The following is a 244,359-nucleotide window of genomic DNA, read 5'->3' on the forward strand; positions in this document are numbered from 1 at the left end:
GGGCAGCTGGGGCTGTTGATGTCCTCACACCTCATCTCCTCACTGTGGACACGTGGCTCTCGCTCCCCCTCCTCTGTCCCACCCCCACTCACCCCACATGAGCCTCTGGAATAACATGAGCCTCTGGAATAACATGTGCCTCTCATCTCTGAGTGTTTCTGCTGCCTCACGTAGCCCATTACATTGTAAATCTCGTTTTTTCCCTCTTTCTCCAATCCCTCCCTCTGCTCTGGGCCCCATTGCTTTTCACACTTCCTTTTGACATTTCCCTCTACCCAATTCCCTGTCTTTGCTTTTTCCTTTCATTTAATTGAATTTTTTACAGAGTCTTCAGAGGTGATAAGGTGGTTTTCTTGTGTATGTTCTGATGGGAGTTTTTTTGGTGGGTTTTTGTGGAGGGTTTTTTTGTTTCGTTTTTATTCTAGGAGCATTGCATTTTCCCAGGAATTCCTTACTTTGTTGAAGATGGAACGTTGCCTTTTTATACCAGCTTTACTGTATATTCTCTCAGTTGCTGATATCATCTCTCTTAATGAGACCAGTGGTGAGATTGTCAGCAGGGATTCAGGTGAGCATCTTGCCTGTGTTTGTACATGGAGCTTTAGCAGTTCTACAGAAAGCAGCAGGGGCACAGGGCAGTGTCTCACAGGGCAAGAACCATCGTTGTTCCGAGCTGAGAACCCAAACACTTGGATTTTCAAGCCAGGTCGATTATTGTGGGGTTGTTTCTAAGTACAGAGTTTGGAATTTTTTTTTTTGCCTTGTTTTTGAAACACATGTGGGAGTGATCTGGACTGACACCCTGAATGCTGCATTTCCAGTAGTGAAACTGTTCCCCCTTGGCTGCCCCATCCCTGGAAGTGTCCAGGGCCAGGTTGGACAGGGCTTGGAACAACCTGGGCTAGTGGCAGGTGTCCCTGCCTGTGGCAGGGGGGTGGGACTGGATGGGCTTTGAGGTCCCTTCCAACCCAGACCATGCTGGGGTTCCGTCTGTGCTTTGTGTCCTGCTGTTTGGTTCCTGGCAGCCTCTGTCCCCTCTGGGCTCGTGCTCTGCAGTAGGTGTTGAGATATTTCTGCCTGTTTGATTTATGTGTTTGCCTCGTTCCTGCAGAGCTGCAGGTTCTCATGTTTAAGTTATGAAGCCCCAGTGCCCTCCTGGCCTGCCTGGATTTATCACCAGGCTGGGTGGAAGAGAAACATTCCTGCTGGAAAGGCTCCTGGCATGAGGGGTGGGGAGGAGAGGAGAGACACCCCGCTGGAGAAATAGCCCCCTGCCATGCCCAGGTTAAACCCTGGGGTAACCTGATGTGTTGGGGGCTTTGGGGGTATGGGATGCCTTTAAATCTTGCAAAATTCAGATTTCCAGGTGGAAGAGGGAACACTGAGCAGTGGGTTCATGCCGTGGAAAGGTGATCAGCTCAGCTGGTACCTGGCAGAGGAGGATCCACAGGGAGGGCGATGGAAAGATGCTGGGATTTAGGATGCATTTGTTCTGGGACAGCTATTTAAAACCAGTCTTGCTCATGGAATTGCTTGTTTAAGAGAGGGCTGACTCCATCATGCAGTCAGGAGTAAATAGGTTTTGCAGTCTGGAGCTTGTGTGGCACAAGTGAAACTGTCTGTCCCTGTCTCCGACCAACTGAGCAATAGTTGCTGCTGTATTGGGGTTTGGAAATTATTGAGTTCACAGGCTGCAGGCTGCTCTTCCGTTTTTAGGGAGCATTTCTTCTTATTTCTTGACTCTCAGTTCTGCACACTGTCTTTTGTGAAGTTGCTTTTACCTGCTTTTACTAAAATATCCCTCTTCACGGGGGATTTATAGTGTTTGTGCCTTCCGTCTGTAGATACCATCAGTCAATAACATGCTGCACTTGAAAGAAGATAAACACATGTCTGTGCTTGGAAGTTGTGTTCTATTAGTGCATGGTTTATCTGCTGCTGTGAGAGCTCAAAAGCAAGATAAATGTGAGGACCACATATGGAAAATATTCCTCCTCAGAGGGAGCTGAGCCTTGTGGGGGTGGGAGGTGAGGGGCTGTGGCTGAGGGGTTCTGGTGCTGCAGGGCTGGGGTTTGGTGCCCAGGGGCAGTTTGAGGTGTTTCTCCCTGCATGTGCCAGGTGGGATTTTATGCAGAACCTTCAGGCTCTGTGGGTTTTGTGGTGAGCTGCCTGTGGTGCACAGCTGGGCATGGTTTGCTGTGGGCAAGGCACCATGCCCACACCCTCTGCTTTCCTCTGTGCTGCCTTATGCCCACTTGCCGTTGGAGGGCTGGGATCCAGCACTGTAACCCTGAGGAACGTTACCGGGAACTCCCTTTCCGGGTGGGAATATCAGTGAGAGAGAAGAGTTTGGAAAGAACTGATCAGAATTGCTCTCATCAGGACCAACTCCCCCCGAAGATTTTTGGTGAAGTTTTAAAAACCAAACGATGCTCACCAGAGGCAGAGCCGCGGTGGGAACGGGGAGCGCGTGGCCGAGGCACGCGAGGTTACAGCACTTGGGAACTGAAGCTGTATAAACCACCAGGCTGTAAACACCGGGAGGCTGGTGGTTCTGCTGCCTTAAATAGAAGAGGTATTTGGCTTTGGAGCTGGTTTGCCTTTACCTCCAGCCCCTGCTCTGTATCCTCTGGTGCTGCCGTGACCCTGACAGCACGGTGTCCATCAACTGTGCTCCTGCTCTGCCCCTCTGGACCCCATGGCATTGGCACGGGGAGACCTTGGCCTCGGCCCTGGTGAGAGTCATGGGCATAAGGGTGGGCAAATCCCTGGGGGATACAGCAGTCACACTTCTCCAGGGAAAGAGTAAGAGTAGGGGCTCAGCAGTGACGTGGCTGCAGGAGTCACGCTGGCAGTAACCTCCTACTGAATAGAAATATGGAAAAATCCGAGGTATTTCATGGGGATGTGAGCAAACTGGCTGAATGTGTAACATCTGTACAGGCAAGTTCAGTACAGCATAGGCTGGAGTGGTGTCTTGGCTGTGGCTGGGGTAGAATTCCCAAGAAGTCATCTTCCAGGGAGGGGTAGATCAGGGGTTTCTTTTCGCTCTTGGTTGTCATGCAGAAAATGTAACACTTGTGTTAATGGTATGCAGCAGCTTTGCTGTTGCCAGCCTTACTCTGTGAGGTGGGTTTAGAGGATGCCTTTTGGGAGCTGGGTGTATCTGTTTGGATAACGTTGGAAAACACCGATTTTCACGGAGAAAGGAAGGCCCCGAGCCAGCAGCTATGGGATGGAACTGGGAGCTAGAGGCTGTAGCAAATGTCCTGCTCTCTCCATGGAGCTCCATGTACTGCTGAGGTAAGGTTGGCTCTGCCCAGGATGCTTTTTGTTCTTCCCATTGGGGGAAGCTGGGAGTGGTGGAACGTGCCTGTTTTGTGAGGAATTTGTGCGCAGTCAGAAGCAGCCAGTCAGAGACAGAGGAAGGAGAGGTGTTCGTGGAGTTGCTCAGGGAAATGACATGGTGATATCTGAAAAAATAAAAAACTTTGAGAGCATTATGGATAACTGTGGAATTCAGATTGGAAATGTTCTGTGCATTTTTCATGTCCCTGCTAGGAGGAGTAGAACAGTTCTAATGTTTAATGCATGTACAGTAATAGAAGGCTGAACTGATCTCCACGGGCCCATTTGTTCCATTACTGTCCAGAAGGAAATAAATTAAATTCTATTTTAGAGTGCATTTTGGATCTGGATGCTGCAGAGGGAGAGATCAGAAGAAGGAAGCAGGGTTGGGGGCGCTGAGGTTTGGGTGACGTTAACATAACGCACCCAAGATGCAGCTTAGTTAAAACCAACACCCAAACCCCCCAGGCCAGGCAGTACCAGTGAGCACTGCTCTCCATCAGGAGTGCAGAGGATCCTTAGGTTGAGCTGCTCAGAATAGAAAGGTTTTTGAGAGGAGCCATTTTATTTATGAGATGATTTTACGTTTGGTTGGAATGATGAGCTGGGTGCCCAGCATGCTCCGTGCCCCAGAGCCACCGCAGCAAACTGAGCCTGGCTGCTGCCTTAAATAAACGCTTCTGTGTCCCAGCTCCAGCCAGCAGCCAACCCGCATTTGATCACCAAACAGACAAAAAACCCAGCACACCGGAGACCCAAACAAAAAAACCCAAACAGCAGCTCCCAAGGCCATTAGCACACTCTGCAGCGCATTGTGGCTGCTTACCTTTGATGGGTTTGGTTATCCTGATCGTTTCTAAAACTTTGAACGCTTGTTTTATAACATTCTGCTGCTAGAAAAACAATCATACTCGTATTTTGTAAACTCCTGCGGGTGCTCTCCCTGCTGGGAGGCTGAGCAGGACGCGGTGGCTGTGGAATACCCTCCAGGGACTGCCGAGGAGGTTGGGGTGGGGAAACCTTCCCCCCCCCGAGGTGAAGGAGCTGAGCTGTGCAGGGACCCGACTGGGAATTGCTCGGGGTATCAGGGGTGAGCAATGCTTTGCTCACCTTCTGCACTGTTTTCTTTCCCCCTCTTATTTGGTGATATATTTCCCTAGGAGAAAATAACAAACATCTTGCGCAGTTGCTTGTTGTTTTAAGGGAAAGTGCCACTGGGTAATTAGCATGGAAATTGAAGATGTAATACTTTTCTTTTGGATTGTGTGGGAGCATTTTGGAGATATATGATTACACTCCTTCATCTGTAGAGCTTGAGAGGGGATGTTGGGACTGGAAAACTTCTTTGGTGTGCTGTGGGCTCTGCTCCATACAGAAGCAGCGCTGTCCATCCCTGCTGCTGCTCATTTGAGCACAGGGACAATGTTCAGCAAGATCCACGTGAGCACCTGCAGCTTTCTGCTTCAGCAGGTGCCCCTTTCCCTCTGCTGACATTGCACAGCCCTGCTCTTCTAGTGGCTGATGCTTCTTGTTTGGCTTTTGGAGTCTGACTTGCTCAGTTGGCACTAAATCAAAACTTGGAAAGCGTTGCAGTAGGGAAGCTCCCATTTGAGTTTAGCTTGGTATGTCTCTTGGGGACAGGGCTACTGGGGGGCTTAATGTTGGACTCTGTGATCTTAGAGGGCTTGTCTGACCTACACAGCTCCATGATTCTACTAAAGGAACTGAATGGACATGTTCAGTGACGTGAGATGATTTGGGTTTCAGTGCTGCTGACCTTTCCAACAGCGCTTTCCAGCTTGTGCCTGTGTACAAATGTACCTGCCTCGGATTGGAGACCTACAGGATAGATTTGAATCCATTTAATTCTATCTCCAACAATCTCCCCAGCCCATCATTCTGGGGGCCCTTTGGGATCTGCCCTTCTCCAGGTGTTTAAAGCAGCAAGGTAAAGAAGCTTTAAATTATGGTGAGCCAGGAGTTCATGCCCTTCCAGTTGCTTTTGGGAGCACAGTTACTCCAAGGTTGGTGGAACAAACCTGGGTTTTCTTGTTCTGTGTTGCAAGTGTCAGGCTGAGACCACTGAGAAGAGTGTGCAGAGTCTGTGGAGTTCTGATCTTAGAATAACCATCAATTTGCTTGAAGAAACCAGAGGAGATTTTGGGCAGCTTGGAGTATTTTAAAGCATCAGCTTCTGTGTCAGTCTTTCTAGCCAGACAGAAGATCTCCAAGATAAGCAAATCACCCTTTTACACACACTTGTCTGCCCCGTTTTAATCTTTCTCTCCCGGTTATGTAAATAGCACCAGACTAATATTCCCTGTGTACCCCTGGTAAGCTGATTCACTCGCTCCACGTTATCAGACACAAAAGCACTGCAGGGCTGGTTCGTAAATTGAGCTGGATTTTTATTTTACATCTGTGTTATTCCGAGCTCTTATGTAAACACTTGGAATGCAATTTCTATATATACTTGCCTTGTTATGCAACCACCCTGTGCAGTGATGCCAAAGGGATTTAATTTTCTTATCGGTGGCTTCGAGAAGAAGTGATCAAGCATTCTTCCTATGCAAAGCACAGGGAATTGTAAAGTGAAAAACAATAATAAGGGGCAGAAAGCAAGGGCAAGTACAAAATTAAAAAGAGGAGAAGAATTAAAAGGTTTCCGAGGCACAGCACTATTTCTGGTGGCTTTCACTGAACGCCTGATTGTCTCCTCAGTGCGAGCTGACTGCGTTTGTTCTGTATGGAAATTATTGGATGGTTCAATCCATACATCTGTGTCCCAGCCCACGGCCAACGCGTTCCGTGTGTGTTAGTGAGGAAATGCTCATTTGGAGCAGATGTTGTTCAGTGGGGCTGCGATGGGCAGCACTGCTGGAAATGTGCTGCTCCAGGTCCCGGGGCTGGTCCTGTGTGACACCATCAGCACGGGGTGGGAGCAGCCACGAGAACGTGCCAAAAAATGTGCCAGTGACATCACAGCTGGAGCTGCTCTCCAGCAGTGGGAACTGGAGCTGGCCACCGCTCTCCCGAAAACCTCTCGGAAACCAGAAATCTGCTTCATGTCAAAATTGATTTTTAATTGAAGCTGATTTAATTCTTCCATGAATTAATGCATTGTGTGCCGAAAGGCTGAAACTCTGAGTGCTGAGGCTGCTCCAGCAGAGCTCCTGTGAGCCTCACAGGGCTTTTCTGTCCGTGTTACAGCTTCCCCTGTAAAGCCACTGGAGGAACCCCGTTCTGCTGCCCGACGGGCTCCTCTGACACGTGCAGGGAGCTCTGTCTGTGCATCCCCCAGTCACTGCTCGTGTGCAGCTCCTGTGCACCCAGCCAAGCCTGGGACAGCCACGCGGGCACTGCCCATCCTGCCCAAGGCAGCCAAGGCAGGACACCAGTGCCAGGTATCCCAGGAACTGGCTGCTGCTGGGGGACACGGCTGGGGGCTGGCCAAGCCACTCCTGGTGCTGGCCCTGGGCTCCCCGTGGGGCTCTGGGCTCAGTCCTGTGGCATTGCTTTGGACCAGGAGATGGGGAGGAGATGCTCCCACGGGGAGCTCAGCTTCCATCACCCAGCTGACCTAATTGAACACCCACAGTTGGATTTGCACAGCTTTGGGAGCCTAAAGTCCAACATGTCTTTTGCTTAATCCCTCAGGAGTCAAAGCAAACCACATACTAAGTGGATTTTTAGAAATATAAATGTCTGTAGTTTCTCTTTCCAGAGACCAAAGGTTAAACTGCAGCAAAACCCGATTTCCTTTCCTCTCGGAAGCTGTGGGAGGACAGAACTTGTTCTCTGGAAGAGTCCTGCCTCTTTGGTTTGTGGTTTCAGATTTTGTAAGAGCAATGGAGCTGAATGTGAAGGCTCTTGGGTATTAATCATGGACATTGTCTGACAGCTGCTTCACCTTTGCTCAGCTTCGTGTCCCTGCTCACAATGTGCTGCAGTGCTGCATCAGCCACTTGGACTGTTTTCCCCTCTTCTCATTAGGAATGTGCCTTATTTCAATGCCATTGTACATAGGTGGGGGTAGTTAATAGCTGTGCATTACCAAACTAGCTTATTTTCTGGTTTGCATAATGTTCTGGAGTCCCAGGACAATCTCCACCAGCTCGGATGTTTAAGTTGCCATAGGCCGTGGGCAGGAAATAGATTTGTTTGTTCCTTCTCAGAGCCGTTGTGAATTTCATTTAAAGGGGAACTAAAATTGTTTCTTTTTAACTTCATGGCTGCGTGAACAGCTGGACTCAACAATCTTTGAGGACTTTTCTAACCTAAACCATTCCGTGATTCTAATACAAGCTTTTATAATTGAAGAAGTGATACATTACCCTTTTACCACTTAAAAATGCTGCTCTTCCTGCATTTTGCTCTGTTTCAGTAATACAAATAATGGTATTCATTTAATTTTGTATTAATTTTCTCATGCATGTAATGAAATCCTGTTTCCTTGTTAATCCAGCAACCTAAGCAAACACAATATAGGAGCATTACAGGAGAACACTTAATCTTCCTTCTTGTTTTTCTCTAATGGGTTTTCGATCTCTTTAAGGGTGAAATGAGAATGTTTCTGTAGAGAGGCCTGGTATTACCTTTCTGTGTTTATTACACAATTTTAGTCTTAAGTGTGTTGCTGAAACCCTTCCAGGTGTTGGTGATCTCAGGCTGTGTTTGGGAAACCAAGCCCCTACAAAGGGGTTGGCACAAGAGGGTTTCAGACTGGGGCAAACAAACTGCATCCAAGCCCCAGAGAATTCTTGGGTGGGTTTTTTTTTAAGTCTGGGTCTTTCTGCAAAAGACAAACTGACGATGGAAGTGATGTGACATCTTTGCCTCTGCAAAACCCCTCTCCAAGAGCTGCCAGGCTTCCTACCAGCAGCGTCTGGTTCGCAGGGCTTCGTGTCTGGTGTGTGCTACTGAATCATGTCAGGCTAAAATTGGGTGAAGGAGTTGTGAGCCCAGTGCTAACCCTGACCTTTTCCAGTGTGGCTGCTGCTCTGTGTCACTGCCAGCCTGCTGGGGACGTCGTGGCATGGGGCCTGGAGCAACTGGGGTGGTGGAAGGTGTCCCTGCCCATGGCAGGGGGCTCAGGAGGACCCCAGCTTGGGGGTCCCTTCCCACCCAAACCATCCCGTGACTGATTCAAGGCCCTGCACAGGCACAGCTCAGCTCTGTGCTGCTCACAGTCCAGCATCGTGCCCACAACACTGGCATTTATTTCAATAAGAACCAAATGTGCAGAGACCCTGAGGCAGAGTTAAGGCTTGAGGGTCTTACCCACCCACAGGTGCCTTCTGCAGCTCTGAAACTCTAAAATCCACAACCTTCCTCAGCTCTGCAGCAGCCAGTTTGATTCCGTGGGGAATTCCCCCCAAAGACCTTTGCTGGCCCTGAATTGGTTTATGACCATGTGCTTGATTTGGGAAGCAGCTGAGAAATGCAGTGGCTCACAGACACTGGCCAAGCTGATGAACTGGCTTTGTCCCAGCCAAACCCAGGACAAACATGGGTTCTGTGTGGTATATTTTTTGTGTGCCGTGTTTCTGTGGCACATTTTTTTCTGTGTTATTACTGCATGCATTGGGAGTCTGAGCTGCCATTTCTATACAAATGCTGACATTTATAATTTCTTAAAGAGCATCTTCTGCGACGTTATTTTTATTTCATTAAATAGTTTCTCCCTCTCTTTCTTTCTGATAACTGAGGAAACCTGGGAAACGGTATCAGAGAAGAGAGAAGACCAGAACAAAGGGAGGAAGATGGATCCCTTTGACAAGGGTGACCTCAGCCCGGCAGAAGTAGACGTGACTTGGGGAGGACACATTCCAATGGAGCCCCAAGAGTGTGTCTCCCTCTCTTCCCTGAAGCAGCACCTGGAGCCTGCAGAGAATTGACTGGGATGTACAAAAAGGTGAATTATGATAATCCTGTTAATTCTGGGCAGATGGCAGGGCTGGGTCAGGCCCCCTCACTGTGGCATCACCTGCTGCAGCAGATTACAGCTCTCAAGTTTGCAGTTTCAGGCAGCATACAGCTTGTCCTGAAAATGCTTAGAGGGGTTTGAGGGTTTTTTTCCTTTGCTCCTGACTCAAAACTTTCCTGCCAGGGGTCTGGGCAGAGAGCTCAGGGCTCCATGCCCTGGGGAAGAGGGCAGAAAAGCACCTGTACACTCAGTATGTGTCAGGGGATCTTCTCAGGCTCATAAATAATGAACTGTATGGAGCTGAGCCCCCTCTCTCAAATAAGAACATCAAAATCCGGGCACTCCAAGCGTAATTTAAACTTCAAATTTGAAGAGTGACCATAATCTCAACTAATTTTAGATGTTAAATTTACTCCTACCTGCTCTTTATAATGAGTAGAGATCCCTGGGTGTGCTCTCCTCTGCTGACTACAGAGCAAGCCTCAGGGTGTGCTGTTCCTGACATCCCTGGGGGAAGGTGACGTGACCCTGGGCAGCAAAGGACAGTTGTGTATTTCAAGCTCCTTAAATAATCCCTCAGCTCCATGAAATGAGTGAAAGCAGAACATTTTCCTTTTTCTTTAATTTTTTTTGCTAACAATGCTTGTGTATTTTCACTCGTTGGTTCCTTTATTTGGCTTCAGTTCTGCCAGATGATTCATGTCAAAAGCTCATAAAACCTGCAGTAAACAGCCTACTGTTCACTGGAGCGATTCGGTAACTCCTGCTGGGATTATGTTTTGGACTGTTGATATTCCAGCCCCAGGGATGTTCCAGTGCTGCTGCCTTCAAAGTCTTTGGAAATCCTTGGGTGGGTGCCCTGCATTTTTGTTCTTCAGGTGCCTAAATGTGATGCTTGGAAACAAAGAATGACACCCCTTTCCTTTGGAAAGCAATTCCACCTCCTGTGCCTGGCATCCTTTGGACTCAAACTGTTCACACTCATTAATGGAGGTGCTCATAGAACCATGGGATGGTTTGGCTTGGAAAGGACCCTGGACACCACCTGGTTCATCACCCATGGGCAGTTCAACAGAGGTCCCTGTGTGTGTGGGCTCTGTGCCCTACCACGGGCAGAGGTAGTGCTGCTCTGCCTGATGGGAACCCAGCAAGGCACATTCCAGCACCAGTTTTCTCCTTGTCCCCGTGCCACCAGCGGGTGAAGGGAATGATATCTGTGTGCCATGCAGAAGGGCTTGTGCTTTTCTTGGTGGCACAACGGCGTTGCTTTAGTTTGTTTGAGCACTTTGCAGCACTTATGTCTGGGCAGGTAACCTGTCCAGCTTTTGCCTCTTCCTCTCCTCTAATCCCTTTAGCTTTTCCCTGATCACAAAATGGCTGAAGGTTGGTGCTGGCTTGTGGCATCTCCTGTTTGGTCGGTGATGTCAAGGGAGGTGTTTCCTCTGAAGGTCCTTTGCTCGTCTCCATTTCCTCAGAGAAGGGTTCCCAAACGCATCTGCAGGGAGAGACAGCGATCAGCTGCCTGACATCCCTGCGTGTGCCTCTCCCGAGAGTTCAGCCGGGCTCTGTGCTGCCAACAGCCCCGATCTGGGAGCGGGTGAACACCCCTTCCCTGCCTGGAGGTGTGTGCCCGAGCCTGGCCCCGTCAGCAGCCCCGCCCAGGAGGTGAGGAGGTTTGTTCTCGGGATGCAGTGGGGACTGGGCTCAGCCCTGCCCGGTGCTCTCCAGGGCTGGGGGAGGTGGCTGGGTCTCTTCCTGATGTTCCCCGACAGGCAGGTCACGCCGGAGCAGCCCCGGACACTGCAACATCCAAATAACACATAATCCCCCGGAACCAAAGTGGAAAACATTGTGCAAGCTGCAGAGGGAGCAGAACCGCAGCTTCCTGTGGCGTTCCTGATGCCTCCCGGCCGCCCGGGGATGCTCCTCAGTCCCTTCCACCCCCTCGCCCTTTGCTAAAGCAGCCCTGATTTTGAGCTGTCAAACGTGCCCACGTGCCCATATGGAAATGGTGCCTGGTACTGAGGGATCAGCATTTCTCTCATCCGGATAATTAACCTCTCAGTCGGCTGTGCAGTTGGGTCTGAGCTTCACTGAGCTGTTAATCAAACCCTTCTTTCATATTCCCATACGTGCAGCTCAATCTGGCCCGTGATTTATACAACCCAATATCAAACACTGCTCACAGAGCTGCTGGGATTTTTTTTTTCTTTATTCCTTTTTAAATCCTCCCTGGTGGTCAGAGCTGGGAGGGCGAGTCCTGCTTTACACAGGGTCGTATCCTCTAGATGGCATTAATTTGAATGAATTTGCACAAGGTGTCGAGTAGATTTCTGGGAAGGAGATAACTTGTTCAGGATGGAGCTTCAAAAGGAACCACAGAAGCTTCCAAGCCCCGGCTCCTGATTTCCCCTGGCTCGTGGGGAGCAGCTCCAGCCGCGTGGGAAGCAGAGCCGCTCGTTCCCTGGCCTGTGCTCGGTTGTGCAAAGCAGCAGCTGGGATCAGATGGGCTCCTGCTCCCAGGGACTTCACGCTCCACAGCCAGCCCACTCATCCGTGCCCCTCTGGGGCAGTGCTGGGTGTGTGTGGGTGTGTTGGGAAGGAGAAGGTAATCCTGGAAAACAGAGCGGGAAGGCACCGCCGCTCAGCATCTGCTGGGGCCCAGCGTGCGGGGCTTCCCCGCTGCTCCTGCATGTCTGCTGGACAAGGACCTTCTTGATCAGGCACTTTTTTCAGCAGCATTAAAAAGCATGGAAGCTGGATGCCTTAGGAATGTTAAATAATAGTTCAGCACTAATTTTCATGCTGTGTCAGTAAGATGATTTTCTTTCTGTCAGCTGAAATAGTCCTATTTTTCCCTTTTTGTTTCTCTGCAGCACTTCCTTGTGCAAAATCTCCAAAGGATCCTCGAAGGGCTGACAGGAGGCCTGGAAACCATTCCTTGGGATGCACCAGCATGGCCTATGCAGCCTGGAAGGATGGAGTGCAGGAGGTAGCTGGGTCTTTGCCTTTCCCAGAGGTGGTGGTTCCTGCACAAAGGTGTTTGCCACAACACAGGCTCTCTCCTGGCCATGGTGCCTCCTGCAGACACAAACATCTGCAGAATCCCTGGGTATCCCTGCATGCTGGTTTTGGGATGGGGCTGCTGGACAGGTCTGGGATGTGCTGGCTGCTGGGGTCTTAGAGCAGAGGTGCCCTGGAAGGCACCCCAGTCCCACTGGGCTGTTGCCTACCCAAAACCAGGGAGATACTCAGGCCTTTCTCTACTCTCTGTGCTGCACAAAGGGAGAACCCAGCCCTCCTTGGAAAACCCCTAGATGCCAGGATTTGTCATTGTAGGGAAGTCAGAAACAAAAACTTTTAGAAAAAAAGATTAAAGAAATTAATGGCCTAAAATCATGGGTGGCTGCTCTGCACTGGGTTCAGAGATAGCTTCCAGTTCAGGAAATCCCCCAATACTGTGGCTGGGAGAGGCTGAGGTGGAACAGGCTGTGTCTGCCAGGCACACCTTGGTCCTGTTCCTTTCCCTTGCCATCTGTTGTGGGCCACCCTTGGGAAGAAGCTGATGGCACAGCTGTCACACCTCGGAATGAGGTGAACTCCTCAGTGTTTGCTGTCCTTAATCCACCTCCTCATCGTGTCCATGTGGCTGCCCAGTTTGGGATAACTGGGGATGGTGTGGGGGGGGGGCTGTTCAGCTTTCCCCTCGAAGCTTTTTCCTTATAAATTCCTTAACAAAAGTTCATTCATAAGAGGCAGGAGGGTTTACAACTGCACTGACTTGGCTTTTTAAAACACTGAAATGCAGGTAAATCTTTGGCAGCCCACAGTGAGTTGTGAAGGGTTTTATTTAATCTTGCCTTTTAGTATTTATGTGATTTTAAATGTGCCCAGTGCCTGCAGTTCAGCTCGTGTGAGGTTTGGCTCCTTTCCTGTGCCCTGGCGAGGTCTGGAGTCTCCCCGTGGAACAGACTGAGGTTTGAGTCGAGGAATGTTTGTTACTCTCTCCCAGTGCTGTCAATGATGTTATTTAGACAACAGGCAGGGGTGTGGGTTTGCTCATGCGTTTATAAACACTGAGGGAGGAAATTCCCGGGCGTTCCTGAGCAAGGTGCTGTTCCCAAGCTAGGTGCTGTTCCCTCAGCCCCTCTCCTGTGGGGTCAGGCTGCTGCTCCCTGCTCTGCCTGGGCTGACAGCGCAGGGACCTTTGCCAGTGCTGACTCGGGGAGTTGTGGCCAGGAGATGACTGGCAGAGAGGGTTGCAGCAGTTTTCATTAGCTGTATATGAACAGACCCTCAAATCTCATCTCGTTCCACCCCTGCCATGGGCAGGGACACCTTCCACCAGCCCAGGTTGCTCCAAACCCCATCCAACCTGGCCTTGGACACTTGCAGGGGTGGGGCAGCCACAGCTTCTCTGGGCAACCTGTGCCAGTTGCCAAAGATGATTTTGGGTGCGATGAAAACAATAAATATGCCAAATAGGGGTGGGCATTACAGCCCTCCAGCAAAGCAGCCTCACTAATCTGGGGGCTTGGTTATGGCTTTGGCTGTGTGCACTTCCCCGGGTCTGGCTTTGGCTGTGTGCACTTGCCCAGGGTCTGGCTGTCCCTCACACGTAGCTGGGCTCTGAGGAGCAGTTCTGTGTGCTCACAGCGAGCACAGGGCTACAGTCAGGGCCCCTGAGGGGTCTCTGTGAGCCCCTGCTGTGCTCACTGTGCCAGGTCGGGAAGGCATGCTGAGTTTTCCTGCCGGAATTGCCCCGCAGGTACCAACACGAGCCCAACCTGAATACAAACCTTTTCCAGAGCTTCTGTTAAAGTGCTGGCAAACAATGGAGTGGCTGCCAATTACTGGTATTGAAATTCACCTTCATGCTGGAGCAATTTACTGCAGGGCTCAGTTTTCTTTAAAAACTGTTTTTGTTTACTCAGTAGAAAATTCCCCGAGGAAATCTCCCTGGTAACCAGAGATTATGTTAGGGGTCCTGTGAAAATGTACTGTTGGTTTTCATGGACTCCTGGAAGAGAAAACAATTTTACCAGGAAAAAATCCTGATCAGTCAATATTTTGCAAATCAGTCCAGATGCTGAATTGAAGGGCCACGTTGCTCTAAAAAGCAGAATTTTAAGGGTGGAATAGCCTGAAGAAATGATGCTACTGTGACAGGCCAAAGGTATTGGTAAAAAGGATTGGAGGGGTTTAATTTGATGTGTAAACACTAATGGATTAAAAGGGAAATAACTCCTGGCTCTCAGTCAGAAAGACAAATCTCTGAGTGTCACAATTAAGGCAAAATGGATGAGTTTGCAGGTTCCAATCTTGGCAGTGTGAGCAATGAATTAAAAACGGGCTGATTTATAGAGACTGCAGTTCCTGGTGGATCCCTTTGTGGAGCATCAGCTGCCTCTCTCTGTTCCACACCAGTGGCTGCCTGACAACAGGTTCCAGTCTCACCTTCATTTGTGACACTGCCCTAAAGTCCAGGGCTGTGAGTTCTCCCACAACCCAGCACAGCTGTCAGTCTGTTTGAAAGTGTGCTTTGATACCTGCTGCAATGAAGTGTGCCAGGCTGGACAGCAGCACAGAGAGAGCTCTGGCAGGCTGTAGGACATGCAGCTGGAATGGGAAAGAGGAGCCAGAGCAGGTTCAGCATCGCTTCCTCCTCTCCCATCTGCCTTTGGGCTGTGAGGCTCCATGAGCCGCTTTCTTCTTCCTTTGGAAGTGCCCTCTCGTTCTCTTGCTTATCCAGAGAGGTGGTTGGGGGCTTATCACATCTTCCCTGCTGGGAATATAGATCTGGTGGCGACAGTATCCAAAGGGGCTGCAAGGGAGCTGTAGAGAGGGACTTTGACCAGGGCCTGGAGGGACAGGACAAGGGGGAATGGCTTCCCACTGGCAGAGGCCAGGGCTAGATGGGATATCGGGAAGAAATTCTTCCCTGTGAGGGTGGGGAGGCCCTGGCACAGGTTGCCCAGAGAAGCTGTGGCTGCCCCTGGATCCCTGGAAGTGTCCAAGGCCAGGTTGGACGGGGCTTGGAGCAACCTGGGCTGGTGGGAGGTGTCCCTGCCCATGGCAGGGGGTGGAATGAGATGAGCTTTAAGGTCCATTTCAAATGAAACCATTCTGATTACTATCAAAGCTCCTTCCCCCAGCAATGGTCTCAGCGGCTGGGAGTTGTTACTTGGGAATGTTTGGTTGACAGGAATGTTGCCTCAGCTGGGAATTACACAGAAATGCTTCTTGGCACTTGCAGAACCACTTCCCGTTCTGTGACAGAGGACTCTGCTTCCAGACTGCTGTGTTTTGGTAAGAAAAGGACATCAAACATACCTGTTCTGTGGCAACTGCTGGTTCCAAAATATCCTGTAGGGACAACTGACCCGTTCCTTGCACCAGCCAGGTATCTGGGTTTCCTGCAGTTCACCTTCTGGAGGCAGAACCCAGGAAAGCAGCAGCACAGGTCCTTCATCAGTAGCCACCCTGTTCTTCCCTGGCTGCCAGCACCAGCCCCAGAGCCCAGAGCCCTCAGTCCACCACCCAGGCAAGAGCCACAGCGTTCCCCCACCAGCCTGGGCACTGCTCTTCCCAAAGGACTGGGAAATATGGAGGCTTTAGAACCACTTGGAATAGTGTCTGATGCAGCAGGGAAGCCCGGGCAGGTTTTCCCCTGTGGTAACTGGGAAGGTTTGCAGAGTGGAAGTGCCTCCAGTTTGGAGTGGCATCAGGAGGGATGCTGTGTGAGCAGCTCTGGGCTCAACTCTTTAACAGGGATTTACAGAATCTTTCTGGCAAACTGGGGTGAATTTTGGGGGAAACTTTGGGGGAGGAGGGAGTTGGGTGTTTGGGTGTGTGTTTGGTCTTTGATCTCCCTGAAATGGGCAGGAGGAGAAGCTGAGGGCAGTGGTGCCTTGTGACAGCCCAGCGGGGGGAGCAGAACTCAGAGTGTTGGTGGGGTGTTAGCCCAGCCCCAAATGCTGCCAGTCCATCTCTTTGTGCTTTTGGCCTCTGCTTTTAGAATCTTCACATCATGTAGGCTGGAATGTAGGTTGCTGAGCACTGCTCTGCACTGGTGTGCTCGTGGCCTGGGGGCAGTGGGATGCTCTACTGGGTGGGTCTGTGGTGCCTGTGGGACCGGGGTCTGTCGTCCCTGAGGTGTGTGTGATGGATGGGGGGTTCAGCCAGGAGCACAGAAATGCCCCAAACCAGCACAGCCTGAGCTGGGATATGCACTGCACACACACACAGAACTGCTTTATGTCTCACCACCTGAGAAGTGCCATTTGCCACAGAGCAGAGCAGCTTGAGCCTCTCTGTTTAAAAATGTATGAAATGAGAACACCTACCTCTCATGTTCTTTCAGTAAAACAAACAATTAAAATGGTTTGAAGATGCTGTGGCAACGTGGCTTAACTCTTCAGGTGCTGCTCAGGGCTTTTTTTTTTACTCTGGTTGGGGTTTTGGTTTTCTCCTCCTCCTGCTTTGCTCTCTTATTGAACAAGCTGGATCACTTGCTGCATTATACCGTGCCAGGAGGCAGCAGGGCAACCTCTCCTCTCACTTGCTCTCCCCACAAGCTCTTCCAGCCCTCCAAAGTGTGAGATTTATTGTAGGCAAACTGCTGAAGCTCTCCAAAGCATTCCCTGCCTTGTTCCCTTGTTAGCACAAGGAACAGGCACTGGTATGTGCAGTGAATCACGTTGGATTACAGTGATTTGGAGGTGAAGGGCTTTTGGGTGACTACTCCACTTCTTTTGTCTGTGAGGAGGGAACAAACCCCATCGTTTAAACACAGTGCAAGGGAAACAGAGGTGGGTGTGAAGGCACTGGCACTGCCAGGGAAGCAGAACTCCATGGAAGCAGCCCTGGAAAACAATCCATTACACTGGATCCCATGTCTTTCTGCACTAATGGGCAGCACTGGAGCCATGACTCACTGGACCACCACCACTGTTGTCTAAAAATACCTCAGGAGAACGTTTCAGATGGATATTGCAGTGAGTCACCCTTCCCAGGAAAAGGGCTTAAGGAAAAATTAATGTACTGATGGAAACAACTCTCATCTCCGGGGCAGGAGGGAGGGTCATCCTTGGTCATCCCATGGCATCCGTCCCTGCTGCCCAAGGCTGGCTGTCACCCCAGCACCTCTGTCCCCAGGGCAGCTGTGCCATGAGCAGCCAGGCTTTCTTTCCCATCAGGTGCCGTGCTGGGGTTTCGGGCCCCTGGGCAACGGGAGCTCCAGGAACTTCTGAAGCCATGCCTGAATTCCAGGGGTGGACAAGCAGGATGAGGGACAGCAGCACGTCCTTGGGAGGCAGGTGGCTAAACCCCTCACCCAGAGTCATGGCAGGTCAAGCACTGACTGTCTCCTCTGGCAGCAGCACGTGGGTCACTGCCCGGGTTTATGTGGGGTCCTGGCACTGCTTTGGGGTGAGTCTGTGTGGTGACCCTGGCACTGCTTTGGGGTGAGTCTGTGCAGAGATCCTGGCACTGCTTTGGGGTGAGTCTGTGCAGTGACCCTGGCACTGCTTTGGGGTGAGTCTGTGCAGTGATCTTGGCACTGCTTTGGGGTGAGTCTGTGCAGAGATCCTGGCACTGCTTTGGGGTGAGTGTGCAGTGACCCTGGCACTGCTTTGAGGTGAGTGTGCAGTGACCCTGGCACTGCTTTGGGGTGAGTCTGTGTGGTGACCCTGGCACTGCTTTGAGGTGAGTGTGCAGTGACCCTGGCACTGCTTTGAGGTGAGTGTGCAGTGACCCTGGCACTGCTTTGGGGTGAGTCTGTGCAGTGTCAGTGCCTGTTCTCAGAGCAGGGCCATGAACGAGCCTGGTCCAGCAGAAATGATGCTCACCACGGTCCCAGCCTCTCCCACAGGCTTTTTTGGTGGCGGATTTCCAGTGCAGCTGATGCCTCTGTGAGTGTGAGCAGCCTTGAGATCCTGCTGTCCTCCAAGCAGGGAAGCTCCTGGGACAGCTGGTCCCAGACCTGGAGCTGTGGTTGTTCCTCTGGCTGCCCAGCAGTGTGGTCACCTCCATGGGCAAACAGGGGTTCAAGGGGAGGCTTAAACCCTGTTGGTGCTGATAAAAGAACAGTGTCCAGTGATCCTAAGGGAGGCTCCTGCCCTGTGCCAAAGGGGCTGTGGAAGTTGCTCATTGTCCTAAAGCTCTCCTACGGGCTGTGAGGAGCAGCTTTGGGGGCAGGCAGGGAAATGCCTGCTGAATTCAGGCAGCCCCATTTCCTCCTGTTCCATTGGCACCTCTCACCCAGGAGCCCACAGCCTGAAAATCTGCTGCTGGAGTGTTAACCACAGCTTAGGAAAGGGCAGTTTTTCCACATGGTTGCTCACAGGGACTGATCTGAGCCCAGTGCTCAGCCTGGATAGTTCTGAAACTCTGAGCCCAATTTGTTGTGCTATTTGGTCACTTTCTGACATTACCCAGTTCCTTGGAGATTACATTCCTTTTCAAAATAGCTCCAAAATGAAACACTGCTGTTTTCTGTGAGTTTTTATTGTGGGTAGGAAAAGAATGGGATGGGTTGGGATCTCGCCTGAGGCAATTTGTTAGGCACAAGGGGAAAGCTTATAAACAGAAGGACAGTGAGGAGCTGGAATAAAGCTCAGGGCAGATTTAAGAGCAAATTCAGTAATTCTTTGCAAACATTAGGAGACCTCCTAGCTCTCTGCAGCTGCTTGAAAGGAGGTTGTAGCCAGGTGGGGCTTGGCCTCTTCTCCCAGATAACAAGTGACAGGAGAGGAGGAAATGGCCTCAAGTTGTGCCAAGGGAGGTTTAGGGTAGTAGATATTGGGGGAAAATTCCTCACAGAAAGTGTTGTCAAGCCCAGGAACAGACTGTCCAGGGCAGTGGTGGAGTCACCCTTCCTGGAGGGATTTAAAGATGTGTAGATCCAAAGTGATCCCACAGAATGCCTTTCCCATGTCACCCTGCCCAAGCAGTGGGGTTACTGTACCTGCACGAGGACACACCTGGGAGTCCCCCCATGAGAATGGGGTGGGAAGGTGGCCCAGGCAGGGTCGGGAAGTGGCTGCTCTCTGGGTGACTTTGATCCCTGCTCTGCTCCCTCCCCTCTGCCCCGGAGCAGGGGAATGAGCCCAGGGAAGACTTGCACGTCAGAGCCCTTGGACACTGCCTGGAGAGATGATTGGAGGTGAAATGAGGGGCCAGCACACACAGATATGGCAACTGTGCAGGATGCTTTGGAAGTCACCTTATGTGGCTGGCTGGGCTGGAGCAGAGCTAGCACACAGATCCCTTTAGTTATTTGGGCTGCCTCCCGTGCTCCCAAGCAGTAGGAGTGTCATCTGTTGCTTTTAGCAGGGTCTAACATTCAGGCTCTCCCTCCTGACCCTGTTGCTTTGATCTGTGTGCTTTTCTGGCCATGCCTACTGGCCATGGAAAAATGCATCAGCCTGAGCTGATCTGTTTTTCCTTTACAAACAAGTGCAGACAGTCTTGGGAAGTGGGACAGGGAACTGGGATCGTGGAGTTGCAGGGCAAACCAGCACAAAGCTAACGAAGCTTCAAGGTGTGTTAGCCATGGGAGGCAGTGGAGATTTTGGGTTGTGATACTTTTGCTTCTTAGAAAGTTTTGTTTTCTCTTCTTCGGTGTTAAACAGGTTTTGCTGTCAGCAAAACAAACCCAAAGGTGTGTAATGGCTCTGCCCTTTCTGAGGGCTGTTTTACTTAAGCAGAGAAGATTAATAGGAAGAGCAAAACTTATGAAATTTGACCAGCATAATTCCTGGAGTCAGGCTGTGAGTGAGCAAGGATCAGGTGCTCCTGTTCTGGATCCATTCTCTTTATTGCTTTCGAGCAGTAACACTGCTGTCTCACCATATCCTGTTTTCTTTTCTGATGTGTGCAGTGCTGGAACCTGCCTTAAGAAGAAGAAGGTGCACTGACATTTCCTTCACCTGCTCATTGTCAGTCCAGAAGATGCTCCAGAGCCCCCAGCAAGGACATTGCCCAGGGTCCCCAGGGATGGGGTGGCAGCTGCTGCGCTGGGAGTGAGGGCTGTCCCAGTGGATGGGCCTGCTCTGCCTGGGAGAGCTTGGTAACATTCTCAGGGCTGAACTGCAGTGAGTAGAGAAATATCAATATTTTTTTAAATTTGAGAGTAGGCTTTACCCAGGCCCCCTGAGCTTGGGCTGAGATTTGCCTTTTCAGCAAGCATCGGGTATAACCCACAAGCGTGTCTGCCCTCCCAAGAGCTTTACAGCTCCTGAAAAAAGGGCTAGAGCAGCAGGATTCAGTGTCAATTATGGACATTGTGGCTTCTGCAGACTTTCTTACTCTTTGCACTATATAAGTTGAAAAAAAAAGTTGTAAGTGTGATTAAAATTAGCTAAACCAAAGGTACCTTTGTAAGTAACATGTAAGTACATATTTTAAAAGCCCATATAACTTGGTTGCTAGAGAGGAGCTCAAAGCTGTTTCCTGTTATCACTGCTAAAGAGGAGGCCTGATCTACCTGAGGTCAGGCAAAGGTTTGAATTCATCCCTTTTGCAGCTGACTGAGCTGAGGACTGGATCTAATCAGAGCATCCTACTGTTTGACCTGCACCTGGAATCCATCCGGACAGAAAACCCCCGGAGCCAGCTGCCCATGTGGAAACTAGGCCAGCAAAGCTTGGTCCGAGCTGGTCACAGTGTGCTGATGTCCTGGCTGAACCTGCTGCTCTGTGGCTGGGGTGGTTTCTCCTTGTTCTCGGAGCCGGTTCTCTCTCAGCAGAAGATGCACTCTGAGGTCCCAGCTTTGTGCAACAAGAGAATGTGGAGCCTATTGAAAGTCCCTGCCTTTGCTAATGCAGCTGGCACTGTCTGGGAAAACCAAACCAAGGAATTAGCGAAACCAAAACAGTGAAAAGAGCCACAAGTGTTATTACAACCAGGACAGGCAGCTCAGCTGCCTCTCAGTGAGTAACAACTTGCAGATGTGCGGGGTGAACAACTGCGGCGCTTTGTGATCCAGCTCAGCTCCCACTGCTGGGGGAGAGCGGGCTCAGGACGCAGTCCTGCTCTGCCACCTGCCCTGGCCAGGTGAAGAGATGATGCTGTGGATGTGGCTCATTGCTTTCCTCGCTGGCTGCCCCGCTCCAGAGCTTCCCAGAGGCTGCGTCTCTGCCGGCCACAAGACCCTGAGTGGGTTCTGTGGGATGTGATGGCAGACACTGGTCTAAAAGTCTTCCAGGCACCTGGCCCCAGGTACAGCCAACTCTCACAGAAACATGCCATCTGCCCTTCCTGGGGTTTGCCTGCCCAGCCCTGCAGTGCCCACGTGCTGCAGCTGCAGGAGGAGAGTGACCCGGCCGGCGCCGGGGTGCTGAGGGGGCACCAGGACTGGCTGAGCCCCGGCTTTACATGCCCTGAGCAGCCAGAGATGCTATGAGATCCCCAGCAACCCCAGCCATGGGACTGAACACCATGTTCTCCTGCCTTTTCAGTGAGGAAATTTCCCATTTGGGCCTGCAGAGAGGTTTTGGAACTGCAGTGCCTATCGCTGTACCTTTTCCTCCTCTAAAGCTGGCGGAGCAGGGAGAATGAGCCCTGCTTTGTGCATCTCAGAGCCCTCAAGGCAGCCTCAGCATCTGAGGGGCTTTGACTCATGGTTTCTGCATAGCTGGGGCTGGCAGCTCAGCACTCAATAGCTGTGTGCCTGGAGGACTGACTATAAAAAGTCATGTTTAGATTTCTGCAGCATTCATCGTTTATTCCAGAAAATATAGCAGCATGTCTTTGGGCAGACCCAAATATGGAAATTGCTCTGTCATCTCCGTAAGAGACAAAGCAACAGTCCAGATTCCAACACCTTTTCCTCATCCTGACCCACACCTGACACCAGGGATACATCTATTAAGGCTGTTCAGACCTGCCAGACTCTTACTGTGCTGCTTATATGTTCATGCCTTTCTGAAAGTCCCACCCTCCTGGAATTCCGTGCCCCGGCAGCGTTCCTGTTGCACAGCTTTTCCTACCATCTGGGCTCACCTCCTTCGATGGGGTCACTGACCATTACCTCTTGCCCCATGGAAAACAGAGCATTCCCTTCTCTCCAAGGCAGCCTTTGACATATTTAAAGCTCGCTGTTGCCACACTCCCCTGCCCCCATCTTTTTCCCTTGCACCCCAAAGGGGTGCTCCACAGCAGGACGGAATTGTCACACCGTGGCCAGGCTCCCTCTCTGTGTCTGTTTTTTTTGAAGCAGATGCTGGTGGCACCTGACACATCCCCAGCAGCTCCTGGAGAGCTGCTCTCCTCACTGCATTCCTGTTCACGGGCAGCAGATGAGCCCACCACTGCTTTTATTTGATTCAGGAAAAAAAATCTGACACGGAGCAGAAGTTCAATTTTATCTCCTGATTTTCTTTGCCTGGGCTCCAGTTTTGGTTTAAGGCAATTAGGAGCACAAAAATGTTTGTGGTTAACAGCCACTGTTAACCGCTGAACTCATGGAGAGCAGGCCCAGCAATCAGCAGTTTAATGCCAGGAACTTGGGAGTATTTTCTTGTTTGTTTTTTTTCCTTGTCTGTGTAAGTGGATTGCTTAAACTGTATTTTACATACATGGGGTCGGTCATCTCTGATTGAAAGCTGCCTTAATATTATTTAAGTTTGGAAATGACTGGAGGTAAATCAAATTTAGGTCATTTTGAGTCCGAATAAGAACTTGCATTGAGGGATTGAATGCATTTTAACTAATCCACTTAAAGTCAGGCAGTGACTTAATTTAGATTATTTTTCCTGAGCAAGTCTGTCTAGGTAAGACCTTGCACTGCTTTCCAACCCACCCTGCTTCACTTGAGAGAGATGTGACATCAGCAGAGCTAAATCCGCGTTCACCAGCAGAGTGCTGGGTTCCAAAGTGTGACATTAAATACAAAATATATATATGGGAGAATGAAGTCATGTTCTGGATGAGGTTTTAATTCTCTCCTTTTGGAATAGCCAGTAGAAATACAGCACATATCTATTTGGGGAAAAAAATACAGTATATTGGACAAGAATTTGAAGCATGTCCAGAGACTTCCTTGTCCTGAGGAATATGCAGTGCAGCAGCTGGGTAAGGGTCTCAGGTGATTTCATGTTCCCCTCTGCCTTCAAAATACTTCTTTGTTTGCTTTTTACAAAATACAGTGTCCTGATGAGTGCTCACTTGTTGTCTGTGGCTTTGCATGGCAGGCTGTTACAGGTCACCAAAAAGAACTGGGGCTGCTTTGTCACCGAAACAAGTGAGAGCACAGGTGTGTGATGTGGCTGCCTTTCTTTTGGAGGGGTTGCTCACACAGTAAATGGTGAAGTGCTGTCCTTCAGGTAAGCAGTTTCATTTATTAGTGCAAACAAGGGAAATCCTGGCTGATTAATTAGGAGTTTCGTTCACCACAAATTAACCCATTTCTCCTTCATTGAAGTAGGGACTGATTCTGATGCTTTTCCAGCACAGCTTCCTTACATGGAATCACAGAATCACTTAGCTTGGAAAAGCCTTCTGACACCATCAACTCCACCCATTCTTCCAGCACTGCCAAGGCCACCACTAACCCACGTCCCCAAGTGCCACATCCACGCAGCTGTTAGATCCCTCTGGGGATGGGGATCCACCACTGCCCTGGGCAGCCTGTGCCAGGGCTGGACAGCCCTTTCCATGAAAATGTTTGTCACAATATCCAACACAAACCTCCCCTGGCACAACTCGAGGCCATTTCCTGCAGTGGGGTTTTTCTGGCCGTTGCCATTCCAGGGCAGTTGGGTGCCACGGCTCTTTGGAGGGAGCGGCCCATTTCTGAGAGGTTTTGAAAATACAGCTTTGTGATAGAAGTTGAAAATCAGTTTGACTGAATAACGGATGCCAATTTTCAGGCACAAATGTATCAGTCTAGTTAAGCAAAGCACTGATGTACGTCAGGGTGCTGGTTTGCTGTCCTTGTTTTATGTAGGTCAGGCCACGCCAGTTGTGCAGGTGACAAACTGTTTCTCCAAAGCTCACCTGCTGCCATGTAAATCAGCTGTGTGTCCGCAGCTGGGGTAAATGTTTTAGCTACCCTAGGCTGAGGTGGCATCGAGGAGATGAGACAGTGAGGAACTCCTTTGTTTCCTCCATTACATGTAAACAAACATTGCCTGTGAGACCCTGGTATTTACTCAGTTGAACTGCTGAAGGACTTAATGACTAAAAGGTAATCAGAGCTCTTTTACCAGCAATATACAACAGCTCTACCACAGCTTTCATGTAATCCGCTTGTTTGGAAGGTGAAATGTGCTTTGGTGAACTCCCTGCTGCTTCGTATACCTTTAGGGTAGTTTTAAACTATTTCTTTAAAGTTTTAAAAGCGGTCTTGTACATATTTAACTTTGGTGTAATTAACATGTAGAAGTGCCTGTTAAGCAGTGGAGCAGTTAAAGTGTGTGTGCACAGACGTGTGTTTAAGCCTGTTGTGTTCAGCATAAGATAAATAAATCTGATACCACAGAGAATGAAAGATTTTGTTAACAGAGCTGGAGAGGTGCGTCTTAGAGACCAGAAATTTGACACCCTGTTTCATACATTGCACAGGACTCACAGCTCTCAGTGGGCATGGGGTCACAGTTCTCCACAGGAATGTTTTGGGTGCCTGTGCTGGTTTGCATTACACTGCTACCTCACTAGATGTCTCCAGGAGCAACCTGTGTGCTCCAAGATGCATCCCTTGATAAATCTGAGACTGGAATGTGGCTGGAACTGAGTCTGAGCAGGAGTTGATCTGTTTGCATGCTATCACCACCTCTTCTGCAAGTGAGAGTTAATCTCCACAACAGGAGGGGTCTTCTAACATATTTGTGCTCTGTTGCTTAGAACTGGTGAAGAATTTTGTCAACACATTTATAGGCAGGTAAGTGAGGGTCACTGCTGGGCAGGGGGTAACAGCCCAGTGAACTCTGTCTTGGTTTTCTGTCAACCCAGGCATGTTTCATTCACAGTTCAGGATGCCAGTGAAGCTTCCTACATAAACTGCTTCTCCATCTTTTACATCTGGAATTGGGAGAAAAAATGGTGAGCAATAAACCTGTGGGTATCTCTACTCACAGGAAGGATGATCACAGCTTCCTTCCAGTGACTTTAATTAAGCTACTTCAGCTGGGCCAGTAAGTTCAGCTCGTTCAGCCAAGCAGCGCCATTGCTTCTCGTAATTGTGGATTATCTGATGAGGCTGCAGCGCTGGGATCCGATTGCATCAGCTCGTGTGTGTGAAGTGCTGATGAGCCAGTTTCGGATACCAACCCACAGATCATCCCGGGGATCTCTGCCACGTACAGGTCCTTCCAGTGTGAAGGGAACAAACAGCCCCTGGGGCTGAAAGCTCTTGCTCCTCTGCTGCAGACCGTGCGTTCCTCTCCTGCTGGCAGTCACCCTTTCCAGCCTTCACTAACACCAGGCACGCTGCTGAGAGGGTGGAGGAGAGGAAGATTCATCTGCTCTCTGAAGGAAAGTCACACAGAGGGACCTGAGAGAGACCGCTGGGGTCACCCAAGGGCAGCCACCTCTGCTGAGGCGATGGGGACCCTGGAGGGGCCCACGGCCAGGATCTGCCAGAGACACCAAGCTGGGCTGTGGAAGGAAGTGCTCCTTGCAGGCTGGTGCTGTTCGGTCCTTATGAGAGGCCTGTGGGGTGGCCAGAACATGCCCTTGGTAACTCGAGGACATTCCCAAGCTGGGGGACAGACTGAAGTGCAGGAAGGTGGCAGTGCTGCCATGCAGGGATGAGGAGAAGCAGTGGACTGGCAGGGACAAAGCGGGGGAGGGCAGCAGCTGTGCAGGATGGGATCCTCTGTGTGGGTGGGCACAGCCTCTCCCAGGACCTTGCCATGGCATCTTGGGGAGCAGCTCTGAGCTCTCTGGCTCTCCTGGGCACACACAGCTCCCCAGGAGGGTCGAGCCTGCTGGGCTGTGCTGCTGCTGAGCAGTGCGTGGTCACAGTCCCCACAGCAGGTCTCCACCTGCCTCCTGACCCATCCGCATGCCACGAGCTGTGATGCATCAGCAGGACCCAGGTGTGCCTCACTCATAACTCACATCCTGGCTGCTGGGATGCTGGTGACTCGCTGTGGCTCTGCCTGTGATGCTGGAAAGTGCTGCATTAGCAGCTTGAGGCAGAGAAGAGTTTCTGTCCTAGAGGGCTTATCAAGTGCTTGTGTTCAACAAGGAATCGGCAATGCTGGGATAACAGTTGGACTCGACAGTCTTAGAGATATTTTTCAGCTTAAATGATTCTAAGGAAGTCACAGGAGAGTCCAAGAAAGGCAGAAAAGAGAAGGTGCTTTCATAGAGCCTGAGGGGAAAAAATTGTGTGAGCAGTCTCTGTGAGTTGTTGTCTGCAAGGATGGGCACTGGGGGACAGGGATACATGAGGAACATGGGGGCAGAGACTGGCATCCCACCAGTGTTGCCAACCTGTGATGCTTTTTGGAGGACAGCAGGCCACCGAGGAGGGGTTCAGCAGTAAAGGAGCAGGTGGGTTGGTGGTGATCTGAGATTTATATTAGATTTCACGATCCTTTTTGTTTTCTTAGACTTTTACAAGCTGTAAACTGTGAACTTTGGATATACAAATGTTAGGATTCATTCTGACACTGCTATTCTCAATATTTACCTAGTTACCCATCCTTCTTCTGCTTTTCAGTAATTTTTTTGGCCTCAGAAATAGCTCGCTGTGGCAGAGGGCCCTCCGGGGCAATTCCAGTGCACGTAGTAGGATTTTAATTTGCATTTGTTTTGAATTTTCTGTCCTTTAATTTTGTTAAACGCTGCTGTTTTTCCAGTGCTATCAGGCAGGTAGAGCAGCAGCTTTCCTACAGCCCAGCTGTCACTGTGCAGTCTCTGCAGGCAGGGTGCAGGCGGACACAGCACGGCCCATGTGCGCCGGCGCGGGCTGCGGAAGGGGAGAGGAGCACGAGGACGGCTGATAAGGAGGCACAGAACCACTGTTTGTGAACCAGATCACTGGCTGGAGAGCCAACAGGCTGCTGCTGAAAGAAAAAAAGGGAAGAGTCATCCTGAGGCGTTCAGCAACGAGCTATGCAAGACGCAGCCTCAAACCACAGGAAGCCCTGATATCCCATGAAGTAACAAATATTTTTCTATTAATACCAGCATTTTTATTGCCTCTTTCATCCAGAAAGAACCCTAGTTGGCTTTTATGCTCCGCACACTCAATTTGGTAATTGCTTCTCCTTGCCACAAGATATTCCCAAAGACATGCCGATAGCAGAGACTTGAGTACTGGGACAAACAGCCCTGGGAAGGGAGCACAGTGTCTGTCCGAAAGTTCTCGGGGGCTCTGACAGGGAAGGGCTGTCCTGCTCTGTCCTGCCTCTCTGGCTGCCATCCTGCTGGCCTCAGTAAGGGAAAATAGCACCTAAAAAGGGGGCTGGAGAAGAAAATATCTCCAAGCCTCAAAAAGGGACTAATATTATATACACATACAAATACAGTGTATATTATTTCTTTAGTTTGCTTGCTCATGTGTGTAGTTAATCATGAATCTGAGTCAAGGAGGGAAGACATGGAAAGCTTTAGAAAGTATGTCTGAGATAGAGTACAGTACAGGAGTGTGGGAGCCAGATGCTGCTGCCCTCCTTTAGCCACCAGAACCCTCTGGCAGAAGGCAAGCCAGAATTCAGCTCTGTAACAGCCTTGTTGGTTTTCCTAGAGAGCTAAAAGAGGGAGAGTGCATTCCCTCTGCTGCCTGCCGGGACAGACAAACAGCACGGGTGCTGTGGGCACGTCCTGAGAATGGACCCGCTGCCTCGGTGTTGTTCTCTTCACTCTTCCCCGGGTCACTTCCTCTATTCCGCAGCCCCAAACCCAGAGGAGACAAATGTCCTTGTCCGTGGCTGTGTGCTGCCCTGCTGCCAGCCCTCCTTTCTTGCTCTGGCAGGGCACGGGGGCTGTCAGGCTGCCGTGGAGCCCGTGGTGAGCTACCTGGGCACAGCAGGTGTTCCCACCCTGCAAGTACTTCTGGTGGGCCTGCCCGAGGGATCACCTGGGGAGCACAGGAGGGTGGGTTTGTTGGCTCTGTGATGGAGATGGGCCTCCCTCAGGCTGCAGGAAGATTTGGGGTCATACCAATGATTCCCTGAAACCTCGAATCACCCAAAGGCTGTAACTGCAAACACTTTTGCTCAAGCTTTTCAGTGAGGAGAGTTGCCAGCCTTCAGAAGGAGGACACTCAGCTTTATCCAAGGCTGTGACCTTAAGCTGTTTTATCTAAGCATATGCAAACTTATTTAAATGCTCTTAAATCAAATGGGGACAGGCATAGCCTAAACTACTGTAAACTGTTTTTACATGGAAATTGCCTCAGCTGGGCAACCTTTTGAACCACTCTGAACCCAGAGTATGAGTGGTGACTGAAAAGAGGTGGTGACTGAAAAGAGGTGGTTTGTCATCACTGCACGTGGCACTGCCAGGAGCTGAGGAAAGGCATCCTGCCTTCAGCTGCTGACCACCAGCTCGCAGTGACATCCCTGTGTACACCCACCCCCTGACCTCTCTCAGGGCAAGGCTGGTCGGATTTACTGGAACTGGCTCATTCAGACACGGAACTCCACGTGGGAGCAGGGGAGGATCACCCACACAGGCTTTCTGCTCACCGAGGGATCCCAGGCAGGAAGGAGGGAGCTGCCACCAGCGGTAATCAGCAGAGTGCTTAATTGCATCCTCTCTGTGGCTTGCAGAGGATGTGTGTGTGCCTAAGGCTTGCAGATTAAACAGCTGGTGTAAGCCAGCCTGTCTTACTTCACAGGAGACGAGCAACCACGCTGAGCTACCCCTGTCCTGCTGAGAGGCTGTTGCTTTGAACCTTGAACTGCAGCTGTGCTCAGGCACCGCAGCCCTGACACCGAAGCTCAGAGTGGATGTACAACCAGCTAACGTGTGTGTGCGCCAGGTGACGCCTGAGGAGAAGGGTGAGGCTTTCTGTGTAGGCAGAGAGTGGGAGCAAGGGCTCGGGGGCTGTGCTGGAAAAGCAGAGCCTGGACTGAAAGTGCAAGGAACCCCCCACTGTCCTTTCTGGGCCACCCGCACTGCTCAGGTGGGTCTCCACAGCAGTTCTGTGTGAGCAACAGCAGCAAGACTTGGTGATTGTGCCACGCAGGTGCCTCAGGGTGGTCTCTGCTGGGAAGCACTGCCCAACCCCAGCCTGATGGTGCCCCTGTCCGTGTTTGGCCAAAGCTCCAGGACCACTCTCACGTACTGGTGTCCATCCCCCGTCAGCCCTCCGAGTGGACCCGGGGTGCTGCCCGCCAGTTGGGGATCACCATCCCTGGCAGCTGGGTTCTGACTGGCCAGTGTACACCGAAACATTCCGCTCTGCATGAATCCCAAATATTTTTCTCCAGAGTTGAAAGCTCTTTGTGAGCATAATCTGCCAGTCCAAACAGAAGAAAATCTCTATTTGGTCTGAAGAGCAGAACTTGGCATGGCTTGCAGGGGAAAACGCCAAGTACGCGAGGCTGTTTGCTCTCCTTGCAACAGTCGTGACTGCTCCTTAGCTCCGCTAAGGCACATCTGGCTGTCATCTCTGCACATCTGTATCCTGTGATTTACACGGTTTTCTCCTAATGCTTTATGTGGTTTTATACTGTGATGAGGCTCTGGAAAGAAACAGGAGCACCTCTTCCTGCCCCTCTGAGAGCCAGCTCTGTGGGAACCTTCCTAGGGCCCTTGCAGAGCTAAGGGAACCTCCTCTGGAGTGCCCATGGCCCTCCTTGGAGAATGGTCCACCTGGCAGCAAGCAGAGATGCCAGCAGTGACCTGTGCAGAATGTGTGTGCATCAGTAAAGCCTTGCAGGATATGGCTGGGAAAGGAAGACTTTCCTTAGCACCTCTGCTCTTTTTCAGCCCCAAGGTGAAGTTTCATCCACACTTGAACACCATTACACTGATTCAGACTTACAAGTCAGTCCTGTTCAGTTTGGCGTTAAGACTGGCTCCTGGCCTGATGGGTCCAACAAGAGTATCAGACTGACAGTCCTTCTGCTGTTATTTTGGGTAGGATCCCACCACACACAGGTACCCAGACATTGGCTGGAACCTGTGAGCAGTTGCTGAAAGCAGCAGCAGCTCCTGCCCTACAGAGACTATGATAGTGTAAGAGGAGATGTTCGTGCATCTGTCTCCCACCCTCAGCCCAGCTGGTGCTGAGCCAGCTAAATAGGATTTCCTCTCTTGGATTGCAGAAGGAACTCCAAAGAACACATGGAAGCTCTGCTACCTGCAACCAGCTCCAACAGCCACAGCACCTCTGATCTGCACCTTTGCTGATCGGCACCCAAAGAGTGCTGAGATCATCAGATACCTTTTCTTTTTTTAAAGCAGGAGGAGTCAGGTGGCATGTAGGTGTGATCTGATGGCCTAAAGGTGACAGGTTATTAAGTTCCTGCACTGCTCATGCATTAGGTGGTCAAGAGATGATCCTTGAAGAGTACTGAAATGGTCAGAAGGGAAGCAAGAGTGAAAAGATGAAAGTGGCAGAGATGATTTAAAGTAAACTCTATAATGTTCAGCAGCATCTTAGTTACATCTGTTCTTTCTCTAGCAGTTGTTTTTTCTTGTAGAAGACTCCTGTAGAAGATAAAGCTTTTCTTTCATAAGAGTAACATCTATGGCAATTCCCTTCCTTCTGTTTCTTCCTGCAGACGGAGCAGTTCAAAGCCTGTTCCACCCACACACCAGTTTATTAGTGGGAGAGAAGAGGGAATTCTCCTGTCTTATTGCTCCCCAGAAATGGAGATGTTTCAGGAGCTAGTACTCACTATGCTAGTAAGGAATTTGTTAAATTACTTCGTAATTCTGAATGGGAAATTTGTTCCTAAGCTTCCCAGATATTCCCAGTCTCAATTCTCCAGGGAGCGAGCTCACGCCTGGTATTTATGAACAGCCCTGTAACGGGACAAGAGGAGGCCTGTGATGGAGGAGAGAGTAATGATTTTGCAGTGACTCTCAGGCTCACATTTTTGAGAAGTTACAGACTTCAAATAGACATTTAGATTTAAAGGGAGTATTTTGGGAGCACTGCCACAGTGCTCTGTGGTGTCGGCAATGGGGATGTTCACCCCCAAACTCCTCTCACCTCACAGTGGGTTGATTGCTTTCCCATGGCATCAGTTGGAGCCAGCAGTGGGACAGCCAGGATCTCTTTTGTAAGTTGGGGTGACTTGCTGAAGTGTTTCACAGCGCTACAGGTTTCACAGTTGTTTACCATGGGATAAAACCTGCCCTGCCAGAGGGAAGGGAGTGTATCCTATCCGGAAAAAAACACAAACCAAAACAAAACACCTCTTCCATAGTTACATCCTAGGCCAGTTGTTAACTCCATTTACTGTCTGGATGGGAGCTGGCTCTGCCTACCCAGGACCAACAGGGACAGCAGTGTTGCTGAAGTTGTGTGGAGGAGCACAGCCGGTAAATGTACAAGAGCAGAGCTGGAAACTGCCCCGCTGGCCAGCTTCAGAATCACAAGAAACTGATGGTGCTACTCAGAAAGGAGACCCTCTCTAACTAGAGTGCTTAATAACTAATCAAAAATATTTGCAGCGATGTTTACTTTTGTTTCTGTCTGTGTCATGAGCCATGGCAGCTCTTGGGAAACAGACTATAGGAACAGAGATATTCCATCTACCGTGCTGTTCATCTCAGCTGAAGGTGGCTCTCCAAACAAAAAAGGTAGATCCATCATGTAATTCCAGTGCCCTTCCTGGATAATGGTGTGCCTGCACCACTGTGGACCCTGCAGAGGCAGCTGTTCCCGTGTGTGTGCACAACACCCCTGGCTCAGCAGAGCCCACAGATACCTGCATTACTGTTGCAATACTAATCATGACTTTACAGACAGAGGAAAGGTTCCGGCCAGCCCAGCTCCTCCAACCTGGGAGCCCCAGCAGCAGAAGGATGGAGCGGCTGTGCATGGGCTGTCCCGTGCCCCAGTGCCCCAGCGGGGTTGGGAGCTGTGGTGGGAGCGAGGGAACGATGCCCAGCGAACCTGAGGCCAGGCTGGGTTGTGCCCGCAGCTGGACCCCTGTGGGTGGTGCAAGCCCTGGGCTGTGGGCTGGGGGCAGTGGGTTGGGAGCAGTGAGCAGTGAGCAGTGGGCAGTGAGCAGTGGGCAGTGGGTTGGGAGCAGTAGGCAGTGGGTTGGGAGCAGTGGGCAGTGGGCTGAGGGCAGTAGGCAGTGGGTTGGGAGCAGCGGGCAGTGGGCTGAGGGCAGTGGGCAGTAGGCAGTGGGTTGGGAGCAGCGGGCAGTGGGCTGAGGGCAGTGGGCAGTGGGTTGGGAGCAGCGGGCAGCGGGCTGACGGCAGTGGGCAGTGGGCTGAGGGCAGTGGGCAGTAGGCAGTGGGTTGGGAGCAGCGGGCAGTGGGCTGAGGGCAGTGGGCAGTAGGCAGTGGGTTGGGAGCAGCGGGCAGTGGGCTGAGGGCTGAGGGCAGTAGGCAGTGGGTTGGGAGCAGCGGGCAGTGGGCTGAGGGCAGTGCCCCCCAGCCCGGCCGTCCCCGCCCCGTCCCGCCCGTGCAGGGGCGGGCGGTGCGGGGCGGTCGGGGGCGGTGCTGCGGAGCCCGGCGGGGCTCGGCGCGGCGCGGGGAGCGGTCGGAGCGCAGCGGAGCGGCCGCGATGGGCGCCCCGGCGGTGGAGCGGCGGCGGCTGCGGCGGCGGCGAGGGCGAGGGGAGCTGCTGCGGGGGCAGCTGGGCGTGCTGGCCGCCCTGGCCCTGCTGCTGGCCGGCGGCGCGGCCGCGCGCGGCGGTGAGTGCGGGGCCGGGAGAGCGGGGCCGGGAGAGCGGGGCCGGCGGTGCGGGGCCGGGAGAGCGGGGCCGCGCCGGGGGGCGGCAGCGCGGCCGGGCCGCCGGGGCCGGGGGAGCCGGGCTGCGGAGGGAGGGAGCGGGGGCCGGGGCAGCCGGGGCTCCCCTCGCCGGGGGTCCGCGCCGGGGCCCGGCCGGGCCGGGGCGTTGTGCGCCGGGGGCGCGGCGGCTCCGCGGGCGGAGGGGAGCGCAAGTTGCCGGAGGTCGGAGCTCGGCGGGGCGGAGCGGGGCCCGCCCGGCGGCCGCGGGCTCGGGGGCGCGGAGGGCTCGGGGCGGTCGGAGCGGGGTCCCGGGGGCGAGGCCGAGGCGGCGGGACCGTGCCCTCGGTCCGGGTGTCCCCTGCCCTCGGTCCGGGTGTCCCCTGCCCGCCGGGCACCGGCCGCGCGCGGGGCGATCGGGACCGCTCCGCGTTTCGCTTCGCAGCTCTTTGAGTGTAAGCAGAATTTAGCCACGGCTTATTTTCCTTTTAGCGAAGGAGAGCGTACCCCTCCGTGACTCGAATTTGCTTTTTAAATAAACAGACGTGTCTAAAGGGTTTCACGGTGTCCAGCATGGTGTGAGGAATGCTCTGATGTTTAGGGAAGAGCACAAACACCAGCTAAGGCTTCAGCGCAGTGTTTCTGATGGAGTGTAACGATGTTCGGATGGTTTTTTAAGGCTCAGGACTTGAATGCCCTCAAATTAATCTAATTGTCTTTTTTTTTTTGTACGTGTCTTCTAAAACTTAAGCTTTTTCTCTCAAACGTGGTGATTCCTTCCGAGGAGTAAGGCCAGGAAAGACATGAGCATCGTTGTAAGTAAACAGGAGTGTGTGCATGTACTGAATTATGTTTAGGTCTACCTGTACGGTAGACGTGGATGTGTGACACCAGTGTCCATCCTTCCTTTACCTAAACGTCAAGGCTGCTGGTTCGAAGGTGTGCGCCAGACTTGTGCTCTCTTCCTCCTTTCTGTCATGATCCATCTCCAGCAGAGCAGACTGGCTGCATGCTGCTCGCCTTTGCCATGTGAAAAACTGTAAATGACATGGTAAATTTGAGGCCTGTTTTAGAAGGGGCAGAGTGCACTCCTCTCCCTGAAGGGCAGTGTGGATTCCCCTCCCGTGTTTTAGGGTCCCTGCTGATGCAAAGGGAGCTCCGTTGGCTGTAAATGGCAGTGCCACAGGTGCATGTGTCTGTGCTCTGCTTGAGCTGCCCAAACGTTTCCCAGCTGGTGCTGCAAACTTGTGTCAGAGCTCTCGCTGTTTTGCTTCAGTTTGGGAGCCCATCTCATGTTGTGATCAGAGTTTGCTTAAAATTAGCCTGAGAGGTGAGAAATGGCACAATAGACCCGGCGCCCTGTGTGCCTGCAGCCATGCAGAGCTGGCAGTGACAAGGAGAAGAATCGTTTTACAGGTGGAAATTTTCCACAGTGCCCACTGCATCCGCTGGCTCTGCAGGGGCCCAAAGTGACCAGGCTCTCTGGGGAGCCTCGCCTACAGCCTGATGCTCTCTGGCCTTTGTGGGCGGGAGGTGCAAAGGTGTGCTTCTGTTTATCGATTTCAGTATTTTTCCCACATAAAAATGGGGGGTTTGAGATCCAGCACGAACTTTTGACTGGACTGCAGCGCTGCGGTGTGGAGTGGCCTCTCCATCCCTGCGCTCCGGGGTGGTGTTTGCTGTGCCGTTTGGGGCACTCGTGGTGTGTGGGGCTGGCACGGCTCCCTCGTGCCCTTGCTGCCAGAGGGACCCACAGTGTCAGGCCGGGTGTGGGCTTTGCTCGGCTGCAGTGGAGGTGCTGGAGTGGCTGCTGCTCCTGGAGAGCCTTCGCGTGGAGGTGTGATCCAGCTCGGTAACCCCAGGCTTGAATCACCTTTTAGGATGATACATTGTCATTTTTAATGCTGCTGGTTTTCTCAGTCAGTCCCCCTCCCCTCAGGCACTGGCTGGCTGTGGCCTGGATCTGGAGGAGCATGGCTTTTCAGGTCAGTGGTGACCTGTGTGTGCAGAGGGGTGTGAGGTGCCAGAGCCTCCTCTGTGAAGTGTGTGTACTGCATCTCCCTGCAGGAAACAGGCTAGAACCCTTCTGGAGAGGCAGGTAACCACAGTGTTTTAATTGATGAACCATCTGGAGTGAGCAACTCTCGGGGACAGGGCACAAGTTCTGGGTTTCTCTTGTGGTGCCTCCCACTGCTTTTCTGAGGGACTTAATCTCTCCGTGTCTCGTTTGGCTGGGTCTTGAAAAGGAGGCTCTTTGTCTAAGTGGCTTTGAGATCTCCTGATGCTAAATGATGCGTAATAACAAAGTGTTAAAACATTATAATGTTTATATGAGGCTCATTCCAATGATCTCTATATTCCACAAGGCTCAGGTTTTCAGAAATAGATACAGTGCATATTAAGAAGAAATCCAAGTTCCCATAGTTTATCCGGGCAGTGAACATACAGCTGGGATGCCTCTTTCTCTCTTCAGGCAGTGTAACTCTGTGGTTATGCTCTCACGTTAAGAGAGTCACATTGGTAACTGAGAGGTGTAACTGAGATCAAACACGGCCCTACAGACCCCAAGTCCAGCTGCCAACTGCTGGACTGAGTGACCCTGCCATCCTTGCAGAAAGAGCCAAAGGAAGCATGAAGTTCTTTTTTTTTTTTTCCTTTTTTGTCCCCCCCCATTAGTCTGACTCAAATTCTCTCTTCTAAAGAGAAGGAGGAGTGGAGACTTCATTACATGAGACCATCTCTCAAATAGTAATGATTCAGGTTTTTCAAGAGAGGCTTCTGAGTCAGGCCTTTTACCAGTTTGCTGTCAGACAGCAAAAATAGCAGGGGCATCAGTCAGTGGGTTTTTCTTTTCTTCTTTCTGTGTTCCTGTGTTTTTGGCAGGAGGGTAAGGGAAAGCTGGGTCCGATTCTGCAGGCCTTACTCATGGGGATGGGCACATCCAAGCACATGGAGTTGCCTGTGTGATTCAAGCATGGAAGATTTGGGTTGCTTATAAGTCTTGTTTTAACTTGATTGGGAGTGAAGTATTTAGAGGGGTGGAGCAAGGCCTGCATTTTGACTGGCTCTGAGAATTACCCCAAATCCAAAGCTCAGGCTGTTTTCACAGGACTGATAATTGCCTGGTCCTTGTGGCCTGTGGAGGGTTGAGAGCATCTGTGTCATGAGAACACATTCACAGAAAGCCTCTGAGCGATCCTGGATGGTGTGGTGGGAGATGGGAGCAAAGATCCTGGCATGTCTGCCTTGCACCCCTGTGTGGCTGGAGGAGCTCACAGGACTGGAATGAGCCACGTAGGCTGTTTCCTCCTGACCGCTTTGTCACGGGCCCTGCCTCAGAGGGCTTTTCCTTACAGATCTCCTTACTGCCAAAATAACGTTGAAGAACCTTGGTGTGACAGATCCTGGTCCTCTGGCTGGGAGTTAAGTGAAAACTCCCTGATTTCATTTGAATGTTTTAGTTTGTGCAAACCAAGAAACCCAAACCGAACTTTAGAGGTCATGCAATGAAAGCACAAAAGCAGTTGTTTTCCTCACCTCTCCAGCAGAGCGTAATCCAAGCTCCAGTGCGAGTAATCCTAGCCCAGATGTAATGCTGTAATCGTTGGACCCCTGGATGTGGGAATTTACCCTCATAAACTCAGGAGAGGCATCAGGCCAGAGTGTGGTATGTGACCTCTTTGGCAGGGAACTTGTTTGGCCTTGCAGGAAATGACTTGTTCATTTATTTAGTACTTGTTCAAGGTCCTGCACCAACAGCCGAGTGGGACTGAGCTCTTGAGCCGAGCAGCTCGAGGGGTGGCAGGGATGGGGCACACGGCAGTGCCTGGGGGGACGTGGGGGAACCTGCTTAAAGCTGTGCTTGGCTGTCAGCATCTGCTTCGGGCTTGTACAACTGGCTGTGGGTCTGGGCCAGCTGCAGGGTCTCCCTGAAGAACTGCCTTAGAAATGTCCAGATCTCCGCTCCTGTTTGGAGTCCACTGGATTAAAACGTTAGGGAAGTGCCGGGCTGCACGCCGGGCTGGCTGATTTCCCAAAGTTGGGTGCCTGAGGTAGACTCTGGCACACCACCTGGAACCACAGGAACCTGGTGCTTGGGACGTGGATGCAGGATGCTCAGGAGCTCTGGCTCCAGCAGGACATGGGAGCAGAGGGATGCTGGCCACCCCAGCTGCTCACAGAGTGAACACAAGGCTGTGAGAGGGTGAGGAGCAGAAAGCCCCAACAGCTGTTATTCCATGTAGGTTTGTGCTCCACACCTGCCTGAGCTGATTGAGCTGTCCGGGTTCAGTCCTGCCCTGTCCGTGGCTCGTGCTCTGGCGTGGCAGTGGCCCTTAGCTGAGCCTTCTCAGCAAGCTAACCCAGCAGGAAGCTAGCCCAGGATAAATACAGGGGGGTTTCTGCCAAATTAGCACTCTAAAATGACTCGGTGAAGGGCATTAACAAGCCAGAGAGCCCTTGGGTGGTGGCTGTGATCAGAACAGCAGAGCTCATGGTGAGGTGGGCATGGTTTGTTGGTTCTGTCCCAGCCCTTTTTCAGTGGTTCCCTCCTGCTGTTAGTCTTAAATGGTCCGTACTTAGAGGAGGCAGGCTGGTCATTTGGCCCATTTTTGGTCAGAGATCCTCAAAAGGCTTGGCTGGACCTCTCATATGTTCATGTGACGGGTACTTGTGTCTGTAGGCTCCTGGGAGGGAGACTGTGGAAAACAAACTGTCCTGGGGTGGGAGAGGGTCATTTAGGAGCTCAGCAGTCAGCCCTGCAGTTTGGAAAACTCCTCTCACCCCTGGAGCTGACCTGCTTATAGGTATTAGCCTGTCCCAGGGCACTCTTCTCTGTTTTGTCTCTGTTCTTCTTTAAATTGATGGCAACTTTATGGTGGCTAGAAAAATAAATGTGGTTTTTTTTATGGTTTTCGTTCCTTTGGAGTAATTTAAGTTACCCTTTCTAACTCTCTTGTCCACAAGGAAGTATAAAAAATTTAGTTTTCATAGAGCCTTCCCTAAGATAAAACTTGAAGGAAAGAGCTGGGTTTCATGAAACCTGTCCCCAGAAACCTTGGAGTTCTGTGTTTTGGAATGAAATCCACGTGGGGTTCCTTGAGTGCAGAGCCTGAGGGATGCACCTTGTTACACCCTTGCTTGGAAGCCAGTGCAGCAGCTCATGGCAGCCCCTGCAGGATTCTCCTGCGAGCACAGTGGTGGAGCTGCTCGGTGCTGGCATGGCCGTGCTCTCCCCCCTGCTTGTCACAGCCCACAGCCAGGAAGTTGAGCTGCAGCAGTGCATTTTTTTTTTTTAATAAAAGGGGGTTTTACCCTTTTCCAGCCTTGTCTTCCTTGCCCTTCTCTAGAGCAGTCTTTAGGCTTGGGATTTTAGAAAGCACTGGAGATGTTCGGAGGCTTTGTTCTGCTCCGGGTTTTACCTTGGCTATTACCACGAGTCAAGTCAGACTGATGCCAAGAGCCATTGGTAACCTCATCCGAATTTTTTTCCGCTGCTGTGGCTTTATGGGAAGAAGCAGTTGGGCATGCCCAGGTGTCTGTAGCCCTGCCACTGTAATCATCATGTCCTGTAGACATGCTCTCAGGAAAAAAGGGTCACAGGGTGAGTAAATCTTGGTGGCTGGTTTGCATTACTCACAGCATCAAAGGGAAATCCTTTGAAAACGAAGTGGTAAATGTATGTAATTTGCAGCTCATGAATGGGTTCTTGGCTGAGCCTGAAGGGATGCAGGTGTTCTACCTCTCCTCCCTGTGGGATCCTTGCTGGACTGCTGGACTTCTTCAGCCCTGAGCAGCCTGTCCTTGTGTTATTTACTGCCAAGGGCATCCTGACTGGGTGTTTGCAGTTAGCTACTAGAAACCCCTTGGGGGCAGTTCCATCTCCTGGCGCTGTCTTTTCTTGCATCATCTTCCACAGAAGGTCAGGTCTCCACAGCAGTCAGCGAGAATGAGACCTGATTTTGTCAGCTTGGAAATGATAGTGGTGGAGCTGCCTTGTTAGGGAGATGGCCTTGGGATGAGCCCGCTGTACCTGGGTATTTGCCAGGGTGGTGAGGCCTCCATCGCTTCAGCAGCGGAGCCAGGTACCTCGAAGGAGCATCTGCGCATCTGCAAGACAGGAAAGAGGTGCAAGTCAGTGTGTTTGTACTGTAGCGTGGCTGGATCTCAGCAAAATGCTCAGTTTTAAAAATCTCTAGATGCTGGGCTTTTCTTTAGGAGCGGGCTGAGAAGACTCTGGAAGTGATGATATTTCTAAAGAAGGAAAGGGAGCAGAATGGGATGTTATCCAGCAACAAGGGCTGATGAATAGGAGCCCACAGTATCTGGAGATGACTTCAGGCTGGATTAAAATCAGGAGCTTGATGTGGACTGGAGATGTTTAAGCTGATATTTTTTTTTTGAGGTATCCCTGAGACTAGGAACACTGTACCAAGGGCTCCGGGGAGAAGTCCTGGGTCTTGTTCTTCTGGAAAAAGGGAAGCGTTGAAGAGGAGTCCAGATGTGGTGTCCAGGGAGAGAGCTGTGTGGGACTGTACTTGCTGGGACTTTATTTGCCTTTTATGGACTCTTTTGGCAAACATGGAATGTCATCTGCCTATAAGCCATGCCTGTGGGAAGCAGATGGTCTCCAGGTCCTGATGGGGACCTGGAAATGTCCCACAGGCCCAGGGGAGAGGGGAGTGGGAGTGTGTCTCCAGCTGTACCTCCTGCCCTGCGCTGCCCTCTCGCTCAGCTCTGCAGGCTGCCCGTGGCAGGCCGGGGCACGGGTGATGTGCTGGTGGATGTGAGCATGTGTTGAGAAAGGGACATACCTTTCATAGAGAAAACCCACTCTTACGCACAAAGGGGTGTGAGAAGGGGTCTGGAGGCATGGATTTCGTCAGCCTGACCTCGCTGTACCTGCAGTCGCGTGTGCGGTGCTTTGGCTCAGAGCCGTGTCTGTGTGCCCACAGGCAGTTAGGCCAGGGACCAGGGCTTAACCTGCGGCATGGGAAGGGGTGGGCCTGAGTTCACGTGGGCTCGTGTGTGTACGAGGTTAACCAGGTCCTTCGTCACTCAAGCCACTCTTCAGCCTGTGGTCTTGTCGGGGGAAATGAGGCAAGTAAGCATGTCCTCGAACTATAAGGGCTGAGCCTAAAGGGAAACTGAGGTACGAGAGAAGTGCCTGGGATTCTCCTGGCACAGGAGTGTCAGACTCACATGGAGCTCAGGTCTGCAGATGGGTTTTTGCACCGGTCCAGAGTGTTCTGACGTGTCCTTACGGATCAGCCCCGGGAAGCTCCTGTGGCCCCATGGTGGCTGAGGGGTTGAAGTGCATAGCCAGGGTGTCCTGCTGCCCTCAGCACAATGTATCTCGTCTGTTGCAGTGCTGGAAGAGGAGAAAGACGTGTTTTGATATTGCTGAGCGAGCTCCTCTATGGGGAACGTTGGTATGCCAAGGCTCATCCTCAGCATTTGCTCCAGCAGCAGGCATCACCTATCCAACCAGAACTGCAAGCAGGTTTTGATAGCTCCACTGGGAAAGAGCCTGCTAAAGTCCAGGAAAAGAATCTTTTTGATACGCAAGCCAAAAACGTGCTAACTGAGCTACAAACAACTGAAGGGTCTGCTGTTAAAGTAATCCTCATTCAGAGATAGACTCAACTGGTTTTTTTTCCCTAAGATGGCCAGAACATCCTGTAACATAAAGCAGGAGGAGAAACGAGCCTTACATGGACATTGCTTTCTCCTCTGAGAAGACCTACCCTGCAGTTCTCAGTGCACCTCTACGTAATAGTTGATTTGTATTTTGTTGAGAGAATGGGACAGAAAGAAACTCTTGTAAATGAATGTTGCATACACTGATACAGTGCAGCAGTTCATTTTAGGGAAAGCAGAGCATAAGCTGTGCCATTTGAGGTTATGCACCATGACGTGTACAAAAAGGCCCATTGCAATGGAGTTCTGTTGTTAAAAAAGAGTAGGTACACGTGATGTGCGACTCCCAGGGTGGTGGCAAGCAGAAAAGAGCTGTTAAATGCCCTGCTTTTGTGGTCAGTGAGTGCCATGCAGTTTGGGAGCTGGTGGGGATTCTGGCTGTGATCCTACTTGACACGTGGGTTCCACTCTCTTCCCTGCAGGAGGGTGCCCAGTGCTGTGGTGGGGCTTGGGGCAGAGGATGCTGTAGAGCCCTGTGGAGGACAACAGCCCTGCTGAACTGCACAGCCAGGAGAGGTCTCACTGACGGGGTGGAATGAAGTCCTTTCTGGGATGTAGGCTGCTGGACAGCTGGGTGGACCAGCCCCTGGGTGGAACCAGCGTAGGGCACCATGGGTCACATCTTTTGACGGGGCACAGGTTTCACATCCTGGGTCTCTGTGGGCAGGGACCATCCTGCTGCAGTACTGAGTGCACTGGCTGGTGCCAGGGTCCTCACAGGCCTTGTGAAAACCAAGCTGGGACGAATCCTTGTCCCAAAGAGCTCCTTTCCAACACAGTGACCTGTCAGATACAGCTTGCTTGTTCACAGCGCGCTCGTTCAGCAGGTTCCATGGGTGGTGCTCCCAGCACAGTGCTGCTGGCTGTGGGCTTCTCAGGAAGCAGAGGCATTAGAGGGGAGGGAGGGGGAGAAGAGACAGTGCTTAAAAACCCCCTCAAGTTAATTTTGCTGCTGACTGCTGACAAAGTAAAATAAATTGAGTTTCGTGTTCTTTGGATTTATTCTTGCACTAAATTGGAGGAGGCAGCAAATCAAGCTTGTTCAGAAGTGGATGAGTTTTCCGAGAAAGTAACTGAGTAATGTAAAAGCCTCTTGAGTTAAGAAATGATCCAAAGGGAGGTTGCAGGAGTGCCTGTCTCCATAGCAGAGGTGCTCCAGGCCTCTGAGCATCTTTGTTGCCTCCTCTGGATCGCTCCAAGAGGTCCACGTCCTTCTGATGTTGGTAGCCCCAGAGCTGGATGCAGTACTCCAGGTGGGGTCTCACCAGAGCACAGCAGTATTTTTAAAGCCCTGACCATAAGGCTATTAAAAAAAAAAAAAAAAAAGCCAAGGCTTTTTGTTTCGTTTTAGTGAAAGCCATGTATTTTTCCAGGGGAAGCACGAGTTCTCCTGACCCCACCGTGTGTCCCTCGGGTGTGTGGCTCCGAAGCACCCGAGGCGTGGGGCCGTGTGCGGGTGGCAGGGCTGTTTGGGAGAGGGAGGCTGAGCACCCGAGGACGCTGGGGCTGGCGTCTCAAATTGTTTAAATTGACTGTGGTGGCATGGTGCCAGCTGACACCAGCTGAGAATCTGGACAGAACAACTTGTCCAAGGTCACCTCACGGGCTAATAGCAGAGCAGTGAATTAAACCCGGGTCTTCAGAGTCTCACTACAGGGTAAATAAAGAATTGCTTACCACTTCTTGGGGGGTCTGCCTGTCTTAAAGCCTTATAAAGAAAAGACAGCATCAAACTCTTGATTCTGGTATGATGTAGAGCACTATCCTTTTGTGCCAGGATCTCTGGTTAAAAATAGAAGGTTTTTTCCCCTCTATAGCATTATTTATTTCCTTTATACACTTTATGACGTTCCAGGCCAGGCTCATTTCTCAGAGGAGAGGGGCAGAAGTGCTGCTGTGCTTCTCGGGACTGGTACCTGTTTGTGCTCAGGTCGCCTTTGTGACTGCCTTTTCCAGCAGGTAGGGAACATTTCCCAGGTGGAAAAAGTAAGAGTGTAGTTAGCAGTTTGGACACAAATTGCATCCAAGTCATCTACTTGTAGGGACAGATTGCCTTTTTAAAAGGGGTCTGCAAAGGAGTCTCTACAAGGTTCAGTCAAGCTTTAGTACAGCAGGCTCGTGTGCTGGTGTCCCCCTGGTAAGGGCCAATCTAAAAGCTGCTGAAGCCAAGAATTGGTTTTGATAGTTTTCTCTATTCATCTGTGGTCATTTATGAAGTACTTCCTCCATGTGTGTAGAGATGCTTTGCTTTTTTTTTTTCCCCTTTTCTTCTTTTTTCCCCAAGCCCTTGAAAAGCTTTTTCAGTTGCCATCATGATGGTTTGGGTATGGGAGAGAGAATGGGAGTTAAATTAAAATTCAGGGTCTGCAGCAGAGAGATGCAAGGCTGAGCAGTTGGTTCTTGCTGGAGGGAGTCCCATGGCTGATTTCCTCACGTGGGACTGGGAGAAGGGACCCAGAGGGTACAAAGCCGAGTGGAAGGAGCAGGACATTGGCTGTGCACTCCCTGTCCTGTGACATCCCTCTGTCCCCACGTGCATCCTGCCCAGGGGAGCTGGGGCTGGCACCCATGTGCTCAGGTGAGCTTGAGCTCCACAGCCAGATCCATCTGCAGAGATGAGGGACGAGCTCTCAGCTGGAGGGAAGGACCAGGGACAACCTGGGACAGCTCAGTAGTGACACCTGTTGACTGGGAGAATGGCTGTGCCGGTGGCTGCGGTCGGGAGGACCACGGGAGGCAGGAGAACCCCGGGTGTTTTGGTGTGTTAAGCCTTGGTTTGGGCCATCAGTGTGTAAGGGAGGAGCGGAGGTGGTGCGGTTTGTTAGCAGATCCTGTTGTGGGAGGGAACCTGCAGCAGGACATGACTGACTTTTTCCAGGTAGCTGAAGCTGGAACTTTCACCCTGGCTGATTGAAACGTGCCTGGCTCCGGTTTGTGATTCCCGTGGCTGCTGGGCTTTATCCTTCTCTTTCCTGAGTACCAGATTTATTTCTAGATATGTTTACTTACTTCTAATAAATATAAGGCAGAGATGTCCTGAGGCTTCTATATATATTTGTCTGTAATTAAGGTAGGATTAATTGCTTAAAATTGTGTTTAAGGGCCTGTTCTGAGATCAGCAGATAGGAGCATGAGATAAAATGCATAATGAATACATTATGTTATAAATAATGGACACAGCCTGTGCACAGGCATCCCTGAAAGGTAATAGCTCTTTCAATATTTAATTAAGTGGGTACCATAGGGAAAACACTCTCTGTGACTAAGGTAATTTTCAACCTGGTTTAGCAACGCAGATCAGTCTGAGCGAGGGCAGAGACCTGGGTGCAGTGTGGGGACCCTTGGTAGGCACCGTTCATGGTCACCCAAGGACAGGTTTGGTGCCTGGAGAGCTGGTGGGAAGGGTTAGTGTTGGGGGTTGATAGGAGATGCAGATAGCACCTGGAAGATTTCTTGGTACTTCTGCTTTGCTCGTTTGCTGATCTAGGAGCTCAGGAAGCCTCGTGCTTCTGTTGGCTTTGTAGAAGCAGGCTTTCCACAAGGACACCTGATGGATGCTTTCTCCTCTCTTGGAGCCCTTTTGCCTGTGGCTGACTTATGGCCGCTCCAGAGCAGATCCGTTTGCAAGCCAGTGGTAGGGAACAGGGTTGGGTGAAGGACCACAAGCACCATGGAACATCTGAAGCATCTTGCTGGGGCTCTTGCTCTCCGGTGTTAATGTCAGCCCCGGGCACTGGGAAGGAAAGAGCTGCATTAGCGCTGGGAATTCGGTTTCCTGGGGAGGAGGGCACAGCATCAGTTCCGAGGCCAGCGGCTGCCCTTGAGCGTGTTCTCCTGACAGGTACAGGAAAAGGGGAATGGCCCCCACTCCGAAGGGCCTGGATTCCCACCTTTAACCCTCACTGCTCGTTCACGGTGCCCAGCTGCTGCACACTCCCATTTCATTGTGCTTTAATCCCTGTTCTGGTACTGCAGTTCTGCCACGCCAGGGCGGCAGGTGGGCAGAGGAGACGCCTCAGCCTGTGAGGGCTGCCAGGCCTGGCGGGCCCTCCCGCAGGCCCTCCGGATCCCCTGGTGGGCTTTCCCTGCTTCCTACGTCCCTGCCTGGCTATCAGTGGCTTTCCCTGAATGTCACATCACGTTAGGGCCGCTCCCAGGGAGCAAATCCAGGCTTGGTACTGAGCAGTGGGGTTAAATATCAGAGCTGGTGTCTCGTCTGGGGCCGAGACCTCGTCTCCGTGCTCAGAGTGCGCGTTTGCAGCGCCGTGGAAGCAGTAAATAACAACGATTAAACAAATACCAGTTACAGATTTATGTAGTGTTGTTGCAGGGAAACACAAGGGGAAAAGAGTTGTAAGGCAAAGAGACAGGAGAAATAGTCTTTTTAACTTGAAAAACATGTTTGTACTGAAATTGGACACAAAAGCTCCTTTTTCCCTCGTGCTTGTTTATTTTTTTGCAAGTTCCATTTTTTTCTTTATCTTTTGTGGAGAAAAGCATGAAAAACCCTCTCTTTTGTGACAGCTTCCCTATAATCAGAGATACCAGACTGGGAGCCAGGGCTTATGACAGTCTTTTTTCCTTTTCTTTCTTTCTTTCCTGGAAGGGGTGGCTTATTTTCAGTGCTCAGAGCACCCAGCAGGCCTGTTCCAGCTGCAGTCCCTGGGAGCTCTGTGTTTGCTGTGCACGAGGGTGTCGCATTTCATACGTTTTAGAATTTAACTGGGAAAAACTCATGGTTTCTCTTTTTTTTTGTGGGGGGGAAGGGGGAAGAACTGCTATGTTTCTTTTCCCAGCACGCCTTTATGATACTCTCAGACTAAATTTAATTCTGCAGAATTATATTTAGCTGAAAGTGTAAAAGAGGACAAACCAAACCAAAATAAAAGACTTTATTCCAGGTTGATTAAAACATTTCATCTGACCCCAAACTGTCTTTTCTCCTACTCTGTCAGCCCAAAATTAGGAGAGAAATATATAAATGTGGGGGAAGGACCAGTGACTGTTCAGCTCCTGAGCACAAACCCCCCCAGTCAAACCCCAGGTATTTGCCCTTGTCACGTGGGTTTGGAATAGAACTTGGTTTTCACTGCTTTTTAAAAGGTAAATGTCTTCTCCAGAGAATTACACTCTTTCTGTAACATGCTACCCAAGCCCTCCAAGAAACAAGGGTCTGTCTGGTAACAGTGAGGCTCTCAAGTATTGCTTTTTCAGCCTTGTAGGGTCATGATTTTCAGGTTTGAGCAGCCACAGGATCTTGGAACTGTATAAAAAGTAGCACTGTTACTGATGGAAAATCAGTTTTAGGTATTTTTAATTCATTGCTGCTAATTGTTTTCTTTGCTGTCTACCATGAAGAAGGAAAATTGTGATGCTTGAGTTTGCTCGGGCAGGCTGAGATGAGCTGGGTGACTTGTGGCACAGCCACCTGTGGCACACTGTTCCTGCTGTGAACCTGGCCTTCTCTGGGAAGGGAGGGTCTGGGGAAGTGCAGGAAAAGGAAGGAGCAGGGAGTCTGGATGTGCTTGGGGATTGCTGGCATCCCTCACAGGGAGCAGAGAGAGGTGCTTGGGAAGGAGGTTGGTCAGGGAGAGGAGCTGCCCCGAAGACATGTTGGGGAGGGGGATTTGCTGCCCATCTTCCTTTTCTGCCTCTGAAAATGTCTTTTCTATTCATTAGGCAGGGGTGGTGGGAGGGGGAAGTGCTGGCATCTAGAGCGGAGTGATGTGAAGGATGCTGCTCTAGCTACCCCTGCAATTCTCCTCTGTGACAGCCACAGAAGCAGGAGGAGACAAAAGCAGTTTGCTGGCTGAGATTAGGAAACCGCTTCATGTTTGGAATGTCACAGGGCAGAAGGAACGGGCAGCATCTCTCAGGGAAGGTGTGCTGTGCCAGGGCGCCGTGGAAATCACGCCGGGCAGTCCTGGCTGCCAAGCAGCAGAGATCATATCAACGGCGTCCAGACCTTCCACTTGTGCCAGGTGAAATGTTAATGAGTTGGGAGTGCCAGCAGAGAGTGAGATACCCCTGAGAAACCAGAGCAGAGAATCAGGCTAAAAATACTCAGTGCTGTTGTACAGATCAGTGGGAAACTGTCACCTTGAGAATCACCTGTGGTTTGAGCAGAGTCACAGAGGTACGTCCGCAGAAAAACTAGGGAAGTTATTAAAGAAATGAAAAGATTATCATGAGAAAAACCCTGTTTAGTTTAGAGCGGGGCCGAGTCACAGGGGGCATGTTAGGGAGATGTAAAAAGTGGTGGTTTTTTTACAAGGTGCTGTACTGTTCCTTTTGCACTTAGGTGTAAATCAAGTAGAAGGGAATGGTCAATTAAATGGACAACCTGATATGAATAATAAAGAAAACATAAGTTTCTGCACAAACTGGTAATGAACAATCAAGTGCTTTATGGACTTCACCTGGAGCTTGATGAGCCGTGAGTGCATTTCTACCAAGCGCTGCCTGACCTTGAAGTTTTCTTTGCCTGCAGGGTGGGAGCAGAGGCAGACCCCAGCAGAATGCATGTGGCAACTTCACTTTCAGATGGTAGGTAGCTTTTCAGAGTTAAAATAAGCCCAAAGTCACATTTTAGCTGTTGCTGTGAGAGCTGCTGGACCTGCCCTCTGCAGCTGCAGCTGGGCTGTGAGCAGCACTCAGCTGGGGCTTGTTAGGCTGGGAGGGGCAAAGACTTCCTGGGGCCCTTGGTGGGCTCAGTGTGCTTTAGGAGGGAGCTGGTGAGCTCCTCTCTGGAGGTGTGAGGGAGCCACGTGAGGCTCTGTGAGGAGGACCTGCTGCCAAGGCGGTAAGTGCACAGGAGTGTGGAGGTTGTGTTGTTCTGGAGTGGGTATCTGCCTTCTGCCTCCTCTGAGGGTGTCCATGAGGGATGGGGGCTACAGAGGCAGCATTTGTGATATGTGTGGTGTGTTTGAGGCTGGGACAGGGCTCTGGGCTCAGGCAGTCAGGCGCTCTGATGCCTCTGAAGGGGGCTTCAAGCTGGCAGAGAAGAGAGTTGGTTTGGACAGAGACTGACTGTGTGGTCACTGGTAGGGCAACAGGAGGACTTGTGGTTCACTCCTTCAGGTCTGTTATCTTCCTCTAGGACCAGGCTGGATCTCTAAGTGAGGCTACAGTTACTTCTGTGACAGACTGAGAAGTGTTTGGGATGTAACTGTGTCTGGGGTTTTGTGGGGGCTGCAGGTGTTTTTTTTTTTTTCTGCTGGTGGTCACATAGTAAATACCTGGGAGGGTATGTGGTGAGGGGTCTTTGGTGCAGGGACCCTGCCCTGTTTGGTGAGTGCCTCAGCTTGGCCTCTGTGCCCCACTCGTGTTGTACAGGTATTGGCAGGTATTAACATGGGCAGTGTGCTTTCCCTGCCCTTCTGCGCCTTTCCCTTTGGGTTGGCACGTGTGGAAACCCAGCTTTGAAATCAGATGGAAGGAGCAGGCTGCTTGTCAAAGCCAGGTGTAGGATTTCTGGGTGGTTGTTGTTGTTTTTCCCCCTGAGGATACTCTATTTGTGGTGTTTGCTGCTGCTGCTGATTTTAAAATGAAAGCATCTCCCAAATCAGTCTATGAAGAAAGATAATCTATCTATGGCTGTTGCTCAATGCTTGTGCAGTCCCGAGCTCAGATGATGTGGTGATGGTCTGCAGCAGGTCTGATGGTGGTAGGAGAAACACCTGTGTGCAGGGGCTGGCTGGTCCGGGGCCAGTGGCCAAAGGGACAGAGATGTGGGAGCGCAGCTGTGGGGAGATGCTGCAGTTAATTTAGCTGAGTCTTGCTCTTCTAAGAGGATTCACCTGTTCTGTCTTAAGGCCACCACACCGCTGCTCCCCCCCCTGCGGTAGCCTAACGTGGAAGCTTGTGCTTGCTTGTTCCGGCTTTTTTCTTTCTCTGAAATACCTCCCTGTTGTTTTAACTGTAGAAAATTTCAGGGAGAGGGAGATAATTCAGCTGGTTGTGAAACCAGCCCTCCAAAATCCAAAGCTGCCACCATGAAAACAATAGATAAAAGGGACAGACGAGAGAGGAGGAAGGGCAAGCGTATTTCGGAAAAGCTGTGCTGTTTTTGGCTCTAGCCAGCAGTTTGCATAGAAAGTAGTTTATTGTGAGTGAGAGCTGAGGATACCTGCCAGCTCTGTGGAGCCCTGTGCAGCAGTGCAGTATGCCAGGGAAAGGCAGTGGGGACAGAGCTGTCCCCTTGACTGGGCCAGCCCCCAGCCTGTTGCTTTTGCTGCTCCATGAGCACCTTCCCTCTTGGCTGCCTTTCTGCCCCTCAGCATTGTCAGGCCGAGCCCTGCCCTGTGGTCAGTGAGTCTCTGTGCCTCTCCCAGCAGTGGGTTTGGGTGCTCTGGTCTCCCTTGGCTGGCTCGGGTGTGCTGCCCAGCTGTGCCAAGGCCTCCTGTGCTGTCTGTCCCGTGGGAGGGCAGGGGCACCCCCAGCTCCACGCCAGCCTGCTTTGTCCCCAGTGTGTCCCCCAGGGGCAAACCTGATGTCTGCTCCAAGGTCCTGATGCTCTTCTGGCTTGTTGGGGTTCCCGTGCCTTGATGCTGAAAATAAACGCGCTTGTCAGATCGGAGTGCAGTTGGGGCACGTGGGGATGTTGTATAGTGCTGTAGTGTTCTTCGTGCTGGGAAGCACACCCGGGATGTGTTTGGCTGTGTTTCTGCAGTGCTGAAAGTTGTAAAATCCAGCTAGAGCCATCTGGAGTAGCGTAAGGAGCTCCTGAGTTCCCACATGGAGATCTGGGTCACACACAGAGCGTTTTCAGGAGTTCTGAGCAATCCGATCAGTTCTTCTTTCCACTCTATTTCATTTTCTTGATCGTAAGTGGAACAGATCAGCAATGTTGCTGGAGAGGCTGTTCTCACCAGACTGCCACCCCAGCTTGGCAGGGACAGGAGTTCCCAGCAAACACAGGCTCGTGTGCTCCCCGTCTCATGTAGAGAGATGCGGCCCCTGGAAACGCACCGTCCGCACTGTCTTATTGCTGTTGCGAAATGCAGAGCAGGCACAAATACAGGGAAAAGTGACTCATGTTCTACTTGTCCATGGGAACATCTCTGTGAGGAAGCGCAAGTGAAGCTCTCCAGAACCCGGGTTCCGAGTGTGTAATGTAAAACTGGTGCTGGGTAATTGGAGTTGTGGAAAATACCTTGTGGCAACGTTCAGTGCTTAAAAAAATAATTCATTCACTTTGAAATAGGCTGTGGTGCAGCACTTTGGAAAAATTCTTTATTGTAGCAAAGTTTTAGAGGCTGTCACAGTATTTCAGTGCAAAGCCAGCAGCTAGAACATTAAGTAGGAGAAGTGTTCAATCTGGCCTGCCCAAAATGGCAGTGTAGCTAATGCGGGGTGTTTAGCAGTCTTTACTTCTGCTGAGGAAATGAAAAAGTCTTTGTTGTGTTTCCCGTTAAAAGTCATCCAATCCTGAATAACTGCACTTGAGAAAGAAAGCTGTTGGCTTTCTTTTTGTAACTTTTCCTTGGGAAGAAGAGTTTGGCCGTGGTTGTGGTGGTGGCCTGGGTTCCTGACAGCCCTGCTGTGGGATGCTACGGCCAAGGTGATGTCCCTGGTACTCGTGCCTTGTGCCAGCACCTGAAGCAGGGAGAGATGCTGCCAGGCCAAATCCATGGTGCTTCATGTCCAGTGGGACAGGTGAGGTCCCTGCTGTATAGGCAGCCACGTGTGAGGGGTTAAACTGCAGAGAGTCAGCTCCTCTTTGACTGAATCTGCCAAATTCCACACCAGTCCAGCTTTCTGAGTTGTTTTCTGGACGGGTGGGTGAGAGCACAGCTGGTGCACCAGGGCAGCCCTCGAGCTGCCTCCACCACACCACAGGGACTCTTGTTATGTGTCATGAAGTGTCCTTGTTAGCAAGGTTAAAATCTTGATGTGTCCCTGTCTTCACAGGGAAATCCTTGGAAGGCCAAACCTTTGAAAAAGCATCTCCTTTCATCTCTAATTTCTATTTTCTACTACTCTGTTGAGCAAAATGTGTTTTAGAGTGGAGATACCTTAGGCAGGATTTTGGGAGCAGTGAGCTGCACATCCTGCCGAGGGACAGCTGGCTCTGCTCAAACCTGGAGGTACCAGAGGAGAGCTTTTGCTGGTGTAGGTCAGAGCTGTCCCATCGAACTCGGCTGTGCACCAGTTCCGCTGCTCTTTATGCTGATTTTTGTCGATGCTGGATGTAGCCTTTATAAACACTTCTATTGCCAAATTAAGCTTTTCCCCTTCCAAAGTCACCTTAAGTGACTTTCTTCTTCTTTACCCCGTGCTCAGAAGAGTTTGCCATCCGAGACAAAATGGAGGGAGCAGGAGAGGTTCTGCCAGAGCCTCGGGGCCGTCGCAGTCCTTGTGTTCTCCCTTGTGCCGTTTCTCTGTGCAGTGACACTCCGTGAAGCATCAGCTGCTTGGAGAAGAGTTCCCCTGCTTTGAAAGCAGCTTGTATGTGGAACTGAAACTGCTTTCCTGAGATGACCAGAGTGTTTGTTGTTATGGGAGGTGCCTGGTGCTGCACTGTGGCTTGTGCTCCTTCTGGGAAACGCAGTCCACTTCCATCAGCTTGATCTTACTGGTGCTTACAGACTAAACTGACAGCAAACTCCATTCTCTGACATTAGTAGAGCATAGTAAGGACAAAGTGCTTGGAGCTTCAAATCGTGACATGTAGTTGACCAAGTTAAGTGGTTTTTTTGCTTAGAAAACAGGGGTGCTTCAGGCTGTCCATGCAGCTGTGGCTCTTCCACCAAACGTGCACCCAGATGACTCCTGTGTATCGTGGGAGTGTTGGTCCCAGGCACTGCTGGTGGCCTGGGATGTGTATTTCCAGGTAGCCCCTTCCCAAGTGTTGCCTCCTCACTGGTAGTGTGACATGGAGCTGCCTGAGCAGACCGTGATCTGGGCAGGAGAGACAAGTCTCAGGTTGTCCACCTCTCTCCTCGGGATGTGCCAGGAAACCTAACAAAAGGGTTGGGACCCGCAGAGAACCTTTTCCTTTGTCCTTAATCACCCTCTGAGACATTGCCCCAAGATTTGAATCTCAGGTTTTGCTTTCAGTCTGTCTGCAAAGTGCTGGACAAAACCAGGAGTAGTTCAGAAGTCCTTGTGAGAAAGTCCATGTTCTGCTTGGTCGGAAGGAGATGGGTGGGTGGGTGGAAATCCCACTCAAATGCTGTTTGTTATTAGAGAGGCTCAAGGTCTCTGTTGCTGATTTGGTGCCTGTGCCTGCTCAAAGTGGATGCCTCCTGGCTTAAAAAGAAAAAAAAAAAAAGTTTTTTTCTTCCTCCCTTGAATCTGAACTGGCATAGGATGCATGGAACTGACACATGAGCGTGTGTGTCCAAGGCTGACCAGCTTCGTGCCAAGAGTATTGTGGAAATCAGCCAGCTGGTTTTGTTGACATTGCTAAAATAGAGCTTCACTCAGCAGCACCAGGGCAAAGCTGAAGGGGAGAGCAGAGCAAGGGGAGAGTCAGGAGAAGTGAGACAAAGCAATGCCCCTGGTGTTTGTGGATGTTTCTGGTGACAGGAGGAGGGAGGCTGTGCTGGTGTGGACATTCACCAAGGAGCCTGCCTAGCTGTGTGTCAGCCACGGTGGCTGGGGCCTCCTGCAGCACCAAATTGGCTGTAATCCTGAGCAGAAATGGCTTCAGTGTTGTGGAAGCACGTGCAAAATTCAGCTGGTCCCTGATTCAGTTTTGCTGGTCCCTAACAGCAGTGGAATGTGTGCACAAGGAGTAAGTTGAGGTGTTGTGTGTGGTGTTTTGTGAGGTTTTTTTTGTTGTCATCTTATTTTGGTTTACTTTTTAACCAAAACAGTGACTAGTACTCCAGTTTTAAACTGATTGATGCTTACAGCTCTTGTGAAACCACAGATGCTCTTCTGGTATGAAGTGTTGAAGTTGTGGAGGAATGCATCTGGCTCCCATGGGATGGGGAGCTGGTGGCAGTGTCCCTTTCCAGTAGGGTTGGAAACTCCACTCTTTCAAAACTGAGGGATCCTGGGTTTTTTGAAATGCAAAAGTTGTGGCTGCCTCAGGTGTTCAGGAACAGAGTCAGGAGTTGCCTTTCCTCATGTATCTACTGCTCTTTTCCTCTAGGTTATGATGCCCTGGGCTATTCTGTGGAGGGCAGTGACAAGTGGAGTGGGAGACAGCTGCTGCAAGCACGAGAGCAGAACACGACTGCCATCCCTGGGGGCGGGGGACAGCCCTACGTCAGGAACTGCACTGAGCCAGGTAGGAATGGAAGGTGCCTCCAGCCCCTCGGTCCTGCACTTGGCTCCCTCACCTCCAGGCAGCTGTATTTGTAGCACCTGTACAGCCACGTTTACTGATTTTTCAAGTCCATAAACACTGCTTTTCACGGCAGAGCTTGCATATCTTCAAGTTTTGGGGAGAGGAGGGAGGGGTTTTTCTCTGTTCTTTGGGACTTATGTAGGTTATGTGCCCCAAGAGAAATTCTAACACAGTTCTGGCTGCACTTCTCTGCTATAATTTTTCCTCTGCTGTAATCCTTAATAACGTTTCTGGACAGATGGATGATTATAGTATTTTTTGAACAGCAAAAACTGGTACAAAAATTCTTCTTACTCAATTTTTGCTCGTTTGCATAACTCCAGTGTGGTGCAGATCCAGGCTTAGAGCCTCACATCAGCATCTGCAGTGATCTTTCCCCTGCTGTGCTTGGTACCTCAGTGCCTGCCTTCACCAAACACAGGTCTGTAGGAAGCCTGTGGGATTTTATTTGTGGTGTGGGGTTTTTTCCCTGCCTTCTCCAGAAGGTACAACAATAATTACTGAGTACATCGTGTTTTCTCGGGAGAGAGAAAGCAGAAATACTGAGGCAAAATTACTGTTTCTTCTCTGGATTGTCATGGCATGACAACAGAATACAATTCTGTAACAGAAACTGATTCCAGTGCTGTGGAAAAGGAAGTGAAAGTACCAGAGTTTAGGTCCTGTGTGTTGCTTTGTGGCTTTTGTTTGGCCCATTACCACAGTGTAAATGTAAATAATTAATGTTGGACTGGAGGGCAGTCAGAGGGGTTTGAGCTGGCTTGGGTGGGAGTGGGGCACTCCTGCAGTGTCTGTGGAGGTTACCTGTTGTGCCCAGTGGGCTGTAGGCCACCTGCAGAATGCATCAGCTCTGCTGCTCAGCAAACTGAAGTGAGCAACAGAGCTGGTAAGAGGGGGTTCTGTAAAGAGCATTGATAGGGCAGCTTGTTCTGAATGTTGTTTGTGCTGTCTGTGGTCATGTAGAGACCACAGTGAGAGAGCAAAGGGGTGTTGGTTGTGCTTTGGGAAGAATTTCCGAATTTTCCGTTTTCCCTGCAACTCGGAGTGATGTCAGGTTTCCAGCACAAAATGGGCCACCAGTCATGAGCCCATACAAGTCATCCCTCTGCTCCCTCCTAACAGGCAGTGAAACAGCCGTGGAGATGACACGGCACCTGACAGTGGAGCTGCTGAGCTCAGTCCAGTCTAAGGCAAGCTTGCCCATCATCCCAGCAGGTGAGGATGAAGAGTTCAGCACAGTTCCTAACAGCAGCTTTCATGTTTAAAGGTGTGGACAGGAGCAGGGTGATTCAAATCCTTGTGCAGCCCTGACACCAGTAACTGTTGTTGTCAGGCAAAGCTGATTGAAGGCTTGATCCCACAGCCCCCAGGGCAGCACAGTCCTTCCCCCAGCTGTGCTGGTGCTGGATGGGACCCCAGATAGTGTCACAGCAGTCGGGAAGCAGGGGGTTTCACCAAGCATGTCTGCCTTTACCTTCTCTAAGTGCTTGCCTATGCAGTGCTGCTGGAGGAGATGGGGCGGTTTGGCTCGAATTGTGCTGTTGTGGAGCATAACCAGACCCTCAGGGCTCGTGGGACTGGGGAATCAGCAGAGCTTAAACCCCCTCAGCATCCCTGCAGGACCAGGCTGATGTGTGCTGGCACTCAGGTGCCCCTCCTTCCCTTCGGCAGGTGTTGGGAGGGAAACGCTGCCTGGAAAGACTTGGGGTTTTTTCCTGCTCTCTTCCCAAATGACCCCGTGTAAACACCTACAGCTAGGAAAAAGTGGGTGCTCTTAAAAAAGCAGTTTCACCTCATTTGCTGGGGGAGGGAAATCAAATGCCTCATGTTGAAATGTTTTGTGGTTTTTTGCAGTGCTTGGCTTTTGTGCTCTGTTGGCAGTAAACACACCTTTAGGTGCTGAAGGGAAGATCTCTGTTCTTTAGCTGCACGGGTGTTTGCAGGCTCATTTGAGTGCCTGCCAGGACATTTGCCAACTGCTATTTTTATTTTCTAATGGTTTATCCTGGGGCCTATCTAGTAGCATTTTATCATCAGAACTGCCCCAGATAGTGAGGGTTTTGCTCATTTTTCATTCGAAACAAAAATGGTAGAAATATTAAGGGGGTGAAATGGATGGACCGAATCCAGCCTGAAGCCCTTTTTTTGTATTTTTATTTTATTTAGTCCTTTTGCTGAGAAATGAATGCTCTTTGTGGGCTCTGGCCTGGTCCTGTGGCTGGCTTTGGTTGTGTTGAGTGCCTGTGGAAGCAGAACAACAGAGCAGCCTGCTTTCTTTTCTGAAGAGCCTCTGGTCTCTTGTCTCTGGATTCCTTATTGCCCAGCCCTGCTGTCATACCTGCTTGTCCTCTCCCTCTTGGATCCTGGTGGCTCCTCATGGCAGTGTCTGACAGTGGTGTCACACAGCAGATGCTCTTCTGGCCTCCCTACTGTTCCCTTGTCCTCATGGTATCCATGTGGAGGTATGTGGAACTAGAGATGGACAAAATGTTGGACAGAGTTTATTTACAGAAGCAGTGATATTGTTAAACGCTCGTGATTTTTGGGCTAGGTTTTAGCTCATGCAAAAGATTATGAGGAAAAAGGGAGAATTACTCGTGTTGTTTCAGGCAAAGTATCATTTACCCACCTGGTCCTGTTCAGAAATGTGACTCACCTGCTGGAAGCCAACAAAAAGGATTGAGCTTTGGGTCAGGTCCCCGTGCTACCATATTCAAATTCAAGATTGCCCTGGAGAAACTCTGAAGGTTGCTGTTCATTCAGACTTGGTTTATTTGCTGTCAGGAAGGTGACAAGCTCCTGGGCTCTGTCAGGATGGGACATGATGTGTCTAGAAATTCCCGTGGGAGGTCCGGGTGCCAGCCCTCATTAGCTCCTCTCCAGACTGGCATATGCTTCCCCTGACGAGCTGTCAGCACCATCCTCCCCCGGTGTTATCACTTCCACTCCCACCTCGGAAAGGCTCAAAATAAAGCAGCAGCCCTGCTTAAGTGTGCTGTTTTAAAGTCATTATCAGTAATAGCAGGAAATACGTGATTGCTGCAGGAACGAAAAGATCTCGGTATATTCATTTAGAGCCCCAGGCACAAAAGTGTTTAAATTAAACAGCCAAAGAAGTTTTTATGCAATTATTTTTTTACATTTCCTCATCTGATTTCAAAAGCAGCTTTCTCTTTTATCAATATTTCTCCAGTGACTCATAGCTTATGATAATGTAATTTGTGGTGCTTGGCTGTGGAGCAGGTAACCCTTCCAGGCTGCTCGCTGGTGCTTGTGGCCCTTTCTTTGGTGCTGAACCACAAACCCAAACCCCCTCGGGTGAAGCTGTGCTTTCTCATCTTTTCTTCTTACACATTCACTCCTCTCTTTGCACAATGACTTTTGCACGTGCTCAGCTTTAGGTGGTCTGAGTTCTCCTGGGCTGTCCTGCCCAGAACGATGTCCAGAGAGCTCCTGATGTTTCTGTGGGTTGTGTGTGGTCTCTTGGTGGACTGTCAGATAAAGCTGCTCAGGAGGTTGTGGCAGTGGCAGGAGGGTCTAGCAGGTCCCAGAGTTGTAGCACAGTCTGAGGTGGGCTTGTGAGCCAGAAACAGGGTGTGTTAAGTGGAGAACTCGAGCGTGGAAGACACAGAATTGAAACGTGGGTGAGATGTGCTCGTGATTTTAGTGGAGCCTTGATATCTGGGTGTGGAGGGTAATGGTGACTACTCCATCACTACAGACTTCTCAGCCTTTGTACCTGGAGGTGCAGTGCCAGGCTTTCCTGTCTGAGCATCCTTCTGCTTTTTGCCTCTGTAGGATGCAAGGAGCCGTATCGTCACAAGCCTGGGGTTTGCTTTAGCAGGATGGGCTTCTGGATGGGAAGACATAGAAAAAAAAAATTCATCTGTAGTTCGTGTGAAAAGGTGCTGGAAGTAGCAGTGGGCAGAGTGAGTGAGATTTCTCTTGCTCACCACTGTGGAGTTTGAGAAGGCCTTCTTCAGAAGCATGTATGGTATGCTGTGTGAAGAGTGATTTTTGTTTCCTTTTTTTTTTTTTTCCTTCTCTGAACCTAAATCCAATTAAAAAAAGTCACCTTCCCTCAAGCAAAATTAATTTTATCCTAGCAAAATGAAAAGCAAAAATTAGTTTCTGCCTCGCAAGTTGCCAAACCTTGCTTTCACTCATGGGAATGTTAGAAAAATAAATTGTTGTTAGTTTAGATACAAAATGTCCTCAAGGAATAGAAAAAAAGATGTTGTTCTCTCCCTGAACCATAAGTTGGGTGAATTTGACAGAAATTGGTTTGAACTTCTGCTCCCACGCTCTGCTTCTGTTTGTTTGTCAACTCCAGACCTAAAGTGTCAGCAAACTGTGATGTTGGGGTTAGAACCTCAGAAATAAAAACATGCTTATTTCGTCTGGGTTGGTGTGCTGGCACGGAGCTGGGTTGTCTCTTCGTGCAGCCTGGAAGGAGGGATGTTCTCTGGATGGGAGCAGGTGCTGGGGTTTGGTGGCATGTGGCACCAGCCAGTGTTTTTGGCTGGGCTGGCTGCCCCGACAGCTGCATCTCTGGCTGAGGGGACTGGGAAAGGCAGCCCTTGGCTTTGGGGTTCTTCTTGCAGAGCCTGCTGGCTTCGTTCCTTGGAAATGCTGCAGATGATTTTCCTTTTCTGTGCTGCATTCTGGATTCGCTCGGGGCTTGGGATTTGCTTTCGGGGCTGGGTTTTGCAGGTTCTTTGGGACTGTTGCATTGCAGGATCTCTTGGCAATAAGAGGTGGTCCCAAGTACTTCTTTAGGACTTTTCAGCCATCTAAGGGGGCAACAACCCATGTATGGCTAGTTGTGTTGCAGTACAGGTGAGCAGGTACCTGAGCACCTCCCTGTGTTCTGACAGCAGGGCTTTACCTGGACAATGTGCCAAAGGGGGAGCTCAGAACAACTGCTTTTGGCTGGGTACTTAAAAACTCTGAACTGCTCACCAAAACCATGCAGTTCCCTGCAAAATAGGGCCCCCTGGGCACACACAGGAGGCCAGTTGTGTTCTTTTTACTGAAATTTTGCCAGCATTCCCATGTGATTATGTGTGCAACTCCAGGAGCTGGAGCTTTAGGGAGAAAAATAATACAAGCTCGTGTGATTAAAATCAAGAGGTGGCAGTGCTATTTCCCAGTTCATACTTGGTGTGTTCTCTTGCATCAATGAAACAAAATAATTAGAAAAGGAAGGGGAGCGAAGTGGCAAAACAACAAATAAACCCCAGAGTCAAAGACAAGTGTTGGCCCTACAATCTGCTGGCAGGGGAGAGGTGGTAAGCTCCTGCTCAGAGTGCCCTCCTTGGAAAGCTGCTGCCTGTTTTTGCAGAATACATCACTGCACGTGTATCAAGCAGTTGTAATTAAATCACTGCTTATTCTGAGAGAAAAGAACCTCATTAGACCCCTTGGCTCCCGGCTCGTGAGCAGCCTGCCCTCAGCCCTCTGTGTCACAACATGGCCGAGATGTGCACCGGTGGGACTGCTGGGACTCATTTGCTTAATTGGTGATACTTGTGATTAGCCTGTTCCCGCTGTAACTGTTGTTTGGGGATTGCTGTATTGTCACAGCCTGGCTGTGCAGTGAGGGCTCGCAGAGCGTTCAGGGAAGATTTGTGTGTCATGCTGGCTGTCGAGTGAAGAACACCAAAGGATAATTGACTGTTGCTACCCAAGAATCATGTTAATATCTTGAGAAATTATGAAAATGGGAGAGGAAAAAAGGAATAATCCTGTAGGGAACAAGGAACAGATCTTAACCTGTACACCTTCTGCTGTCAAAGGCCCAGGAGGACGTTGTTTGAGAGCCAGTCAGAAGTGCGGCCCCATTTGCATGGGAGCTCTCCCTTGGTGTCCCACTTAGCAAGTCAGTGTTTTGCTTTAGGCTGCCGGTGAGCTTTCCTGGCCAAACCTGAAACAGGGAGTGCTGGCCGTGGGCTGGCTGGCTGGGGGAATTTAGCAGTAGCAGTGGTAGGGAGCACACAGCTGCAGTACCCCCACGAGATCCACATCGGGTACCTTGGGGAGGACCTTTGGTGCAGGTCATTCTGTAGTGCTTCACCCCCCTGTTCCCCTTTTCATCCCTGTCCCTCTGCCTGCATAGAAACCTCACAGCCAAGCAGATTTGCCAACAGCCAAACCTTAACCTCTTGTGTTTCACAGTGTTCTGCTCGTGATGGGCTGCTCAGTTATTTAGTTTTTGAAGTGCAGAGGAGTGGGAGGGAGATACTCTCTACGAGCTGTGGATGTGTGAGGTGTGCTCAGGAGTGCTTCGGCTTCTGCTCTCTGTTCTCTTTGAAGTCCTCATTTGGACTGTAATGAAATGACCTACCTACAGCCTATTAGTCACCTCTTAATTACACCACCTCTAAAGGATCTGCCTACTTTATCTCTGGAAAAAAATGCAGGTAGCAAATGTCAGCATTCTTCAGCACAAAGAGGGGGAAAATGTTTTCCCAAGTACTTCACCAACCAGTTACTACAGCTATGTACTAAGAACCCACATTTAGGATAACAACAGTGGAGTGGGGGAACCCTGTGTCCTTTTTTATGATTATTTTTTCCCCCTCTGAAGTAACTTTAAAATTACCAGAATTTTTCTGAGTGTGGGGATTTATTTTGGCTTTTTTCTTTGGTTGTGTTTTTTTTTGTTCTTTGTATCTAGGGGAATGCTACTTGCTTCCTTGACCCTTTAGTGAGTTTGGGTTACTCCTTTAGTATTGTGTGTTGTGGAAAAGGCCACAGAGAGGTTTAAAATACTGAAAAGGAACAATTGCTTCCAAATATTGAAATGCTCTTGCATTTAAAAGGTGTTAAGAAGCAAAGCATGACTTCAGATATGAATAAATATCACGCTGTACCTTTCTGAACTGGGTTTTACTTCTCTGACACCTGAGGATGCCAGGTTGCTGCTGTGCATCGCTCTGGTGATCTGAGAAGTCTTCCATGAAACCTGAGACCTGAATTTTTAAGGAGGAGGTGAAAAAATTGTCAGGTCAGACTTGTTCCTTTCTCTTGGAAGAAAATGTGCTTGGATTTTCACATGCTGAGCCTGGAAAGCAGCTCCACTGTAGGGTTTTGGGTTGGCAGCTGGGGAGAGCCAGTGTGGTCCTCTTGTTTGGTGACATTGCCTGCCTTGGGACATTACTGAGCCGCAGATGGCAGCTCACAGCTGGAGTAACAGTGAGTGTCTACCAGATGCAGATGTTCCAGATTGGCCAGATACCAGAATAGTTTAGTTTTTTACACACCTGAATTATTCTTCTCTCATGGTAAATGCAAGTTGTCCACTTAACATTTAAAAATATATCGCTGCATTTTTGTAAAATGTCATAATTCTCAGGAAAATCTATGCTACTGTAATTTTTTGGTTGTTAAGAATTTTAGACTTTCAGTACCAAGAAATTTGGGAATGAAGTCATTTGTCTTGGTGCCTGTTGATCCCGGGCCTTGTAAAATACGTGACTTGGTTTTGCTGGGACAGAGTGCGAGGTTTCTGCTCAGAGCACCTGAAGGACAGTATCTTTGCCAACCTAAATGATGGATAGAGGTGTTCTGCTCTGACTCCAGAGGAGGAAGGAAATGGAGGGGGCAGTGCAGTAGGGCTGTGGGAAATGTCAGCTCTGGAAGAGAGTGATCGTTGTAAGACACTGAGAAGGGTGGCCTGGGATGGAAACAAAAATTCAGTCCTAGCTGTCACAGGTTCTCTAGCTCATGTGGTTTTTTGTGCTACTTCAAAGGGCAACTTCGGGGGGGTGTGTGGAAATATAAAGTACTTTGAAGGATTCTGGGTTCTGTGAGGTGCTGCACAGCTCAGGGAGTTACTCCATTGGGTTTGGGAAGCGTGCTGGGGGTGGGAGGCATTGCCTTTTATTTGCATTCTAAAATCAGGATTAGAAAATCTGGGTACCCTATGACATCAGGCTGGAATTCTGAGCGTGGCAGGAGGTGTGAGGCTGGTGAGGGAGAGCACGGACTGCCCTCGCTGCCTCCGGCTGTGCCGCGGGATCGCGGCTCTGCAGGACAGGGTGTGTGCTCTGTGGGACCAGAACCCCTGTCTGGCACCAGCAGGGCTTTCATGGCCAAGGGGAGGTGTCTCAGGGCAGAACGGACCTCAGAGCTGCCCCCCTGCCATGGGCAGGGCCACCTTCCACTACACCATCCTGCTCCAAGCCCCCGTCCAACCTGACCTTGAACTCTTCCAGGGATGGGTCATTCTCCTGTTTTAAAGCCTCTCTGGGATGCCAGAAGGGCAGAGGGAGTAAGCCTGATGATGAAGGAGATTGGGGCAAATGGTTATCAGCACATGCTTTAAATTGTGGTGCATCTGTAGTATTTCACAGGTTGAACATGAATGTGTAAACAGTGACCTCAAGCCTTAAGTTTCAGGGCTGAAAGCTGATGTAACTCTAAGATCTGTCCCAGGATAAGCCTTTCTTAGAGTTCTGTTTTAAATTTGGTATTTTTGAGCTATTACTGCAAAAGAAGAAAAATAACATCTGGCCCCATGTTGCAGACTGGATTTTTGTTGCTTGTTTTTCAGTTCTTGCCAGTAGTTAGTATTTAAAAATCAAAGGTCCAGATTTTCCACGGATGTAAATTATTGCTAGCTCCATTGACTTCATCGCGTTTATACTAGTTTTAAGCGACCAAGAATCAAATACAACATCCCAAGTCAGGATTTAATACAGTCAGGAGGGAGGCTTTATCATCTGTTATTTGCATTTTAAGCAGTGCTCAGTTGTATAGTTTTTTATATACAGACACGTGCATAAACTCACTTATGCATGCACAGAGTAATGGTTTTATATATTAATGCTGAAGCAGTTTAATTTAGTGCACAGCAGTGGGTAAAATAAAAGTATTTAATTAAAATGGACTTTTTTTCATGGACTGCGTAAAAAATTTCTAGATTAGATATTGGTTACCCATATGTGCAAGTCCTTTGTTACTTCCTTGCTGTTCCCGTTCCTGAAACAGAGAGATGAGTGGATTTTCTTTCCCCAAGATCCCGTGATGCCTGGTGCTGGTGGTGAGGAGGAGAGCTCCTGCTTTGGGAGCTCCCCTGCTCTCCAGGGGCACTCATGCAGGGATCAAAGTCTTCTGTGCTGGATGTGACAAAACCACACAGGAAGGGAGATCCTCTGTATCCTGCAGCTGGAGTAGGTGAGGTGGGAGGGAGGGGGTAACAGAGGGCAGGCAGCTGATGCTCCACCACTGGACTGACGTGTGCCAAGCCTGCCTGCTCCACCGCTGGAATGATGTGTGCCAAGCCTGCCTGCTCCACCGCTGGAATGATGTGTGCCAAGCCTGCCTGCTCCACACTGGAATGATGTGTGCCAAACCTGCCTGCCTGCTCCACACTGGAATGATGTGTGCCAAGCCTGCCTGCTCCACACTGGAATGATGTGTGCCAAGCCAAGCCTGCCTGCTCCACACTGGAATGATGTGTGCCAATGATGTGTGCCAACACTGCCTGCCTGCTGCCCACACTGGAATGAAGCCTGCCTGCTCCACCCAACACTGGAATGATGTGTGCCTGCCTGCCTGCTCCACACTGGAATGATGTGTGCCAAGCCTGCCTGCTCCACACTGGAATGATGTGTGCCAAGCCTGCCTGCTCCACCACTGGAATGATGTGTGCCAAGCCTGCCTGCCTGCTCCACACTGGAATGATGTGTGCCAAACCTGCCTGCCTGCTCCACCACTGGAATGATGTGTGCCAAACCTGCCTGCTCCACACTGGAATGATGTGTGCCAAGCCTGCCTGCCTGCTCCACACTGGAATGATGTGTGCCAAGCCTGCCTGCTCCACCACTGGAATGATGTGTGCCAAACCTGCCTGCTCCACACTGGAATGATGTGTGCCAAGCCTGCCTGCTCCACACTGGAATGATGTGTGCCAAACCTGCCTGCTCCACACTGGAATGATGTGTGCCAAACCTGCCTGCTCCACACTGGAATGATGTGTGCCAAGCCTGCCTGCCTGCTCCACACTGGAATGATGTGTGCCAAGCCTGCCTGCCTGCTCCACCACTGGAATGATGTGTGCCAAGCCTGCCTGCCTGCTCCACCACTGGAATGATGTGTGCCAAGCCTGCCTGCCTGCTCCACCGCTGGAATGATGTGTGCCAAGCCTGCCTGCCTGCTCCACACTGGAATGATGTGTGCCAAGCCTGCCTGCCTGCTCCACACTGGAATGATGTGTGCCAAACCTGCCTGCTCCACACTGGAATGATGTGTGCCAAGCCTGCCTGCTCCACCACTGGAATGATGTGTGCCAAGCCTGCCTGCTCCACCACTGGAATGATGTGTGCCAAGCCTGCCTGCCTGCTCCACACTGGAATGATGTGTGCCAAGCCTGCCTGCCTGCTCCACACTGGAATGATGTGTGCCAAACCTGCCTGCCTGCTCCACACTGGAATGATGTGTGCCAAGCCTGCCTGCCTGCTCCACCACTGGGATATGATGTGTGCCGAGTGCTGGAGCTTGGGCAGCCCAGCACCTCGGGATGTGTGATGAGCTACATCACAACACAGAACTGTCTGTAAAAACAGGGTGTGCTCTGGGCAAGGTAATGAAACAGGGTGCCAGCTGCTGGGAATGCTCAAGCCAGGCAGGCGCCCCATGGACACCAGCATGGAATGCTGCTCAGCCTGCACGTGCGCTCATCCAAAGTTACTGGGAGGTTTTCAGATTTGTTTTTATTTCCATCCCAGATTTCAGGATTTTAGGATATTGTCAGATATCCTACAATTTCAGGATAGTGTCAAATACCCTTTAAAAGGCTGGTGCTTTGGCAGAAAAAGTACTGGCTGTGGGGCGACCATTGCCTGAGCACTTCGTGAGCTGTCTGGCAGCTTCTCTCTCAGGGGCAGTTTCTGCCCCATGCATGTCCTCCCGCTGAGGTTGTACCTGTGCTGGTGGCCAAAGGTGGCAGCCAGGCAGTGCCACAGCTTTCTGTCCCTACCAGTGTCCCCCACACCTTGGCACGAGGCTGGGCGAGGATCTGCTGTGAGCTCTCCAGGTTGTTTGTGCAGTCGTGGTGGTGCATCTCTGCTGGAGAGGGGGAAGTACTTTGGAATGAACCCTTTTCTGGATTTTATGTGTATATGCACGTGCACAGAGAAAAGAGAGGTGGGATAAAAAGAAAGGAGCAGTCCTGCCCAGTGTATCTGTAAGCACAGGCAGTCCCGAGGCCGCAGCAGTGTCAGCCTGGGCGTCTGGTGATGGATGGGCAGGTGCTGACAGGCTGAATGGCTGCTCTAGTTAGAGCTCATTAATAGTCTCAGAGTGAGCTTCTGCCCTGATGAGTGTGACTTCCCAGGGACCTGAACACTGTGGCACTCTGTCCTGCAGCCTGGCAAGCTGTCCATGCCTGTCCCAGGGACGCTGCCTTTGGAAGCATCCAGGTGATCACCCACTGCACCAGCTCCAGCCCTGAAGGACTGTGATGAGTCATGAGCCAGAGGTGCTGTCTTACCATCTCTTAATTGATGGGAGAAGAGGAGGAAAGGAGGAGGTGATGACTATTTTGTGTTAAAACAGGGATAATTACTGCTACAGAATTTTGCTAGAAAACAAAGCAACAATTCACAGTCCAGACTCCATCGTGGCTCTGCACAGTTCACGCATCCTGTGGACAGTGTTGCTGTGGAGAAGGAGCGAGCCTGCCCTGTCCCTGGGCGGGGGGGGCCCTGTGCCTTGCCCCCCTGCAGGGATGGAGGGCTTCCTCGGGGGGATGCTGCTTTGGGGTCTCTGGGGGCAGCTGCCTGCAGAAGCTAAACCTGTTGCTCCCTAAAACCTGGCTGCAAGCTGTGTGCCTGATGGGATCCCTGCCTGTGTTCGTGGTAGATGTGGCCTTATCCATGTGCCGTGGCCTTATCCATGTTCCCTGGTCAGGTCAGCATGTCTGAAGCAGGGCCCTGGAGGAGGAAGAGGGTACTGCTCAGGCTGAAGGTTCATCTGGCACTGCCTTCTGGCTCCATCTGCATCCAGTGCCATGTTCACAGGGAAAGGTGCATGCAAAGTGTGGGATGTGTTTACGACTGGGATTTGGGCCAATGGACTGAGTGATGCTTCCCTGGTGTACTCTCACATCTCCCAGTAACAAGTCAGTAACTGGTTTCTCTGTATGAAATAGCTCCTCGTGCTTCGTTTTCCCTGGGAATTTGAGTGTACTCTGTGCCCCGTGTGAGCCTTTGTGCTCTGCAGCAGGAGCTGCTGAGCTCTGCCTCTTGGGAGGATGCCTCTCTGCTGGGGAAGAGGGAAGGAGGGAACAGATTTGCTGTGAGGAAACTCGAGAGCCTCTCTCCAAGCAAGCAGGACTCTTGAGGATGTCCCCAGGGCAGTTGGTTGCTTTGAGGACCTTGGGTGAGGCAGGATGCTGCATGCAGGGATGCAGCAGCTTTCCTGTAGCCATAGCAACCGCTGGGGATGTGGTGGTAACTGCTGGCATCCTCCCTGGACCAATGGGCCTGGAAGAGAGGTAGGAATGGGTGTGGCTTCAAGGCCAGGCAGTGAACTACCCCCCAGTCATTCAGGTGGATGGGGCAGACATGGCCCCAGCCCAGATGGTGGAGGCCCAGCACCAGACTCCCCTGACTGGGAGGTGTCCTCTCTTGTTACTTTTTTCCCAGGTGTATTGAGCTGCTCCTTGGAGCTGCCCATGTGCAGGCAGGAACCCCTGTGGTGCAGGCACAGTCCAGGTGGGCTGACAGCTGCTGGGTGTGCTGTGCTCCTCTCTGGGAGGCAGCACACTGCAGCCAGGTCTGGAGACTGCCACAGCAGTGCTGGGGTCTGCAGAGGCTCTGGCAGCCCCCCCGAAGCTGAGGGGTGGGCAAAGGATTGATAAGGACAGGTTGGGGAGCAGTGGACAGAGGAGTGCAGATAAATTCCATCACATAAACCATATCTTGAAGTGAGATTGTCAAACACCTACTGAGCCTGAGGCTCCTGTGGGTAATGCTGGACCTCCCCTTCTCCCCCATCCCTGGTAATCAGGATTACAGATTTAATCAGGATGCAGGAGCAGACAAATACTTGGACTGGGTGATGGAAAGTTCCACTGAGCCTGTTCATGGAACCTCCATGTTTGAATTAATTTTATGTTCTGCTTCCACTTCGGTTCCTCCTTGGGACATGTCCTTCCACGCTCCCTTTTCCTTAAAAAAATTTCCAAGTGAAACTTGAAAGCCAGCGTGTCTCCTGCCCTGCCTCCACTGCATCTGTGCTGAATGGTTTGGATTGAATCACTGTCTCCTGGGAAAGACTTGCAGGGACATTTAACTTGCCTTCGGTACAGAATTAATAAGCAGGTGAACACGTGGGAAGGTGAGAGGACCCAGTGGTCTGCAGCTGAGCCATGTAGTGTGTAGTTATCCATAATCTGCTTGGCCAGGTTTCCTTGGAGCCTTTGGTAGCGCTCGGGCATTGCTGGAGGAGACAGACCTTGGTGCACAGGCACGTGTGTGGCTGTGGAAGTCCTGTTTCCTCTGCAGAGCACGTGGAACTGCCGTGCCCACCGAGTGACAGGGGACGTGATTGACGTTTCCATGGCAAATTTTTCCATCTAGGAAGTTCCCTGCTGCTTCAAGCCTGTAAATCAGGATCCGATGGCCTTTTAAGGGAGTGTGCTGTCAGTCAGTGTTTCCCATCCTATTCTGATTTTGCAGATGCTCAACATGTTCCCAGGGAGGTGCAGACGTGCCTGCAGCCAGTAGGACTAGGAGAAGGTGTGCTTCCTTTCGCTTCTTGTCCCGGCCCCGGGGTGCTGGTGTGTTCCCGCAGAGCCTCTCCGGGTGACACTGCTGGGGTGTCACCCAAGGGGACAGGGCTGGCACTGTCCCCCCCTCCTGTAGTGGGGTGCTGCCAATCCCACTGGAGCTAGGGTGAGCAGAGGGCTGGTGGGCTTAAAGCAGAGCCTGTCGCCCAATTTCGGAGGGAGGTTTGCAAGCAGACCAGACTTAATTTACTGTCCTATTTTCCTGCTGCCACAAGCCTAGTGGAAGAAACGTGTCCTTTGCAGTTTATCTGTAAAACTTTAAAAACTAAGTGAACTGTTAAAAGGATGTTGCTGTGAGCAGTTAGTGTATGGAAAACTGAACGGAAGGGGAGGTTTGTGCGTGGTGCTGGGAAGGTGGCAGGCTGTGTGCCTTGGCAGGTGTCTGCTCTGTGTCAATGGCTGTGTGGGTGCTGTAAATGGCAGAGGAGGGAGGTTCTGTGGTGTGCAGTCCGGTGGGGTAGGTTCCCCTTGTGGGCAGGACGGGCTGTGGGAGGCTCAGGAATGGTTCAGAGTTGTGTTGCCTGTCTGACAAGCTGCACCACGCAGCAGCAAGGGCGGAGGTGCTCAGGTCTGTAAGAATGAGGTTGGCTGAGATCCAGGGTAAACAGAAACTACCTGGGAGGTTCTGTACGGAACCTCAGGTGTGGCTGTCAGGGCAAATCCATCCTCATTTCCTGATGTGCTTATCAGCAGGCACACTGGGACAGCCCTCAGAGTGAGGACACAGGCGAACACGCTCTGGGATGGCACATAAATGGTTGCACACTGTTTCTGTAGGGGCGAAAACAGTTACGGGAAAGGCAAAATAAATAGTTTCCTCTGTTACCTTTACCTTTTTCCTTTTTTCTTTTTTTTTTAAACATTTCATTGCTCTTCTGTGTTACACTGTTGTGTTATCAAATTCACTTGAATTTTGAACAGAATAGTTTCACCTGCTTGACTGGCACGTTTCAGTGTGAGGGTGTCTGTGCGGGTGTGTTTGTGCTGGGTACGATGCACCCTCTTCCCAGCCTGGAGGGCAGAGTGTTTGCTCAGGAGGCTCGGGGTGAGCCCCAGGCTGTTGGAGCAGTGCCTCAGCTCCAGGTCCTGCAGCAGCTGGATGGCCGAGGAGGAAGCTGGGCTGTCCCAGCTATGAGATAGATCCATCACAGCTTTTGGACAGGAATACTTTCCCCTCTAACATTGGCAGCAGTGAACAACACTGGAGAAGCATTAAATCCTGAAGCAATTAAATGTATCAGCAAAGTGGGATTTTTTTTTTTCCTTTTGTGAGATACTTTGCCAGCTGTTGTTTATGGAAAAAAAATCTAAATCTTTTTTGTGAGAACTGTTTTTAGGTTTCTTTGTGTTCGGGGCTGATTTATACATTATGCATTAGTGTGGGAAGGCAAAATATTTATTTACCAGCATGAATATTTAGAGGAAGAATAAGTGGGAATCCGTGCGTATCGATAGCTTAGCCTGAGATCCAGGAGGATGTTACCAGTGTTAGAAGTGGCACAATTAGATTGTAAGGGAACAACAAGACAATAAATTGACCTTCCCTTGCCTGTGTCTGGGTCACCCCTCTGCCTGCACGACCTCGTCCTCCTGTGCCAGTGCACAAAGACATCAAACCCCTCTCCCTGCTGGATCATCAGGAGTAACGGGAGTTGGTAACGTCTCTGTTGCTGGAGATGCTGGTTTCGTGGAGCCCAAAGGAAGAAGGGACGTGTGGGATGGTTCCTAACTGGCTTGGCAGCGTTTGGGAGAAACTGAGGAGCAGAGTGGGCTTTCCTTGCTCAAGTTTGCTGAATGATGTTTGGGAGAGGCTTCTCTTACACAGCACCGTTCTGAGAAGTACACGGTTCTTTGTGCTGTTCCCTTTCCTTTCTGCTTGTGATGAAGGAATGTTGATTAGAGCTCTGGGTAAGCAGCATGTCATTGTTTGGGATGAGGCATGCCATAGGAATAATACTGCTATAGAAGGAGGCCCCGGACTAGATGTTAATTATATTGCTTGTTGATTGCAAAAAATTGCACCAAATGACAGTTTATGAGAGCTGGGCTATCTTAGGAACAAATGGTGTAAGTGGGTTGGAGCTTTGCAGAAAATAAACAATGTGGGGGAAAACACGTCTTTATGGTTCAGACCATCAACTTCAAAACAAGTCACTTCATTGGGAAGTGACTTCCCTGGGATTGGGAGGAGGTGGTGTGCCTTCTTGAGCTGGAGCTGACCCGAAAGATGTGGGAGAATACCCCAGGACACTTCCTGCTGTAAAAATGGAGCTCAGTAAATTCAGGGTCGCTTGCAATGGCAGGCACCAGGGTAACTCGAGAGACCCCGGGTACCTTGTGCTCCAAAGGCTGTGTGTTTTCATCACAGACTAAAGGTTACAAAGTTTCATTGTTTGAAAAAAACAAGGATGTTTCTCCGCTGCTGTCCAGAAAACAAACAAAACCAGAACCTCGGGACTTGGCTGGAAATTGTAACATGAATTGAATGAAATGCAACTACCAGCAAGCAAACCAAGCTGAGACCTGGGAGCAGTGTGGCAGCTCGGTGGTATTAAACAGGGAAGTTGCAAACCTTCCTGGCCAGCACTGCAGTGGAAATGAGGGCTGACCTTTAGCAGTGGTGCAGTAACACCGCGTCCCGTTCCCTGCCGCAGGAACACGCAGGGAACAGCCCCAAATAAAGGAGCACAGAGACGGGGACTTGTCGGGGCTTTGCAGCTCTCTGGGGGGTTGGTTCTTGTCTCCAGGGAGGGCAGGGGTGGGAAGCAGAGGAGCCGTGTGTGCCCCTTGGCAGAGTGGTCGCACAGGACAGGCTCCCGTGGGCTGCCTGGCACACGTGGGAGCTGCCAGGGATGTCCCTGGTGGGCTTGGTCCTGCTTGGCCATTTCCTTACTTCTCCAGGCAGGCTGTGGGAGGTGGCTGCTGGTGGCCATTTTGTGTCTGACTGGCTTCACTTGTCCTCTTCTCCCACTGAATAATGGTAAAAATACCTGCAGAGCTGCACTTGGTCTGGCAGAGAACATGGGGGAGAAAGCAAAGTAAAACCCCCTCGGGCTTTGTGTCTCAGTGGAAAATAGAGAGCGTTGCTCAGTTCTTTGAGGAAGACTCAAGTGAACTGTGTCTGGTTGGCAGGAAGCACACGGCCCAAAGCAGCCAGCCCCGAATCCAGAAGGGTTTGTGATTGTGCCTCCAGAAGGCATTACTTGCCCCACAGCATGCCCTGAAATAGTAATGTTTGGATAATGTTTTGGGGGTAACTAAGCTGGAACATGTGTATAACTGTTAAAATCATGAATGCCAAAAAAGGAAATCCATGCTAAGCTCAAAAATATGGACTCATCATTTAATTTGGATAAATGTTACCATTGTAATTTGGTTTTGTTGCATTGTGCTATAGGCTTTTTGGCAGGGATTTCGTGGGAGATGAGGAAACAGCAGCCTGATGCTTCCCTCAAGCCTTTTTGAGACTATTCTCTTAGTTTTGCCAAAAATCCATCTTGGGTTCCTCAGCCTCCCGCTGGAAACTGCTCTGGAGGGTGAATGTGGGACAAAGCAGATCTTGGAGGCCCCTGCTCCCTGACTGTGCACCAGGGAGTTCTCCCTGGGGCTGGGGGTTTGCCTCTGAAAACCAGGGTGAGGGGCTGCAGTTAAACCCAGCAAGGAAGGATTTGGCCCCTCTGCTCAGCTGGACCTTGCATTCCAGGAGGAAAGGGAAGTTCTGGCTGTTTGGGCTCCAGGGGACATAATTTGTGCGATCTGCAGTAAAGTCATAATTAGCTGGGCTGGTGTTCGAGGTTGGGGCTGAGCAAACACTCCCAGGGCTTTCTTACTTTTACACATGGGCCCCAAACCCAGACAAAGCCACTGCACATCTCTGAGCACACGAAATCGGTTTATAGCCCTGACGTAAGGGCGTGTCAGAAGTGCCCTGGCAGGAGAGGATGATTAAAAATGCAGAACCCTTTGATAGGGGGAGTTTCTCAGTTTCTTTGAGGGAAATAAAGCCCTTTGCTTGGATCCGAAATTAACACAAAGTTTAATTTGTTGCACTTGTTTTAGTTCATCAACTGGGCGAGGGTGAACTCGGGTGCAGATATGTCAGAAAATTAAGCTTTACCCCTTAGAAAAAACCACAAAGGCTTTCAGCTGCCGTTGTGCAGGAATTACAAGGTTGGAGAAGAGGGGGGGCGAAGGCAATTTTTAAAGCCAGTAGACTGGTTCTTTTTATTTACTTTCAGGTTTGGGAAACCTTTTGAAGCGCTGTTCTGCGACCGTGAGGACTCAAGGATGTTTTTTCTTTGTTCAGTTGCTTTTCTGGTTTTGGTTTTTAAATTCCTCGTGATGAAAGCGGGTCCAACCCTCCAGTTCTGTGAGGTGGCACCGGCTGAAGGCTGCCGGGCTGTCCTGCAGGGCAGCTGGCACGTGGGGCGGGAGCTGGGGCTGAGGATGTGCCTCGGCACCGGGCTGAGGGGAGCCAGGAGTGTGTGTCCCCTGGAGAGCCGTGCCCAGCTGGGCAGGAGCTGTTGGGGGTTCGCTCCTGCCTGCCCTTGGGGCCACCTCTTAGGGGTTCTGTTGGGGGGCAGGTCTCTCGGCTGCTGGTGGCTTTGACTCTGCAGGGGGGAAGGAGCCACATCCATGGCTCCACCACGTCACCTGTCTGGCAGGATGAGGGGCACAGGGGAGCCGAGTGGCACCCGGGAGTCCTTCGCCGTTTTCTCCAAGTTCTCCCAAATGTTGGTGTTGGGGGCAATGTGCAGAGGATGCTGCTCTCTGGTGCTGAGAGCCACAGGCATATGGCACTGGTAGGAGTGGTTACCATGGAAACCTTTCAGCAGCATGACATCACCAGCACTGTCACATTTAAGCTTTTCAAGGCTTTTTGGATTTCAGGAATTACATAACTTTGGAGGGGTTAGGCTGGGGCTTGGATCTAATCAGTATTTAGGGTCTTAGTTGAATTACACTTCTAAAAAAGCCAAACACCCCAATCCAAAAGTGCCTGGCTACGCTGGCAGTGGTGGTTGCAGCAGCAGTTGCTGCATGGGGATGCTGGTAATGGAGGCTTTGCTCCTCTCCTCTCCCTGACAGCTCATACCTGCCCTGTTGTGACCCTCCCAGAGCTGGGCACAGCTTTGCTGCTCCCGAGTCCTAAGGGATGCAAGAAGGGAGCGCAGGTTACCCATGGCAGTCGAGGCAAGGGAGCGTGTTCATTTGGGGGTTGGACAAGCTTTGTGCTGTCCCAAAGGTGCTGAAGATTTCCTGTGGAGATCCTTTTGGGGTCAAGACACCAGGTGGGCCCTCGTTTAGCCATGCTGGGAGTCAGGAAGTAATTTGAATTCACACAAAGGTGGCTTTACGTGTAAGGGTGTCCGTGGGCATCGCTGCCTCCACTGCCCCAGTGACGTGTTCCGGCAGCGTTCGTGCTCTCGCTGCAGCCACAAACCAAAACATCCCTTTGGGGCTGGGCACTGCTCTGACTGTGCTGTGGATGTGCAGTGAACCCAGTCGGGTCCCCTGTGCTTGAAGTGCAAGCTTCAGGGCTTTCTGGTCAGCTTGGACAGGCTCTGCAGGCCCTGGAGCCTCAGGCAAGCTGGAGCCACTCTGGGCTGGGGCAGCAGGAACCGCTGGCCCAGCTGGGCTTGGGCAACTGCCTCAGCCCCTCACTTGTGGCAGTAACAGCAGCACGGAAATAGCTCCCTGGAAAACAATTCCATGGGTTCATCCTGCTGCCTGTAGGTGCTCTGCACAGTTTTGTGCACAGCTTTTGATTCAAGCCTTCTGGCAGAGGGAAATGTTTCAATAAGAAGAAAAAGCAAGAAGTTCTGTGCAGTCCCTTTTCCCTCTTGTGGCCAGCGTCCCTGAAATAGGTACCCAGCTGGGGCTCCTAATGATTATGGTGACAGAGTGTTCCTGTGTGATTGACTCTTAATTTTTACGTTTATCCTGCTGGGCAGTTCCGTGCAGGGAAGACAGCAGCATTCAGTATCTCCCAGCTGCCAGTTCACTTGGAAATCTGTTCTGGGAGTCAGTAAAGTGAAATACATGAGCTAATAAGGTATTAGCAATGATATTAGTGTTTCTCCTCTTCTTGAGAAGTTATCCTTACCTGATTTGTGGTTCTGATCAAAGTGATGAGTCTGCAGCAAACACCCACCTTTGTAAATGATTGTGTAGCTCACGTATGGATCCAACTGCCAGAGACTGTCCTGTGAGTGTTGGCATGGCTGGAATCTGCAGTGGTGTGGGCAAAAGAGGAAGGATGAGCACGTTCTTCATGTTTACTTTGTCACCCAGTTTGTGCATGAGTACTTCCACAGTTGGTGTCATCTCAGGGTCTTCTCAACAGTGACACATATTTGTGATAGCAAGGCCTTAAACTTCAGCATCTAAAGTGCCAGATAGGCATGAAAAATAAACAGGCACGCGGGGCACTGGGCACCTGGATGCTCAGAAGCAAGGGGCTGCAGTGCCCAGGTTGGGGATTTAGAAGCCTGATGTTCTTTCCCTGTTGGTGCTCAGCTGTGGGCAGCCCAAACTCGCTCTGAAGATGCTCAGCACCACAAGTGAAAGGAGATTTCTGTTCCTGATTGTGCAGAGGAATGGATCCACACCTGGGAGTGTACCAGGCAAAGGCAGGGCAGTGGTTTTCACCTTTGGCTGGGGGGGTCTGGCTGGAGGGGTCCTCACCTCTTTCAGAATATGGGGGTTTGTCCTTTCCACGGTCCTTCTTTCACGAAGCTTTCCTGTCTGCTTGTCCCTCTGTGAGATTCCCTCTGTCCTGATGGTGACTGGGAGAGCCCTAAGAGTGCTAATGAAGGACTTGGTTCATCTTGTTCTGTAATTTCTGAATTGGATGACAGCTGGCTGCTGAGCCAAGGTTTTTGGTTTTTTTTTTTGCTTGGAGCAAAAGAAAAATCTTCATCTTGTTTCTGGCTTTCTGTATTAATTTCCTAGTTGTTTGCGTTCACCATTCTGCCCAGTAATTTTTCATATATGTGAACTTAAGGAAAATACTCTGTGGTTTTCTGTTAAATGCAACTTAGTGTTTTTCTGAGACATTCAAGACTGAAGCTCCTTGCAGGAGATTTGGAAATAATGTAACAGTGGGGCAATAAACCCTGTAGGTAATGCAGAGAAAGTCTTGAAAGATGCTGGATTTGTTTTTAACCACAGAACAACTGCTCCAGACTTGGGGTTCCTGATTTGGCATTCCTGATTGTGTAATGATTTACAGCAGTGAAAGGCAGGTTAGTTCTAGGATTCTCTGGAACAAAAGATTGCCTGGCTCTGAGAGGAGTGACTTATCTTGCAGTCTGACTGAGGGAGGTGTAGCATGAAAATGAGGGGAAAAACTGAAATCCAGTGTAAACCAGTATGTCAGATTGTTAGCAGTGGCTGGAAGGTTGTCTGGGGCAGTAATACTCAGCTGGCACGGTTCAGTGTTCCTGTGGGGAACAGCACAAATCCTGCCACGGAGGAGCAGTGTGGTGATCTCTGCGTGCTGAGGGGGTCAGGGCTGGCTGTGTCAGCACCTCCGTGGCAGCTCTGTGACAATCCCTTGGTGCCAGCGTGCAACACCGAGACCGTGAGGAACTGCTCACTTGGCTGGAGGGAGTAGGACACTATAAAGACCCCTCCTGGTGTCGTTCCTTCCATCGGGGTCCATCAGCTCTTCTGCCTTCAGGGCTATCAGGGCCGGCTCTGCGTCTGAGCCACAGAAGCCAGTGCCTGGCAGGGCTTAGAATCCCAGACTGGTTTGCTCCAAGCCCCATCCAACCTGGCTTTGAACACTTCCAGGGATGGGGCAGCCACAGCTCCTCTGGGTAACCTGTGCCAGGGCCTCCCCACCCTCACTGTAAAAAAACTTCTTCCTCATATCTGACCTCAACTGACCCTCCTTCAGCTTAAAACCATCACCCCTTAGCCCTGCTAAAGGAATGAAGGGTTGCATTGCAAGCCTTGTAGCTTTATGGAGTGTTACCTGCAGGAAGACAGCTTTTAAGCGTTATTTATATTTTGTTTATTTATTTTATCAAAACACTTTTGTGTATGTCATATCATCTGCAAGAAGAGTGTCATACCTAGAATGATTCATAAACCAGATGGCATTTTACTGCCTATGGAGAGTTAATCTCCTGATCTGTTTGTCTTTTACCTGTAATTGTGTATGAAAGACAACTGTTATTTTAAGGAAAAAATGATTAAACCCCCCATTTTTACTTAGCTAATATCATTAGAGTCCACATACAAAATTTTGTTTTGCTAAATAGGAAACCCCAGAACCACAGTGTCAGCCCACTTTCATCCTGTCCAGCTGTTCCTGCTAAGCCTGGAGCAAGGGACCTCTCCATCCTCTGCAAGTGACTGGGGGCAAGTCCTTGGTCATCCTGCTGGGATGGGTGGGCTGGTCCTGAGAGGTTGTGTGGTCCTTCTCTCTCAAAATCCCCAAGCTTCAGCAGGTGGGTGATGCCAGAAACCTGTGCTTCGGTGTGGGTCACTTACAGCTCTTGTCTGCTCTCCTCTTGTGTTTGTGTGGTCTGTCCACTTGCCTTTGCTGACATCAGAAGCAGTTCTTCACTCCTGACAGGAACATAAGAAGGAGTAACTTGGGAAAGAGCCAGGTGGATTTTATTGCAGCCTGGACATCCTCAATAATATTGCCTGGTCTCTGCTGATTTCCCAGCCCTCACCATTTTGTTAGTAATAGATTAGAGAGAAGACAGTTTGATTTTGAGCCATAGCCTGAGCTAGTTGCTGTGGCAGGCAGACATCAGTCATGGTTTTACGCGTCAGCTGGACATGGGGGATGGCCAAAAGGAATCAATGCCCGCTCTACAGTGTGGGCTCTTGTGCCAGTGCCAGTGTCACCAAGCTTGGGTGGCTCTGGAGAGCGATCTCACTCCCCTGGTCTCTCTCTGCAGCACAGGGATTAGAGTCACTGGGCAGTGCCGCTGTGAAGTGAAACTTGTTGGAGTTTGTGCCACTTGTAAGCTCTGTGGTAAAGCAGAAAGGGAGTAAATGAATCCCCCAGGTAGGGTCTGCACTGCCCAACTGTGTGGCCCTAAAATGTTATGCTCCTGCAGAAACAGGCAGCCTGGAAACCATTTACTAGAGGAGTTCATCAAGATTTGGGTCTTGGGATTGGCCTTTTCTCATGCATTTGTTAGTGGCTCGTGTACAGAAGTCAGAAGGCACGTGGCTGGGAGTTGGGCTCAGAGGAGGACCAGGCTGTCTTAGGGGTGAGCACAACAGCCATAGGTCCGAGACGAGGTTCACAGCACAGCTTCTGCATGGAGGGAAGTCAGGTCCTGAGCTCTGGCACGTGAAGGGTTTCCAGCAGAGATCAGAAAGTGTTCGTGCTCCAACACACAGCTCTACTGAGAGCTTGTTAAGACTGGTCACTGCAGCGGTGTGAGCACACTGACAAAGTAATCCAGGCTGGAGCAGGTAAATGGAAAATACTGGGATCATCAAGAGACTGTGAAGGCTCAAAATAAGAAACCAGCACCTTGGTAAAGTAAGTGCTGTTTGAACATACACGGGGGTAAGCGCTAAGCTGGTGGACAGGGCTGGCACGAGAACCAGGGCATAGAAATTGGCAACGAATAAATACAGGCTGGGAACCAGAAACTTCTAGCCATGAGATGGGCAGTCTGGAATAGCTTCCAAGGAAAAACCAGAGCAGCCCCAAACCAGGAGCAGTGAGGTCCCTGCTCCAATCCAGTGTTGTGCAGGAGGGCTCTGGAGGGCTGGCCTCACACCGTGCTACGGGGCGATGTTTGTGTAGGTGCCAGGAGAGCAGAGCGCCAGCGTGGAGCAGCCTGCTGGGACACATGGTTGGAGGAGTCTCTGCCTCAAAAGCTGAGGGTTCTCAAGGACCATATGGATGCTCTGCCATGTTTCATCCCTGGGGCAGCAGGAGAGAGCACTGGGATCCCAGTGTTTGGGTGGGAACGTGTTTCTCCTGTTTGCTGAACTGCCGTGAGACAACAGAGATGAGCACAGCTCCAAGGAGCCCCATCACTCCAGGCTGGGCGCTTTGTGTGCTGCGTGTGCTCCATCTCCAAGAGAAAACATTCCTTCTGCTTGCAGTCCAGGGTCCCATGTGCTCACCCACGTGTTGAGAAACAGCTTGCAAATCATTATCTGATTGGCATCCAGCCACTAAACTTCCAGTGACCTGCCTGCTGATATTATTCTGTGCGCTGCGTTCTCCTGACATATCTCTGTTGAGCACGTTGTATTGTTTTTGGAATAAATATGAGGGTAAACAATAAAAACTGAGAACAGCCGCCAAGGATGGAGGTGAAACATAGACTTTGTGGCTGGTGTTGGAAATAGGATCTTTGGTCTGGCTGCCCTCTCTGGAAAGGGGCAGGCACGTTTGAGCAGTGCCAAAACAAAGTGACTTGACCTTTGCCATCTCTTGGTGCCAGCTCAAAAGGTGTTGTATGTGGAATCTGGCTATTTTTGGATCTTGCCCCACAGAGCAAGTGCTGTGGGTGAGTGTCTTTAGTGTATTTAGGAGGTACAGGGAGTTTCTGCAGTGGGCCAGGCAGCACGATCCAGGTCTTGGGTGAAGCCCCTTGACCCTTTCCTGAGCAGTAAGATTGTTAACTGTGTGTTTTCTGTCCTCATGGAGCATCAGGCCTGTCCCGGGTGCAGGAAGGTCTGACCTTTAAAATGCAGCAAGCAGGTGTGGCTGGCTCTGAGGGCATCAGCAGTCACTGTGGGGACTGCAAGGTGACAGAAAAGGGCACGTTGGTGTCACTGACTGTGTGCTCCTGGGGCAGGTGAGGGTGGGCATGGTGTTAAACTCTAAATTGCACAATAGGCAGGAAAGCACCAGACAGAGGTGTGATTTGTGAGTGGTTTTGTGTTCCCGGTGTTTTTCTGGGGTTTATGATCTGTTCATTTTTTGTTGTCAGTGACAGGACCCTAGCAGAGAGTCTGAGGATTCCCTCCACAGCCTGGTGCCAGGGAGCTCATTGTAGGTCAGTTTGGGTAATGCCTCATTAGAGAACTGGACAAGCACTGCAGTACTGCTTAAATGCAAATTCCAGTGTTAGGGAATTTGGTTGGTTCTTTCTTCTGTTTTAAATGCACCTGCTGCTAGAGATGTTTCAGCCAGATCTGCTCCCTGACATCCCCAACATGGGAACACCTGAAACTTCGCAGATCCCTTGCAAGTGTGTCCAGTCCCAGTTTAAATGAGCACATTATGTTTCAGCTTGGCAGCAATAAGAGGAACAATGGGGAAGAGGGAAAAATCTCAGAGTTAAAAGAGATTTCAAAAACACCTTAGGAAATGTTCCCAAACAGCCACAAACCCTCCCTGGGGATCCTCTCCACATATTAGAGCTCCAGCTGCTTATATCAAACAGTTCAGAAAGGAAAACTTGGCCTGTGCAGCTCTCGATGGAGAGAAAGTGGTGATGGAGTGCCAGAGAGTCTCATCCAGTGCAGGAAAAGCCCCCCCTGTGTGGGGCTGACCTGTCATGAGTTGGGAAGCCTTTCAGGAAACTAATAGGAAAATGCATTAGGTGGTGGTGGTTATGCTTTCCCCGTGCATCGTCCAAGGGTGTTCTGCTTCACAGAGTAATTCTTTCCCCATGGCTGTGGTGAAAACGTTCTGCTTCCCTGAGTGATCCAGCCTTGCTGTGGGAAAAGGGCCTTTTTAAGTCTGTGGCAGTGCCAGCACGTGCTCTGGGAGGAGCGTTTGCTGGGTGTGATCCCTGCTGGTGCAGGTGGACATGGCTCTGCTGCAGCCACCTGCAGACACCTGCACAGTGGGCAGGGGGAAAAGCCAGGCAGGGTAAGGGCAGAGGGAAAACTGCTGCTGCTGCCTTGCACGGGCGGGGGGATGGCGTGGGGACAGCTGAGGTGGAAAGTGCAGGGTGGAGGTTTTGAAGGCAGGGCTTGTGCTTTGTGGCGAGCTTGACACTGCTGGGGTTTCTCTCTGAAAAAGCAGTGGGGTTGAGTTGTGGTGAAAGCAGCCGTGGCCATCCCGTCAGACAAACATTGACAGCTCTTTGTGTAACTGTTGAGTGCTCTCAGAGGGGGAGAACTTCCTCTGAAAAGCCTGGGAGGAGGCTGGAGCTAAAGACATTCTGTGGAGCCAGTAACATTTGGAAACGTGTGCGTCCTTGATCTGGAAGCCAGGCTGGGCTCTGGCTCTGTACCTTCTGTTTGGCACCTGTGCTGCAGCTCCCCTTCCCTCTGGCACATGCAGGGATAACTCCTTGCAGCAGAATGTTCTTGATCTGGTTTGGTTAGGAGTGGGGCAGGGAACTTTCTTCCACCCAGTCACTGCATACGAATTGAGATGACTTTGAGTAGTTAGAGGGGCCAGGTCCTGCTCTCAGTCCTGACACTAAATCATGGCATCGACAGCGAGCCCAAGTGTTGGTCCCAGGTTTCACAAAGTAACCAAGCACTGGGATGGGGTGTATCCTTCATCCTTTAATGTGTAGCCTTATTCCTTGCCCCAGGTCCCCTGCAGGGGGTCTGGAGCTCTGAAGCTGTGATATGCCCAGCTTGCAAGGTCTCTGGTAGAGACCAGCCCTGTTCTTGTGCCTGACAGCATCTGTACTGCTGTGGCTGCAGCTGCTCCAAACAGAGGGAACACCATTCCCAGCCACTCCTTGCCCTGTTTGGGCCCTCCAGCAGGCAGCTGTCTGCCATAAGGGACTTCTTTGCTGGAATTTTTTTTCAAACCAGCTCATCTGGTAAAGAGATGTGCTCTGATGTCAGTCCACTGGTGGTCACCTCTGCCGGGCAGTGAGTACCTGGGAATGGTGATCTGGTCATGAGCTGCAGCAAGGGGTATATTCAGGGCTTCAGGCATATTGGAGGCAGCCAGCAGAAAAACTGTCCCTGGTTTTGGTTCGCTCTGGCTGAGCCAAGTTGAGTGGGAAATTCAAAGGCAGAGAGCTGAATAAAATCAGGGCTTTCGGAGGTGGGAGGGAGGCATTTAACAAAATCATTTACTTTTCCATAAAAGCAGTGTGGTTTGAGTCCCATAAAATCAGGCTTTGAGGTATTTCTTGGGGGTTTGGAAAGGGTGGGGTGGTTTCTGGTCTGATGCTGAGCCTGGTGGAAACGTGAGAAGATATTTTGGCCTGTGAGTCTGAAAGGCAGTCCCTCAGTTCCCTGCTGCCTTGGTATCTGGCGAGGCACTTCCCTCCCTGCACCTCGCTGTGCTGCTCAGTGCAGTGACAGTGATAAGGTCTGTGTTGTGAGGGTGCTGGGGGATTAGTCAATTCTTTGCAGTAGTTTTGGGAAATCTCATGGAAAGGAGCCCTAGAAGTGGAACAAATTAGTATTTGTGATCCAAATAGTTTGTCCCTTCTTGCCCAATTCCGAGTTCACATCCTGCCAGCAGTTGCTGTGTGTCCCGGTGCACAGCATGACCACCCATCGTTCTGTAAGTGCTTTTGTGAAGGACTGTGGAGCTGTACTAGTCCTGGCCAGTGCCACAGCTGCAGAGGCTGCTGCCTCCTTGTCCTGTGAGCCCGGTCTCCTTGCTTGGCTCTGTGTCAGATGTCAGCACAGATGTGCTGGTCACTCCTGTTGCTGCCATTACGTGTTTTGTTGTGTTCATTGTCGTGGAATCGTAAAATTGCTTGGGCTGGAGGGCACCTTTAAAGGTCACCTAGTCCAACCCCAAGTATATGGTGTTTCTTCCCACGCTTACATTCTTCCTCCAGCTCTGTGGTGGGAGCTGAGTCCCATGTACAGCTGTTGATCCTTACCCAGACCATCAGTGCAGTGGTCCTTCTGTCCTCTTCCTGTCCACTTGTCCTGCTGTCACAGTGGGGCAGCAGCATTGCTGAGGGTCATATTTAACATGTTGAAAGCTGGGAACGAAGGCAAGAGCTCCAGTCTTGCTCCTTTGGCCCAGTTCAGTTTCCCACACTGAGGATGGAGTTACTGGAGCTTTTCAAGGAGGCAGCGTTTGTGCTGCTGATGTGTTTCTGAGCTTCCTTCTTCTTTGCTTTGAGTAGCAGCACACATTGTCCTTCTGGGTGCTGTTAATGGCCCACCTTGGGCACTGCCCACTCATGGACCTTTCTGCAGATGCAGTAGGGTGTTGTCCTGTATCATCCCTGCCCCAGTAGCAGGACCTGGATCATCCCTGGTTCAAACAGGACTTGCATGGTGGGACTTGGAGGGTGCCCAGGGCTGAGAAGAATGGGGACAAGTTACCCAGTGCAGGGCAGGGAGATGCAGCTCCCTCCAGCTGTCTGTGAGAAAGGGTGTTTGGGTCCGTGACCCAGGGATGCTCCTGTTTTCCAGCTCAGGAGCTGCTGTGCCTCCTTCAGGAAAGGACTGGAGGATCAGAGCTGGCAGGCTCCTCTGCCCAGGACTGCTTTCCTCTCCTGTTTGCTGCTGGAAACTAACAGTGCAGAGAAATAAAGCAGATACTATATCTGGCCATGTTTATCTTGTTCCACAAAATAGCCGGGAGGATTTTCCTGGGTGAGGAGCTGTGGCTTCTGGTCTCATTATTATTCAGCTGCTCTTTGGTGATATTTTGCTTCTCCGAGACCTGCCTTAGAAATATTGCTGGTTGTTTTATGAGGGCCCACAGCAGAGGTACTGTAAATCTCTAGTGTTAGATGAGTGACAGTATCTGTGCAATATTTTACTTTTCGGCCAGGCCATAAGAAGCACTTTCACTGTGGCTGGTTATTAGGCACTGGTCGGGTGGGCACGTGCCAGATTTAGGGCTGTGTCATCCTGAAGGACAGGGATTGTGCCTCTAACGACTCTCCTGTTCAAGAGCACTGTGGTTTCAGCTGGCAGAGCCCAGGGATGGCCAGTGATGGTGCTGGGGCTGTTTCAAGGGCCACTGGGGTTTTGCTGTCATTAGGGCTGTGCTTTTTTCAACAGCCTCCTTACAGTTTGTCGGTGTTGATGTTTGCACTCTGCTGAGGGTGAGGCTGCTCCTGGTATTCCTGGTTTGGAGGTGTTTGTGATTTTCTCCAAAAGCAGATACTTAAGGAATCCAGAGAGAAGGTGCGAGAGCTTCCATGTGCATTGAAAAATGTAGCCTTGCATCACCAGAGAAACGCTCTCCTGCAGATCGTGTCCCCAATTAATGTTAGTAATTATTTCTTTCCCAGTGCTCTCTGTAAGTGGTTCTGCATCCGTGCCGTTGCAGCAGCATGGATCCCATTCTCGGTCTCCTCGTGGAGGTTTCCATGCTGTGTTTGCCACAGAGTGTGTCTCCTTCCAGTGCTGTGGCTGCTGGCAGCGGGAGGCTCGGAGGTGCCAGTTTTAATCAAAGCCTTTCATTGCAAACCCAACTTCTCGTGTATTTGGGATGATGAGAGATCCTGAGCACGTGAACTTTGCGAAGGCAGCCCTGAGCAAAGGGGGAAGGGGTCGAGGCTCGTGGCCATCACCCCCTGTCATTTGGGGCTTTTTCCTTTCTCAGCCTGCCAGACTGTGGGCAGCTGTGCAGCCACTGGGCAGGAGGGAGGCAGAGGGGATGCTCACCTTCCCCAGGCCATCAGCAGAGGCACCTCGGTGGAGGAGTAGGTGTCCTGGAGCTGTGAGAGAGAGGAAAGAAGGTGTCAGGAGGCAGAAAGGAAAAGCAGAATTATTGTTTTTATTTGCTGCCTGGGTTGCAGGAGGGGCAGGGCCTGGGCTGTGCAGAGGGCAGCAGGGTTATGGCTCTGCACAGAGGTTGCACAGGCTGCCTGGACTCGAGCAGAGCCCGCTCCCAGACTGCTGTGGTTTAACCAGCACACAGATCCAGCGAGCTCCCTGTGGGCACAGCAGCAAACTGTGCTGCCTCTTCCTGCAGAGTGACGGGATTAGTTTGACAAACCCCTTCTCGACCACTGTTTTCAACCCTATTACCCCGTAATAACTTTTTCTGTCTGACTGATGTGGAATGATAACCAGAGCAAGGAAACTGGCTGCATTTTGAATGTCTCATGTGTCCAGGTTTTGTGTCTTCAGCTGTCAGGGAAAGGGATGCCTGTTGACCCAGGGGGGATCTGATGGAATTAGCAGTGGCTCAGAGCTGGCAGGAGGCAGCACTGGAAGATGCAAGTGCATGGTCTGGTTTCTGTAGGCCTGATTTGTGCACTGGCACCTCATTCTGCCTGCAGAGGGGGAGAACTGCCTCGGTGCTCATGATTCCTTGCCTCTGCCTTCTGCCTGCATCCACTCTGCTTCCTGGCAAGCCGAATGGATTGGACACAGAGTGGTCGTAGCTCACCGGCTTTTTAAGCCTCTGAAAATTCAGGCTGTGTTTTGGAGACAGAGCAGGGGACTGCCAAGCACTATGGTGTCATCTTGGTTCCTCTGAAGCGTCCCTGCATCGTACCAGTGCAACAGTGAACTGTTGCTGTCCCCTGTGCTGTAGGAAATCTGGGATAGCCCCAGAGATGGCAATACCAGTGTTGTAGATAAAACATTGTAGATCATCTTTCCCTTCCTTCACCACAAAACCTGTCTGAGCTGGGACCTGTTTGATTACTGCTTTGTTCTTATCTTGGATGTCGCAGCTGTGCTTGCTGTGATTTGTCCTCCACTTCCCTTGGCAGGGGCTAGAAGGGTGTAAGGTCCAAGGAAGAACCTTGGATCTGAATCTGTGATTACAAAGGAGCTGCTCTGGAGAGTCCCCTGAGCCATGGGTGACTGGGAAGGGCCTGGCAGAGCTGCCAGCCAGGGTGCTGGCTGTCCATGCTGGAGGCATTCAGAAGCGTGCTGCTGAAGTTGATTCCAGTTTCCCCAGTCGCTCCAGTGGGAACAGAGCTGGCCCAGGAGCTGAGCATCTCACCTTCCTGTGGGCAGCCCTGTGGTGCAAGCCGTGCCCGAAGCAGCCTTGCTGGCTGCTCTGCAGGTATCGCTCTGGGCTGGCCTGGCTGATGGCAGAGGCTGGCATTCAGCCACCTGCAGTTCTCTGGGATGAATCTGCTCCAAGCTCCCGAGAAACCCTCTAGCCTTTCAGTAATGCTTTTCCTTGGACACGGGGCGGGCGCTCCGGAGGGTCCGGCGGGTTGTTAGCATGCACGGGCGTGCCTTGCCTGGCTCTCAGCAATCCCCTTCTCCCAGCCCGCTGCAGCCACACAGTTTCCCTGTTTCGTGCCCGTTTCCCAGAGATCCCAGTGGCCCCAAGTGCCTCAGCCCTGCGCCCCAAAGTTCAGCAGTGCGCAGTGCAGTGTCATGCCCTTGGTCTTTCACCAGCACCCGGAGTTTCTGCTCCAGCAGGACTTCCAGTCGCTGTGCACACACCTCTCTGCATCCCCTCTGGGTCCCTGCCCTGGCTCTGAGCAGTAACCCAGCAGAAAGAGGTGCTATGCTTGGGCTTCTGCGTGGCTGGAATGACACCTGGAAACACGTTGTCGGAGACTGTGTCGGGGTGCACAGAATTTCTCAGCAGGTGCACCCCTGAAATGGGAGTGTTCGTGCAGGAGAGGGCAAGAGGCCTTTTTAAGGCTGTTTGCAGATTATTCACTGCAGGGAAGTGTAACAGTTATGCAAAGGTTATGCCGCTGAGGGGTACGTGGTATTTAGCTGTGTGATAGCCACTGAAATCCATTGCCCTTCTGGCTAAACCTCCCCAAAGCTCTCTGGAAGTGCCTGGCATGTGTTCCCTGAGCGTGACACAGCAGCGAATAGGTCAGCAGAGCAAACTGGCCTTTCTCACTGTGGGGCTGAGGCGAGCCTCCCCCTGACCCGATGAGTCCCCAGGAGCAGCTCCCAGCCTGGCCTGCTCACCAAGCTGCTCACGGTGTGTCACTGTACCCGCTCACACCCCCTCCTTCGTGTCCCTTGCTGGGCTGTCACGGCCGTTCCTGCTCCCTGTGCCTTTGGGCAGCCAGCCCACTGCCAGGCCTCTGGCTCGGCATCCTCAGGGTGCAGTGCTTTGTCTCTAGCCTGGTGAAGTGCAGGGAGATGCCCAGCAGCCTCCTTGGCTTTGCTTTAAACAAGTTTTGTCTCCCTACAACCATTAAAACTGAAAGCCCTGTGCTATGCGAGTGGATCTTCCCTATATTAATGCTTTCAGGTGCTCTGGGTCACTTCTTACTGCAGGATGTGTATGGGCTGTAAGGAAGTGGGGTTGGACTGGTGGGATCCAGTGAATTTACACTATGAAATGCCTGAATTTTAAGCGCCTGCACTTTTCCCAGTCCCAGCTGAGGAAGAGCAGTGCTGCGGGTTTGCAGAGCGGATCAGGGGAATCAGCACTGTCCTTCACGGGTGCCTGTGCAGCAGGCAACAAGGTACTGCCCTGGTTTTAATGGGAATTGCCCTCCTAATTGTGTGTCGAGGTGGGATGGGTGGATTTCATGTAAGTCAGGGCACGGGCAGTGGCCATGGAATTTTCAGTTTGTGCATAGCAAATATTTTGGAGCAGCGGCTGAAGGTGGTTGATGCCCCTGTGTGGGAGCCTGTTCTGAACCCAGTGGGGTTGCAGGTGGGTCCTTCATCCCAGGAGAGCATCCGCAGCTGCCAGTGAAGGATGTGAGCTCGTGGCCCTGCTCTGCACGTGCACTTCTTCCGGAGTCTCTGGAATTTGCTCAGTGGGAAGCATTGTGCCATGGAAGATTCTTGTCGAATGTGTCCCCTCCCCAGCTCCAGCCCTGCCAAGAGCAGGCAGGGGCTGTACAAAATGTGTGTATCATGTCTTGTTTCTTCAGGGATCAGTCCTTCACACAAAAGGACTTTTCTTGTGGACAGGAATGCTGCTTTCTTGTTTTTCCATACAACTTCTGCCTCTCTTTTGGGAAAATGCTGGGGATAGTTGTTGATGGGCCAGTATCACTAGTGTCATGGAAACTGGTGGTGGACAAAAGCTCTGGAGGGGCACCAGAGCACTGTTCTGGCATGCTCAGGGAAGAACAGGCCAGAGGAGGCACTTTTTCTGAACTTGTGTGCCATCATGTAAATGCTTCTCATTTGCTGCCCCATAAACGTAGCCTCTTCCAGAGTAATGAAGTCATAGCATATCCTCTGGAATTGATTGAAAGACTAGTTCGCTGTTGTAAGGTATAATCCCACTTTAAAGACTACTCTCTCATTTAAAAAGATAATCTTATTTTAAGACTCTTGATAGTACTGCAGCAATGCTTCCACTAAGGGAGGAGGGGGAGGAAAAGAATATAATTGGGATAAAAGAGAAAATGAAAAAAGAGCCTAGTAGTACTTTCATAAAACAGATGGTCCATTCTCCAGCCACATGTAAAATAGAGTTCTGCCTGTGTGGGGATTTACATGTAATTACAGCTGCCCTTGTAGCTTCCTCTGATGTTCTCTAAGGAAGGAGGAAGCAAATTGTGTGCCTGCTGTTGTCCCTCTCCTAAAGGCCTTGGAGGGCTCATAGTGTGGAGACTGCACCCATCTGTGTCCTGGGATTTCTGGTGCTCCAACCAGTGTTCAACCAGGAAAAGGCACTGAGGAAGGAAACCCCCACCCTCTTGAAAGGACCCATGTTTGGTGACTCGCCACCTCGCTAAATGACCTGTGTTTGGATTGAACTGCAGCATCCCAGGCACAGCTGCAGAGTGGGAAACCAAAGGGTTGGTGCCTGGTCAAAGGGCAGAGTGAGATCCATGGGTTGGGTCTGACCAGGGCAGCCAGGGGATGGGTGTTCCTGGTGGGAGGCACAGCAGCGGGGGCAGTGTGGATGGCTGGGATGTGTTGAGCATCCCCTGAGCATCCCCTGGCTCAGGGGGACAGGCAGGCTGGGGGCAGCCCCCAGTGCACCCCTAGAATGAGGTGAAAGTCAGGAAACCACATAAAAACCTCGTGGTGTGGGTTTGTTCAGGCTGGAAAAAGAAAGGGACAAAGAATGGAGGAGAACAAGGGGCATGTGGGTGGAGACCACAGGAAAAGCCTCCCTATATAAAAGGTTTAGCTGCCATCGTGTGTTCTCTGTGAAGGAAGGGCAAGAGAAAGCCCCCCTATGCTTGCAGGATGATGGCTGTTGGTCAAGTTACGTCAAGAACCCTTTTGGGAAGAACAAATTCTCAGGGATCCACTGAAATCAAACCCTTTTCGTGTCCAGCTTTCTCATGTTGTGTGAGGGAGGTGAAAGGGTTCCTCCTTCCTCTCTGCTTCTCCTTTCTGCCATCCCAGCAGACAGCAATGCATGCTTTTTCCGTGTCAGCACAGAACGTGTACAAACGTTTGCATATATAAAAGAGATAAAAAACTTACATCATCACAGAGAGGAACAGTTCTGTCACCTCTTCTATGTGGAAGTAAGGCTGTATTCTGATTGAACCTCCGAGGTCTAGTGGTTGTGGTGGGAGGCTGTGAGTGGGGGGTGACAGGAGCTGCCACTGATGAAGGCAGTGTCCCAGTCAGTGTTGTCCCCTGCCCCACGATGCCCTCCCTGCCTGCTGACATGCTGCCTGGCTGCAGTGGGCTCTGCCCTTCCGCCAAGTGGCTTTGCTCTGGCAAGAGCATCTAGTGAACTGGAGGAAGGGGTCAGTGTAAGTGTGGTCTGGGGCCCCACCCCACCTTCCCGGCAGCCTCGTGCCGTCAGGCTCCACAGAGCTGGCATCAGCCTCCTCGTTTGGGAGCTAATAAGCGTGAGGCATCCAGATGGCAGAAATGATGTGTGTATTGTAGCAAAGCTAATGCTAACGCCTGGTGCTAATGCAGTGTTCCTTGGGTATCGGCAGCGATGTTCTCTTCTAAAATGGTAATAAAGGGCACATTTGCTTATTAGTAATGAATGTCAAGCCATTCACCATCATGGAAATATCCTATTTCCATGACTTTGATAAATAGCTGCTGAAGCTCATGAATTTTTAACAGTAGTCCTATATTTAGGGGCTTTCAGTTTCTGAGAGAGATAAAAGGCTCTTCGGAGATGGAGTTCTGGAAGCGCCTTGTCTTCTGCAGCCGCTGGTACCTATTTAGAGCCAGTGTTGTCTTTCTGATGTATGAACAGTGTGTTGACATTGACTGATATGATTTTTATGCTGGAAATTGGGCTCTAGGCCTGCCTGTCACCACAGAGCAAAATGTGTAGCTGCAGAGGGACCTGCCATGTACTGTGCTTCATCTGCACGTGGTGCGTGTTCACTTTTCCCCACAGTCAGAGTATAAACCTGACTCCCTGTTGTCACGAGGCTCTCCTGTTTCAGACAGATAAATGTGTGCAGCATTGTGTGTGTGTGTGTGTGTGTGTATGTACATGTGTGTGTACTACAGAGGTGAGTACATGTCTGTCCATATGTGTGTGTGTGGCCTCTAAGGCCCCCTCAGAGGCCTTCACCATGTGAAGCTCACATGGTAAGTGTGTTTTGGTGCTGGATGGGGAGTGCTGTGCACACACAGAGTGAGCACGTGTGAGCAGGGCACCTGCCCCAGCACGGCACTGTCCCCTCTCCTGCCAGCACTCGGCGTCCCAGGGGCTGTGGTGCTGCTCCAGCTTGGTATATATAGTTGATCAGGGAATGAATACAGTTAGCCAGAGGTAAACCCACAGAAATCTCTTAAGTATCTTCTGTTTTGTGTAGAAACCAGCTAGGAGGAAAACAGAAAAGCAAAAGTGAAATCCGTCAGTGGAACCCCAGAGGAAAGGGCAGGACCCAGCTCTGCCATGTGCTGGAGGATAGGCCTTGGCTGTCTGTCCTGCCTGGGCTCCTGGGAGCTCAGAGCAAAGCTTGTGCACGGGCTTTCCAAGGATCTGGACCCTGATGGCAAGAAAGTGATTTATCAAGCTTCTTGGGACAGCACGTGTATCAGTATTCTCCGAGATGGTTGTTGGCAAGCGCGTGATTAATGCATGTAACGCTGAGAAAAATGGTGAAATCTCAGTCTGGAGTAAGGGAATTGCTCGTGGCAGGGTAATTCTTAGCTCAGAAGCCTCCCAGTTGAGCCTGGCCATGATGAAGTTTGCAGTGTGATAGCTGAAGAATTGGATTAAATAATGCCCAGTCTGTAAGCAGGTGACAGTGGGGACGTGTCAGGTGTGCAGGTGATGTGAAGCACTGAGGGTCCTGGATACACCTGGAGGAGCAGACAGGCATTCAGAAATCCTGATAAACTGAAAAAGGGGCTTGAGGAGACGTGAATATGTTTGAAGGGCACAAATAAGTGCCTGTGCCGCAGCTGACTGCAGCTGTCTCCCAGAAGAGCTGGGCTTGGGGCTGATCTCAAGCCGAGCTCAAAGTGACATTGGGATGCCTTGGGAAAGGCTAGCAATCATCCTGAGAGCTGTGCTGCTTTGTCCCCTGAAAATCCTTCCCAGTGTGCTTTTCACTGCAGGCAAAGTTAATAAACTTTCACACGTGCTGTGTAAATGAGGGTTCTCTCTGGGGTGAGCCATGACATGGATGACTGGATGACGAGAGCACTCGTTCGTGTGGTGGTGAATCTCTGTGGGAGTCTGGTCTTCTTTAGGCAGGTTTTTGTTGGCTAATTTCAGCAGTGGTTTATATCAGCAGAGTTGCCGTACCGGGCATGGGTTACAAGACTTATTGCAGCAATCATCCTTTGCATTTGAGGGAATTGTACTATTTACATCCCCAGGAATTCCCTTTCGATGTACCTTCATTGATCTGTCAAAGTAAAGGATTGCTCTGATTTCCCTCTTATAGATACATTACTTAGGTATAGCATTTTAACCTTGCAATCTTGGAATGGAAATTTTTGCCTGCTAGTTTTATGTGCAAAGAGCAAAATGGTGGATATCTGAAGTGTGGAGCTCTCTCTGATTTGCTAAAGATATTTACGTAAGATATAAGCACCTGAGCACTTGAAGCACCTTGTGGCTGACAGTGTTGGAATGGAAATGGGAAAGGATAGCTTTGCTTCTGTTTGCTTCTGAGAGGGGAAGGGACCGGATCCTCTGTGTGTCGGGAGTGTAAGCTTAAATGGAAAATGCTAACAGGCTTTGGGGTCCTGCCCTGTGCTCAGGGTGCTCCCCAGGGGGACGGGATGGGGGCTCTGTCACGGGGGGGCTGCCCTGCCTTGCCAACCAACTCTTCACTGTAGAAGAGACAGGCCACGTGGCCTCATTATCCAGAATTAATCTCCAAATAACGGTAAACACTGATTACATCAAAGTAAGAAAATAGTTAATGGGATGCCTAATGTAAAATAACAAAGACATTGTAATAGCTTTAAGCATTTAGACATCCGAGGGAGCTTAAAGCATATTAGAGTTGCTCCGCAGATGAGCCTGGACAGTTTAAATGTTGAAACTCATTTGCAGGCAGTAAATCCCTGCCCTGAGAGCATGTGAGAGGCAGAGCCCATGGCAGCCTCCAGGCCTGACTCTGCTCTCAGAGGCTGCAGGGCTGGGGCAGCCCAGAGCGGGGCTCGCCTGGGCCGGGCTTTGCTGGGCGTGCTGCCCTTGCAGGAGGGCAGGGCTGGACTCGATGACCTTTGAGGTCTTTTCCAAATGGTTCTGTGGCTGTAGGACTCACTGTCCCTGTGCCATGCTCAGGTGTGGGCACTCTCCACCCTCGTGCTCGCGGTGGCATCGCTGTGCTGCTCCCCGGGCAGGGCTGGCTTTGGCTGCCCTGTGTTGAACCTGCCTCTGTGCCTGGACCACATGTTTAAGCCACAGCTTTGACGTGTTTTGGGCAAAGTCCAAAAGTTCGATTCTTTGAAGGTTTTTTGTTTGTTTGTTTTCCTGTGATCCAGATTCCCAGCCACCCCTATAATGGGGCTAAGGCTGAAGCATACAAGGGGAATTTGCTCCCCTTCTTTAAACTGATGACATCCCTGCATCCAGTACTTGGGACGCTGAGAGATTAAGTCATCCCTCCCTTTTCTCCCCAAGAGAAGAAGAGAGGTGATAGCAGCATCTCTTCCTTATCAGGTGGCTTTATAAAAGTGCTTCTTGTAACAAATTGCCTTTTTTGGTTAGCCTGCCCATGGATATGAACACCATTTAAATATCTGTTCCCCAAAATAAAGCTAATGAAAGGGGGATTGGATTCAGTTCCAAATCAAAAGACGTCTGGGGAACTTCAGAATAGCAGAATTAAGCCAGTAAGTTATTAGGAATTTCTGGCAGTTCATGTGAGGACAGGAGCCAGCAATGGATTTGTTCTTTTCTTGCTGTGGTTTTGCTAAGAACCTTCCTCGTGCCAGCTATTTCTGACCACGGTGTGTGGCTGATAATGGATCACTTTGCAGAAGTATTGCATTTGTCAAGGGAAATATCTTGATCCAACACCAACGGTCCTTGGGTCTGTAAAAGTTATAACACTGGCAGTTCTGTTAATACCTCCATGCCTTTCCTTCTGCAGGCAGGAATTGCGGCTTCTGATGGGGGAACCTGGGGGCACAAAGCAGAACAAAAACTACTGCAGAATCCCAGAAAGCTTTGGGTTAGAAGAGACCTCACAGACCACCTCATTCCGACCCCCTGCCATGGGCAGGGACACCTTCCACTAGCCCAGGTTGCTCCAAGCCCTGGCCTTGGACACTTCCAGGGATCCAGGGGCAGCCACAGCTTCTCTGGGCAACCTGTGCCAGGGCCTCCCCACCCTCCCAGGGAAGGATTTCTTCCCAATATCCCATCTAACCCTGCTCTCTGTCAGTTTAAGCATGCATATATATATTTAAGAAATTTAACTATAGTGTGGTCAAGAGAAGCACAGGAATATAAAAGCTCAGAGGTCCTGGGAAACAGTTGCCAGATTCTCGCTGTAACAGAAATTAGTCTTGTACCAAACAACAAAGGAAAGTATAACCTTCTCTTTCAAGGTCACTTGCTGCTGTTATTTGACTTAAACTCTCCCTGAACTATATGCTGTTGCATATTGTTTATTATTTCTGATTCCTTCCCCATTTGTGTTGAGATATAGTTACTTGCTGTCCTAGGATCTCGATGCACCTCTGACCTTGCAAGTGATTCTTTGCACTGAAGCCAAGGCAGGAGCTTTTTGACTTCACAGGGGCTCTGCTTACGTGTGGGGGTTTGTTCCTTTGAGGCTTCACTTCCTGCAGCTGAGGAGAGCGCTGGTTTCAGGGAAACCTCATCTGGTGTGTGTGCTCTTGGCACAGCAGGACAGCCCCGTGGTGGAGCAGGAGTGGAGCCTGGGAGCGTGGTGCCACACAACACACAGCCAGGAGAGTCTGGAGAAAGGAGGGACAACAGGGCACAGTGCAGGGTTGGGCACTTCATGTGCCTCGTTTGGAAGGAAATGTACTCTTCAATTTCTGTACAACTCTGGGCATCTGAAATGCTAAAGACGTGACAGATGTGCATGGAATGACAAACAGCTCAGCTGCTGGGGACGCTCACAGAGCCCCGCATGCTGTGTACATGGGCATGTTTACACCCAGAAAAAACACCCCTCCAGTCTAAACCCACAAGCCTGGCCAGAGCTTCCCTTCCTAGAGTTGGTGTTGCGAGGCAGAAATGGGGCTTCCCTGGAGCTGCAGTGCCGGCTGTTCGGTGGGTGGGTGGAGGGGGCAGCTTCTCTTCAGCGTTTCCAGGCAGTGATTTCTCTTGAGTGCTTCCTCCAGAGTAGGAAGGAGTGATGTTTGTTCTCACTTCCCATGCAAATGAGCTGCCAGTTCTGAATTCCCCGTGGCACATCTTAGATTCCCATTCTTCCGTCTTCTCCCTCCTTTTTTTCCCCCAGCCCGTGCATAACTTACCCAATAGAAATGCAGACCTCTCCCTTTTTATTCACACCGTGTCTGCTCTGTCTGGCTCATCCCACCAAGAGGCACCTGTGAACAGGTACGAGGCTCAGTAGCTTCAGCAGGGATGCTCTTGGCAGAGGAGCTGTGGGATAACTGCTGCCTGTCATGGAACTGTGCCTTGGACTGGGCTGATACTGTCCCATTGGTGAGGAAAGCTAAAGGTCAGTGAGGGGGGAAAACCCCATCTGGTGTGGTGTGAGATGACAACTGCAAATTGATTTAACTTGCCAGGCTGCCACCCAGAGCTGCCAAGCCCACGGGCGTGTCTGTGTGGCTGCTTCCCCTGGCCCACAGAGGGTCTGCCCATGGGGGGCACAGACAGAGCCTGGCACTGCCGCCCTGAGGGGTGGGACGGGGCCTCTGGGGGTGCTGCAGGATTTACAGCGGGGTGCTGCACCCCTGTGCTGCTTCAGCCACTTGTTTGCAGCAGTTAAGTGGAGACATGAGCAAAACATTAGCAAAATGTTTTATTATTCATGTATCAGCACACTTTGGCACTCTTTGCATTTTAGATCATGCCACTGCAATGCAAACACCGTTTTCACTTGGCAGGCAGTGAAACATTTATGTATATATAAAAGGTACTCGCCCTCTCCTCAGAGAGAATTTGACTGATCTTATTGGTTTTAGAGATAGCTAAAGATGTTCACGGTCCCCTGCCTCTCTGGTGCCACGTGATTTCAGGGTGTTTGTTCCCCATGGGAACAGGGGCTGTGTGCTGTGCAGCGTGGGGCTGCCCCAGCTACTCTCCAGGCAGTGGTGGCCGTGAGGCTGAGCAGATGCAGCAGTTCCTGAGCCCCCTCACTTCCCTGTGCCCACAGGTCCTCCAGGTCCCTGCTCCCTGTCAGGGACAGACCTTGGGGATGCAGGGGCTACTCACCTGTATAGCTGGGGTTATCAGAGCTGGTACTGTGCAGGGATGCTGCTGGAGCTCAGGGAATTGGGTGAGACACTGTGCAGGAAGGTGCTGAATGTGATATTGTTGCTTATCCTGAACCAGGCAATAATCCTGAGCTTGAGTTTTAAATAATGATTCTGAGAATAGAGGGGGAAAAAGGTAACTAATTGTTTTAAAGTTTTTTATTTCCCTGTGTAAAAAAGCTGGATGCAAAAAATGTTGTCTCAGTTGACATCACAAGGTCTGCTCCACTAACATCCGTCCCTCATAGGTGACAATAGAAGTCACAAAGACTCACTGAAAAAACATGTGGGGACGTTCCTTGATGCCTTTGGCTGTCCAGTCCAACCTGGCCTTGGACACTTCCAGGGATCCAGGGGCAGCCACAGCTTCTCTGGGCAACCTGTGCCAGGGCCTCCCCACCCTCACAGGGAAGAATTTCTTCCCAGTACCCCATCTAAGCCCTCCCTCTGCCAGTGTGAAGCCATAATGATGTTCCCCTTGGTTCTCTGTTCCTGCTGTGGTTGCTGCCAATGATGTATTTGCTGGCACACTCCCAGCACCCGGGGCTGGGCACAGGAGCAAGTGCTCTGTCAGCTGGGCTCCCCCGAGAGCTCGCCCCCGGCTGCCTGGCACAGCCTCCTGTCTGGGTGTCTCTGCAGCTGCACAACAGTGGTTGGCCCTGGGACTTTGCATGGCAGTTGCAGTAGTGCTGGTGCTGTGAATGCCAGTGGTCCCTGCGTGGTGGAGTTGTGTATCTAAATCCTGGTTTCTAATCCAGCCCGCTCTTGTCAGCTTTTCAAGTCGCAACTTTCTGTGGCCGTACCTGCTGCCCAGTGCTGGGAAGTGCAGCCCGCCTTGGGAGAGCTCTTTGGGAAGCAGCAGGCAAACAGGGGCCACTGGGCAGACCACTTGCCCCACAGTAAGTGGGCCTCTCCCCACTGGGTGGTTGGATGCCTTGAGATTGCAGAACCTGGCACCGACTGGGTGTTTGGATGCCCTGGGATAGAGGAGCCTAGCACTGATGTGACTTACCTCTGCCATGAAAGAATTATGGGGACAGCATGAGAAAATGAACCAAGGTTGTAAATTTATGAGTTTTCTTTGCTGGTAATTCATTGCCAGGCTGAACATCCTTCATCTGTGAAAGCAGTGGCAATTTCCCAAGGGTTTTCGTGTCCCCAGAGTAGGTACACAATATGAAGAGTTCTTTAAAAATAAGTAGATGTTGCAGCTTTGAGAACCATTGATCCAGTACAGTGTTGGGTTTTTTAATAAAGAATCCTTTCACAGAGGTGGAAACTCTTAAATAGGAGAGAGAAAGGAGTAGCAGGGAGAAGGGTTGTGAGAGGTGGCTCTCCCTGAGGGGTGGTGCAGCAGCACCCTCCCTGCACAGCACCCTCCCTGCTCACCTGGCCGGGGCAGGGCTGAGCAGGGCTGGGGAGCTGGGCTGTGCAGGACAGAGGCAGATCCGTGTTGTGCCAGCAAATCCTCGCAGTGCAGTGGTAACGAGGGTCATTCTGTAAGTCAGCTGAAGCCAGTGCTGAACAGGGCTCCAGTCTGAGTGAATCACACGCTGACTGAGAATGAAAGGACAACAATTCATTCCAGCTCATTGTGTTGTGACTAAAATAACTTCTCCTCGGTGAGTGTGGATACAAACTTTTCCTCTGGATCTGGCGATACCCCGTGATGGCTCCCCCGGGAGGGAGCAGCAGCAGCCCCCCCACTGCTTTGTCATGCCCGGAGTTGTGCTGTGGCTGTGGTGGGTGCCTGTGCCCTGCTCTGGGAGCTGTGGGCTCTCTGTCCTGCACAGCAGCTGCTGCCTGTCTGAACACCTCAAGTCCTGTGTCAGCTTCTCACTCCTAATGCTCACCTGCCCCTGTATTATTTGGCCTCCCTTCCAAAGCTAATCCACACCTTCCGAATAGTCATCTAGTTCCAATTACTTGCAAATGCTAATAATCCTAATACTTATTCATAGTTCTACAAGTTGCCAGCACAAGGTGGGACTGCCCCCTGGGAAGGGTGTTGTGTTGAGCTGCAGACTCCTGTGCTCGGGTTTCTGGGAACGTGCCCCTCGCTGAGTGAAAACTGAACCCGAGTCATGTGTGCTGAGGGCTGGAACGCCTGGCCTGTGGTGGGAATGTCGGGATCGTGCCTAAAGCCTGCACAGCAGGTGTGTGTGGAGGGGCTGAGCTGTCTGAAGATCACTTCTGCTGCTTTCAGGCTGATACCTGTGTGGACCAGAGCAGACTGTTAGCCAGAAATCTTTAATTCTTTCAGTTTAGGTTCGTTGGCAGCGTGGTTGGGTTTTTTTCTGTGCGATCAAAATAAGCTTGGCAAACTCTGCCTCTATTTTCTGTACAAAGGCTGAGGACTCTTTTTAAGAGCAAAATAACAAACTGTCTGAGCTTTTATGACCAGCTAAATAGGGCAGCTGTTGTTGGAGTGGTGTTCCAGCAACACCCTTTATTTCTTCTTAGAAAGGAGCTCCTGTGTTTTGCAAAGCTCTCCTCTTATCTGTACTCATCTGCACCTGATGCAGCTAATAAAAATGCAGCAGATTTCAGATTTGCATATATTACTTTATAATTGCATGCTTTCATGTGTAACCCACTAAAAGTGTTTGTGTTCAGACGGTGTCACAGGGAACGTGGTGATGGACACTTGGATTTTCTCCCATAAAGAGGTGCATTTCCCCACAGTGGGAGGTGGGAACCTGAACCTGGGGGAGGACCAGTCACTTCTGCTGTGCACACAAAGGAGGGCCAGGATTCCCAGTCGCTGCCACTCACGGCAGCTTGTGCTATTTTTGTCCAGTTTTTCCCTTGTATGCCTTTACCTTGGGTGCACTTCGGGCTCCTTGAACCTCCTCGAGACTCTTGATAAAGGGATTGGATTTTTATCATCTGTCTGTATTGAATGTAAGATCTCAGAGGCAGCTGCAGGAGGGAGGGGGAAGCACACACATGAGAGTGTGTGTGTGTGTGTGTGTGCTAGCAAACCATTTTGAGCATTGCTGCAGGCAGACCTCCCTCTGTTTGCCTTGCTTGTGGCCTGGAGTGTTCCTTAAAGCTGTGATGTCAGCACTTGGTTTTCACACAAGGAAGTTTTGCTGAGGAGAGATGAATCCTTTCCACCTGATTTAACCTCATTGTCTTCCAGCTTCCGTAGCGTTTTGTGTTGCTTGCTGGGGTTTTTCTAACACCTGTCCTTGTGCTGGTACCTGCCTCACTGGTTCCTCAGGCTGCACACCTAAGGAGGTTTTGGCAGCCTTTGGCAGCCCAGGCACAGCACACGTGCTGGGGTGGGAGGGTGGAGGCAGCCTGGCAGTGCTAGTTCTGCCTCAGAAGGAAGAAGTTCCAGCTCCTGGCAGGTGAATCCTGACTGGTGATAAAATGTCAAAGGTATTGCTGGTTCTCATAAAAGAGAAAGTTGTTGCTGATGTTCCTTCATTATATATATTTTAAAAGTGCCAACTGTCCTGGTCCAGTAGCTGCTGCTAGTTTGTTAGGTCTCATTATAACATTTAACAATCCATAGGAATACAGTTAAAAGTATTAACCTAAGCCTTTGGGGAAATTACTGTGTGTAAAAAAGTGTTTTCCTCCTCAGGTACATTGCCTGGGTAGAGCTGTTGCTTGCATGAGTAATAAAATTAAGATGTAGCTCCTTTCTGCTCAGTTATTGCTTCAGAGGCAGCAAAACTGGGAGAGAGAGCTGGGTTGTTTTTCCATTTAATCATCTGTGGCATTGCTAATTAAATTCCAATTGCTGGAGCTTTATTAATGATGTGAAAGCCAGGAAAAACACAGTTTGATTTTTTCCAACTGAAGGCCGAATGTGCAGGACTGACCATTAGCAGAGAGGCGTTGTTTCAGTTGTTGTTGGGTAATTCAAATCTGGAATTTCTGGGGAGCACTCGGGTGCCAGAGCATCGTCTTCACACTGGCTCCTCAGATTTTAACCAACAGCCATTCCTGCACTAATTGGCAGGCTGTCCTTAAGCACTTCATAATCCAGTTAATGTCCAGAGCAGTAATAAAGCATTGGAGTAAATGGAGGGAGTTTGTCTTTAAATTACCTGTGACACCGTGTTTGCAGCCCAGGCCATGGACTGCGCTGGGCCCTCGGGGTGTGTCTGTCCCCCCTCGAGGCCTCCCTGGGTGGTGGCCACAGAAGCAAATTGCCCAGGAAACATCTGGGGAAAGGCAGTTGCCCGAGGACAGGCTAAGCTGAGCTACAGGGAGGTGAAACAGAGCCTCTGGCGTGGTAACTGCAGCGCTTGGTCGGGCGACTTCTCGCTGTGTTACTTCACAGCCGTGCGGTGGTTTCGAGTAGCTGATTAAACATCTGAGCTTTCTTTCCCCCCCACCCCACTTTTTGCAGCTCTCCACGAATTCCCCAATGACATCTTCACGAACGAGGACAGGAGACATGGAGCTGTGGTCCTGCACGTCCTTTGTGTAAGTGTTGTGACTTTGCCTTTCTTCTCCTGTTGCTGTGGACAGGGCTCAGTGTGCTCCAGTGTTTTGACTGAAGTTATTTTCTCTTTGGTGCATTTTGCTCTCCTGTGTGGACTATGCAGTCAGGGATGTGATAGTTTGTGCTCTTGGGATCTTCTAGTAAAAAGGAGTTCTCTTAATAATGGAAGAATAGTTTGAATTTGTTTCCTGCTTTCATTTCTTCTGTAGACACTGTCAGTCCATAGGAAAGAGAAAGTTGTCTCTGAAAATGGAAGAGTTTGGTATCCATAAGATGAAAACCGAATGTCAGGGAGCTAAAAGATACAAGATTTCTGCAAGGAGCAACTCTGGAACACTCTGTAATATATGAGATAGTGATGTTGGCGCAGAACTATCCATGGGATTACGTGGATTGGAAAGCTTTCTTTGTCAGCTCTACCTGTTGTGTTCCTCCAGCCAGGCCAGCTTTGCTGAGGCCGGGGGGCAGCTGTGGCCTCTGCCCTCTGCCCTGAGCAGGAGGACACTGGGGGCTTGGCCAGTCCAGGGGAGACACTCGTGGCATTGCCTTCAAAAATAAGCGAAGTCTTACCCCCAGAAAGCCTCGTGACATCCCTTATGACAGCTGGAGGAGAAAGACATTAGAGACAGCTTTCTGTTTAAAAGATGATGATCAACTACATTAATGTATCCAAAATAGAAAGAAACAAAAAAGTTTGTTTCTCTGGAATTCCCCCTAGCACACAAGTTTCCAAAGTGAGCTTTTCTTCCTGGATTTGTTAAAGAAAGTATTGCAGCTCCTCATTTATCAGCTGTAGGGTGGGAATTCTGGAGGACATTGGGTGGGCAAGGGGTTTGCCTCAAAATTCAGAAGTGGGCCAAGAAGACTTGAATACTTGCTGTTTTAAAGACCTTACTAATACCATAAATCTGTGCGATTTTGCGCTTGCAGTTTTGTGATCTCTGCCCCAGAGAAGTCAGTGTAATTGGTGTGCATGGCTAAGGCCTAAGTGAAAGATATTCAGGATAAAGTTATTTAAATAATGCCGGTCTGTCAGTGCGTTGGACACTCAGCAGGCGTTGGGGGACTTGTGGTCAGCAGCTGCAGTGCTCTGACAGAGGGGAGCACTGTCCCTCCAGGTCCTTTCCTTGACTCTTAGGTAGTTGAAGACAATTCTTTTCTTTTTTTCATGTTGTTTGTGTTCAGGAGGAACTGCCAAGTCGGTACATCTCAGGGGTTAGAGGCATTCTTAGGCAGACGAGTAAATACCCACTTCTAGTGAATGTTTAAAAGCTTTTAATAATTCTTAGCTGAAATGAGCAGTCACCATTAGCTGTGTGCAGTGATTCATGATTTCTTTTAAAGTATGAATTAGATTGTTTTTTATGTTGTAATGTGAGCCCACTGTGTTAGGATTTTATTTTGGCTAAATGGCTGCAAAAATTTCTTGAATAACGTTGCTATTGACTGTGCCTGGCAAGCTCAAGGATCCCAAGTTTCCATGGGAACACTGAGCTTTGAGATGTTTTGGAAAGTGAGCACTGGACCTGAGCTGGATTTTCTAGCACCCAAAAGAATACTCCCAAAAATTCATATATGAGTTCCGTTCTGGATAAGCTGAACATGCCTTTAACATGTATCAAAATGGAGTCTGGAGGACTGAGATTTTTGATGAACCATCTACTTCAGAATGAAAAGAAAAATCTGTTCTTAATGAGAAGTAGAAGTAAGCATCTGCTGTCCCCTCAGAAGTGCCCACTCGGGTTCTCCCCCTCTGGCAGGCAGCAGGGCAGCTGCCTCGCTCCACCAGTGCCATCATTCTCCACACCAGTTTGGTTGACTTAAGAACATTTCTTGACCATACTCTGTCTTATGTGTCCCTGAGGTGCAGGACCCAGCTGGATCCAGCCTGTAGCACTGTAGTAGTTGGGGACAACCTCTTGTCAAAGAAAAAAAATGATACCTGTAGAAAATAGACATCTGTCAGCATTTAGCAACCTGCCTCTAGTCTGTGTTGAAAGGGGTTGTCTCTGTACTGGGGTGATGAACCTCTAAATCTGTTTTTTACCTCCCAGCAGTACAGTTACCAAACATGTGATGAAATCAGAGCATGTGCAGAAATGCCCTTTTTGGAGAAAAAAAAGGATACAGACACAGAGTTTCATTGTCTCCATTGAGGTTTCTCAGTGGGTTTGAGGAAATCAGCCTGTAAAAGGGGCTCTGTAGTGGTAGGGAGAACAATGCAGTGATGATTAGAGGTCATCATCATGCTTCTCATGTTTATTGACCTCCCCTTAAACAGTTTCTCTTCATTTCAGTAAAAACTTGTCCTTTCTTCTCTGCCCCTTTGCCCATACTTTCATGTTTCTTTCTGAAAGACATCAAGGCAAAGCTGTTTAACGGCAGCCAGAGAAACGGGACAAAAGCTATCACTGGGGCCTTGGGTCTCTGCTGTTTAATAAAGTGAAAACACAAAGACCCAGCAGATCTCAGGGTGGGGCTGCGTGAATTACTAAACATGATCTAGCGCTTCACAAAGATGAAAGTAAAGCCCTAAACACTTGGAAAAATCTAGGAGAAGCTAGGCAGTTCAGCAATAGTTTTAGGGCCGAGCTGAAAATACTTTGGTTTAAAGAAAAAGTGGGCCAGCGAGGCCATATTACAGGTTTGGAGCCATGGTGTTTAATTTCTCCTGGATACTTCTTCAGAGCTCGTTAACTGATTGCTTCACTGCTATTCATTATTTCCATGTCCCCTCTGAGAAGAGGGCATGCTGCCACGGGCAGTAACTCCCTGCTAAGTCACTGCTTTGGGTTGTTCAGTTTGGAGGGGCCAGGATCTGGATTTTGAGAGTCTGGTGCTGTTCCCTGCTAAAGGACCAAACATACAGTCTGCAACCTGAGAGCTCCCCAGCACTTGAGGGCTTAACATTGTAGTTTGTAGAATCATAGACTGGTTTGGGTTGAAAGGAACCTTACATGTTATGCAGTTCCAGCTCCCCTGCCATGGGCAGGGACATCTTCCACTCTTCCCAGGTTGCTCCAAGTCCCATCCAACCTGGCCTGGGACACTTCCAGGGATGAGGCAGCCACAGCTTCTCTGGGCAACCTGTGCCAGGGCCTCCCCACCCTCACAGGGAAGGATTTCTTTCTAATACCCAATCTAACCCTGCTCTCTGTCAGTGGGAAGCCACTCTCCCTCGTCCTGTAATTCCAGGCCCTTGTCAAAGTCCCTTTCCAGCTCTCTTGCAGCCCCTTTAGGTTCTGGAAGGCTGTCTAGTTGTTCTCTTAGCATTTTCCTGGTTTTCAGTTAGTTCCAGCTGGTGTGCACTGGTGCCCATGTGGACCTTCAGCCCTGCCGTGCTCATGGCCCCCCGTTACCTCCTCAAGATGGGGAGGGGAAATGGCTTTGCTGAGGAATTCCCAAGGTTTTTGCTGACAGCCAAGAATGGAGGGTTTGGGTCTGTGTGTTATCCTGGTCTTTTTGACAGTACGGTGTTGCTCCTCCTTTTCCCAGCTTTCTCTGGCAAATCTGGAATGTGGTGCCGGGGAATGTTGCGTTGCCAGTGTGAGGGGGCCTGTGCGTGGTCGGGGCCGAGCCTGGCCCTGGGCAGAGCTGTGCCCTCCACGCTGAGGGGGTGGAGGAGCAGTGGCTGCTCCTGGTGTGCCGTGGCTCCGTGTAGCCATGGGAACGGGGGGCTCCAGCAGGCACCTGCCTCCCTCCTCGCCAGGCGCTGGCAAATGTAGGTCGCCCTGGCTGCATCCTGTCTTTATCTATTTCTGCAGCGAGCCACAGCCCAGCCCCATCTCCCTTGGACAGCCAGAGCTGTCTCGTTCGGGCGGTGCCTGTCCCGGTGCCTGTCCCGGTGCCTGTCCCGGTGCCTGCCTGTCCCTGCCATGGCAATGCTGTGCCGCAGCTCGCTGCTGCCCCACGGGAACCTGGGCTCTGGGGGACCCTGGTTGGAGTGGGCCTTTTTAATTTCTCTCCAACAACGGAGTTTTAGGCAGGCTTGTAACGTGGCCGGAGTTGAGGAAGGCCCTGTGCTTGGTTTCAGAGGTGGCCCCTGGCTGGGCCTGCCCCCCAGGGCAGGGGGTCTGTGGGGCAGCAGCAGGGACAGTCACCTCGGCCTGTCCCAGCGCTCTGGGAAGAAGGCAGGGCTCTGGGGATTGCTGGCTCCTGCAGCATTATTCTCTCTTGTGAAAAGCTGCTTATTTTAGTTCAGGGAAGCGAGTTTTAGTTTGAGTATGAAGACTGTTGTGGGAAGGTGAAACACTGCTGGACAAATGTGAAAAATGACTGGTTCATCCTGTGCAATGGAACAGGTATTTCTAGTAAGATACTTAAGATCCTTTGATGCAGAGATTGCAATTATTCTCTGATGCTTTTTTGTTAGAATCATAATTTTAAAATCAGTCCTAATGTAATACTGAACTGGGCATTTGTAATCCTTTTACGCAGGGCCATTGCATTTTCCTAATTTTCTAATGTCCTTCTGGGGAGGAAGAGTGTCTTTAAAGTATATTGCCTGGCTAAAGACACTGCCCCGCTCCTTTCCATTCCTGCACCAATCCTGCTGCTCCCACGGCACCTCTGAGGACTGGGGGGGTGTGCTGAGGGAAAAAGCCACGAAACTCCCTGTTGGAATCTCAGGTGAACTTAGATGGAAGCTGCCCAGCATCGCAGCCATCCTGTTGGCTTTTCCCACGTGGGTAATAAATACAGTGCAGACTGGCCTGCCCTGGTGCTGGCTGCCTTCCTCCTTTTCACATGCAATAGCCTGCATTGGTCTCTGGGCTCCCTCACTGGGAGCCTGACTTGACATGAAATTAAATGTTTTGGTTGTGTTGTTCCTGCTGGCCCAAACTCTAAACCTTGCTTTGTTTTGTTCGTTTTGAAAGCAAACAAACAAGAAAAGCCCCACCAAAAAAACCGAAAGAACTCCAAGGAAGTAACAGTTACTGTCCTTGTGTTCACTGATGGGGGGTAGCTGCCAGTGGTTTAGTCTGTGGACAAGACTGGGTTTTAGCCAGATACTCCTTAGACTCTGCCACTTTACACTGTATTGCACTCAAGCCACTTCTGTAAGATTAGGGAGGCCTCACAGCCAAACCCAGGTGTGTGGCAGCAGTGAGGTCATTGCAGTAAATGCTCCAACGTCCAAGTCAGCGTGGGCTCAGCCTGGTCAGGCTCAACCTGGTCGGTGCTCTCAACCCAGGGCTGACATTTGCTGAAGTCACCCAGGATGCTCTCGAGGAGGGCAGTGGGTTTGGCTCCATGCTCCCAACCACTGCAGCAGCTGCCATTCCCTGCTCCTCCAGGGGGATCACCAAGAACAGAGGGGCAGTTTCTTCACATTTGTTTTTCTGTTCCTTACTCATTTCACTCTCCTTTTTGCCTTTTCCCTTGTACCTGATCCTACAAATGCGAAAGCATGGGTGGGGAAGAATTCCCTTGTCACCCTTTAGGGTTGTGGTTGTGCCCTCTAATAAGCAGAATGCCATGAGATGCCATTTTTGTGACAGATGAGTGTTCTTGAAAGGCATTATTGTGTATTGGGGAAGGAAAACACTGGCATGACCCACCGCAAATTAATATGATTAGCAGATCAAAATCCAGGCGCTCACTCTCCACCGGATTTCAATGGGAATTGGCCACACAACTCTCTGGGGCCGTTTCTGATCCTTCTTCCTACGATGCACAATGCCTGCGAGCCATTTGCTTCCTTTGTCTCTGTTCTTACAGCTGGCATCGTGTCAGCAGCTGGTGCTCCCTCTGCAAGATCAGGATCTTTGCTGCATCCAGCAGAGTTGGGGACCTGGAATTTTGCTTACGTTTGTAGTCCTCGGGAGCGTTTTGCAGCGCAAGAGTTTCAAAAAGGCCAAGTTACATTTATTCACGTTTATGAGGAGTGACAGAGAAGCACAGAAACTGTCCTAAGTGACAGTCTAGTGCCTGTTCTTCCAGATGGTGTCAAAATAATTTGTTCTGATGAAATTCCCATCTCTAATCCTGAAAAAAATACACTTGAATTATTTTCGAGCTTGAAAAGTTTTCATGGCTGAGATTTACAGTAATTACTGGCTGTTTGCAGCCAAATTGCAATTCTGGCAAGTTAGAATCTGGGTGTGTGGTGGGTTGGGAGATTTACACCTGTTCCTTGAAAGCTAAAACAAGAAAAAAACATGGTGGGCATTTTTATTGCTGCTTTCCCTCTAGAAAAAAGTACTCTGGTCTCCTCCCATCACCTGAGCTTCTGCAGGACTTCAACAACAAGCAGAGCTGGAGGATCTGGGCAGTATCGACCAGGTTACCCCATGAGGGAGGACAGGGCTTTGCTGCATGGATGGGAGCCACACTGTGCCATCTGCCTCTCGGGGCAGAGATCAGGCCCCAACACGTTCTGTTCACAGTACAGAAACATGGATTAAATGCTTCTGGCATGAAACTGAAGAGCTGATTGGCTCGAGGTCCTTTTGAGTCCTGTGTTCTCCCTTGGGTTTTGTTTGTTCCTGTATGAAGTTTAGCAAGATTTACCACTGGGACTCAGGTGACATGGCAGAGCACTAAAATTACAGAAAACAAGCTCCTTTCCCCTTTTTCAGAACACCAGATTTCAAAAATTACTCCTCCAAGGTTTGGATTTTCACAGACCACAGTGATAAAAAAAAAACCTTGCACTGTGCAATGGGGGGAAAAAAGGAAGGCAAAAATATTTCAGTGTGGCTTAGCAGTGTCCAGAAAATTTTAAAAAAAGCAGTCTTTACAGGGATGATAAAATGTTGGCAGTTTTTGATAGCTTGTAAGAACTTTTGGATAAATAGGGTCTTTCAGTTAAATCCCGGACAGCTCCATAAGTTCTCGCAAGAGCATTTCATTTTTTTGAAAATGTGCCAAACCAAACCTGGGATGCTGCTGTTCAGTCCTGCCTGGCAGTGTCCAGACTGAGCCTTTGCTCTCCTCTCCTGCAGGCCGTGTACATGTTCTACGCGCTGGCGATCGTCTGCGATGATTTCTTTGTCCCTTCGCTGGAGAAGATCTGTGAAGTAAGTACGGGAAGATGTTCCTTCGGCTCGCGTGCTGCTCGTGCAGCAGCTCTGCAGGGCCTCAGGGTGTGATGGCGGTGTATTCACTGTCCTGCAGTGCTCCTCGTGCTGCTCGTGTAGCTGCTCGGTGCGGCCTGTGTGCGCGGGCTCAGCTCACGGGCTGACGGGCTCTCCGGGTGCTCCAGCCACTCACACTGGGGGAGTTGCTGCTGCCTCGTTTGTGTGTCTTTGTAGATGTCTCTGCAGAAACACCCTTATCTGACACAAACTAAAACCTCTGGTGATTTGCCCCAGTCGAAGTCGCAGGTCTTGTACCTGGTGCTGGAAGACCCGAGTCTCCTCACACCTTGTGTTGTGTGGGTGTAAGTTGTAAAGCAGCTGGGACAGCTGGGTCAGCTGTCAAGAAGCTTGTGAATGCTCCCAGCAATTGCAAGGGACTCTGTCCCTCTTTTGCTAAGGTTGGCATGCTGAAATTTTAGAAGACAAGGAGTACATTTCAGCCTAAATCAGGTCAGACACTGCAGAGAGAACACAGACCATGTGCCCACAGCGACTGCAAGCCCTCTCTGTGTCAGTTCCAGGCAATGGAATCTTTGCATGTAGAAATACGGTTTGGTCTTGGCAGTGAGATGTCTGTGTCATCTGGAGGAGAGCCTGCCCGTGTTCCTGGCAGTGAGTGCCACTCGTCAGGGCATGGGCTGTGCCTAGCCCTGGGAGAGGTGTCAGAGATGGCAGGAGAAGTCATTTGTGCTGACAGCTCTGATGGAAGTCATCTCTAAACTAACCTGATATTTGTGGTTCAGCGCCCTGCTGTGCGAGCCTTTTTTTGCACCTGGGCCCTAGAAGGCAGTTTTCATTTGCCCAGATCTTTGCTTTTTGGTTATTTGTTATCTTCTCAATGGTACATAACAGTTCCTCGTGTGCTTTAGTGGTTCCAAACCATTCCGTTACCCAGCACCACCAATAAGATGATAATAACAAGTTCTATTTAATTGTGTGTGCAAGAGAAGGCTTTGCAATTGAACATCAGACTGCCCAGATGAGAGGTGCTGTGTCACTAGAAATTATCAAAATGGGTCATATAAATGGATCAGACTTTTACTGTTCCTATTACTCCTGTTTGATTCTCTCTCCATAGGTGACCTTTGGGGGCATTCAAGCCCTTTTATGTAGATTATGCATAATTAAACCCTTCTGTAATTAGATGATAGCAAAAGAAATGTGCAGTCCTGTTTCCTGGTCCAACTACTTTTGATTTCATTAGTCCAGAATGGCTTGTCTTCAAAACATCCAGCTTTCCATGGTTTGTCCTTGATGTGAGCGCTCAAGAAAGCACAGGAAAAGGCATGGGTCACGTTACAAAGGCTGATTGTCTTTGCTTTCAAAAGACACCGTGTGTTGCAGCAGCTCTTGTAGGATGGCTGTCTCCATAGTTCCACAGAGCAGCCTGCAGAAGAACCTGCCCTTTGGGGAATCTACTTCTGGTCTCATGAACTCTTCCACAGTAGGTTTGATCCTGTTTGAAATAATTTTCCATAAAACTGTGTTTAATCCAGTTCCATAAGCTTCTACAGCACTGCAGCGATGCTGTGGTTTCTGCTTAAAAAGCATTGCTGGTGAGGGCACATCCTGTCCTTTCACCTTGTCCCCATAACCTACATACAAGTGTTGCCTGTGTGTGGTGAGTGGATAGGGTTCCCTTCCCTTAGGGGCCAGGATTGCCGTTGTGGGACCTTCAATCCAGATAAGGCTGGTGGGAGGATTTCTGCAGTCTTGTCTCTGTGCAGAGCCAATGATGAAGTTGCAGAGAAGCCCTGCAGTGCTGCGGAGGGACGAGGGGACAGGGAGGTTTCCTCTCTGCTGCCAGGCTGGGGGCTCTGCCTCCAGGAGCCAGCTCTGCCAGGGACACCTCCCAGCACCCTCGGCTCATCCTCCTGCTCCAGCTGTGGATCTGCCCTGCGCTCATAGGGCAGCTGCTGCCTCACACCCAGCTTGGTGCAGTTACAGCTCAGAGCTGGTGGTTATTTGGGGGGCTGGTGCAGTAACAGCTCAGAGCTGGTGGCTGTCTGGGGGGCTGGTGCAGTAACAGCTCAGAGCTGGTGGCTGTCTGGGGGGCTGGTTTTACCTCCACTTTGAACAGGAGAAGGTGCCAGTGAGGCACGTGGTCCTCAGCAGCCTTGTGGCATCTGCTGAGCAGCCACTGGTGCTGCATATGGAGCAGTGGGAATGCAGACAACACTAAGAGCGTGATTAGCCAAGTGAATCTTTGGAAGCAACATGTGCTGATGAAGTTTTCATAGAACAGTGAGTCCTTTCCCTTCCAGAAGTCTCTGTTTTAGGCAGTCCCTGGGTACTGCTGGGGGACAGGTGTAGGAGGTGAGTGATGGTGATCCAAGAGAAAGAGGGTGAGGTGAGGGTAAATGTCCAAGGCTTAAGTGATGCCAGGGAAGGTGGCTGGGGGTGAACCAAGGCTGAGCCGCAGCCCTGCCCTTTATGGGCCAAAGTGGATCAGGTGTGTATTGCTGGGATCGTGGGGCAGACAGAGCCATGAGTGGTGCAGCTATCCCACTGTCTAGAGTGTAAAGGGTGGCACAGGCACAACCTGCCCTCTCTGCCAGGAGATGTTGACTTAGGTAGCCAATGCCCGTGATGACTTTTCCCCTGTACTTAACCTTTTTTAACGTAAAACTTTACACAAGTTTCCGCTCTGGGCAGACAGTTTGACGTTTGCAGTGGGGTTCCTTCAGCTGCTCTGTGTTGTAACCAGTGCCTCTGTTTCTCTGCAGCGCTTGCATCTCAGCGAGGACGTGGCTGGGGCGACGTTCATGGCAGCGGGAAGCTCCGCTCCCGAGCTCTTTACATCTGTCATAGGTAACTATAACCTGCTGCTTCCCCAGCCTTGGCGGTGCCCTGGCTGCTTTCCAGAGTTGAAATGGGATTGCTGCGTGCCTGTAACGTTTGTTACAACCCCAGGCCCTTCCCTCGTGGGCACGCCTGGGACTGACTGTGGGGAGTCCTCACTAGCTGAAGTCCTTCCGGAGCCGTAAGCTGAGCGGGGACTGCAGTCAGGGTTGTACAAAGGTGCTGTTCTGTGCAGTTTCCTGGTTTCCATCATCCACTTCTCTGCTGGCAGGGGATCATCAGGGCAGTGACTGGGAGGGTATGGAGAGCTCTCCATCACCAAGGAGAATTAGCTTTCAGTTTAGATACTTTCTCCAGGAGACGCTCCTGTTTGAGTCACAGCAGTCAGATGCAGAGCACGAATTAATTCACACAAAGCTGTGTGCTCTGCAGAGAGATCTCCTTACACGAGCACACGAGCAAAGCTGTAACATTTGGGAACTTAAATTGGACAAAGTTGGGGCTGTATTTCAGTTAAGGGGACTGCAGTAGCAGGGTGAAAATAAAACCAGATTCCTTCAGGCAACTTAGAAAAACCCTAATAGTCAGATCATTATCCTGCTGTGGTGTAATCCAGATGCATGTCACTTGACAGGTGAGTGCTTCTGTGTTTCTGAGAAAAGGATGAAGTTGGAAAACATACCTAAACTGCACTGGCCAGATAAATACTGCTGGAACCTTAAAAGCAAGTGATGAATTTAAACAAACTGACAGCTAGCAGGAGATGGAGTGTTATATTTAGGCTGGCTTCCTAAGGAAAGGATTTTGTGCAGCACCATGATGCATATGTCTGTCAGTTCATCTCCCTCACCTTTAGCCTCACTGGCCAATTTTAACCAAGTGTGACAGAAGAGCTCTGAAAAGAGCCCCATAACTCATCCTGAGAGGCATCATTCAGCTTGGAAGTAGCTAATGGCCAGATGACTCTGAATCAGCTCCAACTTCTACTGAAGCTTCATCCCTGCTGAAGCCTGTTGGGATGGGGATATGGGGAGTACTGGGGAAGGAATGTTTTATGGGAGACAGTTTCCTGCAAATTTGTGTCCAACCAGCTGCTCCCACAGAGCTTACAGTGTTTTGTGATGAGTATTGCCATAATGGTCACCAGACCAGGAGGCTGGTAACTTAGACATGACTAAGGTACCTGGTTTCCATCAGACAATCTGTCCAGGTCCCCTCAGAAAGCAAGTCTCTGCAGGTTGCCCTATTAAATATAAGAAAAAGTGGCAGAACCAGTGCCTGCCTTTAGATTCATTACTGGGGTTGTGAGGTCTGCAATTTTTTTGTGAAAAAATTCTGCTCTTTCCAATTTACACAGCTTCCCTTGAACTTGTTTTTCAGGTGTTTTTATCACAAAAGGAGATGTGGGCGTTGGAACCATTGTAGGCTCAGCTGTATTTAACATTCTCTGTATTATTGGCGTGTGTGGGCTTTTTGCAGGACAGGTAAGAGCATTTAATGATTCCTAACGGTTCCTGCTGCACCCTGTGCTGTGAAATCAGATGCCAGGTTCACAACCTTGCCACAAATTCCTCTGGCTTTGTTCTTCTTAACAGGGCCCTGTGCTATTCTTCTCGCGTTTTCGAAATGAAAAGCAGAACAGCAAACGTCAGCTCTGGTGTTTTAGGCTGCCCAAGATGTAGGTGGTCAAAGGAATAAAAGTTGGCTATTTAACACCTCCTCCTGGTAGCTGTTGAAAGCCACGTAGTGATGGCTGTACTGGGCCCTTTCAGGCTGGAGGAGCCAGGAGGTGTCGGTGCCTCTGGCGGGTAAATCAGGGTGGGAAGCCTTGCAAAGCACCTCCAGGGAGAGATGGTGCTCCTGGAGTGGCTCCAGAGCAGCTGCCTTTGTGCAAGATGGCTTGGGGTGCATGTGGGTGATTGGCAGGGCTTGGGAAGTTGTGTGATTGAGATACAGTTTTGCTTGTGGTTTGTCTCGTCGTTTGTGTCCATAGGCACAGAATGGGGTATGTGGGAACGGACCTCTGGGGGCCTCTGATCCAAAGCCCTCACACCCTGACTCCCCCAGTTCCAAGCAGGGCTGATTTCAAAGCTGGGTCAGGTTGCTCAGAGCCTGGCCCAGTCAGTTTTGAACACTTCCACGGATGCTCCAATGTTTTTCCTCCTTAGCAGTCAGGATCAATTCCCAGTGTCGTTTCTGACTGTTTTCCAGCGTGTCAAACTCCTTATGACAACACAAGCTATTAATCTGAAATTAAAGTAATTAAGTTTTGAGATCTGAGCTGCTGTCTGAACTGCAGACATGATTGACTGTATAATTAAATATCTGAATCTGCATTCACCTTCGCACTTGCCAACTTGCCCGGTATTTTACAACCTCATAAATGTCCTTTGATGTGTTATTGTGCAGACTTACTTGTAAAGAGGAGAAGCAGGGTGAGGTTCCCAACGCAGGGCAATGGGATAATTGGCTCTAGGAGAAGAACTGGGACCTGAATAACTTGGTCAGTATGAGAAAGCATGCAGAGAGATTGGGCTTTCCTGGGAAAACTTGTGATCCAATTTTACTTTCAGTAGCCGTGACCTTTTACAGGATGAAGGTGAACATTTTCACTGTGAGGAGGCTTCGGGATAAGGCCACAATAACACCTTTTAACCGCCTAAGTGTCCTTATTTGCATGGGAACATGCAGCTGGAAGCTGCAGATGCTCGATGTGTTAGTGGCTCTGCTGTAACTCCGTGAAAGCCCAGTTGATCGAGGTCAGTTTTTAGTGACCAAAGCCTTCCCGGGGCATGAAGCTGTGTTCCCCAGGGGTGTTCTCCTGTAATCAGTAGGACTTCTTGCTCAGGCTGCTTTTTTCAAGCCAATGAAGGTGATTAACTGTTTAGCACAGTGGCAGAGGAGCCAGTTCTTCCGATTTTTACTCTCCACAGTGTAGACTGCACGCTTCAAACCTGTTAAAAATACTGGCTCCAAATCACAGCTTTCGGTGGAAAAGGCTTGCTGGAGTTTGGGGGTTGGCAGAGGATGTCAGTCTTCTCGAGAGCCTGTTTGCAGGTGGGAGATGGTTCTGAAGGATGTGACACAGCTCGAGTGCTCCCAGAAATGCCTTCACCTTCCAGGAGGGGGAGCGTTCAGGAGTCCGAGCTGGGGACTGGCTGCTGAGAGTCATCCTGAGTGGAGTCTGCACATCTCTTTCAAGCCAAGAACTGAGATTTTGCCTGATTTGTCCCAGCTTTGTTTTCCTTGACTCTAGGGGTGATGTGTGTATGGTTTAGTCAAGTCACTTAACACTTGTTTGCTGCAGTTTAACCCTCAGAGGGTGGCTGAGCACTGGAATGATGGATTTGGAATTGTGATTTTAATGAGCAAATAAGAAACCTCAGTGTCAATAATTACAATGTTCTGGATAAACTCTGGTTTGGTTTATTATTTATATTTTTTCTCACTCCCAGTCTTTCACCAAAAAGTCATTCCCTTTTATCGTAGTGATTCATCTTTTTGTTTTGTGTTAGTGTTAACAGGAATTTGGTTTTATTATCAACAGTGTCACTACAGAGGTACTAACATAGGTGCTGAATTTGTTTGGTGGTTGGATTTCAGTTCAGCTGGGGGCCTGGATCTCAGTGTTGAGTTGCCAGGTGAGCTTGGGGTCTGGTCGTTGGTCAAAGCTGCTGCTGTGCTCCAGGGCTTTTTCTCTGGGCTCAGACCTGTAAGCTCAGCAGCTGGAGCCCTCAGGTTTTCAGATGTATTGTCCATGGGCTGGGAATGCCAGAACTCAGACCTGTAGGGGCTCTCTGCAGCATTTCCATCAGCACTCTTTCAGAAAGCCTTCTTTTGGTTTGGTTTTTATGGTTTTTGACTGGTAAATGGTTGAATTGTAAAATACTGACCAACTCTCTCTGGGCTATGTTTTATTTTTGAATTAGGTTGTAGTTTGTGCGTGCTGTGTTTGGATGTATTATTCTTTGGCTTAAGAAAATAGCGGGTTGGTTACCTTGCTTAGAAAAAGAAACAAGCCCACGGCCCCAAAAAGCTGGTGTGCATTGCTTGAGCACCAACTCAAATTGTTTGTTCTTCTAAGCCTTTAATGGCTGTAAGTGCACACTTTTCAGAATAAATCAGAATAGACATCCCACTGCTGGAACGGGAGAAGGGAAGTACGATGCCCACACCTCTGTAGGACACTGCACACCTAAAAAAGGCATTAAAAGAGCATTGTTAGGGTTGAAAGTCAAACACGGAAAAGTTAGAAAATAGCAGCGTTGGGGTTCCCTGTGCACCCGTAATTTGCCCCCCCGGTGTGTGTTCATTATTATCTAGCCTTTAATTACAGGGTCCCCTGCTGGGTTCTCCGTGGGGTCCCTGCCTCCCTCAGGCACAGAATGGACTTTGCTCACTTAATGAGCAGCTATTCAGGATTTTGTTTCTCTTTATTGTTCACTCTGTGCCCTTCTGCCTTATTTACCAGGCTCTATTCAAGCCCTGTTCCAGAGGCAGAATTATTAATTTCCTCTTGAACGTCTGCTGATCTCATCACTATTGTATCTGAGCAGTTGATGAGCAATTAATTAATTTTCCCCAAACCTCTGTGAGATGAAGGGATGTTTTAAAGATGGGGAAACAAAGCACAGAGAGATTAAATAGAAAAGAGTAACTTGTCATTTTAGGGGCCAATTAGAGCTGGCACAGGCCTGTTCTTTCCCTGTTGCACAGCATCCTGTGGCACACTCTTTGGTCCTGCCTTCAGGTGCTGCTCCTGCTGCTCCACACTGAACAGGGATTTTCTTACTGGGCTGGCCTTGGTTTGAGTGGCCATGTCAGTGTCTACACAGCCCAACTCTCCTTTTCTGGAGGCTTGAGAGGAAAAAAGCTTGCACCAGCCAGACTCTTCCCCGGGATCATGAATCCACCTCGGCTGTCTCTTGAGCATTCGGCTTTCCCACAGTGGTCTCGATCCCTTCTCCTCTCCCCACACCTCTGCTCTGTGTCTTCTTGCCCTGACTTCTCCTGGCTGACGTTATCCTGGCACACCTGCTGCTTGTAGTGCAGGTTGGATGTGTCTGTGGCTGTTTTCTCCCTTATCTGAACACCTGGGACACCAGCGTGGCTCCCTTCTGCTGCTGAGTCACACAACCCAAATGTTATTTCTTTAGCTGCTGTGTCTGCTGTGCTTCCTTCTGGCTCAGGGGAACGAGGAAGTCAGAGAACGCTGTGAGGTGAAATGGCAGCGGGTGCTTCAGGCACGAGTTCAGCGGCGTTCTGGGGGATACATGTGGGACAGCAGGGGAGATGCTGGCATGGATGCTGCTGTCTGTGTAGGCATGGATTGTGTCAGGCTTTCTCTGTGCTTGCAGGGCCTCAGTCGCTCTGTCCTGTCTTCTCACACGCTCATGTTTGTGCTTCCCAAATTCTCCCCTCCTTCCACTGCCCTCTCACCATCCTTGGTGGCAAGGACACGGGATTCTCGGAAGCAGTCCTTGCTTAATTTGGCTCTCATTCAAGCCAGCACAAGCAGAGCTTGTTCGGCTTTGGACATTCCCCATCCAGATTCGTCTCAGTTTTGCAGCTCTGCTGCTCTGCCCTGCACGCTGTCCTGTCTTCCTCTGTCCTCACCCAGCACTGACCCACCGCCTTTTGCAGTGTTGCAGAGGAGGACGGAGGGTGAAAGGTGCTTAAAGGAGAGCAATATAACCATGGGTTGCAAGTCGTGCAAGTCCAGCGTTAAACTGTAATTTTGAATCTGTGGCTTGATCTGTTAATTAGTGTTTAACTGCTGCGTTTTTCAGTTGAGTTCAACTTTCTCTATTTTACCTTTTCACAGAAAAAACCAGGCTGCTCTTGGGTGGAGCAGAGGACCAAGAATGCTGGGTTGTTCTACAGATGTTCTTCCAGTTATTTGTTCTGTCAAGAGGTCTAGTAAGTGGCAAGGCATAATTCCTCAGTATACTGAGTGAAAAAGGACTATCCAGACTGTCTGATCTGCCTCCTTCTGCTTCAGTGGGATTCTTTTACCTGAGGAAATAAACTAAATTCAGAAGGTTCTCCTCTGTCCAGGTCAGGGAACCCTTGTGCCAGCTGAGGCGCCTCGGAATCACCTGCTGCCCTGCGCTCTGGGTTATGTCAGTGGGAAAACACGCCTGAGAAATTGGTGTTACACAGTGACAGGGAAACTAAACAGTTTAATAGCCTGGTAGGACACTGTTTAATGAAGAGCCTGGGACTTCTGTCATCTCTTTTACCCCACTTGTGCCGTACAGCCAGCTTGCATGCATCTTAATCTTTTAAGCTTTGATTTCACTCCCAGCTCAAACAGCAGTCGTTACTGACCTTTGCCTCAGTGATTGCATCCAGGCGCTTTTTTGTTTTCTTCTCCTGGGCTGTGGGGGAGTTTCAGGAGGGGAGAGTCAAGTTGCTGTTGCTATTTCTTCATTGACCTGTGACTATCAGTGGAAAACACGTAAAACTCTGGAGAAGTAGTTCAGGAGGGCTTAATGCCAGCTGTTGGGACTGTGCTGCTCTCGTAGGCCGAGGCACAGTGGGTTTTGGTGCTGGCAGCATTTCATAGTGACTGTGGGCCTGCTCTTTCACTCATGGGTGTGTTGCAGGCAAGGGACAGACTAATAACACAGAACTAGTCCCAGAAGCCAAGGCAGTGGTCCTTGGGAACATAGAGCTGCTGGTATGGCTGTGATGTGGGAAAGCCCAGGTATGGGAACAACAGAGGGAGGATGCTGGCAGTGTCCTGTGGAATGCCAGGTGTTGGTAAAAGGTGCAGCCAGGGCAGAAGGGTGTCAGTGGAGTTTCAGGATACAGAGGCACCATTAATTCAGAGGTGCTGCCCAAGGGTCCTCAATGCTGAGAGGCTGCAGCCTTTCTGTAGGTCCTGGTCAGAACACACAGGGCCCTCCCAGCCCCCAGGCCAGCAGCAGGAGTTACCAGGCCAGCAGCAGGAGTTACCTGCTGCCTCGGCTCCTCCCCTACTGCTGCCTGGGCAGGTGGGTGGGCTCCTCGGGCCACCCTTGGTGTGCTGTCAGAGCCATATCTGCTGTAGGCAGTGGAATGCTCCCTTTCCCTGGGGTTTTCCTGCTGGGATGTTTGGCACAGACAGACAAGAGAGCGACTCTGAGTGATAATGCAAATTAGATCCTTTCTGGCTCCCTCTAACAGAAGTGTGTTATCTCGGGAATGAGGGGTTTCTGCATTTACAGCAGATTTGTGGCCGCTGTGTGAGCCAACATGGTTTGCATTCACCAGGCAGTGTGTTTGGTAACAGGAAAGGTGTCCATCCTCTTCTCTGTCCGTGTCGTGCCTTGTCTCCTTGCTGCTGCTGCTCCATAGCATCGACTTGTGTGTGGTGAATAAGCTCTGTCAGAGGTATCTGTTAAACCATAACCCTTTGGGTCTCCTTTGGGAGAGCTCTGATGAGCTTGGCAAGCATTTTGTCATTCCTGAAGCAACTTTCTTTCCCATAAATGGACTAACAGCATGCATGAAAGTGGTGCCAGTTCAGTGCCAGTGGCTGATGAATGCATAACATGAAGGTCCAGGACTGGTCTGGCCATCACAGAAGCTGCTGTGATTTTTTTATATTAGCATTTCAGCACCCTGTTCGCAGAGTTGCATTCAATAGTGAGATACAAATAGGGAAGACAATCAGAAGAGTTGAAAATGGATTCATATCAGCATCAAAACAGTCTAGTTCCTAACTGCCATGAAACACTGTCACCATTTGAGATCGAGTTTTCTCTCTCAGAATTCACACACAGATCAATACTGTGGATGTACCATTGGTAGGATTTTTTCTTAAGTCATTTGTAGCGCGAAAGCAAGGGAAATCACAAAATCTGGGGTTTGTTTCTGGCAAGGACTGGCCAGTCTGAAAAGACTGGGACATATTTAACCTGTGCACACTGGCCTGTGTACAGCTATCCCTGAATTCTGCTGCAGATCCTGCAGTCCAGCAGGTATCTGCAAATGCAGGTCTCGGGGTCCTGCTGCCTCGGGAGTCTGAGCTAAAGAGACACGCTGGTCCCAGTAGCTCATGGATGGTTACGAGTACCAGTTGAGCAGGGAAATATTTTTGGCTTTGTCCTGAGGTTTGGAGGGTGTCCACTGTTTCCATTCTGAGAGTGTCACAGAGACAGATCGCTGCCGCAGCGATGAAAATATCTAGAGCTGCTTAAAAAAGCAAATATTCTCGGAGAAATAATGAGAATAAATTGAGCTGGTGCGCAGTGTACGAACCGAGAGCCGGAGTGGCAGCTGAGCTCTGCAGAGAACGAGGGACCAGAGGTAAAATCAGGGGGCTGGTGATGGGAAGGAAGCTTTCCTCACAGTGAGTCCCTTAGATCACTGCTGCTTTAACTGCCTGACAGAGATGTGTGTTTTAAGGCCTGGCTTTTTCTTTGGTCTGACCTGAGTTCATCTGGTGTTTTACTGAGGCTGGGAGTGGTGGGGTATTGGTCAGAGCCCCGAGCAAGCCCGAATGCTGCATCCCGGGACACTGGGATCTTTGCCCAGGATTATGGTCAGGGGACTGAGCTGGATACTCCTAGTGTCCTGGGATATTGGGATATAGAGGGAGTGTCTCTGGGTGCTCCCTAGCCTTGGTCCAGGACATCCTGCTGTGCTGTCAGTCCAGCACAAGGACCTCCAGCTGCCTACCGGCTTTCCTGGAGCGCTTTCCATGCAGGAATCTGTCTAAACTGTCTGCTGTGGCAGTGGTTCAGTGTGCCAGGAGGGGATGTGGGATTGGGATTCCTGCTGTGCGATGGGATGGCCCCTCATGTGTTCTCCTGGCAGAGGGGCAGCCAGCCTGGCTGGCCCTTCCCCTGCACCACGGGACTGTCCCAGGGGGAGCAGGAGGCTGCTCCTCTGGCATGAAGAGCTCTCCCATTGTTGCAGTTTCTGGGCCTCTGCAGCTCTCTGACCCCAGCTCCTCAGGCATCCAGAGGTGTTTAGACCTTGCTGTCAACAATGCTTCTGTTCCCTCCAGGGACTGTAAAGTGGGAAAGAGTGTGACTGGCTCAGAAGTTCATGTTGAAGTCTAGGGGGTGATCAGTGGAGGAGCAGTAAGGGGGGAAGGTGTACCCTGTGGTCTCTGCTGTGTTGGATTTGCAGCTAATGATTATTAGCTGGTGAGGGACTGATTGGCTCATTGCAGGAAGGATGTAAAAGTGCCTAAAACAAGGCAGGTTTTGTGAAAATTACCGTGCAGGTCTTGATGGCCAGGCCGTTCCTCTCTTCCTACACACTGCTAGAAGATGGCAGTAATTATCTTAAGTAATTCCTTCCTGCCTTATCTTCATTACAAATGCTACAGGACTGATGCACTTAAGAGCGAGCGAGAGAGAGAGAAAGTGTGTGCTGAATATTAAGCATGCAGTTGCTGTTTCCCACCTTCTGTTTGGTCATGCCCTTTCCAACAGCACGAAGCCTGCAGCCTCTGGATCACAGGTATCCATCCCCTGCCCCCCGCCCTCCACTGTTTTCCCTGGTGCTGAGCACTGTCGGGTGCTGCAGATGCCTGGGATGGGGAGTGCTCCCTCTGGAGTGGGCAGGGACATTGCCATCCCTCCGGGCAGGGTGACAGGGACTGTGACTCCCACACGGGGGACTCTCACAAAGCAAGAGAGGGAGATTTGGCTGAGGTGAAATGACCTCAGAGAAGATGTGAGAGGCATTGGAACAGTATCCTCAAAAGGCCGACAGTGCAGAAGGATGTGGCCGGAAGTCTTGTGGCAGACTTGAGCCAGAGGTGGAGGCTGCAGCCAGGAATGTGTGATTGAGACACCAGGAAGGACGTCCCACTGGTGAGGGCTGGGAGCTCCAGTGTTTGGGGACTCATGGGCAGCCTCTGAGATCGTGCTGGACCTGCTTGGCAGATTCTGTGTCTGAATTACAGATGTCAAAGTGCCACCCTCCGAGCCGTGCCACGTCCTGTACGTGGGATTTCTAGCCCGTGGCTCTTGGCTCAGGCACAACCCCGTGTTGTGCTGTGGGAATAGTGCTGGTGAAATGAGGCCTTCAGGTGCTGTTGGGCAGGCTAAGGAGTGGTTTGCAGTGGCAAACAAATCAAGTGGGTGCTGGTAGTTGATTAACATGAGGGCAAAAAAGGCTAAACAGAGAGAAAAACTGTCAGAAGGGAGTTGCCTGTGAACAAAGTGGCTATGAGTGAGAAATGAACGCAGTGCATCTCGGTCACTGCATGTCTGTGGGTCCCCCTTTCCAAAGGATTTAAGCCCCTTGCAGTCCCACATACATTTAGTACTGCTGCTGGGAAAAAAAAAAAGAAAAATCTTATCTCCTGTCTGAGGAAGGGAGAATGCTTAATCAACTCTCCTGAACTTGGGCCATAGGACCAGGGGAAGGACAAGAGCTGCACTGCTGCAGTCCCAAGTGAACACCTCACCTTCCAGGCTGCCTCTGTTCCTTAGTGTAATAGATGTGGATATGTCTCCCAGGAAAGGTGCAGAGGCTCTGCAGTGGCTTCTCGCTGACAATCACAGATGGATCTACAGCCTAATGTAATATAGACATGGATACAAGTAGGGCACTGTCACATTCTCACCTTAATATGTGATGCTTCGTTGATACTATGACTAGTGAGAATGAGCATGCAGGTGGCAGGATCCTTAGAGTTACCTGAGCCAAGCGAGGAATTCTTAAAATAATCAATGGCAAATTTTAAAAGCAGAGCCTGTGCCCCTGCCAAGGGAAACAGAGAAGCCCTGAGAGATCAGTCTCTGTCAGGGCTGTCCTGGAGTGTGAGGCCCTTGACAGGTTCTCCAAAGGCAGCCAGGGATATTTGGCTTCTCAGGCATCAGGATTTCCCAGGCTGCTGTCAAGACAGACAGAAAGAATTTGGCCTTTCTTGCTTTTCCATACAGAATGACAAGTGCCGGAGCATCACAAAATCCGAGGGGGTCTCGTTAACCTCTCTGGTTTGACCCTGTTTTATGTGGGGTGTTCCAGCTCGGTGCACTGGCCATGGGACAGGAGCAGGTCCCTTGAGGTGTGGGCTGTCCGAGCAGCCTGCTGTGGCCACCAGCCCAGCGCTCCAGCTGGCTCTGAGCCCGCTCTCGAGCTGTCCCCGGGCGCGTGAGCTGAGCGCGGCCTCAGCACTGACTGTGGGCCTGGACCGGTGTCCAGAGGCACAGAGACTGGGCTGCCATGGCCTGGCGTGGGGGAGCAGCTCATCAGCTGCACACACACGGGCACACAGACACACGTGGGGCCTGAGGAGTGGGGCAAGGTGAGAGTCAGGGCGTACTGTGGTCCTGTGCTTCCACCCGAGGAAGCTCGGCGGCTCATCAGGTGGGAGAGGTTGGGCACCGTCGGCGTTCACCTCGTGAGATGTGCATGCCCAGGGAGGTGCCAGAGCTCTGTCTGTCTGAAGGACACCATCCCTGGGTGACCAGCAGCCTTGGCTGGCTGCTGTCAGTCTTTGGGACAGTGGAAGGGCTTCAAGGAACTGCCCCAGAGGTTTGTGTTCCAAAAAAAAAAGCTCCATGATTTTTAAGTGCCACCATTTGTAGGAATTGCAAGAATCCCTTTTTTCCTGTCTCGTTCACATATGTATCTCCTGAATTGCTGTGACTTCAGATTTGAATGAACCTTAGGCTGGATTTAACTGAGTAAAAGACAGGGGAACCTATTAAATTTTACCTGAGCATAGTGAAGCAGATTTTCTTCATATTTCTTTCTAGCACTGACACAGATGACAAAGTGCTTGTAACTGCAAGTTTGCAAGTAAAGTACAGATCTATCTTTAGCAGCAATGTCTGGCATACTAGGGTCCATCCTTGTAGGCAGGTTTTGCTCTGTCCACTCAAGTAATTTCCCTCTCTCTCAGATAGCTGGTGGAGAAAGTGTCTTGGTCGTCTCATGGAGGATATTTTAATTTTCTGCTTGGCTTGGCTGAGCAGCTGTGATTTCAGGATGATTGGTTGGATTTGCATAAGGTCATTAAGATCCAATAATGATGTTTATTGCTAAGACATCTGCCACTTACATTCATGCAGAGCAAGTAAAATTAAACCTCGACTAACGTCACTGTTATTACCAACGCAGTTAATGCCAACAGTAAATGCTGTCAACAGGTGAAGATTTCACAGTGGTCTGTAGGTAAGAATGTCTTGAAACTCTGTACCCTCTGGAGAGATGGTAGGCAGTGTGAGCCCAGCAGGCTCTCTTTGAGCAAATCCTGATTGGGTTGTTCCTGGGGCTGTGTTTGGGCAGAAGAGGGAGCAAGATGCACACAGTGCTGAGCGGTACCACTGCGGCATCCGGGAGCTGTGCACGTGTTGCATCTGGCTGGGAGAGCAGCACAATGTGTGTGTGTGTCCTGAAGCTTCTTCTGTCCTGGTTCTCTTCAGCTGTGGCTCAGGTGCTTCAGCTGATGGACTCTGCTGTGACCCGTCTCTCTGTAGATGTGGCACTTGGGGACATGGGTTGGTGGTGACCTTGGCAGTGCTGGGGGGATGGTTGGACTCGATGATCTCAGAGGGCTTTTGCTGCCTAAACAATTCTGTGATTCTTCAGTGGATTGCAGAAGTGCTTGGGTTTGGTTGCTGTGAGGTAAAACCAGGGCTTTGCTGGGGACTGAATTCTGCAAACCACGAGGAAGTAGAGTGCTGCTGGGTTTTGTCTTCCTGTCCTCATCAGAGATGAGAGCTGGTACCTGAGGTAGAACCCATTTTATTTTTCTATAATTCCAAAGGCATAAGACATGTATTAACTCCAAACTATAGCCAGTCTGCTTCCCTGAAAATCTGTCCCTGACTTCCACCTGAGTTCACTGCTTCCTGTAACAGTGGCCAGCAGTTAGTCATCTGTCTTGCTTTGGCAGGAGATCCTGTTGTGTTACCATGGGGTTGATTTGAAGTTGTGTCAAGGATTTGCTGAACAGTAGTGTCAGGAGCACAGCCCGTTCTGGAGGGGACCCCAGCAGGCTGTAAGAGCTCCCCCTCAGCTCTAGGGTAGCCCCTGCAAACCAGGAGCAGTGTGCGAGGAGGTTCCTGCTGCGTGTCTCACTGCGGCTGATGGAAGGGGCTGACACGGCCCCTCACAGCTGGTGATTGTGGCTCAGGGGCTTGCAAGGGGTCTCAGTGAGCAGGAGTTTTGTCAGTCAGCACAGACAAGCATTCAAAAGCCTCTGCTAGGGTGGGGAAGAGCTTCCTGAATCGCTTCTGTGCAGTCCTCGTCAAAGAGGAGCATGAAGTCTGACCCAGATTCTCTGCTTCTGGATGCCTTTGGCCAGTGGTGGATTCACTGCTGGCACATCTCTGCCAGTCATCTCCATAGACTCTTCAGGCTAATCGCTGCAGGGATTGCCTTTAATCTTTTGACACCCTCGTCCAAGCATTCCTGCCTCTCCACATTAACCAATTAAGTTATTAGCTCTTAATACCTAAAAATCTAGACCTTCTGTGCCAGAGAGTAACAGAGAAACAAGATTAGGGAGACTGCTTCCAAAGCCTAGCATTTCCCAGCGGTGTTTGCAGCTGATCAGAGCCTGAGAATGTCAAGCAAAGAATGGGCCATGAGATGAGGAAAACCCTAAAACAATTCAGAGTGAAAAAGATCCCTGAAGAACATGGAGGTGATTAGGTGATGTTGAACATACTTGCCCTCGAAGTTGAGCAGAGAGAATACCCAGGAGTGCATACCCCTCTGGGCTCTGCAGCAGGAGCACAAACATCCTGGCCCAGGGAGCAGCAGCCCTGTTCTGTGACATGGCTTTGTCTGGGGGCAGAGCAGGCTGGACAACAGCCAGCTGGATGGCCTCTGGGAGGAGCATCTCCTGCATGGGAGAAGAGCTGCCACGCTGCTAAGGTGAGAGAAATAATGTGGAAGAGCAAAAGAGAGAGGGGTCAGTGTTACAGAGGATAAATGGTGAAGCCCTAGGGTGGGCCAGGAGTATAGGATGGGGCATGGTGTATGTTGCTACTGAGTGTTTTGCACTTCAGTGCTAAGGGCAGCAGGTGCCTGATTTTTGGGATTTTCTCTCTGGTGGCTGAACTCCGTGTGTGTGCTAGGTGGAGGAGATCGTGTGTGCTGGGTGGGGTCACAGCTTCAGGAGTTACAAATGACAGAAATCAAGCTAGAACTGATAAAATCTTGATTTTTCTGCTCTCCAGCCATTTAAAAAGGGAAATAAGCATTCCGAGTAGTAAACGTTGCATGTAAGAGGTTGCAGGGTGAAAGTTTCCCAAGCAGAAACCTGGTATCTGACATGGGTCACTTTAACCCCACAGGTGATGCTGTGGTGTGCAGGGGAGCAGGCACTGTCAGTCTCAGGGACTCGTCGGGGGGATGCTCTCATTTAAGCCTGGACTTCAGAGCTGTTCTTTTCAGCTCAGGGCTGCTGGGTTCAGTCCCCACTGAGTGGTCAAGAGGCAGCTGATGGGCACTTGTCTGGGGTTTGAATTTCAGCATCCATGCTGAGCAAAGTGCAGAGGACCTTAAGCAGCATCCTGAAAACCGAGTGGAATAATGTCAAAGTATTTTATAAACGCTCACACAAAAAGTGCTCAGTCAGGATGAAGGGGCACACGGCCTATAAATGTGAGATTTAATTAAGAATCTCTGAATAGAATTATGACCCCATCACTATGTTTCTGCATTTGGAAATTTTCATCAGAAGGCGTTGTCCGTTCATCTATCTCTGTGTGCCTTGAAATGTATTGTCAGCTGGTATAAATCTCATCTGACTCAAGGGCTTTAAAGGCCTGCTTTTTTATTTCAGATTGGGGTTTCTAACATGGCAGTGGTTGCATAAAGAGACTTTACACTGGGCATAAATTACATCCACATAAAAAAGCCATAGTATTAAGAGGCTGCAGAGATTTTTGAAGTATAATGGTCAGTATCTTTTTACAGCATTTGTTTTGCTAGCAGTTCTGGAAAATTCCAATATTGTAAGAGTTAATATAAAGAGAAATTTGGGAACTGGTTTTGCTAACACTCTGAAATAGAACCTTTCTTCAGCTACCATAGAAAAGAAAATAAAGTTACTGTTCATTTGACTGAATTCGTGCATAAGCATGAGTGTAGGATACGGTCAGAAAATTCATTTATATGTTCAGGTCCGAGTCAGTGTAAATGAAGCATCTCCCATCTGCCTCCATCAGCTTTACACCTGTGAAGGATGTGACCCACAGCGTTTGAAATGCACTCCAGAAATGGGAAATACAGATTTGAGGAGAAGCTTCTACATGAGGGGACTTACTAGATTCAAGAGATAGACTCATACTGAAGATGTTACCACCACATAACTGCTTTAATCTGTCCTTTTGAATACTATTTATGAAGTTAAAGACTAATTTACTCGCTGGTATTTTTTCTTCTAAGTTCTGAATTGCGAGCTTGTTCAGCCTGCAGTGACAATTCCTCCTCATTTCTGTGGCTTTGGGAGGTGTCAAGTGACATGAACTGCATAGCAATGCCATTTTATTCTCCACTGCATATAAATTGCTCGGTTTTGTTTGTGTCACTTTGCTGGAGTGTTAACGTGAGTGTTTGTCCCAAAACCTGTGGAGATGCACCCAGAGCTGTAGTGATACCGATCCGTGTGTTTGTGCTGGTAAAGCTGAGCCCCTTCCTGCTGCCCTGGCAGACTCCTTGGAGGCAGGCTGCCCTGGGGACACACAGCCTGACCTGGGGACAGCTGAGTCTGCAGGAGCTTCAGACTTGGCCATGCCCGTGTCCCTCAGCTGTTCCAGGAGCCCCAGAAGGTGCTGCCTGTCCTGGGTCTCCTCCTGGAGTCCAGCTCACCCCGAGGGTCAGGCTGGCCTGTGGCACACGCTGCTGTCGTGGCAGTGGTGCTGGTGAGAGCCTGGCTGACATCCTCTCTTTGCCTCTTTCCCCAGGTTGTTGCGCTGTCGTCGTGGAGTCTCCTGAGAGATTCAATCTACTACACCCTGTCTGTCGTTGCACTCATTGTGGTAAGTTTTTGAAGGTTGTTCTTCTGTGGGAGCCTGTGTCTACTGCCACCTGTAAAGGGAACCTGCTATGGAATCACAGGCTCGTAGCTAAAATCTTAGCTCCAGCAGTCCCGTGGATTTGTGCTTGTGGAAAACTGCTTGTAGTCTCCGTGGTTCTGCAGGAAAGCTTGGCCCAAGGGTAGGACATGGAGTGTCCAGAGCCATAGCTGGTGTGGGCTGCATCAGCCCAGTGCAGACACAGGCTGCAGAGCTAAAACCCTGTGCTGAGCCTCCTTGCAGGGGATGCTTCAGTGATCTCCAGCAACAACCTCTGTGGTTTCCTAAAAAATGTGTACTAACCCGTAAGGAGGCAGCATTTGTGCCCAGGGGAAAGAGATCCTGAACAAATACAAAATGTTAGTTTTTCCACACATAACTGGGGCAGGTCTGTTCAGTGCATGCTGGCAGCAAGTCCTCCAACAAAGGCCACAGTTTCAGCAATTTTCAGTGCTGTGCATATTCCAGTGTTCATCAGGCTCAGTAAATGCTCCAAATGCCTCAGAATTGGGCTACACAGTGAAAAAGTGTTAGCACAAATTTTAGATAAGGACACTGCTGTCAGTTTAGCAATACCTTTGCAACCAATACCAAACAATGTGAGGAAATGTAAAAATTTAGTTTCCCAGTAACAGTTGCTTATCCTTTCTCCCCCAGCCTAGTCTAGTGCCCTAAGATTCCCTAAGAAAGAAAAAAAGAAAGAGTGATTTTGTGAGGTTAACTTCCATATGTGAGCAAGAGGGGCACTTTGGAGTCCGAAGGGGGTCTTGCATTTCTCGGTTTGGGTTACTTTGACTAGTGTGTTTCAGCAGTGGGTTTCAGTTTGCCCCCTCCCACACACCCTGTGTGTCAGACACGCTCTGGAGGTGCCAAGGCCTGTGTCTGCCTCGTCCCAAACAGAGGGTCTGCCTCAACCCGTTGGTGCTTCTGTTCCCCATACTGCAAGGTCAGCCTTTTTTGCAGCTGGTGAAAAATAACTTTCCTACGTAATTACTAGCAGTGAGCTGCAAAGCAAAAACCTTTTTGTTTGTTTTTGCTTTGGGAGCCTGACAGTGACCTCGTACCAAGAAGTGTTGCTAAACAACAAACATGGCCACACATACCAATCGTAGTGAATTCCACTGCACAAGCTTAAAGACATCCAGCAGGCATTCTCCTAGTTTACTCCACAGGAAGCACAGATGTGGGCAGCTGCCTGGCATTTAGCCTCCTGGTGCTTGGACTGGGCATTTCATTTATTGCATGGTAGCAAACAAGTTGAAAATCTGTTGACTCTGTCATCAATTTTAAATTCTTTAAGCAAGGCAGGTTTTTCTTCGTGGCTGGTTCACCCCCATGGTTGTCAGCTACTTCAAGATGTGGAGAACCATTCTCTATTGTATTGTGTCCATCCAGTGACTCTTTAAATTCCTAGTTACATATTCTGTGCCATGAGAAAGTTTATATGGCTCGTGGAACAGACATCTCTGTTATCCTTATAAGGAATAAGACTTTTCTCTGATACTTTATTGCTGCATAAGCTGTTATTCATACTTACAGAACTATAGGAGTAATTTTCTTTTGGGATGTACCCCATAGTATCAGGATAGGGTTATTTTTTCCCTAAGCCTTGAGTTAGCTTCTCTCCAGGTGTATGCACCCTCTTCTCATCTTATCAGTGGTGAAGTTCAAGGCACTTCACATAGCTAGGGGAGCAGGACTGTGCAACTGCAGGCATTAGTGGAGCCTTGAAGGCATTGCCAGAACTCATATTCCCATGTTACAGCACTACATGGCTGATTTGGCCTGGGAGATGTGGAGCACATCCCGTGTATTTTTGTGTTACTCCGTAGCAATCATTGCAAATGACTTCAACACCTGTTAGGGAAAAACAGAGGAAGATGAGAGGAAGGGAAAACATTTTAAGTGGTTAAACTTCTCTCCAGCTGATTTACCAAGCCCTTTTTATGCAATATTGCTCCCCAGTAGATGGTACATGAGGATTTCTCCTTTCAGAGTCAAACACTGCTTCAGTTTAAGAAGTTTCTCCTCCCCTTTGCTTGCCAGGGAACCCCTGGCTTCACAGTGGCTCTAATCTTTCCTCTCCTTTTAAGGCAGAATCAGATTGAGGTGGCAGGACATTTTTTCTCAAATTCTGACTCTTCAGTCCCCCATGGCTCAGCTGGGAGATGAGCCACAGGCTCCATAACCTGCCTGTGGTTCCCTCTTCCTGAGGTTTGTGTGCTCCTTTTAAAAAACACTTCAGAGCCTTGTATGCAGGGATAATTTGCCGTATCAGGGCATTGGGACTTCTTTGCAGCTGGAATAGAATCATCAATCTTGAAGAATGATATTGCTTTTAGAATGTTGCTCTTGTGGTGTTTTGAACAGCAGCTCGTGGTGCTGTGTTACAAGTTGCACTCCACTGGTGTCTTTACTAATCCTAAATACACCTGAGGGGTAATAAATACAGCAGCTTTAAAAAGCTTGATGCCGTGTTGGTTAAATCCATGTAACTTTGTCTCCTTCCATTTGCATTAAGAAAGGAAGTGCAATGTTGTTTTAAGAAATAGCAGAGCAGTATAGACTCACCTGTGTTTGCTGCTCCAGGCCATTTGGTAAGAGTGAGTGAACTCTAAACCACAGAGGTTAGAAGTGGATAAACCACACTCACTGTGCTTATTTCACCTTGATTCAGCCCTGAGTTTTTTTAACCTTATAATAGTATTGCAACGTTACCTTGTCTTCTTGTAGAGCTTGGCAAAACGTACTCTTTAATTCCCTTGAACGGAAAAAGATGCCTGTGTATCTTAACTTGAAGGTACACAGTCAGAGTCATTAGTGGCAAAAGTGGGATGGGCGCTGTTTTTAGTCCCAGAGGTCAATGCTCATGCTTATGTCCCATCACACCAACACATTGTAACCTAAAACAGGCCTTGTCAGATTAGATCACGGTGACTGGGAGCTGTAATTTACAGCGTTTTGTGATCGTGTTTTCTTCCTGTAACTGCCGGTGTAACTCGGCTGTCGCACAGGAGTTGCTGTTCGTGGCCGTATGGCCGAGGGGGAGCGTTCGCTCCGCTCTCAGGGGCTTATTCCCTTTCCGTGCCGTTTCCCTGGGGCGCTGCCGTGGATGTGCGTCCCTGGTGCGGATGTGGCACTTCCCTGTGGGCGCTTCAGAGGGGTCGGGCAGGGGCTGTGGCAGGGGGGTCCCGGCACACGGCGGGTCCCTCGTCAGCCGTGCCCGGCGAGAACGGGGAACGCGGGGCTGGCGGGCTGCGACAGCCACCTGCCGGTGCGGGCTGCGGCGCTCACCCTGAGGGCTCACCCTGACGGTGCCGGGGTGTGCCCTGCGCCTGCCCTGGCAGCCCTCACCACGGAGCTGGTCCTTCCCTCAGCCCTCACCACGGAGCTGGTCCTTCCCTCAGCCCTCACCACGGAGCTGGTCCTTCCCTCAGCCCTCACCACGGAGCTGGTCCTTCCCTCAGCCCTCACCGCAGAGCTGGTCCTTCCCTCAGCATGGAGCTGATCCTTCCCTCAGCCCTCACCACGGAGCTGGTCCTTCCCTCCGCCCTCACCAAGGAGCTGGTCCTTCCCTCAGCCCTCACCACGGAGCTGGTCCTTCCCTCCGCCCTCACCAAGGAGCTGGTCCTTCCCTCAGCCCTCACCACGGAGCTGGTCCTTCCCTCAGCCCTCACCACGGAGCTGGTCCTTCCCTCAGCCCTCACCATGGAGCTGGTCCTTCCCTCAGCCCTCACCATTGAGCTGGTCCTTCTCTCAGCCCTCACCGCAGAGCTGGTCCTTCCCTCAGCCCTCACCACAGAGCTGGTCCTTCCCTCAGCCCTCACCACAGAGCTGGTCCTTCCCTCAGCCCTCACCGCAGAGCTGGTCCTTCCCTCCGCCCTCACCAAGGAGCTGGTCCTTCCCTCAGCCCTCACCACGGAGCTGGTCCTTCCCTCAGCTCTCCCCAGACCCAGGAGGAGGCCGTGTCCCGGTGGGACCAGCCGAGTGGGTCAGAGGTGTGCAGCCCCTTCTTGGCTCCCAGCTGTTTTCCCTGTAACTGCTGCAATAGCCCTGGTTAACACCAGAATTCTGAGTACCTGCCTGCCTTGACTAGGTGAGAGAAACTGAGGGTTGAGAAGTTCAATGGCTGGGTAGGAGGGCAGTGCCAAACTACACCTCAGCTTAATGCCATTGCCCCAAGCCCTGTCTCCTGCCTCAGGTGATGAGCTGTTTTCAGCTATGGCTTTGTGTATAACATGCTATTTTTAAACCTTTTCTCCACAGTTTATTTATGACGAAAGAGTTTCCTGGTAAGTGAATCCCTTTTCATTTTTTCTGGTTATACACAAAAGCTGCCACAATTAGGGTTCCTCAGGGGAGGAGGGGGAAGCTGGAAAGTTCTGCAGGGCAGCATTTCCTGCTGTGTGAGAAACAGCACAAGATGGGCTAGAAAACTAATTTTTTGTGCTAGAAAGGCCAGGAGAGTGTTGTTCAGGCTGTTCCTGGTGCAGCAGCAGCAGTCAGTGCCCTCTGCCTACCCTGCAGCCGCCCAGGGATGGCAGTGTGCTCAGTAAAGGTGTGGGTGTGCCAGAAGGGGCCACCCAAGCAGTCCTAAATAATTGTATTCCATTATTTGGATTTTTAAAAATTTAAAAAACTGAAAGTTCCTGAGGCGATATTAAAGAGTGAATGACCAGATTAAAAAAAAATTAGAAAATTAATATCCCCATCAGTGTGCGTTAGTGTGGTGCAGTAGGTACGGTAGGCTAGGAGGGCTTCAGGCACTTTTAGAAGTGTGCTGTCAGTTGCTTTGGTCTCGAGATGTTGTTTCCAGTCCCTCTCTGGCTGGAGGTGGCAGTGCAGGTGGCTTTGGGGTCGCTCCCAGCCGCTGTAATTTGGATTACAAGCACTAGGGAGCGTCAGGCCGCTTGGCTCCGTGTTTTCCCTCACTCGCTCTCGGCGGGGGTTTGTGTTGCATTTCAGAGCCGGGTTTCAAGCACCGGCTCTCGCAATGGCTTGGTTTTGTTTGTTTGTTTGTTTGTTTGTTTTTGTTTCTTGTGGCTTGTTTGTTTGGGTTTTTTTTACTAAAATTGACTCGAGGCCCAGTTGTGCTTAACTGTGCTCTTCAACAAAAACACATCAATGGGGAAGCCGAGTGTTGAATTGCCGGAAGCAGAGCACGAGATATTGATATGGTTGTGCAGTGTCTCAAAATCCTTAAGGAGCAAGTGGTCCGTGAGTGTTAGTATACAGTCTAATAACGGGTGATTTCCAGAAGGATTAGCAGTTTGCCATGGGGAACTATGCAGAATAGAGCGTTTTGGCCAATGAAGAAGATTACCTAGAAACAAGCTCTGAAAGTCATATTTTGTTTTCACACAAATGTCATTGTTTCATTAGTTTGACCCAGAAACAGCAGAGGAATAAACCTGTCGGTACCCAATCAGCAGTTTAAAGTGGTGCCTGCTGCATTCTCAGTGCTCGTGCAGCAGCAGCAGGGGCGAAGGAGCAGCTGCCCCTTGTTGAGGCTGTGTCTGCGTGCTCAGTGTGCTTTAGCATGCACAGAGCCCCACAGCCTGCCTTAGCCATGCAGGCAGAGCAGGACTGCTCCCCTGCCTCAGCCACAGCCCCCATGGTTATTGTCCTTACGGGAGTCTCAGTGGTCCTTGGGTGTGCGATTTGTTCACTGAGCTCCTGACTTTTGTCACTTGTTCTTAGCTGACAGGCCGATTTGGCCAAGTAAAACCAGAGCAGAAGTCAACAAAACAAGGGAGGCATCATGCATGGATGTGTGAGCCATTTCTTTGTGCATCCCTTTTTTACAGAGGAGTGTTAAGACGGCCCAGGAGGGTCAGGCCTTTCTGCAGGCGTGTGGTGTGCCAGTGGGGGAGTGGCTGAACTCGGGCAGCTGACTGCCGTGCCCTGCTCTGATGTGTTTGTGTTGCTCTTGTTTTTAGGTGGGAGTCCTTAGTCTTAGTGCTGATGTATGTCATCTACATCATTATAATGAAGTAAGTCAAACGTGCCCTCGGCTTTTTTAAACTCTAAGGCTCCCTGCTCCCTTTGCATCACCCAGCCCTCACAACAGAGAAAAGAGGAAACAGCCTCCAGTTCTGCCAGACATTGGCTGTTAGGGAAAATTTTTCCACAAAAAGGTTTATCCAGGAACAGGCTGCCCACGCTAGTGTGGAATCACCATCCCTGAAGGAGTTTAAAAGACATGTAGATGTGGTACTAAGGGACATGGCTTAGTGGTGGGCTTGGCAGTGCTGGATTAACATTGGACTTGATGATCTTGGAGGTCTTTTTCAACTAAAATTGTCCTATGAATCTGTGCTTTATGGGTCTTGCCCTGTGTGAACAGACCAGCTAACACCCAAGTCTGTGGCAGAGCAGAGACCTGGATCCATTTTCAAGTCCCACCAAAGCAGGCCTCTTCTGACTTCACTTTAGCATCTCTACTTGGAAATAAACAGGTGTGAGATTGCAGTCTGCTTTTTGTGGGTGTGAAGCTCTGCTGTAGTTCCTGCTTGCCTGGAGACCCATGATAAAACTGCAGCACAGTCAGCAGTGATTTTCTGAGCATGTGACCTGTGTGACTTCTCTCACACAAGTTCCTGCTAGTAAAACCAGTCTGTTCTGCTGTTTGGTTCCTCTCCTCCTGTCTTGTTTTCAAAAGCCAGTGGAAAGGAAAACCCAGATTTAAACTGGAACATCGAACAAAACCTACCAGCTGCCAAGCACACCAGTGGTCTTGTCTCAGTAAGTAAGAGTAGAGATTTGTTTTGAAATTATGAGTAGAGTAAATATTGTGAGAAAAATTCTCAGAACAGTGAAACACTGAGGCTGGGCTGACGGGAACACAAGCCAGAATTCATCTCACTTCTAATAATTAGAAACTTTCACATGGTGGGTAGCTTCACCCTTGCAACAATTAATTGACCAGCGAGACAGTTGTACTGTCTGAATATTGTTTTTTTCCCTGAAAGCAATGCTGTGGTGGGAACAGATGTTTCAGACCTGTTTGGATCTAGCTGGAAAGGTTGCTGCCCTGGTTAGGTACCTCGGCCAGGTGTTTACAGGGGTCTACCCTTGCCTTTGAGCACCATGGTGAGACCCTTGGCTCGTGTTTGTGTCAGCTCCTGGGTACTCTAAGAAACAAGGATTATTCCCCTCCCTGCCACAGTAGAGATGAACTGAGCATATGACCTTGTGTTTCTGTGGGGGGTCATCCCAGGTAAAACAACACATACTCAGGTGTGATTATGTGATAAAAAATAAGCTTGGATGATGACAAGCAATGGTTACTCATGATACAGAATATTAATCACACCTAATACATAAGCATACGTGTCATTCAAGATTCATGGCTTCTGTCTTTCATAGCCTTCTGGGTACAGAGAGATTGCATGGTGTACAATTTGCTGTGCTCTGGCATACCCCCTAAAACCAGAGGAGTTTTCTTCCCTCCCTTAGTTGGATTGCACAGAATACGAGTCTAGGAAAGGAAAACTCACAAAGTAAAAGTACATCCTGAGTTTGTTTCTTTTGTGCAGGTACAACTCAACCATACATCACTGCTTTGAGAGGAAGACCAAAAACTCTGCGAACATGGTGAACGGCCTAGCCAGCAACGCGGAAATGGACGACAACAGCAACTGCGACGCCACGGTGGTGTTACTAAAGAAAGGTAACTGTTCCAGTAAGTCACTCTCTCACTTGCATCATTCTGAGTGTTTACAAGCCTGTCCCTGCTCTCAGGGTGTGAACTGCCGCTGTCTTGTGAGCCATGAAATGGTGGTGGGCAGGTGGGGTGGGGGCACAGTGTGGTGAGCCCAGCCATCACAGCCTGTGCCAGTGGAGGCAGCTCCGGCCTCTTCCAGGTAATTCTTGCTGCTGGACGAGTGCTTGGCTGTAAGGACTCCTTCAAGCACAGGGCCTGATTATTGAGCCCATTATAGCCACTGAGAGTCCTCCTGCAGGTGCTGTTACTCTGCGCTGACATTGCCCATTCACATCATCTCCAGTTAAATTTAACTCCATTCCAAAGGGGCATCAACTGAGCAGAGAAGGAGGCCCTGCTTAGACCAGTGCACGCTTTTCTCCCAGTGAGGGCTCCGTGTGGGTCTGAGTGGTGTGCTCTTACTGCATGTGCTGTCTTGAATGTGCACAGCTTTGCCATGTGAGTGATCTTTAAGAGTATTTCACTTTGGCTGAGATCTGCTCCTGTTTAACTTCAGTATGATCACGTATAAAAATAATGGTGTTTCTTCAGCTTAAAAAAAAATTCCCCACCCCATAGCTCAGCAGCAGCAGTTCAATGTCTGCATTTGCAAGCGTGTGCTGAACTGTATTTGAAGTGGGGTTTTTTGTCTTTGAAACATTCAACAAGCATGTGCAGTGACTGCTTGGGATTTATATGCACCTGTCCTCAGGAATAACACCTCCCCTTGCCCTGAGACATGGATTTAGCCTAAGAAGCAGCTCTGTCTTGGTCTCTGCCTACAGATGGGCTGCCCCTTTTGTTTTGCTAGTCTACAAAAACGTAAATTTAAAAAACCAGGTCTTTTCCTGCAATTGGTGATTGAGAGGCATAGTCTATATGCAGTAGGCAACAAACATGAAATCAAACCCTTTGCTCTGGCAGAGGCCTGTTGCAGAGGGAAGGCTGCTAGAAGTGCTGTGCACTCTGATTTGGGGAATCTGCTTTTGTTCTCTGTCACAGCAATCTGTGCTGGCAAGATACTCTGTACCAGGAAAGCTGGACTGGGAAAACTCAGTGACTGTAAACTCAGGCTTTGCCCATCCAGCTTTACTCAGTGCCCTCAGGGTTAGCTCTGATAGTGGGATTTGGTTTAAATGTCCCTACAATGTGTCTTTGCATGACAGCTGCTCAGCTGCTGGTAACTTTTTGGTTTGGACACTTGTGGTTACTCAAACTGGCTGAGGAAGGAAGAGGAAAGCATTGCTTCATCTCCTCGAGGATTGTTCCTGTATTTCCTTGGCAGAGGGCCCCTGGAGGCCTGGACAGACGAGTGGTGCTGCTGCCTGTCCCAGCCAGGGGCACAGGGTCACAAACAGCACCTGCCCAACAGAGTGCCCTGAGGGTTTCAGACACTGTTTGTTTTCTGAGGCCTTTTCTGAACAAAGAGAAAAATACTGAAACAGAAGGATTTCTGTGTTTGGGGCAGTTCCCCCAGGTGCCATTCAACAAATGCCAGTGTGGAAAAACTCACAAAGAAAAGCTGTCTGGCTATTTTAATTATTTTTTCCTTTTTTTTTTTTTTGATATGGAGGAGCTGAGGAGTTGACTTGACTATTTTGGATTCATCCAACAGTCAGAAAAAAAAGTGACACAAAGGCCAGAGAGATACTGTTCTGTAAGACTAACAGTGATGGTAAAAACCAGTAATGCCATGAAACATTTGCCAGTGTTCAGCACTGATTTTAGTAAACCAGAGCAGAAATATGTCAGGTAAGGCCTCAGGTTTCCCTGCTGCCAAGTTCCAGTCCTGGCACAGAATTCACAGCCTGAGGTGGCTCCAGGCACAGGAGGGATGAACCCCAGAGGCAATAGGCACGAGCACCACGCCCCAGGTGGAGCACAGTTAAGGTACCTGCCCCTCTCTCCTTGTCCCTTTGCTCCCATGCCATGGGCCACCCTGGCACATGCTCTTGCTGCTGGGTTTGGTGGCACTTCCCAGCCATGAGCTGCAAGGCTAGGATGCAGAAACCTGCTTTTTGTTTGCACTGGTACCTCGCAGGAACACAGGGATGATTTCTTTGCTGCTGTGGGTTAATTAATGGTGGGTGAGGACAATATCCCCACGGAAGTGCAGGATAACTGGAATTAGTGCAGCTTTCCTGAGTTTCTGCCTTGGTGGGATAGCTGCTGTGGAAGCAGTGGGCTGCCTAACCCAGGCCTGTGATGAACTGTGCAGAGCAGATGGAGTTCTCTGTAAGGAGCACGAGTGGCAATACCATACTGGCAGTTTATTTAAAGACAGAAATGTAGGATGTGTAAAAGGCAGACATCAAGGACAGAGGTGGCATATTTTGAGTGGTGGTAGCTGAAGGAATGGTTCTTACGAAGAACTTCTGGAACCCGTGGGTTTATCGTTCTGAGAGCCCTATAGGCCAGAGAGAGAGACTGCTGGAAGAAGACCTCAATTTCTTTTTGTTCCCTGGCTGCAGGAAATTTCCACCGTAAAGCCTCAGTGATCATGGTTGATGAGCTGCTCTCTGCCTACCCACACCAGCTTTCCTTTTCCGAGGCTGGGCTCCGGATCATGATAACCAGCCATTTCCCTCCCAAAACACGGCTCTCCATGGCCAGCCGCATGTTAATCAACGAGGTGTGTCTTCTGTCTCCCCCACCAGCCCTTCTCCTTCTCATTTTGCCTTCTCCTGTTAGCAGTGTTTGGGTTGAAATGGAACTCTTGTGTTCCTTTGGGATCCCTGATAGCCCTCTCCCATATTTTATCCTTCTGTCATTGACTTTAGTAAATCATCCCTTGCTGTTCTGTCCACCTGGAGATTTTAGCAGAGCAAGTTTCAGATTGTTATGAGGTTATGTTACCTGTAGTGTTGCTCACAGGGGGTGCCCCCTACATTGATCTGATAACATCACTTGCACTTGTTTAATAATACGGCACTCCCCTGAGTCTGCACTTAGTCTGTCCCTAGTCTTGGAGTGCTCCTGGAGTCAATTCCGCAGCCACTGGTTCTTCTCTTGTAAAAGTTGCATATGTGAGATTTATCTAGTGGTCTGCAGGCAAGCATCGTGTTTTACCTGATTGAAATTCATCCCTTTTGCTTTTAAAGCCAAATTTTTAAAGAATTCTACACGTCTCTCTTTCTCTGTTCCTCCCTTTCTCTTGAAAAAATCAAATTTAAAAAAAATCTATCTTTCAGCAAGACTTTGTGCCTGTGTTCACAGAGGCAGAGGCTGATCAACAGCAGGACTTACACCAACGGTGAGTCAGAAGTGGCAATCAAAATCCCTGTGAAGCACGTGGTGGAGAACGGGACAGGCCCCGGGAACTCCGCGGAGCGGGGCGTGAACGGCGGCCGGCGGGACGAGGACGTGGCCGAGGCCGGGAACGAGACCGAGAACGAGGACAACGAGAACAACGAGAACGACGAGGAGGAGGAAGAGGATGATGACGACGATGACCACGAAGGGCCGTACACACCTTTTGACCTCCCCAGTAAGAAGCTGCTGGGTTTGTGTGGTGTTTGTTTGGGTACTGCCAGGAAGCATTGCGGACGCACGTGGAGGTACGCGTGTCTCTGGGAGTTCCCATCAGCCTGCCCTTTGCAGGGAGGGTCCTGGTCACAGGTAACAGAGAAGAGGAACTGGGAAGCAGCAGGAACCTCTCAGGGTGCAGGCTCCTGGGGCTGGGCACACCTCTGCTGCAGCTCCTGTGTTGGCCCTGTGCTGCTGTTGCAGTCAGAGAGGAGACAGCAGTCTCCACAGGGTGGTTCCTGTCCCCAAAACATGACTCACCCTCTGGAGCAGTGGATCTCTGCTGACTTTGGAGGAAGCTAAGGATGGTGGGGCTGCTGTCGAGGTGCCTGAGTGCAGGTCAGATGTGTCTGTGGCTAGGGCCTACCTTTGCTGGGAAGGGAGGTGGGCTCTTCCCTCAGTGGGACAGTGTAGTGCCAGCCCCTTTGCTTCCTCCCAGGGAGGGAGCACATGTGCTCTGACCCACTGCTTAAACTCTCAGGCAGTCACTTTACACTCCTGTGCGTCTCCATCTGCCATCACACCGTGGTCCTCTGAACGAGAGATGGCTTGTCATTGTCTGTTTGGTTAGCAGTTAGGCTGAGAGGTCCCTGCCATCTTCCTTGGACATATTAACAAAATAATAACATCTGGGAATACAGCAGACTAGAACTGTGATTGTTTCCCTTTATTGTTGTTGTTTTTCAGGTGGAAAGATAGAAATATTGAAGTGGGTCTTCACATGGCCTTTGAGTTTTGTCCTGTACTTCACAGTGCCCAACTGTAACAAACCCCACCTGGAAAAATGGTTCATGGTTACCTTTGCTTCTTCTACCCTCTGGATTGCAGCTTTTTCTTACATGATGGTGTGGATGGTACGTACCAACTACACCGGGAACCACTGTCTGGGAGAAGAAACAGTAATGGGTTTTGTCAGCCTAGAGGAGTGTACAAGAAGTTCTACACACCTCAGTTTTCAGATGAGAAACCTTATGTCTGCTTCCATTTCTGCTGGACCTGTCCCCACTCAGAGAAGAAAACAGAATCACTGTGCAGCTTCTGACACATGGTTCACATTGCTTGGAGTCTGGTGTAGGGAGCTGAAAAGAGTGATTAAACCTGGAAATTAGGAAATGGGTGTCATTAGACAAAGGCACCCAAAATTTAAAAATATTAATCAATTTGAAGAATGCTAATTTAACATAGACTGCATAGCAGAGGGAAGAGGAAATTAAAGGTTATCTTCTCTCTGCTAACAGGATTTGTTTGCAGTCACTGCATATAGCATTTTCATAGTAGAATGAACCACAGGGCAGTTTCAGTGTCCACTTAGGTAGTGTTTGTAAATAATAATGTCTGCAAACTTCATCCAAGATCAGCAGATGGTTACACAGGGTAGTGGGCCACCATGTAGTCTCTTTTCCAGGTTAGTTTCAGGAAAATTGTGGGTGAAATATATGAAGCAACTAACCAAAGAGGGTACCTAGCAGGTGAGTGCTATCCTCTGCCAGTTGATGACTATACCAAAAAACCCTGTCACTGCTTCTCTTTAAAGGAACTGTGGGTTTGTACTGAGAGATACACTCTTGTCTCACAGCATATTGCAGATTTGGGCCAAGCTGGTCTTGGATGTCAGTTCTTGTAAACAGCTTGACAGTTTATTTCCTCTCCTTAGGTGACAATCATTGGGTACACCCTGGGAATCCCAGATGTGATCATGGGCATTACGTTCTTGGCAGCTGGAACCAGTGTGCCAGACTGCATGGCAAGCCTTATTGTAGCAAGGCAAGGTAGGTTCAGCACAGGGATGTCATACTGCTGGGGAAGTGTTTCCTTGTGTTCTCTTTCTCTTTGGGAAGCACGGGTGGCTCCTGCATGTGAAAACATACAGAGCCCTTTTCCTGAGCCTGAAGTTTAGAACAAGAACAAAGGATATAAATTGTGTTGCTGTGGCAGTGTGGAACAAGTTTAAAAGGTTAACAGTTGCAAGACTGTTCTGAGACATGTCTGATTGTACCTGGTTTCCACTCCTGCAGGAATGGGGGATATGGCTGTATCCAACTCCATCGGAAGCAACGTTTTTGATATTTTAATTGGCCTGGGCCTTCCATGGGCTTTGCAGACCCTGGCAGTGAATTATGGATCATACGTAAGTCCTACATTTGTTCACGTTGTTCTCACTTTCTTTATTTTCAGTAAACCGTGTCTATTTAGGAAAAAGAAAATTAAGGTCCAAAATTCTGTGGATTGGATTTGAAAAAAACAAATAGTTTTGGTCTGTTACGATTTGGGAGAAGCAGCAATTAATTGTGACCGAACAATCTCCATCCTTTGGAGGACAAGTACTTCCATTTCCTCCTTAAAGACAGAAGTCTGTGCTGAAATAAGCTAGCTCACTGGAGTACACTGGATGATTTTCACACTCTTGAATATATTCCATATAAGAAGAATGGCCCTGTTTTTAATAAGCCAAAGGGGATAAACACGCAGGTGAAATGTAAAGGATAGATGAGAGCTGTAAGGCTCTCTGGTGTTATGTTAACATACTGGAAAGTGAAGGAAACTTAAATAATTGGATGTTTCAGAGCATGACCATCAGCAGAAAACTCTGCAGAGCTTTCCTGTTTAAGCAAAAAACTACCCAACACTAATGAACTCACCCTTCACTTCCCAAATGATAAAAGAGCCACCCCCTGGCCCCAGCGTTGTTACAAGGTTCCTTCTGAGAAGGAAGAGGAGGAGATGTTACAAAGTTCTAGATGGAGGTTGCTGTGGCTGTTGTTGTTAGCTGAACACCACTCAGACAGCAGTGTGGGACAGAGGATTTCAAATTGTGTGTGTTGCCTCTTGTCCTTTCAGTGGATATCATTCAGAAGAGTCTGGCTGCACCTCCTCTGTCCTCTCCCATTAGGTATTAATGCACATCAGTAAGGTCCCCTGAGTCTTCTCTTCTGGATGAACAGTGCCAGCTCTCTGCCCCATCATCCAGCTCATTAAATAAAGACAGTAAGCAGGATTGACCCCCGGGGTAAGGCCCCAGTGACTGACCTCCAGCTGGGCTTGGAGCACAGTGGTTGGACTGGTTGTCAGTCTGCTCCACTGTCTGCTGTTCTGGGCTGTTCTTCCTTTGTTTGTCTCTGAGGTTGTTTGAGAGACAGTGTCAAAAGCCTTCCAAAGCCAACATAAACAATGTTTGTTGCTCTCCCCCCACCCAGCAAGTCCCCCTCGTCACAGGAGGTATCAGGCTGGGCAAACAGGATTTCCCCTCCATCAGTTTGTCTGCTCACAATCACCTTCTTGTCCTTCATATATTTAGAAGTGGTTTCCAGGTTTATGTGCTCCATCGTCTTCCCAGAGCTCAAGGTCAGGCTGACCAGCCTTTAGCTTCTCAGATCTTCCCTCTTCTTGAGTATAGGAGTGCCAAAATGAAGCAATCTTTAGGAATAAAATCCCTATCTTTATCTGCAGCTCATCTGTATTTTTTGCAGAAAAGGATGAAAACGAGTGGCTGAACAGATGCGGGCAGCTTTCATGGAGGCATAACAATATCACTACTGTGTTGCACACCCAAAATGTCCATTGTACAGTGTGATCACGTGGTTGGAAAAGGCAGTCTTGGAAACAGCCCCACAATTAGCAAAGAGAGTTTCCTCAGTTTTCCCTTGCAGGTCCTGGATTTCTCTCCAAATCCTTGGGTAACTGGACTTCAAAACAAAACAAGCCCCCTCTTTCACCCTGTTGTTATTGGTAATTAGTTATTGAAGTATTACTAAGTTGCCAAGAAAGGCTGGCGTTAGCTGGGTCAGTGTTAAGAGCTCCAAGATGCTGGTTGTTATTTGGGAACGTTCCCAAGTGCCTGGCACCCAGGTCAGCAGGGGCATCAGACACGAAGCTCCAGGTCCCTGAGGTCCCTCGTGCCAAGCCTTGGACTGCTGGTGTGAGCAGGGCCTGCTGACTGGGGTGGGGTTCATGAGCTGAGGCCAGCCTGGTTGTCCACTAAATGTCACTGAGTCAGAAGCACTAGGTAGTTTCTGAGCTAATAGTCAGGATTTAGTGCTGCTCCTTTGATATTTGGCAGGACCCAAATGTGTCTTTGTGGTATCTCCTCCAAAAGAGGAGCTCCTCAAAGCAGTGGTGATGCCCCTGACTTGCATACAGAGGGGAGGAGAGAGTTGTAGAAGACCAAAAGGGCTTCCTTGACTATAATTACTTTTGTGTAGTGATCCAAAACCATGGTTGCCTCCCTAGAATGTTTAATGTAAGTGGACTGTGGCAAAGTTAAGCTTCTGCTGAAAGTAGAGAGTAAACACATTTTAGTAAACAAGTTGTAATAACTTTTGTGGAAGCCAAAATCAGGAGACTGTGTGATTTGGAAGTTAAACTTCAAAGCAGAAGGACCTTCTAGAAGCCCCCTCCAGCCTTGTTTTTCTGGGATTCTACACACTCATGGCTTTTTCCAGAGTGTGGTATATATCTCTAATATGATACTCTGTAAAATCCGTACATATATATCATGTTCCAGGCTGCCTGACTCCGAATCCCCTGTGGACGGTTTTGCTCCCTGTTAATGCTGGTGTAAGGAGTTCTGGCAGGTTGCCATGCAGAAATGGAGAGGAGGGTGTGCTCTTTGTTCCCATGGTCGTGCTGCACCTCGGTGGAGCAGCTTGGGGACTGCCATTAGGTGCTTTCCGAACGTTCTCAGCCATCCTGGGAAGTGGCCTCAGGTGGAATCAGGCCTTGTTGTTTAAACAAGCTCACTCTATGGAACAGTGTCTGAGGGGGAAAGATCTTGTGATCTAATAGATGAGTCCAGAAAAGAGCAAGAGGGAGGCTGTCAGGGAGACTAATGGGCTTGCTGGAGTCACACAGTAGGTGAATGGCAGAACTGGAAGTAAACTGTGAATCTCTGGAGAGAGGTGTCCTGGTGCTGAATTGCTAAATCTCATTGTGATTAAGTGCCTCTCTTCTGACAGCCCCTTCCCCAGGCCCGTTGTCAGCAGATGTTTCAGCTCAATATTTATTTTATTCTTCCTTCCTTGTTACAAGAAAGGAATGGAAAACCATCTTTTGCTTCTCAGGCTGCATCTTGGAAGCATCTGTCACCTGGTTTAGAGAAGGAGGTTTTCCTTCTTCTGTTTTTCTGCTTAAAAGGAAACATTTCCCTGTAGGATGTCGGTGCCCTGCAGTCAGAGACAGCCTGCCCAGGGAGTTGCACCCCCATGCTGTGCTGTAGGAAGCTGGCACAGCGGGCAGAGCTGTGCAGAGCCAGGGCACTGGTCTCTGGTACCACTCACCGTGCCTCGCCTGCGTGGGTCTGTTACACCAGCCAGGCCTGTCTCAGTGTGATCATCACTGTGCAGCACTGGATTTTTGTTCTCTTCCTTCCAGTGCTGGCTGGAGCCAGTCCAAACCCAAGCCAGAGAATGCTCCATCTCATGCTTCTCCAAGAAAAAGTGTCGGTGGCAAGAAGAAAAGGTCCTGCTTTGCCCTCACCCTTTGCCTTCAGCTCAGTTGTCAGTTCCACAGTTCCTGGCTTGGACCAGGCCACCAACACTTTTCCCACTGAAAGGCAGATCTAGCCAACATCAAACTTTCCACATCAGATCCCTTCTCTTTCTACAATATCTAGTCTCTAACCCAACTATATGGTTACTATTTTAAGAGAGTCCTTTGCTGTTTCTGAACACCCATTAATGTCCAGGTACTAACTCTGCCTTCCTCTGTGCTTCCCACTGGAGCTTCCATGTCCACTGCTTAGAGGTCACTTGGCCACCCTCCTGCAGATGCTCTGGCCTTCTGTTATCAACACAGCTAATCTGGCATGCCAGCAGGGCTTTGGGAGGAAAAGCAGCATCCCTCTGGCCCTAGAGAGTCCTTTGACAGAGCTCACTTTCTCCTCTCTTCCAGCATTGAATCCTGGACACATTGCTGACTCTGTAACCCCGTAAGCATCCCTCCCTAGTGGACCTGGCATATGCAGAGTGCAAGGATGTTTGCATCCAATTGCTTCCCTCTGGAATATTTTTTTGCATATAAACCAGACATCAGCCTGGAGTATTTTAGAGAACAGGAATTTTAACCTAAGGATAAAGAGCCAGGTTCATTTGTTCACATCAGCATTTGGGAGTATAATCATGTCAGTCCATCGCTCCTCTGCCTGATAATTCAGCCAGTTTCAGCAAAATTTGACAGCAGATTAGAAGTCTTAGAGACGTGACATTCCTTCCATGCAAACAGGCAGCTAGAAAGAGCAGGAATAATTCCAGTGCAAGCCTTATTAGGCATCCAAGCATCCAGAGGGAAGCAAATACTTGAAAAACACATGGAGATGGGAAGCATCATTGCTTTGCTCCTTGCTGACCAGTTGCTTTTCACTGCTTTAATTCCAAGGCACTAGGGTGAATGGTACTTTAGGACAAAGCTGGCCTTAATCTCCTCACAGCCAACGTCTGTGTATCTGTTCCCTGCCCCACTCTGGCCCAGGTACCTGCATACAGTCCACCTTAAATCTGAGGGAAGAGAGGGAATAGGATCCACGGATGTGTCAGTCATGGGGCAAACATTAGGGTCCAGAATAGCAACCAGGTGGTGACTCTGAGTGTCTGTGGGGGTCCCTGCTTCCCACTGCATCCCTCTTCTCTTCTGGAGCTGTTACTGCTCCTCCTGCTTTGAGCTACCAGACTCTTCCCATCTGCCACAGTAGCACCTGCAGCGTGATGTGCTGGCATCACTGCAGCAGCAGTATGCAACTTGCCAGGTATTAATGGATTCACTTACTGTCAGATTCCCAGAAACCTGTGGATGGGCATAGCAGGTGCATGCTGAAGCCACTGTCTAGTCCCTCCAGCCTCCTGGAGTAGTTTGCATGTAGTGAGTGTATTTGCTCCCTGGTTCCATGACAGAGGGAGATCAGGATGATTGTGCTGTAGTGTGGAACAAAGGTGTCCTTGCCAAATCTCCAGGCATTACAGGAATTCTCTCCAGCTGTAGCCCCTGCATCTCCTGTGTGATACCTTGATTGTCCATGTGCAGCATTCCAGGTGGGTACCCTCTGCAAAATGAATTTTGTGATACAGAACAAACCCAGGATGCCGCTCTCTGAGGAGTCTTAAAAGAGGTTTAAGAAGGAAATTCCATTTAGACATGCAGGAATGCAGCACATGTTTGAAGTTCCAGTTTGCTGAGACCGCTGTCTCATGGCAGGACCTGGGGAATGATGGATTTAGACTGAATTTCCACTGCCAGACAAAGACACTGCAGGAAAAGGATCCCCAGACATACAGAGAACCTGCAGCTTTTTCAGCTGAGGGACTGGAAAGGTAGCAGAGTCCTTCTAAAATTCCTTACTGGGGTGATTTCTGTCATATTTGGACCCTGAAGCAAAACGAGTCTGGGTTCTGGCAATAACTCCTTGTTTTCCCTTCAGCAACTGCCAGAAAAGAACTGAAGAATAGAATCACTTTTATTTCCATTGTTTTTCCTCTGCTGTTTAGCCTCAACCTTGGTTACCTATTTCCTGCTGCAGCAGCTTGGGCATGGCTGGAGCTGGTGGCAGCATCTTTGCATTTGCTGCACAAGCAGCAGGGAGGTCAGTCTGGCAGAGGAGACTGGGAATGCGCAAACTTTCCGTGTGTAATCAGTCAGAACAGCATTCTTCTGGCTTGCTTTAGCCCCTAGATACAAGCCAGACCTCAGAGGAGAGTTTGGGAATGTTGATTTTTCCTCCTTGCTGTATATGAGGGAGTGCTTTGTCTGCAGACAGTTTTGTCCTGGGGGAGAGGCATTTCCTGTTCTTAAATGAACAGAGAACTGGGCTTTTCCTTCTGTAATGAAGAAGACTCCAGCTGAGGCTCTTTTTCTGGCCTTTGCCAAAACCTGAAATTATCTCCTTTCTTACTGCGAGTTTTGAATGTTTTATTGGCCTTGTTTTCCCTAAACTTCCACGTTGTCACATATTCTGAGAAAAGGTATTCCAGTGCCTCTTGGAGGAAATGCCACTCTTCTCATGAGAGGGCTGCTTGACTGATTTCTGCTCTGACTTGACAGATCAAGGACACATTTTTCTTAAGCTTTTGTTCCAGATTTCAGAATCCCCCGAGCTTCTGTGCTCACAGTTAGAAGTCTGTCATGAAATGGAGTAGGGTACAGTGATCATCACAGAAAGTGGAGTAGTTCATCAGCTAAGTGTGTGTTTTCAGAGCTGTAGTCTGATGGGATATTTGTGAAACAGCAGCGTGTAGTCCAAAGTGAAATGCAGGAAAAGAAGGGGTTTGTCAGGAAGCTCGTTTGGCTGAACTGGATGCATATCACAGCTGGAATTTCTGGATGAAAAAGTGCAACTGTTTGGGTAAAAAAACCTTACTGGTGAGCTCAAAGTACTTGAAAAGCTGTGAAGAATTCCACAGATGTTTCAGGAGGTGATGGCATCTCCCTGTCATGCCACAGAACAAGCAGAAAAGGGACAGAAGAGGACAAAGACAACATGTGAGAAGGGCTATAAAACAATGAGAAGTGAATAAAAAACCCCAGAAAGACAGTTGGAACAACTAGACATTGATGTTTGATGTAAGACTGTTCCCAAAGCCCTGGGATGGCTGGGAGATGGATTCCATAGGTGGGTGCTGGGTGTAATTCCATAATTCCAGAGGCACTGGATTTACAGTATACGTGCTGTGGAGTTACCCTGTGCACGCAAGTGGATTTAACTGGCACACAGCAATGAAGGTGCTGGTGCAGAGCTGCTCCAGCATCACTCCTCTGGCACATGCAGTCAGTCTGAGCTCAGCAGACTTTGTGGAGAATGGAGGGATCCTTTAGGCAAATGGAGAAGTAAAATGAGAGAAAAAAGGCATATGTGAACACTGGGGATTCAGCCTAGCTTGGCTTTAGCTCTTTCAAAACCACTCCTCAGTACTGTACAAAAACAACTCGTGGTTCTGTAGGATCACTTTCTGGAGCAGACAGATGCCTGTTACGTTAGCAAATGTGGAAAGGCTGCCAGGAAAGTGCTTGCTATTTAGGTTAATTAACAGCTCTTTGCTTTGCCCAGCAGTGGGAGCTGGGCTAGATCCCAGGCCAGGAATGTTGCTTGTTTGGCCCAGGTTGGGAACTGTTAGGCTGGAGTGAAACTCAAGTTTTTTGAAGCAGTGACCCTGCAGGGGGAAGTTGGTGCTCACGTTGGTTGCCCTGTTTGCTTTGCCTGCATAGGAACAGCATAAGCTGTGCTGCTGTTACATTTGTAAAGCTGCCATAAATAATTAGCATACACTTTGAACTTTTGAATAATCTTTAATAGCAACTTTTATTCCCCTGGATGACCTGTGAGGAAGAGCCCTGCAGGTAGTGCAAAGAAAGCAGCCCCAAACATTTCTCTTTGGAAGCACTGTCCTCAGCAAATTAGACACAGAGGCCTTTGGAATGGTCTGCTGGTTTTATGGAGGCTGAAGATGTAACAGAGAAGCAGTGTCTGCACTTCAGGTTGAATTCAAACATTTTCCATGCTAAAATAATTCCATCCTCTTCATTTGATTCCTTTTCCTGTAGATCCTTTTGCAATTGATACATTTTATACTGTTGAGTTTTTACAGATACTGGCACTGGTCAAACAAAATTCCTGACCAAAATCCAGGCAGGAATTTATTGCAAAATAGTATCTGTCTTTCCTAGCCAGCTGCTGTTCATTTGGGGTAGCAGGGAAGGTGGCTTTAATTTGTGTTTCAGTTACACAGAGTTAGTTTAGGATTTTTTTAACCAGTCTGTCTCTGGAGTTTTCAATGGCTATAGGATCATGACATTTTTCACCTTCAGTTAATGCAGACAGTCCCAAAATTGACCTTCACGCCCTGAAGCAATCCAAATCCTTCATTTCTCTGGACAGTCAGTCTAGTGCTAATGTTGCATTTTACATGTAATGGTCATAGGAATAGAATGGTCCTGCTGTACATCCATACCCTTACAGCATATATCCTAAAGAAATCCTGGAATACCTCTATGAACAAATGATCATCATGGCTGTAGCCTTTTTTATTATGTCAAAAATCCGTAAAGAAGGAAAACGTGCCATTTGTGTAAGCCAGTATTTTAACACATGTGAAGGGAACAGCAAATCTCTGAAGGCAGCAGCAGAGCTCTGCAGATGGGGGGGATGTTTGTGAGTGCAAGTGATGGCAAAGCCCATGTGGGAGTAAAAAAACCTTCAAATGTTGTCAGGTCTTAAGGATGCTCCTCTAATAATGCTCCTTCTTCTTTTGCAAAACAGGGAGTAAGCAAAGTAATCTGTGATGTAATGGCTTGCCTTGGCGTTTACAACTTGCAAGCGAGTGTTTAACAAGTCAGCAGTTTAGGATTATGGAAATATCAGCAGAGGGAAATATTGTTGCTTGAAACTGTGAGATGGTTTTATAAACTTCCTTTTTTTACAGATTCGGTTAAACAGCAGAGGACTTATCTATTCTGTTGGTCTCCTGCTGGCATCTGTTTTTGTCACAGTATGTATATAGTCTTTTGTTCTTCTTCTCCAAAAGAGAGCTTTTTATAGACATTTTCTTCACCTGTTCCTTCCTCACCTCCAGCTGAAGTGGTGTTTGCAAAGTCTGTGGTTAAGGGATAGGAGCAGTCACTGCTGCTGTAAACCTCCTGAGACCTCGATGTGGCACTCTGCAGCAGTCACAGGGTGACACTCCTGTTTGTGTCTTTGGCATGGGAGGAGCCTGGGAGAGCCATTAGTAATTGTTAGTTATTCTTATGCTAGAGCTGAAACAGATCCCTTGATGCATGATGAGGCCCATTGTCCTGTGGGACAGACAGACAAAATGCTGTACAGGGTGCTTGGTCCTCTGTAGGATCCTTCTGAAATATACTGCAGTCCAGGAAAAATAGTGCCTGGACGTGGCAATGTTTCTGTTGAAATCAGTGCTTCATATTCCCTGACCTTTCCCAGAAATGACAGAGAGAAGAGGAATGATGTGACATCTTCCAAATCTTGAGACCAGGTGCTATAGAGGGGAGTCCTGTGTGTTACATACCAGAACAATTCCCACATACACAAGACTTTTATCTTCAGCCAGAGCAAACTGTGCGAAGTCAAGCACAGTCTTGGAGTGTGTGACTCCAGGTTGAGATGCAGAGGAGCACATGAAACATTTTGAGTGATGAAAAGGGAATCTGGCCTTTAAATCCGTTTCTGATGGAATTAAATGGGATTGTTCTTGCTGAAATGAAATCCTTTGCAGAAACTTGAAGTGATGTCAAGTCAGGGTGGTTTCCCTGACTGCTGTTCTGATTTACTGCAGCTGTGGTCAGCTCACTTGCTGCAGAACTTGGATTGTGATTGCTTCCAGCTGATCATCATCAGTCAGGGGACAGCCCTCTTCTTGCTGCTGTAGTTGAAGAGGGGATTTACTGCTTTATTCAAAATGTTCCTGCTGTGGTGGCTTACTCTGTGTTTATTGTAGGTTTTTGGTGTCCACATGAACAAATGGAAACTGGATAAGAAGCTAGGGTGTGTGTGCCTTTCCCTTTACGGCATCTTCCTGTGTTTCTCCATCATGACAGAATTCAATGTTTTCACGTTCGTGAACTTGCCCATGTGCAGAGATCACTAACGCAGGGGTGACTGTCGGGAGGAGCTTCCTTCTTACCTGTGCAATACGAGCCACGGCGGGCGACTCCTCAACGTGGGGCACCTCCAAGTCCTGACACACGTCCTGCTCGCTGTTCATAGGACCCGTGGCCCCATCTAGGTGTGCCCTCTCCCCGGCCCCCACGACCTGGAACAATCCTGCATCGATGTGAAGAGGTTTTTTTTCAGCATTCATGTGATTTCCTAGCTCAGTCTTTGAACAGTGTGACTGCGACTCGATGAACTGGCTGCTAACTGGCGTCAAGCCAGGCAAAACTGGTCTGCTACAATTCCTTCTTTTTTTAAGTTATTTGATGGAAGACTAATTAATTTATGACTTAAGACTATTGCTACAATGCAGAAGAGGGTACGTTGTGCAGGGGCTGACTCTCGAGGAGAATCATGGGAATTTTTTTGATTGTGGGGTTTTGTTTGTTTGTTTTTAGTTTTGGTTTTGCTGTTTTTTATTTGTTTGTTTTGACGGGGGGGGGGGTGTTCTTGTTGTTCTTTTTTTTACTTGCCAGAGATCAACGTCCTGTCTTGCATCTTCTCCTTCTGAGCACTGGGTCTCCTGTAACAATCCAAAGGTCACAGGGCAACGTAAAATGGAAATGCAGTTCAAGATACTCAGCATAAAAGTGGATAAAAGAAGTTTTTCAAGGCAACAGCTGATGACTTTTTACTATAAATAATGAATCTTGTACAAGTGTGATGAGGATTGCAAGCTAAATGTGGATACAAAGGGTAAACAGTGCTACCATTTTACTATGAATGTCGGAGTTTTATTACTGGGGCGTTTATGTCATTTCCAAGCAATAGTTTGATTGCCCAGGAGGGCTGCCAAGGTGCCCTGGTTTTTAACTGGTCTGCACGTGGACATGGAAGGTCAGAACTTTCTCTGCTTCATCAGATCTCTTGTTTTGGGGGGATCCAATCGTTCGTGTCTTATTCGTTCTGAGAAGGACGTGAGTACGTGTGGAAACTTTTCTAAATGAGTTACAGACACTGGTTTCTTTAAGAGGAAAGAGGCATATTTTGCACAGACATAGTTACTGAAGTCCTAATTTGCCATTCTTTGAAGAATACACTGGACCTGGCCAGATATTTGTCATCTTAAGCAGTTGAACTTATCTGATAACAGATCATGTGGATTCATCACCCTTCCTTTGGGAGGGAGGAAGACACAGACAGAAATGGCACTTTTTAAAATGTGGAATATCTTCAATGCAGACTTGCTCACAGATCTTAAGTTATTGTGAAAGTTTAGCTATTCATTGTTCCAGTATCCCAGCTAGATTTTGTATAATTCTGTATTAATATGCAGGCAGATTCCACCCCCTGGGAAAGCCATCACAGCTTCGTTGATATGTATGGATACTGTGGATTCTTGCCACTGCGACTCTTGTATTTACTTTAAGCACTGATCACTTCTGATCCCTTTTGTATGTTTTCTCCTCTTTCTTGTATATGTTTTACTATGAAATGTATTAAGAGACTACCAGCTAGGTGAATGTTTTTGTCTATGGTACAAACAGTGGCAAATGTTAATAGTAAAGGTACAACAAACCCTACATAAAAGAAAGAAAGGGAAAAAAAAACCACAAACAAAAAAAAAACTAACTATAGCAGCAAAAAAAAGAACTCCAACTTGTAAGAAAAAAGAAGAGAGTCATGTTCCATTCACAGACAAAAAGCCAATTTTTATTTCATTTGCACTTTTTGAGTTTTCTTTTGGCAAAATGTGGTAAATGAAAATATTTACAGCCTGGGTTTCCATAGAGCTCAGTACCTGATTTTCGTTCTTTCCTTGTTATGCTGAACATTGGGAGGCACTGGCAGCTCCTTGCACTGTGCTTGTCAGCGGAGTCCTGTGGGAAAAGCCGTGTCCCGTTGGCCCCGGGGAACGACGTGTGCTGGTGGATCCCTGGCGAGAAGGAAGGGTCCAGGGACAGGCAGTAGAGAGAGTCAAGGATGTGCCTGCGTTGTCCTTTTTCGTTCTGGAGAACAGTTGTGTTGCTACTTGTTGAGCTCTGCAGCTGTTGTTTGAGCAGCCTTCTCCTACCTGTGCCCACGGGACGTCCTCTCGCGTTAGGAAGCCCGCTGTACCTTCCTTTGTTGGGTTCTTGTTTCTTTTGTTATTGTCGATGTTGTTGTGAATGAGATGAATAATAATAATAATAACCACTAAAATGCCTAAAATACTTCCTTAAATCAAACAATGTTGTCAGCTATGTGGCATGTGTCACTAAAAGCCACCCCACAAACACAGCCTACTCTTGTAGCGAGATGCAGTTGCTCCTAAGCAGAGTGTGTCCTTGCTGACGGAAGGGACAGATTAGCAGAAGGGAAAAAAAAAAGGAGAGAAGTTTCATATCAGGGCCTATTATTACTTCTATTTTGAATATTTATACTGCTGCTCCAATGGAGCCAGTTGGATCTATTTCTACGAAATAGCCGTTACCTATCCCATGGCACAAAAACTGCATGAGTATTTTTTAGGAACTTTTCCTGTTGTTGTGCATTAAATACTGTAGTAATCGTAGCTTTGCATCGTGTGTGAAACCCGGAATACCTTGCTTTGATGTCTGTGTGTTGTGCTAGAATGTTCTGCGAGTCGCTTGCTCTCAGCAGAAGCAGAAGGTACCTTGAGCTGCCGCGAGCTGTGCCACAGATGAACTGCCCCGCGCCCCCGAGGTGTGCTCACCACGCGCAGCCACGTCAGCGAGGGCAGGCCCGCTTTGGAGTGTGACAGACCCACTGAATGTGCACCTCCTGGTTGTGGTTGCTGGAGGAGCCCACCCCTCTCACGTTTGTTAGCATAGCCAAAGCCTGTGGGAAAGTCCCCAAAGCAAAGAACCAGCAGTGTTTGCCTTCTTCCTGAGCTCCCCAGGGCTGGCACGGACAGTTCCATTCGGATGCAGTGCGTATCCATAGCTTTACTGAGTCTGGCAGGGGCCTGCGTTCTGAGGGGTTCTCCCCTCACAAGCTTAGACTCTGGAAGTCCCCAGCTGTGCTGGAGGCCATCCAGCACCTGGCTCCAGTCTCCCAGTGGGAAGCCCTGCTGTGCCCGTTGCTGCCCGAGCCGTGGGCCGTCACTGGGATGTGGGGCCGCAGGAACCGGCCAGGCTGGCAGAGCCTTCGGGGACTGGGGCCGTGGGTGGCCAGGGGGTGCTGACTGGGGGAAGGAGGGAGTTCGAGGGGCTGGGGAGGGGGCAAGGGTTGGGGGGCTGGAGAGAACCACTAGTGAAGCTGGGCTGGTTAGGGCTGGGGGTTTTAGTGTCATTGTGATTCATTTGCAGTTTTATTCTTCTGAAAGCAAGGGTCACCTTCGTGTCCGAGGCTGCTCTGGTCTTTCCACCAGTCAGCTGTTTTTGTTACCATTCCTAGTGGCTTCAGTGGATTCTAAATGAGTATTTCAAAGGGAGATTAAAGAGCCTTTTCCTCAGTGGAGAGGCTTCACTGCAGCTCTGACTTTGACTTGCTGTCAGTATGTGATCCTTGGCTGGCTTCTGCTCGACATGGATGGCCTTCCTTCGACAGCAGTTCAAAGGCACAGTGCTAGGATGGGCTATGATTTGAGGTGGTCTGAAGACATGCTGGGAAAACTGCTTTTGTCCCTACCAAAGGTGAATTTTATACTTGCCTTTTTTTTTTTTTTAATTTTATTTTTTGTGTACTGCACTTTTTGGTAGTTTCTGCAGTAGGAGGACCAATCTGAAGTGTGTGCACAGGAGGAGACTTTCACTGGCATAATTTGTTGGTTTTGCTGTGATGTCACTTGCCTGCTTAGTTTTCAGCTTTCTGTCTTCAGCTGTGTCTCTGAAATCGATTAATTAGCTTTGGATTTATGATGATAGTGCTTGTGGAGAACGAGACGCGAGACTGGCTTTCTTTCCTGACAAAACAAGTCAGGTAGAACAGCAGTCTAGTTTTGGAAAAAACAATGTTCAAGGTAGGTGGAGCAACCTGTCAGAACAGGAATTTTTATATGTTTTTTTCCAAATAACCATGTTAATACTTGTGAGTAAAACCTACATTGAATATTGTTGAGTAACTTCTAGAAAACCATAGGTTTCTGCTGATTGACAAATGTTTCTTATATTAAGATTTTTTGGAAGCCCTAATCCTTTCAGTTAAAGTTCACAGAGATGCAGTAGTGTGAGGTTTATCTGTTTCAAAGTTTGACCACCAGAGCTTTAAACTTGTTTAAATATATACTTTAAAAATCAATCTCAATGGACCATGCTTACCTGGATTTAATTCTGCCCTGCACTCACGACGTTTCACTTGCTCAGCGGTCACTGCGAGTTAGTCTGAAACAGACTTGAATCCAGGTAAGAATGTCCCTTTCAGGTTGGTACAACTTTAACTGAATCAGTTTAAAGCCAGCTTTTACAGAAAGCGGGAGAAGTTTGAATTCTTGAAAGACTTCAGCCACTTCACTTCAGATTTAAGGAGCTGCAGAGTCTGGGTGTGCCGAATGGAGGCACCAAGCAGAATGCAAGGCTTCCTTTCAGGAAGAGAGTTTTCAGTATTCAGGGACTTGAGTGAAATGTGACCTTTGTTAAATCAGGGGGAGAACCCCAGTGACTGTTGTAGGTCAGTGATGTGTTTGCAGCAGTGAGTCCTGGAAAGGATGGGGACACTGCGTTTTTTAAAAGAGGAGTGAACTTGTTTTATTTTCTTACCTGAATAAATGAATGGCTATTAATACTACAAGCACCTTTAAGGGACTTTACATGGATATTCTGTTAGCACTTAGTGGCCTCAAATCTGAAGCATAGTTCTGAAATGCATCTACTTCTACCCAAACTACTTGGACTTGTTCGGCTGAATCTCCTCAACCGAGCTCAGGTGTGGACAAATCCATGCCTTTTGGAGAAGTTTACTTTAATTCACGGGGAAAGCAATGGGGTAAGAAATGACAGTGTGTTCTATTGTGCACTGGGAATATAAACTGGCTGTGAAATCGATTATTTGCTGGCCTGAAACAGCCTGAGATCTAGGCCAAGTTACCCAAGTTTGGGCAGAAGCATCTAATTTCAGGAAAGCTTCTAAAAAAGCACAGTTTGTTTAAAACAACAGATTTTTAAATGTATTTATATAGCTAAAATGACTTTATTGTGGTATATTTTAGGTAGGTTTTTGTTTTAATTTTTGTAATAGCCTTGCAGAACAAATTTTAAACCTTCCACACTGAAAAAACCTGACAGAAATCCTGTCAATCTAATCTTTGTCTGCCAGGTAGGATTTGAATGGTGCTAAAAGTCAACATGATAATTTTACAGCAGCAATTCAACGTAACATTTTCATTGCCAGTTGAGGGAATGTTGTATGCCCGAACCTGTGGGGATTGTTGCAGTTGGTTACAGATCTGTATAAATGTTGGGGTGTGCCATGACACCTTTTTCAAGAGCAGACATCCCTTTACGTCCAGCCTGCTTGCTCCCTCAAGATTTTGTCTTGCTCCTCGTGTTGCAAGGATTCAGAATTTTGCTTCCACTTTCTCATAACCTGAATCCCTCTGGCTTTGAAGGCTGACCCAGGTCCTGCTTAACACAGAGTGAATGTGCTGGGCTGGCAGGAGCAGTGGGGAGGTTTGGATCAGTCAGCTGCCGGGAGCAAACGCCAGGAGATCTTTGCTTGGCACAGGGATCTCCGACCCCCGGGTCACGCATTATACCAGAAACAGAACTGATCTAATGAAGGGGTTCTCGATCTGACCTGAGCCTTTTACACTTGGTGAAGCCAGACTGTGCTACAGGAGTTTTACTGAGGGTTTCAGTCATAAGTCCCTGTAATTCACTGGCAGGTTTTTAGCATTATTTTTTTTAAATGTACGAACAGATTTATATTCAAGCAACATACATACACACACATATATATATACTTAGTAAAGTATATGTGTCCAGTGTTGTTAAATTGAAGCCCTGTGGTAACCAGCTGTCTCTGCATAGGAACAAAGTCTTATCATGGCAACTGCTAGGATGCTGTAAGTGTCTGAGTATTTAAGATAGACTTACACATACCTATTCATAAACTCAAGAGATGGTTGCAGGCTTTTGTTTGTTTCCACGTTGTATTAGCCAAATATTGTGAGTGGCACATGCCAGTTGCATATCTTTAATATAGCAGGTCAAAAGCTTAAACAGCTAATCTGTGTCCATTCAGTAATATTTCTAGTTGTAATTACTGTTATTCATTTGAGGTTCCATTTGCTGAACATACAGACAGCTTTGAAAAAGCAAAAAGACCACGTGTGAGACACTGGGGAGGTCAGGAAATTCTATTCTGAAGTATTTATGCGTTTTATTTATTTATTTATCATACACGAAGAGCTGAGCCCCTGGTTCAGGAAAACATTTCTTCATGCTGGCAGAAGATTTAGGAACCTAATTTCAGGCCCTTCCTAAAGCTAAAGCCAGATTTCCATGGATCAGGGACCAAGCAGACTAAGCCATTAAAAGCATCATTCCATCCTTTTGAGTGTCCACGAAAAGTGGTAAGACCTTCTCAAATGCTTCTTATAACTTATATTAATAGACAAGCTGAGGAATCCCGAGAGACCCAAAGATGCTTCTGCAGTGCTCACCTCTTGATCTCTGAGAGTAGAAATACATAAATAACAAATACTCCTTGCACTCTCAGTGTTTGTAATATCACTGCCACGAGGTACCATTTGCAGTAATCAAAATTCGCATTTCATGTGATACCCACAAGTAGGTTTTTATACTTTTATTTTTCAGGATTTTTTTATTTTCTTGGTTATCTGCTTTCAGTAAGCAAGTAATTTTCCTTTGCCTGGTTTTCCACGGCTCTTTTTAACAGCACGTGATTGGCTCTGGTTAAATGTGAAGATCTCCCTAAAACAGATGCCAGCAAATGCTTGGGTGAAGCTCTGTTGTCCCAGCTTTTTGACAAGGTTGTTACCATTTACAGCAGGCAAGGACCTTCTGCCTCCAGATCCTGCAGGTGAAACAGTCCCAGCACTTGCAAACACACTTCCCCTTTTGCACTGCCTTGGTTTGGGTCAGGAGGTCTCCAGTGCAGAACAACAATCACATCATTGCTGTCAGTGTGGGTTACAGTAGGGCCTGTTAGTGGGAAATACAACAGCAACGATGGAGGGCTTTTGAAATGTATCAGAAGGGACTGGAAGCCTGTGTTTTGCCAGCTTCTAAAGACTTAGAGAATTGTCAGATTAGGAAGGAAAATAAAAGGAAGATAAAGGCTGATTGCAAACAGTTCAGCCTCAGTCTTTCATGAAGGTTTGTGTAATGTTCAAACTTTGCATAAAGCAGGCTCCCATGTTCTGTCAGGCACAGAGCTCAGCCAAGGTGTTCCTCCCTGGTGCTCAGGAACAGCCTTTTTCTCTCAGCAATTCTCACTGCTGAGCAGAACATCCATTTCTGTGTCACAGGATTGTCTGGTGAGATTGCTTAGGTGAGGTGAGCAAGCGCAGAGCTAGAACCACAACAAAGAAGCCAAAGCAAGATGTTTGTGGAATAACTTTGTTCTGAAGGATTTTTTTTTGTTTAAATGGGTGCCAGAAGCAAAGGACACAAAGCATGATTCTGTAATTATTCAGCACCCACGGAAAGCAAGTGCAAATGAGAGTGGTGTGGCATCACAAAAAGCTGGCTGTTGTGTAATTAGGATACTGGCAAGTTTTGCAAGGCTTGCATTTACATGGAGATTTGCTTGGATAGTACTTGATCCTTACAGCTCTAGGTCTTTCATCAGGAAAGGTGACAAGTACTTTGTCCCTTTGTTAGGGAGAGAGAAAAAGAGATGTCAAACCAATGTTTTCAACTCCTATGGGAGCTGCAAACAGTACAGTAGAGCAGTCTTGTGTCTGAGGTGAGCTGGTGTGCAGTGAACTTTGCAGTGCATTGAAGATTTAGGGACAAATTTTACTTTGTGTCTCCTTGAGGAACAGTGTGATTGACTTCACTGTCTGCCCTTGTAGAGCTGAGAATCCTCACTAGGTCCTTAATGCAGCAGTATGTGTGAGAGATGACTAAAGGAAGGGTAGGTTACCTTCATCCTCACATCAATTGTTTGTTTTCAAAACTGAAAGCAAACTAGGGAGATGTTTGTATGTTTTGGGGGATTTCGGTTTTGTTTGATTTTTTTGCTGGGCAATCTGAAATCTCTGGACAAGGTCTGGGGGTGGTTTGGGTGTTCCTCTTACTGGTGCATCCATCAGAGCTTCAGCCAGTGGGACATGCAGGAGGACAGGTCCATGGTTCCCCTGGCCCCAGACACAGGTGCGTGTCAAGCAAACCCTGCAGAGGAAAGGTCACTTCTGCTGAGGACCCCAGCACAAGCCTGGTGATGGGAATTGAGGCACAGGTAAATCAGGATCCCACTAGAACAAAAAGGTGAGCAGGCAGAGCCGTTAGTCCTCAAGTATGTTGCACAAGTTGCGTGGTCCCCCACCCTCCGGTGCCACCCCCTCCTCCCTGGCTCATCCAGCAGCTTTTTGGGCCAGGCTTTCCTTAGGTCAGCGCTTCCCATAGCTCCCATTGTGCACTGCAAGGTGTGTCTGTGTTCTCAGAGCTGTTAGGCCGCTGCTCACTGCAGAGGGCAGTGGGTGCTGTTGGGTGCAGGCTCTCCGGAGAAGCTTCTCTTGGTTCTTGTTTGCTGGGAGGGTTTGGCCTGTGGTGCCCCTGTGCTGGGCTGGCTTTGCAGGGATGTCCCTGTAGGAGTGAGTCGGCTGCTGTGGGGACAGGTGGTTTCTTTGCACAGAGGGGCCACTTCCAGGCACTTGAGCCTTTTCCAGAGCCAAGCCCCAGCTGCTGTGTGTAGGTGGGGCTGTCTCTGTGCTGCTGAGCCCAGTCAGAGCCAGCCCAGCTCTGTGGTCAGCCTGGCGTCACTGAGGCACACGGGGAGAGCCCAGTGCCAGCTCTGTGTGTCTGGGGGTTCAGTCACCTCATGGCCCAGCAGTCAGCTGTTCAGGATCTGATAATTTGATGGAGCTGTAATGGAAAAGTTGGTTTGACATTGTTACTGGAGTCTTAGGCCGTTGAATGCAATAGCTGCTGTGGCTGGTTCTGAAGCAGACTGCTGAGACCATGCCAGTCTCTGAATCGTGGGCAGGATGAGTTCTCTGCTTTGTGGTGCTGTCTGGCATCCGAGCTGCAGGAAGCACAGCAATAAAAGTGAGTGAGAGGAGCACCTTTTGTTTGACTGGGGATCAAATGACACTGTCTGGGTTCCTTCTCTGGGGGAAATTCTGTGATGCTTCTAACCACAAGGACGAAAACGTAGGTGGAACTGAGTGCAAATGCACATATAATGTGTGTTCATTTACAGCCAGCCAGAAAACAAAATAAGCAGTGGTTTCTAGTAATATGGTTCTACTCAAAATAGCTTTTTATTAAGTCAGCTTGAAAGTGTTAAAACGGTGGAGCCATAGACAAAATATTTGTTACCTTTTGAAATGAGTTACAATGGTTTTGTCATACTTGTACAGGTATTATAAGGTCAGTCTTTCTGTATGTTTTATAACTTATTGTAGAATAGTCTTCTATGCATAGCTGTTCCACTTGCCTGTGTAAGTTACAAATCTAACAGAAATGAAAGCATGCATTTTTCTCTGTTTGCTGGTAACCTATGAAATTAGAAACTTGTATTTCTGTGTTTTTAATGTGTTATACTATAAAGAAAATTCACAGCACTATTGTCTATGGAATATCAAAAAGTTTTATTAGAATGAATTACTTTAAATGTTTTGTCAATTGATTTAATAATGTGTCAGACATCTACACTAAGACAATATAATGTTTATCAATAAAAATATCCTCTCTTTGTACTAACTTGATACTTCAGGGTGTGCTTGGACATAGGAGTAGAGCACCCCATGGGTCTCAGTCCCAATGATTTATTCATTTTTTGCATAATTGTGAGAATACTCTGTACCCCTTATTTGATCTCATCTTTGGATTAGGGAGTGAAGGAAGAAGAAAAGCGAGTTTTTCTGCTTTGTATTTCCTGTGCCCCTGGGGGTGTGTGTGCTGTGAGGTGTGTGCAGCACAGCAGTTCCCCAAGGAGTTGGCCGGCTCGTGGGACGTGTTCGTGTTGGAGGCCGTGCAGAAACAAACACTGTGGGAATTTTATTTGCTGTTGTAGGAGTCAAATTCTGCTCTGTTACAATACAAATCTGCAATTACTGCACTGATGTTACTGTCTTCCAGCGTAGGTAAGTGGGAGTTGATTGTCACTCTCCCAGCTGGCGGATTCTGTGCCTGTCACCGCTCAGCCGTTGAGAGCCAGGGTGATGAGAGCCAGTCCTCCCTCTGAAGCTGTTCCTGGAGTAATATTTTGAGTAATGCTTGGAATAACAAAGAGGGAGAGGTGCTATTATAACAGTTCTGATGTGGCCAGTTTCCAATAGGTGCTGCAGAGCACTTGTGGACAGGGATGTTTAGAAGCCCATGCTTTGAGAGAGGGAAATACTTGTGCTGCTTTTCTACTCTGCACCAGCTGAGAAGAAGCTGCAAATTACCCCCTAACTCAGCCTCTCTTGGTGACTTCCTTCTACCTCATCCCATGAGACGGTTGGGACACTTCAGCTGACCCCCCTTCCCATTATACTTTCCCTGACAGAAGATTCTGAGATCCTTGAATGAAAAGGCATGTAATTGGGTCTGGCTACCTCACCTAAACCACTTTTGCTTGTGTCTTTGTAACAGCTGCTGACAAAATGATCTGTTTCTTCTGAAGTGCCCACCACGTCCACGAGAAGCAGTGGTGTATCTTAGGCAGGGTGTTTACTTACACATGCACAGCTATTTCCAGGTGCAGAGGAGTCCTGCAGTGCAGAAAAAGCACACATGCTGATCTTGCACCTCTGTCCAGGAGGGCAGAGATGAGGTGCAGCCTTTGATGTTAATGCAGAAAATGTCTTTCATCAGTGCAAGCCCAGCAGTTGTCTTGAAAATATTTTCCATTGGTATGATTGTTTGCTTTCCAACTCTGCGTGCTGGCAACCCAAAACATATGTTGGAATCCATACAGATGCTGTGTCTCTGTAGATAATTCCCCATGACTCGTTTTCTGGTTCAAGGATAATCTTGCTTCTTGTCACAATTTGGAGCAGTTCCAGTTGGTTGTTGGAATCTGAAGATACTCTCACTCCTTACCCCCTGGCACGGTGATATGCCAAATATGCATCCTTTTTGAGTCTGCCTTGTGATTACTTCACATTAGAAAAATTTGGTGTAACTTGCAGCTTGGAAAGTTAGAGATTGGTTTTCAGAGATCAGGGAGTAATTGAATTTCTGACCACTTTCATTAAACTTAGGGAAATCTGAGTGTGAAGGCAAGCCATCATTGCTTTCACTGGTGGAGGTTGGATGAGTACATATTCATCTTCATGTATTCACTTTTGCTATGTTGTCTTTGCAGTTACTCTTCAGCCATCACAAACCCTGCCTAAGCAAAGATGTGGATTCTTAGTGCAGAACAAAAAAAAAATGAAGCACAAGTACAAAGTGGTGAAAAGAAAACTAACTGTTCTCTCCCACCTGGCCATCTTTATCCATCATAAAGATACAAAACTAGAGCACAAATCCTATTTATTATTCCCTTTGGGGGTCACTTCTGGCTTGCTTTACAGAGGCCAGACTTGTGTCTTTGCTACCCCAAAAGCTATTTGCTTTGAAATAAGAGACCTGTTTTCTGTAAGTTGTAGATAATAATCTCCCTCCTGGCTCTGCCCAATTGACTTGGACCTGTTTATTCCAACAGAAGGAGTGTGTGATTGCAGGGCAGGACGAGGGGCTGCCTGGTGTCCTGAAGCAGTGGGGTTGTGCATCTCAGGAAGGCTGAGGCATTTCCATCCAGCTCTGTCACAGCCCTCAGGGTTTGGCTGCAGGCATCTCCCAGCTCCAGGTGAGACTTCCCACCTGAGGTTTCTCCCATCCTTGCATGAACATGTTAGGACGTGGAATCCTGGACATGTCAGCTGCTCCCTGGAAAACAGCTGATGAATGGTTAGAGCTGTTAGTGCCAAAATAAAATTATTTGGCTGCCTAAAGTGGGGCAGCCTTCAAGTTGCTGCTGGGCTGCACAGCTCCTGAGATTGCTGCTCCCAGTCCTTGGCACTGGGAGGTGGATGCACACAGGTACTCCCAGCACGTGATGCTTTCCCAAAAGCTGAAGCAGAGGCAGCCTGGGGCTGTGCCTTGGAAGGGCAGAACGGAGACCCAGGGGCAGGAACTGCAGGTACGTGGATTTTGTGCATTTTTCCTCCCTGCTGCAGTGGGGATCGGCCCTCTTGGCACAGTTGAGTGTCTTCCCGCTTCCTGTCCGGCAGCTTTGAGCAGGCTGAGCATTCAGGGAGGAGGAGGAGGAGGAGGCTGATCCTCAGCCCCCGAGTGTCGGGAACAAGCGGTGCTCTGTGCCTGGCGTGAGGCTTTGCAGTGCCAACCAAATCACTGGAGAAGAGTAGCACAGAATGAACAAAAACAATTGAATGCCACAGCCTGGAGATAGCAGGTGCAGTGAAACCACTTCAAACTGCTCATACAAGAAGATTTTACAAGTAAGCCTTTAAAGAATAATGGGGAAAAAATAAGTAGCATAATTAATATATCAACTGCAGTGGAAATGTCTTAAAACAATTAGTATTTTAAAAAGAGAGCTCTGCTTTGTATGTGAACTTAAATCAACACTTGTCCTGCCTAAAATTCTTCTGTGCTGACTGCAGGGAGGGCTTGGATAGAAGTGTATTTTCTAATGTTGCAGAGCAATGCCATCTAGGGCATAGAGCTTTACAGTTACCAACAGGACTGCTATCCATCCTTAGTGACAGAGCTTCCTGGGCTGAATATTAATAACTGGTTCATCACCTCTGCATTAGGCCTGTTGGGACGTGCTCATTTTCCATATCTGCTTCCAGTTTTCTGAACTATGCTCTTGTCAGTTTTTAATGGATAGTTTTGTCTCCACTGGAACATAGTGAATTTCTGTACGTACCTTAGTTCCTCCTGCAATCCTCCTGTTAGCTTCGTCTGTGCAGCACAGCAGGCATTATCAACGGTCTCTCTAATCTTCAGCTACTCGAAGAATCCACCCTGGCTGTGATTAGAGCCACGATACATTTAGGCAGTAGATTAAAATACTAAACCTAACAGGCCAGATCTCGTCATCCTTATTCAAAAGCTACTTAGTGTGTTACTGAGGTTCTCCTGTTGAAACCAAGCTGCCTGTAGAACGCTGGTCTGCATTAACTGAAAACACCTCAAGAACCTGGCCCAGCTGCAGCTCTGTCCTCACTCCTGGCTGACACAGCTCTCTCCGGGCTGAAGGTGAGGTGCCAAATACAAGGTAAGAACCTGCTGGCTTTGGTGGGCGTCTGTGGCAGTAACGAACCCGGACTCACACGTGATACATTTTACCCAGTATCTTGTCCTCCTCCTTCATCCCGTTTGACCTCATCATGCTTGGCCTTTCTAAGGAATGGCAGCAATATTTAGTGGCACTTTAGACTCTGCCCCCCCTGGAGAACAGCAAGTGCTTTAACTCTCAAATCAGTCTCAGGACATTCTTTAAACTCCCAAGGCTGCACCAGCTTCTGGACCAGCCAGCTTCTGCCCTCTTCTGTGAGAGTTACACTTGGAGCTGGTGATCCTCAAGTTACTGGCCTTGTGTGAGTTTGTTGTTTTTACAACCAGCTTCAAACTGAAGGCAAAAAATACTTGACTATAACTTGAAAACACACGGGGAAATGTTAATCCTTCACTAATAAAGACAAGAGCTTTTAACAAAGCTACAAGCATTCTTTCCCCTCCCCTTGACTAATGGCATTCTTGTTGCTATCTGAGCAAAGAGGGGGCCTGGTTCTCCTCCAGGTTCATAGTCTGGTGTGGCTGCCAAGAGGTTAGAACGGTAGTGCTTATGGGCATAAAAATGCACGCACACTCCTGCATAGCGAGGCACTGCAAGTCTGGGGAAACAAGAGTTGGATGTTAACAGTGTTAATTAAGAAGCAGAAAGTACATTGGTAACTAAATTTTTACAGTGTCTACTTAAACAGTGCACTGTTTAAACACAATGCTGAAGTGACAAATAATTGGTTCATCAGAGTTCTCCCTGGTGATTTGTTGTCCCATAAATTGGTATGGTATATGTCACTTTTCATTGTAACTGGAGATTTGAAGCACAGATTACTTTATTTAGCAAACAGTTTTACAGCCAGGCTACTAACACTGTCTTTTTATTTCTTTGATAGCGTAAAGATGAAAGGAGGACTCACAATCATCACTTTCCTGCAAGTTAAGACAGTTGTGCAAGAAGGACTGGGAATGCCAGCCTGTGTTTTTTGGAAGGTGATGGGAGCATGCTCTCATGTGCCAGGACCCCATCCACCACAGTGAAGGCAGGGGCTGGTTTATTGGGTACTTGATACTTCCGAGTGCTTTAAAACTGATGTCCAGACTTGGAACAACTCAAGTTGCTGTGCTTCAGTGCTGGGTCTGAGATGGCATCAGTGATGCTGAACGCGGGTGGGCTCAGGAAGCAGTTACCCAAACACAGGCCCTACCCCCATTCTCTCCTACCCACAGAGTGTCACATAAAAAAGATATGGGTTCAGTTTTGGGATCAGAACATGGCTCTGATCCTTCCCAAGTTCCTGAGGATTACTCACAGCTAGTGTCTGGCAGTCATTGTCTCCCTGGTCCGAGGTCTCATCACTACTCTCACGTTGCTTTGGCTCAGGCTGTAGAGAATGGAATAGCTTTTGGCAGATACAGAGCTGGAATGAGCTCTCATTGGCAGCTGGAGGCTTGTTCTTACGCCTCCCCTTCTTGCTCCCAGATCTACTGAGGCTGCTGGTGAGGAGGTGGATCAGATGCTGTGGCCCTCACATCTTACACAGTGCTCAGAGAGGGCAGGACGTGTGTGGTGTCTTTGCATTACTTGGCCTGCACTCTGCAAGGGCTTTCTGAGAAACTTGGGGTTCTGGTCTACACACTCTCTGGGAGCTGAGATGTCAAAGTGCTCACACATCCCTGTATGGAGACATATTTTATTTAGTAATTGCTTTCAAAAAAATACTTGAAAATTAAAGAAAGGGAAGGTGAAAAGTAAGCGCTGCTGAGCTGGAAATGCAGCATTTCCACTTAGTCATTTCCTGGCCGTCAGGAAGACTAGGTGCTGTCAGATCTCTCATCAGAGCCCCACCACAGAGTACTGATGTGAGGGAGTGTTGAAAAGCTGCTGGCCAGACCTACTTTCATGGGCCAAAGTGAGGGAAAGGAAGAGGTGGAACAAGGCAGGATTCTGCCTCACTGTCCACGGCAGGTCATGCCAGAGCACAGAACAACTCAGGATCCCAATACCAGCCTTGCTACCAAAAACTAGTCTTGCAGAAAAACTAGTTGGTTCAGCTCTGTGGGGTTTTGTTCACTTGCTGGTTAGTGGGTTGGTTTAGTGGTTTTTTTTCTTTCCGTGTGTGTAATTATGTCTCCTCTGCTCACTGTATGAAAAGGTAATTAGGAAAACTAACCTAAATATCTTAATCTCTTCTGCTCTTAAGCAGTTTTTGTTGTGCCTTCTTTCATGCAGTTTGATTCCCATCTCTCTCCTCCCTTGCTATAAAACACAGCTGAGTGCAAATCAGAACGAGAAATGCAGCCTGACGGCCGAAGTGTAATGTGCATAATACTGCCAAGGGTAAGAATTTGAATGTACTGAAGTAATTGCTGTCACATGCTATAAGCTGAAACACACATCATGTTTTCAGGTGAGAAGAGATCACTCTGAAACCACCAGAGGCTGGGGGTGGATGCACCTCCATGGCTGGGAGATGGCACAGGTGTCCCTGTAGTGCAGCAGCAGTGCGTTCAGCTTGCAGGAGAGAGAGCCCCGCAACTCATCTGTCTTTCCTGTAAAAAGGTGCTGTAGTTTCTCTTCTCACTCCCACAGAGCTCACAGCAGTGTGACAGGCATCTAAGACAGGAGCCAGTGCAAGAGGAAAGTCTCTTGATGTAGGATGTAGGAATCTTGGCTCCCATGAGAGAAGCTAGCTGAAGGAATTAATAGTTGCTGCTCCTTACTGCTGTTGCCACAGTGTGACAACAGATAAACACATCTGTTTTCTATCCCCTCAATATACTCAGGAGGCTGAAGATCCATCCCAGTAACACTGTTCTCCTTTGTACTCATGATGTGATTTTTATAGCTAAAGTACATACTGCCCAGGCCCAGTCCAAACCCAATTCCATGAGAAAGCTTCCCTCATCTCTCCAGGGTATATAATACAGCAAAGTAACAGCTTGGGCAAAGCTATGTGCCAGCCTTGTCCAGACTAGACAAGTGCTCTGGGGCATCCCACCAGTGCTTAAAGCCTTCTGCCTACACGTCGGTCTCTGCCCCACACCCACATGATGGGAAATACAGCCCAGCCGTTCAGGGCTTGGGAAAAACTGCTGTTCTTCAGGCGTACTGTATGTATAGAAAATCATGCCAAGCCCAACTCCAACTCGCAGCTGGATTGAGGGGAGGGGTGTCAGTCAGGGATAAATGAGAAACACAAGCCATGAAACTTGACCCCAGACTTTGGGTTCTTCAAAGGCTATATGTGGCAAAGGCTTTCCCAGTGAATTTCCTCCAATCCTTAGAGGTCAGTTCTGCTCCAGTTTGGCAGGGCTGCCTATATGCTAACCTGCCTCTTGTTTACTGCCTTGTTTGCTCTTGTTTTGCTCTATGGCTGGCAGGCACCTCAGTCAGCTGCTCTTCAATGCTTTTGGGGGGCAGCAGTGGCTCCCCTCCTCTCTGTAAGGGCGGCCAAGAGCTCTGATAGCTCTGCCAAGCCAGGCACTGCAAAGCTGGACTTCAGTACCATCTTCTAGGCTGCCTGAACAAAAACCAGCAGCTTCCAGAGGACTGAAAAGTCAGTCATGATACAGCTTGTGATAAATGCACTGTAATGTCACAGTTCTGTGTGGTATTTATGCAGGTGGAGCAAGTTTCAGAGACCCTGGAGACAGCTTGCAGAACTCACTGCTGCTGTCACAACTGGCAAGCAGGATTGCTTTGGCTGCCTCCAGCTCATGCCAGGAAAGTTTCCCACCTTTGTGTCAAAAGGCAGCTATAGGTTGCATGAAAGCTGCAGCAACAGAAGCTGCTCAGCTGCTCAAGATTAATGGCAACTTTCATGGAGGCTGTGGATTAATATAAGTATCACCCTCTTGGAAAAAAGACAGCATTCCTTCATCCTGCTTCCTCAACCCTAGGTAGGTATCCACTTTCATTTTAATGGTCTGGATTTTGGAATTGCTTATACCCCCTTTAAGCAGGTTTTTCTACTTCTGCGTGTCTTTGAATGTGTTCCTAACCAGGCTTGGCACAGCACCTGCCTCCTCGCTGTGGTCACTGGCATTTTTAATGGACACTCTATTTACAGAGGAGGCAGCTGCCAGAATGCAAGGGAAATGTTTGTTCTCATTGTTTTGTTACTTAAATAACTTGCACTGAAATAATTCTAATCAACTCGTGAAACACTGAAGTGCAGGGATCCTGGAACGAGCTGTGGAAAATGCACATTTTATAACGGCATCGATGCTGTGATTTCTCTTATCCAGCTCCTTGGCCCAAGTCGGTGACCCGAGCCCGTGGGACAGGGAGCGGTCTGTGGGAAGGAGACCCCGGCCCCCGAGCAGGTAACCGCGCTGGGACGGGGCCCGCGGTGGCGGAGCCGCCCCGGGGCCGTCCTGCCGGCCGTGAGCTGGGCCTGCTCCCAACGCGGGGTGCCCTGGCTCTGCCTCGGCCCCGGCTTTGGCCTGGCCCGGCCCTGGCCCTCTCCTGCCCCGGCCCGTGCGGGTCACTGCCCCGCTCCCGGCCCTGCCCCGGCCCGTGCGGGTCACTGCCCCGCTCCCGGCCCTGTCCCGGCCCGTGTGGGTCACTGCCCCGCTCCCGGCCCGTGTGGGTCACTGCCCCGCTCCCGGCCCTGCCCCGGCCCGTGCGGGTCACTGCCCCGCTCCCGGCCCTGCCCCGGCCCGTGTGGGTCACTGCCCCGCTCCCGGCCCTGCCCCGGCCCGTGCGGGTCACTGCCCCGCTCCCGGCCCTGCCCCGGCCCGTGTGGGTCACTGCCCCGCTCCCGGCCCTGTCCCGGCCCGTGTGGGTCACTGCCCCGCTCCCGGCCCGTGCGGGTCACTGCCCCGCTCCCGGCCCTGCCCCGGCCCGTGTGGGTCACTGCCCCGCTCCCGGCCCGTGTGGGTCACTGCCCCGCTCCCGGCCCGTGTGGGTCACTGCCCCGCTCCCGGCCCGTGCGGTCGCGGCCGCGGTCCCGCCCCGTGTGTCGGAGGGCGGTGCGGGCGCGGCGCAGGCGCAGGCCCGGCCCGGGGCAGCCGGTCGGGGAGCGGAGCGGGGAGCGGAGCGGCGGCGCTTCCCCGGGCGGCCGGGCCGGCTCCGGACAGCGCTGCCGCCGCCGGGCGGGAGGTGAGCTGGGCTGGGCTGGGCTGGGCGGGGGTGAGGCGCGGGTGGTCGCGGCTGGCCGGGGGCCGCGGGGGCCGAAAGCGCCGCAAGAGCGGCCGGGCCGGGCCCAGACGAGCCCGCGGGGCAGCGTCGCCCTCCGCCCCGGCCGCAGCCGCTGCTCCCGGCCCCTTCCCCGGGCCCCGCGGGCCCCTGCTCGTGTGCGTCCCGCCACCTCCCTGTCCCCTCCGGTGTCGCGGCCCCGGGCACTGCCGCGGGCAGGAGCCCAGCCCGGCTCCACGAGGAGCCCTCGGTCCGAGCCCCCGCTCCCTTTGCTGGCTGGAACAGGGGCTCCCGGGGCCCGTAAGAGGGGGATGCAACGTGTATCTTGTTGTGTCTTCTGAAATATTTCCTTGCAAGTGTTGTGGTAAAAGTTTTCTTTTGGGTCACGCGGATGTGCTTTGGTAGATGTAGAAGAGCAGAAAGGTGTACTTTGTTAGCTTTGATTCGTCTTCTCGTCCTTCCAGGCCACCCACCTCCGATTTGTTTTATTTGCTTCTTTCCCAAAGTGTAGCTCTTAAGCCCTTTTAAGTAAGGAACATCTTCTGTGCCTTCGCCAGCACAGCTGTGTTGATGAGGAGTGAGCAAAACGTGATTTCCAGCAGGTATTTTTGTAAGGGCAAAAGCCCCGGGGGCGAACAGGACTGTGCTTGCCGGAGCCCGTTCTCCATCAGGGGATAGACTGGGGTAAGCGCTGAGGTGCTTGTCTGGCGACTGGAGTTAATGGTACCTGCAGAGGTGTGTGTGGGCTGTAAGGCTGATGGGGCAGTGCTGGGACTGGCAAGGACTCAAGCCATGACTCTACCACTCCACAACAGCTCTGTCTTCAATTCAGCTGTGTCTGCACCGACCCTGTGAGTAATTCTCTGTTCTGCTGTGATAAAAGTATGCTAGTATAGCTATGGAACTGAGCTCTTGCCTTTCCTCGGGCCAGATCTATGTTAAGTTTCATTAGTTTTAGCTTTAAAAATATTAATTGCTTACTGGGGATCTGAATATTTAATTAGATGAGCGGGAAGAAGTGGGATGAGGCCATACTGGCCAGGGATCTGCTGGCACAGCTGGATAAGGTGTGTTGGGGGGCTCTTATGGGTGACTGGTGGATCCCTCTGTCACCCTACTGCGCTCCCAGCCAGCTCGATGTCTCTCGCTCCACCTCTGAGGCCCCACTGGCTCTTTTAGGAGTCTCGGGGGCATTTTTGAGTTGTTTGTAAAACTAGTCCAAGCCGTAGTTCCTGAGACACTGAGTGAGCAGTAGAGTGACCGAATTTTTCAGAAGGGTCTTACTGCTTTCAAACAAACAATAGAAAAAGGACAGAACAGTGTCGTTACTGTAGCAGTTGAAGCACTGCTGTTCTGTGCTAATGTGGCTGTCACATCGTGGGGCTGAGCGAGGTAATTCATCTCCCGTCAGCAGGAGGGGGTTGCTGCAGTACTGCATGCAGGAGATATGGTCTCAGTTCTGTTCTTAACATCTTAGCCAACCCTTACAGGGCTTATTAGCCCTGTACAATTACTAAGGGGCTCTGTATGAGGAGGAGAAAGGGGCTCAGCAGCAAAATCCTGGTCTTACCTTCCAGATATAGTGACTTCAAACACTGAGTGGAGCAACGTAAGGAAAACTGGTTCTCTGGTTAAATGTATTGCGGGCTCTGTGGTTGTGCAGGACTTGCCTGTGGCTCTGATAAACGCTTGGCATACCACACAGAGCTCGAGAATAAGAGGTTTATGTACCTCTAATCTGCAACTGGAGATTTATCAAGATGTGTCTCAAAAAAACCCTCTAAAATTCCTTAGTAAAGAGTTGTGTGGGGAGAATGCTAAGTAGAGTCAAGAGTTGCCAGTTGCTATTTGTTTTATTTGGGTCATTTATCATCCAATTAGTAGTGCCTATCACAAGAGGGGATGGAAGTGTAACTAAATATTTGGAAGCCCGTGTTAAATTGAGTCATTGTGTAACAAAGCACAGAGGTGATGTAGTATGAGTCAGATGGATACGAGGCTCTAATTTCCAATGTGTGTCTTAGTTCAGAACACCAAAGGTAGATTATTCCTCACACATAAAATGTGTAAGACACTTAATGCAATACAGTTATCCCATGTGTTCTTACAGGGCACGTTACTGGCAGCTAGAAAGGATGTCACATCCACTTCTTGGCATTTGTGGTGCTTGTGATCGCGAGTAGGACATTACTGGTACCCGATATTCTACCACCTGCGGTTACCCAGTCCTAAGGGGCACTGGTTCAGCTTACCATGCTTGTTTAGGAGTCTTGAACACTTGCAGCTGGAGCAGGACAAAGAGAAAGAGCTGGCAGGGGCATGGAATTTTCTTTGTGTCAGCTGCTGTGAGCCATGACAGGGTTTGTTTGTGGAAGGGCGGCCGCTGCCGCTTCACGTTCTTGGCTGTAGGGTCTGAAGTGTGTAAGGGCTCTGATCCTGCTTTTGGTTTGGGCCCCGTGTGACACTTACCTGGCAGAGGTATGTCTTTTGAATGCTGAATCAGGCCCAAGAGCTTGGTTTTATCCTTGTAACTTTTGATTGCCTTTGTAGTTTTTACGAGTCTATGTATGTAGAGCCCACAGTTAACTCTTTAAAATAAAACTGAAAATTCTACGGGATGGCTAAAGCCGTATTTCTACCTTGAGATCAGCAGAGAGAAACTACACATGAAGGAAAAGACATTGTGGAGCTGCAGTCACGTTATTTGAGTAGGTTCATTCTAGTTTTTAGGAAATATTGATCTAAACAATTAGTTCAGGTGAAAATTACTGAGCATTAATGCTCTACTGTTCCCTTTGGAGCTGGTAGGGATTTTACCATCAGCATGAGTATGGGAGAGAAATATGAAGATCTCACCATGGTAGAGTGAAAGTAGCAAAAGGAAGTTATTGGAGTCCCACCAGTCCTGTGGCAAGAATAAGTATTTTGTGGTGTGTAATTGTCATGTTATTTGGAATTAATGAGCCCATTTGTGTTGGGTGTTGTGTGAGAAGAGAGGTGATGATGCTGTGCCACAGAGGATGCTGCTCTGTGAAGATTGTGTATAAAGAGAGTTGGATGAGGCGAGGGAAGTGCTTTTTTCCTCCCAGTCGTGGAACAGGGTTTCCAAGAGAGCCTTGTAAATGAGTGTTCTTGGAAGATGTCTTATCCATGACTCGTCTCTGAAGAGAAGTCCTGCTTTGCACAGAAATAGGTGTTGTCTTCCTGACTTCTGAAAAGTCTGAAAGCACTGGATCATTTTTTGTGGTATTGAAAAACTAAGAGACAGATCTTTAGCTGCAGATTGCTGTTGCTCCATTACAACCAGCAGAGCACTGAAAATTGACTCTGGTGAGAGATGTTCAGTCATCTCTCCCAATCTCATTTGTGTACATTTTAGAGGCAGAAATAACTCTATTCTGAGGGGCTTTTCACAAAAAAAAAAAAAATCCACAAAATAAAAAAGCCTAAAACTATTCTTCCTCCTCATTCCACCAGCTCCAGAATGTGAATGTCATCTGGCCACATGCCCAGGACTAAACACAGTGCTCTGAACAAGGTCTCACAAGTGGCTTGTAAGGGAAAAGAAAAAGCCCCACAACAACCAGCGACTTTTTGGGCTTCTAAATGGTTCTCTTACTATTTTTTTTTTTACTTTTTTTTTTTAATCCAAAATAATGTCTTTGGCTTCTACTTTATATTTGCTGAACACAAATCTCTGCTTTCCAGGAATTAACTCCAGGGCTTCTCGATGCTGACTTGGTTGAAACGTGGTTCCAACGTGGAAATAACCCAAAGCCTTACTGGTTGTGCTTTCACATGTGCTGTGCATTGCATTTGCTGACATTCCCTTCCTTAACTTACCTGTGGATCTGTGGCCTTGTCTTCCTCTAAATCCTTTGGTTAATATTTTCTCTTAATTGGGTGAAGATTTTTGAGCATATGCCGAAAGATATTTAAATGCATTTGGGGGTGACTGTGCTGCCAGTTTTGGATCTGCTCGTGTGGGAAACTGGTCACCACTTTTTGCAAAGAAGCTAAGTTTTTAAATTGTATTTATCTCTTTTCATTTTCTTTTCTTTTCTTTTTTTTTTTTTTAATGCAACAACAAACCAAAACCATAACCATCATGAAAATAAACATGCATCCTTGTGCCAGCTGGGGCCTTGGCATACTTTGTGCTGCATAATTTGCTGAAACTGTAATTTCCCAGGAAAGCAGTTAGATGTTGGCAACTATGAAATGTCAGCCCTCAGTAAATGTTGTAATAAGCTATTTTAGCTGGAGCCAGGGGTTTAAAAAAGACTAATTTACTCACAGTGTCCTTGGTAGTTAATGCAAGATGGAAAATCCTACTTTGGACACCCTGAGCAGCTCGGGAGAAGGAATCCGGGGTTCTTGTGGTGTGTTTGCTAAGGGCCATAACTGTCTGGTTTGCATGTCTGGGAACCTTCAGGATGCTCTGGGTTATTTAACTTGTGTCTGCACCTGTGCCACAGCTTTGTGCTTAGCTTTTACTAGCATTTGTCTAGAGACAGCTGTGAAAATGATGGTTGTTCTGGAGGTGGACAAGAATTCGGTTTTGGGAGGTGTGAGTGAAAAATCTGAAGATTTTACGACTGTAGCTTGAACTTGATTGACTTAAATAGTGGTTGCAGAAAACCTCATATCACAAAGTGTTCCTCTGAACATGTGTTAGACTTGGGAATTGCTGCTTTGTAAACTGCTTTTCAATAATTGGAAATAATTGGAATTTTAGAAAATTATCTTTGAAGAGTTAGGTAGAAAGGCTCAGTTCTAACTTGTGTTGGTGGTCTTTATTTATGTAATATATATATTTATTTGCAAACTGCATCGCTTGGAATTTTTAGCTTATTTGACCGGAGGAAAAAATGAAGATTCACCATCAAACGAGCAACTAGTTTTCCTTTGGCTAGTTCAGATTTTCTATTAGCGGTTCCATAAAAATCCTTGATTAACATTTGTTGCACTGATAGATGCACAACTCCTCCCTTTTGGCAGGAATTCCCTGCAAAGATATCCTTAGCATCTGTTTTGCAGTGAGTCCCCTCGAACGTTTCACTTTATCACAAATTTTTTCCTAAAAGATACGATCTGTCAAGGTAAATATTTGGTTTGTTATAGCACAGGCTCATTTTTTGGCGTCTATATGAAAAATGTGGTTTCATCCCATGGTGTTTCTGGAGTGACTGGGCATTATGTTGGCAATCACTTCAGGGGGCACTGTTTGTGCTCGCCTTCTCCAGCAGGGGCTGGGACAGGGCTTGGCAGGTTGGAGGAGACACAGGGCAGCATTCCTGTCCACGTGAAGTTATGGTCCACAAACTGTGAAAGGTGTTTGTTTTCTCCTTGATTTGCCTTCTGGTGCTATGGGTTTAGAACAAAGGCAGACTGGGACTTAAAAAATGAATTTTAGGGCTGAATTGAGTTCCCCCAGCTCAGTCAGAGGAGGTCAAGTTACTCGAGAGATTTGTGACTCTCCAGAGACATGGGTTTGTGTTTGTGCAGGGAATACATCATAGCTGAGGTACAGAAGACAGTAATGAACTCGTTGGTGTTTATTTTAAGAGTGGCTGATAGACTTGGAAGGGTTTTTTTTCCATGTTGTTGTTGAGTTTATACAAAGAAGCTGTATAAAAATAACTGGCACCAGATGCAGAAGCAATAAAACAATGCCATGTTAAGTCTTGAAACTGTGGAATCTAACTCCAAGAAATATTTCCACCTATTGGCAACTTTCTTTTTATTATCTGCAGAACGAGACTGATGGAATTTATTTGCTGTTAACCAATTCATTTTTCATTTGTAAACGTGTATCCCAGTGTGCTTAGTCTGGGCTCCCTGTACACGGTGGTTGCTAATGTTTGTTGCTGGCAGGCACGGCAATCTCTCGGTACCAGTGTGTCAGCAAGAATTAAACCTAGAAAATATCCTGTCATCTGACTGCTGCCTTACTTTCTGGGTTTGATCACGTTTGATTCAGATCAGAAGGAAAAAAGTGACACCACCAGACCCTTTGTCTGCCCTTTGTTCATATGGTGACCAATCCAGTAAATCTGTGGAGCCACCAGTGTGTTTGGAATGGTCTGCTGTTGGCAGGACTTGGACCCAGTTTCACCGTTGCAGCAAATGAGGCTTACTGTCTTCTAAAACTCTTATTTCAAAACACACTGCCCCAGGAGAGAGAAAACAAACTGTTTACACAAGCAAACTAACAGTGGAGAACTAAACGCCCACGCTTCCTTCTTCAGGAGTTCCCCTGCTAGGAGTCCCTGTGAGCTCATTAATCCAGCGAGTAAGGAGAAACTTTTCAGTTGTGATCAAATGGGTCTCGATGGGACTGCTGAGGAAGCAAAGTTTGGCTGTGATGATGTTATCCCCTGTTCAACTGGGGGATCAAAAGTAAGTTAGAGAAGGAGAAGTGCTAAAGGAGGACCTTCTTTCTCCCTAGCCTGGGAGAGGCTTTAAACCTTTGTCCTTGCTGTAAGAGCCAGTCCATGGCTGTGGCATCGATACCTCCCTCTTCATCTTTGGGCTGATGTGTCCTGGTCTCTTGAGGGACTCGAGGAAAGAAGCTGATAGGGGAGGTTTTGGGGTGATGATCTTGGTCCACCTTCTTAAATACAAATGTATTTAAGATGGAAGAAGGGGGAGGGATGAGAGGGCTGCTCAAACCTGCGTAAAATGTCAGATCTTGAAGGTGTTGTGGAAAGTGCATGGTGTCCACCTTATAGTAGAAGGTGTTCCTGCCCAGGACAGGAGGGTTGGAATGGGATGTTCTTTAAGGCCCCTTCCAACCTAAACCATTCTGTGAATATAAAATACTTCTGTCTGTCCAGGATCATTATGCAGATGGCTAGGGAGAAAGGAGTAGAAAAGGAGAAGAGCTTCAGTAGGAGGTAGAAAATAGTGAAAACCGAAAAACATCAGAAGGATTGGGTTGGTGGATGGAAACCTTACAGGTACAGGCAAGAAAGCTGGTTTCATGAGGTTTCATGAGGTTTCATCCCCAGGGGCTCACTGCAAGATTAAAGGTGGGCTGGGGTAGGAGAGTCTGAGGCTGGTCGGGATAAGCAGAGCAAGAGGAGAGAGCTAGTGATGGACAGTCTGATGGGAAAAGGGAAGAGGGCTGGGAAAGCAGCAGTAACCTTTTCATTGTTGATGAATTTGCAATCAGCAGTGACAGAAGATGATGGGGTTATCAGAGGGAGGAGTTTCTGGGAGAGGTCAGAGGGAACAATTGTCCTCTGGAGGAGGATCAAGAAGAGCACCATGAGGACAGGAAGGGTGACCTGTGTTTACGTGACTTTGAAGTTACCCAGATTGAGACCCAAACCAGGAAGCTTGGTTGAGGCTGACATTGCCAGTCCCATGGCAATGTATAAAAAACAGGAAGAGCAGTGGAATTAACTTGAGACCTATATTTCAACAGCCTTCAGCTTTGAATTTCCTGGGTTTCATTGGTGTGTGTCATAACCTTCTTGTTTTCACCATTTAATACTTTTTTTTCCCATAAAGAAATAGGGTGGGAGAAGAAACAATAAACACTTTATCAGAATGGTATGTCATGATGGGCTTTTCTCTTTTGTTTGGTGAACATATATTTAGAAACTAAATTGTAGATTCTAAATATTTGCATATTTGGAGCTCCCTTGCCCCTCAAAAAGAAAGCATCTCCAAGATGAATAATGCCCCCCACCCCAGTCCCCCAAATCAGCAGTAGTTTAGTTGTTTGAAAAAAAAGATAATATTTCAGAGCATAGTTGGTAAAAGTTGTGGGTGGATTTTATAAAACAATCACCCTTTATAACTCTTTATAGACCTGATCATTATGAGAAATGTACAGGTGTCTGAAATGATTTTGAGGAATCAGGAGGAATGTTTAAATCCTCAAAATCATTTCAGGCAGAGGAGGCGGGAAGTCTCCAGTGGGGCTAACCCAGGTCACAAGCCTGTCCCTGCAGCCAAGACAAACAGTGATCCAGGCTTTCTACATTGAGTGGCTTATCTGTTCATTGCCTCTGAATCCGAGCTGGGTTGGTCAAGGAAAACTCTCCAGTACAGGCCCAAGTGTTTTGCTGTCTGGTGTATTTACATGGGACACCTTTGTGTGACGCATTTTCCAGTGGTAGATCAATAATAGTCGTGGTTTGTTTAGTAGGTTTTCCCAGTAAAAAACTGCACATCTGAACTTTTCTTACTCCTGCTGACATGTAGCTCCAATAGTACATTATATTGTTTGCTCAAAGTTTAGAGCTTTCTGCACTAATTTTACATCAGAGTTCTCCCCAAATCTGAGACCGATTTCCTAAATCATGAGAGTGCATTACCTACTGGTGCTGTTTGTCTTGATGGGACTGAGCATGGCCAGAGAGGGCACACATGCTTCCTGAAATCCCAAGACTGCCCTTTTAAAGATGATGCCACGCTGTTCATATTTGTCTTATTTTAGATTCACACGTAATCGGAAAAGTGATTCAAATGCTCCCCCCGCTGTGGGACCGATTCTTTCAGCGGTGTCTGGAGGATGAGGCGTGGGCAGGGTTGGCACACAGGGCAGCCTGGGGTGCTGAGGACATTGCTGCTGACTACAGGCTTGCACAGCCCTAGTGTCCTCTGGCTCGTGTGTCTTGGGCTGTGCTGTTTTGCAGCTCCTGGGCACTGTGAACAGAACTGTTGGTACAAGCCTGAGTATCTGGGGTCCACGAAAGCACTATTTTGTGTAATGTGCTAGAAGTGTGAAGAAAGAAAAAAGGGTGAAATGGTTCCTAACTAATACTAAGGGCTAAATGGGGAAGTGTCCCAGGTGGTTACGTATCTTAACATAAGGAGTTCAATTATTAGCCCTTTACCATGGACTCAGCTGAAATGAAGTACTGTATATTTAACTATCTTAACTTACTCCTCTTGGAGGAAGAGCAGCCTGGGCACTGGAAGTGAGCAGCTGCTGTCACTGGGAGCTATCCAAAGAACAAGGTGCCAGGTGTAGCACGTTTCTGATGACCCAGTTCCTTAGTTAACAGATAAACCACCACATCAGTGGCACAATTTATATACTTTCTTTTCTTTCGAGTGTGTCACATGGAAGATGAGCATAAGGCCAACAGCAGAATAAGCAGAGGGTGTTTGTTCCCTGGCTAATCATTGCCCCAGAGCCTCATCCTGTGCTGAAGGTGCCCAGCACACGGCCCTTCCAGCGTGTGTACTCAGCACTCCCAGGGTGAGCAGGTCAAGCCTTCAAACAGAGCTTGGAATAACACACTCCCTGGCTTCTGCTCTGACAGGTTCTTGCCTGCCATTTAGTGCCCTGTGCTGAACATTGAATTGTGGACATTGATGGAAACCTCTCTGTTGGTTTTATGAAATGCAGGATGTAGTTTCTTAGGCATTGGCTGCTTCCTGAGCAGCAGTTCACTTCTTTTAGCTACAGAGTTGAACAAAGAATAATCTTTGCAAAACATATCATAGGGAATAATGAAACCATTGCTTGCTATGGTAAAGGACCTATTTTCGGACAGGGAAATATCTGTTAAGCGAAGTGGTGGTGCAACAAACACAACTAGAAAGTGCTATTGCATTGTAGTTGAAAGAAGCTATGTTTTTTTCATTGCCCAGTGGTGTACAAACTATTTAACATTTGATTTTGTTAATTTTTTTTTTAATAGTGAAGAGCCTAAAAGGTATTTGAAGTTACCTATTGATTGCAAAAAATAGAAAGCTTTTGCAGCTCTCTTAAGATCACTTTTCTATCTTGCAATCCATGGCTCGTTTTTACTTTTAAGATCAACTTTTAGAGCTGTCTGCCTTTATTTTTCCCATTTGTGTGCTGCTTTGTGTAAACAAACGCAATCCTTTTCAGTGAATTATACAAAGAATAATTTATCCAAATAATTTGTGTTGCCCTAGCTCTGCAAAGGTAATTGCTCCTACTGGAAATCAGCTGAAGCTTGCTGCTCAGCTTTTCTGGAAGCACTGAGCAAAATGAGCACGAGCTTTCGTGTGCATGACAGTGCCACACTGGGGTGCAAGGAACAAGGGGGGATGGCTTCAGGCTGACAGGGTTTAGGGTAGATTAGATATTAGGAAGGAATTCTGCCCTCGCAGGGGCAGAGGGGAGGCCCTGGCGCAGGTTGCCCAGAGAAGCTGTGGCTGCCCCTGTATCCTTGGAAGTGTCCAAGGCCAGGCTGGATGGTGCTTGGAGCAGCCTGGGCTGGTGGAAGGTGTCCCTGCCTGTGGTAGGGGGTGGAATGAGATGAGCTTTAAGGTCCCTTCCAAGGCAAGTCATTCTGTAATTCTGTGATCATGGAAACATTTGAGTAGATAAGTGTTGGAGCTCGCTGAACTGACAGTGAGTCAGGTCTCTGCTTCCCCCTTGCTGCCTGGAGCACTCACCTCTGGTGGGGGGACAGTTGGAGCTTTGCCTTGGTGCCTCTGTTGGGCACGAAGTAGTGAGGACATGAACACTGAAAGCCCCTTCCTACTCTGACATTCACGGTGCAGGACATGGAGAGATGCTTTTTCCAGGTGCCTGAAATAACCCACGGTCAAGCCCAGCAGGGGGTTGTCTTGTGCATCTCCATCTAGATGTGGGTGCTGAATCCCATCTCCCCCCACAGTTGACTTGAAGCTTTTGAAGTTTCTCCAGACCTTCAAGTTATATTGTAATTCAGGCAATTACTTTTTCTTGCTTCTCCCCCGGGGACTGCAGCTCAATGTTAAACATTTTTAGGAGGTTTCTAAACATACTTCTGAATGTTTTTATTATTTACTGGGTTTGGAAGGAATAGTAAATGGAAATTACAGAAATACTGCAAGAAATGCTAGATTTTGTGAGATATCCAGGCCAGGGAATTTGGGAAGAATAGGAACCTTCTGAAAGGTTATCCAAACCAAAGCCAATCTTATAAATGTATTTCTCTGACATGTCCAGAAGCAAAACAAGACACAAATGTATCAACAAACAATCATTCTCTTGTAAGTGGTTTGGTAGTATCCTCCATGACTAAATGCTGTGCCAGAGGAGATGACTTGGGGTTTTATTCCTTTGCAGTAATGTGGAAAGTATGCCATGAGAGCAAGCAGGAAGGGGTTGTTAGTGGAAGAAAGGAAGAAGAAACTTGGGCAGGGGCACAGAGAGGCAGCACTAGCAGCAAACAGTTCTCTGGGTAGTGACTGTGTCCAGCAAAGCTCAGGATTGGATTCTCTGAGGTGTTCAGTGTTTGCCCAACTATATATGCTCCTGTTGGAAAGAGTGGTGCCATGTCTGTGTCGGTGGGAGCAGAGTCAGCCCAGCTCCTGTGCCCTTTTCAGATGGCATTTTCAGATGCTTTCATTTCTGAATGTGTGACTTCAGCAGAGATAAAAGAAGAAGTGGGTGGACAGCTGTGAGTGAGACAGAGGATCTGTCCAAGATCTAATGGGACTTAAAACCTCTCCCGAGAGTGCTGTGCTGAAACAAGTTCGAAGTAATAACTTCTCTTTATCCTTTGGTCTCTTAAAAGGCTGCCAGCGAGTAGGATCTGGAATCAAGGGGGAAAAATAAGCCTGCAGGCAAATGGTTGGCTGAGGCAGGAGTGATGACTGGCTGAAACCAGTTGTAGAAAGATCTGTGGATAAGTTTGGCAGTGTTGTTCCTACTTTAGATTGAGTCAGATAATAATATCATGAGTCAGATAATAATACCATGACTGGGTCAGAGCCCCTGAAGGTGGAGTCTGTTCAGGTGATAGTTTCTTAAGCAGTGGCTGATACTTTGTGGCTTAATAAATAATGAAGTGAAGGAGTCCTTGGAAAGCTGGCTGTGATTTTAACAGCATTGTTATGTTAACCAGGATGAGCAGCATTGATACTTCAGGATGCAAATAGCCGAGTCAGAAAGGAGCAGCCAAGGAAACTGAAAGCAGCTGTGACCTGTAGTAAATAAGCAAATTGTCAGTGTTGGGAGCTGAAAAGTAACCAGTTTGATAGCCAGGAGAACATGAATGGGCAGGGTTTGATGTTTTAGGGAGGAGGACTGCTAGGAGAAGAGCAGCCATACTGCAGCCAGGTGAGGGTCCATCTGGCCCATTATCCTCTGGTTATGAGGAGGATATGGGGTTACAACCCTGCAAACTCTTCACTGCACCTCCAGGTGGCACGTCTTGCTCCTCAAACTCATTTACTTGGTTTTAAGGCATCACTTCTTTAAGCCTCTGGATTCCCAGTGCTCGCCCAAGCCAAGGCTGGGTTGGGCCCTGGCTCAGTTCTGCCTGTCCCAGGGAGGTGAGCACCAGTGCCAGGAGCCCCAGAAACTCAGAAATCAGTCCGTGAGCCAGGAGATCAAGGGACTTCTGCAGGCTTTGGGGTCACACTACCCACTCTGGCACAGATCTGCTCTTGTTCTACCCAGACCAGGAAACGGGGCTTAAGAGTGATGATGCCTGATTGGAGAAATGCAGCAACTGAAAAACCTTCGGAACATAAATGGGTGTGTCGGCAGCTGGGACTTACCCCAACCTTATTTCCCTGGTCAGAATATTTGCTCATCATTTGATTCTGCTGATTGCCTTTAAGTGCCTTGCATCTTGCTTTTCTTTGTGGGAGGAGCACTGATTTCCTCGGAGGTGTGTGCCTGGGGGTGAAGGAGGTGCTGCTGCATTTCAGGTTTTGCAGAATGCACTGAGGGGCACGCTGGGGGAGTGGTGAGCACAGTTCACCTGTCACCTCCTCCCTGCTTTTGGAAAGCTCTCCTGGCTGTTGCATATTTGTGCTTCTTTTGTAGTTTTTCAGGAGGGCATTTCTTCCTGAAGAGGATTGCAAAGAGTCGTTCGTGGCCCTTCTGCCTACACGTGTAGAGTGTCTGTCTTTGTCAGATTTTTTTTTTTAACCTCAGGGACTGACATCACGTTGGTGGCTTTCCTCAGGGGAGCAGCTCACACAAACACGTTATGTTCAGGTAGCAGAGCTAAAGCATAATGAGCATTTGAGGGAAAAGGAGGTTAGGGAATTTTTGTTATTTCCGAGCTTTTTTAAACTCTTTAATTAAAACGACAAAATACAGAAATGCACTGCTGTGTAAAGAGTGACTTGACATTTTTGCTGTGTGCGTTATTTCTTTTCTATAAGTAACGAGCCCTTGCATTGTTTGAATAATAATAAAAAAGGATTGTAAACCCTTTCTGCAGCCAGAAGAATGATGGAAGTTAGAACCTCTTTTTGCATAATCTCCTCGCCTTCTGCTTGTGGATACAGCTGTGTTAACACAATGCAACATTTGAGTTGAGAGGTCTGCCAAATCCTGGCACCAGCAATAGTTTGCAGACTGAAGGTCTCATTTGATAGATTTTTCAAAGTGATACTGTGCTCAGTTGTATCTGTGTCCCTGGAAGGAGGCTTGCAGTCAACTTCTCAGAGGAAATACTTTCAAAAGGAAAAGTTGAATTTTGCCAAGATTCAGATAAGGTCAGAGTGATTGGACAAACCAGAGCTTTGTAGGTTGGAGATGAACACAGCCTGCTCCCTGGGATTGTGCAAATGTGCTGGGAGAACACGAAAATGAAATGCAGGAGGATGCTTACATTTGCTGAAAATCTGAAGTTCCGTGTATGTCTCTTGGCATATTGTCAAGTGTAGAATTGCATTTTAGAAGGGTGGGGGTTTTTTTACATTTTTAAAATAAGTAAAATGTATTTATTCTTCCTGTTCTTGCTTTGCACTTTAATCCAACAGAAAATGGGTTCACTGAATTAATTTTAGTTGTTTTAACACTATATATTTATAAATTGCTGTAATAATTGGATTGCAATGTGATGCTAATTCACCATAGGTTTTACAAGTACATCTGTAGGAGGTTCTACTGGGCTTCCATGCTCTTCTGTTGAGGGCCAGAAGGGGTTGTTTTCCAGTTGTACCCCACTACTGGCCAAGGGGATGGCCAAAGGACTACCCTGACAGGTAGCAATCAGCATTAGTCTGCTGACATCAGCTGACCTTTGCCAGTTTATACGTAAGGTCTGGACAGATATTTTCTCCTGTTCTTCCTTGGCTGCAGAACAGTAAAACCATTTCTTAATTTGCCTGAAGTGTTTTCTGTGATAGTCTGTGCTCAGTGGTTGCATGGCCTTTGCAGGCTGAGAATGAAAGAGGGTTTCTTCAGTGGGATAGCTTACACTTAAAATAGAGGGAAAAAGTGGGTTCTGCTAATTCTGTGGGTCAACCAGCAAAAGGAAGGTTGCAGATCTCTTCCTTCAGTGATGGCACATGTGTAGTCTCTTCCCTCTGTCCTTAGTGGTAGACTCTCTTCCTCAGTCAGATCTCGTTAGGTTGGCCAAAAGATTAAAAATCATAGTTGGGAACTAAGGACCAGAAAGGCAGTGCAGTTGGATAGCCCTGATTCCTTAGGAAATGGAGCAGAGGGGGGTAAGGAGGACTGTGGGCAGGGACTTGTTAAGTTCCCCAGGTAGCTGTGGCCTTTGCTCAGGGGAGGCATACAGACTGTTTCATCTCTGCCAGGACTTCTGGCTAAAGAAAATGGGATATTTGGCTGAATAAGAGCAAGATTGGAATGGGAGGATTAAAGGAAAGGAACCTGAATAGTCCAGTAAGATGGTCACTGGCCCTACTACAGTTAAGTATAAGGAACTGGCCCTACTACAGTTAAGTATAAGGAACATACAAAATGCCAAATAAAATTGCTGGAGGGGGAGTAAAGAAGTCAGAAGTCTCAGTTACATCCAGGCGTGTGGACGGCGCTCTGGCATTCCTGTGTCAATGACAACCAGGAGAAGGGAGTGGGAGAAAGCAGCTGAAAAGCACCCATTTGTGAAGCACACAGCCTGTGTGGGCATCAGCATCCGGGCAGGAGTGCTGGATTTCAGGGAAATCTGCCAGGCAGGCAGAGCATTCCTTTTCCCTGCTCTGTCTTGTCCTTCCCACACACGAGCTTTGTCCTGGGCGTGAAGAGCTGCGGGAAGACAGCACTGTGTGCAGGAGAGCCTGGCACTGTGTGTGTGCAGGAGAGCCTGGCGCTGTGTGTGTGCAGGAGAGCCTGGCACTGTGTGTGTGCAGGAGAGCCTGGCACTGTGTGTGTGCAGGAGAGCCTGGCGCTGTGTGTGTGCAGGAGAGCCTGGCACTGTGTGTGTGCAGGAGAGCCTCAAAGTGGCAAACTCAACAACGACAACTCCAGAGCAGTGGTTTTCCAGCCTGTTTTGGATCTGAATAAGCGTCAGATGTGGACAGCTGTGTAGAGATGAAATCTCCTGCCAGTAGGTTTGTTTTTCTGCAGTCGTTCTGGCACCACGTGGAGGTACTTGTGAGCCCTGAGGTAGGAGCCCTCACCCACTTTTTGAGTGCTGCACCCCGGCCATCCCTTTTACCAGCGAACCTTAATGTCTCTTTGTGTATTGGGTGGCCTAAAAGAAGTAGCTGCACAAAAAAAAAAAGCCCTCCCAGCAAATACAAAAAAAAACCAGCAGTGTTTCCCACTGCACTAATTTTAGTCAGAAACACTAAAACCCCCTCAAACTCGAGAGATTATTTAGGTTCCCCTAAATCAGTTTGAAATTACACTGTAACCACCAAGGGCAGTGGGGGTTGATTCACTGGCTGTGTGGGGCTGAGAAGAGCAAGGGCTTGAGCTCGGAGTTATGGTCCTACAGATCACAGTACTGTTGCATAAATAGTAACAATAATAGCAGTTATGAAGCAGTTTAGAGCTCCAGAACCTCTTACAAGTAAAATAAGAAGTGGTCACGTTTGAGGCTTTCTTCCGACTGGAGTCATACCACTCCTTGAAGGGCAAACTGTGTGTTTGGATTTGTCTGTATGTTTGAGTGGGGAATGTAAAAATCTTGGCACAGTAATCTTATTTTGGTCATAGGATTGTGTGCAGACATCCTTGTGGTTAAATTGAAAAAAAACCCGAAAAGCATTAGATTTCCTGTGAAGGGGTTGTTGTTTGCAAATGGAGTGAATAACAACTGCACTTACAACTGCATGATCTTGCTTATAACCCTCTAGTGGAACTCCTTTAAAGTCTCTAGGGGTTTTTCCTATGGCATTTAATTTGATGTTGTCGTTTTGGGATTAGGATCAACTTGGAAAATTGAGGTTTTATTCTAATTCCTTTTTGGGTTTCTCGAGTCTCCCTCCAACTTAAGTCTTTCAGGTGCAAATTTCCCTTTCCAGAATTCATTGACAGAAAACAATTTTTTTTTTTGTAATTTTAAAAAACTTGTTATATGGCAATCTTGAGATTGTTTAGAATAGCCAATATCAAATACCAAAAGTCTTTAAAATGTTTGATGTCCCCAGAGTGGAGCAACTGTTCTGTCCCCCTGTGCCTGTGGCAAATGAGGACACAGATTAAGTGATTTAATAGCACCTGCAGACTCCCCCCCTTCACTGAACATCAGTCTCTTATGGGATTGGTGCAGTCAGGTTATTTAGGTGTACTTCTAGGTAAAGAAACACAGATCACAGTACCAGGAGTGGATCCTTTAAATACACTGATTTACAAAGAAAGTTGGATTTTTTAAATTTTGGGTTTTTTCCCTGCACTGTTTTCTGTCCTTTCCTGGTTTGGCTTTCACAACAATGCAGAATTCGAGATTTTTCTTTCAGCCTTAAATGTCTGCAAACTCTGCCTGGAAAACAGACAGGATTCTGAGCTTCCCAGCACGGCTGCTTTTTGACCAGAATCTGAGTGGAAAAATGTAACCTTTTCTAGTGCTCTCTTGGTATGACCTCTGGAAACAGGGCGAACTATTTAAGGCTTCCTGCTACATGTTAAAACCAAAAGAAAATGTTTCTTTTCTCCTGCTTCTAGCTGTCAGCCCTTTCCAAGGCTTTTGCTTGCCAGGGTTTTTCCTTTAACCCTTCTTTTATTTAAGCTCCTCCTTCCACCTTGGTCTTGCTGAGCCCTGTCAGTTCTTTCTGTAGTGTTTTGTGCTTGCATTATTCAACATTTAGGTGACTGAAACTTCCAGCATGACTGCCTGCTGTGTGGCTGGTAAATGTGTGGGCAAGGAGGAGAGTTAGGCTGTTTACATACGATTATAAACTCACCTTTAAAAATCCTAGAAGGACTTTTTAGCCAAGGAACTGATTCCTGTTTAGTTCAGAAGTTTGTTCACAAATTATTGGTGCGAACTGGTTGTGACTTAAGAGGAACTGTCCTGCTCTACTTGCAGCTGGAGATCACCCCGCTGATATTCCTCCTTCTGTGGGTATGTTCTAATGAGGCATTAGTTTATTCTCCTGGGTGTTAAACCATTCATTAAGTTTACCTGAGAGTGGAAAATGCAGCTTCTTCCTAACTGCATCTTCATCTCCTCACTTGGATGTGACTCGGTGGCATTTTAGGAACTTGAAGCAGCATTTCTGGGGGGTACTTGGGCTTTTTTTTTCTTCATCAGTTTTTACTTTAATGCTACTGTGTTTTCTCCCTTGTGGGTGATTTTAAATTGTTCCCCCCCCCCCGATAAATCCCATTAATACTGTAATATTTGAGAGCAGCTTGTAGTGACATCTAACATTTTGTTCTGTTTGTACTGCAGGCTGAGGTCAAGCAAACAAAGAAAGCAATCATTATGTTTTAGCATTCTTTTTTAATGAGCACATTAAAATCTGCTCACAGCTACAGGATCAGCTGTGAGGAGAAGGGAGAAACATTGAACTCTGAGTAGCACTGGTTTTTTGAAGCAATTTATGGAAAAATAATAGACTGAAGGGATACGTAAGGACTCTGGTAGGAAATAAATGGCACAGTGTTGTTGACGGAAAGGGATTTGGCAGAGGGCTTGTTGTGACTGTTTCTGTGGCTTAGAAGTGCAGAGGAATTTCCTACAGACTGGACTAACCATTAAAAAATGTCTCTGCTTTTAGGAGTTCAAAGCATACAGTGGAGTCTTCTCAGGGAAGATGTCGTCTTTGACAATGAAAACCTGTTGTCTGGACAAGAGAGGAAGTTTCTTTAAGGTAAATGGGATATTTATACAGAACTTAAAGTCCATGGGTTAGTGTGAAATGAGTGCTGCAGAATGTTCAATGCTCTCTGTGATATGTAGCAAGCCTTTTCTGTAAAATGGGGAGTGCTTCTTGAGCATCTCTTTTTTCACAGGTGGTGTTTGTGGCTGCCTGACCCTCCAATTATTTCATGTGTATATTGTTTTCCTGTACACTGAATAGAATATTTGGTGTAAAATAGCTTGTGGCTTTCTTTGCCACTAATACTGAGAACATAAGCTTTATTATGCACAGGAATAAAATTGTTAAGAGCTTTCATAAGGTGGATTTGTGTCATTTAAAGTTGTGGTACAGGTTTATGATTTCCATTATTGGATTGAAAGTTGGTTTCATTTCCTTGCCTATTTTGGGAAAACTTGGCATCCCAAAAAGCCGAGGTGCAGTGGGAGTTACCAGTGCAGTTTTCAAAACACAACTGAATCCCATTAACTGTTGTATTTATGTGTAGTGGAGGAGGTCTGGAAGCAGTGCTGAGTTTAATTGTAGAGAACACTGCAAGGAAGATTTGCTGAGTTTAATTGTAGAGAACACTGCAAGGAAGATTTTCTTTCAGTGAAAAGGGATTAATTGATCTGAAGTACAGTTGTCAGAGCCTTCATGTGCATGGTGTGAGTACAGCTGTGAACACCACGTGCTTCTAGAAAGCAGGACAGGGAAAAGAGTGTCCAGGCAGTGCCTCTGTATGGAAAGGATGCTGACCTGTCAAACTGTGGTGTCCTGCCACTGACCAGGAGAAGTGTGTATCTTTCTGGCAAGTGCCAGAGTCACAGTGACTGTCTTGCTGGGCAGGGCTTTGCTTGAAGGAGCAATCAAACTTTGTGGGTGTTTCTGAGCCCTGAATTAACTTACCGTGATCACATCCCTTGGAATATTCACTGCTTGCTGCAGCTTCTGCCAGGGAAAGTGCAACACTTGCTACCATCTCTGCACGTCACTGTTTCCATTCCTTCTCTTCCTGTGGGACAGAAATATCCTTCTTTTGCTGCCTGAATCTGGCTACAGGCAAAGGGGAGCCAAGCAAGTGGTGGCTGGTGCCTTTAGCCCATGGAGAGCTGTAATGAGTGTGCCAGGACCAGCTGTGGTGTCAGCAGCTTCACACCAGGACTGTGGCAGTGGCACACAGGCGCCGTTGAAGGGTTTGTTTCAGGTGCTACATGCTGTCTGTAGCTTAAGACAGTCTTTAGGGAGTGAACAACCAGCACTGCAGTGACAGTGTTTTCCCCTTTGGCTTGCCCAGGGCTTCATGTGGTCAGCTATTAACAGGGTATTCCAGGGACAGGAACCACTTCTCAAGTTTTGCAACACACTTCAGCTACATCTCATATCTCAGGACGACAAACATCAACCTTGTTAATGGCAGTCCACAGCCATTTAGGGAGAAAAGCTGTATTTTTCAAATCAGGGCAAGAAACTGTCTCAGTTTTGAGGAATATTTCTAGGTGGTCACTTATGTGTATGCTGAAGGAATCCTCATGTCAGATGGGACTGTAAGCAAGTGTCCATGTTCTGCAGTCCTTTGCTATCTCCTTGTGTAATTCTTGTGTGCAAAATAGATGCTGGAACAGCTGTTTTGTTCATGCTGATGTGGTTGTAGTTACTCAGGATGATTAGGAATGCAGTCTGCCTGAGCAATTTCTAGACATGGCACTCTTAATGCTGTAAGAAACATTGTCAGTTAAGTAACTAAGGTTGCCCTAAATTTTCCTGAGGACAGGCTGGCTGGGGAAAAGATGCCTCAAAGCTGCTTTTTCAGAGCTCTCCCCATCCCTGGGAAGTTGCAATTGGGCCATGGTTCCAAACCCACGGTGTCAGCCTGGAAACTGCAGGCAGTGAGTGTACCCAGCCTGTGTGCAGTGCACCCGGGCCTTGGTGTGCCTACAGTGAAATCACCTCCCCCACGTAATCAAATTGTGACAACTGTTGTATTTGCTACAGCTGAAAGGGTGAGCAAACAAAATACTTGGCACATCAGATTTTTTCCAGTTTGCATTATTTTAATTTGCCTTGTCTGTGTGTTTAGGAGAACTAGTGATTCCGCTGTGGGATTTTACCCATGCTGACGTGTAGTTTGGAATGCTCTCCTCACATGCACAGACTGTGTACTGTACTTCTGCATGTGGCTCTCCTGCTGTGCTTTTGCTTTGCAGTTGCCTAAGAAACCTTTACCATGCTGGCATGCAGATTCTCAGGGCACTTAAATCCCCATAAAAAAGTGTCTTACCATTCTCAGCAACATCTCCCAGAAAAATCACTGACAAATACCAGTGGGAAATTCCAACATTATGGGTTTTTTCTGGTTCTTAAGTAGTTCTCATTGCTGTAGCTTCTTGACATCTTTTAGTTTTTTCACGGACATTCCTTTGACTGTTGGTACACAAGGAAAACAGTATTGTCCCCGTTTTACACAGGGACACAGTATTGTCCCCATTTTACACAGGGATACAGTATTGTCCCCATTTTACACAGAGCAGAGGTCTGTAGTGTTGCAGGCTAAATTCTGTGGACTCTTTGTGCTTCGCAGTTGATGAAGCTTAGAGCCAGCAAGTAGTAAAAATGAAGCAAGGATGGAGTTAGTCTTGGGTAATTCTGGGACTGCATAGCCTGCCAGTGGTTACAGAGGGAGTGTGCAGTAGAGCAAGGAACTGAATGTATATGTCTCTGAGAAATGTCCTCTTTACTGAAACATCCTCCTCGTGAAGATGTTCCAGTCTTTACTGAACTGGCTTCAGAGGTTTTACACTAATAAAGCTTTTCTGTTCCAAAACCAAGCATAGCGTAAAACTTTGTTGCTTACTGATGAATAAGACAGTGAACTGTGTCAATGGCCCTTAGAATTCACAGCTCACTGTGCAAAACAAGCAGAATTTGCAGCCGTGTATCAAAATACTCGATTGTACTGAGCCGTTTGCAGGAGTCCGGGAGCAGCGTTCCCAGTCGGGCTCATCTCTGGCACTTGGCCACCTCGTCACACAGGGTGCTCTGTCAGGGTTGCTACGTTCTGCTTATCAAAACAGGAAGGAAAAGATGTGGTGCCAAAGAGGATGCAGGTCTACAGAAAGAATGAAAAATGAGCTGCTGGCAGGAAGGGGGGGTGGTGAGTGGCGAGGCTCATTTGTCCGGTCTGATCTTGCTATTTCAGCCCGGGGTGCCTTGCCAGATTGGAAGCACCGACCTTACCTTTTCCTTTTCTGCTGTTGTAAATCTCAGGGCTTGGAAACATTCTGCAGTGGTCTGCTGGGCTGGCTCCTCCTTGGCTGCCAGAGCTGGCAGTTTTGTTAGTTCCCTGTACAGGCTTATTTGGCATTTCGACACAAAAAACAGGAATTCAGTTGTCGTGCAGTTTTTTTCTAAAAATGTCCTGAGACAGACATCAAATCAAAGCCACCTGTCCTCCTCTTGGGAACAGGAAGCTCTTCATCAGTTGAGTGAGTAAGAAGACCTCTAGTTAGGCTGTGCTTCTGGGAGAGGCACTGGCTGTGTCTGGCTGTGTGTGTCGGCAGAGCAGCTTCCCAAAGGTGACTGTGGCCCCTGGGCAGTGTGTTGCTTCTGGTGAACACACCTGCTCTTGCTTTTGCTGCTTCTATGACGTCCTGAAAGATGCCAACCAAAACTGGCCTGTGGGTTGTGGTGGCAGAGCCCTGGGCTGCTGGAGTGCCATGCTTGTGGGCTGGGTGTAGGAGTGTTACCCCCCCAGCTTCCAAAAGCTGAGCTCAGTCTCGCTGAACCAAGAATCAATTGACAATATGCAGAGTGTGGCACGTTATGAAAGGAAATGTTGTGGTGTAAGATGTTTGCATTTCATTATTTCTTTCATGGGTATCAGGCATGTAAACAAGTCCGTGGTATTTGGCAATGCAATGTTTAGGATAGTTTGCTTAGGGAATACTGTGCTGGGCTGCTGTGTGAGTTCATGCTGTCTGAGTCATAATTGGTCTTGGGGTTTACAGTGGTTACATTGTAGTTTCTTTTTAACCTACGGAACAGTGCTTTATCAGAAATAAATTCCAAAGGAAAATCATTAGACTCAAAAATGGCTATTTTATCATATTATGTAAGGTGTCATTTTAGTTTTGGGGTTTTTTTTAACCACCTGAGAAGATGTCATACTTCCAAACGCATTTCTTTTCAAGTAAACCTCCTCTTTCTGTAGTATTGGAGGGTAGTATCTATGTCATGGTCCTAAATAGGCTGCAACAGATTTCTCCTGATTACTTTTTAAGTCTTTGGGTTCATGTATGCTATTTTACATTAACAGTGGCCCCTGGCACATGTATCCGTCCACTTCAGTTATATTTTCCTTTGGAAACTGCCTCTTACCATCTTGATTTCCATTCTATTGAAACAAATGGGTGAGTTTTCCAATTATTTCCAGCCAAATAGGTGTCACACTTTGCAAATAGAGAAATCTGTTTGAGGAATTCCAGTTGCACTTAAAAAGGCAGAGCCCTTTGCTGCTGCTTGTTTTCTCAGGGTCGAAGCTAATAATAGTCCATAGCCAGGATTCTTCCTGCATTTTGCAGAAACCTGTTATTAACAGCTCATCTTGTCTGATGCTCATCATGTGTCCGTCCCAGGTGCTGCATAATCACCAGACCTTTCATTGGTCCTGAATACTTGGGAGGTGATGTCATAAAATCATGAGCGCACCCTGTGTTATTTGATAGAAAATGGTCTGTCAGGTGCTGTGGTGACAGTATGTGTCAGTTAACTGCAAGGATACCCAGATGATTCAACTCCATAAGACCTTTTTTCTTTTTTTTTGAAATTGAGAGTAACTTTTTTTACCATAAAGAAAATTTAAGGAAAATCAGTTGCAATTTGCAGAAAATATTGGTGGTTTATTTTAGAAAAAAACAGGGGGGTTATTTAACCCTAAGGATAAATGTTTTATTTGAGGTGAGGTACAGGGTGGTAGGTGATAAGTCACTGTTGGGTTGCAGAGTGTGTTCTGTTTGGTTTGATGCCACGCTTTACCTGGTTTCCTTGTCCAGGATGTACTGACCTCTCATAGACTGAGGAAAGACTGCCTTGTCCTGGAGGATATGTAGTATACCCCAGAAATCTGCCCAGTGGAATAGAATGTGAGCATAAGGCTCCTTGAAATGTGCCATTTTGTTTGTGTTCTCTTTAGATAAAGTGAAATTGCTGAACATGGAAAAATTCCCCTCAGGAATGATGATTTCTCTTCAAGGCAGGCATACAAATTAAAAAGTGTTCAGATTACTTTGCCCTTAGTACAGTTTGGATTTGAATTCTTTGCTGTAGTGCCCAGAGATTCTGTTTTCTGGGAGGGAGATTTTATTTTGGTTGGTTGGTGTTTTTTGGGTGGGTTTGGGGTTTTTTGCAGCTCTCATCAAAGCCCATTAATTCAGTTAAGTGAGTTAACAGCCAGATGGCGACAGAGCAAGTCATCCCTTTCAGTGGTTCGAGCAGTCACCAGGTATTTTAAAGCTCTGAAATGAAAAGCTTCAGCAGAACCAGAAAGGGAAGAAGGCTCCAAAAGCTGTAGAGACAGAGTGAGGATTGCATCAGCAGTGTCTTATTTAGCAGTAACAACTGGTATGGTTGTCTCACTACCTCACTGCACTTAGCAAACCTCATAAGGATAAAGCCCCTTTGCTTTGTGTTCTGCCATCAGTTATGAAATGTGATTTTAATCCAGGGATAGGAAATCCTAATATAAATAACCGATAGGCTGTAATTAAACCTGGAATGGATTTTTTTCACAAAGGTGCGCTCTTATTTTTTCCAAATACTTGTCACATTCTTTATTTAAAAGTGACAAATCATATTTCTTTCTGAATGTGTATTTATTAGCATTTTTTGACTCGCATTTTGTATGTTTTCATACAAATAACAAGAAATCCATTGTGTCAGTATTTTGGAATGCCATTAGTTATTTAAAACTAGCTCTAAGAAAGTACATTCAGAAGGTACAGCTACTGAAATAGTTTGAGTGATTGTTGTATCTAGAGGCTGTAATGGTTTGCTCCTCAGAGATTTAGGCCTAAGAGGTTCCTGGGGGTGTGCTGGCTCTGGCAGGATGGTGTGGGTTCTTCCCTTTGCCGTGCTCAGGAAGGCATTGCTCACGTCTGGCTGCAGTGACCCAGGGCTGTTTAAGAGTCAGCAGGGGGAAGGTCTTTGCAATGCCAGTGGTACAGAACATCTGGGAGCTGTGACAGAAACGGTGTGGATAATGGTAATGCACTCTCACTTAAGGTTGGCCAGCTGTAAGCAGAGACTAAAACTTCTTTTAAATTGATTGGAATAATACTGCACAGCAAAGGAGAGAGTGAATTCCTTCCAGCAGAACAGTACAGGGAAATGATGCCCACAACGCTTTGAAAACGCTGCCTGCCCTGAGCGGGACTCGGGGTCATGTCTAGTGAGTGACTGGGAAGACTGTTCTGACTTGGACTGGGAAGCTGGTTTTGCCTCAGTACCGGTGTTTTTGTTTGCTCTGTGGTTCAGGGATGGTGGCAGAGATCACTGCATTGCTGCAAACCTTCTCATCAGCTTCTCTCCAGGCAGGAGGGAGGGGACACTGCCAGGGTTTATGTACTGCCATGGTGCAGTGTGACAAGCAAACTTGATGCACTGGCTGCAAAGAGTGTTCAAGACAGCATGGCTTGCAAACTTCATAGTTGGTTTCTGCTCAGCAAAATGTTCCCCAGAACTCTGGCTAGCAAATTCTTCATTTCTCGGGATACAGCCCTCGTGCTAACCTTGCCCACATTAAAATGAGTTTTTGCCCTCATGCCCAGAATTAGGGTGGGTGTTCCACCTGAGCTGAAGTGTTACGAGGCAGTCCCTTTTAACTGAATTGTTCTGTTCAAGTGGAATCCAGAACCTAACGTGAAAAGCAGCTCCTCATTCCTTTCTCGCTTCGTTGCTTTTCATCCTCCACGGTATCATCATGCTGGCTTAGTGCCCCTTCTGCAGTCGAACTCTTGCAGGTGGAACTGTTCTAAATATATTTTTTCTTTTTATTTGGGAAAGTAAATGCTACAAATAGTTGAATAATTTAGTTCTTGTAAGCTGTTGTATAATATGTAGAGGCTGCAAATTGAATACATTTAAATAAAAAGGCTAGCCAACCTGGAAGGTGTTGTACTGGCACAGAACAGGAATTATTCTTCCTCTGAGAACCATTATAAGTGGCCCCAACCCTTACTTTTTCCTTTGCAAGGGGAAGTCCAAATAGGATGCGATTTTGAAAAAAAAAAAACCAAACAGTTTGTAATCTCTGGTGACTAAACTTGCCCGGGCTTCTTTTCCACGCCTCTTCCACTCACTTGATGTCATCCTATTTTTGTCCCTTTCTAGCTCATTGACACAATTGCCTCAGAAATCGGAGAACTGAAACAGGAGATGGTACAGACAGATCTCACACTGGAAGATGAATCTGCTGATTTGCGAAGGTGATTAAAATGTTTATTTTCATGGTTCCTGGAGCTCTACTGTGACAGGAATGTTTTCATTGCACTGTCTTCTTGGGTGGCTTATGTCCTTCCACTGTTCTTCCTAGCAGCACAGGGGGTGTGGGTAATCTTGCTCTTGATCCAGGGAATTTACCTTTGTGCAGGAGTGCCCAGAGATTCAGTTTTCTGTGTATTTGCCTTAATATCTTCTAATAGCAACTGAGCTTCGCTTCTACTTCCTTGTTAAACCTTGGATAGGGATGAATGTCTGAAGCAGGAAACTTCTAACATCATTCCCATTGTCTGTGGCAGAGCTTTGCTTTCACGCTGTAAAGACAAAATGCGCATAGCTTCAAGTGGCTCTGTGAAGATTCAACACACTGTAATATATGATTTATTTATGTTCCTGGGTTAGAAAGTAAAATATTGACTGTTATGAGCTAATACATATGTGGGATATGTGTTTAATTTATGTATGAGTAACTTGCACATGAAAAAAAATAAAATAGGTGGGGCATTTCCTTAAGATGATTTGAGATACATATTACAGTGCAGATAACATTTCTGGCTTTTTCAAACTGATCGTACCACGTAGATGTGGACTGTGAAAATTTGTCATGGTACACTCGTACCTTGAAGTGGGCAGAGTGGGGCCTCAGCATCTTGGATTTGCTGTGGCTGATGTGCTTGACTGGTAACATCTGTTGAATTGGCATCTGGAGGATAATCAATATTTTAATAATTGTTTTAACGAAAGTACAAAAATGTATCCTTGTCTGGAATATTTCTTGCAAGAGGAAAGCAACCAGTGTAGGTGTTGTGTTTTATCTGATTGCACGCTCTGGGCCAGCTCTGGAGCTGGTGGGCTTTGTTCTTCTAGCAGTGAGTAATGAAGTGGGTAATTGTAATTTAGAATTCCATCCAAGTTTTTTAACTTTTTTTTATTTCTATGAATTCTGTTGAAATCTGCTAGAACTTACTGCAAAGTATATGTAAATTATTGACATAAAACACTGTTGCCCAAGTGGTAAAGAACAGGTGACCTAATTAAAGTCCTTGGCTATGGCCCTGGTTGCACATTATTCAAGTTTTAAAGCTTTTGAGAGTACAGTTCTCTTACAGTGGCAGAAAGGATACTTTCTTCATTTTGGTGGGCTCAGCTAATTAATTTCAGCGATCATCAGCTAATTTTCATTTAAGAAAAGGCTTATTGTATCTTTGAGAACACCCATATGCATGAAAGGCTAAGATCTCCTGGTAAAATCTTGGTGGAAGCACTTAGCTGGAAACAGTCAACTTCTTTACTGATTTTTTAAATGGATTCTTAAGCTGAATTTGTTAATCTTGAGTGCAAAATGATAAAAATTTGTAAGTAAAGCTAACATAAAAAGTGAATAATGCAATTTCCAGGACTGTGTAGCTGAAGTCAATTTCATACTGAAATAATAGCCACCAAAAAAAAAATTCATTCTTTTCTATCACTTTGAGATGATAAATGTAAAATATGAAATCTGAATAAGTGAGCTAATGCCAAATTTTCTATTACTGTGTAATTCTGCACTGTGTGCTTCTATGTAAGGAAGAACCTGTATCAAAGTTTTATAGTTCAGTTGTGTTTATATAGAGCTACAGAGCAAGGTTACAGTAATTTCAACCAAGGTTTTCCAGAGCTCTTGTTTAAACTGGACACTTTGCAAGGCTGTGTTTAGTCATAACTTTATTTCTTTGTAGTTACTTTAAAACTTGGTAATTAATGTAGTTTGCTCTCGTTATTGTGTGTTCTGCTGTTCAGAAGCTGGTCTCTTGATATGACCTTCGGATTTGCATCTAGAGAAATGCGAGCTAAATTTTTTCTAACCCGTTTTTTTCACCTTACCAGGTATCCACAGACACACAGGGCAGTTTTAGAAAGGCAGCGGTTGCGAGAGCTCTCGGCTGGGTTCAAAAAAATAACTGCATGAAATTGTGTGCCTGCAACTTCAGTGTTGTGGTGTGGGGGTTTTTGTGGTTATGTGGCAACTTTCAGATTTATACTCCTCCCCCACAGTTCTGTTTTGGGCTTATCTCCCCTTTTAGCGTATATGGCCCAAGTAATAATGAGAATGATTCAAGGCTCCACAACTTTGGCTTGTAAGCATGTAAAAGCCAGGCAACAACAAAGACTTGCCAAACTGTGTTTGAAGGGGGATGCTCAGGCTGTGTTTCAATATTCCACCGTGTTGGATGCCAGGACTTTCTCCCAGCACAGACATTTGTCTCGGTAACGCACAGGAGCGGAGTTGTCAGAGAAGGGCACTGATGGGGCCGGTCTCTGTCCCGTGCTGTGCTGGTGACCTTTCAAAGAGTAACAGGAGAGCTTCTGCGTGCAGTGGCAGCCCGGGAGCACGTGTGGTGACAGGTGGCACCTGGATGATGTTTTGGGAGGCGCTGGGTCTCCCTCGAGGGCCCGGCCCACGGGACCCCTGCGTGTCTGTTCTCAAGGATGCCCGTGAGGGGACAGCGCTCGCTGCCGTCCCTCTGGAGGGAAGGCTGGGAAGCTCCAGGCTCCCCAGGGCGCTTGGTGCCTGTGCAGGGGTACAGGGATGCTTTGGTGGTGTGGCAGCTGCAGCAGCTTATTCCCTTCCTGCTCTGTTACCGGGACAGAAGAAGGGCAGAGCTTTGCTCCCTCCCTCCCGTCTGGCGCTGCCGGCCCTCACGCCTGTGTCCTTCCCACAGCAGTTACTGCACTACAGTCGGCTCCTGTGTCCTGCACAGTGAGTTGCTTCTGTTATTGTAGACAGATAGGCAAGTATCCAACAACCTTTCTTCCCTCAGCTTTCAGCTGTGATGGGGTGCAGGAGGAAAGGACAGGCTGGCTGCTGAGGAGGGCAGGGAATGTTCAGCAGAGGCTTAAGGCCCCCCAGTCGATGCTCGGAATGACTGTGTAGGCCAGACTGCTGTGATTAAGACCTGTTAGACTGCAGAATTTACACAAATGCAGGCACTTTAGCAGTGGAGAGTTAAACTGGGTTGACTCTGGGGTGGTTAACTTTGGTGGGACTGGAGCAAGGATCATCCTGGTTACAGGCTTCAACCTGTTCCTTGTCTTTTTCACTGTGAGCTCAGTCTAATCAGGATGCGGCACAGCACTGTTTATCTTGGCAGTTACCTCTGTTTACTTCCCACATGCTTGTGGGTTTTCTCAAGTCTAAGGAAACTTGCGTGAATCATGTGTTTTCTTCAGTTCATTGTGAATTGTGTTGAAACTGCTTCCCCACTGAAGAGGAACCAGTGTAGCACCCCTGCATCAAAGCAGACCATCCGTGATTTGTGTTTCGATTTTGAGTTTAGTGTGACCTAGTCAGATTGTCTTTTACCAGGAGTCTCTGTAAAAAAAACCCCAAACAAATGACACAAACCAACCAACCAACCTTCCCCCAACCCAAAAATAAAGCAGGAGAGGAATTTAGTTGTTGCGTAATATACAGCATGTTTTGCTAGCACTTAGGTTACAGCAACTCCTTATTCTGTAGACTTGAATTAATCAGTGGCTCATGAGGAATTCAAATGGTTGTTCTTTCCATGCAGTTGTTTCCAAAGTAGTTACACACACATCCCAGCCTCAAATAATTTTACAGTCTAAGTCTAAGACAAGACAGATTTCAAGAACTGCCATGTGTCAGGGTTTGACTGTATGTCTAATGCCCAGATCATTAATTAAAGAGAAGTTAAGAATAAAAACCAAACGGGAACATGATGCTCAGGAGTGCCAGACTGCTGTAATAGGCTGTCAAAACACACCAGTGGGCTTTTGACTGCGCTTGCTCCTGGACCTGGGGAAGCAGCTGGTTGTATGTGGTTTGTCACATGTGGTTTTTCTAAGCCGTGCTCTTTCCAGAGTTCACCAGGTCTGATCTTTCTCTCTGCCTCCTTTTTTATTTGGGAATAGGAAATAATTTTTGTTAAGTGTTGCTTGTTCCTGTTTACCACCCCGCAGACTGCAGTAACATACTAGTGCTGATCTAGCTGGGTTGCATTAGGGTTGTTTGAACCATCGCTGTTTAGGAGTGGCAGAAATTCTTCTCATGATCAGATACCCGTAATCTTTGGCTTATTTCTTGAGGGGGCAGAAGCAGCTGCAACAAGGAGGTGCCTGTGTATCTAGGTCAGAGAGTTTCCTCCTTGGCTCTCGGCATGTGGAAGGGATTGTGCATGTAAGTACCTGGAGGTTCCAAAAACCTGACAGCTCCCTATTCAGATAAATCTTCTGATTTATAATGGTTTAGGGGGGGTGAGAACACTGAGCCAGTCATACCAAAGGGGAACATTGTGTCCCTACATATCTGTGAAAACTCTAGCCAGCTTTAGGTGGTTTTGTGGTAGCAAGCAATGCCAGGCATTCTGGGTTATACCAGTTGGCATCTTCTTTTGTGTGTGCTGTAGCTTTCTTCAGCAGGCAAAAAACTTTTCCCTCTTGGACATATTCCCTCTGCAGCATGTTTAGCTTTCACCTCCTGACCAAGGGATGGAAATCATTTCTATCCAGTTAAGCTTGCAGCCAGTGTTGGTGCATAGCTTGCACTTTGCCACAGCTCCCTTCAGTTTGTGAAGCAGCTCACTGGCACTGAGGGTGAGTGGAAAGTGTCTGAGCAATATTTACTGGAGATACAGCTCGTGAAAACACTTTTGTGGTTCATGGTCTGACTTCTGTGGAGATTCACACATTACCACACCAGGTTCTTGCTGAAAGGGCAGCCCAGGATTCCTGCTGGGAAGGTTTCAGAGCCCTGTCATGACTGATGTAAGCAGCACTTCCCCTCTGCACACAGGGTGTTTCTGTGTGTTTTGTGCCCCTTGAAGGCGTACTGGCAGTTACTAAAAACTTCTGACTCCTGTGGGCTGGGGAAGATCATTGCATTTTAGACGCCTTGCAGATCTGGACAGCATCACACCATGAAAAAGCAAACAGAAAGAGGACAAAAGAAAGGGAGGCAGAGGCTGGTGGTGGTAATTGATCCAGGTAATGAAAAGTCAAATGATTGTGCCCGTTCTCCTCTGATAATACAGTGAAAGTTCTCTACCCCATTTACTTTCCTTTCTAGCCCTATCCAGAGATGCTGCAAGTTGCTGACCAAAGCTAGAAGGAAGCAGTTTGGTGGTTTGGGGTTTTTCCTTGTTTAGCTCATAGGGTTTAATTTGGTTTGGTTTCTTTGGTTTTTAGAGGTTTTTTGGGGGGCTGGGTGGGCTTTTTGTTTGTTCCTTTTTAAGTATTCAGTGTTCCTGTGCTTGTTAACTCTGTACCCACTTTAGCTGGGTGCAGCAGCTGGCATAGTGCAGCTGGTAAATGCTGTCAGTGGTGCTTAGGGCCTGTCCAAAGCACGAGGTTCAGAAGAGTTGCAAGCAGTCTGCAGTGGGGAAATGGAGCTGCATTGCCCTCTGCTGTGCAGGGCCTCTCCTGCTGTCAGGAAAGGTCTGTAGGAACCACACAGCCCCTCTGCCTGACATCTCAGGGAGTCACCTTCGGGCTTGCAGGCTGGTTTTGGGCCATTCCTAAATATTGTCGTCAGGAAGGTGTTACTGAGTAACTGTGCTGGGGTGATTTCCAGCACTGGGAGAATCACAGGATGTACTTCCAGCTCAGAAATGAGGAATTTGAACCAGCAACACACATGCAGTTTTATTGGGTGTACATGAATGTACTACATTTCTGTGCTACATGACTGATGATGAAGCTTTGTACGATGAAAGGAGTTCTCAAAGTATTCTGTTAATCTGGATTTTTAATAACAAGTATCTGTAGCCTTGAAGAAATGTACTTCATTACTGAATGTAGCAGTAACTTTAGATGCCCTGCTGCAAATAAATTTCAACCTTAGATTACTTTGCCACTTTCACACTTAGCTTAGCCTTTATTTCTTATGGGGTCAATCTGGAGCCAAAGGAATTAGAAGCATAAATAAACTTCCTTACTTGTTTCTGGTCCTGGGAAGTGTATTTCTAAAATGTGAGGTAAGGACCTTTCATGGCAAAATGTAAATATTTACAAATTTTAGCACAAAGACCATAAAAAGTAACTGCCACTTACAATGATTTCTTAATGAAGCTGTGCCTTAGGGAGGGTTATTGGGGGGATTTAACATTTTTCTTGTCTCCTTGTCTTGCTCATCTCTTTCTTGCTTCCTCCCCCTCTCTCTCTTTTCTCCTGACTGTGGTCTCTGACCACTCTTTAGCAGAGGGGATCAAGATGGATATGCAGCTGTGGAGGCAACAGAGCTGCTGGAGCAGAGGCAGTGGTCTGGGGATAAGATGAAGTGCTGCTGGTTTGTGGGCTTGTGTTGGGAAAATAATCCCTCCAAACAAATGGCCTAAGTGCTTGTGTCTGGTGCAGTGACCAACAGGTAGTGGGTTCCTCCACTGTCAGAGGATTGAACAGATTTTTCTGGCAGGCAGGAGAGAGGAAGATTTCTGTAGGTTGCAGCATTTGCAATCCATGTGGGAATAAAAGTATCTGACTGGCATGAACGCCCTCGAAGAGAAGTTTTTCCAAATGTTAGCATAGCAAAGAAGGCGAGTGCAATGTTCAGTCACATATGCACATACAACTGTATCTGAAGTGATTGCTGAATTTCTGAAACCTCATGGGAGAATGCTAAGGCTTATCTTAAAGTTGGCTTTGAATTGATAACCTATAAAGAGAATTTTTGTGTATCTAAATATAAGAACTCTGAGTAGGAGAAATACCAGTCTAGAGTGCCAGCAGTGCCATTAGATCTGCAATAATTCAGTTTGCTGAACTGAATGATTGTTCATAGGAGGTTAGCATATCTAATTAATTTTTCTTTAAATTTTCCACAGTCTAATAAAGGACATGGATAATGTCTCTCCTGAGAAAAATGATGTAAAAAGCTGTCCCCGGGACTCTGGATATGACAGCCTATCCAACAAGCTGAGCATATTGGACAAGCTCCTCCACACTCACCCTGTGTGGCTGCAGCTGGGTCTGAATGATGCTGAAGCCATGGAAATTCTTCAGGCCCAGCCTCCTGGGGTAAGAGGTTACACTTCCATTTCTTTGAGTGTGGAATAAAAAAAAAGATCAATCCAAACCCTAAACAAAACCCTAAAAAACAAGCCTTGGCATTTGTCGTGTGTCCAGCTGGAGAGCTCAGAGGAGAGCACAGTGGACTCGGTGTGGTGCCCCTGATGTACAAGGAGGAGCTGGTTTCTCTGAGTGTTCTCTGCCCTGTTGCACTCAGGTGTTGGACCTGGGACAGCAACGCCCAAGTGAAACTCCGTTATGTTTTACGGAGATCAAACATCAGGAGGTTGTTCTGGTTCCTTTTGTCTATAATCTGTCTCTATAACAGCATCTGTGATGAGGCTGAAACCATGTCCTTTTGCCTTCTGCACAACAGATATTTCTGGTTAGGAAATCTGCGAGACTGCAGAAGAAAGTCATCTCTCTGCGTCTGCCCAGCGACTGCGGGTCCTGCCTGAGAGAATTTGCCATCAAAGAAAGTACATACAGTAAGTTGTGAGTTACACACTCTTCAGCTGTTTGTTCCATTGCTTTCCCTGTGTGATGCAGGAGCACTTGCACTGGTGGAACACACGGCAGAAGACACCCAAAGTCATGCAGATAATGTCGTGGGCTGCACACAGTGCTGTCTGAGGCGGCTCTGGGAGTGGCTGGGGTATGCCCTGGACGAGGAGAGAGACATAGAAACACTTCAGTCTGTGCTGGCACTGGAATGTTTCCATTGTATACCTTGCTGAATCCAGGAGTCATTCGTTTTTATGGGTAGTTCTCCTCTGTAGAGACTTACATACCTTCTGTAGGAACACAGTCTCTAATCCTGTCTTCTGTCACTGAAATGTGCTTGTGTTTCCTTGCACTCAGGGGACTGTTCTTGGATGCAACTTTGTCACGAGCTCTCTGTACCTACAAATTTGGGTGTGGGGTGGTCTTTTTTGTTTGTGTTTTGTTGTTTGCTTGCTTTGTTTTTAATGTAATGTTTTCAAAGGGTTAAAATCCATCTAGCTGTTTCTGTTGCAAGATCAATGTTTCTCTTTTTTGATTCCATCTATATATGTCTTTTTTAGTGGAAATGAGTAAATGTTAGCACTCCAAATGGTTTTGAATCAATAATACCCTCATATCTTTAGAGGGAGGGTGTGAAAAATACGTTTGAGATTTAGGAATGAAAAAAGGAAGCTGTAGCTGGTGAGCATATGTGGTGCAGAAACTGCAAGTGGAACAAGTGTTTCATTTTAACAAGAAAGTGAAAACTGGAGAAAATTGGCAACAATTTCAGTTAAACTTCCCTGAAACAGGGGGTCTGTAGTTCTATTTCTCTTAGTAAACTGACAAAATTTGAGTTGAGTTTTTCCTTTTTCATCTCTCCCTTCCCTGCTCCCAGTAACAAAAAGTCAGTTCTGTGTGTCTGGTTTTGGTTCCAGAAGCAAGGCAAGCAAAGAGAAGAGAAAGTTATCAACAAGAGTTGATCTAAGTGTGATCTGAGGCTGTGTTTGTAGGCTTGTTATACTAATGAATTCCCTCTCTCCCATCTAGAAAATGAAATAATAATATGTTGTCATTTATGAATAAAATTTTTCCGCAAGGGGGAAGTATCTACTGAAAGTTTTACTCGCCCATCTCAGCTGAGGTTTTAACTGTAGTTGGGGATCTGAACACCTTCCTTCTCTGATCCCACTCCCAGCTCCCCTGTGTGCTTACTGTCTGCATTGTTAGTGTCTCTCTTAAAGAAATCCATTTTTCTGGACACATAAATGACCAGGTTGACCTGTATTTTGGTGTAAAAGTTGGAGAAAAGGTTGGTACCTGGCTTGAATTTTCCTCTGGTTCCTGAGGAGACTTTCTAGTCAGTAGCACTAGAACCTTGGCGTGGAGGAGCTGGCTTTACAGCAGGGAGTACTGACCAAATTCTGGGTTTGCTGCTCACTGAGAGGTCTTGCTGAGGTATCCAAAGCTGCTGCCTGGCTTTTGGCTTTCCCCACCGAGCCTGGGAGTCACACTTCATCTGCTTCACAGGAATTAGATCTTAGGCTTGGAATACAAAAGCAAACTGTCCACAAAGATTATCAGTATGTCCTTAAAAATGCCTTCAGCAGAGACATGTGCTCCTCCACAGAGTTGTTTTTTCTTAACCAAAGAAAACTTAGCTAGTTTAATGGGGAAAACTTATTAACTTTGTGCAAAAATATGAAATGTGTTTTATTTAACTTTTCTAAGGAACGGTGGATTAATGTGTGATTCTTCCTCTCTTGTAACTTTCTTTGCAGCATTTTCCTTGGAGGGGTCTGGAATAAGTTTTGCTGATTTATTCAGACTTATTGCTTTCTACTGTATTAGCAGGTAAGGTGGTGTTATGTTCTCAGTTATGTCTGCTGGACTTTCTTGAAGAAGAGAGTCTCAAGGACTTGGTTCAGCTTGATATTTATGTTGCCAGTTACAGATATCCCTGGGTAGTCTTAGAAGGTAATGGAAGAAATGAGAGGTGAGACTTGGAAGGAAATGTTTCTGTCTTACCTGGTACTGATTACTGGGAGGCTGCTGTGGTGTCACCCACCCAGCTGTGAGGTAGTGCCACGTTGAACTCTATCTGATATCTTGTAATACTTTCTTAAGTGCTCTGTAACTCATTTAATAGCAACTATAAATTAGCTTGCAATGGCATTTTCTTGGAATTGCTAGTTAAAAGAATTTTTGGAGCATAATGGAAAAATGCCAGATCACACTGAGATGTGAATTTGAATTGGGAACAACCGAAATGGCCTCATCAGCTTTCCAGTTTATGATTGCCAAACTTGTTTTCCAGGTAGTATGAAGAGAAAAAATGGCCAGTTTTTATGAGGAGTCAGGGTTTACCTATCTTTGAATTGAGACCATGATGATGATCTAGACTCTAGATTTTCTGTGGTGCAGTGTTGAGTGTGTGTTCAAATATGCTTGATTTGAGTTTGAGTGGTGTTCTGAGATCCTCTTTTTCCAACAAGTTAATGTACAACATAGAGAATATTTATGTGATAAAGACACCGTGTGCCTGTGCTACAGCAGATGGTTGGCTTGTTCACAGCCTTAAAACCAAAATTCATGCTGACACTAGTTGTATGTAGGATTTCTGTGCTCCATTCATTCTCATTTTGTCTTCATTATGTAGGTACTTCTAGTAGAGGTTTTGGAGTTTAGCCTGCACTGCTCGAGGGTGTATTGGTACCAACTGGGTAGGCAAGAGGTGTAGTATTGTTTGATGGTAGTGGTTGTACAATGTACATATGGTTAAGTGGTTTTGTCCCTTAAAATCTCTGTCTAAAAGCCTTTTACACTGGTTTTGGCTTCTGATGTTCCTCATGGATCTCCCTTTGACAACATCCACTGAACATCTAGTATGCAGTGAAGTGAAACCACACATGAGAATAAATTACAAAAACTTCCTTAAATGAAGTGTGTTTTCAGCCTAGAACAGAGTAGCACCAAAGCATCCTAGCTTAGAAATTTTTAGAGTAGTTGCACAACTACTTATTTAAATTTTTATTCTGAAAACTGGAATTCAACTTGGAGAGCAGTCAACAGCATATTCAGAAAATAAGCTTTGTTGAAGTGTTAAGGGCAGAGAATACTTTTGCATCTTGCTGATATGCTTGTAAAAGATCAGGTGTAAAAGCTTCTTTTGGAAAGGCAGAAAATACTGGCTGGCTCTTTGGAAACCCTGGCACGAGTCCTGGGTACTTGACTGTCATTTGCACTTCACAACACTCTCCAGGGTGTTGGTAATGTTTTAACTGTGCTGCGGGTTTAAGGCTCTTGCTACCTGCCACAGCTCAAGAAGAAAATAATCAGAGATTATCCCCTGCCACTGTTGAAAACAAATGCTCTTAAAACTGTGGAGTTTTTTGTGAAAACCATAATTGTTTTTCTCTTTGACCAACAGGGATGTCCTTCCATTCACACTGAAGTTGCCTCATGCAATTGCTGCAGCAAAGACAGAAGCTGAACTTGAAGACATTGCTCAGCTTGGACTGAGTAAGTAGTTCTTTTCAGAGATGTCCTTCCCTGTAGCACTCCCGTGAGCTTGAAAAAATAATCTCTGTCAGTAAGTAGTTCACATTGGTTAGCGATGTTACAGATTTCATGTAGAAAAGAACCTTCTCTTATTTGGGAAGACCAAACCTTGTTCTGGCCAAATAGTGGTGTTCCTTCTTCCTTCTGTGCCTTCTGTGGTATTTTTGTTAGTGCTGTTTCCTTCTTCCTTCTTCTCTCCCCTCTCTGGGCAGCCCTTGGGCAAAGCAAATCTTGCAATCCCCAGGCAGAGGTTTGATGTAGCTTCTGCTCAAAACCCTGCTGTTGGCTGTGGGCTCACTGGCTTGGTAATGTACTGCAGCTGCGAGGACAGTGTAGGAACCCAGGGCCCCATCAGTAAAACTCCTGTTCAGGTTGACTTGCAAACTTAGAATGGGGACTTTGGAGGTCAGTGGCTCGTTGAAATGGCAGATTAAGAAAAGGAGTGCACACCTGCAGAATGTCTCCATGTGCATGACAGCAAATGTTTGAAATAACAGAAGACAGTGCAAGGACATGCCCTTGCATGGCCTGACTGCTGCAGCCAAGTACAGGCTCACTGGGAAGCATTCCTTGAGCTTGCAGGAGATGCAGAGCCCGGCGGGATTTGAAACTTGGGCACCACCCAGATGAATCATTGAGCAACTCCTGCAAAGTGCTGAATAGCCTCATTTCCTTCTTCAGGAAGGGAAGGTTGACTGTCAGCAGTCTTTGTCCCAGTAGATTTTTTTAATCATCATGGATTTTGAAATGGATCCTCTCTAAATCAATGTTAGTGTAAGGATCTCTAGAACTGTTTGGTGGGACTTCACAGCAAAGCCAGACACACCAGGATGTATTGCACTGCTTTGTATTTGGATTTACTGCAGTAGCAATCCAATTAAGGGATTTGTTTTAGAGAGGAGATAAATTACTTCTGCACTGCTTATCTGCAAGTTTAGGTAATTAGATGAAAATATGGGTTATCATGGGAGTAGAGGCAAATATGGTACTGTTGAGGTCACTGTTTAGATGGAAAAAAGAAAATAAAAGGTCTGACTGGGATACAGTGTAATGATGCAGTCTCCCAGTGACACATAGGAAGCCTTAAGGTAACATTAGGTGAGTTTTTCCAGAGGGGATAATAATGGTGGTGTTGATCAAGTTCTCCAGACTAACCCGCTGCCTTTGTCCTCGGTACTCCGGACCACTGTGGCCTACTTGCTGCAGAATTAGTCTTGCTCTTGAACAGTTTCTGCACTGTGTGTGTTTTTTCTTTAGTCTAATACATTTGAAAGCTGAGGAGGAGATGGATGGATCAATGTCTGTGTGGTTGCTGTGTTTGGGATCAATTACCTAATATACACCAGATTAAGACCACACTTTCTATGAGCAAAAACCAGGCAACAAAGTTGAGATTTTGATGGAGTTTTAGGTGTCCACGTGTGAAAGAGCACACCAGGAAGCCAGCCCTTCAGTGCTGTGGACTCTCAGCAGCCCTTCCTGTTAAATGTGAGTTTTCCTTAAGCAACACGTAGGCACAAGATGCTGTGCTGTGAACACAGAGGGTTGTATGTGCTGTCAGAGCTCTGTCATGCAGTCGGCTCAGAGGAGAGCTGCATAAGACAGGTCAACAGCATGTAGCCCAGCAAACCACATCAGCTGGTAAAGATTTCAAAGCTGTTGCCAACCTGTAAGATTTCATGTGCTGAACATAAGATTGCTCTCTGGGCCTCTCCTGTGTTTCACCTGCAGCAGTGCTTACACCACGAGTGTTTGCAGCAGCCCACGTGCCAGGCACGCTGGCCGGTCTGCTGAGAGATCTGCAGGCAGGATGTGAAGTCATGAAGCTGGGAAAAGCAGCAACACTGCATGACTGTGTAGAGAAACATGCCTGTGCCTCTGTACCTCTCTGGCAGTGGCCTGTCACCATGGGCCATTTCCTGTCTTCTGCCCTGGAGGCAAGACATGGACCTGTTGTGGATGCTTGGCACTCGTGAACTTGGGCGCAGGTGCCATTGCTCAGTGGCCTCAAATGAGGCATCTTGACACTACAGGGGAAAGGGACCATGCCAAGATTGGCAGATTTCAGCAAAATCTCCCTCCTCTGGTGTTCCTCCCTTATTTCAGCATGACCGCTGTCCTCAAGGGCACATCTGATTTCCACCTTCAGACCTTTAGGAGCTGATGCTCTTTGCCACTGGCTCGGTTGCACAAACACGCAGATGCTTTGCTGGGACAAGTGCGGAGGCTGCAGCTGAAACTTGCTGGTTTAGAATAGGTTTTCCATGCTGCTGGTGTGGGACTGCACCTCAGGTCTATTTTTGGGCTATTGAGTGTCTATAACCTTGAGCAAACTGTCCCCATGGCAAAGGCAGGGCTGCAGGCCAGTGCTCTTAGACACATGAGCACTTGGTGTGCATAGCTAAAGGGGATGTGTGCATCCACCACAGCAAAACGTGAGCTGGCTTCTCATGTGTGGTTTCATTGGTTCACTATGAAGAGAAACCAGCCAAGATTTTTGTTGAGTTGCCATATGTGGCCTTCAGCTGGTGTAAATCAGTTAAACTGTTGTCTTTAATGAAGTGAGCTTATTAGTACCAGCTGAGAATCTTGCCTTATTTCTCCTGGGTGAGCTGCTAGTAAGTAGTTTATGTTCATTTTGGTCTCAAGCTGGTAAGAAGTACTCTTTTACAGTCTCCATTCCTGTCTTTGATTCTCAGTTTAATTTTAAGCTTAGTTCAGTGGAAGCTATGCATTGGTCATGGTATTTATAAAAGAGTAAGAGCAGTCCCAGGAGTGTAGCATGCAGTTGTGTCTGGTGGTGCTTTAAGAGGCTCACTTGGAATTTCCCCCCCCCCCTTGAATTAATAAAAGCTCACCTAAATTTCTTAATACTTTAAACTGGTATTGTTGAGCTGAATGTTCTCAGAGCATCTGCATGCTGGTTTGCGTTCTTACGTTAATGCAATGATGATTTTCAGACTTTTGGAGCTCCCTGGCTAACAGCAACCCCCTGGATCCTTCACCTCCCTGTAGGCCTGTGCCTTTGGACAGTGCTCGTAAGGACTCGCGTCAGCTCTGCCTTATAAATGGAGTGCATTCTATACGAACCAGAACGCCCTCGGAGCTGGAGTGCAGCCAGACCAACGGAGCGCTGTGCTTCATTAATCCCCTCTTCTTAAAAGTGCACAGCCAGGATGTCAGTGGAAGTCTGAAAAGGCAGAGCCCGAGAACTCCAGACGTGAATGGCACGGCGAGGCCTCGCTCCCCCCCGCCCCGGCCGCCACCTCCTGCTATTAATAGCACCCTCAGGAGCCCGCAGCTCTCCAGGACTATAAAGCAGGCGAGCATGCCAGAAACAGCGAACCATAAGAAAGAGAGAGGCTCGGATTCGTTGCAGAGCAAGCCAGCCCCGATTCCGCCTCCTCGGCTGAAGAAGCAGGCTGTTTGCTCCGAGGCAGAAGGGGGCCCGAAGGCGGCGGCGGCCGCTCAGCCCGGCTCGGCGCGTGGGCCCGGAGCAGCAGCCGGGCTTCCAGGTGAAACCCCGCCCGAGCCCGCTCCAGCAGCTCCCAAAAAGACGGCGGCTACCACCTCTGAGTCACACATCCCGTGGAATGGAGGCAGGCAGAGACTGAGCGACATGAGCATTTCCACCTCCTCGTCCGACTCGCTGGACTTCGATCGGAGCATGCCGCTCTTCGGCTACGAGGGGGACACCAACAGCAGCCTGGAGGATTTCGAGGGGGAGAGTGACCAGGAGAGCATGGCACCCCCTTTGAAGCCCAAGAAGAAAAGAAGCAGTTCCTTTGTTCTCCCCAAGATTGTGAAATCTCAGCTGCGGAAAGTCAGTGGAGTTTTCAGTTCCTTCATGACCCCCGAAAAGAGGATGATTAAGAAAATTGCAGAGATGTCCCGGGACAAACGCACTTATTTTGGATGCTTAGTACAGGACTATGTCAGCTTTCTTCAAGAAAACAAGGAGTGCCATGTTTCCAGCACTGATATGCTGCAAACAATTCGTCAGTTCATGACCCAAGTCAAGAACTACCTGTCCCAAAGCTCCGAACTCGATCCCCCAATCGAATCACTGATTCCCGAGGACCAAATAGGTAAGAAACACTGTCCTGTGTTTTGTGGGAAGGTGAAAATGTGCAATCTGTGTTTACAGTACTAGTCTTTGTCCAGTTCAGAAAAGTGTGGCTGACTTTGCCAGTAGAGTCTGAGCCACTGAGTATTTGGGTCTTAAAACCCCACATCACCCTGTCAGCTTGAAAGAACTATGCTACCGAGTTGTTCATAAAAACTTTTCCTTAAAATAGGTGCAGCCTGGGCTTTTTGCCTGTGATTGTTACTGCTTTAGCTGCTATACTGTTAACAACACAGAATCCTTTATTTGCTGGCACACATGTATTTTTCCCTAAATTGGGCTGAAACAGTTCTTAGTGCTTGGTCCAAAAGTCCTGATTTTAACTATGTAGATTTTAGCTGTAGAACTAGAATTTATTCAAAACCAGTGACATCTAAGAGCAGAGAGACTTTCATGACAACTTACTTTTAAAATAAATCTCATTCTTTGAAACATTCCTAATCACTCCTGGCAAAGCTGCACTGTCCCTACACTTGAAACTAGATAAAAAGATATATGAGTTTTAAAAAGCAAACAAATGTGTGCAAGACAGAAAAGGAGCTGCTAATCTCTAACTTTTCTGTTCTATGTACGTTTGTAAATGCTTGCAGATGAACTATATGCTTGAATATATGTTTTAACAACACAGAGGGACTTGCATATCCACAAAAGTGAAATTGTTGTTGCATAAAATCTCACTGCCTCTCTCTTGCAGAGTCTGAGCAGTATTTGTAAAAGAGCCTGTAAGCCACATTTAGGAGGTAAACATCCCTCAGGGCAGAATACTTTCCTTGTGAGCTCACTTCAGTCCTGATTTGCTTGTTTTTCTCCATACCCCAGTGTCCCAACAGTTGGCCCAGTGCAAAATTGGCAGATGCTTTTTTCTCTGGGACTAGAGGGTAATTTTATGTTGACATTCTGTCTGTCCTTGACCAAGAGGAAGTATTCTTGTGTAACCTCGATTTCATTTACACAAAGTCAAGCAGAAGTCACAAGGACTGCTAAAGCAAGTACAAAAACGTGAAGAATGTCCTTGAAATGGAGACTCAGAGACACGTCATGTTCTCACTCTAATAACAGAGACTGTTACCTGGGTGTTACATGAAGAAAAAGCACCGAGTTGAGCAGGGGGTGCACATTTTCACCTGCATTTCTGTAGAGCACTGGATATTTGACAAAGTAATACAGATCCAGTTTGTGTGTAATTCTGCAAAAGTTTAGTTTGTTGTGTACTTTTAATTTCAAGGGTGTGGTTTAATCAGACTGTGGGTCTCCCAAGACTGGAAACATGTTATCTGCTTTTAAACGTTTCAGTGCTTTGGAATAGCATAAGCTGTGAAATATAGTAACTGAACTACACTGGTTTTTTCAGCGACAGAAAGTCTGGCTTTGATCACATGATTAAACACAATTAATTTATAAAGTGGGATAGTTGAAACAGAGGAAGAACTTGCCTTTGAATCATCCGCTGCCCATGGTTCAAGCCTGCAAACAACTGCAGTGGATCAGGAGCATCAGATGTTGCTGATGTAAGCAGATAACTATGTGACAGCAAAATTTAGTCATCCCTGCAGAGAGCTTTTTATGAAGTAGCCCTGCCTGTTCTCCACAGCTTTGCTTGACTATTTCAGTATGGAATTGCAGCCCAAATTTTAACTTTGTGAGTCGTTGTTTATCCTCTCCTGTCAGCCCACACTTTGGTGGTGCAGGTTTTTCCTCTCAGTGTGTCAGCCCAGCGCTGGATGTGTGCTCCTGGGATAATACTCCTCCTTTCTAAGTCAGCCAGGCTTTACCTTAACCCCCTCTTGTCTCCTGAATTCCAGTAGGTTTAGTGAAGCCCTTGGTATTTGGGACTTCCTCCCATATTTCTGTAGTGGTCTTTGTGATCGTGTAGCTTTCCTTGTAGAATGGCATCGTGGACTCCTGCAAGCGAAAGACTTCTGTGGGAAATCTTTGAAGTTTCCCAGACAGGGGTCACATCACATTGTTAAACTTCTGCAAAATCATTGGGAGAATATGCATCAGGGTTTCTAATGAGTCCTGACAGATGCCTCCTAATCTTAGCACTGTAGGCTGTTAACCCTTCCTGAAGCAATGGGATTCCCAGTGTTGGAACAGAATCAAGAGTGGGGCACATGGCTCTTTATTGTTTAAAGATGAATGCGATTTGTGTTTTTTTAAAAGACATCCACACCTCGAGTTGTATCTGCAGAATAAAGACCTGGAGTGGTCAGAGGAGGCCCTGATAGTCCACAGCTGCTTCATCAGCATATGTTTGGGAGTTTTTGTTTGTCTTTCCTCTTTTCCTAGCTTTGAGCAGAAAGGAGTCAGGTTGACTGTTGTCACTTTGCCAGGTGGGATCTAACATCTGAACAGCTTCAGTCTCAATGCCTGAATGTGGGCCTGGCCTAAGAAATGACTGGTTTAAATCATTTGGCAATAAGGTATTAACTGATCGTGTGGAAATGTGCCTAAACAATACAGTCTGTTGCTTGTTATGGTATTTCTAATACGTACCAGATACTTAAATGCTGAATGTTCAAATAAGGTTGGAGAGAAGGTGTTGGCCCCTTACTGGCAGGCCATGCTGTGTCACAGGGGCTGGGGTCTGTGTGGAGGAGTCACAGGCAGACAGAGCTGGAAGTACTAAGCACACTAAAGCTGAGGACTGACCCCCAGGGTACCTCTTTTCAAATATCTGTCATTTGACAATCAGCCATTGATAATGGAGTTCTCAGTGCACTGTTTTATGCACCTGTTCATGCACCCACCTTACGGCTGTTACAGCAGGACAACATTTCCCTTGTTTGTTTATTTGGAAGGTGCATGGAATAGGGCTGTGGGTCTTAAAAAGGCTAAGCTGTAGCCCACCCCCAGCTCCCCTCTTCTTCACTAATCCAACTATCCTCTTAAAGGAGTTAGAATGGTAGGTCACTATTTCTCCTTGAAAAACTCACATTGGCTGATTTTTAGCACTGTGTTACTTTTGAGGTGCTTGTACGCTTGTTTTGGTGTCCCATCCCCCTATCCTGTCGTTCATCCTGGCATCTTTTCATCTTGAGGTGAGGTTGAGCAGCGTGTCCCTCAGTGCTCCTCCTGTCACCACAGGAGTGGCAGGATTGGGAAAGTAAGAAACAGTGCTAAAGGCACTGAGCAGAGACAGAGGACTAGGTTCTCCCTTTTCCAACCATCCCTTTGATTTGCTTTGTGACTTATTCCTTGCTCCTTTTTTTTACTACTACTTTCAGAGGAGTATTTACCACACAGCTATAGCATGATTTTTAGTTAACCCACAGCTGTTTAAAGCAAAACAAGCCTAGCACAGATAGCTGTGTGATTGTTTGGTGTGCTTTAGGTAGGTAAAACGAGGGCAGGCTTACCTTTTGTACCTAATTGCTCAGTTTCTGCCACCGCTGCCCATACGTCACCCACCTCAGTCCTACCTCTTTTCAGAGTTGTGCAGATGATAAAGGAATGTGGGTTGTGTGAGGTCTTACTTTCAAGTCTTGCTCCTTCAAAGGAGATGCCCTTATCTGCACCATGGACTAGGCACGTGACACTGCAGGCACCACCAAGAAATGGATACTTGGCCATCCTGACACGAGCTATCCTAAAATAGATCCGTGTCAATCGTGCCAGGCTGTGAACTTAATAGGTATCAGGAAAATCCAGAACAAAGCAAATGCACTGTATTTGGGTGTCTTGCACGTACATGGCGTGGTTTTCCAAAGCAACCTCCTGCTTTCAGCTCCCAGACAATGTTACTGTGCAGGACTGGGCCTTTCTGTGGTGCTCCTCAGGCTTGCTCAGTCTCTTACTGACCCCTGCTTTTCCTGAGGACTGGTTTGGCCATCAAGGGTGATAAACGGGCCTGTGTGTGAAACAGAGACTGGAGTCTGACAGGTAATCTCAGCGGACCAACAACAGCTGGTAACAGGTAAACTGGGGGCCTGGAAAAGGTGAGAGTGTGCCTTTGAGGCAGTTTGAGGAAGTGAGGGTTGTAAAGAGGCTGTGTAAGGACACTGGCGATGACTAACATGTTGTCCTGTCTAGATGCAGACTTGTGTGGTTTGCAGCAAAACAAAAATAGCGTGTCAGCACAGGATACAGATGTGTTTCCACAAGTCACAACGAAACTAGCTGGCTGGCCTTTACAATTCATTTATCAAAGCACTTCCAGTTCCCATTTTGAGGGTAGAGGCTAATTATAAGTATCACTTCAGGAACGATACACAGTGTTCAGCTCAAATTATATCAGTAAAAAAAAAAATAAATCTGAAGAGTGCCTGTTTTGGTTTTGGAGTGCTAAGCATCCTGGCAGGAAATTTGAAAACATATAGCTGAAGTGAACAGGAATTTTTGTTGCCAGTTTGGATCTGAGAAATATACAGAGATGCTAAGGTAAAGAATCAGTCCTTAATTCACAACTTAGATGCTAATTTGCTGGGAGACAGACCCTCATATACTTGTTTGTGGCCATTTGAAGTTACACAGTGAAAACTGCTGCTGGCTGGGAATTGGTTTGTGGGGTCATAACCAGAAACACCTTTCTCTGAAAGGGGCCAGAAACAGCAGCTCAGAAGAAAGGGTAGATAGTTGGATGATCTGACCCCAAACATGCTTATAGGTGCCTGTGACACTGAACATTGTTCTAAGACCCAGATCACAAGAAATGCTGTCCTTCCAGGCTTTAAGAATAACATAACATTTTTTACAGCTTTTGTATGAATTAGGAGACGTATGGGTATTATTGTTGACCATTAAAAAACCCATCCAGTCCTTACCAATCCTGCTGCTTGCTAGATTTTGCCAGTTTTCCATTTGAGGCCAGAACTCAGTGGTACTTATGTCTGCGCTAAGAATTCGTAAGGGAGAAGAAAACTTTGTGTGTTGTTTTGGGGGTTTTTTTTGTGTTTGGTTTGCTAGATTCTTCTTTGTTGTGGTTTGTCCTTTGTTTTGTTATGTGGAGCTTTGTGCTTATGTGCTCCCTTCCTCTGTGCTGCTTCGAATCGATTGAAGTTTCCAGAGACATTGCGTAATGTGACTGAGTAAATTTCAAAGCCAAACCAGGCGCTGCTTTTGGAGCCTGTGACAAATTGTGCATATGAAAGAACATCTCCTCCTACCTTGCCGAGCTGTAAAAATCTGTATGGTTCATCTGTTGGAGTGGCACAACCTTTGGCAGGGTTGAGGGCAGGAGAGCTGAGCCTCCCCCTTCTCACCTGCAAATAAGAAGCCTGGTCCCAGCCAGGGGCCGGGGCTCTGGGCAGGAATTTTGTCTCCCAGCAGAATGCAGTTCTGTAGCCTCTGGGCAGGCACTGCTGCTGCAGCTCCCTCCCCACTGTCCCTGCAGGCAGCAGCCAAACCAGCTGCAGGCAGCAGCCAAACCAGCTGCAGGCAGCAGCCAAACCAGCTGCAGGCAGCAGCCAAACCAGCTGCAGGCTGGCCCCCAGAGAGGATCAGGCACCAAACAAAGGGAGTTTTCCAGGCGAGGTGCTCCCTCGGGATCAGACTGTGGGCTCTGAGGAGCCGTGCTGAACTCGTTAGAATGTACTGAGCCTCCTGCGACCAGATGTGGTGATAACCCCACCTTACTGAGCTGGAGGATGGCTGATGCTCACTATTCACGTGTAGAACTTCAGTGGAAACCTGTGGGAGTTCCCATTCCTCAGGGATAGAGTTCTCTCACTTTGCATGATGCTTAGGAGCACCAACTGCTTTAATAAACAAGACGGGGTGGTTGGAATGCAAACTGCAGAGGTGTTCCCCTTACAGGCAAAGCAGGTGGTGTCTTTCCTATTTAAGAACTCAGGCAGTAGAAATAAAGCAAGCTGAATTGTCAAATGATCAGTGAAGCTGGCAAGGAACTGTGTGTCCACCCTAGAACTTAAGCTGGCCAGCACACCCGTGGGTGGGGCTTGTGTGTTTTTCTTGGTGGAAAATTGTTTCTGCCTCATGAGCCCTGAGGATTGCTGGGATGGCAGGGAGAGGCAGCTTCTGTCCCTGTGTGCAAGGGTGAAGCTTCCCTGGCTGTGTTCTGTCGAGGTGATTGTGGGGCTCTCCCGAGTACAGTAGATAAGGATCAGTCGTTTGAAGTGTTGCCACTTGCTAATGTATAATTGGTGACTCTGGTCTGGGGGGAAGCTGGATCCACCCTTCAGGCTGTGTGACAGGCCACCAAGAACATGTGTCAGACTGATAATGCCTTTACAGGTGGCTGTAGGGAAACCTAGAAAATCAGCAAATGCTGCTCTTCACGTCCACTCTTTCTCACCTCCAGCAGTTTGACAGTCTCTGTTGTGAAGGAGAGCCCAGGTGTGTTTATAATGTCCTGGAATGAAGCAGACACAGCTTTGCCCCTCCATTAGGGTCTCTAAAGCAGAAGGCAGCAAGACAAGCTACAGAAGCCCCAGCAGAATTGGGGTAGGGGAGAGGGGAGCTCCCAGCAGAGTTGCAAGTTTGGGAATTGCATAGCAGACAAACACAGAATAAACCCTGCATATGAAGCCAAGGCACCATAAGAGGAGGAGTGTTTGCAGAGTGTGTTTGTGTGGGAAAGAGAAGACCCAAAAGAAAAAAAGGGCTGGACACAAGGATAAGATAAATAAAATCATAAACAAAAGCAAGAAAACAAAAGTAGGTAACGCTTGTCTGGAGGGCGTGGGTATGTGTAAATCCCAAGCCTTAGAAAGAGTATGTGATTTTAAATAAAGGGAGGGGCAGAGAGAAAAGAAAGAGGCTGTAGTCTAAGAAAAAGACAGAAGTACAGACAAAGAACCTGGGAAGGGCACGAGGTTTAATGAAACTTTCCTGGGTCACCATTACTAGCAGGAATGTCCACTGCTGGGTTGTAAAAACGTGATCTGGCAGTGACACAGTCTCTGCCCTTTCTGCTCTCAGTGCTGGTGCTCCCCTGCCTGCTCCAGACTCTGGTCCTGAGAGCTGCATGTTCTGCACTCTGGTCCAAATAACTGATGGAATCTAATAACCAATGTAAGCTATGCTGCCATAAGGGCGCCGATGCTGTTGCTGTCAGGATGCTGGGAAAAGAAATTCCCTTACGAAATAAAGGTTTGCAGAGAAAATGTTTAGTAAAGAGCTTTCTCTGTTGGTGTAGTTTGTACTTTGAAAATGGAGAACGAGGGTTAAAGAAACACTTGAGTAGAACAAGAATTAAAAGAAGCCTGTAAGTTTGTGGTTACAGTGCCATGTGCACGCTACTGCCAAACAAAGAACTTCCAACTTGATGACAAAGCTGGATGTGAGCTTGTGTGATGAAATCTGAAGCTGGACAAACACAGCTTGGTTTTCATTTATGGTTTAAAGCCCATAATCTGTCCAGCTTCGTAAAGATCTTGACAAGTTTAGCCAAGTTTTAGGGAACCTTGGTTGAGTTATAATTTCCAATGGAAACTATGCAAAAAGGATGGGCTTTAATGCCAAAGCAGGCAAAAATTATGATTTTATGATGTTGGCTGTGTTTTAGTTTAAATTTGGGAGTTAAAGGCTAAGCTGGAAGTAAAATAAAACATGGAGACTTCTGACCAACAAAAGAAAAACTTAAGTAGAGCCACAGCTTACTTTTTTTTTACTGTCTGTAGTTCATCTTTGTGGGTGTTTTTTCTGTATTTACCAACTGCCATAAATGACAATGGAACACAGATTCTGCTCTGCCTCTTGTTTTCTTGTTAACAAACATCTGGAAACTCAGCTTGTGTAATAAATAGGCCTCAGCCAGTAGGTTTTGCTCTACAGTCTCTCTTTAGGGAATGGTTGTATTAATACTGGCTCTGCTTTAGAGGAGGAAGTCAGCTGGACTTGTGTTTTCCCGTTGCAGATGTTGTCCTGGAGAAGGCCATGCATAAGTGCATTCTGAAGCCGTTGAAGGGTCACATTGAAGCAATGTTGAAAGAGTTTCATACCACGGATGGTTCCTGGAAACAACTCAAGGAAAACCTGCAGCTGGTGCGGCAAAGGAACCCTCAGGAACTGGGCGTGTTTGTTCCCACCCCAGACTTCGTGGACGTTGAAAAGATTAAAGTCAAGTTCATGACTATGCAGAAGATGTATTCCCCTGAAAAGAAAGTCATGCTGCTGCTGAGAGTTTGCAAATTGATTTACACTGTTATGGAGAATAACTCAGGTATGGTGCTTCTTATAGTTCAGGTTCAGATACTCCGTTCCTGGCGTTGTCTTTTAGGGGAATCAGGCCACCTGATTCTGCAGATAGGTCTCCTCCTGGAGCTCTTGTAGCATCTCCTTGTCCTTTTGAGAGGGGTTCTTCCTCTCTGCCTCATCCCTGCTATCTCTGGTGCATCTGGTAGCACATCTTACAAACTCAGTGTGAGAGGCAGCTGAAAAAGAGCAGCTTTGCTTGACTGTAGGCTTTGAAGTTGGCTGTCAGAAAGGCTGTCTTGTGAGCCTTGAATTTGACACTCATTCTAAATTAGTATTTTTCTGCACATTAATAATAGAGGTAACACCCTATATTTAGCTATAGTAATTCAATAGCGTGTATGCAGCATGACAACTACAGGGTTCTGTGTTAATGGGTGGAGAAAAGCAGGCTCTAACCCAGTATTTTTGGCTTGCTGTGCCTTTGAGTGTTCTCATTTGGACACTTTCTGTCATGCTTTTGGAAAAGAAAGCGTCTATTTCTGTACTGTAGCAAGAATCCAAAAACGCCTTTGAAACCTAAGTACAGAAATGAGACTACAAACAAGTTAAGACCTGCTGAGCAGTCAGTGGCACAATTAAAATGCTGTGCTGAGTAGTCTGAATTTATAGGAGCGACTCTGACATCGTCTCATACACTGCTGTGATGGGTCCTGAGCTCTGCTGAAGCAACGCTGTGGCAGTGGGAGATTTTTTGCCCTGAGTATGAGCTGCTGCAGGTGGCTGGCAGTTTTCTTCCTAAGGGAGCATCGAATGTGCAGCTGGTTTTGGTGCTTGTCAAGACACCCACTTTCTTTTGAGATTTGATGGTGAAAGCTCATGGCCGTTAAAGCCCCCCAGGTACTTCTGCGAGATTTAGGACTGAGCTCCTGCCCAGCTTATTATTTCTGTGCAAAATCCTGCATTTTAAAAATGGATATAGGAGTGTAGGCCTGAAGTTCTGTAAACTCCCTTCTCCATGCTGTGTTATCTGGGCAACCTGTGCCAGAGCACAGAAGAAATTAGAATTTCTTCCTAATATCTAATCTAAACCTACTCTCTTTCAGTTTGAAGCCATTCCCCCTTGTCCTGTCCCTCCAGGCCCTTATAAATAGTCTCTCTCCATATCTCTTGCAGGCTCCCTTCAGGTACAGGAGGCCTTGCTCATTGATGTTTGTAACTATTCTCTTGTCAAGAAAATGAGTTGAGTTTCCATGTCAAATTTAATACACTTTTATATTCAGGCTTCTCTGCTGTGGGATTCAGACTCAGAAACTGGTATTTGTGTCTGGATCCTTCCAGAAAGTAGATGTAATCCCTGGATGTATAAAGAAAATGCCTGTTCCTCATCTCTTAGGCAGTGATAGAAGTGCAGGTGGAGGTCAGGCCAGACTGGCATGGCAGCCTTTGTGAGTTCACCAGCTGAGCTGGTGCCAAGGTGAGCCCAGTCTCTGAATTTCCCTTTCGTGCCTCAAGGTGTGCATCATCAGATTTGTGCTTGTTAGAAGCACAGGGTGAAGCTGGTGTTGGTTCCTGTCCATGGAATGTCAGATCATGTTCTCCTTGCTGCACACTGGTGACAGGAGGCTCAGGAGCAATCCAGATAGACTGGTCAGAGAGGCACAAAATAATGCTTTGCTTTCAAACACAGAAATTGGTAAAAGGGTGCGGTTCATCTCTCACTGTCTGTGTTCCCTTCAACCCAGGGAGGCTGTATGGAGCTGACGACTTCTTGCCTGTGCTGACATATGTGCTAGCCCAGTGTGATATGCTGGAGCTGGATACTGAGATCGAATACATGATGGAGTTGCTGGATCCATCTCTGCTGCATGGAGAAGGTAATCTATTTATTTTTATGAGAACTGAGCGAAGGACTAGTGAAGGGGGATTCTTCCTCATAATGCAGTTGCAGTTAACCTTATCTGAGTGGAAACCCTTTTAAAGGGAGCCCTAACACGGGCCATGTGAGGAGTGTGACGACAGTCTGGGCACCATTTCCAGCGGCAGGGAAGAGGCAGCTGGCAGAGCACAGGCCCCATGAGCTGGGAATCTGCTGCTGGCCCCTGTCACAGGAGCAAATCTGGGCAGCCTGCAGAGCACACAGGCCCAGTGAGCTGGGAATCTGCTGCTGGCCCCTGCTGTGGGAGCACATCCATTGTGGCCGACCCATTGTGACTTAGCAACCAAAAACATGCACTGGGCAGGTGCTGAATGTTGTTATCCTTCTGTGCCTGAAAACATCCTGAGGGTATTCGTAGGGCAGCAGCGTTCCCTTAAACTGTGAGGCACATGTTGGGACTTGGGTTAGGTGCTTTGTAGAAACTGGGGGCCTTCCTTGCTCCTCTGGGGGAAGTGCTTCTGAGAATACTGCCCCTCTTTAATGATCTTTGCTTCTTCCCAATATTTGACTCTCATAAAGTATTTTTATGAGCCCCAGGAACACGTTCCCCAAGGCAGTGTTGAATGATGGCTAAAGTCTGCTAGAGGCAAGAAAATCTCCCTCCTTGCTGTTTTCATGGTGATGTTTTTAACACCTTCTGCAAGGCCCCAGTAGGCCCCAGAACCCCCAGGTTTATGAGGAATTTTCAAGGTTCTCATGACGAAGCTCAGCTGTGTGTTTAGGTCTGTGTGCATGTTTCCTATTCCTGCTGTCTCTTGGCTTGCTGAAATTGCTGTATCCTCTTCCATGCCGGGATGCCTGAGGGAATTCCTGCCACGATTCCTCCAGCTTGGCACTAGTCTGTTCCTTGCTTTGTGTACAGAGCATCCTCGAGTGCATTGTTCAGGAATCTTAGCATGGAAAATATTTGAAATGCGAAGCTGGGAATCATTAACCTGCTTCAAAGGCAGAAACATTTACTGGACTGTGAAGTCACGTTGTTGCAGCAAAAGAAGCTTCTCCATTGGCTGCTCCTGTCCTAGGCACCAGCTGAATTATACTGTGCAGTAAAAACTGTTTAGTGCTTTGGGGTCATGCATTTCAACTGTAACATATTGTCCAACTTGTCTCACTGGTCTTGCATGTGCTTTATGTATTAATCTTGCTGCAAAGCTAAAGGCTAAGAGTGGATTCTGTCAAATATATAGAAAATAATACTGTGGGCATAGAATGCAGCTTTGAATGCCTCTGTGAATAGACTGTGCTGCCTCTTAGTTGGACACTCCCACTCAAATAGTTTACTTGCGAAAAAAGAAAGACAGCATGTCTTTTGTCTCTCCTGGTTACTGAGAACTGTTACCTCCTGTTGAGACTCCTTTTCCTTTGTGACCTGCAGCTTCTTTTGTACATTGACAGCTCTGCTGTGGCTTTAATTTGTTCTCCACTAATGTAATAAAGGTGCATGGAGCACTGTACATGTCATCTCCTGAACTAGTTGGACATTATGAGGAACTCTAAGAGGGTGACAGATCACTCTTCCTTTTAAAAACAAAGGCAACTCTTTGGGATGATTCCAGAGTACAAATGTCACACTCAGTTGTTTCTTTATTGCCATTAAGGGGGGTTGCTTTTAAGATGCTGAACAGTGGTATTGTCTTTTACTTTGTTTAAACAGCTATGTTTATTTCATCCACATCTGAAGCTTGGTAAGAAAACAAATCGCTGTTTGAAAATTGTTAAGAAGAAAACTGGCATTCCAACTCTACTGAGTTGGAACTCTAAGTGTAAGTTCCAACTTACACTCAGGAGTAACAGGAGTTATTTAAGTAACCAGCTGTCCTGAGCAGTAGTGGACACAGAGAGAGGCACCACTTGATAATATGGAGCACGTGCAACCACTGCACGTCCCTTAGCAGCTGAGAACACACCAGCCAGTGCTTTGCAGGCCAGTGAGCTGTTTTCCTTTATGTATCATTATTTTGGCAGCAGAGTATAAGGACTTTATATATGTGTGTGTCTCTGTGTGTATATTTATGTATACTAAAGAAAGTGCCTGTACTTGTGACTGTGACCACTCTGAGAAGTTCTTCCCTTGCTGTCCTTCACAGGAGGCTATTACTTGACCAGCGCCTATGGAGCACTTTCACTGATCAAGAACTTCCAGGAGGAACAAGCTGCCCAACTCCTCAGTTCAGAAGCCAGAGACACTCTGCGGCAATGGCACAAGAGGAGGACAACTAACAGGACAGTGCCTTCAGTTGATGATTTCCAGGTAGAACTCAGGGCTGAAATAAAAACTGGGATGATTGTTTTGTTGGAAACTCCCATTTGAGAGATATGATTCATAGCAATTTGCTCAGGGCCACAAGTGGAGTGAAGCAGTGCTGAGATTATGCCTGGCACATCTGCCTCAGTTTTGAAGTCTTTGCACTTTATCAAAGAGTTTGGTTATGATGGTGTAAAGAAATCACTAAATAATGAAGCTTTCTCACTCTTCCTTCTAAGTCATGCAGAGCAAGGACAAACCAAATTGTATCTTAGATTCAGCTTCTTTGTATGCTTTACTGATAAAAAGATCCAATGCAGATGTCCAGTGGTGTAAATCAGCACAGCTCCCCAGTAGCCAGTGCTGGCATACAGCAGGTAATAGAGAGGACAGGTGGGAGAAAAGTTTGCCTACAGTTTTAAAGTTTAAGCAAGCAGTAGAGTTCTGTAATATTGATGTCGTTATGTTTGTTTGTTTTCTTTTTCCCCTCCCCTGCATCTTGTACTGCTCTTTCAGAGTAGGGCAGTACCTTCAACTGAAGAGTAACAAAACAGTCGGGATTGCTTCATCTTTTAAAACCAGGCCTGCATCTTTCATGTGCTGTTGACTGGCTGTTCAGATGCAGCAGTTTGTGGACTGAAGCAAGGAGGATGTTGGAATCGAGAAGAAAGGATTTCTTTACTCTTTTGTGTTCAGTTGTTTACAGTTAGGAAGAGGAGAACAGACTAACAGAAAGTCCAACCCACGGCCAGTGCACAAAGCTAGTCCCTCTTACTGGGATGGATGCATCTTGTGTTCTGCTTACCTGTCCTTAGGTGTCAGATTCAAGCAGCTTGAGTCTTTGTTCTTTCTGGCAAAACACTGCACTTCCCATAGGAAAATCCAACACCCTGTATTTCTGCTGGATGACAAAATTACGGAACATTCTTTCAGCAGCATCTTGTGTGCAGTTTCAGCTTCTCTTTCTCTGCAAAGGAACTTCATCCAAGCTCAGTGCACAGCTGGATGCAGGAAGGGGCAGGGGAGGAGCTCTCACTGAGTGCATCCAGTGCCTCTCAGTCTGTTGTCTCTTTAAAAGAGCCTCCAATCAGTAGATCACTGTACTTCCAGGCTATGCTTGGCTCAAATTCAGGCGTTTTTCTGTCTGCTCAGAATGCCAGTTTTCTCTCTCCTCCTCTGAGTCCTGCAGTCCTGAAATGGAGCACAGCTCATCTTTCCCACATCGAACCGGGCTGTGATCATGACATTTCTGTGATGTAGTTTCACAGCCTTATCAGATCTTGGGGCCTGGAAGGGCTACCTTTCCTCCTTCCCCAACAGGATGGAAAAGGAGAAGTCATGTTTTTTGATGATGATTAAATACAGCTTTCTGATACTGCGTGAATAATTTTAATGCATATGAATTACAGGTATTTTTACAAACTTCAGCCTCTCCTTCAAGCAATCCTGTCCATCTAAAGGCACTTGTATTTAAAAACAGGTCTTCTCTGTGGTAGCTACATTAGAAATTAAAAGTGTAGTGTGTTTTGCCTCATCTAGGGCTGATTTTTTTTCTATAATTTCTTCACGCCAGGTAACAAAAATGGATTAGTTCTATTCAGTCAGATTCAGTCCCAATTGTTTAAAATCTGTTGCAGAGCTTCAGTGTTTCAGTCTGCATGCTGTCTTCATTAAGACAAGAGTGCTCTTTGGAACTTAAATCATATGAACGTTCTTGTCAGTCCTAGCTTTTTTCTGTGAAATGTAAATTTTTGCCACTGTGATTTAGCATGCTTAATTTATTCAGCATACAAACTATAGGTACCAGCTCAGTCAATAAACAGCTCTTTCTCACTGTAATTTTTTCTACCTCCTTTAATTTTGCTGCCTTTTAGTCTTTACTTGCAGCTAATTTTTCTTTTCAAACAAGCAAACAGGAAAGTGTTACATGTGGCAGCTGGACACCGTGTTCATGTGTCCAAAAACTTTTGGGGGCTCCCACCCTCCCATTTCTTGCTCTTTATTTTACTTTTTGAATGCTTTTTGAAGGGTATAACTGCATTTCCTGGCAGGGCATATTTAGAATGTATCCATTTTATCAGAGTTGTGGGCACGTGTCAGTTTTTACAGAGAACAAAGGTCCAGCTTTTGCCTCAAGATCATATGGATTGACTGGAATGTTGCAGAGTAGATTTTCTTTCTGCATCCATCTGAGCCCTGTTTAAAAGAAGCAGATGCTGTCACGTGAAGCTTGGTTATGTCAGGCTTAGACTCCAGCCCAGGACCGGTTAAGGATGAGGGTTTTTTGAGTTTCTGATGCCTGTTTTCTTGTTCTGCAGAACTACCTTCGTGTTGCATTCCAGGAAGTGACCAGTGGGTGTACGGGAAAGACCTTACTAGTAAGACCATATATCACCACTGAAGATGTGTGTCAGCTTTGTGCTGAAAAGTTTAAAGTGGACAATCCAGAAGAATATAGCCTGTTTCTTTTTGTTGATGACACCTGGCAACAACTGACAGAGGATACCTACCCTCAGAAAATTAAGGCGGAGTTGCACAGCCGTCCACAACCCCAGGTCTTTCACTTTGTCTACAGGCGCATCAACAGTGACCCATATGGGGCCATTTTTCAAAACAGCAATGACTCACCTTCTTAAAACCAGCCACTCATCATTTGAATTTCTGTTTCTTGGTAACTGTTACAAACATCTTTGTCGCTGCCTTCCTTAGGAGCTAAAACGTGTCTTAAACCATAAAGCCTAGTAAAACACATGCTGGCATTTCTGGCATTGCTTACAAAACCCATGTTCTCAACACCATGCACATGGCCAGTTACGCAGAATATTCCACCAGCATGTTTGAGGGAATAGCCCATGAGGCTACATTTCTTGTACCACAGGCTCTTTTGCAGCATATGACACTGTGGCCCTTCACAGATCTTTGCTGTAGTGTGCAAAAATCTATTTTCTTACACTCATTGTTTAGCCAAATGTCATTTCGATTTAAATCTGCATGCTAGACAAGTATTTCAGTAAACTGGCTGGTATGAGCTCAGTTTTGCCAGCAGGAGTTTGACAAGACTGTCCGATGCAGGGCATCAGTTAACTCATAATTACCTGGATGATTGCATCCTTTTCTAATTTTTTTGATTACAGAAAATCATCATGTTTATATATATATATATATTATACATATATATATATCATAGAAATTTTATAGCAGTTGCAGGTAAACTGTCAGGGTTGGTTTTTTAAATATTTTTTTAACTATAAAGTATTCTATAATTATGCATGTGATTTTAACATTTAATATACAAGAATAAATCTCTTGCTGGTTTTAGAGTATTGCATTAAAAGTATATGTGTTCTCTCTTCTTTCCCTGTTCAGGAGAGCTCTTATGTAACTTGTGTTATGTGTAAGAAGATTGTAACATCGGCACTGCTGATTCCAGTGCCTTTACCTGAACTTGATGTATTGGTATCTGTATTATTGTTTATAGGCATCGTTTTAGACAGAACTAGGGGGCTGGAAGAGAAAATTGAAAGAAAACGTTGTAGAGGAGGGGAAGAGAAAGAATGTAGAGAACCTAATTTAGCATTAAAATCTGTTAGTCTGCTGGTTCAGGCTCCTTGCAGAAAACGGTGAAGGAGGTTGGTCGGGAACTTCAACGGAAGCAGCAGTGTAGGTCTGCAGAGGGATGTGACAGCACCTCTCCCAGGTACTATTTGTGTTAGCAGAGCATTAAATATGTCAGCAGTGTGAAGGAGAACACTATTTTGTACAGTTGGTTGCCAGCATCCAAGCATATGTTGGCCTGGAGAACACGTGTCAGTGTTTGGTGACGCTGTGTCACCTGGAGAACACGTGTCAGCGTTCCTGTCACCTGGAGAACACGTGTCAGCGTTCCCTGACACTGCATCATGCGGTGAGCGAGGCCCGAGGGTCAGTCCTGCGTGTGTAGGCAGCAGGTTGGTGTTTCAAGCACGTGTTCCTGTGGGTTTGTCCCAGACAGCCCATGTCATGGGTGATGCTCTGCACCCCCCTAAGTCAGTCAGGGCTGCTGTCTTAGGGGGACACGGGGTGCTCCCCAAATCTGCTGTAGCAGTGGAACATAAGGCAGAGACCACCCAGGTGCCATGGGCAGCACGTGTGTTGTACATACAGAGATCTGTAGGACTGGTCCGTTTGCCTTGTATCTGAGACCCCTGGCACGTGTCTGTATTTCATTTTGTACATGTTGAGTGTTGCACATAATAATACATTGCAATGCTGAACTATAATTTGGGATGTTGTGTGCTGTGGTTTTTGGGGGGAGCTTTTTTTTTTTAAATGGTTCATGCTGTAAAGTTTTGTGTATAAGTGACTCCGATGCTGCTGCTTTTTGTGCTGCTTGACCCAGTGTAAACTCTTTGCAGAGGAAGGACCTTGCTTGGCCTGAACAGTCAGTGGAAGCAACAGGCAGGGCTTGGCTGCTGAACCACTTTTTGTGACAGTGAAGGCTGATGTTCAGTGCTCAAGAAAGTTCCACTATTTTCATAAGACTCTGACACTGAGGAGAGGGAAGGACTGGGGCAGAGTATTAAGAAACTCAGAATTTCAGGCATGAAGCAAAAGAAAGCTCAGAGTGCAAAAAGGGAAATGTGTGCCTAAACTGCCTCGAGACAATTTTGCTGTCCGTTCTCGTGCAGTTCTGTCTTCTGAAAATTAGAACATTTTATTCATTGTGGTTTCCAAAAACACTTCTCATAACGCCAGGAAACAGATGATACAAAAACCTGCAGAAATTTGGACTGGTAAAAATAAGCTATTCAGTCTTCTCCAGTGTGAGGTGTTTGATGTTAGGAATGACTGAAAAGCAAGGAAAAGGTTATAGTTGAGTTTGTCTCTGATCACAGTTCATTCAGAGCACACTGAGACAATGGGGGGGGAAGAGCATGGACAAAGGTGAAATTTCCCTGAGAAAAGTTTGAGATCAGAGCATTAACTGAGAGCACAGGCTGGGATCAGGGCTGAGCAGCACGACACCCTGTGCACACAACCCATTTAGCTTTGTCAGGGGGGTTATGGCCCTGCCAAGAAACAGATGCTGAATTAAGGAGTGCCAGGCCGTGGTTGTGTCTGAGCTGGTGGGTCATTTACATGTTCATCAGCCACACTCTGTAATAAATACTGCATTTTGTTCCTGTTTTTCTTTCATCCTTATATCCAACTTTCCGTCCCTTTTTTTCTCTCTTTGTGTCTTTTGTGTCATTTTCTTGTCCTGTCTGCTCCCCATCCCATTCCCTGTCACTACTTTGCTCTAGTTTGTTTTTGTTTTTCTCTTTTAATAAATAAACATTCAATATTCATTTAATAAATATTGCTCAATCCCTTTCCCTGTTCCCTGTCCTACTTTTACTCTCCATATGTCACTGCCTGTCTGCATCTTTATCTTTCCTTCCTTCTTCTTCTCCTTCTCCTATGTCTGTCCTGCCCCTCTTTTTCTCATTCTGACCCAGTGTCCTGCTCCCTGATCCTCTTTCCCTGTTGCTGTCTTTTTATCTGTCCTTCTCCATGCCTCTCTCATGTTCCCTCTTTCTTTTTCACTCTGTTGCTCTGTCCTCATTGTATCTCACTGCTGTCCTTCTGTCCTGTTCCCTGCCCCTTTTCTTTTTTAATCCCTTTCTGTTGTGCTGCCCATCCCAGTTTTGTTCTTCATCTCCATCCTGCACCCTGTCCTTTTTCTTTCTCTGTCCTGCTCCCACTCCCTCTTTCTGCCTCTCCTCCTGTCTCCCTGTGCTCCCACCCCATTCTGGTGATGGGTATCCCTGCCTGTCATGGGGTTCGATCCCCCAAAAGGCAGGTGGTGCTGCCTTCAAGTGCCATGGTTTAGTGGTGGACTTGGCAGTGCTGGGTTAATGGTTGGAATTTGATGATCTCAAAGTTCTTGTGTAATGTAAATGATTCTATGGTGCTTTATCTCTGTCCTGCCCCCTTTTTTTCTCCCCTCTTGTCCCTGTCTTCTCTTCTCTTCTCTTGCTGTCCCATTTGCTGCCTTGTGTTTTCTCATGGTCCAGCTGGCCCTCACTTTTCACTTCTCTCATCCTGTGCCCCGCTCTGCATTTTTGATGGGCTCCAACTCTGCCCAGCAGCCCGTGGCCCCAGGGGCTGACCGACCAGCAGTTCCCTGCTGGACTCCAGGAGTGACTGCCGAGGTGTCCCGGGGCAGGGCAGGTCGGGGCCCCAAGGGATGGAGCAGACTTGCTGCAGGGATGGACAAACACTCCCTGTTGCCTTTGCCTCCCTTTGCAGGGGCGAGGGGCTGTGAGGGTGCCCAGGGCAGGAGGTGCTGCACTGCGGGGAAGAGGTGATGGCCCCCTGTTCCTGCTGGGCCCCAGCTGTGGGGCCTGCTGGTGTCTCTGGTCCTGTGCTCGTGGTTCTTGGGGAGTTTTGGTCCTTGTTTATTGGTGTGCAATGTGTGTTTGTATGTGTTGGAGCTGCTCTGCCTGTGGCCACAGCAGTGGGAGGCGGCAGGAGAACCGTAGGATTGTTTTTCATGTTAATCTTCAAATTTTCACTCTTGACTTTCAGCCCCACTGGCCGAGTGGGAGGAGCAGCAGTGGCACGAGGGCCGGAGCTGTTGGGTGGGTCTGGGAGCCCAGATTGCCATCCTGGTGCAGCCTGTCCTGCAGCCCCATGGGGTAATGTCCCTGCAGCAGCGCCCCGGGGAAGGGAGGAGACATCTCCTGGCACTGCTGGAGCGCAGGAAGGGAGCGGAGCGGGAGGTGAGGCACCATCCTGGGACACGGAGCAGAGTGTGGGAGGTGAGGGAGGTGAGGCACCGTCCTGGGACACGGGGCAGAGTGTGGGAGGTGAGGGAGGTGAGGCACCGTCCTGGGACACGGAGCAGAGTGAGGGAGGTGAGGCACCGTCCTGGGACATGGGGCAGAGTGTGGGAGGTGAGGGAGGTGAGGTCCCATCCTGGGACACGGGGCAGAGTTGGAGGTGAGGGAGGTGAGGCACCGTCGGGGACACGGGGCAGAGTGTGGGAGGTGAGGGAGGTGAGGTCCCATCCTGGGACACGGAGCAGAGTGTGGGAGGTGAGGGAGGTGAGGTCCCATCCTGGGACACGGGGCAGGGTGAGGGAGGTGAGGGAGGTGAGGCACCGTCCTGGGACACGGGGCAGAGTGTGGGAGGTGAGGGAGGTGAGGTCCCATCCTGGGACACGGAGCAGAGTGTGGGAGGTGAGGGAGGTGAGGTCCCATCCTGGGACACGGAGCAGGGTGAGGGAGGTGAGGCACCGGCCTGGGACATGCGGCCCCTGTGCCACGGGACAGGAGCTGGGGGGACTTCAGCCCTTGCGGGGTTTGATTTTTCCAGCAGAGCTCCCTTTTTGGGGGGATGATAGAGATATATATATATATATATATGCCAAGAGCATTATTAAAGCGATGTGCTGCTGTCCAGGGCAGTGTGGCTCGTTCTGTGCCTTCTTTGGGGAGAGCAAAAAGGTGTGGGGGGAGGCTGGAGCCCAGGGGGTGCTGATGGATTTGGGACACCCTGATGTCACTGGGAGAGCGCTGGTGGGGTGGAAGGCACCTACAAGGCCCATGGCCCTTGGGGGATGGAAGGCACAGCCTCGGCGTTACCAGCACCAGGCTCTCACCAGCTGAGCCACTGGCAGGGAGGGGGCTCCTCCCTCCTCCCCCAGGGGTGATGAGCCCTCAAATGCAGAACTTTTCACCCCAAAACTGCAGCCTTCACCTCCAAATTGGCCTCTTTCACCCCAAAACCTGCAATTTTCACCACAGCGTCTCCCTCCAGATGTCAAAATCAGCCTTTTAAATCCCCAGTCTGAATCTAGATGCAAAAATCTGCCCTTTTCACCTCAAATCTGCCATTTTTACACCAAATCAGCCCCTTTTAATCCCAAATCTACTTTTCACGGCAGCTTTGCCTTTTTGACCTCAATATCTGACCCGTTTTGCATCAATATGCCAATTTCAGTCCCAAAATCTCCCTCCAGGCATCAAAATCTGCCCTTTCAACCTTGATAGCTGCCCCCTTTGACCCAAAATCTGCTATTTTCACCCCAAATCTGCCTTTTCCAGCTCAAAATATCCCTCCAGACTCCCCAGTCTGCTCCTTTCACCCCAATTCTGCCATTTTACCCCCAAATCTGCCTCCAGATGTCAAAACCTGCATTTTTTTACTTCAGAATTTCTCCCCCGTTCCCCAAATCTGCTTTTTTTAACCTAAAAATGTGCCCCCAGACCCCCAAAATCTGATTTTTTTGCCTTAGAAATGTTTTCCCATCCTCCCAAATTTTCATTTTCATCCCCAAACCTGCATTTTTACCTCAACATCTGCCCCTTTTACCTCAAGATTTCCTCCCACAGCCCAAAATATGCCCTTTTCACCCCAAAAGCTGATTTTTTTTTTGCCTCAGAATTTCCTCTCACACCCCAAAGAAGAGTGGGGAAATCAAGGGGGTTAGATGTGATCCCCTAAAAAGGAGAGGTTATGGTCCAAAAATGCCTGGAAATTCATAGGGAGAGTGTGCGTGCGCGTGTGTGTGTAAGACGCTAAAGCCTTTACAGTTTCTCATTTATATATATATATATATGTAAACAAATAATTTATGTAAAAATTAATTTTAAAACTAAAACCTCAAACCTGCTATATTTATATACAGGATTCTAGGGTCTAAGAAATTCCAAATATGGATCTGTAGGCCTCGAAAGTGAAAATATGACTTGCGTAGGTATAAATCAAACAACAACGGGCGCTCGCCCTGACGCACCGGAAGTGTGCTGGGCTGGGGCGCATGCGCAGTGAGCCAGCACGCGGCCCCAGTCACGTGGTAGGTGCGGCCGGCCCGGCCCAAGGGCAGCGCATGCGCAATGACTTCAATGACTGCGGTGCCGCCTGCTGGTCAAAGGGCGAGGCTGCAGCGACGGGACCTGCGCGTGCGCCGTGCCCGGGGAGAGGGGAACAATTAACGGAGAACAATTAGCGGGGAATGGGGAACGGGAAATGGGGAGCGGGAAACGGGCCTGCCCGGGGGAGCCCGGCAGGGGATGGGCCGGGCCGGCGGCACCGAGCGGGGAAGGAGCGGCCGCGCCGGTTCCCGGGGCACCCGCCTCTCACGGAGGGGTAAAATGAACATTTTGAGGTAAACCCGAGGAAATTAGTGAGGGACATTCAGGGGGGAAAATCGAGGTTCCTTGAGCGGGACAGGAAGGGACAATTCTGGGGTAAAACCTGAGCTAGTCGCGGGAGGTTTAGGGGTCCAACCCGAGTCCCTGTGCAGGGATCGGAAGGAACGTTCCTGAGGGAAAAGCAGAGGCGACATTTTCCACCTGAAAATGCTGAGGTAATTTGGATGAAATAAAATCACCGTTTTTGTGGGGTGAATCCAGGGGTACCTTAGAGAGGAAAAAGGAGCCTTTGTGAGAGAAAGGCTGGGAATTCAGAGCAGACCGAGGCAGCATTTTGGACAGAAAACCTGAGGTTACTTAGCAGGGACAGAGGTGACCCCTTTAGCTGAAAACCTGGGGTAATTTAGAGGGGACACAACCGCTGTTTTCTGTAGGAAGGTGGGAGGTGATGTAGAGGGGAGAGAGGTGGTGTTTGGAGGTAATGGCTGAGACTGACCGCCAGCTGCAGACTGAGCCTGGGGCCCGAATCCTTTCCAGTCGGCAGGGGCTGTTCCCAAATGCCATGCCCTGCTCACAACTTGGTGAGATTGTGTTCCTCCTGCCAGACTTCCAGGTGCTACTTTGGTGCTCCTCTCGCCTTTGCCTCCTGGGACTGTCCTGGTGTTGCAGCTCAATAAAGTCCATTTTGTTGTTTATTGGTTTTGACATTGTGCCTTTTCTCTGCTTCTAAAAGGAATCTCAGCATTTCCCAACCTTTTCTGATTTTTTCCTCTTTGCATCTCTTAGCAATTAATAAAAAGAGTTTTGCTATCAACAGATAACTTGTATGAGTTTTAATTTTGCTCAAGGGAATATTCGAATCTGTAACAAGGGGTCAGTTTTGGCTCATTTTATGGGATGATTTGGGTCAGTTTTGGGTCCTTTTTTAGGGAGATTTGTGTAATTTTTGGGTAATTTTTTAGGAGATTTGGGTGAGTTTTGGTCATTTTTTGGGGAGATTTAGGTCTGTTTTGGGTCATTTTTTGGGGTGATTTGTGTGAGTTTCTGGTCATTTTTTAAGGAGATTTGGCTCAGTTTTGGGTCATTATTTGGGGTTATTTTTTGTCAGTTTCTGGTCATTTTTTGGGGCAATTTGGGTGAGTTTCTGGTCATTTTTTGGGGAGATTTGGGTGAGTTTCTGGTCATTTTTTGGGGTTATTTTTTGTCAGTTTCTGGTCATTTTTTGGGGAGATTTGGGTCATTTTTGGGGTTATTTTTGTCAGTTTTTGGTCATTTTTTGGGGTGATTTGGGTGAGTTTCTTGTCTTTTTTGGGGGTTCTTGTTGTCAATTTTAGGTCATTTTTTGGGGAGATTTTTGTGAGTTTTTGGTCATTTTTTGGGGTTATTTTTTGTCAGTTTCTGGTCATTTGGGGAGATTTGGGTCAGTTTCTGGTCATTTTTTGGGATTATTTTTTGTCAGTTTCTGGTCATTTTTGGGGACATTTTTTGGCAGTTTCTGGTCATTTTTTGGGGAGATTTGCATGAGTTCCTGGTAATTTTTTGGGGAGATTTGGGTAAGTATTGGGTCATTTTTTGGGGTTATTTTTTGTCAGTTTCTGGTCATTTTTTGGGGTGATTTGGGTGAGTTTCTCGTCCTTTTTTGGGGTTGTTGTCAATTCTGGGTCATTTTTTGAAGAGATTTGTGGGAATTTTGGGTCATTTTTTGAGGAGATTTGGTTGAGTTTTGGGTCTTTTTTGGGGAGATTTGTGTGAGTTTCTGGTCATTTTTTTGGGGAGATTTGGGTGAGTTTGGAGTCATTTTTTGGGGAGATTTGTGTCAGTTTCTGGTCATTTTTTGGGGTGATTTGAGTCAGTTTCTGCTCATTTTTTGGGGAGATTTGGGTGAGTTTCTGCCCATTTTTTGGGGAGATTTTTTTCAGTTTTGGGTCATTTTTTAGGGAGATTTTGTTGAGTTTCAGGTCATTTTTGGGGGTGATTTGGGTGAGTTTTGGGTCATTTTTTGGGGAGATTTTAGTCAGTTTCTGGTGATTTTTTGGGGAGATTTGAGTCAGTTTTGGATCATTTTTTGTGGTGATTTCGGTGAGTTTCGGGGGGAAAGACTTTCTGGCAAGCGGTGCCAGAAAGAACTGGAGTTTCTGGAGAATAAAAGCTGGAAGTGTGCCCCTGAAAATCCGCCCCCCCCGGGTGGTCAGTGGTCTGACTTGCACGGACCGGTGGCCTTGACCAGGAGCGGTCCTGCTGGCCTGTAATTTGAATTTCCTGCCCAGGCTGTAATTTTAATTTCCACTGGGTGCTGGCAAAGCCCCCCTGGGGGTGAGCCCCAGTGCCTGGCAGGAGCGGAGCGGGCTTGCGGGGCCCTCCTGGCAGGCGTTGTGTTTAAGGGAAGGGCAGGGGAGCCTTTCTGTGGCCCAGAGGAGCTGCAGTGTTCTTTCTTCCTGTCTGGAGGACTAAGAACTAAAAAAATAAAAAGCAAAGGAGAAAGAAAAGAAAATGAAAAATAAAGAGAATAAAAAATTAAGGAAATAAAGAAGGAAATAGAAAATACAAAAGAAAATTTAAGAAAAAACTAAAAGCGAGCAAACTAAAAAGGCAATAAAATGAAAAGTGAAATGAAAGAGAAAAACAACTCTTCTTGGGCACCCCGGTGTTTACTCCCCGCCCCGCCCGTCACTCGGGGGTCACCCCTAAAGTGTGAGAAGGGGACCCCAAAAGGTGGGCGGGGGAAGGGCGGGGAGCCGCAGAGGCAGCGGGGGGGGGGTGCCGCGAAATGTGAGGGAGGGGCCCCGGAGAAGCGGGCGAGGCGCGCGCAGCGAGCGAGCGAAGGCGGGTGGGGTGGGGGGGGCAGCCAAGGTGGCCAACCCGGCGTTGGGGGCGGCGGCAGATCCGACGTCGGGCTCTGCAGGAGATCGTCGCCGGGGTAAGCGGGGGCCCGGCGGGGGGGCGGCGGCCGCTCTTCTGCCTCTCCCGCGGCCAGCGGGGCCTGCAGGCAGGGGAAGCGACGGGCAGCTTTCTCGCCTCTGCGGAGAAACTTGCACCTGCGTGCCGCCGCAGGGCCGGGTTCGGATGTGCCCTGGCATTGCACACGCACCACACCCCCCCGCGGGGAGGGTCTGCGCTGCCTCGGGGACCCTGTCTGTGCTGCCGGGAGAGAGAAATACTTTGGGAAGCTGGGCTGGAAACAGCAACTCTGTGAACTGCTCAGCTTTTCCTAGGCAAGGGCAGGTTTTAGGGAAGAAAGGCCCGGACGCGCGAAAGGCGCCGCGGGTCTCGCCAAGGAGGGGGGGGGGGGCGCGCGGCTGCAGTGCCGCCCCCGGCCGTGTCCGCCAGGCGGCGACTGTGAGGCCAGGGCCGGCGCTCGGGGCGCTCTGGCCAGCGACGCTTGCCCTGGAAGCGGCGGGGCTTTGGGCCACTGCCGGACGTCCCCCGCATGCCCGGCTGGCCCAGCCGCCTGCAAAACCTCGTAGTGGAAAAGGCAATCACACCTGCGGTGGTTCTGCCCTTTCTTAGCCAGGGACTGGAAACACAGACAAATCAAGGGGCTCGTTGACTGGCAGGCTTCCCAGCAGTGTCAGCCGTCCTTAATAGCAAGGGCATTCGCAACAGCTGAAAAGCTTAAAGGCTTTACAGCTGGAGAAGCCAATGCAGCTGTCAGATTAATGTCCTTTCTATCCCTTTCTTAGGAACGAAGGGGAAGTTTTCCTGTGTGTGAGCCTAAATACCGAGCCTACTCTGCTTTTTCAAGCAGGTTACGAAGCGATGAAAAAAAGACCAAAGGCCTCGAGGTGAGTCAAGTCTACCCAGTTTGCTGTGTCTGGGATCGGGTTGGGAAAATCGCTTGAAATTCTGAAAAGCTTCTCTTCGTGTTTTCTAGTTGTTTTTTCAGCCTTGGTGTAAGTTTCATGTAGAAAAGGGCATAGAATTGTTAGAACAGAGAAACACGACTTTCTCGGGAGAGATGGAAGAAAAGGCTGCTGATTCCAGTTCTGCTTTTCTTGTCTTCTGTTAGACTGTCATTTTCTCTCCCCTACTGTTCAAACAGGCAGCAATTAATTGCTCTGCTGAAGAGTTTGCTGTACTAAGTGTCTGTCAAATCGATGCCTTCAACTCAAGATAGCACCTGCTCCTTAGTTACAAAAAGTTCCTCACAGGAAATTTGCAGGCGTGCCCATAAACCTCCTGGCTGTTTGTTTGGGAGTACAGGGTTTTCTCGTCTGTAACAGAATAGTCGTGGCATTTGCTATGGAATGCTGGTGGCAATCTAGTCAGAAGAGGCCCCCGTGCTTCACTAATTTTGCCTTTTTGTTGTTCAGGGTGACTTCTTCCCAGGGATGTTCTTCTTGACCCCCCGGGGCAAACGGAGGTGTCAGCGTCAGGAGCCATCCTAACTGAGGCCATGTAGGTCAGTGCTTTTGTGTGACCGGACGGTGAACCTGTCTGTGGGAATGACCTGGCGAGTCTTGGTGTGGTCCTAATTAAGGTGTCTTTTACTCCGTGTTCCCAGGCTCCCTCCTTCCCTTCGGTCGCCGTGGGTGTGCCGGACGCCTCTGGCAGGACTAACCCCGTGGCTTTTATGTCCAGCGTGCTGTGCTGTGTGTGCCTGCAGGTAAGAAAAGCTGGGAGTGCAGTCCCTCTGCTTTGATCGCTGTGTCTCTTGGGTAGTGATTTTGGAGGGGAATCCCAGAGCGATTTGGTTTGAAGGGGACCTTCAAAGGCCAGCCTGTCTTCCGTGGGCAGGGACACCTTCCACTGTCCCCGGTTGCTGCGAGTCCCGTCCAACCCGGCCTGGAACACTTCCAGGGATGGGGCAGGCTCAGCTTCCCTGTGCAGTGTGCTCTAATATCTCTCCACTGGCATCCTGAAAAATGTCGTCAGCGTGTTTTGTTGGACGCCGGTAAGCAGGACCCGGGTGAAGAGGACATTCTCTGAGGTGCTGGGAGAAGGAGGACTCGTGCGGGCACCTCCAGAGACAGCGGGAACGGGAGCGTGCTGCGGAGAAGGAAAATTCCAGGGGGTGGGTGCCGAGAAATTTGTCCTTCCCTCGCCCTGTGCTCTGCACTCAGCAATGGGTCAAGTGCAGAAGTTTCCTGGGGACCCTGGGAAATGATGCCGGGTCTGCTAAGAAAAGTGGGGCCAAAGGAGCAGGACCTGGGTCTGCGAGCGTGGGAGAAACAAGGGCCGGGTCATCCTCTGCCTCCGGGAGGGAGGGCAGCAGGAAAGGCCACGGACTAAAGCACTGAAGTGCCGTTCCCCAGGGAGCCCCTGCCCAGCACTGAACTTGCTTGTGCACTTGCTGTCCCTTTCCCAGCGGAGCCGAAGCGTCGGGTGCGGGTGCCGGGGGCATGGAGCTGCCAAGGACAAACTGGGAGGGTGTTTGCGAGGGAAGGGGGGAGAAGGAGCTCTTGACGTGCTTTTTTCCTTCTTCATCCCACAGAATTGCCACGGGAGGAAATACTTCAGAGGGGCTTCCCTCCGGATAAGCCCTGAATGTGCCAGGAGGTTTCAGCCGGGAGGAAAGGAGCTGTGGAAGAAAAGCAGCCTAAAAATAGCCAGCGGGGATCATCAGGTTTTCCAGCCAAGAAGCACAAGGAGAGAGATGAGGGAATGGGGTTCCAATTCCTAATGATTTGGTGGGTGCAGGAATGATTTGTGTGTGTTTTCCAGTGCCTTTTGATTCCTGAGATGGTTTTAAAATGATGGCTTTAGCAATCAACTAAATCGGAGATGTTGTTTCTGGGAGGAAATGGTGCCAAATAAATGCAGAGTTTTGGGTCAGGTTTTGGGATGATTTGGGTCAGGTTTTGGGGTCAGTTTGGGGTCACTGTTTGGGGTGATTGGGGTCAGTTTTGGGTCAGCTTTTGGGATGATTTGGGTCAGGTTTTGGGGTCAGTTTTGGGTCAGCTTTTGGGGTGATTTGGGTCGGTTTTGGGTCAATTTTTGGGGAGCACTGGGTGTTCCTGGGGGTTGTTGGGGAGCACTGGGTGTTTACTGGGGAGCACTGGGAGAGAAGATGAAAAATAAAGAGAATAAAAAATAAACGAAATAAAAAAATGAAACATAAAAAACAAAAGAAAATTAAAAAAAAAAAAAGGCAAAAAAACTAAAAAGGAAATAAAATGAAAATGAAATAAAAGAGAAAAAAAAAAAAGAAAAAAAAAAAGAAACCCCTTCTTGGGCACCCCGTTTCCTCTCCTCCCGCCCCCCGACCCGTAAATTGCGGGGTCATCACCCCTCAAATGTGAGACGGGGATCCCAAAATGCGGGTGGGGGAACCCCAGGGAGCCGAAAAAGCGGAGGGGGAGCCGCAGTAAGAAAGCGAAGCCGGGCGGTCGGGCGGCGGGGTGGGGGGGGGCAGGCAAGGTGGCGACGGCGGCGCGTGCGCAGTCGTTGGCAAGACGCCGGCGATCACGTGGTAAGTAAGGGCAGCCAGGAGCGGGACCGGCGACGCATGCGCAGTGGCTCTCGTGGCGGTGCAGCGCTCCCCGCTCGAGTTAAGGGCCGGTTCCGGCGGCAGGGCGGGACTGGCGGTCTCCCGTCTCTGGCGGGGTGTGTGTGGGGGGAATAACGTGAAGATTTTTTGGGGTGAAAGCGCAGAAATTAGCGAGGAGGGCCGGTAATTTGGGTAAACTCGGTCACCGGAAGTAGAGAGCGACCGGAAGTCCTCCAAGGCCCCGGCCCGGCAGTCCGCCAAGCCCACAGTAAAGATGGCGCCGCCAGGACCGGAACGACCACACTAAAGATGGCGGCCCCGGCCCGGAAGTTCGCCCCGACGCCACACTCAAGATGGCGCCGCCAGGACCGGAACTTAGCCGAGGCCACACTCAAGATGGCGGCGAGAGGCCCCCGCCCTGGCCTCAGAGAGGCGTCTATCCTGTTGCCTGACCTCCGCCGCGACCCGGACCCCCGCCCCGCGCCCGCAGCGCCGTCTCGCCGCGCCGCTTCCCGCTGTGGGGACGGGGCGGGGCGCTCGGCGGCGCCGGGCGCGGGCGGCAGGTTCGCGGGCGGCGGCAGGCCCCGGCGCGGGCAGACCCCTCTCGCGCCGCGGCGCGCCGCGCACGCGCGACGATCCCACGCGGTCGCCGTCCTCCCGCCCCGTTCCGCCCCCTTCCGCTCCGCTCCGCTCCGCTCCCGGTCGGTCCCGCCGTGCCCCGGAGATGCTGTCGGGGCTGCGCCGCCGCCTCCCCCCCCCCCCGGAAGCGACCCACGGCGGCAGATCCGACGTCGGGCTCTGCAGGAGATCGTCGCCGGGGTAAGCGGGGGCCCGGCGGGGGGGCGGCGGCCGCTCTTCTGCCTCTCCCGCGGCCAGCGGGGCCTGCAGGCAGGGGAAGCGACGGGCAGCTTTCTCGCCTCTGCGGAGAAACTTGCACCTGCGTGCCGCCGCAGGGCCGGGTTCGGATGTGCCCTGGCATTGCACACGCACCACACCCCCCCGCGGGGAGGGTCTGCGCTGCCTCGGGGACCCTGTCTGTGCTGCCGGGAGAGAGAAATCCTTTGGGAAGCTGGGCTGGAAACAGCAACTCTGTGAACTGCTCAGCTTTTCCTAGGCAAGGGCAGGTTTTAGGGAAGAAAGGCCCGGACGCGCGAAAGGCGCCGCGGGTCTCGCCAAGGGGGGGGGGGGCGCGCGGCTGCAGCGCCGCGCGCGGCTGCAGTGCCGCTCCCGGCCGTGTCCGCCAGGCGGCGACTGTGAGGCAGGGCCCGGCGCTCGGGGGCGCTCTCGCAAGCGACGCTTGCCCTGGGAAAGCGGCGGGCTTTGGCCACTGCCGGCCTTCCCCCGCAGTGCCCGGGCTGGCCCAGCGCCTGGCAAAACCTCGTAGGGAAAAGGCAAGCAACACCTGCGGTGGTTCTGCCCTTTCTTTAGCCAGGGACTGGAACACAGACAAAATCAAGGGGCTCTTTGACCTGGGCAGGCTCCCAGCATTTTTCAGCCTTCCTTAGCAGGGCATTCTCACCCTCTGAAAAGCTGAAAGGCTTTAACAGCTGGAGACGCGCCTGCAGCTGTGCAGATTAATGGCCTTTCTTTTAGGAAACGAAGGGGAAGTTTTCCTGTTGTGAGCCTAAATACCGAGTCTACTCTGCTTTTTCAATCAGGTGACGAAGCTTATGGAAAAAAAGACCAAAGGCCTCGAGGTGAGTCCATTCTACCCAGTTCTGCTTTTCTGGGATCGGGTTGGGAAAATCACGTGAAATTCTGAAAAGCTTCTCTCCGTGTTTTCTAGTTGTTTTTTCAGCCTTGGTGTAAGTTTCACGTAGAAAAGGGCATAGAATTGTTAGAACAGAGAAACACGACTTTCTCGGGAGAGATGGAAGAAAAGGCTGCTGATTCCAGTTCTGCTTTTCTTGTCTTCTGTTAGACTGTCATTTTCTCTCCCCTACTGTTCAAACAGGCAGCAATTAATTGCTCTGCTGAAGAGTTTGCTGTACTAAGTGTCTGTCAAATCGATGCCTTCAACTCAAGATAGCACCTGCTCCTTAGTTACAAAAAGCTCCTCACAGGAAATTTTCAGGCGTGCCCATAAACCTCCTGGCTGTTTGTTTGGGAGTACAGGGTTTTCTCGTCTGTAACAGAATAGTCGTGGCATTTGCTATGGAATGCTGGTGGCAATCTAGTCAGAAGAGGCCCCCGTGCTTCACTAATTTTGCCTTTTTGTTGTTCAGGGTGACTTCTTCCCAGGGATGTTCTTCTTGACCCCCCGGGGCAAACGGAGGTGTCAGCGTCAGGAGCCATCCTAACTGAGGCCCTGGTAGGTCAGTGCTTTTTGTGTGACCGGACGGTGAAGCTGTCTGTGGGAATGACCTGGCTAGTGCTCGGTGTGGTCCTAATTAAGGTGTCTTTTACTCCGTGTTCCCAGGCTCCCTCTTTCCCTTCGGTCGCCGTGGGTGTGCCGGACGCCTCTGGCAGGACTAACCCCGTGGCTTTTCTGTCCAACGTGCTGTGCTGTGCTGTGCTGGGTGTGCCTGCAGGTAAGAAAAGCGGGGAGTGCAGTCCCTCTGCTTTGCTCGCTGTGTCTCTTGGGGAGTGATTTTGGAGGGGAATCCCAGAGCGATTTGGTTTGAAGGGGACCTTCAAAGGCCAGCCTGCCTTCCGTGGGCAGGGACACCTTCCGCTCTCATCCCCGGCTGGATGCTCCCAGTCCCGTCCAGCCTGGCCTGGAACACTTGCAGGGATGGGGCAGGCTCAGCTTCCCTGTGCAGTGTGCTCTAATGTCTCTCCACTGGCATCCTGAAAAATGGTGTCAGCGTGTTTTGTTGGACGCCGGTAAGCAGGACCCGGGTGAAGAGGACATTCTCTGAGGTGCTGGGAGAAGGAGGACTCGTGCGGGCACCTCCAGAGACAGCGGGAACGGGAGCGTGCTGCGGAGAAGGAAAATTCCAGGGGGTGGGTGCCGAGAAATTTGTCCTTCCCTCGCCCTGTGCTCTGCACTCAGCAATGGGTCAAGTGCAGAAGTTTCCTGGGGACCCTGGGAAATGATGCCGGGTCTGCTAAGAAAAGTGGGGCCAAAGGAGCAGGACCTGGGTCTGCGAGCGTGGGAGAAACAAGGGCCGGGTCATCCTCTGCCTCCGGGAGGGAGGGCAGCAGGAAAGGCCACGGACTAAAGCACTGAAGTGCCGTTCCCCAGGGAGCCCCTGCCCAGCACTGAACTTGCTTGTGCACTTGCTGTCCCTTTCCCAGCGGAGCCGAAGCGTCGGGTGCGGGTGCCGGGGGGATGGAGCTGCCGAGGACAAACTGGGAGGGTGTTTGCGAGGGAAGGGGGGAGAAGGAGCTCTTGACGTGCTTTTTTTCCTTCTTCATCCCACAGAATTGCCACGGGAGGAAATACTTCAGAGGGGCTTCCCTCCGGATAAGCCCTGAATGTGCCAGGAGGTTTCAGCCGGGAGGGAAGGAGCTGTGGAAGAAAAGCAGCCTAAAAATAGCCAGCGGGGATCATCAGGTTTTCCAGCCAAGAAGCACAAGGAGAGAGATGAGGGAATGGGGTTCCAATTCCTAATGATTTGGTGGGTGCAGGAATGATTTGTGTGTGTTTTCCAGTGCCTTTTGATTCCTGAGATGGTTTTAAAATGATGGCTTTAGCAATCAACTAAATCGGAGATGTTGTTTCTGGGAGGAAATGGTGCCAAATAAATGCAGAGTTTTGGGTCAGGTTTTGGGATGATTTGGGTCAGTTTTTGGGGTCAGTTTGGGGTCACTGTTTGGGGTGATTGGGGTCAGTTTTGGGTCAGCTTTTGGGATGATTTGGGTCAGGTTTTGGGGTCAGTTTTGGGTCAGCTTTTGGGGTGATTTGGGTCGGTTTTGGGTCAATTTTTGGGGAGCACTGGGTGTTCCTGGGGGTTGTTGGGGAGCACTGGGTGTTTACTGGGGAGCACTGGGAGGGAAGATGAAAAATAAAGAGAATAAAAAATAAACGAAATAAAAAAATGAAACATAAAAAACAAAAGAAAATTAAAAAAAAAAAAAGGCAAAAAAACTAAAAAGGAAATAAAATGAAAATGAAATAAAAGAGAAAAAAAAAAAAGAAAAAAAAAAAGAAACCCCTTCTTGGGCACCCCGTTTCCTCTCCTCCCGCCCCCCGACCCGTAAATTGCGGGGTCATCACCCCTCAAATGTGAGACGGGGATCCCAAAATGCGGGTGGGGGAACCCCAGGGAGCCGAAAAAGCGGCGGGGGAGCCGCAGTAAGAAAGCGAAGCCGGGCGGTCGGGCGGCGGGGTGGGGGGGGGCAGGCAAGGTGGCGACGGCGGCGCGTGCGCAGTCGTTGGCAAGACGCCGGCGATCACGTGGTAAGTAAGGGCAGCCAGGAGCGGGACCGGCGACGCATGCGCAGTGGCTCTCGTGACGGGGCAGCGCTCCCCGCTCGAGTTAAGGGCCGGTTCCGGCGGCAGGGCGGGACTGGCGGTCTCCCGTCTCTGGCGGGGTGTGTGTGGGGGGAATAACGTGAAGATTTTTTTGGGGTGAAAGCGCAGAAATTAGCGAGGAGGGCCGGTAATTTGGGTAAACTCGGTCACCGGAAGTAGAGAGCGACCGGAAGTCCTCCAAGGCCCCGGCCCGGCAGTCCGCCAAGCCCACAGTAAAGATGGCGCCGCCAGGACCGGAACGACCACACTAAAGATGGCGGCCCCGGCCCGGAAGTTCGCCCCGCCGCCACACTCAAGATGGCGCCGCCAGGACCGGAACTTAGCCGAGGCCACACTCAAGATGGCGGCGAGAGGCCCCCGCCCTGGCCTCAGAGAGGCGTCTATCCTGTTGCCTGACCTCCGCCGCGACCCGGACCCCCGCCCCGCGCCCGCAGCGCCGTCTCGCCGCGCCGCTTCCCGCTGTGGGGACGGGGCGGGGCGCTCGGCGGCGCCGGGCGCGGGCGGCAGGTTCGCGGGCGGCGGCAGGCACCGGCGCGGGCAGACCCCTCTCGCGCCGCGGCGCGCCGCGCACGCGCGACGATCTCAGGGGGTCGCCGTCCTCCCGCCCCGTTCCGCCCCGCTCCGCTCCGCTCCCGGTCGGTCCCGCCGTGCCCCGGAGATGCTGTCGGGGCTGCGCCGCCGCCTCCCCCCCCCCTCCCCCGGAAGCGACCCACGGCGGCAGATCCGACGTCGGGCTCTGCAGGAGATCGTCGCCGGGGTAAGCGGGGGCCCGGCGGGGGGGCGGCGGCCGCTCTTCTGCCTCTCCCGCGGCCAGCGGGGCCTGCAGGCAGGGGACGCGACGGGCAGCTTTCTCGCCTCTGCGGAGAAACTTGCACCTGCGTGCCGCCGCAGGGCCGGGTTCGGATGTGCCCTGGCATTGCACACGCACCACACCCCCCCGCGGGGAGGGTCTGCGCTGCCTCGGGGCCCCTGTCTGTGCTGCCGGGAGAGGGAAATCCTTTGGGAAGCTGGGCTGGAAACAGCAACTCTGTGAACTGCTCAGCTTTTCCTAGGCAAGGGCAGGTTTTAGGGAAGAAAGGCCCGGACGCGCGAAAGGCGCCGCGGGTCTCGCCAAGGGGGGGCGGGGGGGGGCGCGCGGCTGCAGTGCCGCTCCCGGCCGTGTCCGCCAGGCGGCGACTGTGAGGCAGGGCCCGGCGCTCGGGGGCGCTCTGGCAAGCGACGCTTGCCCTGGGAAAGCGGCGGCCTTTGGCCACTGCCGGCCTTCCCCCGCAGTGCCCGGGCTGGCCCAGCGCCTGGCAAAACCTCGTAGGGAAAAGGCAAGCAACACCTGCGGTGGTTCTGCCCTTTCTTTAGCCAGGGACTGCAGCACAGACAAAATCAAGGGGCTCTTTGACCTGGGCAGGCTCCCAGCATTTTTCAGCCTTCCTTAACAGGGCATTCTCACCCTCTGAAAAGCTGAAAGGCTTTAACAGCTGGAGACGCGCCTGCAGCTGTGCAGATTAATGTCCTTTCTTTTAGGAAACGAAGGGGAAGTTTTCCTGTTGTGAACCTAAATACCGAGTCTACTCTGCTTTTTCAATCAGGTGACGAAGCTTATGGAAAAAAAGACCAAAGGCCTGGAGGTGAGTCCATTCTACCCAGTTCTGCTTTTCTGGGATCGGGTTGGGAAAATCACGTGAAATTCTGAAAAGCTTCTCTCCGTGTTTTCTAGTTGTTTTTTCAGCCTGGGTGTAAGTTTCATGTAGAAAAGGGCATAGAATTGTTAGAACAGAGAAACACGACTTTCTCGGGAGAGATGGAAGAAAAGGCTGCTGATTCCAGTTCTGCTTTTCTTGTCTTCTGTTAGACTGTCATTTTCTCTCCCCTCCTGTTCAAACAGGCAGCAATTAATTGCTCTGCTGAAGAGTTTGCTGTACTAAGTGTCTGTCAAATCGATGCCTTCAACTCAAGATAGCACCTGCTCCTTAGTTACAAAACGCTCCTCACAGGAAATTTTCAGGCGTGCCCATAAACCTCCTGGCTGTTTGTTTGGGAGTACAGGGTTTTCTCGTCTGTAACAGAATAGTCGTGGCATTTGCTATGGAATGCTGGTGGCAATCTAGTCAGAAGAGGCCCCCGTGCTTCACTAATTTTGCCTTTTTGTTGTTCAGGGTGACCTCTTCCCAGGGATGTTCTTCTTGACCCCCCGGGGCAAACGGAGGTGTCAGCGTCAGGAGCCATCCTAACTGAGGCCCTGGTAGGTCAGTGCTTTTTGTGTGACCGGACGGTGAAGCTGTCTGTGGGAATGACCTGGCTAGTGCTCGGTGTGGTCCTAATTAAGGTGTCTTTTACTCCGTGTTCCCAGGCTCCCTCTTTCCCTTCGGTCGCCGTGGGTGTGCCGGACGCCTCTGGCAGGACTAACCCCGTGGCTTTTCTGTCCAACGTGCTGTGCTGTGCTGTGTGTGCCTGCAGGTAAGAAAAGCTGGGAGTGCAGTCCCTCTGCTTTGCTCGCTGTGTCTCTTGGGGAGCGATTTTGGCGGGGAATCCCAGAGCGATTTGGTTTGAAGGGGACCTTCAAAGGCCAGCCTGCCTTCCGTGGGCAGGGACACCTTCCGCTCTCATCCCCGGCTGGATGCTCCCAGTCCCGTCCAGCCTGGCCTGGAGCACTTGCAGGGATGGGGCAGGCTCAGCTTCCCTGGGCAGTGTGCTCTAATATCTCTCCACTGGCATCCTGAAAAATGTCGTCAGCGTGTTTTGTTGGACGCCGGTAAGCAGGACCCGGGTGAAGAGGACATTCTGTTAGGTGCAGAGGGAAATAATTCTCCTTTGAAGCCAAATGGATTCAGATTTGCACGAGTCTTGTCTGCCTTATGTTTGAATTGCTTTCTATTCTAGGCAGTTGTTTTAAATTAAACTTTTATTTTGTGTCTCCCCCCCAGTATCCTGTCCAAGACAAAGCTACCTTTCCTCGTGGGGATGGACCGGCCGGGCTTTGGCAGTCTGGCCCCTCGAAAGCCTTAAGTGACCTCTTCCAACAGGGGAAGACTGAAGCAAGCGGTGCCAGACAGAACTGGAGTTTCTGGAGAATAAAAGCTGGAAGCGTGCCCCCGAAAATCCCCCCGGCTGGTCAGCGGTCTGACTTGCACGGACCGGTGGCCTTGGCCAGGAGCGGTCCTGCGGGAAGCGCCTTTGCCCAGGCTGTAATTTTAATTTCCATTGGATGCTTGGCAAAGCCCCCCTGGGTGCGCCCCAGTGCCTGGCAGGAGCGGAGCGGGCTTCCAGGGAGGTATTCACCTGGTCAGCGGCAGGAGCCATCCTACCTGAGGCCTCGGTGAGTGCTTTTTGTGTGACGGGACAGTGAAGCTGTGGGACTGACCTGGCTAGTGCTCGGTGTGGTCCTAATTAAGGTGTCTTTTACTCCGTGTTCCCAGGCTCCCTGTTTTCCTTCGGTCGCCGTGGGTGTGCCGGACGCCTCTGGCAGGACTAACCCCGTGGCTTTTCTGTCCAACGTGCTGTGCTGTGCTGTGCTGTGCTGTGTGTGCCTGCAGGTAAGAAAAGCGGGGAGTGCAGTCCCTCTGCTTTGCTCGCTGTGTCTCTTGGGGAGTGATTTTGGAGGGGAATCCCAGAGCGATTTGGTTTGAAGGGGACCTTCAAAGGCCAGCCTGTCTTCCGTGGGCAGGGACACCTTCCACTGTCCCCGGTTGCTGCGAGTCCCGTCCAGCCCGGCCTGGAACACTTGCAGGGATGGGGCAGGCTCAGCTTCCCTGGGCAGTGCGCTCTAATATCTCTCCACTGGCATCCTGAAAAATGTCGTCAGCGTGTTTTGTTGGACGCCGGTAAGCAGGACCCGGGTGAAGAGGACATTCTCTGAGGTGCTGGGAGAAGGAGGACTCGTGCGGGCACCTCCAGAGACAGCGGGAACGGGAGCGTGCTGCGGAGAAGGAAAATTCCAGGGGGTGGGTGCCGCGAAATTTGTCCTTCCCTCGCCCTGTGCTCTGCACTCAGCAATGGGTCAAGTGCAGAAGTTTCCTGGGGACCCTGGGAAATGATGCCGGGTCTGCTAAGAAAAGTGGGGCCAAAGGAGCAGGACCTGGGGCTGCGAGCGTGGGAGAAACAAGGGCCGGGTCATCCTCTGCCTCCGGGAGGGAGGGCAGCAGGAAAGGCCACGGACTAACGCACTGAAGTGCCGTTCCCCAGGGAGCCCCTGCCCAGCACTGAACTTGCTTGTGCACTTGCTGTCCCTTTCCCAGCGGAGCCGAAGCGTCGGGTGCGGGTGCCGGGGGGATGGAGCTGCCAAGGGCAAACTGGGAGGGTGTATGCGAGGGAAGGGGGTAGAAGGAGCTCTTGACGTGCTTTTTTTCCTTCTTCATCCCACAGAATTGCCACGGGAGGAAATACTTCAGAGGGGCTTCCCTCCGGATAAGCCCTGAATGTGCCAGGAGGTTTCAGCCGGGAGGAAAGGAGCTGTGGAAGAAAAGCAGCCTAAAAATAGCCAGCGGGGATCATCAGGTTTTCCAGCCAAGAAGCACAAGGAGAGAGATGAGGGAATGGGGTTCCAATTCCTAATGATTTGGTGGGTGCAGGAATGATTTGTGTGTGTTTTCCAGTGCCTTTTGCTTCCCGAGATGGTTTTAAAATGATGGCTTTCGCAATCAACTAAATCGGAGATGTTGTTTCTGGGAGGAAATGGTGCCAAATAAATGCAGAGTTTTGGGTCAGGTTTTGGGATGATTTGGGTCAGGTTTTGGGGTCAGTTTGGGGTCACTGTTTGGGGTGATTGGGGTCAGTTTTGGGTCAGCTTTTGGGATGATTTGGGTCAGGTTTTGGGGTCAGTTTTGGGTCAGCTTTTGGGGTGATTTGGGTCGGTTTTGGGTCAATTTTTGGGGAGCACTGGGTGTTCCTGGGGGTTGTTGGGGAGCACTGGGTGGTTACTGGGGAGCACTGGGAGAGAAGATGAAAAATAAAGAGAATAAAAAATAAACGAAATAAAAAAATGAAACATAAAAAACAAAAGAAAATTAAAAAAAAAAAAGGCAAAAAACCTAAAAAGGAAATTAAAATGAAAATGAAATAAAAGAGAAAAAAAAAAAAAAAGAAAAAAAAAAAAGAAACCCCTTCTTGGGCACCCCGTTTCCTCTCCTCCCGCCCCCCGACCCGTAAATTGCGGGGTCATCACCCCTCAAATGTGAGACGGGGATCCCAAAATGCGGGTGGGGGAACCCCAGGGAGCCGGAAAAGCGGAGGGGGCGCCGCAGTAAGAAAGCGAAGCCGGGCGGTCGGGCGGCGGGGTGGGGGGGGCAGGCAAGGTGGCGACGGCGGCGCGTGCGCAGTCGTTGGCAAGACGCCGGCGACCACGTGGTAAGTAAGGGCAGCCAGGAGCGGGACCGGCGACGCATGCGCAGTGGCTCTCGTGGCGGTGCAGCGCTCCCCGCTCGCGTTAAGGGCCGGTTCCGGCGGCAGGGCGGGACTGGCGGTCTCCCGTCTCTGGCGGGGTGTGTGTGGGGGGAATAACGTGAAGATTTTTTGGGGTGAAAGCGCAGAAATTAGCGAGGAGGGCCGGTAATTTGGGTAAACTCGGTCACCGGACGTAGAGAGCGACCGGAAGTCCTCCAAGGCCCCGGCCCGGCAGTCCGCCAAGCCCACAGTAAAGATGGCGCCGCCAGGACCGGAACGACCACACTAAAGATGGCGGCCCCGGCCCGGAAGTTCGCCCCGACGCCACACTCAAGATGGCGCCGCCAGGACCGGAACTTAGCCGAGGCCAAACTCAAGATGGCGGCGAGAGGCCCCCGCCCTGGCCTCAGAGAGGCGTCTATCCTGTTGCCTGACCTCCGCCGCGACCCGGACCCCCGCCCCGCGCCCGCAGCGCCGTCTCGCCGCGCCGCTTCCCGCTGTGGGGACGGGGCGGGGCGCTCGGCGGCGCCGGGCGCGGGCGGCAGGTTCGCGGGCGGCGGCAGGCACCGGCGCGGGCAGACCCCTCTCGGCGCCGCGGCGCGCGGCGCACGCGCGAGGACCCCAGGCAGTCGCTGCCCGTCCGCCCCGTTCCGCCCCGCTCCGCTCCCGCCGTGCCCCGGAGATGCTGTCGGGGCTGCGCCGCCGCCTCCCCCCCCCCGGAGGCGACCCACGGCGGCAGATCCGACGTCGGGCTCTGCAGGAGATCGTCGCCGGGGTAAGCGGGGGCCCGGCGGGGGGGCGGCGGCCGCTCTTCTGCCTCTCCCGCGGCCAGCGGGGCCTGCAGGCAGGGGAAGCGACGGGCAGCTTTCTCGCCTCTGCGGAGGAACTTGCACCTGCGTGCCGCCGCAGGGCCGGGTTCGGATGTGCCCTGGCATTGCACACGCACCACACCCCCCCGCGGGGAGGGTCTGCGCTGCCTCGGGGACCCTGTCTGTGCTGCCGGGAGAGAGAAATCCTTTGGGAA

General features: G+C 48.9%; 2 protein-coding genes and 3 long non-coding RNA genes across 9 annotated transcripts; all 5 read left to right on the forward strand.

The window, feature by feature from the left end:
* Positions 1-8,468: 8,468 nt before the first annotated feature.
* On the forward strand, positions 8,469-23,438 carry LOC113989533. Its single transcript, XR_003541292.2, has 3 exons — positions 8,469-9,262; positions 12,151-12,266; positions 20,157-23,438. It is a non-coding gene; the product is annotated as an uncharacterized LOC113989533 (long non-coding RNA).
* A 9,584-nt stretch (positions 23,439-33,022) lies between these two features.
* On the forward strand, positions 33,023-148,329 carry SLC24A3 (solute carrier family 24 member 3). 2 transcript variants are annotated; one of them, XM_027724196.2, is made up of 17 exons: positions 33,023-33,057; positions 52,893-53,030; positions 97,826-97,902; positions 104,869-104,943; positions 107,730-107,814; positions 109,186-109,289; positions 123,681-123,755; positions 128,058-128,083; positions 129,731-129,784; positions 131,330-131,475; positions 133,968-134,128; positions 134,713-134,983; positions 135,709-135,875; positions 136,676-136,790; positions 137,037-137,149; positions 145,422-145,487; positions 146,454-148,329. In XM_027724196.2, exons 4-17 carry the CDS (start codon positions 104,878-104,880, stop codon positions 146,601-146,603), a joined length of 1,599 nt encoding a protein of 532 aa, XP_027579997.1. In that variant the 5' UTR covers positions 33,023-33,057; positions 52,893-53,030; positions 97,826-97,902; positions 104,869-104,877; the 3' UTR covers positions 146,604-148,329. The 2 variants fall into 2 exon arrangements, with proteins under 2 accessions (XP_027579997.1, XP_027579999.1); XM_027724198.2 differs by having other exon boundaries at positions 131,330-131,463.
* A 1,533-nt stretch (positions 148,330-149,862) lies between these two features.
* LOC120324147 lies at positions 149,863-164,249 on the forward strand. Its single transcript, XR_005565190.1, has 3 exons — positions 149,863-162,526; positions 163,590-163,866; positions 164,215-164,249. It is a non-coding gene; the product is annotated as an uncharacterized LOC120324147 (long non-coding RNA).
* Positions 164,250-164,269: 20 nt separating this feature from the next.
* RIN2 (Ras and Rab interactor 2) lies at positions 164,270-222,255 on the forward strand. 3 transcript variants are annotated; one of them, XM_039385792.1, is made up of 12 exons: positions 164,270-164,292; positions 182,969-183,061; positions 190,436-190,530; positions 197,365-197,557; positions 197,925-198,036; positions 199,813-199,885; positions 201,462-201,553; positions 204,553-205,680; positions 213,535-213,840; positions 215,558-215,689; positions 217,839-218,002; positions 220,315-222,255. In XM_039385792.1, the coding sequence occupies exons 2-12, from the start codon at positions 183,005-183,007 to the stop codon at positions 220,630-220,632; spliced, it is 2,670 nt and encodes an 889-aa protein (XP_039241726.1). In that variant the 5' UTR covers positions 164,270-164,292; positions 182,969-183,004; the 3' UTR covers positions 220,633-222,255. The 3 variants fall into 3 exon arrangements, with proteins under 3 accessions (XP_039241726.1, XP_027579993.1, XP_039241727.1); XM_027724192.2 differs by lacking the exon at positions 164,270-164,292 and adding an exon at positions 165,019-165,070; XM_039385793.1 differs by lacking the exons at positions 164,270-164,292; positions 190,436-190,530 and having other exon boundaries at positions 182,997-183,061.
* A 16,362-nt stretch (positions 222,256-238,617) lies between these two features.
* On the forward strand, positions 238,618-240,351 carry LOC120324146. 2 transcript variants are annotated; one of them, XR_005565189.1, is made up of 4 exons: positions 238,618-238,719; positions 239,546-239,584; positions 240,113-240,198; positions 240,307-240,351. It is a non-coding gene; the product is annotated as an uncharacterized LOC120324146 (long non-coding RNA). The 2 variants fall into 2 exon arrangements; XR_005565188.1 differs by having other exon boundaries at positions 240,113-240,202; positions 240,307-240,347.
* Positions 240,352-244,359: the final 4,008 nt, after the last annotated feature.

The sequence above is a fragment of the Pipra filicauda genome, unplaced genomic scaffold, assembly GCF_003945595.2.
Source record: "Pipra filicauda isolate LSUMZ 115617 unplaced genomic scaffold, ASM394559v2 scaffold435_size564288_pilon, whole genome shotgun sequence".
Taxonomy (NCBI): domain Eukaryota; kingdom Metazoa; phylum Chordata; class Aves; order Passeriformes; family Pipridae; genus Pipra; species Pipra filicauda.

What these genes read in the sequence shown, in the direction of transcription:
- RIN2 (XM_039385792.1), top strand. Translation starts at nt 183,005, where the DNA reads ATGTCGTCTTTGACAATGAAAACCTGTTGTCTGGACAAGAGAGGAAGT. An exon ending in GCTTTCTACTGTATTAGCAG is followed by an intron (nt 199,886 to 201,461) that starts GTAAGGTGGTGT and finishes TTTGACCAACAG; the next exon opens with GGATGTCCTTCCATTCACAC. An exon ending in CTTCAGTTGATGATTTCCAG is followed by an intron (nt 218,003 to 220,314) that starts GTAGAACTCAGG and finishes CTTGTTCTGCAG; the next exon opens with AACTACCTTCGTGTTGCATT.
- SLC24A3 (XM_027724196.2), top strand. Translation starts at nt 104,878, where the DNA reads ATGTTCTACGCGCTGGCGATCGTCTGCGATGATTTCTTTGTCCCTTCG. An exon ending in GCTCTTTACATCTGTCATAG is followed by an intron (nt 107,815 to 109,185) that starts GTAACTATAACC and finishes CTTGTTTTTCAG; the next exon opens with GTGTTTTTATCACAAAAGGA. An exon ending in GTGGGCTTTTTGCAGGACAG is followed by an intron (nt 109,290 to 123,680) that starts GTAAGAGCATTT and finishes CTCTTTCCCCAG; the next exon opens with GTTGTTGCGCTGTCGTCGTG.